This window comes from Nilaparvata lugens, chromosome 4, assembly GCF_014356525.2.
Source record: "Nilaparvata lugens isolate BPH chromosome 4, ASM1435652v1, whole genome shotgun sequence".
Taxonomy (NCBI): Eukaryota; Metazoa; Arthropoda; class Insecta; order Hemiptera; family Delphacidae; genus Nilaparvata; species Nilaparvata lugens.
The window spans coordinates 5,611,644-5,817,945 of record NC_052507.1 but is presented as its reverse complement, the minus strand read 5'-3'; the positions used below and the strand labels follow the sequence as shown (position 1 = coordinate 5,817,945).

At 35.7% G+C, this 206,302-nt stretch overlaps 5 protein-coding genes across 8 annotated transcripts; 1 reads left to right on the top strand and 4 right to left on the bottom strand.

Annotated features, from left to right (window-relative positions):
* Positions 1 to 16,350: 16,350 nt before the first annotated feature.
* LOC111043433 (protein FAM50 homolog) lies at positions 16,351 to 36,827 on the bottom strand. Of its 2 annotated transcripts, none has more exons than XM_022328388.2 (6): positions 36,686 to 36,827; positions 35,993 to 36,192; positions 34,479 to 34,643; positions 32,770 to 32,973; positions 22,933 to 23,190; positions 16,351 to 16,879 (listed from the first exon to the last, which is right to left on the bottom strand). In XM_022328388.2, exons 2-6 carry the CDS (start codon positions 36,170 to 36,172, stop codon positions 16,655 to 16,657), a joined length of 1,032 nt encoding a protein of 343 aa, XP_022184080.1. In that variant the 5' UTR covers positions 36,173 to 36,192; positions 36,686 to 36,827; the 3' UTR covers positions 16,351 to 16,654. The 2 variants fall into 2 exon arrangements, with proteins under 2 accessions (XP_022184080.1, XP_039281504.1); XM_039425570.1 differs by lacking the exon at positions 36,686 to 36,827 and adding an exon at positions 36,468 to 36,620.
* Positions 36,828 to 40,971: 4,144 nt separating this feature from the next.
* LOC111043582 (putative U5 small nuclear ribonucleoprotein 200 kDa helicase) lies at positions 40,972 to 152,513 on the bottom strand. The gene is made up of 39 exons (XM_039425655.1): positions 152,372 to 152,513; positions 151,352 to 151,515; positions 149,454 to 149,625; positions 146,073 to 146,265; positions 143,062 to 143,216; positions 136,947 to 137,193; positions 133,516 to 133,772; positions 128,200 to 128,317; positions 124,032 to 124,225; positions 120,698 to 120,835; positions 115,666 to 115,854; positions 114,575 to 114,745; positions 111,712 to 111,892; positions 111,074 to 111,189; positions 108,983 to 109,093; positions 108,686 to 108,826; positions 107,704 to 107,933; positions 104,026 to 104,182; positions 101,708 to 101,814; positions 100,584 to 100,683; positions 100,240 to 100,255; positions 99,699 to 99,858; positions 95,944 to 96,072; positions 93,792 to 94,013; positions 92,352 to 92,469; positions 90,313 to 90,451; positions 87,803 to 87,990; positions 83,493 to 83,612; positions 80,633 to 80,845; positions 75,387 to 75,623; positions 72,995 to 73,197; positions 70,782 to 70,932; positions 66,880 to 67,104; positions 64,223 to 64,310; positions 61,502 to 61,770; positions 55,074 to 55,250; positions 52,160 to 52,402; positions 44,578 to 44,701; positions 40,972 to 41,231 (listed from the first exon to the last, which is right to left on the bottom strand). The coding sequence occupies exons 1-39, from the start codon at positions 152,414 to 152,416 to the stop codon at positions 41,116 to 41,118; spliced, it is 6,324 nt and encodes a 2,107-aa protein (XP_039281589.1). The 5' UTR covers positions 152,417 to 152,513; the 3' UTR covers positions 40,972 to 41,115.
* A 176-nt stretch (positions 152,514 to 152,689) lies between these two features.
* Positions 152,690 to 171,838, top strand: LOC111043442 (condensin complex subunit 2). Its single transcript, XM_039425654.1, has 9 exons — positions 152,690 to 152,924; positions 153,869 to 154,181; positions 156,073 to 156,264; positions 158,416 to 158,508; positions 160,375 to 160,578; positions 160,966 to 161,002; positions 164,093 to 165,141; positions 167,994 to 168,208; positions 171,681 to 171,838. The coding sequence occupies exons 2-8, from the start codon at positions 153,897 to 153,899 to the stop codon at positions 168,195 to 168,197; spliced, it is 2,064 nt and encodes a 687-aa protein (XP_039281588.1). The 5' UTR covers positions 152,690 to 152,924; positions 153,869 to 153,896; the 3' UTR covers positions 168,198 to 168,208; positions 171,681 to 171,838.
* Positions 171,839 to 178,229: 6,391 nt separating this feature from the next.
* Positions 178,230 to 184,724, bottom strand: LOC111043453 (calcineurin B homologous protein 1). The gene is made up of 4 exons (XM_022328413.2): positions 184,351 to 184,724; positions 183,302 to 183,568; positions 179,814 to 179,907; positions 178,230 to 178,680 (listed from the first exon to the last, which is right to left on the bottom strand). The coding sequence occupies exons 1-4, from the start codon at positions 184,415 to 184,417 to the stop codon at positions 178,536 to 178,538; spliced, it is 573 nt and encodes a 190-aa protein (XP_022184105.1). The 5' UTR covers positions 184,418 to 184,724; the 3' UTR covers positions 178,230 to 178,535.
* Positions 184,725 to 187,587: 2,863 nt separating this feature from the next.
* On the bottom strand, positions 187,588 to 199,314 carry LOC120350782. 3 transcript variants are annotated; one of them, XM_039425569.1, is made up of 5 exons: positions 199,169 to 199,314; positions 198,718 to 198,888; positions 194,893 to 194,986; positions 193,794 to 194,194; positions 187,588 to 193,751 (listed from the first exon to the last, which is right to left on the bottom strand). In XM_039425569.1, exons 4-5 carry the CDS (start codon positions 193,929 to 193,931, stop codon positions 189,441 to 189,443), a joined length of 4,449 nt encoding a protein of 1,482 aa, XP_039281503.1. In that variant the 5' UTR covers positions 193,932 to 194,194; positions 194,893 to 194,986; positions 198,718 to 198,888; positions 199,169 to 199,314; the 3' UTR covers positions 187,588 to 189,440. The 3 variants fall into 3 exon arrangements, with proteins under 3 accessions (XP_039281503.1, XP_039281501.1, XP_039281502.1); XM_039425567.1 differs by having other exon boundaries at positions 187,588 to 194,194; XM_039425568.1 differs by lacking the exon at positions 198,718 to 198,888 and having other exon boundaries at positions 187,588 to 194,194.
* Positions 199,315 to 206,302: the final 6,988 nt, after the last annotated feature.

The window sequence follows — 206,302 nt, the reverse complement described above, 5'->3', positions numbered from 1 at the left end:
AATAAGTTGTTTACTGTGGGATACATCGATTGGAGTTGAAAGGGAACAAACCATGTCAGCATTCTCTTTATACGAGAAACAGATATCGTATTTTTGCTGTACTGGAGTGAAAGAGAACTAGCCATGACACACATGTAAAAAACATGATAAAAGATTAAAAAATAAATTTGATGTCCAATGTTTTTTCAAGCCAAGTGCATCAATTAATGCAGTTGTAGAGTCAGCTAGGGAACAAACTAAAGACTTTGATGAAAATGACTATTTAATTGTACTGGGTGGCTCAAATAATATAAATGAACCTAACTTGAATCATCTTCCTCAAGTAACAGAAAAAATCAAGGAAATTGTGCCACTCAGCAAAAATACAAACTTAATAATAAGTACTATTCCTAATAGGTTTGATAGGCCAGAATTAAATGAAGCAATCAATTCGACAAACAAATCAATCCATAATACAATCAACAGCCTAAAAAATAAGAATTCTAAACAACTGGGGATTTGTTTTCTAAATGAAAGGCTGAAAAGACATAATTTCACTAATCATGGGTTGTATCTAAATCGATCTGGCAAAGTAATCTTTTGTAATAGATTGGCAGAGCTGATTGAAAGCCGTTTGCAATCCTCTGGTTTAAAAACAGCCAAAAAAACAAATAACGATTTTTTAGTAAATTGGCTCAAAACAGGGAAAGGGAAATAGCTACAAATGCTAGAGATAGAGGAGCACAAGATGGTAAGGTTTTTAGTATTTATCATCAAAATATTCAGTATCTTCGCAACAAAATTGACAGATTAGAAGTATTTCTTAAACAGGAGGATCCTGACATTGTTATTTTCACAGAGCATGGCTTAAAAATAAAGGAAATAAATCAAGTTAGGATTCCAGGCTATTTACTGAGATCAGAATTCTGTAGAATAGCTCATAGAAGTGGTGGTGTATGTATATTCACTAGCAATGATAACATACCCAAACTTATGAACTGGATTTTGTTAAGAGATTTTCTGTTGAGATGGATTTAGAGGTGACGGGACTAAGGTTAAAAATTGATGATCGATTTGAGGTAGCAGTGTTAGGTATCTATAGGTCACCAAATGGAGACTGGCAAAAATTTTGTGAGCTGCTCCATACACTTTTGGAAATTACAACCGCTCGTTTCACAAATGTTATGGTAGTAGGAGATTTCAATACCGATTTTGCCAGGCAGGATAAAATGACAGAGGATATTAGAGATAATATTAATATGAATAATTTAGAAATTAAGGTCCACGAATATACAAGAGTAACTCGAACTTCACAGACAATTATTGATAATATCCTCACAAATATAGAAGGTTGTAATGTCAGGTTAGGTAGCTCAGATCTATCAGATCAAAACTATCAAATTTTAGATGTTAAGTTGCAGGGCCAGAATCCAAGCAGAAAAAAAACTTTTGTGAAAGAAATTCAGCAATATGAGCTAGGAAATATAAATTGTTTGAAGCAGGAACTGCTTCAAGAAAATTGGAGTAGTGTTTATAACAGTTGTAACCTAAATTACAAATATAAGCAATTCAATGATACTCTAAGATTTCACATTAGTGTAATACACTAATTGCTGAAAATGCTGTCCGATAAAAAAAGTCAAAGTAAAAAGTAAATTAAACAAAGTAGATGAATGGATAACTGAAGATATTCTTACTCAAAGAAATATTGTTAGGGAAGCTTATGAGGAATTTAAATTAGTGAGGGATGTTCCGAGTGAAGTCAAATACAAATGTCTAAAGAAAAACTATGCAAAAGAAGTGAGGAAAGCTAAGTGTAAGAAAACAGCTGAAATATTAACAACTAGTACCAATTTAAACTCTGCTGTTTGGGAGGTAATTAATAGAAATAGGAGAGCAGCTCAAAAAGATACAGTTACTAATGTCCCTAGGATAATCGATGAACATGGAAATTATATGGATGATAGTATAGACATTTGTAACTTTTTCAATAAATATTATCAACAGGTTGCATATAATCTCCAAAAGTCACTGAACACTAATACTTATAATACAACTACATTAAATGCTGAGCCAATTGAAAAGGTATTTAAATTTCATCCATTATCAAGAGATGAGTTGTCAAGAATAATAAAAAATTTGAATAACAAAAAAACAGTAGGATTGGATGGGGTCTCAAGCAAAATTTTAAAAGAATGTGAAAATGAATTACTGGACCCTTTATTGCATCTCCTTAATACTTCACTAGAGCAGGGTATTTTCCCTGATGATCTGAAACAAGGAAAAATTTTGCCAATTTTCAAGAGCGGTGATTCTGAAAGAGTTGAAAATTATAGAACCATTAGTATTCTAAATGTAATAAGTAAAATTTTTGAAATAGTAGTTTTAAATAGGTTATTGATGCACCTGGAAGAAATTAATTTCATATGTGATGAACAGCATGGGTTCCAGAAAGGGAAATCTACTAAGACTGCGATAGTATCACTTGTTGAAAGATTAATAGATATAATAGATTCAGGTGAGAAGGCAGCCGCAATATTTCTTGATTTATCCAAAGCTTTTGATTGTGTGAACCATAGAATATTATTGGAAATACTAAAAACTGTAGGTGTGAATGGTGTAGAACTAAAATGGTTTGAATCATATCTCATAGGTAGAAACCAGTGTGTTGAGCTTACCAAGTTGGATGGGAATGAAATAGTAAAAATTAAATCTCAAAAACTGGAGGTCCAGGCTGGAGTACCTCAAGGCTCAATTCTGGGTCCCTTACTGTTTCTGTTGTATGTGAACCAATTACCAAAAGAGTTAAAAGATCACAGAGCTCTGTTGTTTGCTGATGACACATCGCTTATCTTTAACAATTATTTATTAGATAGTCTAGAAATAAATGCTTTTACTGGAGTACAGTCAATTGTCCAATTCTTGAAGCAAAGGCAATTAACAATAAATAGTAAGAAATGTCAATTCCTACAATTCAAAAGTAAATATAATTCAGTAGAGGATAGAGAAATAAATGTGTTTGTAGAGGAAAATGAATTAGTCCAAGAAGAGGAAGTAGCATTCTTGGAATTTTATTGGACAGGAAATTAACATGGCATCCTTACATTGAGAGGATATGTAATAAGATATCATCTGGGGTATTTGTCCTGCGGCAGCTTGCTAGGCTGAATGATAAAAAACTACTGTTAACTGCTTACCATGGACTTATACTATCTCATATTAGGTATGCTATTTTAGTATGGGGTAATTCATCTCAACAAAATATGGACAGAGTGTTTAAAGATTCAAAAGAAGGCACTTAGATGTATAGAGAAAGTGAATAGGTTAGACTCTTGTAGGCCTTTATTTAAAAAGCTTGGTCTATTAACTGTGCCATCTTTGTATGTATATGAAGTTGTAATGCATGTGAAAACGAGTGGTGTGATCCAGAATTCAGATGTTCATGAGTATAATACGCGAAACAGAGCAGATTATCATATAATGGGTCACAATAGTAGGTTATTTGAACAAAAACCAGATTATATTGGTAGGAAATTTTATAACAAGCTACCTCAAATCTTGAAAAGTAATGATGATTTGAAGATTTTCAAAAAACAAATGAAAAAATATTTAGTTGATAGAGCTTTTTATAGTGTACAAGAATTCCTTTCAAACCTAAACTAGGTTGAACTACTTAGTGTTAGAATTATTATGTAATAACATGACTTGTCTTATACTCCATGACTGGAGTCTTTAGGACGTAATCTGAAAAAAAAAAAAATGTTCCCTTTCCACCCCGAACATTCAAAAATCAACTGTTTGTCAGTTGTGATTTTTACTTTCCTTGCCCTATTACCATAGGTAAGGAAAGTATTGCTTTCCGAAAAAAATTAAGGTACCCCAATTTCTGAATTTCTATACGTTTTAAGGTCCCCTGAGTCCAAAAAAGTGATTTTTGAGTATTGGTCTGTATGTGTGTGTGTGTGTGGTGTGTGTGTGTGTGTGTGTGTGTGTGGTGTGTGTGTGTGTGTGTGTGTGTGTGTGTGTGTGTGTGTGTATGAGTGTATGTGCGTCTGTGTACACGATATCTCATCTCCCAATTAACAGAATGACTTGAAATTTGGAACTTAAGGTCCTTTCACTATAAGGATCCGACACGAACAATTTCGATCAAATGCAATTCAAGATGGCGGCTAAAATGGCGAAAATGTTGTCAAAAACAGGGTTTTTCGTGATTTTCTCGGAAACGGCTCCAACGATTTTGATCAAATACATACCTAAAATAGTCATCGATAAGCTCTATCAACTGCCACAAGTCACATATCTGTAAAAATTTCAGGAGCTCCGCCCCAGCAATGCAGATAGATTCCCAATTATCAGGCTTCAGATACAATTGAAACAAAAAAAAATCAAGTGGAGTAGATTGAGCATGAAAATCTCTACAATTAATGTTCAGTAACATTTTCACCTAAAATTTAAAATAAGCTTTAAATTCGAGAAAATGTGATTATTCAATTGCAAATTATTGTTGATTCTATTAAATCATTCACTATGAAGAGATAGCAGACCTCATGTGTGTCTCCAGCGTTATTGCCCTGTCACCAGCTGGCTCAAATCTTTGAATAGTAGACTTGTGATGCGCGGGAACACTAGCGTCAGGTGATCAATTTTCATAACGGCAAGGAAAGTTGTGTGAGTGCGCCACACCAGATTTTTTGATAAAGTATTTAATTTAATAAGGCTACCTGATTGTTGAATTATAGAAAATAACGATAAATATTATCATATTATATTAATATTATAATGATAAATTTAATATTATTGTTAAAAATAATAATTGAATCAGCCTGAGGAGAAAGGAAAAATGTCCAAATTTTTCATTTTTTTATGGTTGAAATAAGTTGTTTACTGTGGGATACATCGATTGGAGTTGAAAGGGAACAAACCATGTCAGCATTCTCTTTATACGAGAAACAGATATAGTATTTTTGCTGTACTGGAGTGAAAGGGAACTAGTCATGAAACACATGCTCCCTTTCCACCCCGAACATTCAAAAATCAACTGTTTGTCAGTTGTGATTTTTATGCTATTGTTAGGTTACCTTTGATTCACGCGTTGCTTTGAGGTTAGATTGCTTTCGGTTGAGGTGCTAATTGTAAAAGTTGAAGAGTGATAATTTATATTATAATCATGAGTAAAAGGAAGTTAACAAAAAACTCAATTTTAAGGGGTGAATCTTATATAAGTGCTTATACTGGATTAAAATTGTTGTCTTAGAAGAGTTTAAACCCTAATGACAAAAAAACAATCTTGAAATTATCAATACTTTTATCTGTATTCAGTTTTTTCTCTCCCCTGAAAAATTCTTTTTTTTTGACATGTTCCCTTTCTCTTCAGACCGATTCAATTAAATAAAATAAGTACGGTACCCTTTAAAATATTAATTTAAAATCATATACAACATTCGTTACATTACACAAAACATACAAATTTCGGAAATTTCTTAAAAAGCATAGCAGGATTTAACTTGTTTCTACTTGAAAAAGTACAGAGACAATTGATTTATGTAGAAGCCTAATTATTAGTTCTGTTAATTCATTTGTTTCTAAAAATATGTGAATTCAATTGTTTTCCTTTCAGCATCAGCTTCTTTTGTGCATGGCCAATGTGAATAAAACCAACGTTTCTCATTTAACCTATGCTGACAGTTTGCAGTGAATATCACCAAAGAGAAACAATAGCGTAAGTAGATATCCCATGGCGTAGGGATATGTCGCAACTTTACTGTTATCCCAAGCCGATATTTCACTTAGTTCTTTCCCATGCAGCTGTGTGACGCTGGTAGTCTCTCAAATTGTGCCGTTCATACACTCTCACCCCAACAAAACAGTAAAAATTTACAATAATCGACAGTAATCGGCTTGAGATAACAGTAAAAGTTGCGACATAAATTCCCTATGCCATGGGATATCTACTTACGCTTTTGTTTCTATGATATCAATATAGGGACTGACGGCTGTAGCATGAATTAGGGCCAAGCCACATGAAGCGTTTATCAGGCGTTTTTAGACGATTCGGCAGTTTTCAGACTGTTGAGTTTTGAGTTCGAGTAAGAGGATTAATAAGGACAGATTATGTTTAAAAAGAAATCATGTTTGAAAAGAGATTATGTTAAAAAAGAGATACCTCGTCAGGTAGGGAAGGAAGCTCTTTGATTGGTTGATTGGGTTGGCGTTCGGGATCAGCTTTAAATCAGCCAATCGGAGAGCTTCTTGCCCTGCCGACTCGTTTGAAAACGCCTAAAAAATTGCATGGTTGCCTGTAAAGTCGGTATACGGGCGAAAGTTTTACGTGACAACGACTTTGAGTGGTAAAATAATTTTAATGTGAATATTCATTCATAGGAAGAAGATAGTAGGAAGAAGGATGAAATAATAACTCACAATGAGAGTGAGTGAGAGGCACGCGTCCCTTCCACTCGGGCATGGTTAGCCCGCGCCCAACTAAGAGCGAGAGGACAACCATTGACTTGACATTTTGAATTAGTGGCGCAGTCGCAGGAGATTGCTTGCGGCGCCTGCGCAGGTTGACTGCTCCGTTTCACTCTCTCTCCAGGTGAATGTCTTTGGGCTGCTGTTGCGTTGCTCGCCACTGCTCCTATTCGTGCTCTTTCCAGACGACCGTGAACCGAAACGAACGCTCTCACTCGCTCTCATTGTGAGCGCATAACGTGGGAACGTAACGCAGTTTCTTGAAGTGTCTCCCGGCAAACCAATTTATAAAACGTTGTCACGTCAAAACCGCCTTTATGTTGTCGCCCTTCTAGTGTCGACTTCAAGGATGAATGAATAATGCAAGAAAGCACAATTATATCTAAAACACGAGAATTGTAACAATTATTTTATTAAAATTGTTATACAAATAATGCTCACATTTCAAAAAAGTAGCACAGCTACAAAAAATCTAGTAGTGATGTTTTTTCTCAAATGATTGGTTTAGTTTTTAGTTGGAATATTCACCAAAACTAGACTCACAAAAAGGTCGCCAATTGTGATTATTTATTAGCTCTAAACAACTATCATTGGCATAGCTTATATACCTGATTAGACCGCAGTGCACTTGTACTATAGTGAGGTTCACGTTATAATGGCAGTGGAGAAATATAAAAGAACAGTGTTGCCGATTCTCTACCTTGCCATTGCCTTCTATAGAAGATAGCTTACACCTGTATATCTGATGTATTATTGTTTATTCTTGTTAAAAATCATCAATTATATTAATTGTCAATAAAATTTATTTTTCGTTAATAAAATGATACATTTTCAAAAATGAGATTGAATATTTTTTGATTTAATTAATTTCTACATTTTTAAAAACGATCTACCAACGTTGCGAAGCTCGAAAAGGATGGCACTATCTGCTTTGTCGAATGATAAACTCGGATATCAGCACCAATGTTAATCAAATACTGCCATTATAACGTGAACCGAGTGGCCGTAGCCGAGTGGATCAGATGCTGGCTTTGTGATTCAGAGGCCCGGGTTCAAATCCCGGCCCGGGCAAGATATTTATCTCGGGCCACTCCCGTGTATCGGATGGACACGTTAAGCCGTCGGTCCCGGCTGCCTAAAAAGTAGTCGTTAGGTCATGTCAGAGGCCCTGAAATTGATCAGTTGCGACCTGAAAACTCTGACACCAGACCTGAGCCAGCCAGGTCACTCGATATTATTATTATTATTATTATAACGTGAACCTCATTGTAAAGCTTTTAGCACAGAATACAAAATATAGAAGTTTTCTCTGCTTTTAGGCACTGGAACTATAGTGAGGTCCACGTTATAATGACAGTGTTTGTTTAGCAATGGTATTGCTATCCTTGTTCATCATTCAACAAAGCGGATAGCGCTCTCTCTTTCTCGCTTTGCTCTGTTGCCAGATCGTCTTTCATAATTATTGTGATCAAATATTTTAGTAATCAATTATACTTCTACATTGTTAAAAAAACGATCATGCAACGGAGTTACAGTGAGGTTCACGATATAATGGCAGTGGAGAACAACTTTGCCGATCCTCTGTCTTGTCAATGCCTTTTATAGACGGTTGCTGATACAGGTTTATTAAATTAAAAAAAAAGTAAAATTAAAATTCTACAGATCTTCTGTAGAATTAATAGTTAATTAACAAAATATTTCATCTTAATTATGAAATTATAAAAAAATATAATTTATTGCTTTATAAAATATAATTGATTATTTAAAACTAGAATGAACAGTTAATATTACATCAATAAACCTGTATCAGCTACTGTCTATAAAAGGCATTGACTAGACAGAGGATCGGCAACGTTAATCTCCTATCTTTTTCCACCGCCATTATAACGTGGACCTCACTATAGATGCAGTGACACATCGATGCAATGATACCTAGATGATCTGAAAAACACCCTTTTTTGTCCACTCATCACAGATGAGAGTTTATTTATTGTAAGACTTGTCCATAATTTATAATTTAGGGCCGGTTTACGTGCTCGGGATTTAGGCCGGTTACAGAGCTCGACCGACCGTCAGTGCGTATGTACCATTCTGACCGTACGCGTCGATGAATCAGTTTTACACATTCAGAGCTCGACCGACCGTCAGTGCGTATGTACCATTCTGACCGTACGCGTCGATGAATCAGTTTTACACATTCAGAGCTCGACCGACCGTCAGTGCGTATGCACCATCCTGACCATACATCATTTTTTCCGACTCATAAAATGGACGCCTTTACAGATTGTTTAATTGCAGCTTATTATCTTCGTAAACGAAAGATTAAAAGATGTAGATATCAAGTTCACCATGGTCGTCCAAAGAGCATTTCAAAGGAAATTTAGTAACATTATAAACATCATTGCTTGGGGTGAAGATACATTTTCAACTACCTCAGAATCTCCATCAGAAATTTTGATGAGTTATTTCGAGCTTGTATCACCATTGGGAATACTTGCAGTCACTTTAAGCTACGGATCAAATAAATGTAGATAATATTAATAATATATGATTTTTTCAATAAAAATTTGAAAATAATTGAAATGTATAGAAAAACTCTGAATTCAAATATGACTCTATTAATTGAATTCATTCATTATGCTATTCAATTCAATATCAGCTGATTGTCGGGCAGAGGTGTCAGCATATTAGTTATGTTGCGATCGGGCTACTGATCAGTACATGTGTAGACCCTCCGGTCCGGTAAACCTCACCTGAGCCCTTGTGTACCTGATTTTCATCATACCACAAAAACGGCTCAGGGTCCGTAGCACCACTGCCAATCGTCAGGTGGGCATCATTGAGGAGTTTAGCCTGGACGCCAATGGAGAGACAAAGTGCCTCACCACAGACGCCCAGTTCCGGCGGTACGTGGGCCAGAAGGCCCGGACGTATCCTCTCCGCTACCTGAAGACTTGGAAAAAGCCCGCGCCACTGCCAAAATGACCCCGACAGAATCAGGGGCATTCAGACAGCAGCCAGGGCGTTTCGGAAAGATGTTACCCGAAACTCCGCCTGGACTGTCGTCTGAGCACCGACAGCAACCCTACCCAAAATCTAAAATCCAACCTCAAACAAAAGTAACCCCACCCACCAAAATAATCCCACCCAACTCAGCAATCAACTTATCCCCAAAAACCCAACCCCAACCCATGATACCCCAGAGTCAACCACACACTCATACCACAGCACAGGTCCCGATCCCAGCCCAACTACCCAGGAACAGGCCTTCTAGGCCTCCTAAGACCCATGCTGCCCAACTCACTCCACGCTGGTGCCTATGCTAAGATGATGACGACCACCCCCTACGGTGAGGGGCCTTCACCGCAGGAGAGTGGTATGGGCATTCAACAGTCCAGAACTCTGCCCTTTACAATTCTCAGGGAAGAGCTCCGGACTGGTTCCCCGCGACCAAGCACCAGAGACAGATTCACACAAGGCACGACGTACCATCAACACCATTCACAACAACCATACATACAAACATAACCCCAACCTACAATACTCCTTCTCATTACCAACCGACTGAATTACTAGCAAATACTCCCCCCCACAACCAGTTCAACCCAACCAACCCATGGTATTCACACTCAACCTACAGACCCTACACCTAAACAATGGTGACTCCTGAGGCTCATACACACTACACACACACATTCACACGCACGCATTCGGGACCATGCCGCATACCCGCTCCTCAAATAAAACAACAAAATCATTCAACCAGTTATTCATTAACCAAAATCAAAATCAAAACCACTGAACATAAATATGAGCAACCTGAGCAAGTATGCGACATTAAACCTGGACAAAGTCCTCACGCATACGACCCAATCTCTCACAGAATCGTACAAACAACTTACACGCCTGCACACTACAAACCATACACTCAGACACAAAGCGACACCCAATCCTCTCATACTCTAACACGAATGCCGTCCGGACGACCTCATTCCTTGCACACTCAAACATAACATGAGCACTGGACTCATCGACACCACATTCAGGGCAGAGTGGACTCTCCCGCCTCCCCCACCGGTACAAAATATCGGCGAAGTTCCCATGCCCGGTCAAATACTGCACGGAATAATGTGTCCAGTCATAAAACCGGACACGGACCCTCCGACGCACATCCGGGAAGAAGGCAAAGGTCTGCCGCCCAAACTGCCCATTCTCCCAATCATGTTGCCAACAGTCCAATGCCTCATGGTATGCTTCATACTTAGCAGCCCTACGATCCATACCGCCCATACGAAGGCCACATTCACGCACTCTCATTCTCCACAAAACACTCAAGGGAAAAACACAAGCAATCACACACAATGAAGGGCCACTTGCAGTCCTATATGCCCTGGTCACACTCTTCAAACATTTCCTCTGCACACCATTCAGTCGACATAGAACTCGATCACTCAAACCATTCGCCCATACCTCACAACCATACAGACACATCGACTCAATCACACCCCTATAAACAACACGAAGAGCATCTCCCTTGTAGCCCCAATCGCGCCTCGCAACCACTCCACAGCGCGAGAAGACCCGTAGACACCTCTCCTCCAATCTGGCAATGTTGCCCTCCATTCGCAGGTCCTCCCCAAGGGTGATTCCCAGATAAACACATTCACTCAAATACCTAACAGGTACACCATTCATACAAACATTCCTCCTGCGAGACAAGCTACGCAGGCCTCTCATACTCATGCACAAAGACTTTTCCAGTGCAAACTCCAACTTAACACTGATGCTCCATTCAAACAGATGGTCCAACACAGCAGTCGCTCGCTCCTCCACCTCAGCCCGCCGATCACCGCCCACCAGCAGCACCAGGTCGTCAGCATAGGCAACACATTCAACATCCACACCCAGATCCATACAAAGCCACTCATCCAACAGAAGGTTCCAGAAGAGGGGACCCAGAACAGATCCCTGGGGACACCCACGCTCCATCACACGCTCCACAAACACTGAGCCACAACCCATACGCACAATTCTACCAGTGAGGTACGCTCGGACCAACCTAACGACATCCAAGGGACACCGGAACCGCCTCAGCTGCCGCATTATGGCTGGCCACCAAGCCGAGTCAAATGCCCCCCGGATGTCAAGGAACACAGCCAACACGAACCTATACCCACACCCACCGACCCACTCAATCACATGCCTGACAGCATAAACAGTACTCTTCCCACCAACAAAGCCATACTGCTTCCTGCTCATGCCTCCAGCAGCCCCGATAGCACTTCGCAGGCTCGTCTCAATGAGGCGCTCCAATAGCTTGCCCCACACACTCAGCAAGGTGATAGGTCGGAATGACTTCACCAGGGATAAGTCCCTATCACCCGCTTTGGGTATAAGAACCACCTCACCGATCCTCCAGGCTGCTGGATACACTCCCTGGTTCAGGCATCGATTGAACAGATCCAAACACACATCTTTCACTCTCCCCCAAGCACGCCAGACAAGGTCAGGTGAGATTTCATCCAGTCCTGGAGCCGTCCCACGCTTCATCTTTGAAACGGCAACGGCCAGGGCCTCAGGACTCCACTCACCCACACAAGGCCCACAACCATCCTCAGACACAAAACCAGCACGAACAACAGGCTGTGCTCCCGCATCAACCCGAGCGTCATCACCAGGCAGAAGCTCACACAGAAACGCATTCAAAGTCTCATTCATACCAGATGTTACCCTCCCTTCCCTACGGACAGTGACAAGCACGCGATTCCTTACACTACCACGAATCACACTTTTATACACAATTCCCCAAGGATTTCGGGCACCCTCTCTGGAGACCCACTGCCTCCATGCATTCCACTTGCACACCGACACAGTATACACGTACATACGACGAAGATCCCTCCAAGCCACCTGCAGTCGAAGTCGCCGCTCCCCCCTTGCATGATGAAACCACCTTCTAGCACGCTTCACAGACTTACGAAGATCAGCCAACTGGCGTCCCCACCACGGCACCCGCTTGCCACCATGGCGAACTGGAATAGAGGCCCTGGCAGCACCAAGGACCGCAGCAGTTAGACTGTCAGCCAATCTGTCTACCCCTCCACCATCAATTCCATTCATCCGACCAACCAACTCGCGATCAAATGTCAGCCAGTTCGCACCAGAAAGCACAAACCTCACTCGCTCTGGATCTGCCCGTCGGTCATCCTCCAGCCCAACAGACATATGGATTGAACGATGATCGACGCACAGATCCCCCAGTCGCCAAGACACATTCATCACCAGACATGCATCATTACAAAAAGAAACATCCACATTCGATCTACCATTCACAGTTTCAAACGTACAGCGCTCATCCCATTCATTCAACACAGACATGAACTGCAGTGCTACCCAGTCCTCAATTCGCTGACTCCTTGCACAACCGCGACCTGTACCATACCACAACTCCGAACTGCAGTTCACATCACACCCAATCAGCAGAGGAACCTTTCATACTCAACACTCACTCTCTCAACCATACCCCACTCATCATCATGCACACGACCAGGACGCAAATAAACACTACATACAACCACACGACAACCACCACCTGTCACCAAATCCACAGACACGCAATAAGGAGAAGAGAACTCACTCAGTAGGACTGCACCCAAACAATCATTCAATACAACCACACACACCCAGACATCTATGCCTCGATTCTGGCGGGGCAAACCCACACAGAATACGCGACCCATGCCCTCTACAGGAACAGTACCCCTAGAGGAGTACGGCTCCTGCAGAAGGAGAACATCCACACCACATGCAACACAATCAGACAACAACTCAATCATACCCGCTCGGCTTCGCCCAGTATTGGCTTGAACGATCTTAAACATAACGAGTCGATCTCGCCAAGGACTGTAATGCCACCTTATACGAGGGGCAGTTGGGGGACAACACAGAGTGGTCCGCCAACCGACCCGCGCGCGAACAATTCACACACACTGGAGCACGGGCCGTGCAATCGGCCTCGCAATGCCCCCCTTTTCCGCACTTACGGCAGACTGGGGACGCCAGCCTGCACACCCTCGCCACGTGACCATAAGACAGGCAGCGAAGGCAGCGCAGGGGAGCCAGCCAGTCGATCTCACGACACGAGCGCCAGTCAACATACACCCGTCCAGCACAGATCAAATGCTCACGCACACCGGGGTCACACTCTAACACATAATTACACACATCATCCGAGCCACCAGCGAACTTCCGGACAACCTTGACACCCCTACGTGATACCTCCCTCTCCTCCTCCTCAAAGTTCTGACGAATCAGACAACTCAAAAATTCATCTTCGCTGAGCTCAGCGGGCACGTCAAAAAGCTTCATCTTCGGGCGAAGGCCCTTAGGCTCAGCCACAGACAAGCCCGCCTCACGCAAGCGAGGATCTGACTTCATCCTATCAACCTGCTCATCTGAGCCTAACACCACTGCCATGCCCCTCCTTCCAGTAACACGCCGTGCTGCCACCACCCGGAATCCATCATCTGCTGGCTTCAAAATCTCCCTCATTTTCTCCTTTGTCTTGTCGGCCGTCCATTCCTCCTCTTTGGCCCCCTCAGGAGTCACCATTAGGAGCCTACTTGGACCCCCCACCCTAACACCCCTCACCTTCAGCATACCCTCAGTGGCCCCAGCATAGCTCTTGGCTTTACCCACATTCGTACTCCCACTCATACCTTCTTCCACACTCTTTTTCACACATTCATTCACACTGGCTTTCACACTTTCAACACAGTTTCCACACTTCTTTACACACACTGCCACAGACTTAGCAAGCGAGTCCCCGCACTCCTTTGCCATAGCCTCTCTTGTCGCCGCAACACTTTTCTCCATCTCCTGAGCCATGGACTTTCTGAACTCCTTGACAGAAACCTCAACACAGCTCTGAAGCTGAGCTCGCACCGCCTCCACCACCTGTTGACCTGATGGATCGGACACAACAGACTCACTCTTACCCCTGTAGTAGGACACCGAATTACATAGGATATCCACACAATCAGCCATCAAGTCCATGACACCGGTAACCACATTTACCAGATTTACGGTCAGCTTCTTATGTTTCACTCTCTCCTGATCCAGGACTAACCTGACCTCCTTCTTAAGATCGTGAGCTAGACACCTCAGCTCAGGAATCCTTGCTCCGAAGCCCACACCAGCAGAAAACTGATCAGTACAGCTCTGAAAGATTCTATTTGTTTCAATAGCGCGTCAATCGACCGATGGAACGGATGCGCACGAGTCGACCTATGGTATTCGTATGCTGTATAAAACGCATGGTCCTGACCGTGCGCATGCTCTGTACGGATACATGGAATATCTATGGAAAAGACAAGCGCGACTGACGTACGCACTGACGGTCGGTCGAGCTCTGTAACCGGCCTTAGGTAAGTTCTGAACTAAAACAGCTGGAGTCAGAAAATTGGTTTTCCGAAACTGGGCGTAGTCACAGTTGTTATGATAATCTTATTTTGTCATTTCTATAATAAATTGGAAACGTTTTTCCTTGACGAAATGAAACATTCCTAAATAATTCAAAATAGCTGAAACTTTACACTATTTCCTCTTTATTTTGTGTTCAATTTTCTGTTTTTTTCGAATTTTAATTAAATGTGGACTGCGACTACGCCCACTACCTCTGTAAACAAAGCCGTAGTGCGTTCGTGTGACGTCAGCACAGGTAGGGCTCCTAGACCAATAGAAACTCTAGCTGATATAGATCAGCTGAAATCAACGAATTTTTATTGGTGTAGAAGCCCTACCTGTGCTGACGTCACACAAATGCACTAAGGCTTTGTTTACGGAGGTAGTGCTACGCCCCGTTTCGGAAAGCCAATTTTTTGACTCCAGCTGTTTAAAGTCAAGAACTTACCTGAATCCCGAGCTCGGAAACCGGCCCTTAGGTCCGCCACAAAGTAGACCCACGCTAATCCACGAAAAGCAACCCACGCCGTGGGATGTTTTGTAAACCATTGCTATAGAATTATTCATAGTCAATCAGCTGACAAGTGGATTATTCATTGCATTATTATCATTAAACAGATGCCTGGAGAAGCCTAGCAATGGTTTAAAAAACATCACACGGTGTGGGTTGATTAGCGTGGGTCTACTTTGCGGCGGGCCCTCAGCTGCGTTTACACCAAAGCTATTAACATAATTTTAAGGGGAGTCGGATGCATCTTTATCTTCAATCTGATTTACTCTAAAATAATTTTTTCTCTAAATACATTTTTTTAGAAAAAAAATTATTTCAATGTATTTATCATCAATATCTCTGTCAATATTGAAAATATGATAAATAGCCTCCATCACTTTTTAGAGTAATGCCTATTGTACATGTCTGCAAAATTTCAGAACAGAAGTCTCAAAAAAGTAACATTTATATGGAAAATATAGTTTTTCCAGGAATCGCATGCAATTTTTCTAAAAAAAATTATTCAGAGAAAAAATGTTTTTAGAGTAAATTCCTTCCATCAGTTTGAAGATAAAGATGCATTCTTTCATTAAAAAAATTGTGAGTCTATCTCTAGTGGAAATCTCAAAAAGGTACATTGAAGTTGGCCAATTTAACATTGGTGGTATAGGGCCTTCCGACTCCCCTTAATAGCTTAATCCTTATAGATTCTATTAGATTAAACATTAGTTATCACACACATGATGAACATATGTGTTTGTCAAGTTCCGTTCAATCTAATAGAATCTATAAGGATCAACAAAATGTTAATAACTTAATCCTTATAGATTCTATTAGATTAAACATTAGTTATCATACACATGATGAACATATGTGTTTGTCAAGTTCCGTTCAATCTAATAGAATCTATAAGGATTAAGTTATTAACATTTTGTTGATAACTTTGGTGTAAACGCAGCTTTAGTGTCAATATCTTGGCTGACTTATCTATCATCTTATCATATCAAAGTCTATTTCTTGTTAGACTTGTCTTTGATGGTGTATATGGTTATCTGTATGTTTTGTTGAGGTGTAGAGCTCCCAGCCACTGAAACTGATGATCTACACCTAGATGCAGTGATACCTAGATGTAATGTCACCTTGAATACACATTTTTCTGTCCACAATCTAGTAAGATTAGAGTCTATTTGTTGTTGGAATAGTCCTCTATTCGTTGTTTGACTTATCCATCTAGTCTTGTCAGATCGGAGTCTATTTCTTGTTGGACTTGTCTTTGATAGTATACTTGTCATAGGTCTTGGTGGGGTCATAAGGCTCCCATCGACTGGCAGGGAAGATGTGTTTGTTTCGCTCATACCAACTGCGCAGAAGAACTTTTCCCGCATGTGACTCCTCCTTCTCAACGGTGGCGTCGTTGACAATACGTACGTCGTCATGCACGTCAAACGTGAACAATGGTCCACTCTTGCCACGTGCCTGTAATCAATCAATCAATCAAATTAATATCAATTGATATTAATTTCAATTGCATTTTATTTATTTTTTTTCTCCTTTTCTGAAATTTATATATATTATAGTTATTATCAACAATATATTTTTAAAATTAAGTCTAGGAGGACAAGATATATTTCTTACAATTAAAAAAAAAATATTATTAAAGAAGGACAATAATTAATTAGGCCTATACCCCTTATCAAAAATAAACTCCGTGAACTAAAACGATCAAATAAACAACCAACAAAATAGAATAAACCAGATGAAATTAATCCATGACTAATTATTAAACACAAAGAACCTATAAGTCAACAATATATTTTTAATATATCTCTTTCTCTTTCTCTCTTTCGCTGCACAGATGGATTGAAAACTTACATTATGCAAGATTTTTTGATAGCTGTGCTATTTTTTTCAAATGAAGATTGCCGAGTCAATCTTTTTTAATAATTCTTTTTGTAATTTGACACTGTTCTGATGTATTTTGTGCATTTTGATGAATAAAGAAATTTTCAATTCAATTCAATTCTATCTAGAATAATTCATGGATCTATTATGGAATCTCTAGCTACAATATTATTTCGTTTCTCAATTTACTCTCTGTGTGCTGCTTGTTGATTCTCCAAAGCAGACGTGTGTGCGTGTGTGCGTGTGTGTGTGTGTGTGTGGTGTGTGGTGTGTGTGTGTGTATGTGTATGTGTATGTGTGTGTGTGTGTGTGTGTGTGTGTGTGTGTGTGGTGTGTGTGGTGTGTGTGTGTGTGTGTGTGTGTGTGTGTGTGGTGTGTGTGTGTGTGTGTGTGTGTGTGTGTGTGTGTGTGTTGTGTGGTGTGTGTGTGTGTGTGTGGTGTGTGTGGTGTGTGTGTGTGGTTGTGTGTGTGTGTGTGTGTGTGTGTGGTGTGTGGTGTGTGTGTGTGTGTGTGTGTGTGTGTGTGTGGTGTGTGGTGTGTGTGTGTGTGTGTGTGCGCGTGCGTGTGATGATGATGATGATGATGATGATGATTGGGGGGGCGAGAGAGTATGTGTGTGATGATTTGGGGGAGAGGGTGTAGGGATGGTTTTAGTTGATTCAACATTAAAAATGTGTGTGTGTGTGTGTGTGTGTGATGATTGGGGGGGGCGAGAGAGTATGTGTGTGATGATTTGGGGGAGAGGGTGAAGGGATGGTTTAAATTGATTCAACATTAAAAATTAATTTAATGATTAGAGCAATAAGATTAATTTTGGATTGGCAAAGTGCTGGACTCATTGACTCACAAACAAACTTTTTCAGTCTAGGTGAGCAATTACTATTTCATGATCAGGGTATTGGTATGCTGCACATTCACCGTAATAATACATTTCCGTATAATATTAATAGATCTATAATTTATAATAATAATAGTAATAATGGTTTTATCAAAGTAATGGGAATAATTCCCACTATTATGTGTTGCGTTAATTAATTTGAATTTTTTGTAGTTACTATACCCTGGTTAATAGCTGGACAATGATGAATGGAATGTTGAGAGATGTGAATGAGGCTTGTGAGAGGTATGGAATGAGGATAAACGTCAGGAAGACAAAGTGCATGAGAATTGGTGCAGGGAAAGCAAGAATGGGGAATGCTGTACTGGAGGGTGAACAGTTGGAACAGGTATCATCTTTCAAGTATTTAGGAAGCATAATGGAAGAGGATATGAAATGCAACAAAGAAATCAAAGTAAGAATTGCTATGGCAAAAACAGCATTCAATAAGAAAAAGAGAATTCTTTGTAGCCAACTGGACAAGACACTAAGGAAAAGGCTAATAAAGTGCTATGTTTGGAGTGTGGCACTGTATGGTGCAGAAACTTGGACGCTGAGAAAGGAGAATAAGAGGAGGCTTGAGGCATTGGAAATGTGGATATGGAGAAGGATGGAGGGGATCAGTTGGAGGGATAAAGTTACAAACGAGGAGGTGTTGAGGAGGGTTGGGGAAAGAAGGAGTCTGCTGGATGTGATAAAGGGAAGAAAGAGGAGATGGCTGGGACATTGGATGAGACGGCAATGCTTGTTGGTGGATGCCATGGAGGGGACCATTCAGGGAAGAAGAGGAAGAGGGAGAAGAAGATACAAAATGTTGGACGACATCAAGGAGAGGATGAGCTACTATACAACGAAGCGACTGGCGGAGGATAGAAGAGAGTGGAGGGCTGCTGCCACATAGAAGGACCTGCTTACGAGCAGAAAACTACAGACAGACTAAACCCTGTGTATGTATTATATTCTATAATATGTTGTATTATTTTATGGAAATAAATAAATTCAATCCAATTAAAAAAATCAATAATTAATTGATAATTATTATTAAACGAAAATCCCAATTAAATGCTGTAAATCACCCCCAAGACTTCTGCTACTTCAAATATTGACTACAAGGTAAACAGCTAGATGGAAATTCGATGAGCACTACTATACAAAAATTATTTGTCAGCCCGGGAATCGAACCCAGTACCTCCTAATTGCCGGTCAGGAATGCTTACCCTTACACCAAACTGACAATCTCTGGATAGCAGCGCTCATTTTATACAAAGCATTAGCGGCCAGCCAGTCTACAGATGGAAATAAATTGGAAGTTGTTCAAAATGCTAATTAATGAATAATTATTATTAAACGAAAATCCCAATCAAATGCTGTAAATCACCCCGAAGACTTCTGCTACTGCAAATATTGACAACAGGGTAAACAGCTAAATGGAAATTAGATTCCTGGGCTGACAAATAATTTTTGTATAGTAGCGCTCATCAAATTTCCATCTAGTTGTTTACCCTGTTGTCAATATCTGCAGTAGCAGAAGTCTTCGGGGTGGTTTACAGCTTTTAATCGGGATTTTCGTTTAATAATAATTACTTTACAAACGTTAAGAATATCTTCTTTGAAATCAATACATTTTGAAATAAAATAAATGTATTTATTTTATTTGCCAAAAACAAAAGTTAAGAATACCCTCTTTTAATTTAATAGGTTCTGGAATGAATGGAAGAATGAAATGAATTGATTCATTCTATTTACCAAAAACAAAATACAGATTGGTGCAGAGGAAACGCATGTTTTTCGAACAGCTAATACTCGGCGACGGGAGGGGGTATTGACCTGGAACAAATGAGTACGATCTGGGAGGATCAGATCCACTGCCCCTGGTGCACCGGGGCAGACGAACCGCGTTCCAAGGGAGCTTTTGACAGTTCATGAACCGGTCGCCATCTTTGATTATCCTGCGACGATGCAGAATCCATGAACCGGTCGGAAACACATGATCTACAAAAGACTATCCGGAACCGGAGAGCTCAGCTCCTATCGAAAGTTTTAGCGACATATGAACATCTGAAGTGAACAGTAGATGCCTACGAAAAAGGTGAAAGTTAAAATGGAGGAGCAAAGCAAATACGAGGTACTTTATTCTTTTGAAAATATATTATATCCCATTATAGAGTACGAGGAAGTCCATTCATTATTGGCGGGTAAGTTTATTTTTTGTATTATATATTTTTTAATTTTGTATTAAAAATTGAATTTCCACCCAAGTTTAGTGTAGTCTTATTGTAAATCAATCGTTCTGACTTAACTACCATCATTATACTCATTAGAATGCCTGTAAGTTTATTCAATAGCTTGAAATCTTGTAGTTAAAATTATTAAGTAATGTACCTGTCCTAAAGTACCTGTTCCAATCCAAAGTAGTATTATAATGTAATGTTAATGTTCCTGTAAATTTTGGTAATATGCTATGAAGTATTGTTTGATCTTTAATTGTGATATTGCTGTGTTCTTTAAGTATTTATTTAAATTATAATTATTCCATTGATGTCTTGATACAATATTTCATGTTATAAATTTTCAGTTATGCAGTAATTATTCTATAAGTCTTGATTGTTTGATAATCCACATGGAGTGGAGACATTAATAACAGACATAGAGAGTGAAATCGTGCTCTCTCACGAACTGACACTTTACTTTAGAATTCATTTCTATTGGAGGTTATTGTTGGAATTATAGAATAATTGTGCATGTATCTCTATTTAACTGTATTTCTGTATTTGTCTGGCTGGTCCATGAACAAATAAAATGATTATTTATTTATTTATTTTTGTATTATACAGAGTGTTTCAGAGAAACAGGAAATTTTGAAAATTAAATAATTTCAAGTAAAACAAATCTATAGATAACGTTTTTAATATCATTCAATAGTAAAAATAATACCATTTTAGAATAAATAATACCGTAACATTCATTTCTTGAAGATGACATCTTGCAGGTGTATTCCTTTTCTACGCAAACATTCCTGTAGTCTCTTCATCACATTGTCCATGCATGTTTGACGTAACATTACAACTGGAATTCCTGAAATCGCTTCTCGAATCTTGGCTTTCAATTCTGCAACAACGGAAGATTTGAAAGCCAAGATTCGAGAAGAGAATTCAAATTCCAGTTGTAATGTTACGTCAAACCATGGACAATATGATGAAGAGACAACAGAATTGTTTGCGTAGAAAAAGAACACACCTGCAAGATGTCATCTTCCAAAAATCTGGTGTGGTACACTCACACAACTTTCCTTGCTCATATTTGAAACTACGATCAGACTTCTGTATATGTGTATATATAATTGTTTTCAGAGTACTTTTTCCTTTGTGTAAACTGTGAAATTCGATGATTTTTTTTAGTCGTCATTTTTTTAAAGTCGTCGAAACAGCTGTTCTACAGATGAAATAACTCGACTATTTGTGTTCTTTTTATGAACTGCACTACCTACCTACCTCATGCACGAGAAGGAGGTTACTAAGTTTATTTCTCAAGGATGGGGTGGACCCCCATTAGTTTCCCAGGAAGAAGACTCATGCCAGTTGATAGAGCTGATAAATAACTATATAGGGTATGAATTTGAAAAAAATCGGTCAAGTTATTTTCGAGAAAATTGTGAAAAACATGGTTTTTAGTCATTATCCGCCATTTTTCTCAAAAATATTACGGAGCTCATGGAGTTTCCCCAGAAATGAGACTCATGCCAGTTGATAGTGCTTATAAATAGCTATTCATGGTATAAAATTGAAGGAAATCGTTAGAGCCGTTTTCGAGAAAACCGTGAAAAACATGGATTTTTAATCATTATCCGCGATTTTTCTCAAGAATATTACGGAGCTCCTGAAATTTTCCCAGAAATGAGACTCATGCCAGTTGATAGGGCTTATAAATAGCTATTCATTGTATAAATTTGAAGGAAATCGTTAGAGCCGTTTTCGAGAAAACCGTGAAAAACATTTAGTCATCATCCGCCATTTTTCTCAAGAATATTATGGAGCTCCTGAAATTTTCCCAGAAATGAGACTCATGCCAGTTGATAGGGCTTATAAATAGCTATCCATGGTATAAATTTGAAGAGAATCGTAAGAGCCGTTTTCGAGAAAACGTGAAAAACATGGTTTTTTAGTAATTATCCGCCATTTTTTCCGCCATCTTGAATTGGATTTTATTGAATTTCTTATTGTCGGATCCTCATGGTATAAGGACCTTAAGTTTAAAATTTCAAGTCTATGGGTTAATTGGGAATGGAGTTATCGTGTTCACAGACATACACACATACACACACACACACACACACACACACACACACACACACACACACACACATACAAACACACACATACACACACACACACACATACACACACACAGACCAACACCCAAAAATCACTTTTTTGGACTCAGGGGACCTTGAAATGTATAGAAAACATAGAATTAGTGTACCTTAATTTTTTTTGGAAAGCAATACTTTCCTTACCTATGGTAATAGGGCAAGGAAAGTAAAAAATGAATGTTACATTATGATTTATTCTAAAATGGCATTATTTTTACTATTGAATGATATTAAAAACGTTATTTATAGATTTGTTTTTCTTGAAATTATTCAACTTTCAAAATTTTCCGTTTCTCTGAAACACCCTGTATTATAGACAATTAACTTACTCTACTCATTTTTCGGCTCATGCATGATTTGACGTGCACTTATTGTATTCACCTTGGTAACAATGAAGTCATAGAAGGTGTAATGGTGCGGCAGGATGAGGTCCTCCTTCACATACATGAGTTGATCAGCGGTGACCGTTTTCAGCTCGCTGAACTCCTTGCGAAGTACTTCCAGGCATTTCTGCAGAAACTGGTAGACTGAGTTCCCCTTCTTCATTCGCACCGTCTTTCTGTGGCCCGATCCATCCCAGTAGCTGAACGTGATTTCGATCTCCTCCTCTTTCAGCGAGCTCTGTTTTGCGGCCCATTCCTACAAAAAAACATTTAAATTTAAACATTGAATAAATAAATTTCATTGCTAAGAACAAATACACGTCATGAGCAGCGTCAAACAAATTTACGAGTCGTATTATCATCATCTTAACTATAACCCAGATACATTGTAGACCTTTGTTTATTAAGTTGAGAATCTTCACAATCATAAATCTTTATATATATATACTGCTCTAATAAATGTAAAAACAAAGGTAGAGAAAATTCCAAGACATACCATACATTCTTATGCAACAAGAAATAAGAATAGACTGAATATACCATTCCAAAGGCTTTTAAAGTCAATGAATAGCTACAATATTATTGGTCTGAAACTGTACAATAAGTTACCTCTAAGCTTAATAAATGAGTCTACAGATAGATTTAAAATGAAACTTTTCAACTGGTTAGTGAAAACACCAATGTATTCTATACAAGAGTTCTTGGATTCCGATATGATTATTGATGTTTGATTCCTTGATTGCTTAAAGCTTTTCTTTCTTGTTTTAACATTTTGACAGGGCCTTGTTTGTATAGTGATGAATATTTGAATTCTTCTGGGCTTACTTTAGATGTAGTTAAGTTTATGTGTTTATATATGTATATCGTATATACTTTCAATTACATTAACTTATAACCTTCTGGCTTGCATAATGTTAGTATAGTTTTGACTTTGTCTATCGCCAATGTTGCTTAATGACAATAAAAATTCATTTATTTATTTATTTATTTATTTATACTGATCAACCCAGATTATTTTTTTAGAATAATGTATATTTGGACTGTAAGGCTCAACTCACACTTTGATAAATCTGTGGTGTTTGACAATTTCTTGAGCTGTGTTTACACCAAAGTTATTAACGAAATGTTTATTTTTCAGTCCTTATAGATTCTATTAAATTGAACATAACTTATCATACACCACGATGATTGTGCATATGTGTTTGTCAAGCTCCGTTTAATCTAACAGAATCTGTAAGGACGGAAAAATAAACATTTTGTTAATAACTTTGGTGTAAACACAGCTTAAGAAATTGTCAAAAACTACAGATTTTTCAAAGACGGGTTTCGGTTGTTACACCACTGTCAATCTCTGATAAACTGTGATAAACTAGTCGAAGTTCATGAGAGATTGACAATGGTGTAACAACTGAAAACAGTCTTTCTAACTTTCAATAAAATCTGTGGTTTTTTGACAATTTCTTAGGCTCAACTCACACTTACGCGACTCAGGTCGAGAAGAGACTCGACTCTAGTCGAGAGCATGTGTTTTCAAATGGTGACACTCAGACCAGTCGATTCTAGTCTCCGCGACTGTCACCATTTGAAAACACATGCACTCGACTAGAGTCGAGTCTCTTCTCGACCTGAGTCGCGTAAGTGTGAGTTGAGCCTTAGCTGTTTCCGATTTACAATACCTATCAATTTTTATTATACCTTATTATTCTCAAATTCGCCTATTCTCATCACTTAAATATTTTATGATAATCTCACCATTGCAGGGTTATTCAACTATTACTAAGTTATTTCATATAAATCATATAGCCTATCCTATATTATATAGTTTGTGTAAAACAAGTTGAGACTTGGCCCTCCAACCCAAGAAATTACAGGGTTGCCAAATCGTGTAAAATTGCAACTTATCAAATTTCCAATTCAACGTCAGAATTGGATGTATAATATCAAGTGTGAGTTGAGCCTAAATGTTTGTGATATTTATAAAAGTGTTTATAATAACCTCATTTGGACTATTTATAAAAATTAAGGAGAGAAACAGTTTTGGGTTCATCCTGTTGGTTCTCTCCCAATCATTAATTTTATATTGCGATTGTAAATTAATGGAATAATAAAGGAAAGAACTGGCTCATAAACGTACGGGATAGGAAAATTATGTTTGACGCATCATCACGTCTGAACTACTGGACTGAATAATAAACATTTTGTTAATAACTTTGGTGTAAACACAGCTTAAGAAATTGTCAAAAACTACAGATTTTTCAAAGACGGGTTTCGGTTGTTACACCACTGTCAATCTCTGATAAACTGTGATAAACTAGTCGAAGTTCATGAGAGATTGACAATGGTGTAACAACTGAAAACAGTCTTTCTAACTTTCAATAAAATCTGTGGTTTTTTGACAATTTCTTAGGCTCAACTCACACTTACGCGACTCAGGTCGAGAAGAGACTCGACTCTAGTCGAGAGCATGTGTTTTCAAATGGTGACACTCAGACCAGTCGATTCTAGTCTCCGCGACTGTCACCATTTGAAAACACATGCACTCGACTAGAGTCGAGTCTCTTCTCGACCTGAGTCGCGTAAGTGTGAGTTGAGCCTTAGCTGTTTCCGATTTACAATACCTATCAATTTTTATTATACCTTATTATTCTCAAATTCGCCTATTCTCATCACTTAAATATTTTATGATAATCTCACCATTGCAGGGTTATTCAACTATTACTAAGTTATTTCATATAAATCATATAGCCTATCCTATATTATATAGTTTGTGTAAAACAAGTTGAGACTCGGCCCTCCAACCCAAGAAATTACAGGGTTGCCAAATCGTGTAAAATTGCAACTTATCAAATTTCCAATTCAACGTCAGAATTGGATGTATAATATCAAGTGTGAGTTGAGCCTAAATGTTTGTGATATTTATAAAAGTGTTTATAATAACCTCATTTGGACTATTTATAAAAATTAAGGAGAGAAACAGTTTTGGGTTCATCCTGTTGGTTCTCTCCCAATCATTAATTTTATATTGCGATTGTAAATTAATGGAATAATAAAGGAAAGAACTGGCTCATAAACGTACGGGATAGGAAAATTATGTTTGACGCATCATCACGTCTGAACTACTGGACTGAATAACTTGAAACTTTGCATATAGATTCTTAATTAACCGAGAATAGTTCTAGGCCTATTTCAAACTCTTCAAGATTTCATTACGTCAAGTTTTCAGTTTTCAAGTTTAAAAATGAACCCTTGCGGAGCACGGGTTACCTGCTAGTCTAAAATGAAGTTGCATCATTATCTAACAGTTTACCTCGAAACTTCGTGTCGAAACCTTCAACATACCGAAAGCAACTCGAGATGGTGAGAAATAAGATACAAACACGCAATAATTTGACTAACAAACTCGCAAGTACTACCTGGGGATCAGCCACTACCTCCGTAAACAAAGTCATAGTGCATTCGTGTGACGTCAGCTCAGGTAGGGCTCCTACACCAATAAAAACACTCGCTGATATAGATCAGCTGAAATGTGAGTTAGTGTTTTTATTGGTGTAGGAGGTGCCGACGTCACCAGAATGCACGATGGCTTTGTTTATTTAACTAAAAGTTATTTTTGGTCATTTTTAGTAAACTTTCTCAAAAATTGATATTTTTAGAAAATTTTCATTTTATTCAATCAACAATATCATGAAGAATTTATCCTCTAAATATCATGGATTTATCTCTTACCGAATTTGAAATGTTCTGTCCCAAAAATTTAAACTTTAGGCGCTCATATCTCAAAAAGTAATGAACGAAAAAAAATGCTCTCCTGAGATAACGTTTTCATTTTGATAGCTTGATGATATACAAATCGAAAAACTTTGAAAAATATCACCAGTAGAAATTTTATTTTTAGCCTTTGCACAGCCTTAAGAGATATTTGAATAGGTTCTGAAGTATTCTGTGCATCTTCTTCTTATCTTATATATATATATATATATATATAAAAGCGAAATGGCACTCACTCACTGACTGACTGACTCACTCACTCGCAGAACTATAAATCTACCGGACCAAAAACGTTCAAATTTGGTAGGTATGTTCAGTTGGCCCTTTAGAGGCGCACTAAGAAATCTTTTGGCAATATTTTAACTCTAAGCGTGGTTTTTAAGGGTTTAAAGTTCGTCTTTTAGCATGTATATTCTTCTTATTCCAATATCTTAAAATTATAATTTAAAAATTGATTGGGTACTGCTACTTCAATCAGAGCTATTCCTGGGAATATTATATTACTAGCCGTCCATACCATATGTTAATATAGAACTATAATCTAGAGAGAGTACCTCTTCGAAACAGTTGTTGTTCTGGTAACTAAATTAAAAATTTTGTCAGGCTGGCATTAAGTTGAGTTGACTTTGCTAGGTTGGCACCAAGTTGAAGATTGAAATGCATTTATCCAGGACCTCCTAAATACCAATTTATCCAGTACTTTTTTTAATTAAAGTGGATTTTTGACAACGTTCTAAGTCTATTCAATTATCCAGTACCTCCTAAATCCCTATTTAGGATGTTATTTATCGCGGAAAAATTGATTGGGTACTGCTACTTCAATCAGAGCTATTCCTGGGAATATTATATTACTAGCCGTCAGGCTCGCTTCGCTCGCCATATCCGTTTAGCCAGACGTTTAGTCTGGACCCCCGACTGGATCGTCCTAACATATGATAAAAATATGACATAACATTTCAAATTTGGTAAGTGTGTTCAGTTGGCCCTTTAGAGACGAAATAAGAACAGATTTGGGAAAATTTCCAAAGATACGCCAAAAATCTGCGTTTTTAGCGTTTTCTCAGCTTCTTTATCGAGAACAAATAAACAGAAAATGTTCAAATTTACTACAGAAGCTTAGCTGGGGTGCAATAATGTTGTGTTAAAAGGAATTTGAAATAACGCCAAAGATACGCCCAAAATTAGCGTTTTCTCAGCTTTACTGCGTTTCCTCACCTTTTTCAATAATTGATGGAAATATATTTTAAGAAATTCAGTACACAGGTTTAGCTGAGGTGGAAGAATTTTGTTCGCCAAAGATACGCCAATATAGTAACAGGTGTTTTTCGAGATCAAATTGACATAATACGTTCAAATTCGGTACAGAAGTTCCGCTGAGGTCTACATGAAGGCGAGCGAAGCGAGCCTGCTGATCTAATTTTTGGACAATCCAGTCGGGGGTCCAGAATTCGGTACAGAGGTTCCGCTGAGGTCTACATGCAGGCGAGCGAAGCGAGCCCGCTGATCTAATTTTCGGACAATCCAGTCGGGGGTCCAGAATTCGGTACAGAGGTTCCGCTGAGGTCTACATGCAGGCGAGCGAAGCGAGCCCGCTGATCCCATTTTTGGACGATCCAGTCGGGGGTCCAGACGGATATGGCGAGCGAAGCAAGCCTGACGGCTAGTATTTATAGTTATTTGTATATCTAGAGTGAAAAGTACGACTTTTTCTCCCTGTGGGAAAAAGTTTGAAGCCCGAGGCGAAGCCGAGGGCAGCAATTTTCCTGAGGGAGAAATAGTTATTTGTATATCTAGAGTGAAAAGTACGACTTTTTCTCCCTGAGGGATAAAGTTTGAAGCCCGAGGCGAAGCCGAGGGCAACAATTTTCCTGAGGGAGAAAAAGTATTTTTCGCTCGTGATGTACACAACATTTTTCCTCCATCTACATTTTTTTATAGAAACTGCAAATTAAATCATTCTAATAACTTACGTATTGGTGACAATGTTTCCTAACAACATAACCTAAAATCTAAAACCTAAAAACCGGTCGTCTGATAGGCACTGCTGATTGCGCTATCTATCGGCCAAGTGTAACAATTATATCAGCTGGGCTACCAAAAATGGCTGACTCCAGATCACGCGGTTCAAATTTGAATTGCAGATCAAAAATATTTGTTGGCTGGTATTTTAATAGAATAAAATATTTTAAAAATTGTATAAATTTTTATCGTCTACTAATATTAAGAATATAATAATTATCATACAAACATATATTTCATGAGTTAATCAAATTTCTGGTTGTGGTATTGAATTCAGTTGACTCAATGACAGACTGACTCACTCACTCGCAGAACTATAAATCTACCGGACCAAAAACGTTCAAATTTGGTAGGTATGTTCAGTTGGCCCTTTAGAGGCGCACTAAGAAATCTTTTGGCGATATTTTAACTCTAAGCGTGGTTTTTAAGGGTTTAAAGTTCGTCTTTTAGCATGTATATTCTTCTATTCCAATATCTTAAAATTATAATTTAAAAATTGATTGGGTACTACTACTTCAATCAGAGCTATTCCTGGGAATATTATATTACTAGCCGTCCATACCATATGTTAATATAGAACTATAATCTAGAGAGAGTACCTCTTCGAAACAGTTGTTGTTCTGGTAACTAAATTAAAAATTTTGTCAGGCTGGCATTAAGTTGAGTTGACTTTGCTAGGTTGGCACCAAGTTGAAGATTGAAATGCATTTATCCAGGACCTCCTAAATACCAATTTATCCAGTACTTTTTTTAATTAAAGTGGATTTTTGACAACGTTCTAAGTCTATTCAATTATCCAGTACCTCCTAAATCCCTATTTAGGATGTTATTTATCGCGGAAAAATTGATTGGGTACTGCTACTTCAATCAGAGCTATTCCTGGGAATATTATATTACTAGCCGTCAGGCTCGCTTCGCTCGCCATATCCGTTTAGCCAGACGTTTAGTCTGGACCCCCGACTGGATCGTCCTAACATATGATAAAAATATGACATAACATTTCAAATTTGGTAAGTGTGTTCAGTTGGCCCTTTAGAGACGAAATAAGAACAGATTTGGGAAAATTTCCAAAGATACGCCAAAAATCTGCGTTTTTAGCGTTTTCTCAGCTTCTTTATCGAGAACAAATAAACAGAAAATGTTCAAATTTACTACAGAAGCTCAGCTGGGGTGCAATAATGTTGTGTTAGAAGGAATTTGAAATAACGCCAAAGATACGCCCAAAATTAGCGTTTTCTCAGCTTTACTGCGTTTCCTCACCTTTTTCAATAATTGATGGAAATATATTTTAAGAAATTCAGTACACAGGTTTAGCTGAGGTGGAAGAATTTTGTTCGCCAAAGATACGCCAATATAGTAACAGGTGTTTTTCGAGATCAAATTGACATAATACGTTCAAATTCGGTACAGAAGTTCCGCTGAGGTCTACATGAAGGCGAGCGAAGCGAGCCCGCTGATCTAATTTTTGGACAATCCAGTCGGGGGTCCAGAATTCGGTACAGAGGTTCCGCTGAGGTCTACATGCAGGCGAGCGAAACGAGCCCGCTGATCTAATTTTCGGACAATCCAGTCGGGGGTCCAGAATTCGGTACAGAGGTTCCGCTGAGGTCTACATGCAGGCGAGCGAAGCGAGCCCGCTGATCCCATTTTTGGACGATCCAGTCGGGGGTCCAGACGGATATGGCGAGCGAAGCAAGCCTGACGGCTAGTATTTATAGTTATTTGTATATCTAGAGTGAAAAGTACGACTTTTTCTCCCTGTGGGAAAAAGTTTGAAGCCCGAGGCGAAGCCGAGGGCAGAAATTTTCCTGAGGGAGAAATAGTTATTTGTATATCTAGAGTGAAAAGTACGACTTTTTCTCCCTGAGGGATAAAGTTTGAAGCCCGAGGCGAAGCCGAGGGCAACAATTTTCCTGAGGGAGAAAAAGTATTTTTCGCTCGTGATGTACACAACATTTTTCCTCCATCTACATTTTTTTATAGAAACTGCAAATTAAATCATTCTAATAACTTACGTATTGGTGACAATGTTTCCTAACAACATAACCTAAAATCTAAAACCTAAAAACCGGTCGTCTGATAGGCACTGCTGATTGCGCTATCTATCGGCCAAGTGTAACAATTATATCAGCTGGGCTACCAAAAATGGCTGACTCCAGATCACGCGGTTCAAATTTGAATTGCAGATCAAAAATATTTGTTGGCTGGTATTTTAATAGAATAAAATATTTTAAAAATTGTATAAATTTTTATCGTCTACTAATATTAAGAATATAATAATTATCATACAAACATATATTTCATGAGTTAATCAAATTTCTGGTTGTGGTATTGAATTCAGTTGACTCAATGACAGACACCTCTATTATGCTTTTTCATCTGAGCTTAGACCTTCTAACCTATTACAATGTAAGCTTCAAAATAGAGATGCTCCCCATGTTATTTAAATGGAGTCACTTTTACTCCCTAGGGAGTTTTTCTGTTTTTTACTACCGAGAGCGAAAAAGTGACACTTTAGTATTAGGTTTCAGGGAGTAAAGTAAGTACTTTAGACAGTAGGTGGAGGAAAATAATCTTTGAATTGATTTTACTCTAAACACAATTTTCGCGTAGGCTATTTGCCCTTTTTCCGGAAATGGTCTCAAATTGTTTGTTTCATTTGATTAAGGTAAGATCAACTTCAAACTGCAAGCATTGATTTAATGGGAATCAGTGACGGGTGGGTCTCAGTTCCTCACGATCTCAGATCATCAAGTGCCTATTCTGACCATTTCTTGACAAACTGAAACAAGTGTTATGTTATTCATAAGGAGTGCTGTTGATATTAGATCATGAAGTGGCTAATTTCACCGTTTCTTCAGTGTTAAGTTATTCATAAGGAGAGCTATAGTAGATAGTGGGGCTAAGCCACACGAAGCGTTTTTTTATATCTCTTATATCTTAACTTAAGATATAACTATATAACTTATATCTCTTATATATAATAAAAAACAAAAATAACTTCAGACTTCGAGAGACTATGTATGATTTGAGACCATCTAGCATTACTTTTCAGAATGATTGTACAGTGTTGGACGTGTGCTGTAGGCAGTTTGTCTTTGTAGCTAAAAGACTACTGAATCATATACCTTTTGATTTTGTCAATTTCAGATTAAACAGTAGAACTAGGTATGAATTGGATAAATGTATTGTAGCATTCAAGCTCAATGAAAAACTATTTTGATACAAGTAAAATTCATTTACTATAGATCCTATACTTTCTGTATTGATCAAAGATTTTCTCCTTCCAAAGTTATAATAACCTTTAGAAATAACAAATATCAAACTTTTTTGTAACTATTGAATAATGTAATCTTTTGTAGTGAATACCTTTCCCTCTTATTTTCAATGTTTTTTGAACTGATTCATGAATTAAACTACGTGATTCTCCATTTCTTTTTATATTGTATATAAATTTCAATATGCTAAGCATAATGGATACTGTTTACATAAATTATATGCTATGATTATCATCATTTTATAATCATGAGTTGTGCTGCTGTTCAATATTTGTAATTTATATTTTGTACATTTCTATCTTCACGAATTATTGCAATTAACTTTAGCTGTCTGAATATTTAATAATAATTTCTTTCATTTTATAGAGTAGTTTTTCAACATCCTGTTTCCCTCGATATTGTTATTATGTTATTTATAGCGACTCATTCCTGCGCTCAGGTTAAACCTTTGCAGGGATTTTTTCTTCTCAATGTGTCTTGTAAATTGTCATATAGGGATTAGGTTAGACAGGTTTTGTGAAAGTGTTCTATTTTATACTGTAAATTTGTTTTTTGAAGAATAAATGATTTTGATTTGATTTTTTTTTATTTTAGGCATTTTTAGACGAGTCGACAGGGCAAGCAGCCCTTTCGATTGGCTGATTATCAGCTGATTCCCGAACGCCAACCCAATCAACCAATCGGAGAGCTTCCTTCCCTGCCTGACGAGATATATCTTTTTTAAATAATACTATTTTTAAACATAATCTGTCAGTTATATATCTTCTTACCTGTCTCAATTCTTCCCGCATCCTATTCTCCTCTTCTTCCCTCTCTCTGTCAGGTAGGAAGCTGGTATCTACATCTGGATTCTTCCTTATTTTCTTCTTGATAGGTTCCAGTATCTCCTCTTCCTCCTCCTTATCATCTTCAACTTCGTCTTCGTTTTCTTCTTCATCTTCATCCTCATGCAAGTTGAACGAGAGCGCTTGGATCTAAATTGAAATCAAATGAAAAAATATCAGAGATCAATAAATCTATAAACAAACTGAGACGTTTCAAATTCAGCACTTGTTCAATAATATTTTTTTTCCCTTGTCTGTCAAGCAAATAATTCTATCCTTTTCTCCAACTCCGCACTAAACTGTTTGTAGGCTAAGGCCTGGCTGCACTAAGGCCTGTTATATTTTAATCGTGATTAAATGCCACCTGAACTAATCCGAAAAGCTTTATTTTCGAAAAATCCTTCTCGTGACATTTAATCATGTTTAAAATTCAACAGTGAGTAACAAATAGTGAGTAGGTTTTTGATTTTGTATTCAAATGTTTTAAATAAGTGCAATATTTCTAAGTTTTTAATTTATTGTGATTCATTTAGAGTATAAAATCAACCTTCAAAATTCAAAATTTTAAATCATCATTTCTGGACCGAAAATCAAGTGACGAAGCAGTGTGTGACTATATAACCTTATCTTTTGGACAACATTAACATTTTATCAAAATTTTTGGAGAGAAATAGTACAGGCTTAGCCTAGTTTTCCTCCAATGTCATAATTGTATTATGATTATAGTATTTTATACAATAAATAAATAAAATAAAATAACAGGCTTTTGTGCAGTCTAAACTTATGGAATTTCAATTATAATGTTCCAATTCCTTGAAATTGTAGACGACTCTAGAAGGGTGAATTTTTATTTTAGGGCCGGTTTCCGAGCTCGGTATTTAGCCAAGTTCTAGAATTTAAACAGCTGGAGTCAGAAAATTGGCTTTCCGAAACGGGGCGTAGTCGCAGTCCACGTTAAAATTAAATTTCGAAAAAGTAGAAAATTTAACACAAAATAAAATAAAGAGAAAATAGTATGAAGTTTCATCTATTTTGAATTATTTAGGATTGTTTGATTTCGTCAAGGAAAAACGTTACCAATGAAATGAGAAAATAGAGATTATCATAAAAACTGCGACTACGCCCCGTTTCGGAAAGCCAATTTTCTGACTCCAGCTGTTTAAAAGTCTAAAACTTAGCTAAATCCCGAGCTCGGAAACCGGTCCATAAAGTTCCAAATGCTAGAAATTGTTAATAACTCTTGAAGGGTAACTTTATAAGGAGCATCTATCTAATTGTTAGAAAATTATGAAATTTATATTTTAAAGTTCCAATTGCTAGAAATTGCTGATAACTCTAGAATGGCAACTTTATAAGGAGCATCTAATTGTTAGAAACTTACGGAATTTCAATTTTAAAGTTCTAATTCCTTGAAAATTGTTGAAGACTCTAGAAGGGCAACTTTATTAGGAACAAGTAATAATTGTTGGAGAGTGATGGAATTTATTTTTTAAAGTTCCAATTGCTAGAAATTGTTGACGACTCTAGAAGGGTAGCTTTCAAAGAATTATGGCTTTCTAAAAATTAAAACCAAAATTGAACGACAGTACTCTATTGAAACAAAATTTAACGCAACTACAGGACCGCTAACCTTCGGTTATTATTGAAATACATACCTGTTTTTTCTGCTTGTTCTTTTCGGCTTGCTTAGCTTCTAGTTGTCTTTGCTGTTCCCTCTCCTTTTCTAGCTGTTTGAGAGCCAACTTTCTTTCTCGCTCTTTCACGATGTTTTCTTGTTTGGCTTTCATCTCATCTAGTGTCACCAGTCCAATGGTGGAGCTCTGTGGGTATAAAAAATGAACAAAAAATATAGTATTTAAATAAAAAATACATTTTTTATGTATATTAGCATAAAGGTAAGATAGCATTAAAAGATGTTTAATTAAGTATTAAAGATATAATTAGTATTAAGGGTGTTTAGTTTATGTTATGGTCCGAAGAAGAAAAGTAAAATGGATACAAATAATAAATTTCAATTTCGAATGTTGTCAACTATGTAATATCATAGATAAAATATACAGTAGACCTAGCATAAGAAGATATCCCATGGTAAAGAGCGTTTATGTTCCAAATTCCAGTGTTAACTCAAGACGAGATAGGCTAGTTCTATTGAATTTAATTGGAAAATAGTGAGGTCCACGTTATAATGGCATAGGAGAACAACGTTGCCGATCTTCTGTCTAGTCAATGCTTTCTATAGATGGTAGCTGATACAGTGTATTAATGCAATATTAATAATTCATTCACGTTTAAAATAATCAATTATATTTCATTAACCAAGAAATTATATTTTTCAATTATTTCATAATAAATTTTCATAATTAGGATGAAATATTTTGTTAATTAATTATTAATTCTACATTGTTGAAAGCGATCTGGCAACAGAGCAGAGCGAGAAAGAGATAACGCCATCCGCTTTGTTGAATGATAGATAAGGATAGCAATACCATTGCTAATCAATCACTGCCATTATAACGTGAACCTCATTATAGTAATTCTTTTTCGTGAAACTATTTGACGCTGGTAGTCTCTCATACTGTGCCGTTCTTACACTCTCACCCGGCCAAAACAGTAGGCCTATTAATAGACAGTAGTCAACAGTTAACAAAAATCGGCTTGAAATTTGCATCATAAACTACTTATAGCATGGGATATCGTCTTATATTATCTTTTCTCTATGGTAAAATGTGGGTGTATTTGTATCCAAGCTACTTCCCTTTAATTAATTTTTAATTTTCATGTTTTTTTTCCAGTGAAATTATATTGGTGAATACCAGTAAGAAAAAATTGTAGACCAATTTTCAGGAGCTTACAAGTATGATCTTTGACTAATAATTGCACTCTGAAGTCGGCAACAACGATACTGTAATATTCTCTCATTGCCGGTTGCACAAAAGCCGGCCAAGTTTCAATCGTGATTAATTCCACGAGAACCAATAAGAGAAGCCGTCTTTTCAAAAAAAGCATTCTCAGATTGGTTTTCGTAAAATTAGCCACGATTGAAATTTTACCGGCTTGTGTGTAACCGAACCTATATCTTGAAGCTAATAAGAGAAAGCTTTTCAATACTTACATTGACCAACTGTAGGGAACTTTCAAAAGATGTATAATGATAAAAAACCATATTTACCTTGAGTTGCTGTTCAACAGCATCATAATGGGCTGCAAACTTATTCTCGATGTTTGATATTTTCAAATCTTCCTCTATCTTCTTTTTCCGAAATTCTATTTCCATTTGAGCCTTTTCTCGTTTCTTCATTAAATGCATGGCTCTGCCAGCTTCACTGGCCGCCCCCTTGTAGTGTGCCATGATTAGTAGGTCTTATTCAACTGAAAAATGACAATAAATTACTATCAAAAACCTCAAACTATTCCTGAGTTAAGATTACTTACATTCTCTTACAAATCACAAAATTACTAGTACAATAATAGAACGTATTTATTATGAATTGAAACATTTTATTTAGAATAAAAATAATTAAAACAAAAGAATACAAACATAAAACATTTTTCAGCAAGATAAACAAAAACATTATATGACTACCGACATAACCTAAAAGCTTGAGTAAACATTAATCTGCTTTAATAATTAAAATTTCAATTACATCTTTTCAAGTGTTTTGAGCTTTGAATGACAAAAAAATAATAAACAGCTTTTTGGAATATTATTTATGATTGTAAATAACAATACGTAAATCAAAATAGTTTAGAAAGCTAAACACTATAACGTATCATTAAAGTTGAGGTGTTGAATTTTTAAAAATCTGTTTTGAACAGGAAGTTTAAGTTTGAAAAGAATAAATTATCACAAAACATTACTTACGTCTTTTTCTTATCTTCAAAAGATATTATTAAATTTATCAAAGTGTTGATGGGAGGTTAATTTACTTCCCGAATGCCAACCAGTGAACGTTAGTTTAGAGTTCACTGATGCCAACAAAAGATCTGCAGACTCAATAATCAGCTGGACTGGTGAAGGTGCTTGATAATCAGTGTAGCCAACAGTGTCATTTTCTATCAAAGTAGCTACGCAATTCTCCTTAAAGAAAAGAGAATAAAAATTAATGTAATTGAAAGCGTACCTGAAATACAGTGCTGCTGGTGAACATATTTGAACAGAGCTATAATTTTGAATATCAAGCAAAAAATTGAAAGTACAGCCTATCAATGACCTGAATAGTACGGCTTAAAATTGATAGTACAGCCTGTTGGGGATTTTAGTGAATGCTCTAAAGTTGAATATATTCATTTCTCCTCTTTTTAAATCTATTTTATTTCAATTATCTAATTGACTACCTAAAAAGTAGTCGTCATCTCTCATCATCATCCCTCTTACTCATTACCCACGCACAAGCCTTTGAGGCTATGTGGGCATCATCCTCAGTATTATTATTAGGTCAATGCCTTGAAGAAATTCATCAAGACATGATTGTCTTTGAGTCGGCTTTATAATCTTTGATCATGATTCAATGCTAATTTGTACCTATAGGCCCAACTTAGATGACCAATAACTAGGCTAATCCACCATGGTTTTTACTTTCCTTGCCCTATTACCATAGGTAAGGAAAGTATTGCTTTCGGAAAAAATTAAGGTACCCCAATTACTATACGTTTCAAGGTCCCCTGAGTCCAAAAAAGTGTTTTTTGGGTATTGGTCTGTATGTGTGTATGAGTGAGTGTGCGTCTGTGTATACGATATCTCATCTCCCAATTAACGGAATGATTTGAAATTTGGAACTTAAGGTCCTTCCCCTATGAGGATCCGACACGAACAATTTCGATCAAATGCAATTCAAGATGGCGGCTAAAATGTTGTCAAAAACAGGGGTTTTCGCGATTTTCTCGAGAACGGCTCCAACGACTTTGATCAAATTCATACCTAAAAAAGTCATTGATAAGCTTTATCAACTGCCACAAGTCCCATATCTGTAAAAATTTCAGGAGCACCGCCCCATCTATGCAAAGTTTGATTTTAGGTTCCCAATTATCAGGTTTCAGATACAATTTAAACAAAAAAATTTAGGTGGAAAAGATTCAGCATAAAAATATCTACAATTAATGTGCAGTAACATTTTCATCTAGAATTGAAAATAAGCTCTGCAAACTGCTAGCACTGTTGATTCTATCAAATCATTCACTATGAAGAGATAGCAGACTTCGTGTGTCTGCAGCGCTATTTCCTGTCACCACCTGGCTCAGATCTTAGAATAGTAGTAGACTTGAGATGCGCGTGAACACTAGCGTCAGTTGATCAATTTTCATAACAGCAAGGAAAGTTGTGTGAGTGCGCCACACCAGATTTTTATCAATATTTTTTAAAAATATGTATGATATACCATAGAGAAACAATAGCGTAAGTAGATATTCCATGGTATAGGGCGTTTATGTCGCAACTTTTACTGTTATCTCAAGCCGATTACTGTTGATTATTGTCGAATTTTACTGTTTTGTTGGGGTGAGAGTGTATGAATGGCACAATATGAGAGACTACCAGTGCCACACAGCTTCACGGGAAAGAATTACATGAACTATCTGCTTGAGATAATAGTAAAAGTTGCGACATAAACGCCCTATACCATGGGAAATCTTCTTACGCTATTGTTTCTCTATGGATATACTTACTTGATACTTGAATCCTTCGTCGTTGGCTGGGATGATCAGACAGACTGTGTCAAGGAAGACGAGGGGTACCTCCCCTCAGATTCTGGTGAGGCCATGCACATCGTTGGGGAATAAAGGCTCATCCTCCAGTTCCATCAGCGAATAGATGGGTCGCTCTACCAGTCGCAGTTCACAGACTTGGGGAGCTGATTGAACAATTTAAGAGCCGCTATGTGGAAGCTCCTTTGAGTCCCTGTCAGTCTGCTACGGGGTATATCCAAATTCCCTGCACCTCGGGTTTGGTAAACATGTACTAGTACATTACTCCTTTTTTCAGACTCCACTTTGTCTTTTGTAAGGAAGATGAGGAACGGTGGGAGAAGCCTCCACCAATTATGTAAGGAGGGGAAAGAACTATGATGACAAAAGAGAACAGAATAACTAGAACTTTAATTAATTGGTATCTTTCGGTTTTACATGGTTGAATATGATAAATATTGATTTTTCTCTATTTCAAAAAGGTAAAATATAAATATATACAAACTCAATATTAAAATGAAATTAATGGGGAAACTACTCGCTGCTGCTAAAGATGATTCAATCTTTGTGGTTATGAAAATTAAGAACAATGATCTTATCCAGTAATCACCTACCTTTTGAAGATGGCTTCACCCTTTGGCATTCACTGGTTTAATCGCGACTTTACAGTTAGTATTAATAAAAAAACAAAAATTAACTGAACCAATGAATGAATAGGCTCAGAACCCGTCTCCCTTAATAATACAATTATTTTTAAACTGCCCGATCTGTGACAGAATAACTGTATTTTAAAACGAAACGAAATCTAGCCTTCTTCACTGGATCAGCCGGACTTTACTCACAGTCCTAACGAACGAGCTCTGCCCCAAAAGCTAAATTTTGGGTATTAATGTGAACTCAGTCAATGCCAAACATGAAAGCCATTTCAAGTAGGTACATATTTTTATCTGTCGCACAAGCGGCACGTTTGTTATTAGAAAAAGAGAGAAGCTAACGTTAATATTGACAACAAATAAAATAAACAATCTTTCTGTCGATGACAAAGATTGTTCAAAGACAAAATACTGTTCATTGAAATTTTAATTTAAAAACTCTAAAATCCTGATCAGTATGAGATAAATATATTATTCATATATATGTTCCATATGACCAGGTGACACTTTTACATATGAGCAATCTTTATACTAGGCAATAATGAGCAATATTATGTACTGGCTGAACATTGTCAGGATTATCTTCCTTCTCCACTGCCATTACAACGAGGACCTTACTATAATAAAAAGTTTTTCACGGAATTCCGTTTGCAAGTACACTCCAATAGTAATCAGTGAAAATAATGATAATATTAATAATATCGAGTGACCTGGCTGGCTCAGATCTGGTGTCAGAGTTTACAGCACGCACCTGATCAATGAGGGCCTCTGACATGACCTCACGACTGTTATTAGGCAGCTGGGACCGACGGTTAAACGTGCCCATCCAAAACACCTCATTTTAAACACATTATTGATAAAAATAATTATTGACCGAGCAAAGTGAGGTCTAAGATTCAAGTCAACGGTTTGGCATTTCTCTTAATGTTTAAATGCTGCGCATTTACGGCGAAACGCGGTAATAGATTTTCATGGAATTTGACAGGTATGTTCCTTTTTAAATTGCGCGTCGACGTATATACGAGGTTTTTGGAAATTTTGCATTTCAAGGATAATATAAAAGGAAAAAGGAGCCTCCTTCATACGCCAATATTAGAGCAAGAATCATACTATTGAATTATTCATCATAAATCAACTGTCTAGTGGACTATAAAGGTGCGTACAGATCTACGCGCCGCGAACATAAGCAATTCACTTTTAATCAGCTGATGCCAAGCTTTTTATATCTGTATCTTACCGTTTCTGTAAAAATACAGATATAGTCAGCTGATTAAAAGTGAATTGTTCATGTTCGCGGCGCGTATATCTGTACGCACCTTAATACTACCCGTTCAAAAATATCGAACATCTTGAAAATGTATCTTTCCATCAACGTTGCAGCCAGACCTGATAACAGCGCTCACACTCACATTCCGGGACGACACGTCACTGTACGATAGAACAAAAAGCTCTATGTTTATTTAGGATTTTTTCTAGACATTTTAAATTGATAAATTATTTATTAATTTTTGAGAAAACATATCAACAGGTCAATGTAACTTACTGAGCGCGAGGTCTACTGTTCACAGAGCTACTAGTATTAAGGAGTTTCTTCATTACTTAGGCCCTTATACACATACTCGGGTTAAACGGAGAAATGTCAGCTGTTCGTTTAAACCCCGTATAAAACACATTATGATAAATGCAACCATATCTACAAGTAAACGAGGATTAGCGTTAAACGTAGAGTTAGCATATGGCCCTTAGTTTACATATATTATGAAACAACTTACACTAATAAATTAGCATTTGAGGTATCCAGAACAAAAGTCAAGTCTCTCGAGGAATAAATATATTCTATCAAGAAGAACACTCAATACAGATATAAAACAACTTAAACTAGACATTATATTGTTGGGGAATTAGTAAAATGTGTTTTCACCCATGAAATTATATACAATCTTCTAAACTATTATTTCATCTAATCACTTTCACTCTCGGCTGATTCATATTCTCCAACATCGATTTTCAACTCATACTCCTGGTCACAACCCAGGTAGGCGTCACTCATGAAATAAAGCGCATAGAAATGTTGACCTGAAACAATATTACACATTAGTTAAAGAATAATTCCATAGTACCCTTCTGTTTTTAAAAACTTTAACAAATTAATTAGCCCTAATGAAATACGTTATTAGAAAATATTTCACATTTTTAAAATGTATGAATTCGGGGCTACTTTATTGTATTTATAAAATAGATTATAGTACCCTTTAAAATTAATAAAACAATTAAACAAATAATATACAATTTGTATTATTATTATTTTTAATGGTACTATAATTCGATTTTATAAATATTTCACATATTTACTAGAATTTTCAACAAATACCAATGAATCAAAGAAGATCCTTGTTGCTTTTTACTATCATACCAAATCACTAATTATAATAATAATAATAATAATAATAATAATAATAATAATAATAATAATAATAATAATAATTATTATTATTATCAAATGCCGTTTAAAAGCAATATGTTTTATAAGTCAATCAATCAAGAATTTTCTTTATTCACAAACAGTAAGTACAGAAATTAAAAATAATATGAAATACAAATAATCAAGTACATAAATTAAGGTTTCATATAATAGATTACGGAATAAGCCAACATGGGCACTATGGCCTCTGCGTAGACTCGAGTTGGGATTTCAAGTGGGTATAGTGAATCTTTATGAAGAGGAAGGAGAAAGAAAGCCAAAATGAATTTAATTTATGAGGGTAATTTCATTCAAATAATAAAAATTCGACTGACTCATTGTCAATATTGTAGAAACGTTCCATAATTAAATAAAAACACAGTTGAACTGTGTAGAATTTGTAGAACATATGTGTGTTTTTATTCAATTTAAATAATAGTTTTGTATTGTAGAAAGTCATTCTATATTGTCCTATTATTTAATCAATTTAATGAGGGATGGGTGGAGCCTATAACTCAGCCAGATCGGTGGGGGATGACTTGCGACAATATAATTGATAAAATTCGCCGTAATGTACTGGGAACTTGGTGGGAGAAAGCTTCAAATTCTCAGTTTCATCAAATATATTATACGTTAAGAACCGATAACGCAGTTATGAAAGATTATTTAAACGACTCAAATAAAAGAAGGATGATTAACATAATTTTCAGAGCGAGAGGGTCATTATTGCCCTTGAATTTTAGAGTAGATAGGGGGGAAAACGCCTATATTTGTTCACTATGTAATAGTCAAGAAATTGAAGACATTTATCATTTTATAGGAAAATGTAAGGTGCTATCAGAGTACCGAGTAAAAATGGTTTGGAAGCTAGGTGATAACGGATGAAATGGTCCAAGAGTATTTAAATGGTAAAAACTGGAAAAGTCTAGCGGGATATGTGAATGTAACATTGAGATATAGAAAGCTCCTTGTGGATGAATTTAATTTCTAAAAATAGCTGTACTATAATAATACTTGTGGATAATAGAAAATAAATATGTCATTGTAAATATTGTTCCCAAACCGAAAACTGTACATATAGCTCTGGACATGTATGATTGAGTTCATTGGTTTATTATTGAAGATGACTATTTATTGTTCAAATGAGTTCAAATTATCATTGTATCACTTCATTTCATAAAGAATTATTTGTATGTTCGATTAATAAGTAAGAATAATTTACTTTGTATCAATGTGTAGTTCATCTCTAGGCCTATAATAATGATTCAGGTTTCTCAAATGAACTGAAAATGATAAGATTCCAAGCATAGACGGACTACTGTGCTATGAGTGACTGATATTTAGTGCTAACTTCCCAGTTGCCTTATAAAGTTTATTGAGTGCTATCGCATGACATTGTGTAGCCGTGTAGCCCGTTCACTCTGTAGCCTACTGTGAGAACTTTGACAAAAACTAGAAGATAAGGATGAGATATAGATTAAATAACTATCAACTCCGGCTGACGGCTTCGGCTATGCCTAAGAATTTTCGGATTATTATGAACTATGGTATTGATTGTTGACGAATGATATTGTATTTAATTTTATCTTATATTGTATTGTTTTTTGAAGTGAAAAGTAAATTCTTTATCTATCTATCTATCTATCTATCTTGCCAAGTCCGTCTGTATCGTATATAGCCAGTCTGTATCGTATGGAGTCAGTTTGTATTGATATAGAGTCTGTAGAAGTCACAAAACATAAACTAATCAGAAAGCACCACGTTTACACATTTGAAGAGTGCAACAACTCAAGCTTTATTAAAAAACTAGCAGGTAACCCGCTATAGAGTCCACAAAAGAGTCTAATTAAAAACTTGACGTTCTGAAATCTTTCGAATTTGAAATAGGCCTGTTATCATCCTCGGTTGATTAAGAATCTACATGCAGAATTTCAAATTAATCAGTCCAATAGTTCAGACATGATTATGCGTCATTCGTGAATTTTCTATCCCGTACGTGTATAAGCCAGTTCAATTCAATTTATAATTGCATCCTAAACATATCTGACAACCAGACAGAGGTAAAAAAGAGAAACCTTGTGAAGGTTCTCAACACAAAACAATCACATTTATAAAATACTGTAATTATTATACAATAGTTACATAAAATATATTTTTTTAAAGAACGCAATCATTCAAAGGTGTCTGGGTTGAATCAAAGACAAGGAACAATATATTATAATTATTATTGAACGAAAATCCTAAATAAATGCTGCAAATCACCCCGAAGACCTCTGCTACTGCAGACATTGACAACAGGGCTAACAGCTAGATGGAAATTCGATGAGAACTACTATCCAAAAATTAGTTGCCAGCCCGGGAATCGAACCCGGTACCTCCCAATTGCCAGTCAGGAATGCTTGCCCTTACACCAAACTGACAATCTCTGGATAGCAGCGCTCATTTTATTAGCGGCAACTAATTTTTGGATAGTAGTTCTCATCGAATTTCCATCTAGCTGTTAGCCCTGTTGTCAATGTCTGCAGTAGCAGAGGTCTTCGGGGTGATTTGCAGCATTTATTTAGGATTTTCGTTCAATAATAATTATATATTAATTAGCATTTGAATAAATGCATTCTCTATTTAATTCAATCTGTAACAATATATTACTCCTGTAGAAATTCATCCACAGAATAGTATGGCATTTGAAACAACAGCCTCTTTCACAATCCTCTGAATTTTCCCAAGTCCGCCATGTCTCTAATATCCTGAGGAAGCCTATTATATTTTTGGGCCTTTCCTTTATTATAATATGGATAATAATAATTATTAATTGAAAGTCAGCAATAATGTGGATTCAATTAATTTTAAACGTGCTGAATTCCACATTGAGCAGTAATTTGAAACTGTGTAAAGACTATTCATTAATTGCATTTGCTTCACTCATAGAGCTAGTAGAGAATTATCATTGAAACAAGTTACCTGGACTTGGAGCAACAAAGTCCAACTTGACTTTGGCCTTCTGCTGGAGTGTCAACCTCTTGATTGAGAGCAGAGTGTTGGCCTTCGGATCACCAATCACAACCCACCAGCCTTCCTCGCGTTTCTGTCCACACAAAATCCAACATTTTATCACAATTATTATTGAAAAACAGTATAGAACATTAGAATAGTACCCTCACGAGGCCGTTACAAATTTATAACATTATTAATTCATTTATACATTAAGTGCATCATCAAAATGATAGGGAGAAGAAGAAAAATAAGGTAATCTTGTGCTATTCTTCTCCCAAATTTAGATAACACAACATGAACGATTTGAAGAAAAAAATATGGAATCTTCTGCAATTATTATCTCTATAGTGAGGTTCACGTTATAATGGCAGTGGATAAAGATAGAAGAATAGCGATGCCGATTCTCTGCATTAATCTATATATATATATAAATAAGCGAAATGGCACTCACTGACTGACTGACTGACTCACTCACTCACTCGCAGAACTAAAAATCTACCGGACCAAAAACGTTCAACTTTGGTAGGCAAGTTCAGTTGGCCCTTTAGAGGCGCACTAAGAAATCTTTTGGCAATATTTTAACTCTAAGGGTGGTTTTTAAGGGTTTAAAGTTCGTCTTTTAGCATGTATATTCTTCTTATTCCAATCTCTTAATTATAATTGAAAAATATCCATACCATATGTTAATATAGAACTATAATCTAGAGAGAGTACCTCTTCGAAACAGTTGTTAACTGGTAACTAAATTAATAATTTTGTCAGGTTGGCATTAAGTTGAGTTGACTTTGTTAGGTTGGCACCAAGTTGAAGATTGAAATGCATTTATCGCGGAATTACTTGCTTAATAGAATATAATTGATTATTTTAAATGTGGATGAGCCACTGCTACTTCAATCAGAGTTATTACTGGGAATACTATATCGCCTGATATGGCGAGCGAAGCGAGCCCGCTGATCTAATTTTTTACGGGGGTCCAGGGGGCGGAGCCCCCTGGCTAGACGGATATGGCGAGCGAAGCGAGCCTGACGGCTAGTTAATTATATTTCTACACTGTCAAAAACATAATTGGCATCGTTGTTGACCTAGAAAAGGATAGTACCACCGGCTTTGTCGAATGATAGACAAGGATAGCAAAACCAAAGTTGATCAAATACGGTCATTATAATGTGGACCTCACTATACAACAAAGCATTTTAGTACCCACGTTTACTCAAACTTTTTTCTTTAGTATTATGCAAAGAAACCACTCATGAAGTACGTCGGTCCATTTCAGAAACAACCTGTATAAAATGAGAATCACGTTATAATTGCAGTGAAGAAAATAAGGAGAACAGTGTTGCCAATGCCTTGCCACTGCCTTCTTCTGGGAAAGATAGCTGATACTGGTATATCTGTTGTAATATTAACTGATCACAATAATCAATTATATTTTATTCGTCAAGATTAACTAATTTATAATAAAGTTTCATAATTGAGATTGGATATTTGGTTAATTATCATATTTATACATTGTTGAATAACGATCTGGCAACATTACGGAGCTATAGTGAGGTCGGCGTTATAATGTATTCGATTAACATTGGTGTTGCTATCCTTGTCTATCATTAGACGAAGCAGATGATGATTTTCCTTCCTTGCTCCGCGACGTTGCCAGATCGGTTCTCAACAATGTAGAGACATAATTAATTTTAAAAAATCCAACCTCAAATATTATAAAAATTCATTATTTCATAATTGAAGAATATATTTTCTTGACAAATAAAATATGATTGATTAATTTAAACAATAATGAACAGTTGATATTACATCAGATATACAGGTATCAGTTGTTATCCTCTTTAGAACACCGAGAATCTAATGCTGTCCTCCTATCTTTCTCCATTGCCATTATAAAGTGGACCTCACTATAGAACATTTTTCTTCATTTTGATATAAGGAAACCACTAACGAAGTCAGTTTACTTTAGAAGCAGTTTGTTACGTTTTCGGCTACATTAACATCACGTTCACTAACCCCGACATGCAATCCGACTGAACTGAGGGGATTCGACTACAATGGGCCATATGAATAAAGTTGAGCATTTGATTATACTTCTAAAATATGGAGCATTTGCTTCATTTTCTGTGAATAAACGTGAGCAAAACCTTTTGCTTATGCAAAATAGTTTGAGCTCATGCTCATCAAAAAAATAGTTTGAGCATTTGCTCAAAATTGTATGAATTAGAGCATTATACTAGAGCATTTGCTCCAACTTTTGAAGCAAATGCTTCAAAAAAGATGACTCTAGTCTAAAGCAGCTTTTCATCTTTTGCTCATAGTAAAATCAATCAATCAATCAATCAATCAATCAATTCATTTATTTCACAAACAAACATAATACAGAATAAAAAAGAAAGATATAAAAAATGTGAAATAAAAGTGGACACCCCTAGGCATAAGCCCGATTGGGGTGTACTACTCCTAATAAACAACTAAAAATACTCAGAGGAGTAGGCTGCTCCGCTCTATAAATAAACTTGGCATAATAAATTATAACTTAAAAGAAAATACATTTTTTTCTGCTACGGTAGCCCATCACATGAAAACAAGGATGAAGTAATTACATTATGAAAAATAAAAGGCATACAGAGATAAAACCAAAAAATAAAAGATTTACAATGCAAAATGCATACTCTAAGAAAGGATATGTTAATTAGATTATTATTCAGGATTTAATAATAATAAATAATGGAATTTCTTATTTAAGAATATCATCTTACAATTTTCAGAAATGATTCACAGTCATTAACACTGAGCAGGTAGTTTTTCAAACATTTCAGAAATGATTGTGAAAGTTCCTGGCAATTTAGATATTGCGACACTAGATTGAACAATCTAGGACCATTAAAATAATATGAATGTTGGAATATCGTTAAATTCGAATGTGGAACCTGAACCATAAACCGTCTAAAGTTATATCTCACATCTCTAATGAGATTTTCATTCAAACTCCTAAGAAAAAAAAGCTTCAATACTTTATAAACATAAAGATTTCTTATTGGAAGTATCTTGAGATGAACAAATATCGGCCATGAATGATCAGTTCTAGGTGTTCTGGTTATAATACGAATGAAGGACTTTTGAAAAATTATGATGGGATAAAGTGTTGAGACATAAGTCCCACCCCATAATACGAGCCCATAACTCATCCTGGAACTAATGAGAGCATGATAAGCATTTATCATCACACCAGTGGGACACAGCTCTCTCAACATGTAAAAACTCCTAATCCCTCTACAGAACTCTTTTTTTAATTTAGCTACATGTTTCCTCCAAGATAGATTTGAGTCAATAACTAGACCAAGGTATTTAATATTGCTCACAGTCTCAATTTTCAGGCAGTTGCAGTTATCTATAGCAGCGCATGAGTAACGGTGATACGACAATGGTGTATTAACGAATAGATCTCCTCTTAGGTTGAAAATCATATATTTAGTTTTTTCACTCATTACCATGTAATTCTTACTAAACCAGTAGTTTAAGACTCTCTAAAACCAAATTGATTTTTACTAAAATAATCAAATCTTTTGAGAAAACTTATTAATCGTATTTTTATTATCTTTTCGAAAATCTTGGCAAAAACAGGCAACAGCGATATTGGGCGGTAACAATTCAATTCTTCTCTGTTACCATGCTTGAAGATTGGGATCACAATTGCAATCTTCAAACATTCAGGAAATTCACCAGTCTTCATGCTCCAATTGAAAAGTTCACTCAGAACTCCAGCAATATGAATGGCAATTTTCTTTACAATATAACTATTAATGTTGTCAATTCCAGGGGCTTTATTGCTTTTTAGATCAGCTATTATTTTTAAAACTTCTGTTTCGTCAGTCGGAAATAAGAATAATGAATGTGGCATATCTTTACAAGTGAAGCGGGAATCTATTTCTTCGTGATCTTCTGTAAAAATAACTGAATTTCGTAACTGTTGAGAAATGTTAATAAAAAATGAATTGAATTCTTTAGCAATATGTTCTTTGTCAGTGACAGTATGCGAATTTACTACTAAGCTAGTAACTTCTACCTTGGGTTCTCGTTCTCCTATCAATCTATTTACTATTCTCCATTGATTCCTCACATTACCAGAACAATTATCAAATTCATTCATGTAGTACTCTTCCTTAGCTTTCCTCAAATCAGATTTCAACCGGTTTCTGAATGATTTGTAATACTCTTTAAGATTTACATCATATGGTCTTGAAATCATCAATTTGTACAATTTTTTTCTCCTATCAATACCTCTAAATAAATAATCTGAAATCCATGGAGTTAATTTATCAGGTAGTGCATTGGAACTATTTCTAGATTTACTATATTTACATTTTTCTATCAGATCTGATAACTGGCTGATGAATAAATCGAAAGCAGCTGAAACAGAACTCTTATCTAAAACTCTCTCCCATTGCAGCCTCTGTAATTCGGCTTCCAATTCATTGAAGTTTATCACCAAGTTACTTTTATTACTTGAATCTTTCCTATTACAACTCCTTCCTACTTCCAGTTCTAGAATTATCATTGAATGATCAGTTATTCCAAGGTGTAATATATATGCATTGTATTTAACTGTAAATTTCAATTGGCTAAATCGGATAAAACAGTGATCTAAACAACTTTGGGTATCACCTACTATTCTAGTTGGTTTATCAATAAGACAGTTTAATCCGTGACTAGCCATCTGGCTGAGATAAGAATCAGATAATCTGTCATCAAGCAAAATATTACAATTGATATCTCCAGTGAAAATTAAATTCTTTCCTTTGAAAGGAGTTATCAAGCTACCGATATCTTCGATAAATTGTGCTAACGGAATACTGTGTAATCTGTAAACTGCTAAAATAATGAATTCAATGCTATCAACAGAGCAGGAAAGCTGCAAACAATCGGCTGACTGTATATCTACACCTCTCACTACGCTACATCTATATCGGGACTTGGCATAAACAACAACGCCTCCTGCTCGATAATTATCATTACAGAAACCAAAGGAATTATACCCATCGATGCAAAACAGATTTATCTCATCTGTAGATATCCAAACTTCAGTCAAGATGATAAAGTCCGGAGACACTTTCATATTATTCAGCTCACTCAAAAACAAATCAAAGTTCTGTCTAAGACTTCTAATATTCTGATTTAAAAATACTAAACACTGACTAGAATCGGATATGAGTATTAAATTTAATTCTTATTATTTTACTTTTAACCAATTCGACTAATATATTCCTTGAAACACACAATTCAAATACGCAATTCTGAAGTGACTATGAATATGAATATGAACAGAATTTATTATTAAAATTTACTTTGAACTCTGAATAACAATAAGTCTGAAAAATAACTCTGAATAATAACCAAGACCATAAAATGAGTAGGCCTATTAATATAGGGAAAAAATATAATATAGGGAATTTATAAAACAAGTACATTAAGAATTGAAAAGACTTACAGTTTTTCTAGATCTTCCATTTTCGTGACCGTGATCACAGATAAACCCTGTTCTTTCCGAAGAAAAATTTTTCCACCCCTAACCCATAAATAGCTATAGTTCTTTTCATTCTTCACTTTCCGAGCCGCACTGAACAAGGTACGCCGGGCTGGTGATAGGCACTCATTCAGGTAGACCGGCTCCGCTGGCTTCGCCGTCAGACCGATGTCGTGCGTGTTGAAATTACGCTTCACCCGTCGTTTCTGCAGCAGCTCTTCTGCATCCAGCCTCCTTACCATCCTGACTATAATGCCAGGATGCCTTCCGGAACCCACCTTGGAACGCAGGCGATGACAGGCGTCTATCATAGAATCATTCACCGGGAAACCAAGCGATCGGCCAATATCTTTGACTATGGTGACAACATTTTCTCCTTTCTGCACTGGTACGCCGTGAATTTCGATTGTATTGCGTCGCGAATACTGCTCAGCCTCGTCGACCCTCAACTGGAGATCAGCAATCTGCTTACGAAGTCCATTATTTTCACCTCGAAGCTCATTAATTGTTTCGACTAACTTCGTGATTCCTCCTTCTGGTCCTGTACTATTTTTTTAGCTTCAGCTAGCTCTTCGTGACAGGAGTTCAACGAAGTGCCGAGACTAGTTTCCACACGCTTGATATCTTCCTTGAGCTCGTTGACTAGTTTAAAAATGTCATCATACGTGACAGTGGATTTGGATTCGAGCACCATACTCTTGCGTCGCAGCTGGGAGCACGGCGTGCATCGCCACACGTCGCCCTGATCCGACAAGTAGTTCACGTCGTCGGCGGATAGGTTGACGCACTTCCCATGAAAACTCTTATTGCAGTCACTACACAACACTTTCACTTTCACGTTTTTAAGTGACTTTAGACATACGTTGCAGATATCGGCCATTATATTTGTGTGATAACTAAACTTGTAATTCAACACAAAATACGTAAAGTCTATAGAATAATATTTCAAGCAGACCGTAACAAGAACACTTTTATCGAACTCCGTACTATCTAAGATAACGAGAGCGGCAGCAGCAGGCGTCCGTACGGCTCTGAGTCTCAATCATAACTGAAAATGTCTCAACTAATTCGTATGAGGATGTGGAAACTATACCAGATACGATCACAATCAATAGTTGAGAACTATAAAACTCAAAAGAATAAATACAAAAGATAACCATCACAAAATAGGAAATAGGCATTTACGAAGATGAGAGTGTAGACGATTATAAGAAGGCTATTGATATTATAAGATTATGCTGTAGATTATTATAGAGATGACATTTTTCACGCTATTATTTCAAAATTCTAAACTCAACTAACCTAAAACTCAATTCATAAATTAATTAAACAGAGCAGACGATGCAAACACAAGCGGTGTCTCCTACTTGCATTTTTAGCGCTTACGTGAGCTATAAAACAAAGTAAGGGCGCAAAGGCCATTCAGCTGTTGAAAAATCTTCAAAATACGTGAGCATTTGCTCCAGAGTTCAGGAGCATAAGGTAAAGCTTATCCATATGAAAATGAGCAAATGCTTATGCTTCTACCTAATGCTCATGAGCAAAACCTTATGCTCCATGCTCTTGCTCATGAGTATTTGCTCTGGTTTTATTCATATGGGCCATTGACATTCCCTTCACTAACCACAACAAAGTATGTCAGTCTACTTCAGAAATAGTAGGTTAGGTTTTCGGCTACATTGACATTTCCGTCACTAACCCTGACGTGCAATCGGATTGACCAGCACGAATTCGGCTACATTGACATTTTCGTCACTAACCCTGACGTGCAATCGGATTGACCTGCACGAATTCGGCTACATTGACATTTTCGTCACTAACCCTGTCGTGCAATCGGATTGACCTGCACGAATTCGGCTACATTGACATTTCCGTCACTAACCCTGACGTGCAATCGGATTGACCTGCACGAATTCGGCTACATTGACATTTTCGTCACTAACCCTGACGTGCAATCGGATTGACCTGCACGAATTCGGCTACATTAACATTTCCGTCACTAACCGCGACGAGCAATCGACTGACCTGTGGGAAGAAGGGCGCAATAACAGGGCCGGTGACGTCATCCTCGCGCTCTAGTGAGACTAGCACGTTGACCGAGGCACCCGAGCTGATGCGATCTTTGTCCTGCACCTCGTAGCTCAACTCGATGTTCGGGTAGCGGTTGCAGAAGCGTGCAACGTCCGCCATCTGCGCGTCGGACAGTTGCAGCAATTTGCTGCGATCATCGTCCTCCAGTTCCATCATGTCAAACACTGTGTCCACTTTCTGAAACATCCATCGGTAACAAAAGGTTTTAAATAATAAATACCAAAAGTCATCTAATCAGAAAACCAAAATAATGGCTTTTAAAAGTGTAATGGTGAAGAGAATCCTTCACCAAATATGTAAGCTGGGTAAGTGATAACAAAAATGGGAGAACATGATATGTAACACTTTAATTCAATTCAATTTCAATTTATTAAAAACACACAAAACAAGACAAAACAAAATTAAGATTTACGAAACAAATAAAACACAATTAAATTGATAACACTAGTTAAATAGTTAAATAACATTAGTTTAACATTAGTTAATTAGTTATTAGTTAAATGGTGAAAGTGATATTTTCGAGCTCAAAATTTAAGTGATTTTATTCTATATTTTGTGAATATTTGAAGTTTGGTTTTTGTTTTAACGGAAGTTTCATTATCAATCTATCTAAATTTGAAATTCTTTGTTTTATTCTGATTCATAGTTTCAGATTGAAGATTTGGTGTTGAAATTGAAGTGAACATAACCTGCATAATATTTGAACGATTTGTGACAAAATCAGGAAATTGAAGAAGTTTTGGGCAATAGCCTGTTTTTTCTTTTCCGACTATTGTATTGTTCGCTCTATCTAATAAATATGGTAATTCATATGGGCTATTTCAAATGGAAATATAATGATAGAAAATAAGAACAATTCTTAATTGACCGAGCGAAGTGAGGTCTAAGATTCAAGTCGACGGTTTGGAATTTCTCTTAATGTTTATATGTTTTTATGTTGCGCATTTACGGCGAAACGCGGTAATAGATTTTCATGAAATTTGACTGGTATGTTCCTTTTAAATTGCGCGTCGACGTATATACAAGGTTTTTGGAAATTTTGCATTTCAAGGATAATATAAAAGGAAAAAGGAGCCTCCTTCATACGCCAATATTACCGTAAAAATCAGACTATAGAATTATTCATCATAAATCAGCTGTCGAGTTGACTATAAATTGCATGCAATTCAATATCTCAATGTAACTTGGTAAAAAATTAACAGCTGTGTAGACTATAGACTATAAATTGCATGCCTCATTGAATGTAATTTTTATGCACTATTAAATAGGATGCAAAGAACTTATAACAGCTCGTCTGGGCGCCCAAATGTCTTCTGGTTTTCTCGCGCTAAATTCTGGAAAGGGTTATATGATAATTAAATCTTGTGTAAGCATGATCTGATCAAATAAATAGTTAGTGTATCAGTGTGGAAGTTCTTATGGTTTGGGACGTCATTATAATTGCGCGAGGTCTACTGTTCACAGAACTACTAGTTAAATATGGTAATAAGGTTAAATATTATGATTGGGCTATTTCAAATGGAAATATAATGATAGAAAACAAAAACAATTCTTAATTAGAATAAATATGAACGCTACTCGCTTGGCTGCAAAGATTTCAATTTTTGTGGTAATGAAATGAAATGGATCTTAAGAAAACACCTACCTTTCGAGATGGCTTTCCGTTTGGAATTCACTGATAAACGCGACTTTACAATTAATATAAAAAACCAAATTATCTGAACTAATGAATAGGGTTCAGAACTTGTCTTCTTTAATAATACAATTCTTTTTAGACTGCCCGAACTGTGACAGAAAAACTGTATTATAAAAAAAACACACCTATCCTTTTCTCTAGATCAGCCGGTACTGTCAGTCCTATCAAACGAGCTCTCTCCAAAAAATATAATTTTTGGGTATAAATAAACTATCAGTCAATGCCAAACATGAAAGTCACCTCGAGTATACAATAACATTTTTCTATCTATCGCACAAGCGCACCTTTGTTATTAAATAGAGAAAAGCTACAGTAAATATCACGTTACAATAGTATATTTCGCACCTAGGGCCGAAAATGAGACTTCTCCGGCTCGAAATAGGTTTTCAAGTCCGAGGCCGTAGGCCGAGATTGAGAGCCGGAAAAACATTTTTGCCCATGGTGAGAACGCTATTTTTCGCCACACACACAAATTAACAATATATATATATATATATATATATATATATATATATATATATATATATAATATATATATATATATGAGAATAGTTGTTTACTAAGCACTTCCGAAAGCAGAAGTGGAAGGTGATAGCTCTAGCAAATCTGAGGTAATCTGAATATCAGGAAATTGTCCAAGTATTTTTATTTTTTATTCTGATTTGTCTAAATAACCTGAATATGTTGTTCAATTATGTAAGAGGTTGAGTTTATACTTTTTATTCTTCCAAATGACAATAAGATGATATTATTATAAATGTTTTGATTCTTGAATAATAAACACAAATAATGAAAAGTTTTTTGATCAGCTGTTTTTTGATCACCTTTCTTAGTTCCATGTTAGCGGCTGGAAAGGGTACTCTTTCCGGCCTAGGCCGGAAAGAAACCTGTTTTGACGTCAGACGTCAGACGTAGGGACTGGAAAACAGCTGCTTTCTGTGCAGTGTGGCGAAAATATCTTATTAGAGCACCTCAGTAAAGACATACAGATTGCTGAGGCGCTTGAGCATAGGGATAGCTAATAAGTAGATAGCTAATAGTAAGTAATAGCTAATAGCTAGAGGGATCTCAAAATATATAAATACTGTTTTTATTGAAATAGTATTTTGAATTAAATAAATTAATACTGAAATTTGTTGATAACTAGTTTACCTTGTCCTGGCATCGCTTGATAATGTCACTGGTGAAGTGCGGCAGTTGCTTGAGGTAGGACTCCTTGCTCCACATGGCCTGGGTGACCATTTGTGCCAGCTCCATGGCGGCCACAGCTGGCGACAGCCATCCATTTGAACTCAGCACGTCCACGCATGCTTGTATCAGCCGAATCGCCTGGAAAACAAATCACATGCATTTGTTAAATTGAGAATTTAATTGAGTATTATTTCATGTTGAGATTTGATTTGTGAATAATTTCAACTATTTTTTAAATTGAGAATTATGTAGGCCTACTATTTTATTTAAAAAAAATATATATAAATATATATATACTTGAACATTATCTATAATATAATAAAGGATAGAACTGTCTTACAGAGAAAATGAGAATAAGGATATTTTCAAAAAGCTATTGAAAAAATATCTAGAAAACGGGGTATACTACAATATTCAAGAATTTATGGATGGAGAATGAGGCTTTTGGGAGGGTTAAATTGTAATGTACATTGTAGAATGTGATGTATAATTATATGTTTATTTGTATTCTTTTATTTTTTACAAATAGTTCTTCTTGACGATTTCCTATACTCTTTTAAGAGTCTCCAGGAAGAAAATTTAATCAATAGGAAATTCACGAATGACGCATCATCACGTCTGAACTACTGGACTGATTAATTTGAAATTCTGCACATAGATTTTCAATTTACCGAGGATGGTTATAGGCCTATTTTCAATTCTTTAAGATTTTATTACATCAAGTTTTCAGCTTGTCAAGTTTTCAATCAGTCATGCTTCCAGTTTGTTATACTTTGCTTGAGAGTGTTCATAGATAAAATAGTGTATTCAATGGTTCTATTTTATATCTTCTCATTCTTCTTCTATCTAAATCCTCTTTTCCATATTTATACTATATACAGAGTCGATGAGCGACAATAGAATACAGTAACAAATGCTTGAAGGCAGGATGCTGGGCACAAGGAAGAGAGGTAGACCGAGGAGATGATGGCTGGAAGATGTTGAGAATGACCTGCCGTCAATGTCAGTGAAAAGCGGTGGTGCGAGATTGATTGATTGATTGAGTACTTTATTTATGTAGATTACAATATATACTGGCTTATACACTTATATACAATAGCTTACAATACAGCAAAATTATAGATGAATTTACATAATATAGACTAAGAAAATAATTATTGAACTGTATATGATATGAAAAAGCAATTTGTAATATAATAACTATAGATAATAATCATATTGTTATGCATCTACATAAATTGGCGGAGCTTTGGACATATCAATGTTGGAGGCAAATAGTTGAGAAAGCCAAGGTCCACCCAGTACTGTAGCGCTTAGAGAAGAAGACAGATTCGATGAAAAGTATGGAAACAGCTGATTTTTTTTATCAAGTCAAGTCAAGATAACTGCTAGTCGATGATAATCAACTCATGAATCATATTCAGAGTTTATAAGAGATTGACAATGGTGTAAGGTGTAATAACCGAAACCGGTCTTTCTATCTTTCAATAAATCTGTGGTTTTTTTGACAATTTCCTAGTGTTTTTCATTCAATATTCAGAGGAGTTGGCTCAAGTGGTCACCCTTCCAACGGGAGTACCAGGTTAATGACTCTTAACTTATCTAAGCAATAGATTATCCACTTAGTCTAACCACTTCCCTAATCTATAATCACTTCTACAGTATAATCATCTATTGAATCGGACTTTTGATGAAAATTATTAACCATCTAGGGCCTTCGTTACAATTGAGAAATGAGATTTGCCGAATAGTTGCTCAATGTGTGAACACTCTCATAAGAATCAATGCTACAGTCACGGGAAATGGCTTGAAATTGCAGCGCCATTATGAGGACAGAGCTTTATTGTGACTGAACTTATTAATACTGTACTATTGATGAGGATGATTGACTGTCTAAAGGCCTCCTTTACAATTAAGAAATTAGCTTTGCCGAACCTTTTCTCTATTTTTTCTCCTGTAACACCATACTAAAAGCACTCCGTCTACTTACAGTTCCAGCGATATACTTTCTTGAAGTTGTTTCGTGAGAGACTAAGTAGTGATAAGGATTTGAGTGTATATTTCCCTCTCCCAACATTTGACGATAGTAAAGCTGAGTTGAGCTTCATACGCTCCAAGATTGTTGAGTTGGAGCATATAAAGACTAAGTTGATAAAAAGATCAGTTGAACTGGAGGCTACTGAGCTTGAACTGGATAAAGCACCCGATACCTCCTTGATTGAGGGGAATACGAGTGTAGATGTACCTCCAATAAGGAGTCGTGAAGGTAAGGTGACATGCGCGTGGTAGAATTGACAAAACAAATTATTGACATGGAGTTACAGATAAAGGAAATGATATCCACAATAAGGACATTGGAGATGGACAACTTAGTGTTACAGGGTAAAATCATAAGTCTGAACACTTTAGCTGAGTCGTATCAGAAGGATGAAAAACAGCTGATAAATGATAATGTTGAGAATACAGAGGGAATATTCAGTCATTGCGGGGGAAGGTCAGGGGATTCCGCACACGAAAATAGGAAAGCATTCAAGAGCCTCATTATAGGGGATTCCATGATTAAACACCTGAAATCTGACAATATTTTGAATGATAATACATGTATTGTGAGCTCACCGGGAATTGGTATTGACGATTTGAAGAACTCTTTGAAATTATATAAGGATGTTTATAATGTGGTTTTGCTGAATGTAAGGACTAATGATGCTTGGAATACAAGAACTCCAGACGACCTGGGCATTAAAATGAAAGCTCTAATTAAAATGGCTAGGAATACATTCCAAACAGCTACGCTGGTGGTGAGCGGTTTACTGCATAGACGTGACATAGACATGAGGTATATTGATGCAATAAATGGTGTCATTGAATGGCATTGTGCACAGTCTGATTGCACAATATTTGTAGATCCTAATTGTTGGGTTTTCGATAGGGACATTGGGCGAGATGGGTTGCATCTTAATAGGAGAGGATCCCGGAAGCTTAGATATCTATTCAATCGTATTATTTCTCGTGTAGAGCAGGAATCTGTGCAATCAGCCACTTCTTCCACTTCATCTGATTCGACTTTTTTAGGGGTTCAATCTCAAGTAGAATGATTGATGAGACAGAAGCTCCTAGATTGAGTGTTCTTTTTTGTAATGTTCAATCATTGAATAATAAGATTTATGATGTTGAAATGTTGAATTTTAAAGATGAGTATGATATTATATGTTTTACAGAGCACTGGATGCGAGCTGAAGAGCTTGAAGTGGCTAGAATCCGTGACTATTCCTTAATAACTGCTTTCTGTAGAAAAGAGAAAAGTCATGGTGGTGTCGCTATGTTTGCTTCAGATGCTTCTTGTTATCCAATTAGAGAAATTGATGTTGAGGGGTATTGTTCAGAATTGCATAATGAATTCGCCTGTGTGATTCTTCCTGTTCAGAGAATTGTTATATTGGCTGTATATCGATCACCAAATGGTGATTTGGGTTTGTTCTTTGCCAACTTTGATAGGCTCTTAACATCACTAGCTAAATATCGACCCGAATATGATTTTGTTGTGGGGGGTGACTTTAATATAAATGTAATCGATTCTACTGCTAGAGAAACAATTGATTTCAGAAACACTTTAAGATCAAATGACTTACACCTGACCAACTTTGAACCAACTCGGGGTCAAACCTGTCTGGATAATGTAGCAACCAACTTAGATTCTGGTTTGTACTTGGTGGAAGTAAGATTACGTTTTGTGTGATCATTTTTCGGTGTCTTTCAAGGTAACTGTGAATGATGAGGGACGCAGTTGGGAAGGTGGACCTAATGATTGAAATTGTCCCCCCAGACTGATAAGACCTATAACACAGGATAGAATTGAAAATTTCTGTCATAGTCTCAGTGCGATTGAGTGGCCCAATGTTTTGATTTTCTCCGGGGGAGAGGAGAATTTCAATGCTTTCATTGACCTTTTCATGAGGCTCTTCCATGAATTCTTTCCTGCTAGATTGTCAAAACAAAGGAGTTTCACAAAAAAAAGAGGAATGCCTGATTGGATAAATCAGTCTGTACTGGCTCTTAGGAATTGTGTCTTGATATAGCATATGATAAGTATAGATTGAGTCAATCACCACATGATCAACGTGTGTTTAAATCTGTACGTAAGCTGTACAGACATGAACTGAGACAGGCTAATTTGCAGTACAATGCACTAAAAATTGAGAGGGCTTCTAATAAGTGTTCTACGGCTTGGAGCATTATCCGGGAAGTATCTAAGCCTTCAAGACAAACAATACGAAATACGCCAGTCACACCTGATGAATTCAATGATTTTTTTGTCTCGTCTGTTCTCCATATACGTGAAAGGATTGATACTCCTCCAGTGTCAGCTGTGCAATTACTTGCCAGGAGTTCTGCTCCGGTTTCCACATTCAGATTCAGGCCACTCTCTTTCAAGACTGTTGAAAACAGTATTGAAAATGAAAAACAGCAAAAGTAGGGACATATATGATCTTTCAAGCTCCTTAATTAAAGCTGTGATTGCTTTTATTGTAACTCCTCTTACAAATTGTATTAATGCCTGTATTGACGATGCAGTTTTCCCCTACATTCTGAAGCATTCCAAGACAGTGCCAGTTCATAAGAAAGGGAGTTGGGACGATCCTGCCAATTTTCGACCTATATCAGTAGGATCAATATTTGCAAAGGTTTTTGAGACTGGTATGGCAATAGCATTGTATGAATATTTTAAAAGCAAGAATATATTCACATCTTCTCAGTATGGATTCAGGTCTGGTCGGTCAGCAATTGAAGCTGTGGAGAGTTTGGTGACGGATATTTTGAAGAGTTTTGAGATGAATAGCCTTGCTGGAGTAACCATGTGCGATCTGAGCCGTGCATTTGATGTTGTTGACCATGATATATTGTTGGCTAAGCTTGAACACTTTGGCATTGAGGGAAAGAGCAATCAGCTGTTGAGATCATATTTGACAGATCGTAGGCAGACGGTTTGTGTTAATGGTGTCTTCTCTCATCCAAGATATGTGAAATATGGCGTCCCACAGGGATCGAATCTGGGGCCATTGCTTTTTATAATAATGACAAATGATATTAGAGTGAGTGTGGATAGTAGGATAGTGAGCTATGCTGATGACACATCATTACTTTCATGTGATGCAAATCTGGATATGTTAAGGGAAAGGATGGTTGATGCTCAAAACGACATTTCTTCTTGGTTTCGGGCAAACTACTTCTTATTAAATCGAGAAAAAACCAAGTCAATTATTTTTAATTTGAAAAATATAAAAGATGAAATCACTTCAGCTAAGCTACTTGGTATTATTCTAGATACAAAATTAACATGGACATGCCACATTGACTGGTTATGTGGTCGGCTCAGTAGAGTGGTTTTTCTTATAAGACGTCTGAGAACTCTTGTTCCTCAGCAATATTTGAGGACGTCCTACTTCGGGTTTTTCCAGAGTTTAATTCAATATGGGTTTATCCTATGGGGTGGAGCAGCCAATACTAGTAGGGTGCTGCTTCTTCAGAAGTAGTAAGGCTTATGGCCAATGCTGACTACCTCGCTCATTGTCGTCCAATATTTGTTTCGTTGGAGGTTATGACTGTGTTCAGCCTGTACGTCATGCGACTCCTGGTCAGGGTCAGGGACGAGTTGGATGTTCTTGAATGTAGGTCTGAGATACACGGGCATTTCACCAGACAAGCATGTCATCTGAATGTTCCTTTTGTCAGGTTAAAAAAACTTCAAGGACATTATAGAATATTATCAATCAATGCATTCAATAAGCTGCCTGTTAGTGTGAGATATATGAATCAAGCCCGTTTTAAAACTCAAGTTAAAAAGCTGCTAACAGAGAACCCATTATATAATGTAGAGGAATTTTTCAATTTGCCCGTCGATGTAGTGAATACTTATTTTGTGTGATAATATATATTTATAATGGCTCAGTAGTTTTATGGGATTATTCTTGACGACACCTAATGTACATTAAATTGTATTTATTGGTGGATAAACGTATTCTATTCTATTGTTTGTGTTCAAAAATAAGAATATATTTACTGCTAACCGAATTTGTCATACTTATGAAACACGAGGTAAAAATACAGGATTATTCCAGTTCCCTATCCATAGACTGACTCTTCTCGAAAAGGGACCGTATTATTCAGGACTCAAGTGTTTTAATTGCATTCCAGAGGATATAAGGCTGTGTAGCAGCTATAGGTTATTCGTATCAAAGATAATTAGGACACTGGTAGAGGCTTGTCCTTATACCATTGAGTAGTGTTTTAGAGCATTCATGTGACTCCAATCTTAAAATGACATGTTTCATTCCATTTGAGCACTGATCAGAATTTGTGGCTTCACACAACAAAAATATAATAATAGATACCTTGCCGAGAATCATCTCAGTGTCCCCCTGCAGCTCTGCACCCAGTTGCAGCCGACTGAGATGCGCCTGCAGCAACAGGTTGACCTTGACATGCGGATCGTTGTAGCGTGGAGTGCCCTGCAGTTTGTTGGGCAGCCTGGCCGCCAGCGAGCGCAGAACGGCGTCCTCCCGGTGACGCACCGGAACCGACTCGTATTCGGCCGCCGACGAGATGATCTCCAGCAGGCCGCGGATCTTCGTCTTGTTGTTTAGCGACAGCGAGAACAGTTCTGTCAATAAAGAAGAGCAATTAGAAAAAGTGGTATCTGGTAGAACCGAAACAGAAATCAAATCAAATGAATTTATTGCCAAATTCATATAAATAATTCACAAGTACATGAAAAACAAAATTAAGTTTCATACAAACTGAAATTATTGGTAAAAAAGTAACAAGTGATGAGTGTGTTATGAATTGAGTAGCTTATTTAACAAGTGCTAGAACAGTTCTGGCAACAGAGGGTAACATAAATTATTAGTGAAAAAGTACACCTGAATTCTAAGCTGAGCTGGGATACTCATACTATGAACCTCTGTAAACGTTTATCTAGAGTGACATATTTACTTGGCAAGTTGAAATATTGTACCAGCTTTGATTTGGTTATCAATGCCTATTATGCTTTTTTCCATGTTCATTTGTTATATGGAATTCTGATCTGGGGTAATGCTCCTGGTGCTAAAGATGTATTACTGTGGCAAAAGAAGGCTCTGAGAAGAATGATTGGCATCCCATCCACTGAGTCTTGTAGGGATCATTTTGTAAGACTAGGAATACTCACTGTACCGTGTCTATTCATTCTTAATTGTTTGCTCTTTGATAAAGGTAATCTCGATAAATTAATGCAAAGAAGCGATATACATAGTCACATCACAAGAAATAGGGAATCAGCTGCAGGTAACGCAGGCTAGATTGACTAAGACTCAAATGAACTTTGAGTATATGAGTATAAAATTATTTAATAAGTTACCATTAGATGCTAGAGATGTTAGTTTTAGAAAATTTAAAACTATAATGTACAAGTTCCTGAAATCCAAACCACTATATTCACTCCAAGAATGGAATGACTTGAGTATAGAGAGCCTTTCTTTTTTATGATTTATTCCACTGTTCAAATATATTCATAGGCTATATCTATTCATGTATCATTTATGTATAGAACTCATTTTTTGTTGAAGTTTGTTGTGAATGTGTTCCGACTCCTTATTGACTTATGTGAAACGCTTTATTTTGTATCTGTCTGTGTGACTGTTGAATGTTTTATGTTTCCTGATGACTATGTCTATTGCACTATGTGTTCAACGACAATAAAGAATTCAATTCAATTCAATTCAAGTGGCAAGAGATTATTGAGTCATGTATTGAAGAGCTTGTTGTTCAACAAGTGCGAGAACAGTTCTGACAACAGAGGGAGAGACATAGAAATTATTGGGGCTAGAGTGCTAAAAGAAGAATGTGAGTTGTATTAAAGAGAAGAAAAAGTGAGTAATTAAAGTGAAGTAAGGAATGTGATGAATGTGATTGTCATTTATTGAAAAGAAGTCGAGGAATGTAGAGTAAGTGAAGTGAAGTAAGAGATGAATGTATGATGTATTCAACAGAAGTAAAGGTAACTACAAAAACTAAATAAAGTAGGGCAATTGAAAAAAGAGACGCAAGAAGTAAATGTGTAATGAACCGTACTCAATAGAAGTAAGGGTGGGATCACATTGAATGCTTATACGTGCAAGTGGAAGCTTCGTTATACATGACCAAGAATGCAGATGAGAAACAAAATTTGGAAATGGCAATAAGAACACTCACACTGAACGCGTGCACTTGCTCGTTGCATCTACAGACAAGTCACAACGTGTTTCAATGGCACTTTCCACATTTTGTTTCCCGACTCATGATGAGCGATCTGATGTGCACTTGCACATACACGCATCCAATGTGATCAAACTCCAAGTAAAATTGAGTAAAGTAAGTAAGGAAAGTGGAGTAAGAGATGTTTGATGTATTGAAGAGAAGTAAAAATAGTGGTTGGGAGTGATTTTTTTGTATATTGAAACATTTTCATTTCATTTCATTTTTATTTCACCACCTACATCACAAGGATGAGGGGCACGTCAAGGAAGCGAATGAAAGTCGCTACTTTTGAATTACACTCTTCACTGGAAATTCCTTCAGTGAATAGAGTGGATTGTCTAAAAAGTATTTTTTTAGAGCTTGCTTAAATGGTTTAGGCTCTTTTATACTTTTTATATCGTGTGGCGGGCAATTATGAAAGCGGAAACCCTGTGTGTGTGGCTGTCTCTGTGTTTTCAGCAGTCTACTGTATGGGAGGTCGAAATAGTTTTTTGCTCTTATATTATGTTCATGTATATTGTGTCTACATGGCCTAACCGTTACATACCTTTTTATATATAGAATTGTCTTGTAGATATAGAGGGATACTACTGTAAACAGTATAATATCACTGATTTATCAAAACAATTCGAGATACCAGTTGCGGATGCTGCAGTAAATGAAACCTAAATTTCTTCCTTAGTAATTATTGTGGAAATACCAAAGAAAATCAATTCATTTCTTCTTAAAATTCAACTCAAAAATTGAGAATATTACAAAGGAATTATATTGAGAATATTCAAGTATTCCAAGTAATTACAAATTGTTGATGAAGTGAAGAAAAATAATATTTGACTGACCAATAGTGGTGTAGTTGATATAGTAGTAGGCAGCAATCATGCCCAGGTTCAGAGGCTGGCAGTCCATCTCTTCTTCAACACTTATACACTGAAAACATACAAAAAATACTTAATAATTGAATAATATTCATCAATTTAAAATATACTAAATATTAGAAACAAATCCAAGCTTATCCTATCCTTCTACACGTCAAAATGACTTTGTATTTGGAAAGTATAGCGCTATATGCACTATACAGCGGTGTATTTGAAAAGCAGATAGCGCTATAATATTCTAGGTCCGCAACATTGTCATATAGTTTTCAACATTGTATAAATGTAACAGTCACACATACTCCACACTTTCTTCTTTTGGGAGGTATTGTTGGTCATTTAATGTTTCAAGTTCATTGGGCAAAAACCTTTTCAAGCGAGTTTGCAATTGAATTGGCATTCCACTTGTATTGGGACTTCGCCGGGCTAATTGTCCCATCACAAGCTGATGAGACAAAGTTTTTAGATATATTCTCCTTTTCTGAGGTTCAAGTTGATTTCCAATCGAGATCACTTGTGCATTGATGCACAACATTCAACATTCAGGTAGGCATAAAAAATAAACATTGGCCAGCATCTTGTGTTTATGACATAATCAGGCGCATGTGGCCTGTGAAGCCATGTTGAAATAACACGAACTATGCAAAAGTTGGCGACTGACTGAGGCTGGCATGTTGTGAGGTTGATAGATTTAGACGAAAAAATGGAGTGGTGGGGCGCTCGGCCACTGTATGGAGTGAAGAGGGAAATTATATTGTTGGTTGGCCTCTGAGGCCGGCTGCGCCCAACGGAGAGTTATTATTCAATCATTGTAAAATATATTTTCTTGACAGATAATCCATTCAAAATAGAGAAATTTTCAGACAAAAAGGGCAGAGTGTGATCTTCGGGTAGGAGGAGGAAAGAAGAAGACGTGAACCCCACAACCACAACATCGAACAGCTGAGAAAGGATAGATCAGAAAGAACGAAATCAATGTGGGCGCGCAGGCGAATGGAGCAGCTAAATATAATTATATAATGATAGTGACCTAATAGTATATTTCGCACCTAGGGCCGAAAATGAGACTTTTCCGGCTCGAAATCGGTTTTCAAGTCTAGACTAGAAAAGATTGAGAGCCGGAAAAACATTTTTGCCGAATTTGAATGGTTTATAATATATCTTATCTGTATTTCATTCATCCAAATAAAATGATAGTATCTTATGGCTGAATACTGTATTTAATTCTATAAGCATAAACTGAGTTTCATAAACTATTTGTAAAAATGTTCAGCATCAAGGATTTGCCCAAGTAGTTCCAAAATTATCCACCAGGTTTCGTGATAAACGCAGTACTATGATCAGGTTAGAGGTTAGATTCAATTATACTCTGAAAATTGAATTTGAATAATTCATAATATCTTATTTGTATTTCATTCATCCAAATAAAATGATAGTATCTTATTGCAAAATACTTTATTCAATTCTAGAAGCTGATTCCGTTTTTACCGGCCTGGTCAGAAAACAATCATTTTCGGCCTCCATATGGCGCACGTAAACCAGCTCATTACATCCAAGTGGGGCGAAAAATATATTGATTGGATGTGCTCTCTCAAACGAGCTATTCGAAAAAATTGATTATTTAAACAAAAATGAACAGTTAATATTACAGATATACCCGGTATCAGCTATCTTCTATAAAAGGCAGTGGCAAGGCAGAGAATCGGCAACGCTGTTCTCCTATCTTTCTCCACTGTCATCAAAAAGAGGAACTCACTATAGAAAGTAAACTTCAAGTATCGACCCTTTACACCTACAATAGTATTACAACATTTTTCAATATCCCAATCATTCTACGATTATGTATTTTCATCATTAATGAATGCCTAAAACTAGTGACCCTCTGGGTTGGAGAACTCGCTAATGAACTGTTGTAATATTGCTGTTTATTGTAATATTTGAAACCTGCAACTTTTAATTATATAGAGTTGGTGAAAATTATGAAAAAACATGTTTTTTTTTTTAAATGAGAAGGTGATCATGTAATACATGATTTCGATAAAGACTTCCAATAGAAAATTAATGGCGAAAACCGCACATTGATAATATCTCAACCAGTATCAGTTTTTTTGATGTAAAAGTTGTAAATTATGTTGTACGTACAAAGAGTTCGGAAAATCTCTATGCACCTCCAAGTATTTCATTTCTATTAATATAGTGCACAGTGACTTTCCGAACTCCTGTATATTAACCAGCTGAAATCATGAGTGTCAGCGCATGAATGTCTGTCTTTGTGACAGCTCCCAAATAGCCTCAGCTGATGTTATGAATGAATGACAAAACTGTAGTAATTACATGCAATGAATTCTTCAGCTGACTGAATGATGAATCACAACACTTTTTTCTTATGCACTTTCAATGTTATTTTTATATCCTGAAAAAAGGATGAAGGAGTCGGTAAATTTTGTTGTCCGACGAACTTGGCCTGTAAAAAGGTTCGAAGAAGTGTTCAAAATTTGAAGCTGATTGATAAATTCTTTCTAAAGTTATTGTTGAACATACAAACAGACGGACAACGACTTTGGCCTTCAGTAAGTCAAAAGTAAGAACTCGCTGACGCTCGTTCAATAGATAAGAGAACAAACCTTGGAATGCTCCAAATCCTGCAGTGTGTTCTCGACCAGTTCGGACAGATGATCGGAGAGGTGACGATGCGTGACTCCCTGCAAATTGTAGTAGTTGGGGTTCTGCGTGAGGCGTCGGTACAGGAACGTCCACGTCAGGTAGTCGACTGCGTCCTGTTTGTTCTCAATGGTTTTCGTCACGATCTCCGCGTTGAAATGGTCGTGCAGACGGTGGTCCAAGTGACTCTGACGAACAAAAAAGTGAAACATGTAAATTATTTAAATTAATTCGAGATGGATGAATGGACGGAGTAGATGGGGTAGAATCCACTACACTCCTATTTAGGGGTATCTGGAGTTTGTCAAAGATTCCACTTGTCATAAGGTGAGTTCAGATTTACGCGAATTTCACTTTTCATCAGCTGATGCTATTCTTATTATATCTGTATTTGTACAGAAACAGTAAGATACAGATATAATAAGCATCAGCTGATGAAGAGTGAAATGCGCGTGTTCGTGTGGCACATAAGTCTACACTACAGTAACTATATTACCAAAGCCACCTCTAATACAAAGCCGCGGCCTACAATATTGCAACGTCGCAGTGAAGGCCTACAATCTAATACATGATTAGTGAAAAAGATCAGCTGGTATTTTTTAAAATCTTTTCCACCAATCATGTATTAGATTCTAGGCCTACACTGCGACGTTGCAATATCGTAGGCCGCGGCCTCGTATTAAGGTGCGTACAGACTTTTGCTCTGCTCCGCAACCGAACGTCATTCCAGCAGAGCGATTGATGATCGACCGGGGAACGCGAGAAGATCTAACATCTTCCGTAACGTTCATGATGGGTGCGCGGGCGGAGCGACTGTGGTACGATGGAGGAACGAGGGCGGTACGAAGGCGGAGCGTGCTCGGTGCGGGTTGGAAGTGCGTATATGTGTACGCAGCTTTAGAGGTGGCTATGATATTACCCACAGTATGGCCATTGGATTTTTTCCCTGCCGCCGCCGCCATGAAGATTCAAAATATTTAAATTTTACAAGAGAGCTTATATGGGATTATGAGTAAAATCTATTGCTTTTACTTATTAAAGTATATTTTTGTGATTATTAACTTGGATATAATTTCTTTCATGTTTTTTTATATATTCCCAATATATCTCTTTTCTGTATAGGGCTACTTTTTATAGAAATAGAAAGAGAAAAAATATCTCAGTACCCTGCCTCGGACATGTCCGAAACATGTTGTGATTAAATAATTCATAAAGGGTACTGAGATTTTATTTTTCTTTCTATTCCCAATATAGTTTTGGAACTTGAAATAGTAAATTGTAGATAATAGCGAGTAAAAATGAAAGGTAGGTACGTAACCTGAAAGCTGAATTTCCAAAAAAATACCATATCACTTTTGAAATGTGTCATGATATTGTAATAAATTTTGTCCCATTGACAAAAAATAATGAAGTTCTCATATCTATTTCTAGAAGCATGATGGAGTTCTCATCACTATAGATTCCATAGCATTTAAATAGTTGTTTTATTCAGCTAATAAGTCTGACAAAAATATTGTAAAGAGCTAATTGTTCTAGCCATAGTAGGCCTACTATTTGATGAATTTAATAAACATGTAAGCAATTGAAAAATAACACACACATAACTATTATTGTTTAAATTTATTGATATTTCTAATCTGCTAAAAAAACACTGCTCGTAGTCATGCAACTCGAAATTCATAATATGAATAGCTATTGACCAATTGAACATATTATGGGTAGGGTACTCAGTACTGAAGAGAATTAATCAGAGAAGTCAAGACGTCTTTAATCAGCACTTAATCATGGTTAAATATTTCATAAAATGTTATATTCAATTGAGCCACAAAAAATATTTTGAAATTGGATTATTTGAAATTCGATCCAATAAATTGGATGAGGAAATACACAAAATTTAAATTTATCTTTCTACATATTTATATAAATCACTGGTTCCCAATAAGTTGTCCGCGAAAGCTCTAGAAGTGATCTGCGAGGAGACCGAGGGAAGGAAAATTGAAGTTTTAAGCTTTATTAGTGTTTTTTGAAATTATCTTTTTTTGTCTATATTAAAGTATAATCTCTATTTTCTCTTCGAAAATGATATATGAAACTCATCTTAAGGTGCGTACAGACTTTCGCTCTGCTCCGCAACCGAACGTCACTCCAGCAGAGCGATTGATGATCGACCGGGGTCGAAGAGTGGTTCGACCGGGGAACGCGAGAAGATCTAACATCTTCCGTAACGTTCATGATGGGTGCATGGGAGGAGCGACTGTAGTTCGATGGTGCTACTAGGGCGGTACGAGGGCGGTACGAGGGAGGAGCGTGCTCGGTACGGGTCGGAAGCACGAATATGTGTACGCAGCTTTAAGTTCATAATATGTTTCCAATCGGTAAAATAAGTGATAAGTTCCAAATGTCTAATGCTATAAGATAGGACTTGAAAGTTTGTTTGGAATCTTAATGGCGGATTTGTACCATGTGACCGAGTTAACCAATCAGAAGCGTGACAGTCAATGGCCATAGTTTGGGTAATATAGTTACTGTATTCTACACGTACCTTTACAAAGTTAGTAGTTTTCTGTCTACTAACGTTGTTACCTTTACACATGATGAGAGCATGAGCTACTTATTTATTGGATCTTCAAGGATTTAAGGAAATCGTTAAACAATTGAACACCTGAACTTCTAAAGTCTTGCTCTATAAAAACTTAGTGAAGTTATATAAATAGTAACATGTCTCAACATATAACGTATAATATCGGGGGACCGAGCTTTGCTCTGGAGTGTAAAAGCATAGAAAATTTGTAATGAAAGATTGAATTTATAGTTTATATTTACTTATTAATTTTCTCAGTCGTACAATTATTTTTCAGTTATATGAGGAGGCACAACAGGATTATGCCCAAAACTGTCCCTTTTCAAATTTATACTACAGTCCAAATCAGAATCTAGGTTAAGCTACTATCACTCATCAAAATAACAATTTATTCACACTTCAAAAAACAAACACATCATCAATTGGTATTTAGATCACAGATTTTAAATTCACAGATTTATTATGAATTTGATTTAGAATGATATAATATGTTTGCTACAATATTTGTTAATATACTATGTATCATTAACAGCATCTAGTTACTATTGGACTTTCTGAAGTAAACATGTTTTCTATAACAAAGAGAAATAAACGAGAATAAGTTTCTCTTGCTGAATTTTTCTTCTCGTGAGATCAGCTGGATGATCCCACACACATACACTCGTTCACTCTCTTCCATTACGGTATCGACAGACGACAACATTTCCAGCTGTTTTTCCAAGGACGTATTTATCCTTTTAATGTCCTTCAGCGAGTTATACAAGGGTTGAGACCTAGTGCAATCGAATCTTCATATCATAAACCCACTTTGTTCCAAATTTCGTGAAAATCTTTAGAGCCGTTTTCGAGATCCGTTGAACATAAATATATACCCAAAGTGGGTTCATAACTGTAAAAATAATTGTACGACTGAGAAAATGAATAAGTAAATATAAACTATAAATTCAATCTTTCGTTACAAATTTTCTATGCTTTTACACTCCAGAGCAAAGCTCGGTCCCCCAATATCCCCATATATATATATATATATATATATATATATATATATATATATATATATATATATATATTTAAACAGAAATTGCTCGCTCAATATAATAGGATGTATGTAGCAAAAAGACTATTCAATATTGAACAACAACTATTCATTATTGAAAAAAATTTCGAGCAACAGAATACGAGCTAGTTCATTACGAAAAAAAAATTTCACTCAAATCAAAGATTAATAATAATTACTACAACGTGCAACGTATAGAATTTAATTGTTGTGAGTGAGTGACATACCTCGACTGGTAGCGACTCATTCAGGAACTTTTTGAAGAAGTCCTTTTTGGAGCTCTGGCACATGAGAACGCATTTGGCATCATCGTCTTCCAGTGGCCTGTTGGCTCTACCAACCATTTGCAAAACATCGGTAATGGGGTAGTCTTCATACCTACAACAACAAATTCCAATGTTAGAATAAAAAATGTTAACATCTTTTTTAGGTTATTTCTTTAAAATTGTGTCATTATTATTATTATTAAATGTCAACAAGCTTAACCGATCTATGTAAGTACTGCAAAATATACATGCCTATTCCTACATTAGACTCATTATCGCACACAGGCAATGTCTCTGCAAGAGTATAATATATTTCTTATTATAATATTGGTAAATCTAAAGCTGCGTACACATATTCGTGCTTCCAACCCGCACCGAGCACGCTCCTCCCTCGTACCGCCCTCGTACCACCATCGAACCACAGTCGCACCGCCCACGCACCCATCATGAACGTTACGGAAGATGTTAGATCTTCTCGCGTTCCCCGGTCGAACCACTGTTGCTCGCCGGTCGATCATCAATCGCTCTGCTGGAGTGACGTTCGGTTGCGGAGCAGAGCGACAGTCTGTATGCACCTTAATGTCATTTCTGTGGTGCTGACATTATCTGACTTTTATTGTAAAGTGTATTCTTATTTTATGCTGTACCACTGAAAGTGCTTGTAAGATTTATGAAATACTTTGATTTGAATTGTATCAAGCGGTGAAAAGTTCCGCGTCCCATGGGAACCTTTTTGACAGTAAATGTTTGAAAATCCAGTTACCGGTAAATAAATCGTGCCTCACACTCTGACCGCGATGCATTCAGAATGTACCACAATCTAAGAGCTGTCATTGATCGATAGGATGCACAGTCTGTAGGCCTACCTGCGCTAATAGCACAGAATAAGTACAGAATGGAAACTTGTAATCAATCGCCTATCTAACCAATGCTTTTTATATGACGCCAATACTAAACACGTAACGTGACCTTGGGAAGTTCCAATCCTGGTCTTCTGATTGGCTCGTGGCAGTAAATGGGATCAATTGATCCGGATCATTAAAGTGATCCGAACCTACCATCAATACTATTACAATGCGGCGCTTCCTAACAAGATGGCGGATTTTAGCGTCAGGGTACTAGCCAAGTTTCCATACTGTATGTATACTGTGCTGATAGCGTGTTGGTCTACCATAGCAAAGCCACAGGAATTTAGCCATTTACCATAGATGTTGGAATACATTACCAACAAAATTATGTTTGATAACCATTAGTTAAATGATTTCTTCTTTTTAGTATATTTGAGAGCAATAAAGTGGGAGAAGTGCACACTTCTCTACACGCTAAGTTTGTAAAGCAGCCTTTGTTCATTTAAGCAGCTATAGTGAGGTCCACGTTATAATGCCAGTGTTTAATTAGCAATGGTATTGCTATACTTGTCTATCATTCAACAAAGCGGGTAGCACCATCTCTATCTCGCTTTGCTCTGTTCCCAGATTGTCTTTCAACAATTTAGAAGTAATAATTAATTAACAAAATATTTTATCTTAATTATGAAAATTCATCATGAAATTATTGAAAAATATAACTTCTTGCTTAATAAAAAATAATTGAATATTTTAAACTAGAATGAACAGTTAATATTACATCAATAAACCTGTATCAGCTACCGTCTGTAGAAGGAATTGATAAGACAGAGGTACGGCAACGTTTTTCTCCTATCTTTCTCCACTGCGATTATAACGTGGACCTCACTGTAGTAAACGACACACTTTGGTGGAAATAAACTTCATAAGTGCGCGCCGAAAGCTTGAAACAAAGATTTTAAAGTCGCGTTCGATGAGAACAAGTAGTTTTGAACCAGTCGCGTGGAATGGAACAATTTACCACTGGAACTGGAACAATCTACCACTGGAACTGGAACAATCTACCACTGGAACTGGAACAATTTACCTTTAACCGTGTTCCCAGAACGACCCCACTAATTTTTTTTTTTTTATTTTATTTTATTTTACAATTTATTTCCAGAAAGTACATTTTACAATATATTCCCTGAAAATTACTCCCTCTAATATGGAACAAGTCCGTGTTTAGAGGAGGAGTCATTACAACAATAGACACAATACAAGAAAGAAAAATTTGACTTTCTACAATTTCTCACAATTGAATGTGAAAAGTGAATGAGTGCAACTCACGCATGTATCTTTCCGTTGTAGTACTGCGTGTCCATGATGACGACAAGATGCGCGCATATATTGAGTCGCCAGCAGAGGTTGCGCGTGACAACGGCCACTTGCACTGCGCCCGAGTCGAACAGCTGTTCGACCAATCGGTGGTCGCTGGCCGATAGCCCCGAATGGATATAGGTCACGCCTTGCGACAGGGTCTCCTTCAGTGTCTGCAACATACCACAAACCACACACAATTAGTCTTTACCATAGAGAAAAGATGGTATAAGAAGATATCCCACGATATAGGTTATATTTATGTTCCAATTTTCAAACGGATTTTTTTAACCTTCCGGTAGTCGCACCCTAATGTTGGCACATTACCAACATTCAGTCTTTGTTTATAATTGTTAACAAGATTTATTTCATAACTTTTCATTAGCAATCCCATTTTCATTTAACCTTCCGGTAGTGGCGCCCTACTCAATTACACGAGCAGTCGCGTGTTGTATTTTTTACAACATCCAATTCTCCAAGTGTCATGTTTACTGTCAAAACATATTAATTGATTGTGTAATTACTTTTCCATCTTCTTGGATTATTTTACGCTAATGAACATTTGGATGATTACCATTTCATAGCCCAATAAGGTAAATCAAGCAAAGCCATCAATTCTGTGTTATTGGTTCGTTTACAGTCCCCGTAAACAGTCTTTCCCTATCTTATGCGCAGTGAAAATTATGCACTGTCGCGACTAAATGGCAGCTTAAGACTTAATCATTGCTCGGTTGATACTGCAATTCAGTGGAGTGATAGGGGGAAAGTTTTGGAAGGCATAGGTGACTCATTCACTGACAACACCTCATTCAATAGTTTTGTGCAGCAAAAAAAAACTGACACTGTTGTACTTTTTACAACAGCGCGACTGCCGAAAGGTTAACTCAAGCCGATTACTGTCGACTACTGTCTATTATTACTGTATTGTTGGGTTGAGAGTGTAAGGCCCGCCGCAAAGTAGACCCACGCCACTCCAACCCACGCCGTGGGATGCTTTGTAAACCATTGTTATAAAATTATTCATAATCAATCAGCTGACAATCATTGCATGTATTATTATCATTACACAGATGTCTGGAGAAGCTTAGCAATGGTTTACAAAACATCCCACGGCGTGGGTTGGAGTGGCGTGGGTCTACTTTGCGGCGGGCCTAAGAACGGCATAGTATGAGATCTCAGATTTCTGTTTTAATTGAATCAGCTGATGGTTAAAACTAACATTTTAGTTGAACATTTGTGGAGAAAAGTGACATTAATGCCCGCTTTCAACAAGTTCGCATTGGATCGTCAAGACATCTGTAATGAAATCATAATCAAAGTGGGTGGCAAAAGCTTTAGGCTGGCAAAAACGGTAGAGCATGTATGATGGACATGAATGATCCAAATGACGTCATACATTGTTGCGTCATCACAGGGAAAGGCTTCGAGCAAAATTTTTGAGGTGAGTTTTTTGTATTTCCGACTTTTTGTTGTTTTTTCCTTCTCGATTTTTCATTATTTATAATTTTTTCTTCACTGGTTAGAATATTTTTCTATCATTATAATTTGCAATTTTCCAGTGGTTTATTTATTGTAATTGTTTGTTTATATTATATTAAAAGCCTCTCGCTGATGATAAACATGCATGTCCTACCTTTATTGGCCAGCCTAAGAAACAATAGACAGATCTATATTCAATACCAAAGATTGTCTAAATCTTTAAACAGTTTTGAAGCAGTTGGGCAAAAGGTGTAGAATAAGTTACCGCTACACCTCCAACAAACACCCCTAAAACTGTTCAAATGAAAGGTGCACGATTGGCTGGCAAAAAATCCTTTTTATAAATTAAGTGAATTTTACGAGAGCAGAATCAGCATACTTTAATTCTTATTGTTAGCACGTATGATCTAGCTGCTTAATTTTGTAATATGGTCTTTGTTATTTGTAATATTTGGAAATGTAATCTGAATAACAATATGTTTCTTAATGTGTGACTGTCTGTTTCATGTTCTATTTGTGTGACTTTGTCTTGTGCTTTTTTGGCTGGCTGACAATAAAATTGAATTTATTTATTTATTTAAGAAATGATTTTAATCTTCCTTCAACTGATTTACACTTAATATTTCCCGTAACCGAATTGGTAGTACTTGTTATATTTTTCTACCAATATAACCAAGTTTTTTCTTCATACAAGGTCAATCTATGATACTCTGGCCCGATTGCACAAAAGCCGGTTAAATTTTAATCGTGAGAACCAATCAGAGAAGCCTTCTTTTCGAAAAAACCTTATCTGAATGGTCTTTGTGAAATTAATCACGATTCAAATTTAACCGGCTTTTGTGCAACCGGCACTCAGAGAACAAAACTGTGAAACACAACTCACCTTATCAGTCATCCTGTCCAAGAACGGTTTGATATCGTCCTCCTCGGCGTGGAAGAAGCGGTTGGGTTGACCTTCGGCGGCCGCATAGGTGAGCAGATCGATGGCGGTGAGCCGCGCCTGCTTGCGGGAGGGCACAAACACAATGGCCGGCCGGTGGGGACTGTGCTTCACGATGGCGTTGTAGACCGGCTTGGCCATTGCGATCAGACGAGATGCGTTGTGCGTGATGTTAAAGCCCTGGTACAAATGGATACAGAAAATCAGTTGAACAAAGTAATAGGACAAAATACTGTTGAGAACGGACAAAAAAAAAACACCATGTTCAACAACATGGTGCGCCATAGATTCAAGATTCAAAATTCTTTATTGCCAGAACAACTTTACACTGTATAAGCACGTCAAAATAATAAAACAATAATATAAATGGTAACAACACTTGTGTAAGAAGAGAAATAGATAACCATATAAAATAAGCATATAATAATAGACATCATATAATATATGAAAATATTCAAAACATTCTAAACATGCTACTACAAAAAATTTTTGTTTTAGTCTTAAAAACAAACTACAATTCATATTAATAATTAATAAGTTATAAATAGTTATTTGTATATCTAGAGTGAAAAGTACGACTTTTTCTCTCTGTGGGAAAAAGTTTGAAGCCCGAGGCAAAGCCGAGGGCAGCAATTTTCCTGAGGGAGAAAAAGTATTTTTCGCTCGTGATGTACACAACATTTTTCCTCCATCTAAATTTTTTTATAGAAACTGCAAATAAAATCATTCTAATAACTTACGTATTGGTGACAATGATTCCTAACAACATAACCTAAATCTAAAAGGTCGTCTGATTGGCACTGCCGATTGCGCTATCTATCGGCAAAAGTTGTAACAATTATATCAACTGGGCAGCTACCAAAAATTGCTGACCCCCAGATCACGCGGTTCAGATTTGAATTGCAGATCAAAAATATTTGTTGGCTGGTATTTTGAATAGAATAAAGTATTTTAAAAATTGTATAAATTTTTATCGTCTACTAATATTAAGAAAATAATAATTATCATACAAACATATATTTCATGAGTTGATCAAATTTCTGGTTGTGGTATTGAATTTAGTTGACTCAATGACAGACACCCCTATTATGCTTTCTCATCTGAGCTTAGACCTTCTAACCTATTATGTACAATGTAAGTTTCAAAATAGAGATGCTCCCCATGTTATTTAAATGGAGTCACTTTTCCTCCCTAGGGAGTTTCTCTGTTTTTTACTACCAAGAGCGAAAAAATGACACTTTAGTATCAGGTTTCAGGGAGTAAAGTAAGTACTTTAGACAGTAGGTGGAGGAAAATATATTTAATTAGTTTATTGTTACCAAAAAGTTAAATGGTACATGTAGCATCATGAGAATTTATTATATTGAAGACTGAAGATACTCATCCACCGAATAGTACACCCTCTCTGTCAATTTATTTTTCTCATTTTTTTGAATTCATAGATCGGCAGCTCTCTAATATCTAAGGAAAGATTATTATAAATTTTTGCTTGTAGAAAAATATGGCTATCTCTTGTCTTGGAGAGTCTTATTTGAGGCAGTGATAGATCATTGCCACGTCGGGTAGAGTAAGAATGATTGGCTCTCAGACGCGGAAAAGATTCTATATTCATTCTAACATATAGCAAGGTATGAAGAATAAAGAGAGAAGGAAACGTTAGAATTTTCAGATTTCGGAAACTTTCTTTACAACACTCTCTGTTTTTCAAGTTATTCAATACTCTTACTCCCTTTTTTGCCAAATAAAAACTCTTGTTGCATGACAAGAATCAAGAACACTTTGCATGGAAAAATGTTCATGACATGTTACATGCCACTTGAGCTCTGCTCAGCTTTGTGGCTTCACGTAACAAATGACAATAATAATAATAATCAAGAATTTTATTGGCCATAAAACAACATTACAAAAATGTAAGCAATAGGCTTCGTCAATAATAAGTAAAATATCACAAGTTGGACTATAAAAACGAACAAATTTACAAATACACATTGAAATATTGTAGTAAAATATCACAAGTTGGACTATAGAAACGAACAAATTTACACATATACATTGAAATATTCCAGGTACTCATTAACAGAATAGAAAGCTTCAGACTTGAGCCATTTATCAAGAGCAATACAAAAGGTTTTCAATGGTAACTGCTTAACATTATCTGGTAGTAGATTAAGCATGCGAATTTGTAGGTACTTATGACTTTTTAGAGTTTTAGTCAATCTAACTGTAGGTCTAGTTATGTCGACCCTATGTCTAGTGTAATGTGAATGTATAGAAATATTTTTATGAAATTAGACAGATTTTTCTTTACGGAGATTAAATTATCTATATATATATATATATATATATATATATATATATATATATATATAAGCGAAATGGCACTCACTCACTGACTGACAGACTCACTCACTCACTCACTTACTCACTCGCAGTACTAAAAATCTACCGGACCAAAAACGTTCAAATTTGGTAGGTATGTTCAGTTGGCCCTTTAGAGGCGATAATTTCAACTTTGATCTTTTGGCAATATTTTAACTCTAAGGGTTGTTTTTGAGGGTTTAAAGTTCGTCTTTTAGCATGTATATTCTTCTTCTCCCAATCTCTTAATTATAATTGAAATTTCCATATCATATGTTACTATAGAACTATAATCTAGATAGAGTACCTCTTCGAAACAGTTGTTAACTGGCAACTAAATTAATAATTTTGTCAGGTTGGCATTAAGTTGAGTTGACTTTGTTAGGTTGGCACCAAGTTGAAGATTTAAATGCATTTATCGCGGAAAAATTGATTGGGCACTACTACTTCAATCAGAGCTATTCCTGGGAATATTATATTACTAGCCTTCAGGCTCGCTTCGCTCGCCATATCCGTTTAGCCAGACGTTTAGTCTGGCCCCCGACTGGATTGTCCTAACATATGATAAAAATGCTCAAATGAAAAATGCAGGCGAGCGAAGCGAGCCTGCTGATTTTATTCTTGGTCGATCCAGTCGGGGGTCCAGGGGGCGGAGCCCCCTGGCTAGACGGATATGGCGAGCGAAGCGAGCCTGACGGCTAGTAATATATATACAGACAAGACAAGAGTTGCCCCAAAGACGAATTCCATAGGAGATGAGGGATTGGAAAAGTCCATAATACACAAGTAACAAAGAATCAGCATTCAAAGATAACTTGAGTCTCCTAAGAAGAAAAACAACTGTGGAGAGTCTCCTGCACAGACTCACGACATGAGGCTCTTCTCTCTAATGTGAATCCCAACAGTTTGACATTATTCTTGACACTAGTGTCCACGGGGGGCCACATAGTGGAGTAGGACACTTTCCACACAGAAAACACTAAACATGTAAAATTATGATATTGAATTTCTTATTATTTTTTGTTAATGTAATGTTGGCAACTCTCACCTGCGCACAGGATTTTCCTTGCAGGTGATTGGTTTCTGTATTTTTGCTGTTCAAGTGAAATTTTTGAATGTATTGGTTTTGGAAGAAACAATTAAGTTTTTTTGAATTTTTGAATTTTGAGAAGACACATTATAAGAAAGTTGTTCAGGGATGTTCCTAGTTATCAAACTAGGAGAGTGACATCTGATTTACTAAGACTTCCTAAATCGTATACCTTTTTGTGTAGTTGAGAAGTTGATATTGTGGTAATTATTCATATTGAATGAAAAAGACTAAGAAATTGTCAAAAAACCACTGATTTATTGATAATTAGAAAGATTGGTTTCGGTTATTACACCATTGTCAATCTCTGATAAACTGATAAACTTAACTGTTTATAGCAGTAGCATTTGTTAGCAGTGGTTTTTTGACAATTTCTTAGTCTTTTTCATTCAAAATCGTATACCACTTGTTTCCAGAAATTGTTTGTATTTCTCGGCCCTAAGTTTTTCAACAATACTCCTCTTGAAATTAAGAGAACACAAAATCGACTTGTTTTTAAAGCAAAAGTTCTTGGATGGCTTAGAGGTCTTATGCCTGTCTATCTAGAGACCTTATTCAATGTGGTTTCTTAGTTAAAATACTCTGATAATGGTGGCTATGCATTGGCTAAATGAGCTGGAATTGGAAAGTGAGCATGGTTAGTGTGAATATGTGAGTGATTGGTTGCTAATTTTTCTTTCTTTCTTCTTTTTATATTTATTATTATTATTATATTTTTGTTGTGTGAAGCCACAAATTCTGAGCGGTGCTTAAGTGGCATACAACATGTCATTTTTAGAATGGAGTCACATTATATTTTTCTACTCCTCTATAAATTCATAAATAATCAGATATTCATTCCTGCTCGCAGACGTAGAGTTTTGTACTCTCAGCAAGCAGTATTTTTCTATCCAAATTCACAAATTAGTCCTGGTTTAGCATGTTCGAATTCTTGTCTGATGTTATTGTTTAATAAATTAGACTTTTATGTACTTTATAGATTATTAACTTATTACTCTAATATTGTTAAGCTGTATTATTTTTTCTCATAATTTGTAAATATTGTGAATTGGACCGGTTAGGACGGCAATTACAGCCTTAGATTCAGGTTTCCGTTTAACTGAGGCCTGGCAACAAGCGTGGTCAGCAAAGCAGAACATTGACATCCCATTTGTAGCCAAAAGGCCACCAGGCTTCGATTTGCCTCGTAAAACATGGTCGGCATTGAATAGGGTACGAACTCATCATGGTAGATGTGCCTATCTGATGCATAAGTGGGGGAAGGCTGACTCCCCTTTCTGTGAGTGTGGAGCAGTCCAGACTGTGAGACACATAGTGGAGGAGTGTCCCAGTTCAGCATACACGGGTGCACATGAAGATTTCCTGGTGGCTAAACCAGCATCAATAGCCTACTTAAATACCCTGGAAGCATGCCTCTAATTTCCAGGTCAAAAGTGACTAAGATATTTTCATTCGTTTTATATATGAATTTTCTATTGTTTTCTTTTTTTTCGAATTTTGTGATCATAAATGTGTTGTGTATACTGCCATACGCTAAATAAATAAATTGTGAATTGGATTGAATAAAATTTGAATTTGAAATTTCTGAAACTAACTATTGTATGTAATTGTAAAGTATCTAATATTTTCTGTAATTGATAGTACTGTAGTTTTAGTTTTTTGGGGGGAAATAAACATTTATTTATTATTAATTTATCTCTTTTTCTCTCCGCCGCTAAGGAATTAGACTCTGAGTACTGACCTGTACATGCAGCTCGAGCGGTATCGGCCTGACACTGGGATGGAAGTTGAAGGTGGCGTTTGGCGAGCAGCCGAGCCACTGAGCGGCGTCGCGCGCATCGCCCAGCGACGAGGACAGCGCCACTATGCGCACCTGGCGCTCCAGCTGCGACGAAATGTAGCGCATGCGCGAACACACCACCTCCAGCACGGGACCGTCTTCGCCACCGATCAGCTGACAAACGGAAAATTACACAATTAATAAACTGATAATTTTACAAAACTTACAATACTTTGATACAATAAGAATACAATGAGTAGAAGAAGAATTACGGGGAAGAGATAAGAAAAAGAAGACAAGAGGAGGAGAAGGAAGAAGAAGATGAAGGAGGAAGGAGAGGGAGAGAAAGAAGAAGATAGAAGAAAAAGATAGAAGAAGAATGAATGAATGAATGAATGAATGAATGAATGAATGAATTTATTTGCCAAAAACAAAATACAAAAAAGCTTTACAAAAAATAAATATAAGTATATGCTACTGCACTTGAACCAAGATACATACATTTATTTAATTAGATATAATAACGAAATGATATCATTTACATTACAAACAATAGTTTTAAAATGAAGATTCAATTTATGTTCACATGCATAAGTACAGTAGGTGAGGCAAAAACACCGGCAAAAGGAAGATTCCTTGTGCGCCAGTGTGAGTGGTAAATCAGCTTAATCAGGGATGTATAGGTGCGTACAGACTTTCGTTCTGCTCCGCAACCGAACGTCACTCCAGCAGAGCGATTGATGATCGACCGGCGAGCAACAGTGGTTCGACCGGGGAACGCGAGAAGATCTAACATCTTCCGTAACGTTCATGATGGGTGCGTGGGCGGCGCGACTGTGGTTCGATGGAGGAACGAGGGAGGAGCGTGCTCGGTGCGGGTTGGAAGAGCGTATATGTGTACGCAGCTTAATATATAAACTTGAAGCGTATGAAGTGTTCGAAAATATAATTTATTTATATGAAGATGCAGACATGAAGAAAACATAGAAAAAGGAGGAGGAGGAGGAGGAGGAGAGGAGGAGGAGGAGGAGGAGGAGGATGAATAACAACAAGAAGAATGGAAAGAAGGAGAAGAGCAAGAAGTGGAAGTAGAAAAAAGGAAAAGAAGTAGGATAGGAAGGAAGGAGGAAGAAGAAGAAAGGAGAAAAAGTAGAAGTAGAAGAAGAAAAGAAGAAGAAGAAGAAGAGAAGAAGAAGAAGAAGAGAAGAAGAAGAAGAGAAGAAGAAGAAGAAGAGAAGAAGAAGAAGAGAAGAAGAAGAAGAGAAGAAGAAGAAGAAGAAGAGAAGAAGAAGAAGAAGAAGAAGAGAAGAAGAAGAAGAAGAAGAAGAAGAAGAAGAAGGAGGAAGTGAAGGGAAGAAATAGAAATGGAGGAGAAACAGATGAAGAAAAATAACTATGAAACACAGAACCTCCAGTGCGGTACAAATGGCACCAATATAAATAACATTGGTAGATAAAATAATAAAGAGAAAATAATTATAATCACATTAGACTTGAGAAGTTATCAGGTTAATGAAGTGCTTTATTGGTTTATCAAATTATGAAAAGCCTTCAAGAAATATTAAAAATATTGATAATATTTTTATTATTTGTACTTCAATAATGATGCTTTTAATCAAGAATGTATATATAATGGTATATTTCGCACCTAGAGCAGAAAATGAGATTTTTCCAGCTCGAAATCGGTTTTCAAGTCCGAGGCCGTAGGCCGAGGACTAGAAAAAATTGAGAGCCGGAAAAACATTTTTGCCCATGGTGAGAACGTTATTTTTCGCCACATGGAAAAATAAACAATATAAATATGAGAATAATTGTTTATTAGGCACTTCTGAAGGCAAAACAGGAAGGTCATAGCTCTAGCAAATCTGAGGTAATCTGAATATCAGGAAATTGACCAAGTATTTTTATTTTTTATTCTGATTTGTCTAAATAACCTAAAAGATTATGTTCAATTATGTAAGAGGTTGAGTTTATACTTTTTATTCTTCCAAATGACAATAAGATGATATTATTATAAATGTTTTGATTCTTGAATAATAAACACAAATAATGAAAAGTTTTTTGATCAGCTGTTTTAGCACACTTGAAATTTGGCCTATCTGAATGTCAATGTCAACAATGCTTGTTGTCGTAGACTTCGGAAGTTTAGGTTAGAAGTTCTATCCTACTCTGAAAATCGAATTTGAATAGTTTATAATATATATCTTATCTGTATTTTATTCATCCAAATAAAATGATAGTATCTTATTGCAGAATACTTATTCAATTCTAGAAGCATAAACTGATTCCGTTTCATAAACCATTTTGTAAACACGTTCACATCAAATCAGAATCAGCTGACTTCAAGGTTATTTTACAGCCCTAGGGCCGTAAAACTTTTACCGGCCTGGTCAGAAAGCAATCATTTTCGGCCTCCATATGACGCACGAAAACAGCTCATTACATCCAAGTGGGGCGAAAAATTATTTATAGGTCCCAGCTGAAGTATGTCAGTCGTAAGGCCCATTGACAGCTGAATGATATATTCAGGCGGTGGGACCTTCACGCAAGGGACTCCCCACCAACAAAAGCCATACGAATTTAGTTATAAGAATAATTATTAACTTAATTGCCAAAAATTAACAACGTAACCAATCAAAGATTAATAAATCAAACACTTATCATAAGAAAATAAACTACCCAGAAATAAAAAACTGAAAAATATCATTATTGTTATTCTGAGATGTCACCAGTCATTTGAGTGGTACTCAAAATTTGATGAACTATGTGACGATTGTGAATAAATAGATATCGAGATGTAATTTAGACGAAAGTTGTTTACCTGTAATTCGTCAACAATGAACAACTGGACATTCTGCACATTCTTTCTCTGTTTCCATCGCCTGGACAACACGTCCCATTTCTCAGCCGTGCAGATGATGATCTGACCCTTGGCTAGAAGCTGTCAACAAGCAAAATATCATTGTTAGAGTCAACTAAATCAACTATTACTACATCAATTACATATTAGAAACAGAAAAATATCGATAACCATGTCAACAAAATCAACAATCTCAATGTCAAGTCCAAACGTTGGCCCAGCCTGATAAGCTTGGCCGCGTTAGTCTTTCCATTCACACTGCAATGTGATCAGTCACTACCTCCGTAAACAAAGCCGTAGTGCATTCTTGTGACGTCAGCACAGGTAGAGCTCCCACACCAATAGAAACACCAGCTGATATAGATCAGTTGAAATCAACGAATTTTTATTGACGTCAGCACAGGTAGGGTTCCTACGCCAATAAAAATTCGTTGATTTCAACTGATCTATATCAGCTGGTGTTCCTATTGGTGTGGGAGCCCTACCTATGCTGACGTCACAACGGCGTTGTTTACGGAAGTAGTGGATCAGTGCCCCGTCAAGGCCAGCGTTGGTAAGCACTCGCTACACGGAGCGCCGCATTCAAAATAACAAATTGAAAATGGAGTTGGAGATTGGAAATATTAACTAGAAGGAACACAATAAAAACTATAGAAAACAATAAAAAAGTAACGCAATAACAATTAGGCTTATATCAAATCAAATGTAATGCCTTACAAAAAATACAGATTGCAAAATGTAATATTTTAGAACAAGAAGTACCTATATTTTTTTAATATAATAATGTAGATTTAGGGTGTTCAGTTAATTGTAATAAAATAGAGAAGGTTAGCAGTATCAGATATCTTGGAGTAATGGTTGATCAGCATTTAAAGTGGGATGTACATTTGTCGCAGCTTACTACACGATCTAGAAAACTTATTTATTTATTTGTGAAATTACGTTCTGTTTTGCCTATGGAAGTCATGAAGATAGTGTATTATGCACTGGCACAGTCATTGCTCCAATATGGTATTGTGGGTTGGGGTGGTGCATATACAAATGTTCTAAAACCAGTAAAAACAATACAAAATTTAATATTAAAAATTATTCTGAAAAAGAATAGAATGTATTCAACAAGATTGGCTTTTTTGGAATTTTCAGTTCTACCGATTAGACAGATATACCTGAAACACATCATATTATATTATAAGAAGCTATCACTTTTTCATTTCATTAATAGAACGGATTGTGCTATTACAAGACGGGGGGAGTCAGGTCTGGTTACTGTTCCTAGATTATTGACTACTGCTGGTCAGCGTAGCTTCATATATTTATCTCCATTATTTTTTAATATTCTTCCAAGTAATTTGAGAGGTTTACTCGCCCAAAAAAACTTTGGACTACATTTGAAAAAGTATCTGGTTAGCTCTCATGGCTGGGATAGTGCCGAGAATTTCTGGATTACATTAGTATAGTAATTATTCCAATTGAATAGATTTCATTTTGTACCACATCTTATATCATGTTATACACTAGGCTAGGCAATATCAGGTCATTATTATAATTTATTATAATTATACTAATTGGGCGAAACCAGCAAAAGCACAGTTTGAGTGCCGGTGACGAGTACCAAAACAGAAAACGATACAATTACTTCCAATAGAAAAACTTTGATTCAACAAGGTAAGCTAAACTATAATATTATAACTATACAATTCAATCAAGGTGAAAGTGGAGAAAACACATATTTATACTGTATGTAAGTTTGATGGCAATACTAGAGAAAAAAATCAAATTGTGTTGTGAATTAGGTGAAAAGCATTTGTTAATTTAATCCAATCAATTATTTTTTTGGTACTTGATTTAGTGATGCTATCTAAAATTAAATTTTCGGGTAACAGGTTAATCAATTTATTTACTACATAGGGGAACTGTCTACGGCATACTATATTAGGTCTGTCCTGGAAACACGGTAATTTGATGGCGATCTGAAATTGTAAGCTGGAATGTATGGAGTGAATGTATTTTTGGATCTATTGATATAAAGTATTAATTTTTTATATAGAGTTGTCTCACTGTCAGAACCGGGAATTATTCATAAAGTAAGTGACTATAGCAACTCAATTACACAGAAAAACAGCATAGCAGACGACAAATCAGGAAAAAAATATCGTAAGCATAGGCGCCTTCAAGGACCTCCAGAAGAGACACCTACAACAAAAGCCTTACTATAGCCTGCACGAATTCTATGATGACGGTGTGTTCCGCAGGGACGACCACGGCGCTGTCGCGCTACTAGTGGGATATCTACAAGTATCAAGTAAGTAAGTATCAAGTATCAAGCACGCATTGGTTGACAAGTGTGGATGGTTGGTTTGGCCTTCATTGGCCTACGCTGGGCTGGCCTCCGCTCGACAAAAATCGGAGCAATGGCCAACTAAGGCCAGCGCTGGCAAACCACTCATCCACACTCTGACGTTGGTCATTATTTGTACGCATTGGGCAAACATGTGGATGCCGTATAACAGTAGCCACTAACGACAGGATAAGTGTGAAAAACATGTTGTGTCATCAGCGAAAGGCTCCGAGCAAAATTTGTTGAAGGTAGGTTTTTGTAACTTTGATTTTTTTAGTTTAGTTTTTCTTCGCGGCTCTATTTGAGGTTGAATTATATTTTGTATCATTAAAACTACCTTTCCCGGCCGCCAAAAAAGTCAATGTATCTCATGTCACACTTGACTTTATTAGGTGAATCATAAAATTTATCTGACAATCAATATTTTCATTTACATCTCAATACGGACTTCCTATGTGCTTAGTCATGCAGCATTAATTATTCCGGAAACATATTCTTCTTAAACGATTGGTAGTAATATCTATCAGTAAAGTGTTGAATTAAAAAAAAATAGATAGGTTGAATCAATGTTTTGAAGATGAATTTCATGTTTTCATAGTTGTTGATTGTCAATAGATGCGATATACGATAAATTACACAGAATTCCATATTCTTTCCATATTCCATTTAATGTTTTTTACTGTTTTGATACCAGGACACAATTTATCACACAGGGTGACGTGTTTATTACAGCTGGTAACTCTAGATGCTAAATCATATTATCACAATTTGATCTTGAATCATGATCATCTTTCTGTTCTTCGGTAGCTCCTCGGCCGAAAACTTCGAAAACATAGGTCTGTAAAATGGATTAATCAAAGACCTTAAAGAGATCCACAATGCCTATGCCTTTCCAATGATATCTCTTACTTGAAATTGGAGGCCGCCATTGGGGTATTTTAGCACGAGATATTATATCTATATATTTGTAATACTATAGATTTACAAAGGCATTGGTATGTAATAATCTTATTAGGTTGCCTCCTCAATGGCCGATTTCAATTCCAAGTACGACACTAGCGCTGCATGTGAGTCTATGCATCTTTAAGGTCTTTGGAATTAATAAATAATTATTATCAGCCCCCCTATTAAAATTTCTGGTCAGAAACCATCCCCAATATTCACACAACATATTCCCAAAGTTGCATGCCGTTCTGCCAAGTAGTTTTCAAGTCTATAGGGAAAAACAAACACACAAACAGACATTTATTTTTATATAATATAGATTTGTAATTTTCCAGAGGTCTATTTATTGCTATAGATTGTTTATTCTACGTTAGAAACTGCTGTCAAACAGCTGTTTTTTGTTTGGATCCTTTCGCGTAAATGTCTCTTTCCTTCGAAGGCATGACCGTTCAGATACACTCGACAAAATTGTTCAGTCGTTTGTGGCCACCATTAGTGGCCGACCTAATAGAACATTTTATCTAATTTTCATGTTCTCAAATTAACAAAAGTTCGAACAGTGTTTTTACCTTGAAATCAATTAGTGGCTGGCCTAATAAAACATTATAATACACTTTTTATGGAATCAATACAAGTTAATACAGTGTTGTTGTTACCTTGAAATAAATTAGTGGCTGGCCTAATAAAACATTATAATACACTTTTTATGGAATCAATAAAAGTTCATACAGTGTTGTTGTTACCTTGAAATAAATTAGTGGCTGGCCTAATAAAACATTATAATACAATTTTTATGGAATCAATACAAGTTCAAACAGTGTTGCTTGAAATCAATTAGTGGCTGGACTAATAGAATATTTTATTCAATTTCTATGGAATTAACACAAGTTCGAACAGTGTTTTTACATTGTAATCAACTAGTGGCTGGCATAATAAACATTCTATCAACTTTTCATGGGATTAATACAAGCTTAAACAGTGTTGTTACCTTCAAATCAGTTCCAGTCTCTCCCGTGAGGAGGATAACTTTCTTGGCCAAGGTAGTACCAAACTTGTGATGCCAATCACTGTAGACTATCTCCGCCAGAGACTCTTTCGGTACCAGGTAAACGCATCTACCTTCCGGGTACTGCGACAACATTCTTAGCACTGCAAACTCGGCAATTGTAGTTTTTCCTGAAAAATTTACAAAAAAAATTGTGTTAGAATGACTGAGTCAAAGTTAAATAAATGTCTACAGATGGAAATTACTGAGATATTGCAATTATTCAAATGCTAATGAATTAATTATTATTAAACAAAAATCAAAATTGAATGTTGTAATTCACCCCGAAGACTTCTGCTACTGCAAATATTGACAACAGGGCAGCTAGATGAAAATTCGATGAGCGCTACTATTCAAAAATTATTTGTCAGCCCGGGAATCGAACCCAGTACCTCCTAATTGCCAGTCAGGAATGCTTACCCTTACACCAAACTGACAATCTCTGGATAGCAGAGATTCTGCTCTGGATCTGCAAATAATTTTTGAATAGTAGCGCTCATTGAATTTCCATCTAGCTGTTTACTGTGTTGTCAATATTTGCAGTAGCAGAAGTCTTCGGGGTGGATTTTAGCATTTAATTTGGATTTTCGTTTAATAATAATTATATAAATGTTTTTTTTATTATTGCGAATGATACCCACATGAGCTTCTTGCTTGTGCATGGATAATGGGGGATGATGATATGTTGAAACGTCCATGCCTACCCGCGGGATTCGAACCCACGACCAGGTAGCGCTAGCAGACTGAAGGGTGCAACAGCTCAGGCTCAACTCACACTTATGGAACTCAGGTCGAGAAGAGACTCGACTCTAGTCGAGGGCATGTGTTTCCAAATGGTGACACTCAGACCAGTCGATTCTAGTCTCCGCGACTGTCACCATTTGAAAACACATGCTCTCGACTAGATTCGAGTCTCTTCTCGACCTGAGTCGCGTAAGTGTGAGTTGAGCCTTAAACGGTGTACACACGTACGTTTGCCTCGGGTGAGCATACGTGTATGGGTTTGCATTCGCACGTCTGTACACTGTTCGCTGAGGCATGTGGGCGAACCGGAACCCTGTCGGTATTTTGGCGTGCTCAAAGGCGCCTCGGGCGAGCATTGAATGTACGTGTGGACGCGTTTTTGCCATACGGGTGAGGCAAGACGTAAACATTGAAGGCGTCATAATCTAATCCCAATGAATTAGGTTAATGAATGACAAATCAAATTATGATCCAATAACTAATTGTAAATTGTAGGATTTTTGTAATTTTGTAGGATATGTGGATTGTCAAATATTTAAATAGAAACATGCATGGAGTATATAATTTGTATCATGATTAACAAATTTAGAACTGCATAATTTAAGTGAAAATAGCTTCTCTACAGGGTTCCTAAAGAAAAGTATAGCTCACAAGCTCACATATTATCTTACTGTGGCTATCAAATCATCTTATGTTTGTTTTATGTTATCAATCAGAGTTGGTAATTAAAATTGTAATCTTTAATATGATATTATATGTTTTAGATAGCTAGGCTATCCATAGAGAGATTTATTCAAACTTTAAATTAGTATTCCTTGAAGGTAAATCTTGAAGCTAATATTTTGGAAATCTTGTTTTGTCATGTGTATGAGCAGTTAGTTTAAAATGGGCAGCAATTCAGTATTTGATTCAATTTATGGCTGATTTCGTGAAGACTGTCAATTTTGTAGGACAGTGTTAAGTGCTTTGATTAGGTCATCAAAACTTTTGGAATTATTGTAGAAATTTTCTTTTTTGAGATTCAGAATAAATATTGGAAACCAACAAATGAATCGCCTAATGCCAAGAATCTCAAAGTTAGGGCCAATCGTTCTTGTAAAGTTATTGCTTCCCTCATGATGGTATCATTTGTTTGGATAACTAGTTGAATTAGATTCAGTATATCAACAAAATAATGTTTTGACATCCTAATAAAGTTTGAATTGACAATCTCATATCTTATGTCATGTAGCAATTTATTTCCTCACTTCAACCTACAATCGTTCAACCCACCAACATCGTTTGTTAAGTTTTATTTTCGATTTTATTATACAAGTCATTGAAATAAATTATACAGATGCTTTTTGTGATAATTATCTTGAATGATGGAATAACGCCATTGTTGTCATGATGTGGAAAATTTACATCTACCATGATTGTCTTCGTGTCGTCTGCAAATCAGATAGCTTTTTGAATGCCGAGGCATACGTGGAACGCGTCCACAAGGACGTACAGTGAATGCCGAGGCATGTGTGCATACGATTGTTCGCGCGAATCTGTACGGACGTGTGTACAAGGCTTAAGTCGTCTCGGCTAACCTGGCCGACAATATTGTTCACATGTGAATCTACACAGGTTAAACCTCTGTAGGAGACAGTAAAAACGATTATTTTAACGTCATAAAAAGACTAATAACTGAAAATATTAATAGTGAGCACTAAAATGTTTACCTGAGCCAGTGGGAGCGCCGATAAATACATTGTCATCACTGTTGTAGACAGCGTTGAACACTTGGGTCTGAATCGGGTTGAACTGAGGGAATGTTTGGCTGTAGATCGATTCGAACAGAGTATTTCGCAGAGCCGTTACCTAAAATAATAGAAAAACAATACATCAATATCATGAAAAATTTTCAAAGTAGAAAGTAAAAGATTGATATGTACTTTTCCTACAGTTACGTTGAAAAGTGGCCATTGCTGCACTGATTACAGAACGCAAAGAATCACTTTTCCGCTCTAGTGCGGGAAAAATTTTTCTGCACTCCAGATTTGCAACATGGCAACGCAAAATACTTAGTAGGTTATATGGAGCAACAGTGCAGCAAAATCAAAATGAAGTTGGTAACAGTGACTGCTGTGGCTGCTATAGTGAGCAGAGGTGCAACGAAGCACAACGCGCTAATTATTACATTATATATTATAAAACAAGGACAACGAGGACTTTAGGATTTTAGGATTAAGGTTTTTATCAATAATAAAATTACACAGAAAAACATTTTATGCATTTCAGGCCATTTTACCCATAATTACCACCTTTTCATATTCAATGGTAACTGTAGGAAAAACTTAATGTGAAATACGTGCGCAAAGTTCCTCTGCTGCACTCAAGAAACCATTCTGCCCTCGCCTACGGCTCGGGCGTAAACGTTTCTTTCGGTGCAGCAAACTGTCACTTTGCGCACTACTTGCACAAATAACTATTTCAAAGTTCCCAATAACCTACATGCTACAAATCAATCGCAATATAAATAGTCCAGTCAAAGAAAGGTTATAGAGGGAACTATTTGAAAGACAATTTTTGACCCCGCAGTTCTGTTTAGGGTAGTAAGGAGGTGAACATATCAAACGTCCCCTCCCCTACCCCCTGTGCTAAGGGGGTGGGGGTGGTTCAAAAGTACCATTTTTTGGTTTCTCGCATATTACTCGAAAACTATGAATCTTACGGAAATAACTGTTACATACAAAATTAAAGCTTACATAATTTCCTACAATATTCATCTCTCAAATTTCTCTATACCTTCTCTAGTTTTCGAGATATCCGCTCTTGAAGGTGTGACATTTTATGAAAAAACACGTTTGCCTCCAATTTTTTCAAGTTTTTGCTCTTATAAATTTTTAAAAATCGATGGGAAAATCCATGCTGCTTATGAGCTTGTAGAGCATTGAATTATCTCCTATTTGATGTATAATTTCACACTTTTACGAATTTCCCTACACCTTTTGAAGCAGCTTTAGTGTTGAGTGTGAAATCTCCATTTTTGACCAATTGACAAAGGAATTTGGAGGGAAATTAGCACAGGTGATAGGGGTGGGGAATTTTGATATGTTTACCTCCTTACTACCCTAAACACAACTGCGGGGTCAAAATGGTCTTACAAACATTTCCTTCTATACCCTTCTTTGAGCATTCATTGCCTGGACTAAAACCATATAATCGTATTTATAATCATTGGTTATTGGTTATAAGTTATTGCTTGAAAGGGAATTCACGCAATAGGCCTATAAATTAGAATAGAATAGAAACTTTATTGCAGCCATATCTGAGGTCTTAAGATACAATATAAGAGTCAAATATATACAACATGATACCAAATACAAATATAGGTATTAACTTACATCAGAAGTTTACACTATCAATACCCTATGATAATAAGTCACCTGATTTTCAACTTATAACCCAATATTCCTGGCTAATGTATAAAAATCTTCAATGTTGTTTAAAGGGTTAGCTGATAAAGAAACGTTTGATATGATTTTTAAAAGTTCCATTCTCCATATATTTTTTATAATTCAAACTCATGTCCATTCAATAAGTCATTGCTTATTGGTTAAAAGTCATTGCTTAGAAGGAAATCAGCGCAATATAATAAACCAGCTCAATTTTATAAAAGTCATTAAATCAAGTAAACTCTACTGAGTTCTAAAAATTACTTTGAGTAATATAGTACTTAAAATGTATTAAACGGCGATGAATTATAATTAATGATTACCGGAAGTGGTTGCAGATCTAGTAACTCAGTTGGCGGCAGATTCTTTTCGGGTAGAATCAAATGTCTGAAGGACACTGGCAGTTGTGTTTCGGCGCCTATCCATCGGTCTGACACAATTCTGTAAAAAATTGGTTTGATAGAAAAAACGAAGTCATTTGTGACACTGAAATTAAATGCTCATTTAAGTTATTAAATGCTAGAAAGTTGACAAGTTAATGAGATTGGTGAATTGATTTGAAAAGAGATCTGAATGCTCTGATCTGAGATTTAGAAATAATAATATTGCCACTTTGCCAGTATCAAAGCTTTAAAATATTTTATACTATATCAATGTTTTTACAACGACATGCAGTCAATTATATAGTCACGTAAATAAACAATTTTGTTTTCTTACTGATTGGAGTACTTTCGAACTCTAAGGCTCAACTCACACTTACACGACTCAGGTCCAGAACAGACTCGACTCGAGAGCATGTGTTTCCAAATGGTGACACTCAGACCAGTCGATTCTAGTCTCCGCGACGTCACCATTTGGAAACACATGCTCTCCACTAGAGTCGAGTCTCTTCTCGACCTGAGTCGCTTAAGTGTGAGTTGAGCCTAAGTGATTGACTGAATGTCGATGTATAAAACAGTAAAACAGTGTAATACATCGCAGTTCGGAATGGTCTAAGATACCATCATATTTAATACTATCAACTTGAAACAAAAAATCATAGAGATAACGAGATTGAAAATTATTTAATGAAAATGTACAAGCCATGATGTTACGTAAACTTGATGCCGTGATATTTGACGAACTGAACGGCTCAACTTTCCATTTGTCTCAGTTCATCAAGTGTCTAATTTAACCATATTTTGAGATCGTGAGGATCTAATCATAATAACAGTAGCCTATCGTGTATAAATAGAAAGAAAAATAAAAAATCTCAGTACCCTTTTTGAATTATTTAATCACAACATGTTTCAACATTGATTTTTTATCTGTCTTTCTATTTATATCACAAGTAGCCCTATACAGAAAAGATATAGTATCGTGTAGCCTGGTTGGCTCAGGTCCGGTTTCAGAGTTATCAGGTCGCTCCTGATCAATTTCAGGGCTTCTGACGTGACCTAGCGACTGTTCTTTAGGTAGCCAGGACCGACAACCTAACGTGGCCATCCGAAACACGGGAGAGGCCCGAGAAAAATATCTTGCCCGGGATTCGAACCCGGCCTTCTGAATTATAAAGCCAGCATTCAATCCACTCGACTACGGCCACTCCTTAAGGAACTGGACCCTCCCAAAATTTTGGCCAGTGACCATCTCCTGGCGCGTCCACTATAATGATTAAAATAATCCCATGAAATAATCTCAAAAAATAATCTACATTAATTCAAATAATTCTATTGTATAATCTACAATAATTAAAATATAATCTCAAAAAATACTCGACAAACCTCAAAAAATACTGCGGCGGCAGAGGCTCGAACACGGGCACGAAAAACTTGACAAGATGCTCGTCCTGACAGAACTTGGCCTTCAACAGGAAGTACTCGTGATGGAGGATCACTTCCGAGTCGACGTCTTCCACCATAATCCAGAACGCCTCCGAAGCGCCGTGCAGCTTCTCGTCCCACTGGAAGTCTGGCGTTATGGTCAGTTCGACACGCAACGTTGATCTGCAAATAATATTTTCCTACAGTTACGTTGAAAAGTGGCCATTGCTGCACTGATTACAGAACGCAAAGAATCACTTTTCCGCTCTAGTGCGGGAAAAATTTTTCTGCACTCCAGATTTGCAACATGGCAACGCAAAATACTTAGTAGGTTATATGGAGCAACAGTGCAGCAAAATCAAAATGAAGTTGGTAACAGTGACTGCTGTGGCTGCTATAGTGAGCAGACGTGCAACGAAGCACAACGCGCTAATTATTACATTATATATTATAACCAAGGACAACGAGGACTTTAGGATTTTAGGATTAAGGTTTTTATCAATAATAAAATTACACAGAAAAACATTTGATGGATTTCAGGCAATTTTACCCATAATTACCCACTTTTCATATTCAATGGTAACTGTAGGAAAAACTTAATGTGAAATACGTGCGCAAAGTTCCTCTGCTGCACTCAAGAAACCATTCCGCCCTCGCCTACGGCTCGGGCGTAAACGTTTCTTTCGGTGCAGTAAACTGTCACTTTGCGCACTAGTTGCACAAATAACTATATTCTATTAGTAAAAGTATACAACTTTATACTAATTCAAACGAATTCATAAATCTTGGTATTATAATAGTCAGTTCGACCAAACAGAAAATATAGCATAAGAAGATATCCCATGTTCGTTTATGTTACAAATTTTAAACAGATTTTTTGTTAACTTAAGCCGATTACTGCCAACTACTGTATATTATTACTGTTCTGGCCGGGTGAGTGTGAGAATGTAAGAACGAAACAGTATGAGAGACTACTAGCATAAAGAAACAATAGCGTAAGTAATTATCCCATGGTATAGGACGTTTATGTCACAACTGTTACTGTTATCTCAAGCAGATTATTGTCGATTATTGTTGATTTTTACTGTTTTGACCGGGCAAGAGTGTATGAACGGCACAATATGAGAGACTACCAGCGTCACACAGCTTCACGGGAAAGAACTACGTGGATTATCGGCTTGAGAGAGATAAGAGTAAAAGTTGCGACATAAACGCCCTACACCATGGGATATCTACTTATGCTATTGTTTCTCTATGCTACTAGCATCACATAGATTCACGAAGAAGAGCTACTGTACTAAAACTATCGGCTTGAGTTGACAGTGAAATTTGGAACATAAACGCCCGATACCATGGGATATCTTCTTATCCTATCTTTTCTCTATAGCTCCACACGGACGGTTGACCTACAAAGTGGAAGATTGTTTTATTAGAAAAGTACAATGCATTCAGATTGATATCTTCAGCTGTGGAAATTTCAAATTGTTAGGATTTCAAAATTTACTACTTGAGAGTATTTTCCAGTGATTGTAGATCTTCTTAGTGTCATTCAAGCTCTTCAAAATTAAATTCGAAAACTTGAGTAGCATGAGTTTAATTATTATAGCTAATTACTTGTACTCTCTTCATATTTTTTATATACACACAACTAGGTTCGAGAACTACTTCACTTATGCCATTTTTTCAAGTGTCAAAATGAATCACCATTTGACACTTGAAAATGGCTCAAGTGCTCTGTGATGATGCAAGTTTATTTCATTACAATAAGTACAATTATTATTTGCGGAAAGGATCAACAGGCTCAAGTCTAAAATTGTTCCTATTTCAATCTATACAACACAGTCTAAAAATAATATAGACTATAAAAGAGTCTTATTTGGAATGAAATCAATGAATTTATTGAATGTATGAATTCAGGGCTACTTTCTTGTATTTCTAAAATAGATCACACCATCTTATGGTCACCGAAACTAGTAGTTATGTTACAATTTGTATTCTTGTTTTTTAATATTTTATTAATTTTAAAAGGGTACTATAATTCTATTTTATAAATACAATGAATTTATGTTTTCAATGAGTGAATAAATAAATAAATATTATAACTTCTACTCACCTAGTAATGGGCTGTATGTGAGTGGACAGTTCCAGCTTGGGAAACTGATGAACATACTTGTGAATAGTTTTACCCAATTTCGGAACACGAATCAGCTCTCCAATTTCATTTGGTCCAAGGTCATACAATCTGCAAAAACAACATTATTTCATTTACAAATTGAACAGAATATTTTATTAAAGAAACTAACAGGATCTATTTAGTTTTCAATATAATAGAATGAACTGAATATTACAGATTATTAAATTGAATTGACCTGTCAGTAAATCATCAGGACTTGTAAATCTTGTATGAGTGTGTGTGATCACATTGAATGCGTATATGTGCAATCTATATAATATAAAAGCGAAATGGCACTGACTGACTGACTGACTGACTCACTCACTCACTCACTCGCAGAACTAAAAATCTACCGGACCAAAAACGTTCAAATTTGGTAGGTATGTTCAGTTGGCCCTTTAGAGGCGCACTAAGAAATCTTTTGGCAAAATTTTAATTCTAAGGGTAGTTTTTAAGGGTTTAAAGTTCGTCTTTTAGCATGTATATTCTTCTTATTCTCTCAATTATAATTGAAAAATGTCCATACCGTATGTTAATATAGAACTATAATCTAGAGAGAGTACCTCTTCGAAAAAGTTGTTAACTGGTAACTAGATTAATAATTTTGTCAGGTTGGCATTAAGTTGAGTTGACTTTGTTAGGTTGGCACCAAGTTGAAGATTGAAATGCATTCATCGCGGAAAAATTGATTGGGCACTGCTACTTCAATCAGAGCTATTCCTGGGAATATTATATTACTAGCCGTTAGGCTCGCTTCGCTCGCCAAATCCGTTTAGCCAGACGTTTAGTCTGGACCCCCGACTGGATCGTCCTAACATATGATCGTCCTACAAATGAAAAATGCAGGCGAGCGAAGCGAGCCTGCTGATCTCATTCTTGGACGATCTAGTCGGGGGTCCAGGGGGCGGAGCCCCCTGGCTAGACGGATATGGCGAGCGAAGCGAGCCTGACGGCTAGTATAGAATATTGGTCAGACATGTCAGTAAATCTTCAGGACTTGTAAATCTAGTATGAGTGTGTGTGATTACATTAGATGCGTATATGTGCAAGTACACGCTTGGTTATACATGACCAAGCGTGCAGTTGAGAAACAAAATCTGGAAAGAACAATAGGAACATTCACCCTGAACGCGTTCACTTGCTGGTTGCGTTCATTGCGAGCAGCTACATGCAAGTTACAACGTGTTTCAATGGCACTTTACAGGTTTTGTTTTTCGGCTCAAGCATGATCTGACGAGCACTTGCACATATACACATTCAATGTGATCACACCCTTATGCCGCCGGATCCACATGTTGACCCAATGTGTACAAATGACAACCAGCACCAGAGTGTAGATGGGTGGCTTGCCAGCGCTGGCCTTCACTGGTCTTCGTTGGCCGTCGCTCCGATTTTTACCGAGCAAAGACCAGCCCAGCAAAGGAAGTGAAGGCGGGCAAACCACCCATCCACACTGTCAAAAAATGCGTTCTGTTTCCTGTTTTTTCGACTGCTCTGCTGTTTTTTTTCTGTGTAATTGAATTGTTATAGGCCTAATTTTTAATAATAAAAATTTATTAATTGTTATTGTGTTACATTTTTATGGTTTTTCTATTGTGTTTCTTTTATTTAATATTTTTAGTTTCTATCATGGACATGTCGCTAGCTATCGCTGGCCTTGATGAAGTACTGTTCACATTGCAGTGTTGATTTCAATTCAATTCAAAAGTTGTTTATTTCATAAGTTATACAAGCGATTACAACCGTGGTACAGCATAAAAATAAGAATATACTTTACAATACAAATCAAATCAAATCAAATCATTTATTTTCGCCATTTAAAAAAAAACAAAAACAATCACAAATAAAGAGCGAATCAAAAAATTATGAATAATAAATTTAAACAAAATACAAGTGTTAACTTAAAAATAAGAAAATAATAATACAAAATCATAAATATCTCTTTACACTTTCAGCACAACAGAAATGACAGCAGATATACACATATATAAATTAATGCCTCTCGCAGAGGCATTACTGCCTGTGTGCGATAATGAATCTAAAGGTGCGTACAGACTGTCGCTCTGCTCCGCAACCGAACGTCACTCGAGCAGATCGATTGATGATCAAGAGTGGAACGCGAGAAGAGCTAACATCCCCCGTAACGTTCATGATCTGTGCGACTGCAGATCGGGGGCGGAGCGATTGCAGAGCGATGGCGAAAGGAGGGCGGAGCTTGCGCGGAGTGGGTTGGAGGTGCGTATATCTGTACGCAGCTTTAGGTAGGAATAGGCATATATATATTTTGCGGTACTTGCAAAGATCGGTTAAGCTTGTTGACATTATAGTGATACTAGCCCCCCCCCTAAGAAAGGAACTACATTTCTCCCCCTATCCCTATGCCACCCCCTAGAAATCCAAGAAACCCCTTCCCGCACCCCGATAATAAAACGTACCCCACCCATGCAAACCCAACAAACAGATGGCAAGTCAAATGCGGCCAAGCTTATCAGGCTGGGCCACCTTACTAGGCCTGCGTGTGGATTAGGCATTAGGTCTGACTTTGTATGATCCTAATTTTGATCAATGACAATAAAATGTTATTTAGTGAAGAAATCACCTGAAGCGGTCACCCTTACAACAGGAGTATCGAGATCACGCAACTTATCTAATCTAAGAAATAGATGTTGCTTCAACCACTTAATCAACTACATTCTATCATTTTATTATTATACTCCAAGTTCTTCAATGAAGCAAAATTCCTACACAAAACAGTGACAGTGCAAATATAATCCTCATAAGTTCTAATCGGATAGTTCATACTAGCTCTGGTCGACCTGAATGGATGCAGTCTTATAAGAACTTATGGGAATTATATTTTCACTGTTGAATGTAAAGCTGCGTACACATATTCGCGCTTCCAACCCGCACCGAGCACGCTCCTCCCTCGTACCGCTCTCGTACCACCATCGAACCACAGTCGCTCCGCCCACGCACCCATCATGAACGTTACGGAAGATGTTAAATCTTCTCGCGTTCCCCGGTCGAACCACTGTTGCTCGCCGGTCGATCATCAATCGCTCTGCTGGAGTGACGTTCGGTTGCGGAGCAGAGCGACAGTCTGTACGCACCTTTAGGCTCAACTCACACTTACGCGACTCAAGTCGAGAAGAGACTGCGACTCTAGTCTCTTCTCGTCGCAGCTTGTGTTTTCTAATGAGTGACACTCATACCGCAACCTCACGATTGTGAGACTGAGTCGAGCGTCGACTCGACATGTTGGTCGAGCCTCGATTCGAGTTGCATGGTACCGTGCATTTTTAATGGAAGTGAGGTTATGTTTGATGAAAGTGATGTTTTATCAATTTAGATAAGACAATAATAAGAATTAGATCAGAAAATATATTCATAATAAATATTATAAAATTTTTACATGCTAAGTAGTGACGAATTAGATCTTATATTTTTAATAAAGTAAGGTTAGAAAATGGAATAGCATGGAACTGAAGTAGTGACAATGAGCAAGAAAGTCGTAAGGTCGAGAGACTGGAGTATCATCGACTGGAGTCGTACGATTTGAGTCGATTTAGTTTGAGTGAGCCTAACTGTTGTGTGCGATTCCAACTTAATTCGGAATGACTCAACAATTTATACAGCAACAAATTTTCACTTTAAATATATATTTTTTCAATGAATTAAAATTTCCAACTGCTCACCTTTCCCAGGGAAAATTCTTCTTCTCGATTTTCTTGACAATTTCCTCGGGCATTTTCCGGAACTGACGCAGCGGTGACATAGACTGCCACATACGTCGGTCCACCATTTTGCACAATGCGAGTGCTTTGTCAGCCAGCTGCGCCCAGCATCTGAATAACACTGCAAACAAATAGAAGCATGATTAAATCAGTCGAAATGATGATATACAATAATAAATATATAGAATAATAATCATATATGAAACATAAAAAATAAAACTTGAAGGTTACTACATCGTATTTGCAAGAATTGATTTGAAGAGGTTATTTCATCATTGATTCAATTTTATTCTATTTCAATTTATCCATTCTAACACAAAAGATACAAATACCCGATTCTGATAATGTTGTATAAAATTCAACACCTCAAACTATCGTACCTCATCCTTATGAGATATTGAATGTCACGCACTTATGACAATACTTCAGAATATTGAAATTTACTGTCTATTCAACTTTTATTTATTTGACACGGAAAAAAGAAGAAAGACTTGAATTTGACCGAGGAGTTTCAACATCTGAGAATAAGTTTTAAATATCTTGATTGTCAGAAAAATCAACTGAATAATCAAGAAAATCAGTGCATTCAATTTCATGCTGATCTATCTTACAATACAAGTGTTTGCGAACTCAACGTTTTGGATTTGAATTCTGAGTGCAGGTTGCACAACAGCCGGTTAAGTTTTAACCGTGATTAATTCCACGAGCCGTCTCTTCAAAAACGCATTCTCTGATTGGTTCTCGTGGAATTAATCACTGTTGAAATTTAACCGGCTGTTGTGCAACCGGGCCTGAGACTATAAAAAATTCAAATAATATAAGACTGTATTTTCAAATAATTCTTACCTTGATTGGAATTGGCACTCGTTCCATTAGTTTTTGCAACTCCAACTTCTCTTCTTCACGGACAGTGATATTTTTGAATTCAGACGACAGAGAGAACACTCTGAAAGTAGAAATAGTTTTCATTAACACGTTATTCAATTTGCAAAGAATCATTCTTTTTTAATCATTGATTTCCAAATTTTCACTACACAAGACATTTAATAATTCAGTCTTAATAATAAATTGATTTATAATTATTTAATCGTTCAGTCTTGAAGAGTTGTGAGACAGAGAGGACCTAGAGTCCTCACTCCACTCTTAATAAAGGAAATTCTTCAGTTCTCATATCCATGGTTAGCTGCCATGGTGGCACAATAATGGAAGTTAATTAATCCTATTATTTCCGATTATCCAGTATTCTTTTTTATAAAACTTCAATGAAATCTTTTTACTTCGGTTACAGCACTACTTGACTATTAATTTCAAGAATATTTCCAAGTTTTTAGTTGAATTACGCATCACAATAATCATTATTACATCGTCACTGCTCATACTAATGGGTAAAATACAAATTTATAATTTAAAATAATATCAATATAGTTATTTGTGCAACTAGTGCGCAAAGTGACAGTTTGCTGCACCGAAAGAAACGTTTACGCCCGAGCCGTAGGCGAGGGCGGAATGGTTTCTTGAGTGCAGCAGAGGAACTTTGCGCACGTATTTCACATTAAGTTTTTCCTACAGTTACCATTGAATATGAAAAGTGGGTAATTATGGGTAAAATTGCCTGAAATCCATCAAATTTTTTTCTGTGTAATTTTATTATTGATAAAAACCTTAATCCTAAAATCCTAAAGTCCTCGTTGTCCTTGGTTATAATATATAATGAATAATAATTAGCGCGTTGTGCTTCGTTGCACGTCTGCTCACTATAGCAGCCACAGCAGTCACTGTTACCAACTTCATTTTGATTTTGCTGCACTGTTGCTCCATATAACCTACTAAGTATTTTGCGTTGCCATGTTGCAAATCTGGAGTGCAGAAAAATTTTACCCGCACTAGAGCGGAAAAGTGATTCTTTGCGTTCTGTAATCAGTGCAGCAATGGCCACTTTTCAACGTAACTGTAGGAAAATGATAATTTACCTGAAAAGTTCAATTTCACTAAGTGTTGGCTTCAACAGTTGATTGTAGGTCGCCATACTGTCGTGTGTGCAATAGTAATGACTGGAGATTCTACCTAATTCCGTCACCTGAAACATTTACAAATATTTATTCATTTTCGATAGGCCTACAGCTTACTGAAAAAACACAAAAAATAACGATCATACTCTTAATAGACTACTTTCATTTAGTGTATATTATCACATTGTATCATTTACTGTAAATTATGTAAGAATGAGAATTCAGTTACATTAAATTTTATATCAAGTTACAAGGGAACTATAAGACGTTGATGTTGTCACATGGTGGTATAGATAACATCAACGTCCTACCCCCAGTTTTTCGTACGTCGGTTAACGTTTAATCACGATTAAATGCTATACTTTAATCGAGATTAGTGCTAACCGATGCATTTTGGTTGCAAAAAACATAAATTTCAAGTGATAATGCCGATTAAATTAACCGGCGTAAACAATTTTAAATTCTGATTAGTTCATTTATTTATTTGTTCATACAATTACAAATCATATGAATAATAATCAGTTGGCACCATTTTAACCGCGATTAGTTGAAACGAAGAAGATCTGGTTGCACAAAGGTAAAAATCGAAAAATAACGCCGGTTAAACTAATCGACGTAAAAGATTTCTAACAAGCCATTCACGGGGAATTAAATCCAACTAACGCCGATTAGGTACCAACTGATAGCTGTCTTACAATTAGTTTTTGGTATAAAAACGATAAAATTCAAAGTATGAGCTAAATATATGCATGAATTTCATCCGTTAATCAAATAGATAAGTGTATTTAGCTGATATTAGCATTCAAAATTATATTCTGATTTTTGAGGTTAGTTTTCGATCTGGTTCGTCGGCACATAGCACTGGACACTAGCGACAGACAGAACATTTTTATGGCGCATGCCTATTGAATGGTCACCGCTTCAATAACATAACCTCAATTTTGTGGCATTTGTTCAGAATAATAACATCTGTCGGTTAAATTACAGTGCTACCAGATTATGGTGAAACCGTTAAAATCTTGGTTAGTTATCGGGAAACTTAATCGGGATAAAAAACTAACCGATCTTTGTGGAACAAAAATGAATCCGTAGAACTAACGCTGATTTGTTAATCAGCGTTAATGTCCATATTTTACAGACGTTCGTGCAACTGGCCCTTATTCTTCTAATTATAAAGGAATATCACAATATCTCTTCCCACACACTGAATTATTACAAGGAGAGGAAAGTTGAACTAAAAAATAAAACCGACAGTGATTTTCATACGAACAGGCGAAGTTAGGACAACTCCTGTCATACACTTAGCCTAATTAGATGAGATATAATTCTGAGTAGTTGTGTGTCTTTTTATTCAGATGTGTTATAAAATTAAAAAAACTACAAACAATGAAAAAATCTGGTGTGGCGCACTCACACAACTTTCCTTGCCGATATGAAAATTGATCATCTGACGCTAGTGTTCACGCGCATCTCAAGTCTACTATTCCAATATCTGAGCCAGCTGGTGACAGGACAATAACGCAGGAGACACACGAGGTCTGCTATCTCTTCATAGTGAATGATTCAATAGAATCAACAGTTGCCAACCGTTTGCAATTGAATAATCACTTTTTCTCGAATTCCAAGCTCATTTTCAATGTTAGGTGAAGATGTTACTGAACATTAATTGTAGAGATCTTTATGCTCAATCTTTTCCACTTGAAATTCTTCGTTTAAATTGTATCTGAAGCCTGATAATTGGGAATCTAAAATCGAACTTTGCATGGATGGGGCAAAGCTCCTGGAATTACAGATATGAGACTTGTGGCAGTTGATAGAGCTTATCAATGACTATATCAGGTATGAATTTGATCAAAATCGTTGGAGCCGTTTTCGAGAAAATCGCGAAAAACCCTATCTTTGACAACATTTTCCCCATTTTAGCCGCCATCTTGAATTGCATTTGATCGAAATTGTTCGTGTCGGATCCTTATATTGTAAGGACCTTAAGTTCCAAATTCCATGTCATTCCGTTGATTGAGAGATGAGATATCGTTAATACACACACACACACACACACACCACACACACACACACACACACACACACACACACACACACACACACACACACAAAGACCAATACCCAAAAACCACTTTTTTGGACTCAGGGGACCTTGAAACGTATAAAAATTTGGAAATTGGGGTACCTTAATTTTTTTCGGAAAGCAATACTTTTTCCTTACCTATGGTAATAGGGCAAGGAAACTAAAAAGATTAATTTGAATGGTTTATTCTAACCTGAAAGTGTCCAGTTTTGCGATCGTACTTGATGAGTCCGCTGCGTTCCAAGTGCAAAGCTGCCGTGTGGATGACATCCGCCCTGTGCTGCTCTAACAGCGGGTCTTCCTTCAGTTTGTCCGCCGATATAGCGTACAGGCTGGGAGACCTCAACATTCTGAAACGAATTAAATGGCATTGAAAATAAGTACTGTAATATTGAGAGATTAAATTATTTAGGTGAAGCCTGGTTTTCTTTGCCGGTCATGATAAATTATATTGAAATTTCGAATTGTATGAATAAATAAATGAATTAAACTTTTCACGATAGTTGATCCAACATTCTCAAAACTTTCTCAACTGCCAGTATCACTAGTGACATCATTAGTATAGGCAGCAATTCGTAGAGATTGAACATATAGATGAAACTGAAACGCTGCGCTACAAAAACAAATATTGCTTCAACATTGGACATTTGAATTATGGTGTGCCTCAGGGGACAATATTGGGCCCGCTGTTATTTATCTGTTACATCAAGGGGTTGCATAGAGTTTTCCAAGAGCAAGCTACTTTGTGTCTCTATGCAGATGACGCTAATGTCATCTTCTCAGGTAATACATTGCAAAGTGTAGAAGAGACATCCGCAACTGACCTTTCTCTTATGAATAAATTTCTCAATGACAGGAACCTTCTTCTAAATGGGGGGAAGTCAGTCGTAATTTCATTTTCGACGAATCAGAGAAAAAATGAAATTTGCCCAAATGTCCTTATTAATAATGAAATGTTGGAATTAGTAAACGGTACACGATTCCTGGGTTTAGAAATCGACAGTAATTTATCCTGGAATAGTCATGTTTGTCAGGTAGTCAAAAAAATCTCCCCTGGGTTGTATGCTTTAAGATAAATGTCAAATAAATGCAGTCTTCCAACTATGAAAACGCTTTATCATTCACTGGTACACTCCCATCTGGCCTATGGTTCTCCCATCTACGGAGCCACGACCAAGAGCAATCTTGATAGAATTCTCATTCAACAGAAAAACGCACTCAGAATAATGATGAATCTAAAAAGAATGGACTCTGTAAAACTGTTTTTTTCGCAGCTTGGCATTCTTACAGTTTACGGGCAATATGTATTTGATGTTAGGAATTACCCTGTAAAAGAGCTACGGAATGAGACTCATGGGTACAATACTAGATTTGGGAGGATAACGGAAAGACATAGGTTAGATTTTTTCAAGAAAAAGACGCACTACATGGGAAGGAAATACTTCACAATGCTGCCTTTAGAATTACAGGCAATAGAGAACATTAAAAAAAATTAAGTATAAAACACAAGGAGTTTTTAATATCATTGTGTCTGTACTCCCTGCAGGAGTTTGCAGATAGCACTGTGCGTTTGTTGATTATCGATTTTTGTTTATTTATATAGGAGGTTTAAGACTTACTACTTTTTACTCTTCTACTACATTTTATGTTTATGTTGTTTGTATATTGACGCTGTTCCTAATGTACCTGTACATGTTTATGAATAAAGATTTTTTCAATTCAATTCAGTATGTGATAGTACTCTTGTGTTCAAAACATTTTCGTTTGCATAGGTTAGGAAGGATAGATAGGTATAGGATCGATTGCATAGGTTAGGAAGGATATATAGGTATAGGATCGATTGCATAGGTTAGGAAGGATAGATAGGTATAGGATAGATTGCATAGGTTAGGAAGGATAGATAGGTATAGGATAGATTGCATAGGTTAGGAAGGATAGATAGGTATAGGATAGATTGCATAGGTTAGGAAGGATAGATAGGTATAGGATAGATTGCATAGGTTAGGAAGGATAGATAGGTATAGGATAGATTGCATAGGTTAGGAAGGATAGATAGGTATAGGATAGATTGCATAGGTTAGGAAGGATATATAGGTATAGGATCGATTGCATAGGTTAGGAAGGATAGATAGGTATAGGATAGATTGCATAGGTTAGGAAGGATAGATAGGTATAGGATAGATTGCATAGGTTAGGAAGGATAGATAGGTATAGGATAGATTGCATAGGTTAGGAAGGATAGATAGGTATAGGATAGATTGCATAGGTTAGGAAGCGATGTGGTTTCATAGTGGCGCTGATAAACTGTTGGTAAGATAGGTTAAGCTCCATGCCTAACTTACTGTATGTACAAATAATATACGTATGCCAGCTACTCCCATTGTAAGGGTGACCACTTTATGAGCCCAACTCCTCTAAATACCATTTTAATAACTTACGTATTGGTGACAGTGTTTCCTAACAACATAACCTAAAATCTGAAACCTAAAAACCGGTCGTCTGATTGGCACTGCCGATTGCGCTATCTATCGGCAAAAGTTGTAACAATTATATCAGCTGGGCGTCTAACAAAAATGGCTGACTCCAGATCACGCGGTTCAGATTTGAATTGCAGATCAAAAATATTTGTTGGCTGGTATTTTGAATAGAATCAAATATTTTTAAAATTGTATAAATTTTTATCGTCTACTAATATTAAGAATATAATATCAGACAAACATATATTTCATGAGTTGAACAAATTTCTGGTTGTGGTATTGAATTCAGTTGACTTAATGACAGACACCTCTATTATGCTTTCTCATCTGAGCTTAGACCTTCTAACCTATTACAATGTAAGTTTTAAAATAGAGATGCTTCCCATGTTATTTAAATGGAGTCACTTTTACTCCCTAGGGAGTTTTTCTGTTTTTTACTACCGAGAGCGAAAAAGTGACACTTTACTATTATGTTTCATGGAGTAAAGTTGGTACTTTAGACAGTAGGTGGAGGAAAATACCATTTTTACTTTCCTTGCCCTACTACCATAGGTAAGGAAAGTAAAAGTAAGAGGAAAGTAATTACAACCTATCAGCTTACATTCGTTTAACATGCTCTTTCCATTGTTAGTGATACCTTGCAACTCTCTCATTCATGTATAATCTCTGTATGTAGGGAGCTTGTTTCAAGAAAGCTCAGAAGCGTGCTCCATCTAGGGATCTAGGGTCTCTGAAGCCTCATGTTTTTGCAAAGCCGTGAATATTACGCCGCCAACCATCATCATCATCATCATTATTGGCACTACAGCCCATGTAGAGCCTTAGCCTTCACAACCACATCCTTCCACCCCTCTCGACATTCTGCTGTTCTTCTCCATCTTCTTACACCCAGTCTTCGCAAATCCTCTTCCACATCGTCAACCTACCGCTTTCTTGGTCTTCCTTGTAATCTTCTTCCTCCGGGTTTGCCTTCCAGCACCATTCTTGGCACCCTCCCTTCCGGCATTCTGCACACATGACCAGCCCATCTCAGCCTCATACTTTTCACAACAGATAAAATACTGGTCTCTTCGAACAATCTTCCTAGTTCCTCGTTTGTTCTCATCCTCCATATTTCATTTTCCTTGGTTGCTCCAAAAATTCTTCTTAAAATCTTTCTTTCCCATCTCTGAAGCAGACCTTCTTCTCGTGTAGTCAATGTCCAAGCTTCGGCCCCATATGTCACTATTGGTCTTAAAACGCCGCCAACCATACCTTGCCTATATGCCGTTTCAAAGTCACCTAGGCAAAGCTACGGGACGCGAACTGTACAGTACGTGCAACCATATAATAATCCTTTAATAGTTAGATGTACAATAATACAATACAAAAATAATTTGAACAAATAATCGTACCTGATATAGAGATAAGTGTACCCGAGCCATATGACGGCATCGCGCACATTCTGTATGGATCCGAGCACAATTTCGGCATTCAGCATGTCTGGCAGTTTAGTGATCATCTGCGACTCAATGGGCAGTTGCTGATTGAGTAGAGACAGGTAGTACTGCAGTTCACTGTGATTGGTGATCAGGATGCCCTCGCCCTTGGTGTCGTACTGGGGTCGACCGGCTCGTCCCAACATCTGACAACACCGAAATTCAATCAAATTTTTATTGAAACTAACAATCACACCAGAAGTCAATCTATATAATAAAAGAGAGTAGGGTTGTGTTTGTTCGCATCAAAACATATCAACTTGTGAATTGCATACCGGAAAAACGGGAATGATATAGATCTCCAAATTTTGCACATAGATTCTAAAAATATCAATCTTGTGCACCTCGGAGCCCTAATTTTAATTTTCCCCCAGAAATCTCTGAGCTTGCCTTCTATATTATTGACAGCCAAACTAATTTGAAAAGTATTGAAGATATGGAATATTCTATTAGTAGTTTGAGTCAGCATTCGTACAGCTCTACTCGATCTAATGATAAGAGCGGATTTCCAAATGATGCAGAAATGATTGGTGAGTTGAAAGATGATAAACAACTAGTTCAAAGTTCAGATACATCTATAAGAAGAGACGTTGCTCTAGAAGATAAACCTATTGATGATTCAGGAAAAGTAGGCATGCAATCTATCACTACAGGTGACAATTCAAAAGATGAACAATCAGGGAAGAGTAAGAGAGAGGCAGAACAGAGTCCTACTCAAAATATTGAATTGTCACTGGCAAATGATTAAAATTTAGATGCAAATGAAAAGGCGCATGACAAAACAGCAATTGAAGAGTTGAAGTTACATGAATTGCAATCATCGATTCAAGTGATTTATAATGCAAAACTATACGATAGAAATTATTTTAATTTGTAATAATAATATAGATTATTTTACCTGTAGTACATCTAGCGCACTTAATTCGACCCAGCGTCCCTTTTCTGGATTGTAGATCTGCGTTCCCTTGATAATAACAGTGTGAGCGGGCAGATTCACACCCCACGCCAGGGTGGTAGTCCGAAATAGGTTAATTCTCAACTTATTATGAATGCTTGGGAAAGAAACAACTGGCTTGAATCCCAAAACTGTTCGTTTCCCAAATCTTGATAGAAATAGTCTAAAAATAGGTAATATTTACCACTTATGTTAAATATTATAATTGACAAGAATAATGCATTGAATTGATAGGCCTACCTGTATATGTCTGTCAGCAAACAGATCCTCAACAAGTGTACGGTCTACTCTTGTCATACCAGCATGATGGATGGCAAATCCATATGGCAACAAATCCTTCAACTCTTGGTTCTGAAAATGAAGTTACAAGATTATAATCAAGCTCTGATACTAGAAATAAATTTCTACATATAATAAGTTTATTATAACCCTATGCGTACTTTCATATTAAGAAGTAGTTAAACAGATAGATATAGGGTACAGTCGGATAAGATAAAAGATTAATAAGTAAACTGCGTTTTCGCCCCACTTGGATGTAATGAGCTGTTTTCGTGCGTCATATGGAGGCCGAAAATGATTGTTTTCTGACCAGGCCGGTAAAAGTTTTACGGCCCTAGGGCTGTAAAATAACCTTGAAGTCAGCTGATTCTGATTTGATGTGAACGTGTTTACAAAATGGTTTATGAAACGGAATCAGTTTATGCTTCTAGAATTGAATAAGTATTCTGCAATAAGATACTATCATTTTATTTGGATGAATAAAATACAGATAAGATATATATTATAAACTATTCAAATTCGATTTTCAGAGTAGGATAGAACTTCTAACCTAAACTTCCAAAGTCAACGACAACAAGCATTGTTGACGTTGACATTCAGATTGGCCAAATTTCAAGTGTGCTAAGACACAGCTGATCAAAAAAACTTTTCATTATTAATTTGTGTTTATTATTCAAGAATCAAAACATTTATAATATCATCTTATTGTCATTTGGAAGAATAAAAAGTATAAACTCAACCTCTTACGTAATTGAACACAATCTTTTAGGTTATTTAGACAAATCAGAATAAAAAAAAAATACTTGGACAATTTCCTGATATTCAGATTACCTCAGATTTGCTAGAGCTATGACCTTGCTGTTTTGCTTTCGGAAGTGTCTAATAAACAATTATTCTCATATTCATATTGTTTATTTTTCTGTGTGGCGAAAAATAACGTTCTCACCATGGGCAAAAATGTTTTTCCGGCTCTCAATCTTTTCTAGTCCAGACTTGAAAACCGATTTCGAGCCGGAAAAGTCTCATTTTCGGCCCTAGGTGCAAAATATACTATTACAACAAAGTGTTGTCCACAAATTTAATGTATCAAATTTTTGTAGAAAACAAGTTGCTGTTCTAAAATAATGTAGAGCAACAACATTTGTATTTTTTGGCCCAGAGAACATAATCGGCATAGACGTGTAGAGAGATAAACATTTTGTTGACAACTTTCTTTTGTTAGAAAGAACAATTTTGTTGAAAGCAAGGATTTCCAAACGTTTACGACAAAATGTTGCTGCACTTTTCAGGAAAAAAAACTTTGGAAGTCTCTGCAAATTGTATGATTGAATATTCTAGCAATTTATACTTGAGCCGCGTTTACACCAGATTTGTCAACTGAGTTTTCATCAAATTTCTGCAATTTGTTGCCAATTTCTTAAGAAGTACAGCAACATTTTGTCGTCAACTACTGAGCCAAATACTGTTCTTCTCACAAATTAAATATCGATAGATTAAATGTTGAACTGCGTACAGATTTATACGCAACGAACACACGCCCTACGCCTTTCATCAGCTGATGCTTTGCTTATTAAATCTGTATATGTACAGCTATACAGTAAGATACAGATATAATAATCATTGCATCCACTAACCAAACATGCAAGGCTCGTGCTCGAGCACTACCTCCGAAAACAAAGCCGTAGTGCATTCGTGTGACGTCAGCCACTACCTCCGTAAACAAAGCCATAGTGCATTCATAAGACGTCAGCAGAGGTAGGGCTTCTACACCAATAAAAATCCGTTGATTTCAGCTGATCTATACCAGCTAGTGTTTTTATTGGTGCAGGAGCCCTACCTGTGCAGACGTCACACGAATGCACTATGGCTTTGTTTACGGAGGTAGTGGCTCGAGACGCATCAGTATGTAAACAGCTAGCTAGGAAAGCAGAGAAAATTACATGAAATTAAATTATGTTTTGGATTCTCAATGAAATATCAACTAGACTGTTGAATTCTATTACCCATTTTTTATCAAAATACTATTAGTATCACTGGTAATATATAACCTACCTTGACTTGTTCGGCTTCAGTTCTCAATACTTCCATAGATGCTGATCCTTCCCTTAGAAATTGACCCAGAGTGTCCTTCTCCAAGCACATATCTCGAATTGCCCGTGCAGTTTTTCCTAAAAAGTGAATGATAGAAATTGAGATTGAACTGCTTAAGCAAATGCTAGGTCCTTCAGCTGATAAAATATAATTATTGGACTTTGAATTATTAGAAATTCCCAGCTCTTATTGAATCCATCTAATTTGTTGGAATAGTTTCAATTGTTGAGAAGACTAGTGCTGATTCTCTCACAATTTTATCATGGTGACGAACCACATGATATTGGTTTCAAACTATCACAATTACCCTTTAATTATATCCCAAAACCAACTAGTTTCAACTCTTTAAGGGCCATTTTTAAGTAATTACATTCGAAAATGTGAACACTTTTGTCAATTCTGAGTTTATCAGAGATTGACAATGGTGTAATAACCGAAACCGGTCTTTCTAATTATCAATAAATCAGTGGTTTTTTGACAATTTCTTAGTCTTTTTCATTCAATATGAATAATTACCACAATATCAACTTCTCAACTACACAAAAAGACAAATAAAAAAAATTAGGTGTTAATAAAATGAATGAATGCATAAGAAATACCTGTTTCTTTACGAGAATGAACAAATACTAGAACTTGATTCCTGCCAGCGTGTTCCATGACTTTTTCATAAACGATTTCATTCATGACCTGGAATCTTTTCAATGCCTTCTTCTCAGTCACTCCAATATACTGCTGCTCCAGGGCTACCGGTCTAAAACTATTGTCAAAGTAGAATAGTCCCTGAAAACCAATCAATTCTTATTTCAGTATCAATAATAAATTAATTGCTATCAATTAAACAAATAATATGAACAATCATAATGAGTGGTATTGAGTATTGATTTATTAGCTTAAGATTTAGAATCAGTTAAGTCCTACTCATCGTGTGATGATAATTTTTTCTTTTGTATCCTATTATAGGCGAGCAATTTCTGTATTTATATATCTGGTTATTTATGTTCAACGGATCTCGAAAACGGCTCTCACGAAATTTGAAACATGGTAGGTGTATGATATAAAGATTCGATTGCACTAGGTCTCATCCTTGGGAAAACTCGCTGAACGACATTAAAAGGATAATTCATCCTTGGCTGAAACAGCTGTGGATAGTAAAAAAGAGAGTGAGTGAGTGAGTATGTGAAAAATCAAAATATCACATCTCTGAAATTCATAAGATGACATATAGCCAGCTGTGAAATATTAACACGATCATTTTAGAGAATATTGTGTTCTGTTTATCAATAAATAAAAATAACGAGCGAAGCTCGGTGCCCCGATATTGGATGAATGATACATTGTGCTGACTATGTTATATTCATATTGTACATATTTATACATGATTTAGAAAAGAATATAATGATCACCCCGACACATATTATTATAGTGGGGTATCATAATTAGAACTAAGTTTAGTATTAGCAATTTTGTATGTAAAATATAACAACTATGTATATTTATTTATGTTTTGTCAATGAATTCCTCTGGTTGCAATCAGAGAAATTATTATTGTATTTCGTTGCACTCACATTGAATTCACATAAATTATATTCATGTATTAATATCGATTTTAGTATTTGATTAGTTTGTAGATTCATAATATGTATTTATGTTAGATTTTAGTGACGATGTTCAACTGCATGATATTTTCGTTTTGCTGGATTGAATAAAGAAATATTCTATTCTATATGACTGGCGAACAAGTGTTTCACTTAAGCCAGTAGTTCTCCACCTCCAATTAATTTCCTAAAAACTAGTAGTTCTGTGAACAGTGGACCTCATGCAGTTTTCTCATCCACAAGTATTTGATGTCACCTGTTTGAAATGTTAACAAACTCAGTACACGTTTGAATTTGTATTCCATATGATATAATTCATCAAGTTCCGTGATAATCGTTCCATCTGATGAAAATTATTTTTTTACAATCAAAAATATTATAATTTCTTCAGCATTACTTAGTTCATTTGATTATTTCTAATCACATATTAAATTGTTTTTTTCAAATGTGAGAATATTGATACTGATGGGCACGCATAATAATACCATGACTGCAAAACAAAGTATTGAAACCAAAGACCTTGAAGATGCATACCTCTCTAAGGTCTTTCATTGAAACTATAGACCTTATAGAAATAGACACGGCTTCTCCAGACATCTGTGTAATCCGCTCGTCAGCTGATTGATTATAAATAATCTCTATATTCAGAGTAGATGATATATATATATAGTGATATCGGAGTATGGAGGAATTCCTTTTCTTTTCATATTATCCTTAAAATTCAAAATTTAAAAAGCCTTGTGTATTCATGCAGTTGTAAAAGGAATATTCCTGCAAAATCTCATAGAATTCTATCAACGCGTTTGGCCGCAATTGCGTTACATACAAACATACAGACAGAAAAATCTGGTGTGGCGCACTCACACAACTTTACTTGCCGTTATGAAAATTGATCACCTGATGCTAGTGTTCCCGCGCATCTCAAGTCTACTATTCAAAGATTTGAGCCAGCTGGTGACAGGGCAATAACGCTGGAGACACAAGAGGTCTTCTATCTCTTCATAGTGAATCATTTAATAGAATCAACAGTTGCCAACAGTTTGCAATAATTGGATAATCACATTTTCTCGAATTTCGAGCTTATTTTTAATTTTAGTTGAAAATGATACTGAACATTAATTGTAGAGATTCTCATGCACAATCTTTTCCACTCGAAGTTTTTTGTTTATATTGTATCTGAAGCCTGATAATTGAGAATCTGAAATCAAACTTTGCATAGATTGGGCGGAGCTCCTGAAATTTTTACAGATATGGGACTTGTGGCAGTTGATAGAGCTTATCAATGACTATTTAAAGTAGGAATTTGATCAAAATCGTTGAAGCCGTTTTCGAGAAAATCGCGAAAAACCCTGTTTTTGACAACATTTTCGCCATTTTAGCCGCCATCTTGAATCGCATTTGATCGAAATTGTTCGTGTCGGATCCTTATGGTGTAAGGACCTCAAGTTCCAAATTTCAAGTCATTCCGTTAATTGGGAGATGAGATATCGTACACAGACGCACATACACTCATACACACACACACACACACACACACACACACACACACACACCACACACACACACACACACACACACACACACATACAGACCAATACCCAAAAACCACTTTTTTGGACTCAGAGGACCTTATTTAGAGCCTTATTATCTCAGAGAGAAATTTAGAAATTGGGGTACCGTACCTTAATTTTTTTCGGAAAGCAATACTTTCCTTACCTATGGTAATAGGGCAAGGAAAGTAAAAAGAATCAGAGTTAAAACATAGACCTCACTACTATCGGTCAATTATTCATAAATCAATAGTTGTGTGATATTTTTTCGAATACAAATGAAATTCATTATTAATTTATTGGAAAGGTTTACTTACCGAGTCAGGCTTGATACGCAGCAGAGTAGCGACATCCTGGTAGTTGGGCAGTGTAGCACTGAGTCCCACCAACCTCACGTCCTCCTGGGTCGTCTCTATGTTGCGGATGGTCCGCGCCACCAGAGCTTCCAGCACTGGACCTCGCTCGTCGTGCAGAAGATGGATTTCATCCTGAGAAAGGACATCAGTTATTTTCTTAATACTGAATTATCATACTGAATCATTTCAAATTTTAATACTCACTTTTCTCTATAGGGCTGACTACTAGAATAATTGAAGTAACTACAGAGTACACTTTCAACTTTTTATATACACACTAATAGTTCCAGCTTCCTCTACAGAAGGCAGTGGCAAGGCTGAATCGGTAACGCTGTTCTCCTATCTTTCTCCACTGCCATTATAACGTGAACCTCACTATAGCTGTGTGAGCTGTTTTATAGTTCCATGCTGAAGATTAAAAGCATTATCCTATCATATTTACTCGACAACAGTAGAAAAACTATAGAAAAAATGGAATAATTATTTATTACTTTGTCAAAATTACTTGGATAATATCACAGCCACCTCTAATAAAAGGCCCTGGTCTACAATATTGCTAAGTCGCAATATAGGCCTAGAATCTAAAGCTGCGTACACATATACGCGCTTCCAACCCGCACCGAGCACGCTCCGCCCTCGTTCCTCCATCGAACCACAGTCGCTCCGCCCAAGCACCCATCATGAACGTTACGGAAGATGTTAGATCTTCTCGCGTTCCCCGGTCGAACCACTGTTGCTCCCCGGTCGATCATCAATCGCTCTGCTGGAGTGACGTTCGGTTGCGGAGCAGAGCGAAAGTCTGTACGCACCTTATTACATGATTGGTGAAAAAGATCAGCCGGTATTTTTTTAAATCGTTTTCACCAATCATGTTTGGATTCTATGTTTACACTGCGATGTTGCAATATCGTAGGCCGGGGCCTTGTATTAGAGGTGGCTATGATAATATTCATTGATGTTAAAACACTTTAACAATGAAAACATGGATAATAAATGGATAAGATCATTCTAGAAATGTAATTCAATAATTGTATTGAATTAATTTAACTTACAATAATGACAAGCCGCACTAGCTGTGTGAAAGTCTTCTCTCCACCTTTCCTTGTGATGATGTCCCACTTCTCAGGAGTGCACACAATCACCTGCGTCGCCTGAATCTGCTCGCGCGTCAGCTGATGGTCACCCGTCAATTCGGACACTGTCAGGTTGTAGCTGCTCAGTCGCTTACCGAAACTGCCCACCTGTATACAAGCATATCGATAAATAGGTGCAACATATTGATGGTAAAATATCGGTGAATAAATATCACCGACAGGGATCGGTCTTGGGACCATTATTGTTCATATTGATGATTAATGATCTGCCACTCAGTACAAGCAATGCTGATACTATAATTTATGCGGATGATACAACTTTTATTAATGTAAGCTCAAATTTCGAAATCCTCCAGAATGAAACTAAGAACAGTTTGTCTGAGGCTTCAAAGTGGTTCAGAGCCAATGGTTTTTCACTCAATGAGGATAAAACTCAAGAAAATATTTTTAGTTTCAAGAGTTTACCTATGGAGAGCCGTTTGGGTTTGGGAAAAACGTTTGGGAAAAGCAAACTTTCATGGGAGCCTCACATTAAATATATTACTTCCAAATTATCCAGAGTGGTATACTGGCTGAGAAATTTGATAGGCTGTGTCCCCACGTCTTATGTCAGATCAGCATACTTTGCTTTTTTTCAGAGTATAATCGTGTATGGGCTTTTACTCTGGGGGAATAGTCCACATGTTCAAGATATATTGATAATTCAAAAAAAAGTTATAAGAATAATCACAAATTCTGAAAGATTGGCTCATTGTAAACCGTTATTCGCTCAAATAGGTATACTGACAGTAATAAACCTGTATATTTTTACTTGTCTCCTATATACGAAAAATAACTTGCCTAATAATCTGCTAAGGAGAAATATACATTCCCACAACACTAGGAGTAACGGAAATATAGAAATACCTTTCTGTAGGCTGACTAAATCTCAGGATAGCTATGAAGTTGTTGGAATGAGAATGTTTAATAAATTACCACATGAGTGGATAGAAGCTCCATTTCAATTATTCAGAAATAGGCTACATAGCTGGTTAATTAGAAATCCTTTTTATAGTGTGAAAGAGTTTTTCGAATTTCAACAAATTATTCTTTAAGATAACTATTTTATACTATTATTTCTAGTATTAATGTTATTTCTTCTATGTAATATTTTACGTGTATGTTATTTTGACTGGTGTTTCTTACATTAACCCTCCATGTTTTAATATAGGTTGACTATGTTTGCAAAACAATAATTTCTGACGTTGTCCATAACTATTGTAATGTTGAGCGGCAATAAAATTATATTCATTTATTTATCAATATATCGGTAGAGCATTCATTGAGAAAAAAAAAAAGCATAAGCAGATATCCCATGGTATTGGTAGTTTATGTTACAAATTTAAAGCGGATTTTCCGTCAACTCAAGCCGATACTGTCTATTATCACTGTTTTGGCCGGATAAGAGTGTAAGAACGGTACAGTATGAGAGATTACCACCGTCACAGAACTTCACGAAAAAGAACTAATTAATTATTATTATATTTGTGTTGTGTGAAGCCACAAATTCTGAGCAGTGCTCAAGTGGCATACAACATGTCATTTTAAGATTGGAGTCACATGAATGCTCTAAAACACTCCTCAATGGTATAAGGACAAGCCTCTACCAGTGTCCTAATTATCTTTGATACGAACAACTTATAGCTGCTACACAGCCTTATATCCTCTGGAATGCAATTAAAACACTTGAGTCCTGAATAATACGGTCCCTTTTCTAAGAGAGTCAGTCTATGGATAGGGAACTGGAATAATCCTGTATTTTTACCTCGTGTTTCATAAGTATGACAAATTCGGCTAGCATTAAATAAATTTTTGTTTTCGAACACAAACGACAAAACTTCATGGAAGTATATCGCTGGAACTGTGAGTAGATGGAGTGCTTTGAATATGGTCTTACAGGAGAAAGATGGACCCCCCCCCAAAATCCGAAGTGCTTTTTTCTGCATTTTTAAATTTGTGTTCAAATGAATTCTTCCAGCCCCCCAAAACAAAATACTATATCTAATGAGTGAAAGAAAATACCCATGGTAAACCTTTAGAGCTGTCTTGAGATTTGAATTCGACTTAACAGTCCTCAGAACAAAGCTCTGAACTCATTAACTATCAGCTTCAACAGTTAATAGTTGACAGCCTTAATAAGATACCAAGGGATATCTCCTTATGCTATAAAATTATCTCTATGACATATTATTCACTTCTTAAATCATTCAGAATTATACAGCTTCTTATTAGTTTGTCTAAGCTGCCCACCTACGGCAAACGATATCAATATAGGTCCAACATAGCCATGGAAAAGTATCGATCAAGAAATATCGATATATCCGATACAACGGTAAACATTATTTATTTATTCAATCAATTGCCCACCTATGGCAAACGATATCAATAAATGAGTCCAACATTTCCATAGCCATGGAAAAGTATCAATCAAGAAATATCGATATATCCGATACATCGGTAAACATTATTCATTTATTAAATCAATTATTTTTTCCTACAGTTACGTTGAAAAGTGGCCATTGCTGCACTGATTACAGAACGCAAAGAATCACTTTTCCGCTCTAGTGCGGGAAAAATTTTTTCTGCACTCCAGATTTGCAAAATGGCAACGCAAAATACTTAGTAGGTTATATGGAGCAACAGTGCAGCAAAATCAAAATGAAGTTGGTAACAGTGACTGCTGTGGCTGCTATAGTGAGCAGAGGTGCAACGAAGCACAACGCGCAAATTATTAATTATATATTATAACCAAGGACAGCGACAGCACAGTGCCACCACAGCACACACCACACAGCCGCTTCCCCGCCATTCAAACACACATACATTATTCAGGCAATTTTACCCATAATTACCCACTTTTCATATTCAATGGTAAGTGTAGGAAAAACTTAATGTGAAATACGTGCGCAAAGTTCCTCTGCTGCACTCAACAAACCATTCCGCCCTCGCCTACGGCTCGGGCGTAAACGTTTCTTTCGGTGTAGCAAACTGTCACTTTGCGCACTAGTTGCACAAATAACTATTTTATCCAAAAATGTGTGAAAGAGACAGATCAGTGATCCATTTTGCTTCAATGACAAAAATTAAATTGACAATCCAAAATGAGTTGAGAATTTAAAACAATTAAGAATTACACAACTTTCAGAAAAGTACCACAAGCTCAATCCCAAAACGATTTCAATACTAATTCAACTGTTCAATCTAAGCTGGATTTCCACACAACTGAATGTGAACATTGCGAATTGAACCATCATGACTCAATTCAAAAGAATACCATTCGTTCTTATGGAAGTGTTCACACTTAGGTAGACTACACATGAATAGGCTACCATTAGAAACAATGGTAGTCATTTTTTGTCCAGCAGAGCGGAAAGTCATTGTAAATCAGGAATTGAGCTGGATTCCCACACAACAGTAACAGTGAAAATATAATTCCCATACGTTCTAAGGGGATTATTCACACTTACTCGTCCGAGTTGAGTGGGAAAAGCCCAATTGAAACTTATGGGAGTTATATTTTCACTGTTCACTGTCACTATTGTGTGGAAATCCATCCAAAAGAACACAAAGAGCCTTAAGCCGCGTCCACACTATGTCGATCGACTCTGTCGACCCCGGTCGATCGATAAAGTCGCTCGACACCTTCGACTGTGTCAACTCGACAAAATTGCCTCAGTACATGTGGACGAGTCGACCGACATAAATTTTCATACATAATCGAGTGTTTTATATTTAATCGAGTGTTTTATTTTAAATATGAATCGAGTTTTTATATAAAAATAGTGATGATGAAGATGCTGGAGCAGCGGCTTCTGCTGCAATTCTTATTGCCATCTTGGGAAGCCAAAAAGATAGTCGCCCGCGGAGATTTTGGGTACGGCCTAGCCTTGTTCGAGGCAGAAAAAAGTATAGTATGGAGAAATTTATGGAAGATTTATTGCTTATTGCCCTTGCAAATTTCTAATTTTCTTTTCCACCTCCACTTTTTCAATGCCAAATGACACCGCAATTTCCACCAAACCATCATGCCGTTTGTTTCTGTTTTTATAGTCAACATCACTTGAATCCCATAAGTAAGAACGATCACGGTACATTTCAATAAAATTCGAAGTTTGGGTATCACTCCAATTCATTTTCAATAAAAATGTAAGCACTTGAACAACAGTAAAGCACAATTCTATTTTTTAAAACGGCAGTGACAAGATCGACACGTCCAAACTGGTGCCTTCGACTCGACTGTCTTTGATCCGGACCGACCTGATTCGGGTTGCGTTCGACTCGACTCGACAGCGCTCAACAATGTCTAGCGACACGTCCAGACTTGTTCGACATTGTCGATCGACTTTGTCAATCGGTGTCGATCGACATAGTGTGGACGCGGCTTTACGTTTCATCTACATTTAACGCTGAAGCGATGCTAACATTCAGTGCCGCATCCACACTCTCGCCAAGTGTGTAAAAATAACAGTGTGAGAGAGTGTGGATGGTTGCTTTGCCAGCGCTCGTCTTCACTGGCCTTCGCTTGGCATTGCTCCAATTTTTGTCGAGCGAAGGCGAGTGGCCAGCCGAGCATCCACAAATGGTCACATTGCAGTGCGGATGGTAAGACCAACGTGGCCAAGCTCACCAGCTTGGCCAGCGACTTGGTAAGAGTGTGGACTAGGCAAAAGAGTATGAACTATGAATGCTTAGCGACTTGGCAAGCCACTGTGTGGACTAGTGTGGACTAGGCATGAAATAATGTGTTACATTCAAATAACCGATACTATCGATACCGATATCTCGATATTTCCTAAACTATCAATACCAATATATTGATTTTCAAGCTAATATCGATACCAATATATTTTCAAGCTAATATCGATACCAATATATCGATTTTCAAGCTAATATCGATACTTACATCTCGATATTTCAGATATTATTGATACCAATATCTCGATATCCTTACCATTTCCTGTACGAGGGACCGCATGGGCGCCACATAGATGACCTTGAACTCGTCTGCGTTGATGGTGCCGTCTGCATTAATGTGCTTGCCAATCTCACGCAACATGCACAGCAAGGCTACGTTTGTCTTACCGGCTCCCTAAAAAAACAGTCACAATACAATATTTTGTTAAAAATTGCTAAGCAAATTTATTTATTTATTTATTTATTTATTTATTTATTAGATAGAGCAAACAATACAATAGTCGGAAAAGAAAAAACAGGCTATTGCCCAAAACTTCTTCAATTTCCTGATTTTGTCACAAATCGTCCAAATGTTATGTAGGTTATGTTCACTTCAATTTCAACACCAAATCTTAAATCTAAAACTATGAATCAGAATAAAACAAAGAATTTCAAATTTAGATAGATTGATAATAAAAATTTATTCTATATGAGCAAGTTTAGTCGATATATTATGTTTAATATACTGTGGCCCGGTTGCACAAAGGTCTGTTGAACTTTAATCGCGATTAAATGAGACCAGGACCAATCACAGAAGCTTTCTTTTCGAAATACCCTTCTCTGATTGGTCCCCGTGTCATGATCAAAATTAAACAGGCTTTTGTGCAACCGGGCATGGATGTTTAAAAAACTTTAAGTTTTATGACCACTGTTGAATGATATGTATTAAACGTTGACTTGTTTGTTTCTTGGCAATAAAATGTTATTCATTTACCTTGTGAATATAAAGCAATGATGCTTTCTTTTGATTGTTAATAAAAATGAATTTTAAAAAATTCTGCTAAATTGACTCAGATTTAGAAAAGCCTTTATATCATAATGAATAATGTGTTGAAAACTTGAGAATAAGCAATTGAAATCTACGTAGGAGAGAGAATAGAGTGGAGAGAAAGTATTAAGAGAACAGTGAAAAAAGTAAATACATTCAATTTTTTTCAAATAAGTACAATATTTCTCAAGTTTCCAATTTATTGTGATACATTCTATGATTCATTTAGAGTATAACATCAACCTTCAAAATAAAAAAAATTCAAATCATTATTCCTGGACCGAAAATCAAGTGACGAAGCAATGTGTGATTACATAACCTTATCATTTGGACAAACATTTATCAAAACAAAAAATTTATCCTTGACATTTTATCAAAATTTTTGGAGAGAGATAGTACAGGTTCAGCCTAGTTTTCCTCCAATGTCATAACTGTATTATGATTATAGTGTTTTATATAGTAAAGGAATAAATAAATGAATATTGTGAAATTATATTTCCAATTCATCAAAAATGGGATAAAATATTCCTTAATTATTGGAGGTAAGAGTGAGTAGCTCTTGCGAAGGAAGAATCATATTTAATATAATGTGTTACATTATGAGTTTAAGCAACAATTGATCAATCTCAGATTAGACTGATATGGTGCTTACGGCTGACTGAATTATTACTATATTTATCACTGAATAGGTACATATTGACTAGATTATGGTAAGGGGGAAGTCTTGTGCGAATCAAGGTCTATAAATACAGGTCATGGCACTCGTGCTCCTTATGGAGCGACCATTATGTGGGTTCTTTATGGCGGTACATTTGAAGTATACCAATCTGCTTATAACAAAATCATGAATTATGCTTTTTAAAAACAATATTCTAGTTCAGATAATATGTAAATTCTGGTTTTCGATTTTTAAAAGATGAAATTTCAATAATAAATGGTTTAATAATTCATTTTTACTTTCCTTGCCCTATTACCATAGGTAAGGAAAGTATTGCTTTCCGAAAAAAATTAAGGTACCCCAATTTCTAAATTTCTATACGTTTCAAGGCACTACCTCCTACGTTTACGGAGGTAGTGCCTTGAAACGTATAGAAATTTAGAAATTGGGGTACCTTAATTTACCTCCGTTTACGGAGGTAGTGTTCAAGGTCCCCTGAGTCCAAAAAACTGGTTTTTGGGTATTGGTCTGTATGTGTGTGTGTGTGTGTGTGTGTGTGTGTGTGTGTGGTGTGTGTGTGTGTGTGTGTGTGTGTGTGTGGTGTGTGTGTGTGTGTGTGTGTGTGTGTGTGTGTGTGTGTGTGTGTGTGTGTGTGTGTGTGTTGTGTGTGTATGAGTGTATGTGCGTCTGTGTACACGATATCTCATCTCCCAATTAACGGAATGACTTGAAATTTTGAACTTAAAGTCATTTAACTATAAGGATCCGACACGAACAATTTCGATCAAATGCAATTCAAGATGGCGGCTAAAATGGCAAAAATGTTGTCAAAAACAGGGTTTTTCGTGATTTTCTCGGAAACGGCTCCAACGATTTTGATCAAATTCATACCTAAAATAGTCATCGATAAGCTCTAACAACTGCCACAAGTCCCATATCTGTAAAAATTTCAGGAGCTCCGCCCCATCAATGCAGATAGATTTCCAATTATCAGGCTTCAAATACAATTGAAACAAAAAAAAATCAAGTGGAGTAGATTGAGCATGAAAATCTCTACAATTAATGTTCAGTAACATTTTCACCTAAAATTGAAAATAAGCTTTAAATTCGAGAAAATTTGATTATATAATTGCAAATTATTGTTGATTCTATTAAATCATTCACTATGAAGAGATAGCAGACCTCATGTGTGTCTCCAGCGTTATTGCCCTGTCACCAGCTGGCTCAAATCTTTGAATAGTGGACTTGAGATGCGCGGGAACACTAGCGTCAGGTGATCAATTTTCATAACGGCAAGGAAAGTTGTGTGAGTGCGCCACACCAGATTTTTTATTATTAAAAATTGTTCTTATTCTTGTAACTTGTTATGATTCATAAGGCATTGGGACAAAAGATTAACCTTAAAAACAGTTTGAAGTTACCAATCTAGAAATCAACAATTCATTATAGTTTCTAGTTGGAATCTTAATATAATTATTCTGTGGGAAGAATTTATTTTACAATATTCAAAGCCAAGCAATATTCCTTGAACAATATAACACATCATGTTGTTCAATCTATGATGATAACAGCTGATAAATTTGAAAATTGGTGAATCTGGACCCCATAAAATGGCGATTTTGCAATGCATCACGGGATTGTGTCATGACATGTACTTGTAGACCTTGGTGCGAATGCCTCGTTCATCTCCTTGTCGTTGCATTTTGAAACTGAAGCAACGAGTCATTACATAATTTTACGACATGTACTTGTAGACCTTGGTGCGAATGCCTCCAATGTTCATCTCCTTGTCGTTGCATTTTGAAACTGAAGCAACGAGTCATTACATAATTTTATTGAAACAAAACCAAAATAATAACTCACAGAAGGCTTCTGTATTGTAAGAAAACTAATACAATAACTCACAGTAGGCGCACACAACAGTAGATTTTCGTCAGACTCGAGTGCTGTCTTGTAGAGCCGACTCTGAATGCGGTTGAGCGTTTTGAAGTCGTCGAAGGCCGGCTGCACGTATTTGGGCAGCTTCTCAATCGGCACCAGGGTCTCATCATCGCCGTATGGTTTCGGTTTCAGAGCGGGCACGTGCACTTCTTCGTAGCCTGAAATCGCAGACATTTTAGTAGACTTACTCAGTAATATCTCTAATGAAGTTGCAATGGCAAGAGAGAGGCATCAATATCAACGGTGTGAAATTAAATGCCTTGAAATTTGCTGATGATATTGTTATAGTTGGAAATGATACGGAGGAGGTATGCGGTATGTTGAAAGATTTGATTGAAGTAACAAAAAAGATTGGAATGAAAGTACATTTTGATAAATCGAAAGTAATGACATATAACAGTGATGAAAATGATAGAGTATTGGTGACTGAGGACGGAAGGATAGAGAAAGTGGATCATTTCATTTACCTCGGTCAGAAAATAGGGAGAGAAGGTCAATGGGGAGAAGTTACCAGAAGAGTAGCAATAGGATGGGCAATGTTCAAAAAGTACAGCTATCTATTCAGATCCAAGATATCAATGGAAAATAAGAAAAAGCTGCTACAAACGTGTATCCTACCAGCAATTTTGTACGGCTGCGAAACCTGGACTATAAATGAAAAAATAATTAAGAAACTTAGAATTACCGTGAGGTCGATGGAGAGAGTAATGATAGGAGTGACAAGAAAAGACAGGAAAACAAAATTATGGATTAGAAATGAAACAAAAATTGAAGATGTAGGCAAGATGATAATAGAGAGAAAATGGAATTGGGCTGGACATATCGCAAGGACACGGACGAAAGATGGACGAAAAGAATACTGGAATGGTACCCACGTAATTTGAGAAGAAGTAGAGGAAGGCCTTCGTATGGATGGGACGAAGAGTTCAGAAAAGTATGCGGTGGAGCGACGTGGCAGAGAGTTGCAAGAGAGAGAAAGGAGTGGGAGAGAATGAAGAATGTATACAAGGAAGTATGGCTGTACAAGGATTGACACACTCGCTTTGGTTGAAAATTTATTTTTATATGGACTTAAAATTGATGTACTCAACAATATCCTATCACAAAAGGATATTCCCCAGCAGCTGCTGATTATTGCTTAATACTGTAATTAATTTTATAATGTTATATAATTTTATTTGAAATTTTGTAATGAACCTGAACAAAGCAATAAAAGGGATATTTATTTACTCAGTAATATGAAACACTGAAGGGGCTACAGGCACGTTAACACTCAGCTCAATAAAAACTGGAGGTAACTGTCATATCTCTACAAAAAGTACAGATCATCATCTGTACTAGTTGCCTAGTAACCAAATTATACAGGACCGGCATATTAATATTAAGAAGGGATATCTACTTACGCTATTGTTTCTCTATGGCTATATTTACTGTAATTGTTTTATTGTACCGGCATATTAATCTGACGATTTTGTAGTAATTGTAATGTTTGAACCAGTGCCACTGAAAAGGCGGGAATGTTGTACATCGACAGGTCTATTCTTGCCATTTCAATAGCCAGTATTTCGTGGTCAAGTGAACATCAGGCGATTGTGATTGAAGCTTATTTTAAAAACAATGACTCAGTTATCTTAAAACAGCGTTTATGTCGCTGACATTTCAATAATTTAAATCGACACGCGCCTGTTCCCAGTAGGAATACGATCTTGTTGAGGGTAAAGAATTTCAGGAACACGTTGACCGCTTTAAAAATGAAACCAACAGGACGAAAACGAACCGTGAGATCGCCTGAAAAACGCTAGAGTAGCTGTTACACAGCTTCCACGACGTTCAGCAGCGAAACATGTTGTTGCACTAGCCATTTCTGATCAAAGTGTACGACGAATTCTTCATTCCGACCTAAAATTCCATCCATATAAGATAATGTTTGTGCAACAACTTAATGCAAAGTACTGATCACATTGCAAAGCCGCTTGCGAGATCATTCTCGAAAATGTCCACCAGGAGTATGCCGTTATTCTTTCAAGTGACGAGGCACATTTTCATTTTTCGGGATTTGTGAATAAACAAAATTACCGTTATTGAGCAGACAATAATCCACAAAACTAAAGGAAGTCATTCAACGAGAAATTGAAGCAATTTGTCACCTGGTCATATGGGACATATATATGAATCATATATTTATCTCATATTGATCAGAATTTTAGAGTTTTAAATTAAAAAAGTTTAATGAACAGTGTTTTTGTCTTTGAACAATTTTTGTCATCGACAGAAAGCTTGTTTATTTCATTTGTTGTCAAAATTAATGTAGCTTCTCTTTTGTTTTTAATAACAAACGTGCCGCTTGTGCGACAGATACTAATATGTATTTGAAATGGCTTTCATGTTTGGCATTGACTGAGTTATATTTAATACCCAAAATTTTACTTTTGGTGAGTGTGAGAGTCAGTGTGTGAGCTCGTTCGATAGGACTGAGAGTTAAGTCCGGCTGATCCAGTGAAAAAGGCTAGATTTCGGTTCGTTTAATAGTTCAATTATTCTGTCACAGATCGGGCAGTATAAAAATAATTGAATTGTTAAGGGAGACGGGTTCTGAGCCTATTCATTGGTTCAGTTAATATTTGTTCTTTTTTTAACATACTTAAGTCGCGAAATACCAGTGGATGCCAAAGTGGGAAGCTATTTCAAAAAGGTAGGTGACTACTGAATCATTGTTCTTAAATTTTTCATAACCACAAACATTGAATCCTCATTAGCAGCAAGCGAGTGTTTCCCCATTAATTCATATAAAATATTGTTTTATAATCAAATTAATCTTGTTTTGTTCAAATGTAAATATGTTAAAGACTCATTAAAGTTCTAGTTATTCTGTTCATTTCTTGTATTCATAGTTCTTTTCCCCTTACATATTGAGTGTAGGCATATCTTGCTTACATATTGGGTGTAGGCATATCTTGCTTACATATTCGGTGGAGGCTTCTCCCGCCGTTCCACATCCTGCTTACATATTCCACAAATGATGATTAAGCGAGCAATGGCAAATTTTAGAATTAGGTCAAGTGAGTGTGAAAAGTAACGGAAATCATTTGGATGACATAATCTACAAATAAAAAACTTTGTGAGTAATCTATGTAATTTACTATAAATTGCAAAATTTGATCTTTTAATTTGATATATTACATGATCCAATTGTACGAAGCACATTTCAGTTATTATCCCTCAAATATCGTCAGGTTTTTATGCCGGGCTCTGTATATTGTGACAAGTCTCCATTTTCATATTAGTTCTCGTTTTACTACTGCAGTACAGTTCGGGTCCTGCCTATAGGCAGGGCTATATATAGATATATATAGCTTTGCCTATAGGCGGAGAGCAACTAGACAACAATACTACCAATTCAAAAACATCGAACATATATAGTGAGGTCCACGTTATAATGGCAGTGTTTGATTAGCAATGGTATTGCTATCCTTATCTATCATTCAACAAAGCGGATAGTGCTATATCTTTCTCGCTTGATCTGTTGCCAGATCGTTTTTAACAATGTAGAATAATTAATATCTAATTAACAAAATATTTCTTTTTAATTATGGAAATTTATTATGAAATTATTGAAAGATATAATTTCTAGCTTAATAAAATATAATTGATTATTTTAAACGAGGATGAACAATTAATATTACATTAATAAACCTGTATCAGCTACCGTCAAGAAGGCATTTACAAGACTGTGAGCATCGGCAACGTTGTTCTCCTATCAATGTCCGAAGAATGGACATTGATATGTCCAAAGCTCCGCCAATTTATGTAGATGCATAACAATATGATTATTATCTATAGTTATTATATTACAATTTGCTTTTTCATATCATATACAGTTCAATAATTATTTTCTTAGTCTATATTATGTAAATTCATCTATAGTTTTGCTGTATTGTAAGCTACTGTATATAAGTGTATAAGCCAGTATATATTGTAATCTACACAAATAAATCAATCAATCAATCAATCTTTCTCCACTGCCATTATAACGTGGACCTCACTATTATAGGCATTAGACATTGACTGTAATCTCGGACGACTGTAAACACAACAATCGTTTCCAAAACGCTGCTATTGTTGGTGCACCTACCTTTACGTTGCTTCCGGTATGACCCATCGGGCAGTTGACACCTTTTGTTGGACATAAAATGTGATCCCTGCGCAAACACCAGATCCTCCAGGTCCAGCACCTGCCTTGATCCGGCCACCTGAATACAATACAATACAATTAAATGCGTTTATCAAACTGACATAAGTAGAGTTCAAAGATTCAAGTAAATCGTCGAGCGACAGGTAACGTTCTTCAATACGGATCTATCAGTTTAGTTGAATGAATAAGTGACGTATATTCTAAAGAACAGTCTATCTGAATACAATACAATAGAATCTATATACATAAAAGCCAAATGGCTCTCACTCACTGACTGACTCACTCACTCACTCGCAGAACTAAAAATCTACCGGACCAAAAACGTTCAAATTTGGTAGGTATGTTCAGTTGGCCCTTTAGAGGCGCACTAAGAACGGATTTGGAAAAATTTCCAAAGATACGGCCAAAATCTGGGTTTTTCCAGCGTTTTTTTAGCGTTTTCTCAGCTTTATCGAGAACAAATGAACAGAAAATGTTCAAATTTAGTACAGAAGCTCAGTAATAATGTTGTGTTAGAAGAAATTTGCAATAACGTCAAAGATACGCCCAAAATTAGCGTTTTTCCAGCGTTTTTTGCGCTTTCTCAGCTTTATCGAGAACAAATGAACAGAAAATGTTCAAATTTACTACAGAAGCTCAGCTGGGGTGTAATAATGTTGTGTTAGAAGGAATTTGAAATAACGCCAAAGATACGCCCAAAATTAGCGTTTTTTGCGTTTTCTCAGTTCTTTCATCAAGTAATAGACAGAAAATGTTCAAATTTGGTACAGAGGTTTAGCTAGGGTCTAAAAATTTTGTGATGAGGTGATTTTAATATTTTATCAAAGATACGCCCAAAATCAGCGTTTTTCTCAGCTTTTCTGCGTTTTCTCAGTACTTTGACTTTCTGATGGAATGAAGCATGCTCAAATAAAAAATGCAGGCGAGCGAAGCGAGCCGCTGACCTATTCTTGGACGATCCAGTCGGGGGTCCAGGGGGCGGAGCCCCCTGGCTAGACGGATATGGCGAGCGAAGTGAGCCTGACGGCTAGTAGAATATAAGTTTGTCAAACTAACATAAGTAGAGCTTAGAGATTGTCAGGTAACGTTCAAGAGTACGGATTTATCAGTTAAGCTGAATGAGAAAGTAAAATGTAAGAATAGACTACATCAATAAAATACAATAGAAAGAAAGATAGCATTGAATACGTTTGTCAAACTGAAATAAGTGGAGCTTAAAGATTGTCAAGTAACGTTCAAGAATACGAATTTATCAGTTGAGTTGACTGTTGAAAGTTGAAGTTGAAGAAACTATCTAAATACAATACAATAGAATTGAACACGTTTGTCAAACTAACATAAGAGAAAAAACAATATACCGGGTCCGGCATAAAAACCTGACGATTTTTGAGGGATAATAATCAGAGATTAATGATGATTTGAGTGTGATATTTTTGTTTCTTATTCTGTTTAGAACCGTAATTTAAAAATATTAGTTTTCGTTGTTTTTGAGTGAAAATGGACTAAATTTTAGTAAAGTGAAATCATAACCCTATTTTGTACTTTAAGGGCCGTTTGCACAGTGTAAGTTTAGGCTAAAGCTTAAACCAAATCTGGATTTTCTTTGGTTTAAACTAAAATTCTGTTTGCACAGTAACAGTTTAATCTCTGTATTGAGTTTAAACTCTGGGAAAGTTTAAACCTCCAAAGCAGAAGGTTTAAACCAAATAATTTGGATTAACTTGAAATCTGTAAAGATTTGATGGGGAAACAGCTTATAGTAAATTATTTTTCGACGGTTGTTTTTAATGCTTCTGTAGACGATAATTATTATTAATTTAGGTTATAGTGAATTATTATTTGAATGTAAAAATAATTGTAATGGAGGAATTGATAGAAGTTTTTAATGCGATTGATAAAGATGACTGCGAAGAAATTTTGAAACTGAGAAAAATTGGGCAAAATTAATAATTTAAATTTCTGGGATAGAGAATTTTTTAACGCTTTTGCTTGAGTACAGCAACTGCCAATTTAGTATTTTGATTGAATAAGCCACTTGATAGAAAATGAGACAATTTTTAACAGTGGTCTTCGATTGGAAAACATGTTTTTAATAACACATAAATGAGATATATTGCTTTCCAGAGATTTCTAATAAACGAGGAAGACCATAGTAGATTCAAGCGTAACAAAATAACTTTTTATCTTACATTCTAAAATACATTTTCTGGTGCCAACTAAACGTAAGTTTTTAAAGAATTTCTTGATCGCTTTTCACTTTTAGAACCGTACAGCTTACAACTCTGTGGATTTTGAACAAGAACAAGAAAATACTAAAATAATAGCTACATAACCTCAAATTACTGATGGTTTGTAAACAAATAACAAATTTCCTGTAAAAATCAGCCTTCCTGATATTATAAACGATGACATTCTATTACCAACTTAACGCTAAACTAGTTTAACTTAAACTGGATTAGTAAATGCACTGAGAAAACCGATTCAAGTTTAAACTATCGGATTAACTTAATCGAGTTTAGCAATCTATACTGTGCAAACGGCCCTTAAAGTGTTATCTAAATTTGGGAAAGAAATAGTACAAGGAGTATCCTTAGTTTTCTCTCCCAATCTACTTGTAAAAATTATAAATAAATAAATATAAATAAATAAAGTATGTTCCGTACAATTTAAACATGTAATATATCAAATTAAAGATAGAATTGCAATTTACAGTGAATTACATAGATCACTCACAAAGTTTTTCTATTCGAGGATTGATTATGTCATCCAAATGTTTTCCGTTTCTTTTCACACTCTCACTCAAGCTAATTCTAAAATTTTCCATTGCTCACTCAATCATCATTTGTGGAATTACCTCAATTTCTCGTTGAATGACTTCCTCTAGTTCTGTGGATTATTAGCTCTTTGGCTGCCCAAATACAGTAATTTTGTTTATTCACAAACTCCGACAAATGAAAATGTGTCTCGTCTCTTGAAAGAATAATTAATGGCATCCTGGTGGACATTTTCGAGAATGATCTCGTAAGCGGTTTTGCGATGTGCCCAATCATTTGCATTGAGTTGTTGCACTAACATTATCTTATACGAATGGAATTTCAGGTCGGAATAAAAAATTCGTCGTACACTTTAATCAGAAATGGCTAGCGCAACAGCATGTTTCGCTGCTGAACGTCATGGAAGCTGTGTAACAGCTACTCTAGCGTTTTTCAGGCGATCTCACGGTTCGTTTTCGTCCTGTTGGGTTTGCTTATAAAGCAGACGACGTTTCCTAAAATTATTTACCCACAACAAGATCATACTCCTACTGGGAACAGGCGCGTGTCGATTTAAATTGAAATGTCTGCGAAGTAAAAATAACTGATCTTCTTTTGAAATAAGCTTCAATCACAAATGCTCGATGTTCACTTGACCACGTCATGCTGGCCACTGAAATGGCATGAATAGACCTGTCGATGTACAACATTCTTGCCTTCTCAATGACAGTGGTGTCAACACAACACTTATTACAAAATCGTCAGATTAATATGCCGGTCCCTGTACAATAAAACAATTACAGTAAATATAACTATAGAGAAACAATAGCGTAAGTAGATATCCCATGGTATAGGGAATCTATGTCGCAACTTTTACTGTTATCTCAAGCCGATTACTGTTGATTATTGTCGATTTTTACTGTTTTGTTGGGGTGAGAGTGTATGAACGGCACAATATGAGAGACTACCAGTGCCACACAACTTCAAGGGAAAGAGCTACGTGGACTATCAGCTAGAGATAACAGTAAAAGTTGCGACATAAACGCCCTATACCATGGGATATCTACGTATGCTATTGTTTCTCTATGATATAACATAGTAAAAAAGTAGATAAATTTGCTAAAATATGTGGTGTGCTAGGAGAAAGAGGGTAAAAATACCTTGCAATGTAATAGGCAGGTGATTGAATGCCACGTGAGGGAGCTGTATCATAGTGCGTCTCAATGGTTTGATCTAAATAAGCTGGCTCTTAACAGTGACAAGACTCAGGAGCTATCATTCAGCCTCAATTCTGGGATTGCCACGGGTACTGTGAAGCTCTTGGGGTTTTCCCTGGATAGTAGGTTGACCTGGGAGGCTCACATCAGCCAGCTCTGCAAAAGGCTAAGTAGGGTCATTTTTCTGCTTAGAAGGCTTGTATCATGTGTGCCTGACAGTTTTGTGCGCCAAGCTTACTTTGCTTTTTCCAGAGCCATATTGCATATGGTACAAGGCTGTGGGGGCACGATGCGAGTGTGAATAGGGTGCTATTAATTCAAAAAAGAGCCATTAGAATTGTGATGAGAGCTGTTTGGATTGATCACTGCAAACCATTGTTTGTACATTTACGAGTGATGACAGTTTACGGCCTGTACATATACGAGTGCTTGGTTTCGGTTAGATAGAATATTCATTTGTACACCAGGGCCAATCAGATCCACAGTCACGCTACACGGGGAAATGGAAACCTGGTCCTGCCCGGGGTGAGATTGGAAAGATCCAGGAAAAGTTTTCCCATATCTGGCATCAGATTTTTCAATAGGCTACCTGATGAAGTAAGAGAGCTGCCTCTGGTGAGCTTTAAGAAGCGGGTCAAGTCATGGCTGGTCGCCAACCCGTTCTATTCCATTCATGAGTTTGACGAGTCTGACCCAAGCACTATGTAAATTGACTGTGTAAAGCACTAAGTAAATTGCCGACTGTGATAATAGAGTTTCTATGGTTTTAGTTTGTTCACGATTTATTGTAAAAGTAGGTATAGATTAAAATTAGAATAGGCTGTATAGACTGTGATAGAATTGAAGTTTAGTAATTGTTTATTGATATTTCTGTATTATTATTTATTATTTTCTTGTGAGAAACCGAATAGCTTTGAAGCCTGCTCTTGCACTGCATGTTGTGTATTATCTTTATTTATGTATTGTTATTGTAATTCTGTTAGAAATTTTATTGTAATGACATGGCCTAGTGTACTGTATGTATTTTCTGGCTGTAATAAAATCATTGAATCATCATTGAATCATTGAATGCCACGTGAACCAATCAGGGATGACTTTCCTAAAAAGAAGCCTTCTCTGATTGGTTCATGTGGCATCAGACCACATGAACCAATCACAAAAGCCTTCTTTCCAGAAAAGTCTTCCCTGATTGGTTCTCGTTGTATTTAATCATGATTTAAATTCAACAGTGTTTCGTGCAACTGGGACCAACATTTTTGAATGGTTGATTGCTGATCCATCCTTACCTGACCACCAGAGCCTCCTCCAATCTCCCCTCCGCCTCCACCTCCACCTCCAGCTGCCTCCTTCCTCCTGGCCGCCCTCACAGACGTGCTGCCTCCTTCCTCATCTCTGCCCCCAGCGCCACCTCCTTCCTCGTCTCCTTTCCCGGTCTCCAGCTGACGTAGAATGCGTGACAACGCCACATCCGCGTTCATCTCCTCCAAAAGCTTCTGCCGTTCCACCTCGCTCTGTGAGGAGGCCAGCAGGGTGCAGTACAGGACTGCAAAATGAAACGAATATTTAATTCTCTAGCTTACTTCATACAAACATCAATGAAGCGGAAACTGAGTACGAAATTGGGTTACATATAGGTGAGTACAGAATTTTGCGCTGCGAGCAGTACGCAAGATGATCGCAGGTCGCACTATTCCGGTTCGCGCGCTAAGAACTGGCCAAGCTCTCGCCGACAACAATGGAGCATGTGGCAAGCTCAAATTCTGATCGCGATCAGACGATGTAGGCCTACTTGGCAAAACCTTGTTCGAGAAATGCACGTTTTTCGCGCAGCGCGTGAGTCTGTACGCAGCTTATGGTGACTGTATTGTGAGTTAAATGATAGGATAATCTTTTCGAGCTTACTACTTTCTTAATTTCATCAGCTACTTAGATTAAACATTCAATAGATGAGTAGATAGATAAAAGATGGTTCAATACTCATCGACTGATGTTAGCGTGATGACATTACCGTGTTTCGGATGGACACGTTAAGCCGTCGGTCCCGGCTGCCTTAAAAGCAGTCGTTAGGTCATGTCAGAGGCTCTGAAATTGATCAGTTGCGACCTGAAAACTTTGACACCAGACCTGAGCCAGCCAGGTCACTCGATATTATTATTATTATCATTATTACGATGCCATCTTTATGATGACTCTTAAAGCTGTATTCGCACACAACAGTGACAGTGAAAATACTCGTATAATTCCCATAAGTTTTAATAGGATTATTCATACTTGTACGGCCGGGTTGAGTGGGAACAGTCCAATTAGAACTAGTGCGAATTATAATTTCACTGTCCACTATTGTATGAGAATCCAGCTTTACACTGTTTCAATAGCTATTCAAGTCACGTGTCCGGGAAGAGGCCGTTTCCAGGGCGAGCATGATGTTTCCAGTCGAGGCGTCAGACGAGACTGGAATTTCATTCAAGCCCTGCAAGAGACATTCACGGCCAAGTAACGTACGATATTCTTCGCTACACAATCAGCGAATCATATGAAAATGAATGAGAAGAATGAGATATCTATCCTATAAATTCTACGAAGCAAAAAAAATTCTGAACTCAAAACATCTAAAAATGGTTTACTTTGCACTGGTCCAGTCCATAATTCAGTATGGTATATCCGTATGGGGGGGCTGTTATAATTCTCACTTAGAAGAGCTTTTCATAATTCAAAAATCAATAATCAAAACAATTTTAAATAAACCCAGACTTTACCCAACCGACTTGACTTTCAAAGAGTTTAATGTGTTAACAGTTAGGCAGTTGTACGTAATAAATGTAGCGAAATATATAATCAAACATAAAGCTAATTTTCCTTGCACAAATAACACAATCAATAACCTGTACAATCTGAGACCCTCCTCAAATAAGTATCTTATGTACAATACAAACATTGAAACCATCAGAAGACAACTTATATATTTAAGCACTAAATTGATAAATAAAATTCCTGAAGAATATATCTGCTGCGCAGAGTTGACTAAAAAAATAAAACATGATATTAGTATTTGGATTAAAACGAACTATTTTTTCTACCTGTAAATTAAACAAAGTAAAAGAGGAACTTAGTGTTTTTGTGTGCTCACTTACCAATCTAGTGTGGACCTTTTTATTTATTTTTCTTTATTAAATTAACTATCCTATCATCCCACCTCACCTTTTTTCCTAATCCTTTATTTTCCCTCTCAAGGATTGAAAGCCTTCCTAGTACATGGGTAACCATAGTTGGATGAGCTTCAATCCCACCCCTTTACACCAAATTCTGAATTAGCATCTTGTACGGACATTTTTGTTTTTTTTTTTTGTACTAATTTTGCTAGTTGTTTATTCTTGTTGTAATTTAATATTACTTGTATTTTATGTATGTGTGTAAAGGAAAATAAATTGAAATTGAAATTGAAATTGAAAATGAGTAAACAACAAATGACTAAATACAATAACTTGTGTGTTTCAAGTGTTTCAACATAGGCCATATTCAAAAGATTAAAAAGTTGTGAATAGAAACAGCTGGTCAGACTTATTATTGATTGCTAATGCCATCTGTGGGTAGCGCACGACGAGAAAGCTGTCAACACCAGAGTCCCTCTCGTCGTGCACAATTAATACTCTCACATAATACAATACGTGTATAATAAAATACACGGAAATTGGAAGTGATCGGAAAGTGGCCACTTTAGGGTCGAGTATCGTGACTGACCTTGACTTTTCCGGGCTCAAATTGAGATTAGCTGTTCATAGAACAGTATCATTCCAACCTAAAAAACGCCCGGGAATTGTATGATTTCTTTGCAGTGTAGCGATAAAGTATATTTCGCACCTAGAGCAGAAAATGAGATTTTTCCGGCTCGAAATCGGTTTTCAAGTCCGAGGCCGTAGGCCGAGGACTAGAAAAGATTGAGAGCCGGAAAAACATTTTTGCCCGTGGTGCGAACGCTATTTTTCGCCACACACAAAAATAAACAATATATATATATGAGAATAGTTGTTTACTAAGCACTTCCGAAAGCAGAAGTGGAAGGTGATAGCTCTAGCAAATCTGAGGTAATCTGAATATCAGGAAATTGTCCAAGTATTTTAATTTTTTATTCTGATTTGTCTAAATAACCTAAAAGATTATGTTCAATTATGTGGGAGGTTGAGTTTATACTTTTTTATTCTTTCAAATGACAATAAGATGATATTATTATAAATATGTTTTAATTATTGAATAATGAACACAAATAATGAAAAGTTTTTTGATCACCTTTCTTAGTTCCATGTTAGCGGCTGGAAAGGGTACTGTTTCCGGCCTAGGCCGGAAAGAAACCTGTTCTGACGTCAGACGAGAGTCGTCTGCAAACAATGTCTTTCAGATCTACGTAGGGACTGGAAAACAGCTGTTTTCTGTGCAGTGTGGTGAAAAATTTGGTTACGCGACTTGTCGATGACTGAACAACATTTGTTCAAACAATTACTATACTGTTTGAAGAAGATTGACACTCACTCATCTATCGATGCTTCTTGAGCAGTTTGATAAAGTCGAAGCAGTCATATCCGAGCAACAGCATCAGCTGATTCTACAACGCTTGAAGAAGGGTCTACATTGATATACGAGTAGTGGATTCAAGTTTTCAAAACATTGTAGGCCTACATAACTTAAATTACTAGACTAATGTAAGCTATTTGTTGAGACTCACTCATCTGTCGATGCTTCTTGAGCAGTTTGATAAAGTCGAAGCAGTCGTAACCGAGCAACAGCACCAGCTGATTCTCGCAGTCGCGGTCGTCGCCGGCATCCCTCAGCACCTGCAGCACCTCGGCCGCACGCGCCTGCGACACCATCGCGTCGTCGTAGAACTTGGACAGTCGCCGTTGCAGCCAGTACGCGTCTATGTCCAGTGCGTGCAGCGCTTTCTCTTTCTTCGTCTCTTCACCGCCTCCCAGCTGTCGACAGATGTTAGAAAAGGATAAAAAATGTAAAATATTGCAAACAACATTATAGTGAGGTATACGTTATAGCATAGAGAAACAATAGCGTAAGTAGATATCCCATGGTATAGGGCGTTTATGACGTAACTTTTTATGTTATCTCAAGCCGATTACTGTCGATTTTTACTGTTTTGTTGGGGTGAGAGTGTATGAACGGCACAGTATGAGAGACTACGAGCGTCACACAGCTTCACGGGAAAGAACTACGTGGACTATCGGCTTGAGATAACAGTAAAAGTTGCGACATAAACGTCCTATACCATGGGATATCTACTTACGCTATTGTTTCTCTATGGTTATAGTGGCAGTAGGAAATTGAAAATTGAAAAAGATTAAACTATGTCCAGGTTGTGTAGCGCTTTCTCTTGCTTCATCTCTTCACCGCCTCCTAGCTGAAAATTACAAGTTAGAAAATTCAAATTCATTTATTCAAGATAAAAGAAATTACATACGAATTAATCAAATATTCAAATTCAAATTGGTTTATTCATAAAATATGACATATTTACAAAATATAAAAGTGTTATGAATTACATGAATAAATTCTCACTGCCTGGATGATTTGTCCGTGTGCAGGGAGGAGTCGCAAATTATCAGACAAAAGGAAACACTAGCAATAATAAAATAAATTACAAACTATGAATAATAATGCAAATTGAAAGAATAATAAGAAAGTTTATTATAATAATGAATTGTAAAACTAAAGATAGGAAAAAAAAATTCAGATCGACGGTGTTAAAAGGGCTGAGTTGAGAGTAATAGCTTTATTTGCGTGGTATTGTGTGTAATATTTGAATGTTATTTTGTGTTTAGAACTGGAAATATTCATCTATATGGAGAATGTAGAAGAGCCCCCGCAGCATCTGAACCGATGCAGAGCAGCCACCCGCTCACTCTCCGGTTGTAGACGGCAACGCTAACCCCCTCAGTAGTCGAAATCTCGGCCGTTTTATTACTAAGTGCCGGTTGCACAACAGCCGGTTAAATTTTAACCGTGATTAATTCCACGATAACCAATCAGAGAAGCCGTCTTTTCAAAAACGCCTTCTCTGATTGGTTCTCATAAAATTAATCACGGTTAAAATTTAACCGGCTGTTGTGCAACCGGGCCTAAAACTTCCAATGGGCTGATGGGCTGAATGAAAACAGTTTCTAAGTTGAATAGAATTACTTAATCGGGGAAATTGAATATTTATATGCAATCTGTTTCTAGTGGGATAATAATGTTTAATTTGATTAATTTTAATTTGATGTACATATACTGTCTTCCTCAGTTCCTCTGAATTTATTATTAGTAGGGCTATACTCCCAGATTAATTTTTCTCTCTCTGAGTTTAAGTTTTATTTTTTGTGTCATGTGTACTGTATTGTATTGTTTTCCTCTTTTTGCTTACAAAAGGAATTGCATATATGTTACAAATGAATTACATTATGTTACTAAATGTTAATATAATTACATATGTACAGTGAATTGTAGATTAATAATTACATGAATCATCTCTTTTTCTTTTGAGTTTTTAAATTATTATGAATTCATTCTAGTTTTTCTACTCTCTTAGTATTTCACTCTTAGTACTTCTTCTTTTCGGATTGAAATTTTATTATTTTTTTTCTAGTTTTTCATACATTCCATATGTTTCTTTTTTCTTTATTATATTTTTTCTATTTTCGACTGAATCTCAAGCCACTAATTATAGCCGACTGATTACTCGTTGCCATCGCTCAAACTATTTAGTTTTGCTGGTAACGCCAATGATAATATTATAATCGATGTTTAAATGGAAAATATTTTAATTTTAAGTTTTTTGTAATGTATTGTATATGAAAATTTTTATATTTTTCACATTTGTAAAGTTGTGTTTAATGATTTTGGCAATAAATATTTCTTTCTTTCTTTCTTTCTTTTTTCATTGAAGACAAAGTTACTTTTTTATAAAGACAAGTAAGTAAATTTTTTATAAATAATTGTTTTATATTTAAAACAGGGAATTCTTGGAAAAGTAAATGTGTTGGATATCTACGATTTTTGGCTAATAGTGGCTAATATTTTAAATAAATAAATAAATAATTGTTTTATATTTAAAAAAGGGAATTCTTGGAAAATTAAATGTGTTGGATATCTATGATTTTTGGCTAATAGTGCTTTGGTAAGTGCTCTCTGTGAGACCGCAATAAGACGCAGGACACCCAAGGAGGCACCGCCCCACTCCAAGATGCCACACTCAATTGCAATGTGGCACTACCGGCAAAGAACTTGAAAAGATTTTGCTGTTAAGCTGTGAACAGGTATTTGGAGGTTAGAAGATTGGAAATCTACATTTGAAAAGGTGTTCATTGGCAAAGTTAGTAGACAGAAGGTTGGTCACTCATCTATAGTATTTTAGTTGAAATGCAATTTGAGTGGGGGAACTGCAGCCGTGACGTAGGCTGTAGTACAGAGCAGGCAGAATATCGCATTCTTGAAAATCATACGGTGACCTATAGTCAAATTATATAACACAAACATTCTCTGACATGCAAGCTTTCTGTTTCTGCTTTACAATAATTATCAAAACATTTGAATAATACAAGCATTTTGCAATATAAAAGCAAAAACCCACCTCCTAACCTTCCCTTTCAAACCCTTAAGGTTTCTTTATCTTCTAGGTCATGGTTATATTTTGAAGTTTGGCTATGCATCAGCTTGTGAATTTCGGGGATGAGATATTTTGATTCTCGTAGGTAGAACATGTGCTCGATACCAGCATGTGTTCAGTGCATTTATATGAATGAAATTCATTGGATTTATCGGGATCGGTTTATTGTTTTATTGCAATGCATTGGTTTATCAAGATTTTTTATGGGTTAATCTGAAATGGGTTAATCTAACGCTTTTCCAGCTTATTAACTTTTTCGTGTCACGTGTTTACATTCTTGAAAAACTTTCAACTTCATTTTATTCATACAAGTTGAATGAACTTGAAATATTAAACAACATCATTAGAATCGGTGATTCATTCGCTATAAGTATGGAGAATTTTTAAGTTCTAGGTCAATCTTGAGGGGATTAAACGACGATGTATTTGAAGATACAGTGAATAAACTGTATGCTCAGTGTGGTTACTCTATCACTTTTTTACTACACGTGACGTCACGCTGGCATTCCTCCCACCACTTCAAATCTTACACCTGTGAGTGATCAACCTTCTGTCTACTAACGTTGGTTCATTGGTATCTACTATAATATTACAAGATGTCCCAGATGGTTCGGGTGGTTTTAAAATACTCGTCAAACTGTCAGTTCTGAAGGTATTAGAATATATTTGAAGGTATTAAAGTGCAAAACGTGTAGTTGCAGTAGAAATCGATTAACAGAAAATTATTAAAGTTAATTCTAAAAAATTACATCCATCAAATGCCCTCCTCGAGCGATGCATTCTTGGAGTCGTTCCGCATTGCCCGATCAAACACATCACCAGGAGTTTATGATCTCCACACTTATGATCATCACATGGATAATATGTGGTTCCAAAAAGACGGGGAAACCGTACATACCGCAAGGATATCAATGCAAGCTGTACGTGAAAATGAAAATGAAAAAATTCTTTATTAGGCGGAGTTAGGACTTTTAAGTCCTCTCTACCACTCAACCTCAAAACCACTACGTGCTCTGTTCCCTGGCCGTTTGATCTCCCGTAATGGAGATCTGCATTGGGTTAACCGGCCACTGGAACCGTTTTAAACCGATCCGTTCGGCCGTTGGATCGGACGAATCTGCCGGCCGTTAATTTGGCCGAATATGGTCGTCCATTGGAACCGTTTACGTCAGTCTAGTTGCCAATTATTGAATTAACTACTATCATAGCCACCAAAATTTTTCATAAACAATGATTATATTGAGATTTGGAAAATTGAATAAACAAATATCCACTAAATTAGTTATTCATTACTAAGCAATCTTTGTTCATCATAAACAATGATTATATTGAGATTTTGAAAATTGAATAAACAAATATCCACTAAATTAGTTATTCATTACTAAGCAATCTTTGTTCACAGATACCTTTGAACATCACAACGATGATATCTTTTGTCTCACATATCCCACAATGGAACATGCTCTTGAATCAAACTTATCAACTTTTCATTGTCCATAGTTACAGCTTTATAAAACAGAACAACTTCAAAAAACAAAAACAAACAAGACTGTGAAACAATTTTAGGTTAGGAACACTTTGTTGTCTCCGCTCGACTAGTTAGTTCGGCCGGAAAATCCCATTCAATTCGGATCGAAAATTGATCGGCCGGAGATGGCCGTATGAACCTGTTGCAATGGACGAGCATCTATTCCTTTCTTTGTTTGGGGGACCGTTCGGTAGTTTTCGGCCAATGCTAGTTCGGACAAGAACGGTTCTAGTGGACGGCCCACCTTCGCCCCCTCGCTCACTAGACCTCACGATATGTGACTATTTAAAAGCAAGGGCCTACATGAACAAACCCTGGACCATTCAGGAGTTGAAGGCAGCAATTGACAACGAAATCACTTCAATTTCTGCTGATTTGCTTGAACGGGCAAGTTTGAACGTCAAGGACCGACTCCTAGAATGCATCGCTCGAGAAGGAGGGCATTTGATAGATGAAATTTATTAAAACCAACTCGACTGTTTTTCTGTTAATAAACTTCCATTTCAACTACAAGTTTTGCACATTATTTCAATCTAAAATTATTGACAATTTGACAAGTATTTTAAACCACCCCATCCATCTGTGCCACTCTATATATACACAATATTTGAAAACTTAGTGGAAGAAGTTTACTGACTGATTTCTTGGAGTGACAGACAACTGTTTCGCCATGTTAGAACAGAGTATTTAAAAACAGAGAAAAGAACATTATTTTGTGTTTGAAAGTAGTTTTTTTTATTTTAAACTTTATAAAATAGAAACTCAGGAAGTGGAAGTGCAAATTTTTTAGTAAGAAAACATGAAGAACCGAATACATAACCTATAAACTTGAGTGTTGATAGGGGATGACATTGGGTAATACGGCAAGGCAGAACATCCGAAAGGATCTCTCTGCCGATAAAGCCATAAGAATTAGTTATTTGTGCAACTAGTGCGCAAAGTGACAGTTTGCTGCACCGAAAGAAACGTTTACGCCCGAGCCGTAGGCGAGGGCGGAATGGTTTGTTGAGTGCAGCAGAGGAACTTTGCGCACGTATTTCACATTAAATTTTTCCTACAGTTACCATTGGATATGAAAAGTGGGTAATTATGGGTAAAATTCCCTGAAATCCATCAAATGTTTGTGTGTGTGTGATGTTGTTATTAATAAAAACTTTAATTTATTTAAAATTGAATAATGTAGTAAATGAATGAAGGCGGCTGTCACTCATGTGGTGGCTGTCGCTGTCATCCACTGCCTTAATATTATTATAACGGTGCACGTTACCAACTTAATTTTAATCTTGCTGCACTGGTGCTCCATATAACCTAATAACTATTTTGCGTTGCCATGTTGCAAATCTGGAGTGCAGAAAATTTTTTCCCGCACTAGAGCGGAAAAGTGATTCTTTGCGTTCTGTAATCAGTGCATGAATGGCTTCTTTTCAAGGTAACTGTTGGAAAAAATAATTATTAAATGACCAACTTGAAATATCCTCCACGGCCTTACTCTCAGATTCAATCTTACCGTTCAAACTCAAGATCTTTATTCTCCCACCCAACCCGTATAGAGAGGTCCAAGTTATAAATTCAGCACCTGATTAACATTGATCTGGCTACAAGCATGGGGCTCTTGTGAGCATGAACCTCAACTAAAAAAATGAAAAAATATATTCTTACATTTTCGGCGTGAATGGCAGTATTCAGTTTAGCTTCTTCTCCCTCCTCTTCCATTTCTTCCCCCTCTCTCACTTCACCATACATATCTTCATCGTCCTCTTCTTCCGATTCTTCAAACTGCACGTTGATGCCATACGTCTCATCAATATTTTCCTCTGAAAACAAAAGTAGAAGAAAACATTAGACATGGAACACTTTTCAATTTTTATTTGGTTTTTATAAATTATATTTTCCTCTGAGAGATAGATAAATAGGAATAAAATATTGGACATGGAACAATTTAGAATGTTTCTTGAATATTTCTCAACATATATTATAAGTTAATATGAGAAACAAACTGAAAAATACAGTAGAAGAATCCATGATCTGCATCATAGAAATTTTTCAAAACAATCAAAACAAAGCTGGATTCTCACACAACAGTGAAATATAATACTAATTAGTTCTAATTGGATTATTCACACTCAGCCCGGCCGAGCGAGTATGAATAGATCCATTAGAACTTATGGGATTTATATTCTCACTTTAAAGAATAAGCTTTACCTTATACTAGTACCTTATGCTCCTGAACTCTGGAGCAAATGCTCACGTATTTTAGAGATTTTTCATCAGCTGATTCGCCTTTGTGGCCTTTGTTACTTTCCTTGCCCTACTACCATAGGTAAGGAAAGTATTGCTTTCCAAAAAAATTAAGGTACCCCAATTTCAAGTTTTCTATACGTTTCTAGGTCCCCTGAGTCCAAAAACATGATTTTTGGGTGTTGGTCTGTGTGTGTGTGTGTGTATGTGTGTGTGTGTGTATGTGTGTGTGTGTGTGTGTATGTGTGTGTGTGTGTGTGTATGTGTGTATGTGTGTATGTCAGTGAACACGATAACTCCATTCCTAATTAACCGATTGACTTGAAATTTTAAACTTAAGGTCCTTATAAAATGAGGACCCGACAATAAGAAATTCAATTCAAGATGGCGGAAAAAATGGCGGATAATTACTAAAAAACCATGTTTTTCACGGTTTTCTCGAAAACGGCTCTAACGATTTTCTTCAAATTTATACCATGGATAGCTATTTATAAGCCCTATCAACTGACATGAGTCTCATTTCTAGGAAAATTGCAGGAGCTGAGTAATATTCTCGATAAAAATGGCGGATAATTACTAAAAAACCATGTTTTTCACGGTTTTCTCGAAAACGGCTCTAACGATTTTCTTCAAATTTATACCATGGATAGCTATTTATAAGCCCTATCAACTGACATGAGTCTCATTTCTAGGAAAATTGCAGGAGCTGCGTAATATTCTCGATAAAAATGGCGGATAATTACTAAAAAACCATGTTTTTCACTGTTTTCTCGAAAACGGCTCTAACGATTTTCTTCAAATTTATACCATGGATAGCTATTTATAAGCCCTATCAACTGACATGAATCTCATTTCTAGGAAAATTGCAGGAGCTGCGTAATATTCTCGCGAAAAATGGCGGATAATTACTAAAAAACCATGTTTTTCACGGTTTTCTCGAAAACGGCTCTAACGATTTTCTTCAAATTTATACCATGGATAGCTATTTATAAGCCCTATCAACTGACATGAATCTCATTTCTAGGAAAATTGCAGGAGCTGCGTAATATTCTTGAGAAAAATGGCGGATAATTACTAAAAAAACATGTTTTTCACGGTTTTCTCGAAAACGGCTCGAACGATTTTCTTCAAATTCATACCATGGATAGCTATTTATAAGCCCTATCAACTGACATGAGTCTGATTTCTAGGAAAATTGCAGGAGCTGCGTAATATTCTTGAGAAAAATGGCGGATAATTACTGAAAAACCATGTTTTTCACGATTTTCTCAAAAATTACTCGACTGATTTATTTCAAATTCATACTCTGTAGAGTTATTTGTCAGCTCCATCAACTGGCATGAGTCTCCTTTTTGGGAAACTAATGGGGGGTTCACCCCATCCTTGAGAAATGGACTTTGTAACCTCCTTCTCGTGCATGAGGTAGGTAGGTAGAGCAGTCTATAAAAATAACACATAGTCGAGACATTTCATCTGTAGAACAGCTGTTTTGACGACTTTTAAAAAATCATCGGATTTCACAATTTACACAAAGGAAAAAGTACTCTGAAAACAATTTATTATATACACACATATACATTAGTCTGATCGTAGTTTCAAATAATTATGTTGTCGCCAATCGTCATTATGTTATTTCTCTAAATTATTGTCGTTTAAGAATGAGGCTCCCAGTTCAATGAGCAAGGAAAGTTGTGTGAGTGTACCACACCAGATTTTTTTTATAGCTGACGTAAGCGCTAAATATGCAAGTATAGACAACGCTTGTGTTTGCGTCGTCTGCTCTGTTCTCTATCCATGAATTGAGTTTTAGGTTAGTTGAGTTCTAAATTTTGAAATAATAATAGCGTGAAAAATGTCATCTCTATAATAATCTTTAGCCTAATCTTATAAACTCAATAGCCTTCTTATAATCGTCAACACTCTCATCTTCTTAAATGCCTATTTCCTATACTATGATGGCTATCTTTATATTGGATAGGTATCTTTTGTATTTATTTTTTTGTAGGAATAATGGTGATATATAATATCATGATTGAATCTAAAAAGAGTTTTATAGTTCTCATCTATTGGTTGTAATCGTATCTGATATAGTTTCCTCTTACTCACACGAATTAGTTGAGCCATTTTACTATGAGCAAAAGGTGAAAAGCTGCTCCAGACTAGACTCACCTTTTTTGAAGCAATTGCTTCAAAAGTTGAGCAAATGCTCTAGTTTATTCATACAATTTTGAGCAAATGCTCAAACTATTTTTTTGATGAGCATGAGAAAAAGGGTTTGCTCACGTTTATTCATAGAAAATGAAGCAAATGCTCCATATTTGAGAAGTATAAGCAAATGCTCCATATTTAAGAAGTATAAGCAAATGCTCAACTTGCTCAACTCATATGGCCCATTGACTTTTGCGAGAGAGAGCCAGTAGGCAACTACTCACCAGCTGCATTGACTTTCTCCTCAGTGCCAAAATCGGTGATCTTCTTGCCGAGATTAACGAGCAGGGCAAACCTCTCCTCAGCCAGACCACCTAGAAGTGACTCCGTCTCTACTTTCTTCTCTCTTTCCTTCAGTCTGTCATTTTTCAACACAGCCAACACCTCATCAGCAGCTCCACACAGGATATCACGAGGCTACAAATGAAATAAAATCCATAAAAAATTGAGTTTAGTTTGAAATTGGGTATTTTGAAAATATTAGAAGATCATTATATTATACATTGTCAAATTAATTATTAAGGCCTATATATTGATTATTTTCTATGAATTTCAATTGCAATCAGTGATCTTAAATATGAGTCAATAGGAGTACTATTTACCATGCGAAATAATCTACAGATGGAAATTAATGAGTAATTGAATTTATTCAAATGCTAATTAATGAATAATTATTATTAAACGAAAATCCAAATTGAATGCTTCAATTCACCCCCGAAAGACTTCTGCTACTGCAAATATTGACAACAGGGTTAACAGCTATAGTGAGGTCCACGTTATAATGGCAGTGGATAAAGATAGGAGAAAAACGTTGCCGATCCTCTGTCTTGTCACTGCCTTCTATAGACGGTAGCTGATGGGTTTATTGATGTAATATTAACTGTTTATTTTCGTTTAAAATAATCAATTATATTTTATTAAGCAAGAAATGATATTTTTCAATAATTTCATAAATAAATTTTCATAACTTAGATGAAATATTTTGTTAATTAATTAGTCATTCTACATTGTTAAAACACGATCTGGCAATAGAGCAAAGCGAGAAAGAGATAGCACTATCCGCTTTGTTGAATGATAGACAAGGATAGCAATACCATTGCTAATCAAACACTGCCATTATAACGTGGACCTCACTATAGTCTTTAGTGAGAAATATGTTGAGAAAAGCGATAATGCATTAATAGTATCCTTTTTTTACATTATTTTGAATATCCCATTACTTATGCCGGCGCTACACTCTTGCCAAGTGCGTACAAATGACGACAACAGCAAGAGTGTAGATGGCAACTATGCACTGCTCTCTTATGCCGGCACCGGCGGCACCACACACTTGCCAAGTGCGTACAAATGATGATGATGGTGAGAGTGTGGATGACTACTATGCAACCGCTCTCTTATGCCGGCGCCACACACTTGCCAAGTGCTTACAAATGACAAGAGCGAGAGAGTGGATGGTTACTATGCAACCGCTCGCCTTCACTCGACTCGGGCTTGCCTTGGCTCGGATGTTTGTGGAGACTGGACTAGCGAAGGCAAGTGGCTCCCTACCACCTCATCTTCTATTCTGGTCACATTGCAGTGTGGATGGCGAGCCACGAATGTTGGCCATTTAGCGAGACATTTGGCAAGCGACTTGGCAAGAGTGTGGCCTAGGCATTAGAAATATGTTCGTTCACAGAGTATTGGAGATCAATAATCTTTAATAAGAGTGGCAAAACCGCCTCAGTTTTAGTACTATTCAGTTTATCATCACGACATGTTAATAGAATTCTATTACCAAGAGATATGATATGTTTCAAAAATTGCTTTGTCAACAAAATAATTCACAAATGATTGAAAGTATATTTGATGGTTATAGATCTTCTTCTATCTATCTATTATATATATATATATATATAATATATATATATATAATATATATATATATATATATATATATAATATATATATATATAAAGCGAAATGGCACTCACTGACTGACTGACTGACTCACTCACTCACTCGCATAACTAAAAATCTACCGGACCAGAAACGTTCAAATTTGTTAGGTATGTTCAGTTGGCCCTTTAGAGGCGCACTAAGAAATCTTTTGGCAATATTTTAACTCTAAGGGTTGTTTTTAAGGGTTTAAAGTTCGTCTTTTAGCATGTATATTCTTCTTCTCCCAATCTCTTAATTATAATTGAAATTTCTATATCATATGTTACTATAGAACTATAATCTAGATAGAGTACCTCTTCGAAACAGTTGTTAACTGGGAACTAAATTAATAATTTTGTCAGGTTGGCATTAAGTTGAGTTGACTTTGTTAGGTTGGCACCAAGTTGAAGATTTAAATGCATTTATCGCGGAAAAATTGATTGGGCACTGCTACTTCAATCCTGGGAATATTATATTACTAGCCGTCAGGCTGGCTTCGCTCGCCATATCCGTTTAGCCAGACGTTTAGTCTGGACCTCCGACTGGATTGTCCTAACATGATAAAAATGCAGGCGAGCGAAGCGAGCCTGCTAATCTCTTCCTTGGACGATCCAGTCGGGGGTCCAGGGGGCGGAGCCCCCTGGCTAGACGGATACGGCGAGCCTGACGTCTAGTAATCTATAATGATTGATATCTTATGTTTAGACAGTTTCAATTTGTTACAAAATTGCAAGCATTATAGGTTGAATGACCAAAATAGAAAAAAAAAATGAAACTTGCGGTCAGCTTAATATTGACGTTGCTGTATTGTTTAAAATTTAGAATTTTTTATACAAGCCTATGTGACTGAATACATTTGGCTGAAACCAACTGTGCTTAGATATTTACAGGTAGCCTACATATTTGATGACTTCTTGAGATTCCAGAAGCAACTTATTACTAAAGAATTGATTCTGATAAATATTGTTGGATACATATTGATGCTGTAAAACTTTTCATAATAATTTATGAACAATTTAGTTGCCAAAACTACTTCAATTAATCTGATTACAGCAAGGTCTATAGAAAGAGGTCAGAGCACCAATGTTTATTTTGGCCTTATTGAGGCTCAAATCGGGCGTTAAAATTTATACTATATTTCATCATATAAAATGGACTACACTATACATTATATTACACTAAAAAATTATTTATTTTAATAACAAGTTGTCTGGTCATAAGGTCAGCCTAACAGCAAGTAAACAAACATAAAAACGAGATTGAAAACACAAATTTGAAATTGTCAACCACTTTTCATTATTATAAATTATTATAATATATACAGAGCCAGGTTTCGTGGCTTTACCACAACTGTTCAGTTGTAAACAAACAGCTGAAGATGTGCCTGGTAAAGCCACGAAACCTGGTTCTGTATATATTATAATAATTTATAATAATGAAAAGTGGTTGACAATTTCAAATTTGTGTTTTCATTATGGAAACGTACCACAACATCACTCACAACACAACTGTAAGGTTAAAAACAAGATTCATTATGGCCGAGTATCCAGACCTCTTTCTATAGACCTTGAATTACAGGAATGCAGTTTCGTGTTGAAACCGTGGATTTGACAACTGAAAAAGTAATATTCAAAATTGATCCTATTCAACCATTGACTCTATTGTATAATTTTATAGATACACACCTGGTCCCCAAGAGCTTCCTGTATGAAACTGAGCAACACTTCGTATGTCTGGCGAGTTTCCTGTGTTTTAGGTCGATAAAGAATGCCGACCATTTCATCGACTCCCTCAGAGAGTAGAGTGGCTCCCTTCATGCGAGCGAAATCATACTGCGCTTCATCACGCTTTTGACGTCTGAAAAATTAAAATTCATGAATCATGAAATTATCTAATTGAATTGGACGAAATGCTAATTTCAATCAATTTAATGAAACTATTTTTTCCTGCCAGAAGACAAAAGCTCCGTCTAGGCCTGTCTGGTAATATAGAGAAAAGATAGCATAGGAAGATATCGCATGGTAACTCAAGCTGAACACTTTCAACTACTGTTTTTACTTTCCTCACCCTATTACCATAGGTAAGGAAAGTATTGCTTTTCGAAAAAAATTAAGGTACCCCAATTTCCAAATTTCTATACGTTTCAAGGTCCCCTGAGTCCGAAAAAGTGGTTTTTGGGTATTGGTCTGTATGTGTATGTGTGTGTGTGTGTGTGTGTGTGTGTGTATGAAAGTATGTGCGTCTGTGTACACGATATCTCATCTCCCAATCAACGGAATGACTTGAAATTTGGAACTTAAGGTCCTTACAATATAAGGATCCGTCACGAACAATTTCGATCAAATGCAATTCAAGATGGCGGCTAAAATGGCGAAAATGTTGTCAAAAACAGGGTTTATCGCGATTTTCTCGAAAACGGCTCCGATTTCGATTGAATTTATACCTGAAATAGTCATTGATAAGCTCTATCAACTGCCACAAGTCCCATGTCTGTAAAAATTCCAGGAGCTCCGCCCCATCAATGCAAAGTTTGATTCTGGATTCCCAATTATCAGACTTCAGATACAATTTAAACAAAAAAATTTGAGTGGAAAAGATTGAGCATGAAAATCTCTACAATTAATGTTGAGTAGCATTTCCACCTAAAATTGAAAATAAGCTCGAAATTCGAGAAAATGTGATTATCCAATTGCAAACTGTTGGCAACTGTTGATTCTATTAAATGATTCACTATGAAGAGATAGCAGAACTCGTATGTCTCCAGCGTTATTGTCCTGTCAACAGCTGGCTCAGAACTCTGTTTATAAGTAGACTCGAGATGCGCGTGAACACTAGCGTCAGGTGATCAATTTTCATAACAGCAAGGAAAGTTGTGTGAGTGCGCCACACCAGATTTTTTAGGGGTAAGAGTGTAAGAACTGCACAGTATGTGAGACTACCAGCTCCATATAGATTGAAGGCCAGGAGTGGAACTCACGTAGGTCACGAGGACTAATCAGTCTGAAGAGACTGCCAAGCATATCACACTGGATTGCGACAAGCAACCAGGTGACTAATGGGGATGTTAGCATAGGGCAAAACTCCTGGCTCTTGTAAAGGACACAGGTATTGGTTTGCCTAACTAACATACTACTTGGGAACACAATAAGCTTCGGTTGACGTGTGGGGTTCTTTGAGCCTTTGGATCCTTGAATCTGTTCCATCAAAATCGTAATCATTACTTGATACTTCTGCGATTAATTTGATGTAAAATTGGTTCGTGTGCACCATTTTTAAAAACAAATATAACTGTTCAAAATTGGGTCATTCTTTTTGAAACATACTAGTATATTTTTCTCACCTATGATAGTAGGTAGGGCAAGGAAAGTAAAAATAGTTAATAAAATACTAGAATATTGTCTAAATATAGGCCTATATAATTTTTTTTTATATTATTAGACAATATTCTAGTGTTTTATTATAGATGAATATCACTATATTATCTCACCAAAAACAGTAACTGAAGCTGAAAATAATTGTCAGACCCAAATCTTATTTGAGAAATTACCTATTTGACTGAAGTGACTCTGCAATTTGTACTCACTTGACTTTTCTTTCCTCTGCTTTGACCGGCTTAGTGCGCTGGAACCTGTCTCCCATGCGGGTGCCGTCCAAGCGGCCCACAAGGGACATAACCTCACCTGTTGCCTCATCACGACTTCTCCGTTCTATCAAACGCACATCAGCTTGAAGGACAAGATTGGAGTTCTGAAAATTGAAAGAAATACGTCATCAAGCAATGCTCAAAGTATTTCAAGCTGATAAAATGACACATTTCTGTCACTCTTTTCTATCAAGCGCACATCAGATTGTAACACAAGATTTGATTTAAGCAAATTTTGTGTAAATAAATATTTGTGGACAACATTAAGTTGTGAATTTTGTGTAAAAAAAACATTTTTGGGCAGCATTTAGTTGTTAATTCTATGTAGAAAACTATTTGTGGGCAACATTTAGTTGTAATATTTTTGTAAAAAACCATTTGTGGGCAACATTTAGTTGTAAATTATTTGTAGAAAACTATTTATTGTGGGCAACATTTAGTTGTAAATTTTTTGTAAAAAACTGTTCTTGGGGAACATTTTGTAGATAACTTACCACAACGTTGTCAATTGAGTCCTCTCCAATTTACGGCAGTATGTTGCCAATTTCTTGAAAGAATTGACAACAAATTGCCGCAATTTTTTGAAAACTCACTAACTCAGGTATAAACGCGGCTTAATATACTGTTCAACTAATCTGACGAGTAAACAATAAAGAAAATTGTTCTAATTAGATAAAAAAGTTTAGGCATATAACCCTACTTTTCTCAAAGATGTGATTTTACATCTCAAACGTTTTGTAACGTTTATGATTAAACAAAATAAATTATCAAAGTTTCAATCTGAGCTATGACTAAAAACTTAAATTAAGAAAATAAATGATAATAAATGCATAAACAACGATGTAAAACATTTTTGTAGTAAATTGGAATTTTCAACTTATCCTAACCTCAATCAACACAACATCATCATAAATACCGTATATTATTAAAGAAGAGATTATAAATGTAGAAAATAATTACCGCTTTGTATTCATACTGAAGCTGCCTAGCCGCAGCATCAGCCATTTCGAGTGGTTTTTATAATATAGTTTGAGAATTTAATAGTTATTACAAAAAATGCAATACACGGAAATAATCTAAAAGCGACGCCAACTAATTTTAGCTTTTCTATTCTCTTTGCCACTGCCATCATAACACCAATTCTCATTTATTTCTGAAGGAAATTAAATACATTTTTCAAAATATCTAACATTAAAATAATCATAATACATTTTAAAAACTATTTTATCAGAATTTATGTATTTGATAGAATAATATTATCTCATTTCTCCTATTATAATATTATCAAACTCTTTGACCTAACCTCAAAAATCAATCAGTATCAGTTAACAACAAGCAACAACAATGCAATCTTTTGAAAACATAAACAATGAAGCATTAAAGTAAACTGAAGATAATAATTAATTTATCTAGTTACACAATCAAAAACGTTAAATGTGTCTTTGTAAAATTAAGATTTCATTCTGTTTTTCCATCTTGATATGAATGACAACCAATGTTTGTGAATATAATGGTAAGTAAACATATTTGTTTTACTTACATAGGAATGCTTGTTACAATAATAGGAATACTAAAATTTGTTAACGCCATCCTTGTATTTGTAAGAAAGCCACTAAACTTTGTTGTGAACTCAGCTTATCCAACCATTTATCCTATTACCATTTATCCTATTACCATTTATCATATTAAAATACTCTAAGGATTGCTTTATAATAGGCAACGGTACTTATTTTTTTCTAATTATTTAGAACTCCAATCTTGTGTTACAAGCTGATGTGCATTTAATAGAAAGAAGCTCCTTCACATATTTTAATAACAGCAACTTGCTACCTACAAAAAATTCACAACTTTTTAGTTTAACACCCGATAAAATGATGAGATAAGATAGCTAAAGCTGCGTTTACACCAAAGTTTAGCTGCGTTCACACAAAAATAATTGCTGTACTTTTGATAAAATTGGCAACATTTTTCCGCAATTTGTTGAAATCTCAATTGACAACTTTATTGGAAACTCAGTTGATAACTTTGTTGAAAGTTGTCTTCAATGTGTTTTCTACACAAAATTAACAACTAAATTTTGTCTACAAGACAAACAACAACATTTTGTCAAAAAATTGACAGTTTTTTTTGTAGAAAACCATTTGCTGACATCTCTCAACAGAGTGTTATCAATAGAGTTTCAAGAAATTGGCAACAAATAGTCGCTAGTTGACATCTCTCGTATAAACGCAGCTTTAGAAAGTCTTCAATAGCCTACTGCTGTTTCTAGATTAGCTAAAATGTCACTAGTCAACACAGCTTCAAAGTATTCAATAGGCTACTGCTGTTTCAAGATTAGATACCATGTTAATATTAATTTAAAATTAATGTTAAATTCAGTTTTGGGAGAATGCCTGTTGTTTTCACCAGGATTCTATTGTCTACAAATAAATAAACAAATATTTTACTTTTTCACAGGTTTCCTGTGAATCAACATCGTAGAAAAATGCTCAATGGTGAAGAAAGCCCTGAATCTCCCGGCTCCAGAGCAGGAACTAGTAGTGAATACAGGGTTTTGGGAAAAAGAAAGCCTTCGAGTTCAAGCACCAACGATGAGACTGTCCGCCCATCTGTCCCTAGGTCTTCAAAAATGTCACACCCTGCATTCGGCCGACACCGATCCGATGGACGGAGCGGTGAATTACATTCACTCTCCAAACGTCAACGGTCGGAATCAAGAAAACGGTCAATTGTCAATGAAGATCAACTACGGCAAGCTGAAAACGTTGTTGTGAGTCAAAATGTGTGATTAAATTAATAGATTCATTCAATATTTAACACAACTAGTTTTTTAACTAGTATTACTAGTTTATATTTGAACTAGAATTTTAACTAGTATTCCTCTAATTTCCTCTTTCAGTTTATATTTATTATTCAATCAATTCATTTACAATATTAAAATGAATTGATTGATTGAATAATAAATATAAACTGAAAGAGTTCTGCTCACCAGTCTGGCATGAGAGCAGCCATACCAAATTGATAGATGTTGAGCTAAATAAGACTATGCGTAAAGTTTCTGGATCACTGCAGCCCACACCTCAACATTGGCTACCTGTACTCTCGCACATTGAACCGCCAGATCTCCGTCGCACAAAATCTACCAGTAGATTATGGGATCAGATAGAGGGAAATCAGTCTCTCCCCATTCATCAATTTCTCGACCCTCAACCAGTTCTGAGACTGAAATCCCGCTAACAACCCCCATGGCTGAGCTGCAGATTGAGTAACCAGTAAGCCTTGACTGTATGGCAAGAGCGATGTCAACTGTTGGGAAGTGCGAATAGAGATAGGATCAACGTATCTGCCTTCCCGACGGGTTTCTCTCTGCCTAGGAAAACATGGGTGCGCCTAAATAAGGTAAGGACTGGTTGCAGTAGGGTAAAAGCGACAATCCATAAATGGGGTCTTGCGGAGTCAGCAGATTGTGAGTGCGGTGAAATGCAAACGCTCCACCATATTACTTATGAGTGCCCACTATAAAGGTTCCCAACTGGGGCTGCAGGTCTCCTCACTCTTAGTCCAGATGCTCTCCAGTGGCTGAGTGACACTAAAATATGTGGTGTGCTAGGAGAAAGAGGGTAAAAATACCTTGCCAACTATGGTTTCCAATGTGATAGGCAGGTGATTGAATGCCACGTGAACCAATCAGGGATGACTTTCCTAAAAAGAAGCCTTCTCTGATTGGCCTGATGCCACATCAGTTGCAGTGACCTGCAACTGCCAATCTAAAAGTTTATAATAGTGTTTTCATGTAACTTTATTTTTATTTTATTTATGTATTTATTTAATATTGTAGCAAACATAGTATATCATTCTAAATCGAATTCATAGTATGGTATATCTATTTGTAATTGATGATGTGTTAGTTTTTTGAAGTGTGAATAAATTGTTATTTTGATAAGTGTTAGTAGCTTAAGCAAGATTTTGATTTGGACTGTAGTATAAATTTGACAGTTAAGGGACATTTTTGAGCATAAGCCTGTTGTGCCTCCTCATATAACTGTGAAAATAATTGTACGACTGAGAAAATGAATGAACAAATATACACTATGAATTCAATCTTTCTTTACAAATTTTCTATGATTTTTCACTCCAAAGCGAAGCTCGGTCCCCCGATATTTTGTTATTCAATCGATCAATTCATTCAATATTTGACACTAGTATTCCTCTAATTTCGTCTTTCAGATTATTATATCTATTATAATAATTAATTTTTTAACACTAAAAATATGGTCCCTATTCATCATTTGCTGGCTATACATCATGTAGCCCATTGCTCCGTCAGGCCTATAGGCGCCGCTCGGACCTGCGTGAGGAGACAACACTACACGTTAATAGTGTAGAAAAATAATTATTTAATCTGATAAATTCAAAATTATTGTAGTACATAAATCTTTTGGACTCAAAATAGTGTGTGAATTAAGTTATCATTTACATAAAACCTCTATAACCTCTAGACTGTGTATTCCAAATTAAGGTTTAAAGCAGTTTTGGGCGAATGCCTGTTGTTTTTACCTGCATTGTATCTATTGTCTATGAATAAATGTATGAATGAATGAATATATCAATCTAATAATTGTATTGATGAATAAATAATGATTGATTGATGTTTTCTGCAGATGGACGATGAAGACGGAGATATATTTTCTGGTGGTCAAGTGCTCAATGAGAGCAGACCATCTGAAAATGAGACAAATGAATCAAGGGAACAGTTAGGTTGCAAAATAGCAGCTCATTGTCTCGGCTCCAACCTCAGCAGTGAGGATCTGTCTTCGCATCTGGCCAGTTGCATACAACTGAATACTGCCAATGTAAGTTGATTTCGACCCAACTAGTTGTTGAACTATTTTTATTACTTTCCTTGCCATAGGTAAGGAAAGTATTGCTTTCCAAAAAAAAATTAAGGTACCCCTATTTCAAGTTTTCTATACGTTTCAAGGTCCCCTGAGTCCAAAAACATGGTTTTTGGGTATTGGTCTGTGTGTGTGTGTGTGTGTGTGTGTGTGTGTGTGTGTGTGTGTGTGTGTGTGTGTGTGTGTGTGTGTGTGTGTGTGTGTGTGTGTGTATGTGTGTGTGTGTATGTCTGTGAACACGATATCTCCATTCCTAATTGACCGATTGACTTGAAATTTTAAACTTAAGGTCCTTATACGACGAGGATCCGACAACAAGAAATTCAATAAAATTCAGTCCAAAATGGCGGATAATTACTAAAAAACCATGTTTTTCACGGTTTTCTCGAAAACGGCTCTAACGATTTTCTTCAAATTTATACCATGGATAGCTATTTATAAGCCCTATCAACTGACATGAGTCTCATTTCTGGGAAAATTGCAGGAGCTCTGTAATATTTTTGAGAAAAATGGCCGATAATCACTAAAAAAAAACATGTTTTTCACGGTTTTCTCGAAAACGGCTGTAACGATTTTCTTCAAATTTATACAATGGATAGCTATTTATAAGCCCTATCAACTGACATGAGCCTCATTTCTAGGAAAATTGCAGGAGCAGCGTAATATTCTCGAGAAAAATGGCGGATAATTACTGAAAAACCATGTTTTTCACGATTTTCTCAAAAATTACTCGACTGATTTATTTCAAATTCATACCCTGTATAGTTATTTATCAGCTCCATCAACTGGCATGAGTCTCCTTTCTGGGAAACTAATGGGGGGTTCACCCCATCCTTGAGAAATGGACTTTGTAACCTCCTTCTCGTGCATGAGGTAGGTAGGTAGAGCAGTCTATAAAAATAACACATAGTCGAGATATTTCATCTGTAGAACAGCTGTTTTGACGACTTTTAAAAAAAATTATCGGATTCCACAATTTACACAAAGGAAAAAGTAGGCCTACTCTGAAAACAATTATATACACACATATACATACAGTAGTCATGACTTTGTCAATACATGTATAATTGTGAACGACAATAAAAACATTTGATTTGATTTGATTTGAGTCTGATCGTAGTTTCAAATAATTATGTTGCCGCCAATCGTCGTTATGTTATTTCTCTAAATTACTGTCGTTTAAGAATGAGGCTCACAGATCAATGAGCAAGGAAAGTTGTGTGAGTGTACCACACCAGATTTTTAAGTTTTCAGAAATAAAGGGTACTTCAAGATTTTTATATTGTTTTTATTAATTTGTTAAAAAGTAGCCCATGTGAATGAAGTGTTTTTCTGTTCGATCTTGTTTAAAATAATCAATTACATATTATTATTCGTCTAAAAAATTTATTTTTCAATGATTGAATGATGTATTTTTATAATTATTTAGATAAAATATTTTGTTCATTAATTATATTTCTTTATTGTTGAAAAACGATAGGCAACATTACGAAGCTACAAAAGGCTAGCTCCATCTGCTTTGTGGAATGATAAACTAGGATATCAACACCAATGTTAATCGAATACTGTAATTATAACGTGGATCTTACTAGAGAATGTTAAGGCCCTTACAGAACGTAGAAGATGACCTGACAGAAAGTATTCTTAAAGCCGATTTTACACTAAAGCGATCAACAAATTGTTTTCGACAAAAAAGTTGAAAATTTTTTGTAGAAGACAAGTTGATGTTCTAAAATGTAGAGCAACAAAAGTTTTCATCAAAATGTTTTTCACGAATAGTTTTGTACAAAAAAGTTGTAAATTTATTGCAGAAAACAAGTTGCTGTTCTTAAAAATGTAGAGTACCTAAACAAAAGTTGTCAATTTTTTGCCCAGAGAATGCAGTCGGCGTGGATTTGTAGAGAGGGAACATCTTGTTGCCAAATATCTGAGTGTTTCTCACACTGAGTGTGAAATTGAATTTTTGTTAAAAACAACCATCTCCACAAGTTGACGACAGAATGTTGCTGTACTTTTCTAAGAAATTGGCAAAAAGTTGATTGTCAAGAACGTCCAATAAAAAGCAAATAATCGTGTCTAATAATATATTATGTTTCCTTCTTTTTCCAGAAAATCAACAAGAACAATGCATTCAGTTTACAGCTGATAGACTATATGTGTGTTCTCATGGCAAGGAATGATAAAACAATCAATGATTTTCCTGTGAGTATCGTTGTAGCTGCAACACTGGTTTGTTTCAGATCATCTCTATATTTATTCAATACTAGCTGGCCCGGTGAGCTTCGTACCGCCAAATAGTTAATGCATCTCATGACAAACTTCAGCTGGATGCACTCCTGAGGAGGCGCGATGCGGCATTTTGCATCCAGGTGCTTCTTGCTTTAAATGGAAGCACTCACACACACACACTGAATCGGGCATGCCGTGGAACGGTGTGATAAGGCAATCTCCATAAGATCAACACTTTGTATCACCAAGCCGCGCCTCCTCAGGTGTGCTTAGCCGTAGCTTAATCTGATGCATCACTATATTTTTATGAAAATTATCCAACTATCAGTATTTACATATATCTCAATATGGACTTCCTATGTGCTTAGTTTAAAATTTATTTAGTAATAATTATTTAATAAAAATCAATAATTATTCGAAACAAAGCAATGTCTTTAGAGCATGTAAGTCTTTATCCTGAGGCCGCACTGCTGGATGGTTACACACAGAACAGTCATTTTGTTTTTAGTCGGGGCGTTTAGAATAAAATACATGGGCGGTTATGGAGCAGCACACACTCTTGTATACTATCTACCGACGGCTGCTGGATGACTCAATGATTATAACAGCTGATTTTTATTTCTGTGTGTGGCCAGCTCACAAATCTTCTTCCATAAGGATTACATGTAAACTTTGAAGGACCGTAGGAAAGAGTCCTGAAGTCGGATTTTAAATTTGATAGGCCATAAACTGGTCCTGAACATAACGAACACAACAAAAAAAACATCAAATTCGGTGCACACACAAAAAAGTTATTGAATGTCAAAATTTGAGGCTCGATTTTACTTTCCTTGCCCTATTACCATAGGTAAGGAAAGTATTGCTTTCCGAAAAAAATTAAGGTACCCCAATTACTAAATTTCTATACGTTTCAAGGTCCCCTGAGTCCAAAAAAGTGGTTTTTGGGTATTAGTCTGTATGTGTGTGTGTGTGTGTGTGTGTGTGTGTGTGTGTGGTGTGTGTGTGTGTGTGTGTGTGTGTGTATGAGTGTATGTGCGTCTGTGTACACGATATCTCATCTCCCAATTAACGGAATGACTTGAAATTTGGAACTTAAGGTCCTTACAATATAAGGATCCGACACGAACAATTTCGATCAAATGCAATTCAAGATGGTAAACTTGGCTGAAATGGCGGAAATGTTGTCAAAAACAGGGTTTTTCGCGATTTTCTCAAAAACGGCTCCAACGATTTCGATTCAATTCATAACAAAAATAGTAATTGATAAGCTCTATCAACTGCCATAAGTCTTATATCTGTAAAAATTTCAGGAGCTCCGCCCCATCCATGCAAACTTCGATTTTAGTTTCCCAATTATCAGGCTTCAGATAAAATTTAAACAAAAAAATTTTAGTGGAAAAGATTAAGCATGAAAATCTCTACAATTAATGTTCAGTAACATTTTCACCTAAAATAAGCACGAAATTCGAGAAAATGTTATTATTTCAATTGCAAACTGTTGATTCTATTAAATTATTCACTATGAAGAGATAGCAGACCTCGTATGTCTCCAGCGTTATTGTCCTGGCTCAGATCTTTGTTTATAAGTTGACTTGAGAAGCGCGTGCACACTAGCGTCAGGTGATCAATTTTCATACGGCAAGGAAAGTTGTGTGAGTGCGCCACACCAGACTTTTTATTTATATATAGATGATTTTTGTAAATTAGTAGATATGAAAAAAATTATATTGCAATTTTTCAAATTCGAATAAGTACACTGTGAAATTGTAGTATAATAAATAAGTTTCAGTTAAATAATAATCATCTATTTATTGTGATCATAATTACTGATTATTTCAGACAATGAGCTGCAGTTTGGACGCCAGCTCGAAAATATACGCATGTCGCGTAGATTGCGTGCATTCGGGGATTATGGAAATAGCTACTGGCCTCTCCAGTATCACCGAGAAGGCAAAATTGAACAGAAATCGAATGGATGATTCTGACGAACACTCTGGGGGAGAGGAGGAGGTACAGAGACGTAGGAGGAGGCGGAAACGAATGGTATGGATGGTGGACTCCTCAATAATCACATTACCTGTTTGACATCATTTGTTTAATCTGATAGATTTTAAAAGGACGGCACAAAATCGATGTATGTGTGTGTGTGTGTGGTGTGTGTGTGTGTGTGTGTGTGTGTGTAACTATAAAGCCAGTTACAAACACATCGATTTTTGTTCGTAGGATATTTTGCCGTCCTTATAAATTCTATTACATTAAACAGATGATGTTTGTCAAGCTCCGTTTAATCTGATAGAATTTATAAGGACGGCAAAAAATCGTAAGTCTAAAAATCGATGTTTGTGTAACTAGCCTTAGTCGTCTCTGCTATCCTGACCGACTTGATAGCTGTATGACTCAAGTTCAGTATGATTATGTTGGGTATTTTAGATTCTAGTTTCGGTTGTTACACCATTATCAATCTCTAGTAAATGGAGTTTATTAAACAGGCAAGGATAGCAAATCAGGCGCTGACTTCATAACTTGAATTTCACTTAAGCTACTTCCATAATTCTAGCAATATTGTCGTCGTTTTGTCTGTAGATATTTTTGGGTTTTCAGAATACTATCGCACCTCTTCGAATCTAAATTCAGTTACAGTACGCGTCCCATATATTTGCCTCCGTGACTTTGAAACGGCATATAGGCAAGGTATAGTTCGCGGGGTAAGATTCCTACTTTTCCAAAAACATTAGGCTCCAGAGTACCCAAATCCCTAGATGGAGGAAGCTCCCTACAGAGCTTCCTTGAAGGAAGCTCCCTACACACAGAGATTTTTCATGAATGTCAGCTGATAGGCTGTGTTATGCTAAAGCCCGGTCCAGACGCTCAAGTCTAGCTTCAGTCTTTTGCTCAAGCTAAAGTCGGAGCATGTAAGTCGTTGCGTCTGGACGGTAAAACGAATCGGACGGTCTTCAAGCTTAAGTCGTCAAACTTGAAATGTATCGGCCGGGAATCATTTTCCATCAAACCGTCCGTCTTTTACCTATCCACCAAAACCTAAATCGCGTAAAAATAGAGATAGAGAAATTGTGATTTCAGATTCGGATTCAGCGCCCTCAAATTAATAAAATGCCTCGCGAGTACTTTAAAATAAGCAAGTTTCTTTATCGATTGTATATAACGCCATTTAAACCTTTTTTTCTTTCATGATTCTCATGATACTCCCAGAATTTGATGTTGATATTATCATTTACTATCATGATATATTAAGATGTACCTTATTGTTGATAAGAATAGTATCTACAGAATTTCAATCCATTTACAATCACTGTTTCTCGAGATATGACATGTAAACAATGCCATTTAGCGATTAACAGTAATATTTTTGTCATTATGTTGTTAAATATAGCATTATCCAGTTGAATCAGCGAAGAAATACGATATAATTATTACTCATCTAATCAACCGGATATATGTTAACCTTATACAATTCAGACTCAATGAATCATATCACAATTCACATTGAAGTGATACATAACCTCTAGCTACTTTGGACTGTTGTAAAAATTAGAATTGAAACCGTTTTGGGCGTATTTAGCCTGTGGTACTTTTCTGTAAGTTGTGTAATTATTCTGAATGATTGAATAAATAAATAAACTTATCAAGAACTGAACTTGTGAGCACAAAAATATGAAAACGGATGACATAAGACGCTTTTTGTGTAGTTGAGAAGTTGATATTGTGGTAATTATTCATATTAAATGAAAAAACTAATACGGTTTGAGATATCAATGTGCGGGTTTCGCCATTAATTTTCTCTTGGAACTCTGTATCGAAATCATGTATCACATAACCACCTCCTCATTTAAAGAAATGAATTTGGATTCATATGAGGGATAATGATGTTGAAGCGACAGAGTATTTTTTAAAGAGTAATTTTTTATTTCAAATAGGATCCTCACTAGAACCTACTGTCAAATTATTTTTGTTGAAAATTATTTTTGTTCAAAGATACAATAAAACAGTTCATGAGCGAGTTCTCCAACTCAGGGAGTCACTAGTATTAAAGTCAAAAGGAGTACTATTTATCATGCGAAATAATCTATTGTAGAAAGTGGTTTTCGATTCCTTATTTGTTTTCATTATGTAAAATCCAATCAATTAAATTTCTATTTCCTGTTTATTGAACATCCTTCTTATTATATCAACTCTTTGGAATGACGTTGAAACTTTTAGTGGAATTCAAACAACTAATTTTGAACAAGTTGCCAGGCTATCATACCAATGAATTTTGCATCAATCCTCTCCAACTCATTTGATCATTGTAATGAGATTTATCTCGGGCCACTCCAGTGTTTCCGATGTATGCATTAAGTCGTCGGTCCCGGTTGCCTAAAAAGCAGTCGTTAGCTCATGTCAGAGGCCCTGAAATTGATCAGTTGCGACCTGAAAACTCTGACACCAGGCTTGAGTCAGCCAGGTCACTCGATATTATTATCATCTAAATATTGTGAAAATTTGTGTATTCTTCATAAATTTTGATTCGGTGTTTATCACAGACTATATTTTTGCAGACTGCAACTTTCTTTTACTAACTAGTAGTTCTGTGAACAGTAGACCTCGCTCAGTTATAAACCACAGCCTCCTCTTATACCGTCCATCAGAGTAAATCCTGTCTGTATGTCGTGTCGGCAAGATATCGGTGTGAAAACGGCTAATGGCTGTTGGGGTTGGTGTATCAAAAATGCATGAAATCCATGATGTAGGTTAGGTGAGGTTAATAATTAGCTAATCTCCTTCAAGACCATACTGGCAACAGATCAGCCCGAGTTCAAAGCAGAGAAAGGTCGAGAGACAATACTATATTATTTTAGTTATTAATTGCATGCGTTATTGCATGCAATCAATAGTTCATAAAAATTGCATTCAATGGGGCATGCAATTAATAGTCCACACAGCAGCTGATTTTTTCCCAAGTTTCATTGAGATATTAATTGCATGCACTATTGCATCTATTCATCCACTCGACAGCTGATGAATAATTCTATAGTCTAATTTTTACGGTAATATTGGCGTTAGAAGGAGACTCCTTTTCCTTTTGTATTATCCTTGAAATGCAAAATTTCAAAAAACCCTATATATACGTCGACGCGAAATTCAAAAAGGAACATACATGTCAAATTTAATTGCTGCGTTTCGCCGTAAATGCGAAACATAAAATAAACATAAAGAGAAATGCAAAACCGTCGACTTGAATCTAAAGGTACGTACAAATAGACGCGCCGTGAACATGAGCAATTCACTTTTAATCAGCTGACTATATCTGTATTTTTACAGAAACGGTAAGATACAGATATAAAAAAGCTTGGCATCAGCTGATTAAAAGTGAATTGCTCATGTTCGCGACGCGTAAATCTGTACGCGCCTTTAATAAGTATAAATTTCATGAAATGAACAACTACAGAGTGACACAGAATAACGGGAACTTTTAAAAACTTTGTTCGGTCAATTTACTGAAGAGATTTGAAATTTTGTCAATATTTCTTTTGTTAATTTGAATCTTTTCATTTTTCAGATCTTTCGAAAGGAACTAACCTACTAGGCAGTGGATGGGAAGACTATGAACTATTCGGTGATGAGTGTAATAACAACAATAACAATGATTTATTCATGAATGATGTCACATCCATTGAAATAGATGAAACCCCAGATAAGGATGATTCAAATCAAAATTCGTGTAATGAGGAAGAAGTTAATGTGGAGGCAAATGATTTGGAAATAGTAAGCTGTCAGGAAGGTCCAGAATCTAGCAACGTTAGTTGTAGTGAAAGTGGGGATGAATTGGGAATAGTTGAACGTGCCCAATGTTCGAGGAAGAAATCTAGGTTAGATGCCCTGAATTTTGTGAATTCTAGAGCGTTGCAAGCTCCTGAGGAAAGTATTTACTCGTATTTCGACACAGATTTGCTGCCCGATTTTTGGGCGGGACCTGAGTACTGGAAACCGAAGTTCAGGCGGCTTAAACCGAGCAGAAGAGTTAAGGAAGAAGAAGAAGAGGTGATGTCAAGAATTAGGAAGAAAACGCCGAAGAAAGATGTGTTGTGCTTTGAAAATCTGAGGAACTTTGATCTAGCCAGAGACAGTGCGCGGAGTAAGTTAGATAGACGCGTGATGGCAAGGTGGCTCGACAGTGATATGACGAAACCAGTACGACATGACAACAAAATCCAAGATTTGTTCAGGTCGTTTCTGAGGAAAACGTTGTTCTTCAAGCCGTACCTCACTAGGGAAGAGGATGCAGATGAGGTGAAGGTGGAAACCGAGTTCACAGATGATGGGGGAATTATATTTGACGAGTTATATGAGGACAATATTCATACCCTGACTGAGAACGACCTAGCACCCAGAAATGTGGCAGCTCAAGAACCGATGTCTCCATCTGAATGTCATGATGAAGTGGAGGATCAGCTATGTTTTGAAGTAAATTCGAACAAGGAGAATGATTATCTGCGACCTAGATCTTACATTGCCCAGAACAATTCGCAACTGACTTATGAAACTGTTCCGAAAAAGTTGGATATGAAGATGCTGAAGAGTACTGTCTGGACGCTGTTGGACGGAGATGTAAGTTTTTGATTCAAATAAAAAATTGATTATCAATTATTAATACTGTACATAATGGGCCATATGAATAAAGTTGAGCATTTGCTTATACTTCTAAAATATGGAGCATTTGCTTCATTTTCTATGAATACACGTGAGCAAAACCTTTTGCTCATGCTCATCAAAAAAATAGTTTGAGCATTTGCTCAAAAGTAAAAGCTTGTACTCAAAATTGTATGAATAAACTAGAGCATTTGCTCAACTTTTGAAGCAAATGCTTCAAAAAAGGTGAGTCCAGTCTAGTAGAGCAGCTTATATCACCTTTTGCTCATAGTAAAATGGCTCAACTAATTCGTATAAGGAAGAGGAAACTATACCAGATACAATCACAACCAATATTTGAGAACTATACTTTTAATATTTGAGAACTTTTTAGATTCAACCATGATATTTATACATCACCATTATTCCTACAAGAGAATAAATACAAAATACCTGATATAAAAATAGCAACCACAAAATAGGAAATAGGCATTTAAGAAGATGAGAGTGTAGACGATTATAAGAAGGCTATTGATATTATAAGAATATGCTGAAGATTATTATAGAGATGACATTTTTCACGCTATTATTTCAAAATTCTAGACTCTAACCTAAAAATCTATTCATAAATAGAAAACAGAGCAGACGACGCAAACACAAGCGGTGCCCCCTACTTGCATATTTAGCGCTTCCGTGAGCTATAAAAACAAAGTAAGGCTACAAAAGCGAATCAGCTGATGAAAAATCTTTAAAATACGTGAGCATTTGCTCCAGAGTTCAGGAGCATAAGGTAAGAGTATAAGGTAAAGCTTATTCATATAAAAATGGTCAAATGCTTTTGCTTCATGAACAAAACCCTGCTCCATGCTCTTGCTCATGAGCATTTGCTCTGGTTTTATTCATATGGGCCAATGATTCAATACATAGAAATAAATATTTGTATGGCTTCTTTGATGGTGGGGTCCTTGGAAGGGTTGATAGAATTGGCTAACTCGGAACTCGCTGAATCCACGATAAACTGCCATATGAATCAATACTACACCGATCAGAGCAGTTTTGATTCAAACGGCAGTTTAACATGGAGTCAGCGAGTTCCGAGTTAGCCGATTCTATCAACCCCTTGGGGAGGCTCCAGCTAGCCAGATATAGCATATATATGAGCTGTCAATGGGTTATATCATAGAAAAAAGGTAGCGTAAGATATGCTGTCTTTTCTCTATGGCTTTACTGGGTTAGACCCAACTTTACGGGCGTCTCAGACGCGCTGAATTTTTTTCAACTTGTTAACCTGATGCATTATCTCTGTTGGTGTGAACTTTACGAGCGAAATAGTCGCTCCCCATGAGGCCATGTATTTTCTGTACGCGCGAGAAAACCGCTCATATAGTTGGGACCATAGACTGTTACAGATATCTCAGCCTTATTACACAATAAAAAATTCATTTATTAATCTTATATTGTACAGTAATTATAACATTGTAATGAAATAATAAAATGGCATTAGTAGCCGAAACATGTCGTGCTAAAATAATTTAAAAGGGTACGCTGGCTCCTATTTCATAAAAAACTATTTCATAAAACTTAGAAGTCCTGTAATACAGGAACAGCTGATTTTATCGGCTATATTGAGCATGTAATTGGAATGGTGATTCTCCTGTATTACGTGACTTACAAGTTTTATGAAACAGGGCCCAGATTAATATTTTTATTTAATAATTATAACTTTTGAAATGGCCCAACATATGATGGCATAATAATATTATGCTGTTAAATAAGCATATATTATGATATATCCATCTATAACCATTTATGATTGATACATATCTGGGAATCTTTTATGCCAATTATGTTATTCAACTGTTTTTCAATAATTGTGGACAGTTTTAAATTTTTGAAGTGCTAATGATGCTATTTAAGTATATAATATCGGGGACCGAGCTTCGCTCTAGAGTACAAAAGCATAAAACGTTTATTACGAAAGAAGAAATTATAATAACATTCATACAGAAATGTTCTATTTAATCACAGTAAATTGAGATTAATTTCCAGAGGAATGCAAAAATTTCCCTCACAAAGGCCTAGTTGCACAAAAGCCGGTTAAATGTTAATTCTGATTAACTTCACGTGAACCAAATCAGAGAAGACCACTTCAAAAAGATGGATCTACTGGAATTAATCAGGATTGAGAATAACCCGGCTTTTTTGCAACCGACACTAAGTACCTGATTTAATGATTACAAAAATTCAACAGCTGAGTCATAATTTTGACACAGTCCCACACACAAGAACTCGCTCACTCACTTCCATCACCAACAGACGACGAAATAATTATTATAAGCTGTTTTCCAAGGATAAATAATAATTATCCTTTTAATGCCCTTCAGCTAGTTTTCCCAGGGATGTGACCTAGCGCAATCGAAACTTTATATTATAAAACTACTATGTTCTGAATTTCGTGAGAATCGTTAGAGACGTTTTCGAGATTCGGTGAAATACAAACATATAAACATCTAAAAATCCAAACATATAAACAGAAGTTGCTCGTTTGATAGTATAGGATTTTGTGCATGCCGTTCGATTTTGAAGTATATTGGCTTATGATTCGTGTTTATTCAATGCCCTAGAATCATTTTTAATAGATTGGAATGAATTTAATTTTACAATGCAAATGAGTCAGTAATATCATAGGGAAAAGATAAAGATAAGCATATGCTATCTTTTCCTTATGGTAATATTCAATATTTTTGCAGGATTGTAAAACATAAGTCGTATCTGTAATAGAAATGTTTCTCATTTTTATTTAGATTTTCATCCTCTACTTTGTATTTCAGAGAGAAAACAGTATCTCCAATAATCATGGTACGCAACTGACCAGTAATATTTACACCCAGCTCCAGGATCATTTACCTGATGATGTCTGGAAAGATACGAGCCCAGCCTTAGTATTTCTAGCGTTACTGCATTTGGCCAATGAGAAAACACTGAAATTGAAAGCGACCGAATCCATGACAGACGTAATAGTTGAAAAAGGTTGAGACGTTTCAAGGTGAGTTTGAACAATTCCAATTCTTTCTTGTGTTACAAAATAAAATATGGCAGTAATGGCCGTTCTCACACTAACCGATCATGACGGCCGACACTCAGAATATTGTCCTCTGATTGGCTGAGAACCAGCTATTGCTGTGAATTAGCCAATCGGAGGAAAATTCTGAGTATCAGCCGACAGTCGGTTAAGGGGCGTTTACATTAGTCTAGTTTTCTTAGATCCAAGATGTATAAAATTGATGTATTTTGCAAACTTAAAGTCAAGTTTGAAGAATAGAAACTTGAATCCACTTTACCAATGTAGACCCTTCTTCAAGTTTTGTTGATTCAAGTAGATGTTGAATATGTTTGACTTTTGAATTCAACTTGTAGGTATAATCCAACTACAAATGAGAAAATTAGATAAAAACAGTTATCAGTCAATGTAGAATTTATAAAAACAACTAAATAGAAAAGTATGATGCAAGAAAAACATGGAAAATAGGAAGAAAACTTTGAGATTAATTAGATTCTTTATTTCATAATCATCTACTTTTGAGGTTATGAAAACTTGATTTCAAGTAAACTTGACTTGAAGTTTTCAAAATCGCCCATTCAACTCAAACTTTAACAAAATTGAATTCAAGGGAACTTGACCAATGTAAACCCAGCTGTAGTGTGAAATCGGCCATTCGAAGGATAAGGCTAGGCACACACCAGTTAGTCAAGACAATACAAGACATGATCAGACACAATACTTCACATAGTTGCTTATGAAGACATGTCTAATTGCAATGACTAATCGGTGTGTGTTGCGTCATAAGCAACAATGTGAAGTATTGTGTCTAATCATGTCTTGCCTTGTCTTGACTAACTGGTGAGTGCCTAGCCTAAGACAATCTGTTTGTGAAAATGACTATGAGAATTAATTTGTGTCCATTATGTTTTACTTTCCTTGCCCTATTACAATAGGTAAGGAAAGTATTGCTTTCCGAAAAAAATTAAGGTATCCCAATTTCTATACGTTTCAAGGTCCCCTGAGTCCAAAAAAGAGGTTTTTGAGTATTGGTCTGTATGTGTATGTGTGTGTGTGTGTATGAGTGTATGTGCGTCTGTGTACACGATATCTCATCTCCCAATTAACGGAATGACTTGAAATTTGGAACTTAAGGTCCTTACAATATAACGATCCGACACGAACAATTTCGATCAAATGCAATTATTGATCAAAACGACTAAAATGGCGAAGATTTTGTCAAAAACAGGGGTTTTCACGATTTTCTCGAAAACGGCTCCAACGATTTTGATCAAATTTATTCCTGAAATAGTCATTGATAAGTTCTATCAACTGCAACAAGTCCCATATCTGTAAAAATTCCAGGAGCTCCGCCCCATCTATGCAAAGTTTAATTTTAGATTCTCAATTATCAGGCTTCAGATACAATTTAAACAAAAAATTTCAAGTGGAAAGGATTGAGCATGAAAATCTCTACAATTAATGTTCAGTAACATTTTCACCTAAAATTAAAATAAGCTCAAAATTCGAGAAAATGTGATTATTCAATTGCAAACTGTTGGCAACGGTTGATTCTACTAAATCATTCACTATGGAGAGATAGCAGACCTCGTATATCTCCAGCGTTATTGTCCTGTCACCAGCTGGCTCAGATCTTTGTTTATAAGTAGACTTGAGATGCGCGTGCACACTAGCGTCAGGTGATCAATTTTCATAACGGCAAGGAAAGTTGTGTGAGTGCGCCACACCAGATTTTTTAATTACATTACAGAAAATTAATTGATTGAAAGACTTCACCCTTGATACTCTCATTACACACTAAAATGGGGTTTAAATAGTTAGTTATTTTGCAATCTATTTTAATGATGTAATCCTTGATAAAATGAATGAATGAATGCTACGTTGAGATACACTTTAAACTGTCAACATTGTTTGAATGGAAAGCATTAATGTTTTCCTTAAGGAATGCTGACAATTTGTAGTGAATTCACTTCAGAAATTGGCCCGAGTAGCACTATAGTGAGGTCCACGTTATAATGGCAGTGGAGAAAGATTGCAGAACAACGTTGCCGCTGTCCTCTGTCTTGTCAATTCCTTTTATAGACGGTAGCTGATACAGATTTATTGATGTAATATTAACGGTTCATTCTCGTTTAAAATAATTAATTATATTATTCATTATGAATTTTCACAATTAAGATGAAATATTTAGTTAATTTATTACTAGTAGTTCTTTGAACAGTAGACCTCACGCAGAATTCTCATCCACAAGTACCTGATTGAAACTATAGACCTTATGGAAATACAGCAATAGACTGGCTTCTCCACACATCTGTGTAACCACTTGTCAGCTGATTTATGATGAATAATATTCTATAGTCAAAATTTTCAAAAACCTTGTATATACGCCGACGCGCAATTAAAAAATCTGGTGTAGCGCACTCACACAACTTTCCTTGCAGTTATGAAAATTGATCACCTGACGCTAGTGTTCTCGCGCATCTCAAGTCTACTATTCAAAGATATGAGACAGCTGGTGATAGGACAATAACGCTGGAGACACACGGGGTCTGCTATCTCTTCGTAGTGAATGATTTAATAGAACCAACACTTGCCAACAGTTTGCAATTTAATAATCACATTTTTTCTAATTTCAAGCTTATTTTCAATTTTAGGTGAAAATGTTACTGGACATTAATTGCAGAGATTTTCATGCTCTATCTTTTCCACTTTAAATTTGTTGTTTAAATTGTGTATGAAGGCTGATATTGAGAATCTAAAATCAAACTTTGCATAGATGGAACGGTGCTCCTGAAATTTTTACAGATATGGGACTTGTGGCAGTTGATAGAGCTTATTAATGACTATTTCAGGTGTAACTTTAATCAAAATCGTTGGAGCCGTTTTCGAGAAAATCACGAAAAACCCTGTTTTTGACAACATTTTCGTCATTTTAGCCGCCATCTTGAATTGCATTTGATCGAAATTGTTCGTGTCGGATCCTTATAGTGAAAGGACCTTAAGTTCCAAATTTCAAGTCATTCCGTTAATTGGGAGATGAGATATCGTGTACACACACACACACACACACACACACACAAAAAGTAAAAAGGAACATACCGATCAAATTTCATGAAAATCTATTACCGCGCTTCGCCGTAAATGCGCAACATATAAACATTTAAACATTAAGAGAAATGCCAAACCGTCGACTTGAATCTTAGACCTCACTCCGCTCGGTCAATTAGTTCTAGATTGTTGAAAGACGATCTGGCAACAGAGCGAAGCGAGAAAGAGATAGCGCTATCCGTTTTGTTGAATGATAGACAAGGATAGCAATACCATTGCTAATCAAAAACTGCCACTATAACGTGGACCTCACTATAGAAAGTCTATAAAGATCTGTAATATTATTCTGCTTTTTTCGTATTGCTACTATTCTTCATTCTATTTTCTACTAATTTTATTTTGTTTTCAGGAATCTTGCGTGTTTCAGCGATAGAAAAGCTGGGAAATGATTATTTTCAATAACAAATTAAAATGATCTCAAATGAAATGATTTAATCATTTAAATGATTAAATGATCTTAGTATCGATTAAGCACAGGTTGACAAAATCATTTCAACTGGACAATAACTAATACAACAAATTACCTGTTGGACGACGTAATTAACTTTTGTGTATTACTATATCATCTTTTGTAGTCTGAAGAATGAAACTATTAAAAATTGTTTACCCACCGTTACCTTGATGTATTTCAGGTTATTTAGTTACGTGATTGTATATTCATTTTTGTTAATTACCAATCTGAATGAAAATATTGTATAATCATAGAGAAAATATAGCATAAAAAGATATCCCATGGTATAGGACGTTTATGTTTCTCAAGGCGATAGTCATAGCTGTTCTTTTTCATGACGCTATGTGACGCTGGTAATCTCTCATAATGTGCCATTCTTAAGGTGCGTACAGACTTTCGCTCTGCTCCGCAACCGAACGTCACTCGAGCAGATCGATTGATGATCGACAGGGGAGCAAGAGTGGAACGCGAGAAGAGCTAACATCTCCCGTAACGTTCATGATCGGTGCGACTGCAGAGCGGGGGCGGAGCGACTGCGGAGCGATCGAGGAACGATGGCGGAGCAAGTTGGAGGCGCGTATATCTGTAAGCAGCTTTACAGTCTCACCACCCGGCCAAAACAGTAATAATAGACAGTAGTCGATAGTAATCAGCTTGAGTTTCAAACTGATCGAGTTTCAATAAGAAATCGTCTTGAAATTTGGAACATAAACGACCTATACCATGAAATATCTTCTTATGCTATCTCTTCTCTATGGTATAATGCCATTGATCTCATTATGCAGTTATGTTTTGTTCATAGGTTTTCAACTTTTTTAGTTATATACTAATTTCTAAGGCTCAACTCACACTTACGCGACTCAGGTCGAGAAGAGACTCGGCTCTAGTCGAGAGCATGTGTTTTCAAATGGTGACAGTCGCGGAGACAAGTATGGACTGGTCTGAGTGTTACCATTTGGAAACACATGCTCTCGACTAGAGTCGAGTCTCTTCTCGACCTGAGTCGCGTAAGTGTGAGGTCAGCCTTAGTATATAATAGTTGTAAAATTGTGTTTAGTTAATAGATTTTGAACTAAGATTTCTCCTATCTTTTTAAACATAGATTTATGACTTTGGTCATAGTACTATTTTATTTGAATATAAATTATGTTCCACAAATATTATCTTCTTGATATTTATTTTAGTGATTAAGATGAGTTTTATGATTATTTTATTTAGTGTATTGTAGTGTGTGGGTTGAAAATTACCAGCAATATAATAGTCTAGTCTAGTATACTAAATAATTTTGATAATTGAAACTTCATTGAAATCAAAAAGCACATTAATTTATGGGTGTAACAATGCGTATATGTGCAAGTGCAAGCTGTGTTATGCATGACCGAGCGTGCAGATGAGAAACAAAATTTGGGAAGAGCAATAGGAACATTCACACTGAACGCTTTCAGTTGCTGGTTGCGTTCAGTGTGAACAGCTCCATGCAAGACAACGTGTTTCAATGGCTCTTTTCAAATTCTGTTTTTTGGCTCATGCATGATCTGACATGCACTTGCACACTCAATGTGATTACACCCTAAATCATATGTTATGGTGATACAACAATTATGTTGAATGCTGAAACATGATAGAATATATCAAATACCCTTTTTCGCCACACTGCACAGAAAGCAGCTGTTTTCCAGTCCCTACGTAGATCTGAAAGACCTTGTTTGCAGACGACTCTCGTCTGACGTAAGAAACAGGTTTCTTTCCGGCCTAGGCCGGAAAGAGTACTCTTTCCAGCCGCTCATGGAAGTCCGTAGTTAATAAGTCATCCCCTAGATCGGGCGAGTGTCAACTTTCTTCATCTGAAGTCGCCATTATTTCAGTTCGAATTTCAAATCAAACTAATTCAGCATTTGCTTCGCAACCATTTTTATTCAATTATTTATTGTTGATTAGCGCATTCCAAATTTTCAAAAATGCTTGATGATGACGACACCCGTGATATTCCAAGTGAAATTTTAAAAGAATCTGAAATCCTGACTGCAAATCTTCTACCACTAAAATCAAGAGATAGGTATGATAACGAGTATTCTTTATTTATTTTGTCAGAAATACCTGTAGTGTGGCGAAAAATATCGTTTGCACCACGGGCAAAAATGGTTTTCCAGCTCTCAATCTTTTCTCGGCCTACGGCCTCGGACTTGAAAACGATTTCAAGCCGGAAAAATATCATTTTCTGCTCTAGGTGCGAAATATACTATTTCACCACACTGCACAGAAAGCAGCTGTTTTCCAGTCCCTACGTAGATCTGAAAGACATTGTTTGCAGACTAATCTCGTCTGACGTCAGAACAGGTTTCTTTCCAGCTAAGGCCGGAAAGAGTACCCTTTCCGGCCGCTTTTTGAAAATGTGTTTGGACTACTGTGCCATATGGTGCATTGTGTTCAGGAGGGTGAGATCGGAAATTTCCACCCCACTTTGAGTACCCTACGACGTCTGGTTCTGGGACATCAAAGTTTCCCCCCCTCATAAAACATTCTTATTCAATTTATTATTCTTATATAGCTGATGCCAGAAAGTTAGGCGGCTTCGTGCGTCACATGGTATAACCTACTCACAGCTGTTGCAATGCATCTATTTATTGCCAAGCTAGATGACAACTCTACTTGACAACATCAGCTGTTGGAAGACACAAGAGAAACCGCCTAACTTTTTGGCGTCAGCTATACCTGTAGTGTGGCGAAAAATATCGTACGCGACTCTCTCAGAAAGGTGTTTACGGTATTCGGATAGCATTCGGATACATAACTTTCTGTGCTTGTAGCGTAATATACTATTATTTCATCACAACACAGTGGTAAATAAATTGAAAATAACTCTTGAAGATTTGAAACTAGTGTAAATCACTTGAAATTGGCGGCTGACGATTGTCTAATCAAGCCGTAAATGTGTTTTTCTATACAGGTGTTTCAGAAGTAGTATCGGACATTTTAGGGTATTGTTCCTGGATGATAGGAGACTACAAATGTCGGATTGGAAGTGTCCAAAACTCAGTGATTATCCTTACAGCTGTCATTTTGTTTTTTTTTTTCACTTGAGAATTTTCATTTCAAGAACCAAATGCTGTATTGATCTGAAATTTGGCATGAATTTTCATGCTATAAATACTCAACTTTAAAAAATAAAAAATAAACATTGTAAAGCCGCGTTTACACCAAAGTTATCAACAAATATGTTAATAACTTAATTTTTATAGATTCTATCAGATTGAAAGGAACTTGACAAACACATATGGTCATCATGTGTGATTAGTTATATTTAATCTGATAGAATCCACAAGGATTAAGTTATTAACATTTTGTTAATAGCTTTGGTGTAAACCCAGCTTAAAATTAGTTGTATGGCCATATGGAGTCATACCAAGTTTCAAAGCTTCATCTTAAAAACAATTGGAATGTGTGACATTTAATATTGAGGTTTAAATGGTGGAAAGTGGTCATGTATGCAGTACGAAAAGAATTAATTTCTCTGTTATTATTTGACCAATCTTGATGAATAAGGTATCTTTGAAATCTTGATAAAATTTGCTCTCTTTATTTTCTCTTGTAAATTTTCTGTAAATTGAACGGTTTTCGTGAAATTTGCCATCAAAAATTTAAAATGGCCACAATTTTGAAAATTTACATCAAAAATTTCATTTCATTTTTTTAGAGTTGAGTATTTATAGCATAAATATTCATGCCAAATTTCAGATCAATACAACTTTTCGTTCTTGAGATAAAAATTCCTAAGTGGAAAAAACAAAATGGCAGCTATAAGGATAACCGCTGAGTTTTGAACACTTCAAATACTATATGTTTGTAGTCTCCTATCATCCAGGAACAATACCATAAAATGTTCGACACTACTTTTGAAACACTCTGTATATTGTATTGAGTTAACTTGAATAATAAAGCATTCTTTCTAATCTCTGTTCTATTCACTTGAAAATGGCTCTTGAAGAGTTAAAACTAGTTAAGTCTGATAAAATAAAATGATACTTCATAATATTCTATCTTGTTTCAATAGAACCCGTATTGTAGCATACGTCAGATATTATTCATAGTCAGTATTGAGTATTCAAATCAAATATATTATTAATTTTGTAATGAATGTGTATAGATTATGCTATAGAAAATAGTCTTAAGGTGCGTACAGATATACGCGCCGCGAACATGAGCAATTCACTTTTAATCAGCTGACTATATCTGTATTTTTACAGAAACGGTATAAGATATAGATATAAAAAGCTTGGCATCAGCTGATTAAAAGTGAATTGCTCATGTTCGCGGCGCGTAAATCTGTACGCACCTTCAAGCTACAATCTAGGCTCAACTCACACTTACGCGACTCAGGTCGAGAAGAGACTCGACGCTAGTGGAGAGCATGTGTTTCCAAATGGTGGCACTCAGACCAGACGATTCTAGTCGCCATTTGGAAACACATGCTCTCGATTAGAGTCGAGTCTCTTCTCTACCTGAGTCGCGTAAGTATGATTTGAGCCTAATAGTGTAAATATACATTATATTTGCTCAGTTAAAGTTATTGCTGAATTTGTTTATGTTTTTAGCAATAAAATACTTGGAAAAAATATCTGAGAATTATTTTAAATACGTCCTATTAGTCGATTAGTATCATTACTATAGTGAGGTCCACGTTATAATGGCAGTGGAGAAAGATAGGAGAACAACGTTGCCGATCCTCTGTCTTGTCAATGCCTTCTATGGAGGGTAACTGATACCGATTTATTGATGTAATATTAACTGTTCATTCTCGTTTAAAATAATCAATTATATTATTTTTATCAAACTAGAAATTATATTTTTCAATGATTTCATATGTGAATTTGCGCTTGTGTGTGTGAGTAGTAGGAGGGTCGGCCTAATCCTTCAGAGCTAGTAGTTCTGTGAACAGTAGACCTCGCGTTCAGTAAGTTACATTGACCTGTTGTTATATTTCCTATAGACCTTGTACAAATACAGTAATAGACTGGCTTCTCCACACATCTGTGTAATCACTTGTCAGCTGATTTATTATGAATAATTCTATAGTCTGATTTTTACTCTAATATTGGCGTATGAAGGAGGCTCCTTTTTCCTTTTATATTATCCTTGAGATGCAAAATTTCCAAAAATCTTGTATATACGTCGACGCGCAATTTAAAAAGGAACATACCTGTCAAATTTCATGAAAATCTATTACCGCGTTTCGCCGTAAATGCACAACATTTAAACATTAACCCCCAGTTTCTCGTACGTCGGTTAACGTTTAATCACGATTAAATGCTGTAATTTAATCGAGATTAGTGCTAACCGATGCATTTTGGTTTCACAAAACGCCGATTAAACTAACCGGCGTAAACAATTTTTATTCTGATTAGTTGGCACCATTTTAACCACGATTAGTTGAAACGAAGAAAATTTGGTTGCACAAAGGTATAAATCGAAAAATAACGCTGGTTAAACTAATCGACGTAAAAGATTTTTAACAGGCCATTCACGGGGAATTAAATCCAACTAACGCCGGTTAGGTACCTACTGATAGCTGTCTTCCTATTAGTTTTTGGTAGAAAAACTAAAAAAATCAAAGTAAAATAGAGAAGTGTATTTAGCTGATATTAGCATTCAAAATTAGATTCTGATTTTTGAGGTTAGTTTTCGTTCTGTTGTCGTCTGTTAGCAGCATAGCACTTGACACTGGCGACCGACAGAGCATTTTTATGGCGCATGGATCTGTATTGAATGGTCAAATTCACCGCTTCAATAACATAACCTCATTTTTACCTTGAAACATACCTATCATTATCAGTTTTCTATTATGTAAATATTCTCTCTTATCAGAATTGAAATCAAATTGATTTTTTGTCTAATAATATTGGACCATAATCTCGTTTGTTAATATTTTTTCAGTTTCAAATTCACCGCTTCAATAACATAACCTCAATTATTTTGTGTCAGTTAAATTACAGTGTTGCCGGATTGTGAAACCGTTAAAATCTTGGTTAGTTGACCGGTAAATTTAATCGGGATTAAAAACTAACCGATCTTGGTGGAACAGAAATGAATCCGTAAAACTAACGCGGATTTTTTAATCGACGTTATTGTCCATATTTAACAGACGGACGTGCAACTGGCCCTAAGAGAAATGCCAAACCGTCGACTTGAATCTTAGACCTCACTTCGCTCGGTCAATTATATTTATCACTCCTTCGTATTCACATAGGGTTTTAGCGCAGTGTCTACATTGGATTAGTTTAAATTTATTGGTTACTTTGTTTGAATAACATTTCTTAGTTTCAATTATTATATTCATGTTTATTTATGCCTTCATTATTTTGTAATTGCTTGTTCAGGAGTAATTTTTTGGGGGTTTCCCAGTATGTTCCCACACTGTAATGTTTGGATAAATTATAGGTTGAATTCAAGTTTTCTACCAAATTAAAATATATTATGTAGCATTTATTTATAGAATATCCAATAAATAATAAAATGATTCAAGAAATGCATAAAGCTTGGATATTATGTTGCACAAAATACGAACCTAGAAGCATGTAAGTTATCTTTTGGAGTATCTCATTTAGGCATTGAAATAACAAGTTTAATGGTTGGTAACTATAAAAATAAAAATTTCTCAACATACTTTTCAAGTATGTTGACTGGAATATTATGATGTGTTAGTATTTTGTGCTACAACCAAAAGGCTCTAAGTACAAGTCTCATTTTAGTTACGAATTAAGAGAGAAATCTTATAGACATTTTCTGTTCGACGTCTGTCCTATCCAAAGCTTTGCAGAATTCTTCAAAAGAAATCGTTTGGTCTCCGTTCTGGTCTGCTTCGAGTATCGTGCGCTCTGCAATTGATGTCAACTGTTCTTCACTGAAAAAACAAGAAAATTACAAATTGAATAAAGAAAGTAACTTGGATACAAATACACCCACATTTTACCATAAGAAAAGATAACTTCTAATACATAATTAATGAATAATTTGTTATGTTATGTCTTTATCGTATGAATCAATAAATCAATAACATGAGTAGATATCCTATGATATAGGTCGTTTGTGTTCCAAATTCCAAACCGATTACTGTCGACTACAGTCTATTTTAACTGTTTTGGCCAGGTGAGAGTGTTAGAACGGCACAGTATGAGAGACTACCAGCGTCACATAGCTTCACGAAAAACAACTACGTGGACTATCGGCTTGGGCAAACAATTAAATTTGGAACATAAACGCCCATACCATGGGATATCTTCTTATGCTATCTTAATAGCAGAGGATCGGTAACGTTGTTCTCCTATCTTTATTCATTGTCATTATAACGTGGACCTCACTATAGGTAACTTCGGTACATCCAGCTTTCAGTTCGTCAAGTTCCTGTTGCTCTCAGAAAGAGGGAGGACTCTGAGTGCCGGTTGCACCAAAGCCGGTTAAATTTTAACCGTGATTAATTCCACGAGAACCAATCAGAGAAGCCGTCTTATAAAAAGGCCTTCTCTGATTGGTTCTCGTGAAATTAATCACGGTTAAAATTTAACCGGCTTTTGTGCGACCGGCACTAAGGGAGTTAAAATTGGGGAATCCCTTTAAATACTATCAAATATTATGTCAAGAATATAAAAATGGAGTAGACTATTTAATTGGTGAACCATTAAAATTACAGTATTCATTCATTTGTTTACTTCTTATCTCCATAGTCAGAGATCAATGATTTGATGTATTTGTAGGTTTAAGTATAAGAGGGAGCTCTTATTGTCTCAATTTCGCCCACATCACTTTCGATATTGTAAAGTGTGAATAATAGTTTGACTATCAGTCCTATTTATAAATGGGTCGATGTCAAACGAGGCCACCGACAGAAGAGGTCTCTTCTAAAAGCGACAGTGGAGGCCTCCGACAATTGAGGACTGCGACCGTAGAGGACTGAAAATCAGTCCTCAAATGTCGCAGGCCTCGACTGTAGCGTTCCCTTTAGAAATAAATGCAATAAGACTGTGTCAGAATATTTACCTGATATTTGCTCCAACCATCATATGGAGAACAGCCAGTAGTTCATCTCTTGAAATCATGTCATCATTATCCAAATCATACATCTTGAAGGCAACTGCAAGACAAATTTATAATAATATTAGAAACAAATTTCATAAATAAAAGAATATTAAGGAATAGTATTACTGCGTTCAATTTGATATTCGAAGAAACATTATGGGTGACATTGAATTTAAACTTCCAATATTTTCTATGTTGTTAAGGCTGTGCAAAGGCTAAAAATAAACTTTCTACTCGTGATATTTTTCGAAGTTTTTCGATTTGTATATCATCAAGCTATCAAAATGAGAAAGTTTTCTCAGGAAATTTTTTTTTCTGATCATTACTTTTTGAGATATGAGCGCCTAAAGATTAAATTTTCGGGACAGAACATTTCAAATTCGGTAAGAGATAAATCCATGAGATTTAGAGGATGGATAACTTTTAATTGAGTTATTTTTGGTAAATTGAATAACTTTTTCAAAAATTGATACTTTCAAAATGTTTTTGTTTTACTAGATCAACAATACCATGAAGAATCTATCCTCGAAATCTCATGGATTTATCTCTTACCGAATTTGAAATGTTCTGTCCCAAAAATTTAATCTCTAGGCGCTCATATCTCAAAAAGTAATGATCAGAAAAAAATTTTCATGAGAAAACTTTCTCATTTTGATAGCTTGATTATATACAAATCGTAAAAACTTTGAAAATATCACAATTAGAAAGTTTATTTTAGCCTTAAAAATGTGAGTTCAGTCACCTTCAGTGAAATTATAATTCCACGAGTATTAATTGGACTAGTCCCTCTCAACCCGGCTGAGTGACTATGAATGATACCATTAGAATTTAAGGGAATTATATTTTCAACGTTCACTGTCATAGTACTATGGGGCCATGCGCGTAGCTGTGAAAGGATTCTCGTTCTACAGAAGAAAGTTCTTCGTGTTATCACGTCATCGCATTACCTGGGGTCTATTTCACAAAGGTACAAGTATTGTTACCAACCATGGTTACGGACAAGTACTTGTAGTTACAAGTTTACAAGTACTCACGTTTCACAAAAAATTATGATCTACAAGTTTACAATTTTACAAGTCTACAAGTACTTTAATAGTAAACATAACCTATTTTCATGATAATTTCCTTTTTTTCATCCTTTATAAAGGTTACTTGTACTTTTCAATAATTACTTTGAAAATATTTGAAAGCAATATAATGTTTTTGTACAGTCTACTTCATTGATTGCTGAATTTGTAACCTACACAGTATATGTACTCTGTATATATGTACTATATATAATGTATACTATATATATATACTGTGTATATATACTATAGTACACATAACCTATGAGGTAACACATTAATTTTTGTGTAACTATTTTGGAAATTTATTAAATTCAATTTCCTAATGCATATATTTCCAAAATAATGAATTATAGAGGAATATAGGGCATTTTTGATTATTAGAAATATTTATTGAATATTTAAAATCATTTTAATGATTACTTATAAATCCTTTACATAGCTCTCCACTTCGGTAGAAATTTCATAGTTACGAACAAGTAATTTCGAAAAAAAATTGTTGGCTACAATGAAAATCTTTGTGAAACACTTGTTCGTAACAAGCAAATCACTTGTAAACTTGTAGAAATTCATTTTAACTACAAGTTTACAATTCTGCTTTTGTGAAACGCTTGTAATCAGCTGTTCTCCAAAACCATGGTTGGCAACAAGACTTGTAACCTACTTGTACCTTTGTGAAACAGGCCTCTGGAGCACTGCCGGCCAACCTTCAAACGTCTGAGAATACTGAGAGTCTACAGTCAGTACATGTACATCACCCTAAGGCTCCTGAGGAGCGAGGTTCATGCCTTCCAAGAGAGAGGCCAGCTGCACCACCACAATACCAGGAGACGAGGCAACATTGACCTGCCCTACTCCAGACTGTTGAAAGCACATGGAAGCTACGCCTTACGGACGCTAAAATTTTTCAACTGACTGCCGATTTGTATTCGTGAGCTGAAGTATAGGAAGTTTTGTAGGCTGGTACGTGAGAAACTCATCGACTACTAACTGAGAAATGATGGAACCAGTGGACTTGTGGAACAGTTTGAGACTGTTTCATAATTTAGAATTGCAGTTCACCTACAGAGCCACATGAAACGACCTATCTGCAGCCATCTCAAGTTATTTGTGTTTCAATTGTCTTAAACTTTGACGAAGTCTGTCTGGCGACTGCTGGTCATGGACTGAATATACTGTACGTGAATGACAGTTTTCACACTCACCGATTGTCGTCCGATGTTTATCGTCACAACACCCAGAATTATTCCTCATCATGATAAATGACCTGCATCTGCGGAACTCCAGCCTGCTTTTTGCGGATGATACCACCATCTTGGGCCAGGGCAAGGGGCCAGAGGAAGCTAAGCTGAAGGCTCACGAGCTTTTTGAAGAGGCAAAGAGTTGGTTTTGCACAAATAAGCTCAAGTTGAATGAGAGCAAAACCTGAGAGTTGCTGTATACACTGACCAGAACAGCGGTTGTCAGTGCTGCTTCTGTCACTATGCTTGGCTTCAGCGTGGACACCAAGTTGTCATGGGAACCGCACATCATCAAAATCTGTAGAAAACTTTCTAGAGTGATCTTTTTGCTCCGGAAAATGAGAGGACTTCTGAGTTCCCATAGACTGCTGATGCTGATTCATGCTGTGTTCAGCTGTCATATCCAGTATGGAATACTTGTGTGGGGTCATTCAGCACATGCTAAGGACATTCTCCTGCTTCAAAAAAAGGCACTTCGTGTGATGACTTATAGCAAGTTTGATGCTCACTGCCAGCCCATTTTTCAACGTCTGGGCATCCATACTGTGTATGGACTTTACATATTAGCATCACTCTTGCACGTCAAAAAACACCAGTCTATGTTCTCAAGAAGAGAGGAAGTGCACACCTACAATACTCGGGGGAGGACCAACTTGGATGTTCCACGCCGTCGACTGTCTAGGCTTAAGGATTGTTTTCCGGTGCTGGCAATCAGGATGTTCAACTGCCTGCCGCATTCAGTGAAGGGGCGCTCACCTACCGCGTTCAGGAACACCCTATCAAGGTAGATCATTGAAAGGAGTTTTTATTCTTTAGAGGATTTTTCAATGATGACTATGCTGGTCTGTTACGCCGCCATCTATGTGTAAAATACAGTTTTAATTTTTGACACGATCTATCCGGGGGAACCTGGTCATCGATCACGATATTGGATTATTATTGAATGTCATCCGATTTGCTAGTTCTCAATAACAGCTAAGTATAATTCTCAACTAATCGGTGGAATTTCTGGATGTCGTGACGATGAATTCAATTCTTTATCAATCCATTACCAGCTTGAGCTGGATAGATTTCGTCAAATGTCGGCCGATAAGTGTGAAAACGGTAATTTCCGTCAATTTAGATGGATGACTACACTTACATTTGAGTTTCTGCTCCCGAGAATTGAGAGTGTTATCCTTGGACTTCTTGATGGGTCGGAAGCGAGCCAAGACTTGCATGAATTGCCTGAAGTTGACTCGATCGTTGCCCGATCCGTCATTGAAGAATGCATTGACGATTCGCTCGCCCAATGGGTTGATCGCCAGTTCAGGTATGCGAAGAAAGTCCTCTCGGCTCAGGGTGCCACAGTCGCTGCGATCGAGACTGGTGAACCGACTGTAGAGTCGTTCGATTTGGTTCGGTGTGACTGCAAATGAAAATAAAATTCTTTATTATCCATAATACAGTACACTTTTCAAATATTTAATTCAAACATAGAAATGTACCGGTACAGTAATACATATATTTTTCTTAATATAATCATAGAGAAAATATAGCATGAGGCCTCTCGTTTTCATTGGCAATAGTTTTCAAATGATAGACAGGGACCTTTTTGCTAGCGCTATCTGCAACAATATATGACTTTTATCATACATGAAATATGTATAAAAAACTGGAGGACACTTCCGTATCTGGTGTACGTATTATCGATATTGAAAAAATTAAATGTAGCACCATTAAACAATACTGTGCACTGTATTCCAAATAATAATATTTCTATTTGAAAGTAAAAACCTAACCTACCCTTTTTCTTTTAGCTTTAAAGCATTATCAAACTGAACATTTTAGCTTTTGAACAGATATGTGATTTGATATTTTGATTTACTATCAATAGTACGTACACCAGATACGGAACTGCGTAATGGGGTCCAAAAATCAATATCGAAATCTGGAAGCGATCTTCTAAGTTCCAATAATATTGATTGCAGAATTGGTCGACTCCATCTAATGGTAATAGGCTATTAACTGTAATTGTAATTGCTTGACTGGATCTTTATAAACTATTTAAAACCAATGATATCAGAATATGAATCAGCATTACTAAATTTCAAAAGCTATTAAGGTTAAGACAATAAATGAATGTAGCGTAATCATAACAAGATTCAATTGAAAATATGCATTACGCATTATTAATTGAATCATACTTACAACCAGTTTCATCCTGAATCTGAGCAATTTCTTCCTCTTGTAAGAGCAATGATGATTTGTTTCCCATTTTAATACAAAGAAATGCAACAAGGAACTGTAATTAAAACAATAATAAACACTTGCTGAAAAATGATAAACTAGAACAAGATAAGTGAGGTTAATTCCTCATGTCAATTATTGACAGTCACAGGGTCACAGCTCTTTAGTAGGCCGTGGTCAAATTATTTCGAAATGGCATTGAATAACCATTGGCTATCTTCAGGGATACTTTTGAGTCAGTGACTCGGGTGACCCAGAGCCGAACAAAATGGCGGCTGACCCGGGGCAGACTAGTTATCCCCAGTGAGCTCTATACTAATGGAACGGGCTGTCCAATGCTAAGCTACAGCCAAAAGTGTGTAAGGCGGATCGAGTAAGACAGGCCTTCCGTGTGGGATTCTCTCTCGTACTCATACATTAAAGCAGGTTGTTGCAGCTCTTGAGTACGATTATTCATTTTTAAAGTTGAAAAACGGATTTGAATGAGTATTAGGGCTATCAGTATTAGATCACAACTTTTTCTCTTAATATTGTGATGTTTTTGGCGTAAAATGCGTAGAATTGAATAAAAATACGACCGTGAAATTATGATGTATAATACACAATATTGTGTTGCATTTGGATGCAAGAATGGGCATGTTGAAGGAAATAAAATACCATTTCACAGAGTCAAACATTTTTAGTCTATTAATTAATTTGAAGAAACCTTTCCAATACATACTGTTACTGTTACATACATTTCCAATATTTTTTTCTATATTGATCAGTTTATTTGACCAAAAATAAAACAACAAATTTGGTTATATTCCTAGTATACGTTGATAGTTTCTATGCTAATTGAAAATTTAGACCTATACTTTTTAGCATCTAAAATAAAGAAACATAGTTGAAAAACAAATTAATCCTTATTCAAAAAAGAATAAATACAAATAATTGATAATTCTGTGTTATCATCATGAGATGACAATTTATTTTAGGTACCTACCTACTTTTATTTTGAAAAATATGATATTGCTATCAGCTGAATTGTGATTGATTTTTGAAACCTTTCCGTTTCAAATAAATAATCGTTCAATTTACAATATAATAATAATTATTTAGCATATTTTACTGTTTGCTTATCATTATGGTCATAATTATAATACAATTAATATAAATGTTTCTTTTTAGATTTCTTTGCATCATTTGCATCAGAATGCCTACAGAGGTCCAAGTTATAATGGCAGTGGATGAAGATAGAAGAATAGCGATACCGATTCTCTACATTGATTAATTATATTTCTATACCGTCAAAAACATAATTGATATCATTGGGGACCTAGAAAAGGATAGTACCACCGGCTTTGTCAGAAGATAGACAAGCAAAGCAAAACCAAAGTTGATCAAATACTGTCATTATAACGTGGACCTCACTGTAGTATATTGCTATCATTACATATTCCATAATCCTCTGTTATTGAATCATCATGAGTCCACATCATTCATTTTATTTACCTACTTTTATTGTAAAAATATGAGATTGTTATCAGCTAAATTGTAATTAATTCTTAAAATCTTTTAATTTCAAATTGTTCATTTTACTCTGGTAATTATGTAGCATATTTTACTGTTTACTTGTCATAGTCATATAATATAATAAAATGTTCCTTCGTTATTTGCTCCATTTCTGAAACTCCCACTCTTACATGTTTTGAAATTACACCAATGCACACCTACATAATTCTACATTCATAGCCTGCTGTAAGTAGGCCTATATTATTAAATTGAGATATTTCCTTAAACAATAAATCATACATCTTCCCTTTAACAATAACAATAAATCATATAAACCAAAAAAACAATAGTTTATCCTATCAAAATAAACATAAGACTGTGTTTAATAGTTTCAATTAAACACAGACATTGGACTGTGTACGAACAAAATTTGGGATTTGAATAATAAGGACTATGAGCCTTTTTTTTTGACGTGACAATGTCTTATAAATTGGTTTGCCGGATGACACTTCAAGAAACTGTGTTACGTTCCCACGTTATGCGCTCACAATGAGAGCGAGTGAGAGCGTTCGTTTCGGTTCACGGTCGTCTGGAAAGAGCACGAATAGGAGCAGTGGCGAGCAACACAGCAGCAACCCGAAGGCATTCACCTGGAGAGAGAGTGAAACGGAGCAATCTCCTGCGACTGTGCCACTACTTAGTGAATAGGTTATGTGAATAAGTATAAGTGAATAGGTATAAGTGTAAGTATAATAGGTATAAGTGAATAGGTTATGTTGTAGTAATCACAATGTTGTGGTAGTTTTCAATCACAAAAGTAATATAAATCGTTTCTCAGCCAATAATAATTTGTTTAACTTGAAAAAATGAGCACGACTTGCTATGTAAAAAATTGAATCGAGCACAGTTAGCCACTACCTCTGTAAACAAAGCCGTAGTGCATTAGTGTGACGTCAGCACAGGTAGGGCTCCTACACCAATAAAAAATTGTTGATTTCAGCTGATCTTTATCAGCTAGTATTTTTATTGGCGTAGGAGCCCTACCTGTGCTGACGTTACACGAATGCACTACGGCTTTGTTTACGGAGGTAGTGAGTTAGCCCGCCTAAGAGCGAGAGAGACAGAGTGATTTTGTTGAGGATGTGTGAAGGTAAAAATAAAACTTTGTTAATATGAAATTCAGTGCGAGATTCTTTGTATAAATTAATGTTTTAAATATAATTCTTTGTATAAATAAATGTTTTAAATTGTTACTATTATTTCATCCTTCTTCCTACTATAGGAATGAATATTCACATTAAAATTATTTTACCACTCAAAGTCATTGTCATGTAAAACTTTCACCCGTATACCAACTTTACAGGCAACCATGTTTCATTCCCAATCATTTCATGACAGTTTATATTTGTTCTTGTTGAATTAATAAAAATTAATAAATGACACGCTTCTCTGAAATCTGGCCCAAAGTTATTCACTTGCTTGTGAAAAGTTGACAATACTATAACTATTGCAGTCACAAATGAAAAAAATCTTTTCTTTATTCATATTCAACCTATTTCGTTATTTTTGCTCTCAAAAAGTTAACAATGAACTGCTTAATAAAGGAAAAATAACGCTTCTATGGAATAAGACATACAATATAGAAATAAAATAGAAATTGAAACTTTGCAATGCATTTTCCCATAAGAGCCAATGTGTTACAAAATGACGAATCCCACAGCAATGCGAGTTGCCTATCTTTACCAGCTGCCTCACTTTCTTTGTGTTGCTAGTCCATTCCAGTTAGTATAGAGTTCAGTGGTTATCCCATGGAACGACAACCAGACATCGACCGGTCGATGCTGTTTGGCGCGTACTTTTGAGTATTCGGATGGCGCGAATATTTGAATAAAACACACACACACACACACTGGTGTGACACTAAACGTAGGTTATGTTTTGCAAAACAATCATGGCTTATGCTGTAATAAATGAGTTTATTCTAGGAGAATTGGATAAGGAACAGAATAACAATAATTATTATGATGCACCAAACATTGTAGGGCCAGTTGCTGCGGTTGTTGTGGAGGAATTGGGAAATCCTTTAAGGGTGTTCAATGAATTATTCCAACAGAAACGTAATAATAATACGAGACCTCACAACTTGTGACCTTTTGAAAATATAATATCACTTTATAATATGAGTGAGTTTAAAAGACATTTTAGAATGTCTTGGCAAACCATGCTGATAAAAAATTCCATACTATTATCATCAGAATCTTCCCACTGAAATTTTGTAAACATGGTTAATGTATTCTATTCTATTCTCAGGTCACCTACTGAAAACAGACCAAGTGGGTCACGATGTAGATTTTGGATTCTTGTTTAATAATCATGAATATATTATAGGCCTATATTTTTGGCGTCATCAAAGAGACCACTGCACTAGTCTTCATTGAATGGAAATAATACCATTTTCCCTAAAAATATATTTTGTATGCTTTTAAATTGTATAAAAATAAAAGCAAAAACTGATTTACTTTTGACTTTTTAAAAGAAACAAAATGAGTTTAGAAATAGAGCCAACATTACATTTTCCAAACCAAACTTTTATAAAAACATTTTGAGAGACTAGTTTCTGTTGTTGCACCAATTCTCTTGAGTTGTTACTCATCTCAAGTAACGGCGTGGTTTGTTATTTTATTCGAAATTGACTATCTATATCATTTTTTATGATGAAATCAGTGCTGTAGACTACTTTAAATTATTATGACGAGGCATTCCTGGATAGATCGATCGCGTCTTCAGTTATAGGATGGTCATAGTTGACTAGGCCCAACTATAGGCCCACCACAAAGTAGACCCATGGAAAGCAAACCACGCCGTGGGATGTTTTGCCACAAAGTAGGAGGAGTTATAGTTCTCTGTGGTTTTGCTAAGCTTCTCCAGACATCATCTGTGTAATACATGCAATGAATAATGCACTTGTCAGCTGATTGATTATGAATAATTCGTCTATATCAATGGTTTACAAAACATCCCACGGCGTGGGTTGCTTTTCGTGGATTAGCGTGGGTCTACTTTGCGGCGGGCCATATGAGCGTATAATAGAGGTACTGTAAGATATACACCATACGAAAAACCAAACATGGTGTATTTCAAATCAAAAATTGGTAGATTGTTTGTTTTTTTTTTATTAAATTCCAATTTTACAAAGATTAACATCAACATTTTCAGGTGCTCTTAGAAGTTATAGGAAGGAGAATTAATCAGGTGATTTACACCATTTAATTTTGATTTTTGTTTAATAATAATACTTCATAATTATTCATTCAAATAAAATAATATTATTAATACCACTTTATTCAAATTGACAATACAAAGCCTTACTGATTGTATAATAAATAATGACATCAATTTACCTCTTATAATATTATTACTATATAATTGATTTGAAAAATATTAATACTAATCTATACCGTTAAAAAACTATAGATGTCAGGCATGTCAGTTATGACAAAGTTATGTAAAATTTAAATACAGCCATGATCAATAAAAAAGAGAGAAAGAAATTCTTTTTATACTTGTAATTCACTAAGCAAATTAATAATCTCACGAGCACAATCAAAACCTGAGTGCTGCTCAAAGTAAAATATTATCTGCTGTCTCTTATTTGGTTCGATGTCTGCATTGTACAATGGCAACTTATATTCATGCAACATTTTGTAGATGTACGGATGCAAGAAGTTCTGTTCATCATCCACATAATACAGTGATCTATGCAGCAATAGCAAATCAACAAACTCTGACAAGTCTAAACGATCGCATTCTCTTACAAGAATCACAAAACAGTCGTAGCCGAATCTCTCTCCCAATTGCATCATTTTGCTTTCAATGAACGTGTTGAATTTGTGTTTCATATCTTCTACAAAAGAGTTCACTTTATTTAGCATGTGAATGTCGTGTCTCATGGTCAGCATGTAGAAATAGTCATAGATGTGGATTTTGTAGTGTGGCAGATGTTTGAGTAGATGTGGATAGTGACTGATGGTCATGACTGATTCATCGCGGGGAACAATGAATTCAAATTGTTCACCGGTTGAATTCAGTGAGACCAACTCTATGAACAAATAGCGTATTTGGAACTCGATTGGTGTATCGGCTCGTGGCACGATGAAAGGTGATAATTCTATGTTTTCTTGCAATCCTCCTTCAATATTATTGTTTGCAAGTGATAGCCAACAAACACTCGATTTGGGAGCTGCTTTTAGAAAATATTCATAACCTGAATAGTTAATTGTATTTCCGTTCAAATCTATGTAAATGATTCGAGTTAGGGGAAGAACGTTGGCTAAAAACTCAACACTTCTTGCTTCCAAACTATTATTGCTCAAATTCAGAGAAATTATGTTGGTATCCTTCAAAAATTCGGCCAATACCTCAATATCATAACAGGTTGTATAGGTATTACTCAAATCCAGGTAAAAAATATTGCTGCTAATCAGTGCTTTAAAATAGCGGATATCAATGTTGCAGTTATTTTCTGGCGATCTGTAAAAATGTTTTTTGTAATGGTCTTCGACTGTTCTTACCAATTTTAGTGAAATGACTTTTACTTTCAAAATTGATTCATTTTGTGCCATCAGACTTATTCGATAATTCAAATAATTCAGACTAAGTACAGCAATATTGCTATTCAAAAGTATGGGAGGTATGTCAACTATTGGACAATCATCATCAAGGACAAACCTAGGTCTTCTGCTGAAGCGGTGTTCATATTCTGTGATGCTAATGTTGTCTAATGTTCCCAAATAATGTGCAAAGTTTTCGCCCTTCAAAAGCAATTTTGTTATACCCAGTTTTCCATAGGTATCCTTAATTAGACAATTAACATCATCTCTGTTGAATGGTTTACAAATTTCAACAATGCAATCTGAGTATTTATACAAACCCATATAGCCAAGCATATATCTGCTAAAATGAACCTTTGTCACATTCTTTCTCATTTGATTCATGTTTCTTTGTTTCACACTGTTGAAAAACTGATATGCTGTTTGGATTTCAATTCCATTTCTACGCAAATTTATTTCAGAAATGCCAGTATTTGAAAAATGTTGAGCCAAATGTTGGATACCTTCATCTTTAATACGATTTTGACTCAAATCGAGTGATTTCATTTGACAGCCGACAAGAGCATCTGCCAAATACTTGATACCCTTACAGGCAATTTCATTGTGTGATAGATTCAGTGATGATATCCAAGTGTGTCTAAGCACTTGAGCTAGATAGTAGACGCCACAACAATCTACTCTGGTGGAACTCAAATCAAGTTCAACAATTTGTGAGCCCAACAGTCCCTGAGAGAGATATTTCAAAGCATTGTATGCCATTTTATTACCAGATAGGTTGAGCTTATTGAATTTTGTTCGACATAGTTGACGTGCCAAGTAACAAACACTGAAAAAGCACAAATCTCTATTTCTCAGAATAAGTGAGTCATTGTTTGAGTCAATCTTGTTTTGAACTTCACTAATATGATTTCCTTCAAAAATGGCACAATCACTTAGGTCGAGAGAGGTGATGCTAGTAAATTGTAGAACAGATGCCAAATAAAATATATTACCGCAAATTGTGCTTCCATTGAGAATGAGTGATGTGATTTTCGTATCAGGCAGGTGCAATAACAGATTTGTCAACCTATTGCATTGTGAAGGAAACTTTCTCAGGCTGAGTGAAGTGATCGATGTATATTCAAGAACAGAAACCAGTTCTTCAAAATCAGTGTCTTTATGACAACCACTGCAATCTAAAGTCAGTGAAGTGATGTTTGAATTCAATTTTAAACTTGCAAAGGAATGAGCACATTTCTGATATGAACTGAATCGGTGAGTGCAGTCTCCAAGATGAATTGAAGTAAGGCTAGATCCTACTAAACCATCTCCTAAACTCTTGAAATCCATCATATTTCCCTCTAATTTTAGAGATTCCACATTGGTTTGATTTAAACATGCTAATAGTTTTGAACATAGGCCTACTTGCTCACCGAAGTTATTACTGATATCCAGGTAAGCAATTCTATGTTTCTTCAAGATATCAACCAGAGAACTAATACCATCAACTTCTATTCCATTCTGGCTTAGATTGAGTGACTTGAGTGACGTATTGTTTGAGTCAGCTAAGCCTGATGACAACAGTTTCAAATGATTGCAACGCAAATTACATTTGCTGAGGTCAATTGAGGTGATATTCGTCAATTGCTTACAAAAATCTTCAAAGGCATTTGGGCTATTTGAAATAAATCGATAATTTCCACTCAAACTGAGAGATGTGATCCTCGTATTCAACAAACAAATTGCCAATGTTTGCAAATCAAACAGATCATTTGATCCCAAATCTATTGATTCTATATTTGTTTCCTTATTCGTCAAAGCATGTGCTAGGCATTTCACACCATCATCGCCTATCTGATTGCTCCTCAAATTTAGAGAAGTAATATTTGAACCCACAAGATAAGGTGCAAATACTTCTATGCATTCATGACTCAACATATTTCCACTGAGATCAATGGTTGTGATTGCTGTGTTTTTCAAAACACCACCCAAATATTTTAGTCCCTCAACACCTATTTTATTTGAACTTAGGTTCAGAGATGTAATAGTTGTCCCTACCAAACCGTTTACAAGCATCTTCAATCTCTCACAGTCCAATGCAGTGTTACTCAAGTCTATGGAGGTGAGTTCTGTATCATTCAAAACACTTGCCAAACATTTTAAGCCATTATCTTTTATTTCACATGATCTTAAACCAAGATAGGATATTTCTGTATCAACCAGTGAACAAGAAAGCATTTCCAAGTTGATGACATTATTATTAAAATTTAGAGATTTTATTTTGGTGTCTTTCAATATTGTTGCAAGATATTGTAACCAATTTTCATGAACTTCCTCATCATGTTTAGTTTCATTATTATGACCAATTTCAGATGATGTATAATTAGTTGTATTCCTCCTCCTACAACCGCAGCACAATTTATACATTGTATTAAGACACCCTCTATTATTATTATCACTATGATTAGCATCATCATCATCATTATCATTATCACCATCATCATCTTCTTCTTCAGCAGCAGAAGTAGCAATAAAATGTTTTAACCAAGGTATTCGAGGACCTCCACAATCATCATCATCATCATCGTCATCGTAATAATAATAATCATCATCATCATCATCATCATCATCATCTGAAAAATCTACATCATCTGAATTATCACTCGAGTGAGAAGGTATTTTTTCAACTACTTTTGGTAAATCAAGAGAACAAATTTCAGATTTTGGCAAGTATTTTAAAAATTCAATGAGCAATTCGCTTGTAACTGAATTTCCACTGAGGGAAAGATTGGTCAACTTCTGGGGTTTCACTTCGAGAGCTTTTCCTAAATACATCAAACAAAAGTCTCGAAAATTTTCATATTGAGTAGTATCAATGCTCGAGAAAATGTGTTCATTGAATCTACCTAGCAATTCTATTTCAGAACTCAAATTCTCTGTAGTGTTTGAAACCTCCCCATGATTCAAATCCAGTTCTTTATGCAACATTTCTGGGGGTTTTACATGCTTAGTTGATGATGTCGAAGGGATGGGTTCCAAGAATTGATTGGAGGGAGATGATAATTCCAGTTTTTCATACATCATTTCTGGTTTTCTTTCATGTGTAGTTGATGATGTCGAAGAGATGGGCTCCAATTGATTGGAGTGGGGATTTAATTCGGTGTATTTGTCATCATGTAGTGGGCCATAAGTATTGTGCAATTGGTCTGCTATTGAGGCAAACTCTACTGTACTTATTACTTTGGAAAATCCGTTCAAAGCTTCATCATAATCAGTGATGTTTTCATCATAATCAGTGATGTTTTCATCATAATCAGTGATGACCATACAAGTCAGATGACAGACTTTGTCGATAGAAGGTTTATGAAGAGGTTGCGCCAGAGCCTTCATGACCTCATCATGGCTCAAGTCAATCATTCTCCAATCGGACAGCTCACCTGGACTTCTGAAAGTGGCCATTCTTGGAATATTGAATTGATTTATCCAAGATACAAGAGACAAAAGGGCTTGAAAATGTGGTCATATACTTGAAGTAGGCTACCTATTAAACTGATTCAGGCCATTTAAACCTACCTACCTATTAAACTGATTCAAGATAAAAAATGAAGGCTTGTGAAATATTTAATTAACTTAATAATTGTGAAACCAATACTTATATCAGTTTGCTGTTACCCAATACCCTCAGGAAGGCTGGATCAGTGGTGAAATTCCATTTCGAACACCTGAAAACAAAAATTGAAGGAGTATTAAAACTTTTTTTATAAATGAAGCAAACAAATAATATTCAGAAAATAAAAACAGTCTTTCACCCAAAACTTCTTCTATTTCTTAATTCTGTCTCAAATGGTCCAGATATGTTATGTTTTTATCTATTTTCACACCAAGTCACCAAACAATCTGAAAGTTAACATCAGAATAAAACGATAAATTTAAAATTAGGATAATTTTATTGAACACTGATATATAGGAGAGCTGAAAATCAATGAAAAGGGAATGAGAGGCATTAGAAATTAATGAACAAGGAAATGAAGAGGTACACGGTACGGTATTAAAAATTATTGACAAATTATGACAGATGCTGAACCCAATTAGCATAGTAGTGGTATTAAAACTTTTAATACCACATAGTTTTCATTAGCATAGTAGTGGTAGAGTAGAGTGAGAAGCGGTGGTGGGGGAAGGCGAGTGCTAGAGTACTATCCCACGGTGCTATTTCCACTCTACTCTACTAAAAACTAGAACTCTACCATGAACGTTTTCATTGTGAGAGTTCACAAGATAGTTAGTACTTGCCTTAAAGATTTCCAGTGGGTGTGAGTTGAGTTTTCTTCGTGTTTTCAATCTTTACATCTGTTATTCTATCCTTATTTATCTATCATGAAACATGATATATCATGGCATATAAAACTATATTACTCACATATATGTTTCGTAAATTTGTATCCAGACGCAATCCAAGCCGAAAGGTTGATCTTTAGCAAAATTTATATGATCCTTCACAAGCTGTATGGAGACTGAAAAAAGACATAAGAGAAAAATTGACAGTCATCGTACATAATATGACGTAGTAAGGGATCGATTGATTAATTGCCTTTAATAAAGGCGGAAGAGTTCAATGTTTTATTTCAGCCAGCAAAATACATTAATTTACTATGTACAGTATATATTGTATAATTTTAATTTTTAATAAATTCCAATTTCTATGTCTGACTATTGTAAACGGTACATTAGAATTGGAACCGTTTTGGACTTTATAGCCTGTGCCTTGTGGTACTTTTCTAGAAGTTACTGTATTCTGAATGATTGATTAAATAAAGTGATAAAATTAATGAATACATTAGGCTTTGTCAGAAAATGCAAATACAAAACAGTTAACAAAGTGAAATACCTACAGTACAAGACAAAAAATACAATAACACTACAAAACATGCACTGCAAAACCAGTGTTATATTATAGTTTTGGCTAATTGTAACAGATCCAGGGGTTATTGGAATGCAAAACCAGGCTGAAAATTGATTGATTCATTGAATTTATAGAAGAAACAGAGAAGTTCGGATTCTCCAATGTAAACAATCGGTTATACATTTGGATTTATACTCAATAGCATCCAACTATTTTATTGAGCAACAATTTTGTCTATGATGGAAAAAATGCTAAATCTCTCTGATATCATATTTTCAAATAAATCAACTGGGTGACAAAACGTACCCTTTCATAAAGCTTCATTGGTTTTTTTTAAGAGTATTGAGGTGATAACATTGACAGCCCTAAGACCTAGAAGTTACCATGTATTATAATTTTCAGTTACGGTACTGGATTCAGGAAAAAAATTATATTCTAAGCTATTCTTCCTGAAACCCATATTAAAAAATATGACAAAAATTTTCCAATAAACCTCTCTGCTTTCAATTTTTTATATTTGCAAAACTTTTTCAATAAATAAACCTCTGCTTATTTGTAGTTTTCAATGAACCTCTGCAAAATTTTTCTTCTTTTCCGGCTTCCAGTCAGTTTTTTTTAACTCTCAACTTACTTGATTTAAATATGCAATAATATCACCTATGAATTAATTCGAATTGTACTTTCGTCACTAGACACATATTTCATTAATATGAATTGTAAATAATATTCTATATATATAGAGTGAAATGCAGTGTATCAAGATATTAGAGAACGGTACTTTACGACTCATGTATGTGATATTTTAGATTATAGAGATATGATTACTGTATGGTATTGCTTTCAAATTCTGAAGGCAAAAAGAATTATAAATGATATATAAATCCCAGTACCCTTTTATTTATATCAAAAGTAGCCCTAAAGAAAAAATCTGGTGTGGCGCACTCACACAACTTTCCTTGCTCATATTTGAAACTACGATCAGACTTCTGTATATGTGTATATATCATTGTTTTTATAGTACTTTTTCTTTGTGTGAATTGTGAAATTCGATGATTTTTTTAGTCGTCATTTTTTTAAAGTCGTCAAAACAGCTGTTCTACAGATGAACTATCTCGACTATGTGTTCTTTTTATGAACTGCGCTACCTACCTACCTCATGCACGAGAAGGAGGTTACTAAGTCCATTTCCCAAGGATGGGGTGGACCCCCATTGGTTTCCCAGAAAGGAGACTCATGCCAGTTGATAGAGCTGATAAATAACTATACAGGGTATGAATTTGAAGAGAATCGGTCAAGTTATTTTTGAGAAAATCGTGAAAAACATGGTTTTTTAGTAATTATCCGCCATTTTTCTCAAGAATATTACGGAGCTCCTGCAATATTTTCCCAGAAAAAACTCATGTCATTTGATAGGGCTTATGAATAGCTATCCATGGTATAAATTTGAAGAAAATCGTTAGAGCCGTTTTCGAGAAAACCGTGAAAAACATGGATTTTTAGTCATTATCCGCCATTTTTCTCAAGAATATTACGGAGCTCATGGAATTTTCCCAGAAATGAGACTCATGCCAGTTGATAGGGCTCATAAATAGCTATCCATGGTATGAATTTGAAGAAAATCGTTAGAGCCGTTTTCGAGAAAAACGTGAAAAAACATGGATTTTTAGTCATTATCCGCCATTTTTCTCAAGAATATTACGGAGCTCATGGAATTTTCCCAGAAATGAGACTCATGCCAGTTGATAGGGCTCATAAATAGCTATCCATGGTATGAATTTGAAGAAAATCGTTTGAGCCGTTTTCGAGAAAACCGTGAAAAACATGGATTTTTAGTCATTATTCACCATTTTTCTCAAGAATATTACGGAGCTCCTGAAATGTTCCCAGAAATGAGACTCATGTCAGTTAATAGGGCTTATAAATAGCTATCCATGGTATAAATTTGAAGAAAATCGTTAGAGCCGTTTTCGAGAAAAACGTGAAAAACATGTTTTTTTAGTAATTATTCGCCATTTTTTCCGCCATCTTGAATTGAATTTTATTGAATTTCTTATTGTCAAATCCTCATGGTATAAGGACCTTAAGTTTAAAATTTCAAGTCAATCGGTTAATTAGGAATGGAGTTATCGTGTTCACAGACATACACACACACACACACACACACACACATAAACACACACACACACACACACACACACATACATACACACACACACATACATACACACACACACACATACACACACACAGACCAACACCCAAAAATCATGTTTTTGGACTCAGGGGACCTTGAAACATATAGAAAACATGAAATTAGGGTACCTTAATTTTTTTTGGAAAGCAATACTTTCCTTACCTATGGTAATAGGGCAAGGAAAGTAAAAATACAAAAAATATTATATAATTATTTTTATCCATACACTGCGGACTCATTAAAAAAAGGGTGCTCTGGTTTGTCATGATTGATGAATCTGCATTGTGCAATTTTAGAGAGGAGCTATCTGTGATCCTTGCCTGATGAAGCTGTTGATCCTTTAATCGTGGTTTTGTTTGTTATATAGTATTTTATATGTATCATGTTAATTTTATAATTTGTGCTTATCTGTGATTATCAAATTTATCTTTTTTTGATACCGTATTGTTGCAATAATTTATATATTCATGCAAATAAATTATTATTCCATTTTATTTATTTATCAGGTTAGCACAAACAAATACAACTATTGGATAAGAAAAAACAGGCTATTGCCCAAAACTTCTTCAATTTCCTAATTTAGTTTCAAAATTGTCCAAATATTATACATTGGTTATGTCCACTTCAATTTCTACACCAAATCACAATCAGAAAATATAAATTAGAATAAAACAAACGATTTTAAATTTGGATGGATTGATAATAAAACTTTCGTGAAAACATGAAAAAAACTGAAATTTACAAATTAACAATAAAACCACCATTATCATTATTTATTAATGACCTTCGTGTGCAATTCTTTGTATAAGGTATCACAAATGAAGATCTAGATTTTAATAGAACAAACTAGATATTATCTAGTTGGATTCACACGTTATAAAGTCAGCATCTAGTTAACAACGGTTTGCTATCCTTGTCTGTCATTAAACAAAGCAGATACCGTTACTATCTTTTTCTAGCTCTCCACACTGATTTCAAATTGTTTGAATTCAATATCGTTTAAATTATTGAATTTTTATTGCTTGAATTATAAAATCATGAAAAATATTTTAGTAATATAAATAAATCAAGAAAATATAAGTTTAGTAATTGATATATTTAGCATTGATAATTATTAACAATAAACAAGTATATATTAATCAACTTACTTGATTGAGAATAGTAGCTCAATTAATATTAATAGTTCAATTATATATTGATAATCAGCAATATTAACGTAAGGCTCTTGCGATGATGTAGGACTTTGATAGTAGCCCTCATCCAGCAGCCTTTGATAACAGCATCAAAAGTGGTTCTGATTTCCCGAGATAGACGTTATCCTAAAACAGAATATTTATTTCTTTAAATTTTACTTAGGCTACTTCATTCCTAACATACCCACCACATATGTTAGTACTCTACTATTTATCCATGTGTGAATGCTTTTATGTTGAAAATTTAACTAATATAACTTAATGCTTATTGAAAATAAAATATCATTTCATTACAGTACCTAATCATTATCCATAGATTGAAGGAATAATTATATTTATCTTGATGTTTGTCTGTCTTTGTCAATATTAAATCGTTTGAAAAACTAAATATTTCAATCTATCTTACCTTTTGTATAATATATTTTGTAGACCTATCCGTGTATAGTTCGAATGCAACAGTTACGTTGAATGATGCAACCGGTGCACAGGCAAAACAAGCTGAAACCGAGTATCTGTAGATATAGAACAAAGGGCACTCATCAGCTGATTGCAGTACTGTGTTTATGTCGCCATCATGGCGCTCAGATATTGATTTGCTCTACTGAGGGCATGCTCAAATGCATCTCAGATGCATTTTTACTCAATTGCATCTCAAGGTGGGGTTTCGTTTTGACGACAACAACACGACAGATCGTGTTCGAAAAAAGACAGAATTATCATCCAAACATTTAAGCTGCGTTTACACCGGAGTTAATAATACAAGTTTTTAACATTCTTGTTATCAACTGATGTTAATTACAAAAGTCAATAACATCATGTTAAGTTGCGTTTACACCGGAGTTGATAACATTAGTTATTAATAAAAAGTTGTCAACTTGACTGAATCGACAAAAAATTCTCTTGAAAAAGTTTATAACTCGTGTTTTAAACAGAAAAATCCTTGTTATTAACAAGATTTATGTTATCCATCGAGAGTCAGTAAAGATCAAAGGAAATGTGTTATGTTAATAACAAAAGCCTCTTTTATCGCATCAACTTTTGTTAATAACAGGTTACTATCTTCCCTGCAACCCCCTCGCCCAGCATCCCTACCCTACAACTACAGCTGTACCCTAATAACTACAGCTGCAGACAAAACATGTGACAAAGTTATTAAATTTTGTTGATAACAAAACTAGCAGCCAAAAGAAAATGTTATTATCTTATGTTTTGAAAACTTTTGTTTTAAACTCTGGTGCAAACGCATTATAATATTTATTTACATTAGATCAAACGAAAGATCAGATGAAGATCATTGTGTTAATGATCACACATATGTTTCAATTTAAAGTATTTTGAAGACAATTTTTTGCTTTTTACTCCAGCTGTTATATCATATGAATACTCTCATTAAATGAAATCATATGACATTTAATTATATTGATAACAAGATTTTGTTAATAACAAGGAATTTTCTGTTAGAAATATGAATTATCAATTTTTGTCAAGAGAAATTTTTAACGATTCAATCAAGTTACTAACTTTTTGTTAATAACTCGTGTTATTAACTCCGGTGTAAACGCAGCTTAAGAAGATTAGAAAACATGAAATAGAATTTGTTTTTCAGTCAGTGACCTTGACTTTGTGTGAAAATTGATATAAATTTTCAGATAGGCCTATCTAATGCATATTTTTCCCCTCAACAGTTCAATTTGCTTTCCTTTTAGGTGGTTGCCCCCAGGCAAATTGATGAACACTAAAAAGCCTAACAGTTTTGGATAGATCTCGTCATGAGCACAAATATATTTTAATATAATAGTCATACTAAACTAATAATATTGTCAACAATGCAAATAATAAACTTACTAGCCATTAATGTGTAAATTTCCACCTTTCCAATTATTTTATAAAATATGCCTTCAAAAACAAACTCATGTTTGTATTCGTAATAATCCTCCATATTTGCATTTAGTTGTGTTGTTTACTTGACTGCAGACCAGAGCAGACGACGCGAAACAATCAACCAATAGGAGCGCTCCGATTCCGGGTGACTCGGGCTAGAACTTCGTAGCCCGTACCATTGATATAGAGAATAAGATTAAGAAGAGCGAAGTCCGCTATGATGCCACTGCGCTAGTGTAGCTACCAGAAATTTCGGGCAAGAAGTCGGGTATTTGTATTCGCTGTGTAGAAAAAGAGCCTTTTTCAAATGATAATATTTTTTTATTGAAGCAATAAAAAATATTCAAAATTAATATAACAAAATAAAACTTGAAGCACCCTTTATTTATTAAAAAAACTTAAAATAGTTGAACAACTAGTTTCGGTTCTAAAACCATCTTCAGGTTCTAAAATAAATAAAGAAAATTCAATAACTGTTTACTAATTGATATAAAACTGACATATGTTTAAATTCATATGACTAATTATTTATGGTAAAAGTTATTAAATTTAAATTTAAATTTATATTTTAAAATTTTAATTTTATTTATTCATTTTTAATTTTATCAAAAATAGAATTATTTAAGTCAAATTGGATTATATTTATTAAATTATTCCTATTCAATTTTGCAGTTTTATAGATATAAAATTCTTCTTTTACATTCAATTTATTACTTCCACTACCAATGCTCAATATTTTCATATTAGAATTTATATTGATATAATTATGATTATTCTCAATTAAATGTTCAGCAAACGCTGATTTTTGAGTAGTATTTTTTGAATTTAAAGCCTGAATGTGTTCATTGAACCTTTTTTGAAAACATCTACGTGTTTGACCAATGTAAAATTTTTCACAATTATTACTACATTCCAGTTTATAAACGCCTGATTTTTTAAATTGTTCTTGTTGTATTTTTTTATTAGAAATCTTCTTTATTAAATTAAAAGCATTATTTGTTGTTTTGTATCCTAAATAAAATTGTTTTGCAAATGTCTTCCTAATTGCCTTATTGAGAACAGTGTTGTATGGAACACAAATATATTCCTTATTTTCTGAATTTCTATCATTTTTTGGATTAATTTGCTTATATTTTTGCTTATATATCATCTTATCAATAAATTTGGTATCATATCCATTTGTTACTGCAAAATGTTTTATAATTTTCACTTCTTTTTCATAATTTTCTTTTGACATAGGAATATTTATCAATCTATAAATCATTGATCTGAATGCTGCTGTTTTTTGCTGCCATGGATGGTTAGAGTCTTTTGGAATAAGAGTATTTGTATGCGTGGGTTTCCTGAAGATATTAAAATTATGTTTCTCATTTCTCTTACTTATTTCCAAATCTAAAAAATTTATTTTCTCTTTTTGAACTTCCATAGTAAATTTTATAGAAGGTGAAATTGAGTTTAAATATTTTTCTAAATCTTCATGTGTTTCATCATTATTATTATTGTATAAGCATATTATATCATCAACATATCTATACCAATAAATGATATTTTCTCTCAAAGGATTATTATTATCATTCATAATTTTAGACTTTTCCAAATTGTTCATATATATGTTAGCAAGGTATCCTGATAATGGTGATCCCATAGCTAAACCTTCCTTTTGCTTATAAATTTTGTCATTGAAAGTGAAATAATTTTGATCTTTGCATGTTTTCAAAAAGAAATTGTAGTAAAAGCAAAAGAAGATATGAAAATTATTAATTCAATTTCAAAAAAATTAATTAATGGAAAAGCTATGATAACAAAAGCAGATAAAGGAAACACTACAGTTATCATTAAAGAAATAGATTATAATGATAAAGTAGAACAATTTATTAGAGAAAATAAATTTCAAACTTTAGGAAAAGACCCAACTAAAGAATACTGCAAAAATATAAATAATATTATATCAAAATGTGGAACTATTTCTAAAATAGATCAGTTTAAAATGAAAATGATTAATCCTGCCTCACCAATTTTTAGAGGTGAACAGTAATGAAATAGATGATTTAATAGCATTAGCAAAAACATGCATAGATCAAAATTATTTCACTTTCAATGACAAAATTTATAAGCAAAAGGAAGGTTTAGCTATGGGATCACCATTATCAGGATACCTTGCTAACATATATATGAACAATTTGGAAAAGTCTAAAATTATGAATGATAATAATAATCCTTTGAGAGAAAATATCATTTATTGGTATAGATATGTTGATGATATAATATGCTTATACCATAATAATAATGATGAAACACATGAAGATTTAGAAAAATATTTAAACTCAATTTCACCTTCTATAAAATTTACTATGGAAGTTCAAAAAGAGAAAATAAATTTTTTAGATTTGGAAATAAGTAAGAGAAATGAGAAACATAATTTTAATATCTTCAGGAAACCCACGCATACAAATACTCTTATTCCAAAAGACTCTAACCATCCATGGCAGCAAAAAACAGCAGCATTCAGATCAATGATTTATAGATTGATAAATATTCCTATGTCAAAAGAAAATTATGAAAAGAAGTGAAAATTATAAAACATTTTGCAGTAACAAATGGATATGATACCAAATTTATTGATAAGATGATATATAAGCAAAAATATAAGCAAATTAATCCAAAAAATGATAGAAATTCAGAAAATAAGGAATATATTTGTGTTCCATACAACACTGTTCTCAATAAGGCAATTAGGAAGACATTTGCAAAACAATTTTATTTAGGATACAAAACAACAAATAATGCTTTTAATTTAATAAAGAAGATTTCTAATAAAAAAATACAACAAGAACAATTTAAAAAATCAGGCGTTTATAAACTGGAATGTAGTAATAATTGTGAAAAATTTTACATTGGTCAAACACGTAGATGTTTTCAAAAAAGGTTCAATGAACACATTCAGGCTTTAAATTCAAAAAAATACTACTCAAAAATCAGCGTTTGCTGAACATTTAATTGAGAATAATCATAATTATATCAATATAAATTCTAATATGAAAATATTAAGCATTGGAAGTGGAAGTAATAAATTGAATGTAAAAGAAGAATTTTATATCTATAAAACTGCAAAATTGAATAGGAATAATTTAATAAATATAATCCAATTTGACTTAAATAATCCTATTTTTGATAAAATTAAAAATGAATAAATAAAATTAAAATTTTAAAATTTAAATTTAAATTTAATAACTTTTACCATAAATAATTAGTCATATGAATTTAAACATATGTCAGTTTTATATCAATTAGTAAACAGTTATTGAATTTTCTTTATTTATTTTAGAACCTGAAGATGGTTTTAGAACCGAAACTAGTTGTTCAACTATTTTAAGTTTTTTTAATAAATAAAGGGTGCTACAAGTTTTATTTTGTTTTATTAATTTAAAAGCAGCCCATTTCAATAAGTTTTTTATAAAATATTCAAAGTATGGTAGTTTCATGCAGTGCTTATGGATGTACGAATCTGCATGCGCCAGATAAAAATATTTCTTTTCATACATAAGTATTTTTATATTTTCATCGGTCATGTTTCATGCAGGCTAAGCCTAGTGCCAAATGATCGTTTCAAGGAATATTGTGCTTAGGTTGATTCATTATCATTATTTGCCAAGTAATAAAATATAAGTTTCGGTAATATTATAATAAATATTTTATTTCCATAGATCCAATACAGGTATCCATATTCCATTCCATTAATTTGTCTCATATTGTAATATTTTGTGAACTATGAAAATATTGTATGCTAAATTTGTATTATAAAAAATATTATTTGCTAAAATTGTCTATAAATCGTTCATCATTGCTATTGTTTTATTTTTCCCGTTCTTATAATATGTAGTTATTTATTATCTTATATTAAATATAGGAGTATAGAGTATAGTTAGGTACCTATACTTAAGTTGAAAAACGAATGAGAAACAGTTTCACGAAATATTGTGATAACGGTTAATTTATTATTATTTGCCATCTAATAGAATATACAGTAATATTAGCAATCTATAATTTTTGTTTTATTTTTCCCGTTCTTATAATATGTAGTTATTTATTATCTTATATTAAATATAGGAGTATAGAGTATAGTTAGGTACCTATACTTAAGTTGCAAAACGAATGAGAAACAGTTTCACGAAATATTGTGATAATGGTTAATTTATTATTATTTGCCATCTAATAAAATATACGGTAATATTAGCGATCTATAATAAATGTTTTATTTTCCATATCCTAAATACATGGTAATGGGAAAATATTGTAAAAATGAGATTCTTTTGCTAATAGAATGGATCAAAATCTGTAGTGAGGTAGGTTCACTAAATTAGATGTTTGGTCAAGTTAAAAATAATGTTCAATGAGCAAATCATTGTATCATATGGTAATGGAAATGACGAAAAGTTGAAAAAAAATTATATTGAAATCCATCAAGTATGTCGAAAGATATAACGCAATGAAAGTCGATGTTTTCCCATATAAGTCTGTCTGGGCGCCTGACTTCTTGCCCGATATTCAATGGCGACGAGAAATGAAGGAGGCATCATGCTTCCAAACGCTTGAAGGTATAGCTTAGTCATCTAACTATATATATCAATGGCCCGTACTATTTGGTCAGGTCACGATTCCTGACCCGGGCTAGAAAAATCAAAGATGGCGACCGGGTGATGAACTGTCAAAAGCTCCCATGAAACGCGGGTCGCCTAACTCGAGTCACCCGAGTCATTGGAGCAGTGTATCCCTGAAGACGCTCAATTGAACATCAAGGTCATTGAAAAAATCAACGAGCAAATTAAAATATTGAAGTTATTGTTGTTGAAATTGATAATTTTGATCAAAATCATCGTGCAAACACTACTATTTATTCCAGAGAAAAATTTATTTGTGATTGTTGCTCAATTTGTATCAATCGCTTCTTGTAAAGTCGATTCTACGTTGTAAGAGTTGGACGGAAATCAATGTTCTTGAAATGAGAATCTACCCACATGAGGAGCAGATTGTTCAATGGAGAAATAATTATTATGCAGATATCTGTAATATGACGTTTCAAATGATTGTTCTGATATTGATCCCATGATAAAAACTACTTTGATGAGCCAAATTATGATTGTTAATTGATTTTGCTCACAATCACACAATTTATTCAAATTCAACTTGTAGACCCTTATTACTTACCCCACATTGGAGAGTTTTTTTAATATCACCCCTCTGAATATGATTCGTGAGTTCTAAGATCACTTTCCAGTGGCTCGGAACCCACCTAAACTGTAGGCCCATTCATCTCTCATCATCATTCTCCTCATTACCCATGCACAAGCCATGCTCATGTGGGCATCACCCTCAGCAAAATAATTAAAAAACACAAAACCCGTTTGTGTTATCGTTTAAAGTGTCCTTTTGTCAATCAATCAATAACCTATTCCATCATAGTCATACAAATCATCATAAATTCTTCATAGCTAACCCAAATTTTGGTATTTCTTGTGAAATTATCCAGTTTGTGGCATTGACGTCTGGCATACTGAGTAAAAGTGAAATTCACTCTAAACTATCAATCAGCATTTCTCATAAACTACTTCAACCCTTTCTCATTCAACCAATTCTGGAATTTCAAGTTCAATCTATCCCA

Excerpts from the sequence above, each read along its gene's own strand:
- LOC111043433 (XM_022328388.2), bottom strand. The coding sequence starts at position 36,172 with ATGGCACACTACAAGGGGGCGGCCAGTGAAGCTGGCAGAGCCATGCAT. Across the intron at positions 23,191-32,769 it reads TGCGGGAAGAATTGAGACAG|GAATGGGCCGCAAAACAGAG; the intron begins GTAAGAAGATAT and ends GTTTTTTTGTAG. Across the intron at positions 16,880-22,932 it reads ATGACTTCATTGTTACCAAG|GCACGTGGCAAGAGTGGACC; the intron begins GTGAATACAATA and ends GATTGATTACAG.
- LOC111043582 (XM_039425655.1), bottom strand. The coding sequence starts at position 152,416 with ATGGCTGATGCTGCGGCTAGGCAGCTTCAGTATGAATACAAAGCG. Across the intron at positions 107,934-108,685 it reads GTGCGCTAGATGTACTACAG|ATGTTGGGACGAGCCGGTCG; the intron begins GTAAAATAATCT and ends CGGTGTTGTCAG. Across the intron at positions 83,613-87,802 it reads AGACTGGAACTGATTTGAAG|CTTCTAGCCAAGGGTCAGAT; the intron begins GTAACAACACTG and ends GCTTGTTGACAG.
- LOC111043442 (XM_039425654.1), top strand. The coding sequence starts at position 153,897 with ATGCTCAATGGTGAAGAAAGCCCTGAATCTCCCGGCTCCAGAGCAGGA. Across the intron at positions 156,265-158,415 it reads TACAACTGAATACTGCCAAT|AAAATCAACAAGAACAATGC; the intron begins GTAAGTTGATTT and ends TTCTTTTTCCAG. Across the intron at positions 161,003-164,092 it reads TACACCATTATCAATCTCTA|ATCTTTCGAAAGGAACTAAC; the intron begins GTAAATGGAGTT and ends TTCATTTTTCAG.
- LOC111043453 (XM_022328413.2), bottom strand. The coding sequence starts at position 184,417 with ATGGGAAACAAATCATCATTGCTCTTACAAGAGGAAGAAATTGCTCAG. Across the intron at positions 179,908-183,301 it reads TCGGGAGCAGAAACTCAAAT|TTGCCTTCAAGATGTATGAT; the intron begins GTAAGTGTAGTC and ends TTTGTCTTGCAG. Across the intron at positions 178,681-179,813 it reads ATGGTTGGAGCAAATATCAG|TGAAGAACAGTTGACATCAA; the intron begins GTAAATATTCTG and ends TTGTTTTTTCAG.
- LOC120350782 (XM_039425567.1), bottom strand. The coding sequence starts at position 193,931 with ATGGCCACTTTCAGAAGTCCAGGTGAGCTGTCCGATTGGAGAATGATT.